The 288358-nt window shown below is 35.8% G+C and overlaps 1 protein-coding gene across 2 annotated transcripts; it reads left to right on the top strand.

Moving 5' to 3' along the window:
• Window positions 1-111564: 111564 nt before the first annotated feature.
• Window positions 111565-284221, top strand: FAT4 (FAT atypical cadherin 4). Of its 2 annotated transcripts, XM_079921069.1 has the most exons (18): window positions 111565-112442; window positions 112869-118055; window positions 185295-185426; window positions 196933-197194; window positions 199047-199397; window positions 205760-206682; window positions 207315-207489; window positions 233519-233699; window positions 240984-241234; window positions 243285-247634; window positions 257007-257111; window positions 261249-261556; window positions 267765-267850; window positions 269066-269245; window positions 272523-272647; window positions 274325-274542; window positions 278565-278826; window positions 281443-284221. In XM_079921069.1, exons 2-18 carry the CDS (start codon window positions 112881-112883, stop codon window positions 283305-283307), a joined length of 14949 nt encoding a protein of 4982 aa, XP_079777195.1. In that variant the 5' UTR covers window positions 111565-112442; window positions 112869-112880; the 3' UTR covers window positions 283308-284221. The 2 variants fall into 2 exon arrangements, with proteins under 2 accessions (XP_079777195.1, XP_079777194.1); XM_079921068.1 differs by having other exon boundaries at window positions 111565-118055.
• The last annotated feature ends 4137 nt before the right edge of the window (window positions 284222-288358 follow it).

The following is a 288358-nucleotide window of genomic DNA, read 5'->3' as shown; positions in this document are numbered from 1 at the left end:
CATTAAATGTAAAACCCAACTATTGCACACATAAAGTTTATGAGACTTAGGGATATATTGACCCAAATTCATTATTTAAATGGCTAAAATAAAGAGACGAAAGAGATATTATGATACTTTGTAAAGATGGCTTATATTGTCATGTTATTAATAACATAGATTCACTTAACATTTTATTAGCAACATCATTATTAAAAATTATGCTATAATACAATGAACATAGAACCGTTTTTATATCAGAGATTCCAGTTACTAAGGCCTGGTGAAGATTCCTCCCCTTTTGTGGAAATTGAATTATTAAATCTACTCTACCCTACTAATGTCAGAAATAGCCTCAAAACACTAATATCACATAATCAGGATTGGCATGGAAAATAAAACCTATTTGAAAATAAAACCTATTGTTAATCCAGTATAAATTACATCTTTCAGAATTAGGGTTACGTAGGGTCTACATTTCAGGCCCTTATGATTAAGGAAGGATGCCAAGTCCTTTCCTTTCCTATATCAAAGTCATCCCCATTCTTCCTCTGGTATATAAGGAAAGTACAATCATGTTGGAGTTCAGTCACTCTTACCCTTAGGCCTGCTATCCAGAAATTACCTAGAATGGAACTGTAACCCCGAAACTCACTGTGCAGAAGAGTCTGGTGTGAATGTGGAAGAAACTAGTGCATGAGTTAGGAGAGGAATAATAATATTGCATTAACTGATTCATCACAGAGAAAATGATGGAGGCAACATCTAAGATCTCTTAGGACACAACTTTCACCTCGCTCTTCTGCTGTGAACTGAATTGGCTGCATGGCCCACCTGGGTTTCTGTATTTATGTTTCATGCTCAAAGTGCAGATTGAAAGAATCAGGTGAACATATCATAGTTATCTGATAAAGTGTCAGAATAGTTTTCTATACTTAGATAACTAGCTCAGTGCTTCCTGTTGGAGCCTTGGAGAACAACGGTAAGTAGGCCTTATGGGAAAGGCCACAGAAAAATGCCGCCCTCACATCAGAGAAAAGGGGTTTCCAGGAGGTGTTTTGAAATTCACGAATGCTTCAAACTATGTAGCTTTTCTTTTTTTTTAGGTACAATAAAATTGTGATACGTTGAGAGTGTTTTAATATGCCAAGGTCAGTTTTCTCACATCAAAAAGATTTCATGTGGTAATTTTGAGAAAATGATTCAGACTTCCCTAAAAGTAATTAAAATTTTATTTTATTTTACAAACAACTTAATTGTTAATGAAATACAACATATTGTTTAAGATACTATTTGAGGCTTTTACTCTGTGAAGAAATATCTCTTTAGTAATAAGTGTACTTTAAAATTATGATATAGATATCTTATAATAAATTTAAAACTCTATTTTCATTTATAAGCCAGTAGTACAGCTTACTATTAAGAAATGCTAATATTAAACTTTTGTTAGTTATATCTCTCAATCTTAGGCAGTAGTCAAATAGTTTTAAATATAATTATTGAACGATTTTTGTTAGCAAGATCCTTAATTTTATAAATGACAAAACTCATCACTTAGAATAAAGTTATTTATTATACATAAACAGCTACAGAAAGTAAGGATCAAAAGATAAAGTAGCATAATTACTATATTAAAGCTAAATATAGACAAAATTAGAAAATGATATTAAATAAAAATAAATAAAATCTGTTTTAATATTTTATTTCTCTTTGGTGGATGTTTAGAAAACCTTGTTTGGTACATGAAATTTTATGATAGGACAGTCTGTGTGTGGGTGTGATATGGGTGTGTGTTGTGTGTGTGTTTTGAAAATTCATTGTGCACTTGGAAGGTTTAAATTTTTCATTAGCTATGATGTTGTTATTTTCTCCTTTGGATTTCTTGTATTCAATATCTGGTATTGATAAATTATTTATTATCATATTCTCTCCATATCCCAAATGGAGAATCGGTCCTATATATTGCTACCATGAAAAAATATGGTACACTGATTTTCCGTTTCTTTCTTAGAGCTCAACCTTTTATTTTTCCTCATCATTTAATGATCACTCTCCCAAACTAAGCTCATTTCCTTTTCTGAATTCATGCTCTCAACTCTTTCCAACCTCCCTGTACACCTGCCTAGACTTATTTTCGTGCTGAATTTGCCATTGCCACTACATTTCAGAGGTTCTAAATATAAAAGACTGAAAATGTAGAAAATACTAGTATGTGCATGTTTGGGTTATGGTATGTTCTTAATGTGAGGTTTAATCCCTTAAAAATAGGTAATTTTTTTCAGGAGAGGCAATGGTTACAGAAGCTCAATGATATAAAATCATTAAAAAATAATATAAATAGGAATCTAAAGGGATGAGGGTTGATGCGAAGAGTCAATAGGAAAATCTGCAGAAGAGTCTACAATAAGAACAAAACCAGTAAAAACCAAGCAGTAGTAGGGGACAGGGTAAATGGCTGAAGTTAAATAAACAGATTGGGCTATACTTAATAATGGTGGGTGAAAAATAAAATAGTTTCTAGAATTTTCCTAAATAAATATTTATTAAATAGTTTTACAATAGTTCAATTTTATATATTTTCTAATCCTTTTATTTTATAATTAGTTTATAAATTAATAGTGATGATATTTGGCCTCACTTTTTTCACTGTATTATTTTTTCTGCCTTTAATGCTTTGTCTTATATCTTTTGCCACGTAGATTGTTTCTGGTTTGGGGCATGTGTAAGGCCAGTAAGTGTGTGTGTGCATGGGGGAGTGTGTGTGTGTGTTCATGCACACATATGTGCATATGGTTTCTTTTCACTTATAATTATTTTTTCCCTAGCAGTAGTCATTATGTCACTTATGTACTTTATTTATTCCTGTCAGCCAAAAAAGAGAAACAGGAAGGAAAGGAGCATGGTCCTTCTTTTTAGAATACTTCCCCTAAATTTCACTCAGTTCTTTCATCTATACCCCATTGTCCAAAATTTGGTTATTTTCTCTCACTTAGCTGCAAAGAGGATGGGGGTGGGGTGTAGCTTTTCATTTGGCAGTCATATTCCCAGCTATAATTTTGAGTGCAATTACTGAGGACAAAAGAGGAAGAGATTAGGAAATAGTGAGCAAACAGCCTGTCACACATGACTACATGTATGTTATAACAATCTGGAAATTAGATAATGTGCTTTGAATTTAATAATCAAAGTTTTCACAAACATTCCTAAGTTTGTTTTCATTTAATCATCTCAATGTAAAAGACAACAATAATTTTTAATCCTTCTGACAAAAGACATTGTATTTCTGCTTTTGTTCTTTCCATCCTCAACTCTTTCAACTTTGCAAATTGTTTTACAATCATCTAAGGTCATAAATCCAATTTTTAAAAATTTCTCTCTTTTTCATGTTATTATTTTTTTTCATGTTATTTTTAATAACAAGATATTCTTCCTTCGGTTGTGGACACCCAATGTCTTAGGTAGACATAAATCTAAGCCAAGGGAGATCATTGGAAATCAAACCCTGTGAATAAAAATGGGAATAAATAACCCCAAATAAGTATTTGTGTTTCTCAAAAATGTGTGCAGGTGACTCGTCCTCAGTGGATTCCTACCAGAGCAAGAGTAGCATCTCTGAGTTTGACTTAGGGCCCCCTCAATCAAATAAAAATAAAAATTAAATAAAACCTTCACTTGCAAACCCATCTGTGTGGTCTTTTCAGTTTCAGAATCTTTTCCCTGACTGCTTTATACTTTAAACTATTTCTGTTTCTATGGTTTAAAAACATGAAGATTTACCACCACTGACCTTTAATTCTTATAATTATTAGTTACATAAAAAGTTTTTTATACATTTCTGTATCTTTTCATCCTACTTTAACACCAGCTATCTCAGAGAGAACTATATTTTCTGATTTCTCTTACGGTGATCTCAAGTGTGTCACTGAACATTCACCAGAGGCTTTCATTCCTGAACACCTGTATTTTCAAATGCTTGGTAGTATTTGAAATGATCATTACTAAACTCTTTCAGTGAAAATTTTATAAATATTATATGTTTTTCTTCAAAAATTTATTTAAAAAAATTATTTTACCCAAGGAAAGATCTGAATCTAACTTGATTTTAGTGATCTGTAGGCAGTCATTTCTAAAAAACGTTTAAAGTATTTATTATTACCTCTTACTCATTTTTGACAACTGATTTATTTTCTTGCATGTTCCCATGCCTTTCACAATTCCAAGTAATGGCTGTCCACCTCAAACTCGATGTTAATGGCACTCTTCAGAGTTGTACAGTGTATAGTTTTCAGGCCATGAGAGCTGGCCCGAGTTCCAATCTGATCATAAAAGGCTTCTTCACTTATACCTTTGATTATTAGTTCTGATAATTAACTTATATTTAAGTTTTCTTGTTCTTCAATCGTACCTTAGATTGCTATGGTTAATTTTCTATGTACATTCACTTCACTCAAAATTTTCATTTCTATTTTTTCTTTTTTAGATTCTGGAAATGCTTTAAAAGTCTATTTTATTATTGTTAATTTGAATTTCTTCAGTGTAAATCTGCTTTTTAGTCTTCCAGCGAATGTTCTATTGGGCAATTTTTTCTCATTGAATTTTGTACTTTTCTTATCCAGACCTGTCCTTGTTTAACAGAACTAAAGCTTTCTTTTATATTACTAAGAATAAGAAACAAATGTGTTCTGCATTTTCTTTTGTGTCATGAATTCATTTCAGGGGAGGATTTTCCTCTGAGTCATTGCCATTTCACTTCTCTTTCTCTATATTTCATAATGCCTTCTTATATACCAGTTGACATTTTCTATTAACTCCTGTTAGAACTTGATTTTGTAATATTTGTTCATGTCATGAGGAAGGCTGATGCATCTTATTTTCATCTCTTTCCCCTGGATCTTATTGCAAAAGAAGGAAATGATTCATGCCCGGTGTTGGGGGAAAGTAAGGATGTGGGTTTTCAATACTCATTCCACAGTAGTTTCCTGGATGCTGGCAGAAGCCCCCAGTTGACTTGAAACCAGAGGACAGAGCATCATGTAATGCAGGTAGAACACTGGTGCCCACATCGTGGCATTTAGCGAATGTTAATTTCCTTAGTAACTCTGTGTGCCTTTTCAAATTGTTCAAAAATACAACCACCTACTCAATAATAAGTGAAAAATAAATTTCTATAGATCTATAGTTATGGTTCAGAGAACAATGAGAAATAGGCCAGAGGTTATTGATGCTGCTCCCAGGTATATACCTTACAGGGCTTATAGCTGTGACTAAAAGGCTTAAAGGCAAAAAAGCATAAAGTACTGGAGATTTTTCATTATGTGACTTCCTATGTCAGTGTTAGCCAGAGGCAGTTAAGGTCATAAGCCTGGAGAATTAGTTGTGCAGATTTTCATGGGCAGAGGCCAATGCACAGACGGTCAGTGGAAGCTGGTAATGATTATTCCTAGTATATTTTGGTCAAGAAAAATGTCAAAGAAATAATAGAGGGATGATTTTTATTTCTAACTTATCTGCATAAATATGCAGATAAATCTGAAATATGCTCACTTCTTACTTCTCATTGCAAAGATATTAATCTGTCTTTCGTTTCCAGATAGAATAATGACTGTTTTATTTATAAATAAAACGAAATGAAAAGCCAGGAGCAAGTGTTCCTGCCAGGTCCACTCACTCTTCCATCTTTCTTTCCGGAGGTAAAGTATGCAGAAAATGTGTATCTCCTAGTTAATATTTGGGATCCCTTCCTCCAGAAACTACATCAAAAAACCAAGAATGTAGACTCCAGAAGAACAAAGATTACATTTGAAGATCTAGCTGGAAGGAGGGAAAAAAAGCTGCCTTTGGGAGAAGATGAGGAAGCACATATTGAATAGTTTAAAAGCCATGGTACCTGCAGGAGATGAGAGGACATTGTCAAACCTGAAGCAAATCACACGGGACACCCTTCTGTGAGCCTGGGGTGACCAATAGAGGGGAGGCTGGCAGCATAAGGGCTTCATCAGTTAGACACTGAGCTCTTCCACACAAAGACAGACAAAAATGTGTCCCACTTATCCAGAGAATTCCTCCACAGTACTCGTAGAGGTGAGATTACACAGAAGACTGACCTACCTAGAAACCCTTAGATTCCAGCAAAGAACATGCAGGCTAGATGTGCGCTAGGTAGGTGTCAGGTTCCACTCCAAGCCAAAGGCAAATCATGAGGCAGAGTCAAGAGGAATATTAAGGATTTGGTGGGAGAGCGTAGAAACTGAGTGGAGAAAAATGTCAAATACAGGTCTGAAGATGTAGCTAAGAACCAAGGAAAATTTAACCAGAGAGAGAAAAACATTAGGATAAAACCTATATAATTCCGTTAATTTTCTCTCTCACCCAGAGCTAATTTTCATAGTCTACTCATGCATGCAATGGTTTTGGCTTAATGACATCTTAGCAATGACGCACAACATTTGACAGTTATCACTTTGTCTTGATTTTTTTTTTTTATCGTTGATGGCATCATCAAGAGGATATGAAGATGTCCAGATTAAAATATTATGAAAAATTTTTAGAGACAGGAAGAAAACTCCCCTGAGCAATTAAATGACCTTTCTGACAAGGGGTGTGTACACACATGTGTGTATATAGAATTCAACTTACTTAAGGGGCTGGGCTAGAGGCACATCCTACACATAAATGTTTTGTGGTAGAACTAAAATGTCACAACTTGTACACTGAGGATAGGCCTGAAAATAATTCCTGAATAAAAAATGGTAATGTAATATCAATGTGATTAATAATGCTACTTAGCATATTGCATACATTCAGTATACCAAGCTTTGTAATAGGCATTATATAAGCATTTTTATATCAGGTTTCTAATGTATTTTTTAATAGTTATTATTACTCCAGCTTTATCCATGAGGAGAATGAGGTTCACGAAGGAGATGTAACTGCTCCAGATAACAGACACAGGAGGTGAAAGAGCTGGGATTTTACATAGGTGTTTCTGAATCTAAAGCCCATGATTTCTCTACTACATTACAGCAGCATATCTGAGGAGTCACCTTAAGTCTTCCAGACCTGAGGTAAGCCATAAAATTTGTCCAAAGTTTTTTGTATCTCAAGTATCCAGGATATCCAAGAACACAATGGAAACTTGGAGAAGAATAATCAGCCAGCATCTTAGTGAAGCTGAGAGAATCATACACACTCCTCACATCATACATCAAAAAAAAAAAAAAAAAAAGCCAATTCAACCATCTGGAGAACAGTTTAGCAATTCCTTCAGAATTGCTAAAGTTCCCTTCAGCAAAGTTCCCTTTAGAAGATCTTTTCCATACCATATTCTCTTGGGAGCAATGGATAATCATGGTGATGACAGTTTTTCTGAGCTGGATCTGATCTGGCCACACAGGTAATAGAGAAAATATGGAAAAAGTTTTGTGTAATTAGTGCAGGAAGAGTCATCATATCTGCACTGAAGGCTACTTGTCAGTTTGTTCCTGACACTGCAGTAAAAGAAGAAAAAGGCTTTATTTCGGTTTTTTTTGTTTGTTTTTTTAATTAATTAATTTATTTATTTTTGGCTGCGTTGGGTCTTCATTTCTATGTGAGGGCTTTCTCTAGTTGCGGCAAGCAGGGGCCCCTCTTCATCGCGGTGCGCGGGCCTCTCACTGTCGTGGCCTCTCTTGTTGCGGAGCACGGGCTCCAGATGCGCAGGCTCAGTAGCTGTGGCTCACGGGCCTAGCCGCTCCACGGCATATGGGATCTTCCCAGACCAGGGCTCGAACCCGTGTCCGCTGCATTGGCAGGCAGATTCTCAACCACTGCGCCACCAGGGAAGCCCCAGACTTTTTTCTTAAGGAAGAAATCCTCTAACATATAGAGCTGGACCAAAAGCAAGCACATGGAAAAAGAAAGACAAATAAAAGAAAAAACCGGTAGGAGAAAGACACAAATCCCCCTCATGTATACAGAAGGTAAAGTTCTCATAGATATTAGCGGTCCCTTGTAGTCCATCTATAGGCAAAGCTGCCTCGGAGGAGGGATGTGGAATCAGATGTGAGCCAAACAGTAGCCTTGCAAATCCATTGTTACCACCAGTGTCACCTTCTGTTGCCATGGCACTACTTTGACTCCGACTCAGCTTCACTCCCTCCAAGAAGCTAATCAAAGCAGAGATTCCAATAGCTCCATTTTCTTCTGACTGGGCTTTTTTTTTTTTTCAATTTAATTCTTCAAATATTTTCTATTGAGCCATTGTTAATACACCAATTTCACACTTTAATGAACACTCCCTGGGTAAATATATTAGTGAACCAGAATCTTATCAGATTCTTCCCTCACCTTCAAAGTACTGAGTGAATAAATGAAATGTATTAAATTATGGCATGGATTAACAAATATACCTATTCAATAAATAAGAGTAACTTGAGGAATGCAACAATAAAGCACCTTTTTTTTTTTTTTTTTTTTTTTTTTGTCTCCAACTGTTCATTTGATTTTTTTAGTGGGGTTAGGTTTTTTGTCTGTGGATGAAAACTCAAGGATGACCTATGACATATCTGATCATTCATAGGCAATATAATTCCTTTTTCTCAGCTATGCTTATAAAATATGTATAAATTCAGTACTTAAAAGACTCAGACTTGAGAATTCCAGTTTCAGGGCAGTGATATAGAGCTTGAAAGAACATCACTTCTACCCTTGCATAAAGAAAAAGCCTGAAAAAAACCTGCAAATGTTAACAATTTTTCTTGCACCTATTAGAGAAATGAAGTTTCGGGGAACCATTTAATCTGCAATCTGGAGAAAGACAAATGCTTGCAGTGAGAAACAGAACCTGATCTTAAATATAGTGAAGCTTGTCCTAACATAATATTTGTCAGTAAAATATCTGCAAGCTCCTTTTAAAAATTCTCTTATTGATAAATTGATGAATCTATTAAAATTGAACAAATTTAATCAAAATTTAATAAATTTCAATGCTTCTTTTCAGATTCATTACAAATATAATAAATTTAGACAAATAAAAGTTACTTTCTGCTACTTGCAACTTTGTATATATATTAAAGTTATGATTTTAACTATTTTCCCTCTCATGCAGCCAGACCATTTACTAATTTACTAGACTCAGTAATATTTAATAAATAAAATACGTACTATTGTCTTGCATCCACATTCAAACATTTCTGCTACTATACTTCCAGTAGAATCTTACACCCGTATTAAATATAATTTGTATTCTAAAGAGCTACATCTACTTTACAGAGAAAACTGGGAGATAGGTGTTCAGTAATTGTCATACAAAGCATCTTAGCAAACCAGTAAGACTCATAAGCATGCACAATATGTTGAACTAAGTCCACTCACGTTCCTCCTACATATTTTTAAAGTGGTAAAACATGAACATATCCATTAACATGAACCATAAGAATAAGCACTCTGTAACATTACAAAGTATTGATAAAAAGCAAAGACACACACGCACACACACACACACACACACACACACACATGGAACACAATCAACTAATTACTTGGTGACCAAAGCTTCAATATTCTATCTAACTTGGAAAGTATCTGGTTATCAAAATAATGCCCATGAATTACCTTCATTTAATATTAGTTTGGGATCTTAAATTAAGGGTCTTGGAAATTACATTTAAGTCCATATGCTTCTGAACCACCCTTCATATAAAATGTCTTTATAATTACAAATAAATTTACTTCAATAAAATTTAACACTTTTCAGGGCTTCCCTGGTGGTGCAGTGGTTGAGAGTCTGCCTGCCGATGCAAGGGACATGGGTTCGTGCCCTGGTCTGGGAAGATCCCACATGCCATGGAGCGGCTGGGCCTGTGAGCCATGGCCACTGAGCCTGCGCGTCCAAAGTCTGTGCTCCGCAACGGGAAAGGCCACAACAGTGAGAGGCCTGCGTACAGACAAAAAAAAAAAAAAAAAAAAAAAAAAAATTAATAAAATAAAAATGAATTAAAAAAATATTTAACACTTCAAAATCATAAACATTATGTAGAAATTGTCTTACCTTAACTGATAATAAACCAATATACTAAATTTAAGGACTCAACAGGTTAACTAGTCTCTTAGTGAAAATACAAATCTTATTTTCAAAAAATTCTATATTGTATACAGAGAAAATCAAAGAAAAAACATATAGTTATTCTCTTGAAAGAAGAAAACATTAAATCAGTCTGAATTGTTCAAAGTTTTAGCCTTTCTTACATGTATTTGGATTCTTACATAAAACTTCTGAGCTAGCAGATTCTATAAAATATAATCTCTTTTAAAAAGACTATCACATTTAGGGCTTCCCTGGTGCCGCAGTGGTTGCGAGTCCGCCTGCCGATGCAGGGGACACGGGTTCGTGCCCCGGAGCAGCTGGGCCCGTGAGCCATGGCACTGAGCCTGCGCGTCTGGAGCCTGTGCTCCGCAACGTGAGAGGCCACAACAGTGAGAGACCCGCGTACCGCAAAAAAAAAAAAAAAAAAAAAAAAAAAAAAAAAAAAAAAGAGACTATCACATTTAAAGAATGAAAAGTTTCTTTTCTAGGTATTTGGTGGGGATTATTACACTTATTTTTTTTTTTAATATTTCATTTTACATTTTTAATGTCTTTCATTCTTGTTAGGCCTAATTTTTTTTTAACATCTTTATTGGAGTATAATTGCTTTACAATTGTGTGTTAGTTTCTGCTTTATAACAAAGTGAATCAGTTATACATATACATATATTCCCATATCTCCTCCCTCTTGCATCTCCCTCCCTCCAACCCTCCCCATCCCACCCCTCTAGGTAGTCACAAAGCACCAAGCTGATCTCCCTGTGCTATGCAGCTGCTTCCCACTAGCTATCTATTTTACATTTGATAGTGTATATATGTCCATGCCACTCTCTCACTTTCTCCCAGCTTACCCTTCCCCCTCCCCGTATCCTCAAGTTCATTCTCTAGTAGGTCTGTGTCTTTATTCCCATCTTGCCCCTAGTTTCTCAATGACTTTTTTTTTTTTTTTTAGATTCCGTATATATGTGTTAGAATACGGTATTTGTTTTTTTTCTTTCTGACTTACTTCACTCTGTATGACAGACACTAGGTCCATCCACCTCACTACAAATAACTAACTTTCATTTCTTCTTATGGCTGAGTAAAATTCCATTGTATATATGTGCCACATCTTCTTTATCCATTCATCTGTTGGTGGACACTTAGGTTGCTTCCATGTCCTGGATATTGTAAATAGAGCTGCAATGAACATTGTGGTACATGACTCTTTTTGAATTATGGTTTTCTCAGGGTATATGCCTAGTAGTGGGATTGCTGGCTCGTATAGTAGTTCTATTTTAAATTTTTTAAGGAACCTCCATAATGTTCTCCATAGTAGCTGTATCAATTTACATTCCCATCAACAGTGCAAGAGGGTTCCCTTAGCTCCACACCATCTCCAGCATTTATTGTTTGTAGATTTTTAATGATGGCCACCTGACCAGTGTGAGATGATATCTCATTGTAGTTTTGATTTGCATTTCTCTAATGATTAATGATGTTGAGCATTCTTTCATGTGTTTGTTGGCAATCTGTATATCTTCTTTGGAGTAATGTCTATTGAGGTCTTCTGCCCATTTTTCATTTGGGTTATTTATTTTTTTGATATTGAGCTGCATGAGCTGCTTGTAAATTTTGGAGATTAATCTTTTGTCAGTTGCTTCATTTGCAAATATTTTCCCTCAATCTGAGGGTTGTCTTTTCCTCTTGTTTATGGTTTCCTTTGCTGTGCAAAAGCTTTTAAGTTTCATTAGCTCCCATTTGCTTATTTTTGTTTTTATTTCCATTTCTCTAGAAGGTGGGTCAAAAAGGATCTTGCTGTGATTTATGTCATAGAGTGTTCTGCCTATGTTTTCCTCTAAGAGTTTTATAGTGTCTGGCCTTGCATTTAGGTCTTTAATCTATTTTGAGTTTATTTTTGTGTATGGTGTTAGGGAGTGTTCTAATTTCATTCTTTTACATGTAGCTGACCAGTTTTCCCAGCACCACTTATTGAAGAGGCTGTCTTTTCTCCACTGTATAATCTTGCCTCCTTTATCAAAGTTAAGGTGACCATATATGCGTGGGTTTATCTCTGGGCTTTCTATCCTGTTCCATTGATCCGTATTTCTATTTTTGTGTCAGTACCATACTGTCTTGATTACTGTAACTTTGTAGTATAGTCTGAAGTAAGGGAGCCTGATTCCTCCATCTCCATTTTTCTTTCTCAAGATTGTTTGGCTATTCGGAGTCTTTTGTGTTTCCATACAAATTGTGAAATTTTTTGTTCTAGTTCTGTGAAAAATGTCAGTGGTAGTTTGATAGGGATTGCATTGCATCTGTAGATTGTTTTGAGTAGTAAAGTCATTTTCACAATGTTGATTCTTCCAATACAAGAACATGGTATATCTCTCCATCTATTTGTATCATCTTCAATTTCTTTCACCAGTGTCTTATAATTTTCTGCATACAGGTCTTTTGGCTCTTTAGGTAGGTTTATTCCTAGATATTTTATTCTTTTTGTTGCTGTGGTAAATGGGAGTGTTTTTTTAATTTCACTTTCAGATTTTTCATCATTAGTGTATAGGAATGCAAGAGATTTCCGTGCATTAATTTTGTATCCTGCTACTTTACCAAATTCATTGATTAGCTCTAGTAGTATTCTGGGAGCATCTTTTAGATTCTCTATGTATAGTATCATGTTATCTGCAAATGGTGACAGCTTTACTTCTTCTTTTCCGATTTGGATTCCTTTTATTTCTTTTTCTTCTCTTATTGCTGTGGCTAACACTTCAAAAACTATGTTGAATAATAGTGGTGAGAGTGGGCAACCTTGTCTTGTTCCTGATCTTAGTGGAAGTGGTTTCAGTTTTTCACCATTGAGGACGATGTTGGCTGTGTGTTTGTCATATATGGCCTTTATTATGTTGAGGAAAGTTCCCTCTATGCTTACTTTCTGCAGGGTTTTTATCATAAATGGGTGTTGAATTTTGTCGAAAGCTTTCTCTGCATCTATTGAGATGATCATATGGTTTTTCTCCTTCAATTTGTTAATATGGTGTATCACATTGATTGTTTTGCATATATTGAAGAATCCTTGCATTCCTGGGATAAGCCCCACTTGATCATGGTGTATGAGCCTTTTAATGTACTGCTGGATTCTTTTGCCTAGTATTTTGTTGAGGATTTTTGCATCTATGTTCATGAGTGATATTGGCCTGTAGTTTTCTTTCTTTGTGACATCTTTGTCTTGTGTTGGTATCAGGGTGATGGTGGCCTCATAAAATGAGATTGGGAGTGTTTCTCTCTCTGCTATATTTTGGAAGCGTTTGAGAAGGATAGCTGTTAGCTCTTCTCTAAATGATAGAATTTGCCTGTGAAGCCATCTGGTCCTGGGCTTTTGTGTATTGGAATATTTTTAATCACAGTTTCAATTTCAGTGCTAGTGATTGGTCTGTTCATATTTTTTATCTCTTCCTGGTTCAGTCTCGGAAGGTTGTGCATTTCTAAGAATTTTTTCATTTCTTCCAGGTTGTCCATTTTATTGGTATATAGTTGCTTTTAGTAATCTCTCATGATCCTTTGTATTTCTGTAGTGTCAGTTACTTCTCCTTTTTCATTTCTAATTCAATAGATTTGAGTCTTCTCCCTATTTTTCTTGATGAGTCTGGCTAATGGTTTATCAATTTTGTTTATCTTGTGAAAGAACCAGCTTTTAGTTTTATTGATCTTTGCTATCTTTTCCTTCATTTCTTTTTCATTTATTTCTGATCTGACCTTTATGATTTCTTTCCTTCTGCTAACTTTGGGGTTTTTTTTGTTCTTATTTCTCTAATTGATTTAGGTATAAGGTTAACTTGTTTATTTGAGATGTTTCTTGTTTCTTGAGGTAAGATTGTATTGCTATAAACTTCCCTCTTAGAACTGCTTTTGCTGCATCCCATAGGTTTTGGGTCATCATGCTTTCACTGTCATTTGTTTCTAGGCATTTTTTGATTTCCTCTTTGATTTCTTCAGTGATTTCTTGGTTATTAAATAGTGTATTGTTTAGCCTCTATGTTTTTGTATTTTTTACAGATTTTTTCTGTAATTGATATCTAGTCTCATAGCATTGTGGTCGGAAAAGCTACTTGATACTATTTCAATTTTCTTAAATTTACCAAGGCTTGATTTGTGACCCAAGATATGATCTATCCTGGAGAATCTTCCATGAGTACTTGAGAAGAAAGTGTATTCTGTTGTTTTTGGATGGAATGTCCTATAAATATCAATTAATTTCATCTTGTTTAATGTATCATTTCAAGCTTGTGTTTCCTTATTTATTTTCATTTCAGATGATCTGACCATTGGTGAAAGTGGGGTATTAAAGTTCCCTACACTGACTGTGTTACTGGCAATTTCCCCTTTTATGGCTGTTAGTATTTTCCTTATGTATTGAGGTGCTCCTAGTTTGGGTGCATAAATGTTTACAATTGTTATATCTTCTTCTTGGATTGATCCCTTGATCATTATGTAGTGTCCTTCTTTGTCTCTTCTAATAGTCTTTGTTTTAAAGTCTATTTTGTCTGATATGAGAATTGCTACTCCAGCTTTCTTTTGATTTCCATTTGCATGGAATATCTTTTTCCATCCCCTCACTTTCAGTCTGTATGTGTCCCTAGGTCTCAAGTGGGTCTCTTGTAGACAGCATATATACGGGTATCATTTTTGTATCCATTCAGCCAGTCCATGTCTTTTGGTTGGAGCATTTAACCCATTCACATTTAAGGGAATTATCGATATGTATGTTCTTATTACCATTTTCTTAATTGTTTTGGGTGTGTTATTGTAGGTCTTTTCCTTCTCGTGTTTCATGCCTAGAGAAGTTCCTTTAGCATTTGTTGTAAAGCTGTTTGGTGGTGCTTAATTCCCTTAGTTTTTGCTTGTCTGTAAAGGTTTTAATTTCTCTGCCATATCTGAATGAGATCCTTGCTGGGTAGAATAATCTTGGCTGTAGGTTTTTCCCCTTCATCGCATTAAATATGTCCTGCCCCTCCCTTCTGGCTTGCAGTTTCTGTTGAAAGATCAGCTGTTAACCTTTTGGGGATTCCCTTGTATGTTATTTGTTGCTTTTCCCTTGCTGCTTTTAATATTTTTTCTTTGTATTTAATTTTTGATAGTTTGATTAATATGTGCCTTGGTGTGTTTCTCCTTAGATTTATCCTGTCTCTCTGTGCTTCCTGGACTTGATTAACTATTTCCTTTCCCATATTATGGAAGTTTTCAACTATAACCTCTTCAAATATTTTCTCAGTCCCTTTCTTTTTCTCTTCTTCTTCTGGCACCACTATAATTCGAATGTTGGTGCATTTAGTGTTGTCCCAGAAGTCTCTTAGACTGTCCTCAATTCTTTTCATTCTTTTTTCTTTATTCTGCTCTGCAGTAGTTATTTCCACTATTTTATCTTCCAGGTCACTTATGTGTTCTTCTGCCTCAGTTATTCTGCTATTGATCCCTTCTAGAGAATTTTTAATTTCATTTATTTTCTTGTTCATCACTGTTTGTTTGCTCTTTAGTTCTTTTAGGTCCTTGTTAAAAGTTTCTTGTATTTTCTCCGTTCTATTTCCAAGATTTTGGATCATCTTTACTATCATTATTCTGAATTCTTTTTCAGGTAGACTGCCTGTTTCCTCTTCATTTGTTAGGTCTGGTAGGGTTTTACCTTACTCCTTCATCTGCTCTGTGATTCTCTGTCGTCTAATTTTGCTTAACTTACTGTGTTTGGGGTCTCCTTTTCACAGGCTGCAGGTTTGCTGTTCCAGTTATTTTAGGTGTCTGTCCACAGTGGCTAAGGTTGGTGCAGTTGGTTGTGTAGGCTTCCTGGTGGAAGGGACTAGTGCCTGTGTTCTGGTGGATGAAGCTGGATCTTGTCTTTCTGGTGGGCAGGTCCATGTCTGGTGGTGTGTTTTGGGGTGTCTGTACCCTTGTTATTATTTTAGGCAGCCTCTCTGCTAATCGGTGGGGTTGTGTGCCTGTCTTTGTAGTTGTTTGACATATGGTGTCCCACACTAGAGCTTGCTGGTCGTTGAGTGGAGCTGGGTATTGGCACTGAGATGGAGATATCTGAGAGATTTTCGCTACTTGATATTACATAGAGCTGGGAGGTCTCTGGTTGACCAATGTCCTGAACCTGGCTCTCCCACCTCAGAGGCACAGCCCTGATGCCTGGCTGGAGCACCAAGAGTCTGTCATCCACACGGCTCAGAATGAAAGGGAGAAAAAAAGAAAGAAAGAAAGAAGAAGATAAAATAAAATAAAGTTATTAAAATAAAAAATTATTTAAAAAGTAATAAAAAAAAGAAGGAAAGAAGAGAGTAATCAAACCGAAAAACACATCCACCAATGATAACAAGCTTTTAAAAGTATAATGAAAAGAACAAAAACAAAAACAAAAATGGACAGAACCCTAGGACAAATGGTAAAAGGAAAGCTATACAGACAAAATCACACACAGATGCATACACATACACACTCACAAAAAGAGAAAAAGGCGAAAAAAAAAATATATGTATATCGTTGCTCCCAAAGTCCACCTCCTCAATTTGGGATGATTCGTTGTCTATTCAGGTATTCCACAGATGCAGGATACATCAAGTTGATTGTGGAGCTTTAATCCGCTGCTCCTGAAGCTGCTGGGAGAGATTTCCCTTTCTCTTCTTTGTTCTCACTGCTCCAGGGGCTCAGCTTTGGATTTGGACCCGCCTCTGTGTGTAGGTCCACTGAGGGTGTCTGTTCCCACTCAGACAGGATGGGGTTAAAGGAGCAGCTGATTGGGGGGCTGTGGCTCACTCAGGCCGGGGGGAGGGAGGGGTACAGGTGCAGGGCAAGCCTGCGGTGGCAGAGGCCAGCATGACGTTGCACCAGCCTGAGGTGCACCGTGCATCCTCCTGGGGAAGTTGTCCCTGGATCACAGGACCCTGGCAGTGGCGGGCTGCCCAGGCTCCCGGGAGGGGAGGTGTGGATAGTGACCTGTGCTCACACACAGGCTTCTTAGTGGTGGCAGCAGCAGCCTTAGCGTCTCATACCCGTCTCTGGGGTCCACGCTGATAGTAGCGGCTCACGCCTGTCTCTGGAGCTCATTTAGGCGGTGCTCTGAATCCCCTCTCCTCCTGCACCCTGAAATGATAGTCTCTTGCCTCTTAGGCAGCTCCAGACTTTTCCCAGACTCCCTCCCAGCTACCTGTGGTGCACTAACCCCCTTCAGGCTGTGTTCACGCCACCAACCCCAGTCCTCTCCCTGGGGTCTGACCTTTGAAGCCCGAGCCTCAGCTCGCAGCCCCGCCCGCCCCGGCGGGTGAGCAGACAAGTCTCTCGGGCTGGTGAGTGCTGGTCGGCACCGATCCTCTGTGCGGGAATCTCTTCACTTTGCCCTCCGCACCCCTGTTGCTGGGCTCTTCTCCGCGGCTCCGAAGCTTCCCCCTTCTGCCACCCGCAGTCTCCGCCTGCAAAGGGGCTTCCTAGTGTATGGAAAGCTTTCCTCCTTCACGGCTCCCTCCCACTGGTGCACGTCCTATCCCTATCCTTTTGTTTCTGTTTATTCTTTTTTCTTTTGCCCTACCCAGGTATGTGGGGAGTTTCTTGCCTTTTGGGAGGTCTCAGGTCCTCTGCCAGCGTTCAGTAGGTGTTCTGTAGGAGTTGTTCCACATGTAGATGTATTTCTGATGTATTTGTGGGGAGGAAGGTGATCTCCATGTCTTACTCTTCTGCCATCTTGAAGCTCTATATTGGATTATTAGATTTATGTAGGTAGATTACAAACTCTCTATACTAGTAAGAACATAGCTTTTTTTTATTTTAGTAATAATAACAATGTCTAATAATAGGTATGGAAGTGGAAAAATATTTCACAGAAACACACAAAAGAAGTAAAGCCTTTTCTGACTTATATAGACAAAGAACGCTTATAGTTCCATTTGTCCAACCTCCAACATGGGTCAAAAGTAAACACTAAACACAAAACTAACTAGATCAGTGTGCAAAAATCTGTTCTCATTTCCAGTTGACACGAAATATTTTCTTATTCAATTTGAGCTTACAAATAAGGAAAATAGACAAAATAACCGAAAATAGATTAACAAATGTTATTCTCTCTTGTCCCTCATCCAACAGAAAATAGGCATCTATTTTCCTAATAGAAATCACCAAATTGCCAGATGATAAAACCAGATTTTCAACCCTTGTTGCCACTCATGGGGGATAACTTCTTCATCTTGCACAGATCAGATATATACAGAGAAAGCTTTCTCCGTATATAGTGGAGACCAACTCAGTGTTCTGAGACAAGAGTCACTAAGTCTCTGTTGTAGAAAGAGACACAGCAATTACTTTGACTTAGACAAGAGAGGGAAGGAATAATAGACTTAACCAGAAACAAAAATGAAAAGAAAACATTAGAATATTAATAACAACAACAACAACAACAACTAAAGAAATGGAATGTCAAAAAAAGTAAAGTGCTCCTCCTACTTGGGAATCACTCTGAAAGCCAAGAAAACAAACCTGAGCATCAATTGCCCATGAGGTGCACTCAGTCAATGCACTTTAACTGTCTCCATCAGGTAAATCCACCTGGAGAATTTCAGCATCTTGAGGAACTGGGCATTTACAAGTATTATTTTTAAATAAAATGATTAGAATAAGATTGTTAAGTTAAAAATAAAACAAATCAATGGCATACAGAACAATAAAACTATAACCTTTGGAATTCTCTTTCCAGCTGGACAGAATTGTACAAGTTGACATGTAACTTCTCTGTGCGTGGGCTCTGAGTAGTAGAACACGGGTGTATTCACCTAGATAATTAAATAATCTTCCAATCTTCCTTTCAAAAAAATGCCTCAGTATGGTACATACTCTCTGTTGTCTTATTTCCAAATTTTTGGTAACTTTTCTAAACACTAGAAAATTCAGTCTTTCTAGTTAGTGGTCATTTGCATATTTTATTTTTTAAATAATATGTAATAGAGATTCTTTTTAAACCTGACTAAAATTGGAATATGTTTCTCAATATGTTCATTTTTATGTTCTGAAATTATTACTTTCATTGTCTCATTGTTCAAGATTTCATCTTATACACTAATCATTAAAAAGCTCAAGAAGTTGGGACAAAAATTGATTTAAATTTAATTCAATTTGAATTATCATACTTTTCTAATTCAAAGGATATCAATGTGTCCTTCTTGGGGAATGAAAAGTAATTACTGTAAAACCCATAAAAACAAAATTTAGTGATCAAACAATTTGATATACACACACAGTCTGCCAGAATTTTTGATATATATGTAGATATATATCAATGTTATCTACATATATGCATATGTATCTAAAATTCTGGTATGGATATCATACATACACTTTACACAGATATATAAGTAGATATATACATATGTCATGTATACATGTAAAGTAGTATTTTAATATATAAGTTTAGGTGTTTAGTATAGTTATATATATTTATATATTATACATTTTGTGTATTTACATAAATTTAGTATATAGATTTAGTATATTTATATATACATAAACTTAGGGGGTTCATACCATTATTTAATACTCTTATTAGATGTTTAACACTAACCTTCATTTTTGTCATTTTCTTTCATTCAAAATATTGTAAATTGAAAGTAGCCAAGAATTTTCAACTATTAAAACACAATATGTTCACAAAACTTACTTTGCAAAGGTAATGTCCCTCTTCTCATTGACAACATATGGAGGTAGGTATCTGTTCCTGTTATTTATGTCTAGTGTATTTAAGAAACAGAGAAAGAGATAATCCCTGGAGTTACCATCCATAATGAACACTTGAACTGTTTCATATAACAGTTTCATTACTTTGTCAAGAGCATTATTCTAAAACAATGGAAACCTGAAGAAAATCTCCCACCTCTTTGAAGGGAATAGATTTTGAGACTAAAAAAGCATACAGAGAAGGAATACTAATCTTTATTTCTATTTTTAAAAGCCATTGTTTTAATAAATGCTGGAGAGGGTGTGGAGAAAAGTGAACCCTCTTGCACTGTTGGTGGGAATGTAAATTGATACAGCCACTATGGAGAACAGTATGGAGGTTCCTTAAAAAACTAAAAATGGAACTACCATACGACCCAGCAATCCCACTAGTGGGCATATACCCTGAAAAAACCATAATTCAAAAAAAGTCATGTACCACAATGTTCACTGCAGCACTATTTACAGTAGGCAGGACACGGAAGCAACCTAAGTGTCCATCGACATATGAATGGATAAAGAAGATGTGGCACATATATATGATGGAATATTACTCAACCATGAAAAGAAATGAAATTGAGTTATTTGTAATGAGGTGGTTGGACATCGAGTCTGTCATACAGAGTGAAGGAAGTCAGAAAGAGAAAAACAAATACCATATGCTAACACATATATATAGAATCAAAAAAAAATGGTTCTGAAGAACGTAGGGGCAGGACAGGAATAAAGATGCAGACGTAGAAAATGGACTTGAGGACACGGGGAGGGGGAAAGGTAAGCTGAGATGAAGTGAGAGAGTGGCATTGACATATATATATACTACCAAATGTAAAAAAGATAGCTAGTGGGAAGCAGCCGCATAGCACAGGGAGATCAGCTCGGTGCTTTGTGACCACCTAGAAGGGTGGGATAGGGAGGGTGGGAGGGAGATGCAAGAGGGAGGAGATATGGGGATATATGTATATGTATAGCTGATTCACTTTGTTATACAGCAGCAACTAACACAATGTAAAGCAATTATACTCCAATAAAGATGTTTTTTTTAAAAAAAAAGCAATTGTTTTTTCTTATCTCAAACTTACACACATAGAGGAATGTGTTCCATAAATAATTAAAAATTTTTTTAAGGTGATTTCTATATTTGCACTATTATCCTTTTATTCTTCTTATTCTTTTTTCTTATTGTTTTTATGAGAATTGAATAGACTGTAAGTCAAGTAAAAGTAAGGGAATTTTGCCTATCAATTTCCTAATTATTTTTATATACTTGCTTGCATTTCAGGTTAGACACTCCCATGCCTACTTCTTGAGAATAATGGGAAATTTGCTTTGGGCTGTATATTGGCCAGTAGTCACCAATTTGGATAAGGGAGGAGATAGGAGAAGGGAAGGTATTAGTCAGGTTCTTCTGCCCTGGTGGAATGCCAAGAAAGATGGAGAGGGTGTGGGCTGGGCTGGAAAGAACACTCTATGTTTGATTTATAACAAATTGCTTTTTGAAAGTTTTATAAAAATCAAAAATAAGAAGTGAAATAAACTAGGCTAAATAAATTAGACTTAGAGGTTTACATGTTCTCCTATGGTTGCTGGAAAATTGCTTTTTCTAAGCAATGCTGAGACTTTATTATAAGGTTGCAGAAAGCTCATTAGGCAAGAAATTCTTGGAATCTCTTTTTTGGTTTATAGCAATCAGCTGTTTGAATTCAGCCTTATTTTTTGTAGCAATTAACTTTGTGGAAAAAATCCCCTGTTAAAGTATCTTTGGACAATATTCACAAAACTATCAGTGATTGTTTTCTTATAACTCTTTGCTATTTCTTTGGCCCTTGTGTTGCTGTTGTTACAAAATAATTTTCCACATAAGAGGGCCAATTTCCCATTGTTGTTGAACTAAGAGACTAGAAGGATGGGATTATAAATGCATTATATATACATTTCCGTCTGCTGGGTTAGCTATGAAAAACAATGTGGTATTCTGACTGTCACAATCTTGTGACTTGTCATTTAATACCATTCCCTATGAATGCTGTTTCCTAGAAGAGGAAATCAAAAAATGTTCTTTTGACCACTGAGAATTTAATTCATATTCATGAGTCCTCAAAAACTACTTCTAGGTTATTAAGATTGATTGAGCTTGATTCTTCCAAAGATGAGGGGCATACCTCCTAATTATTGAGACATTCAGTTATAGAAGAATGTCATTTATCTATCCATAGCCATATCTTTATTAGTTTGTATCTATCAATATGCAGCCATCTACTTATGTCTATCAAAGCTGATTCTGAAATATCTATCCATAATATATCTATCATAATACCTATCCATAACTAATCTATAGTTAGCCTGTTTCTTTTGCTTTTACTCCCCTTGCCCATTATGGCTCCCAGACAGGGACAGGGCTAATATATTGAAACAGAGAAAGACAGGCTGAAAGGTCACTTTCTTCCAGTGGGAAGCAATGGAAAGTGTACCGGTCCACTTCTAGTGGACTTCGGAAAGGAGAGGAAGACAGGAGCAGAGCTAGGAGATAAGATGCTGCAGTCTTTTCTCACGGTCTTGTGAATCAACCTTGGGTAGCATGTATGCAGCTAGGCAACACCTCGATAAAAATTATGAGGCATCGGGCTTCCCTGGTGGCGCAATGGTTGAGAATCCGCCTGCCGATGCAGGGAACATGGGTTCGTGCCCCGGTCCGGGAAGATCCCACATGCTGCGGAGCGGCTGGGCCCGTGAGCCATGGCCGCTGAGCCTGCGCGTCCGGAGCCTGTGCTCCGCAACGGGAGAGGCCACAACAGTGAGAGGCCCGTACCGCAAAATAAATAAATAAACAAACAAACAAACAAATAAATAATGAGGCATCTGTGGACATCAAAGTGACGGGTCTGTTTCTCAAACACACTTTGTGTTACAGACTCCTTGAAGAAGTCCAACAAGCCCAGATGGAGGTGGACAGATGAATTGGAAGCCATGTTCTTGGTTCCCATAGTCGGTAGTGGGGTGAGGATTATTGGTGGTTGAGGTTCCTACTTCTTTGGTGGGGAAATAAGGAAATGCTGAAATGATCAGTGGACCAGTGGAGGATCGATGTAACCATGAAGGCCTGGGGTTTCCACAAAGACAATATAAGGGACAAGGACTTCCCCAAAGTCAATATGCTTGTAGGATTATGCAGTGCGGCAGGGTATGTCTAAAGGGGGCCCCGGAGTCAAAGAGGATCTTAGATAGAAAAACATCATATTGAAAATCAGACTGCATGTGGGTCTCTTTCCTCCATAAAACTATGAAAATTCCATCTACCTGTACACCATCTTACAGAAGAACACGGGGAAGCTGAGACTATCTTTACTTTTATGTTTAACACAATGCTCTGAAGGTTCAAATGAAATAAAATATGACAAATAATTGAATATATTTTTTCATGTATAAATTTGGATTATTTTTTATCCTGACAATTTCACTCAAGTCAAAGACATTCCAAAAAGGAGATTGTAACGAAAAGAAACATGTAAAGTGAAAGACGCTAAAATACTGACGCATTTTAAAAGTCTCTTTCCCTCCTCAGTCACTACTCAGTGATGTAGGAATCATGAGAAATGTTAAATAAGTTGTAGGAATGATTGGAGCTAACTTTCCTTTCTCACCTAAATGATAGTGGCTATAAATTTGTGATCTCACATATACATAATATATATGAAAAGCTTGGAAATCTGTGTAGATGGTGGAAGATAAAGTATGAGGTTTTTAATTTTATTTATTTATTTTTTGCTCCAGACGCGCAGGCTCAATGGCCATGGCTCACGGGCCCAGCCGCTCCGCGGCGTGTGGGATCTTCCCGGACCGGGGCACGAACCCGTGTCCCCTGCATCAGCAGGCGGACTCTCAACCACTGCACCACCAGGGAAGCCCAAGAGGCTTTTTAAAGTTATTTGAAAAAACTGTTTTGAAAAATGTCTCTGAAAGCCAAATTAATATATTCCCATTGTAAAAAATTAAGAAATACAGAACTTCACATAGAAGAAAATAATCCGTGAATACCTTGTGTTGTAATCTTATTGGGAAGAGTGTGAATGAGGGACAGTACTGTATTTCAGAGAATTCAATAATTACAGCCACAAAGCTACTTCATTTTTGTAGCTTTTCTTTGTTCACATTTCGGGTAAATTCAGGCTCCTTTTACACAAACCAATAATCTGTTTCGAGCTATTTTAAGACTTCCTTTGTGTCTTGGAAAGTGATTTTGGCTGAGTATGAAAATGTATCCTCATCCCCGTTCAGCTTCTCTGTGACGAGTTAGTGTTGGATTTGCAGGTATTTTTTTTTAAAGTGAAGTCATAAGAGGAGGAGGCTGGTTCTGTAGGCCACTCAACTACTTAGCTATCGGAAGAGCTAAAGCCACGTCTGGTGTCTCCTGACCACCTGTCTGTGTCCTTTCCAGCACACTTTCCATCAGACAAGTTCATGAAACATAATTTCCAAGTCCAACCCAAGTTAGAGCTTTCTGTTTAGAAGGATGAGCCTTTCTCACCTCTGGCAATGCCTGGGAAATTCTATCATCACTACTGGTGGCTTCTGATGACAGGAGAAATCTGCTCTGAAATAGCCCAAATACACTGGTAGGCATGGTTCTTTGAATGGTTAAGCTGATCTCTGCAAAGCTCCCGGTAGAGATGAAGCAGAGGAAGACACTTTATATCCCTCGTTTCCTTAAACTGCGTGGGGCAGGCAGTATAACGGGCTTTGTTAGTATTGATAACTGGGAGAGTGTCCCACAGGGAAGTTTCCTCTCCCAAACATTCTCTTTCCACTATTGTCTCCACTTCGTTCCTCCTCTACTCTCTTCCTAGCCCTTCCACACCTCTTCTATCTAGTATCTTACTTTCATTAGGAATTATTACCCTTCCCTGGACTAAAAGAAGCTCTTTTAAATTCAAAGATAGTTTCCCTAATAGAATGATGGGGATTGCAGATGTTTTAATTCAACCCTCCACAAAGAAATAAATCGTTTTCAAGCACAGACTTAAATATGGACCACGTTAGAAAGATTTTTTTTGCTGTTATGTATTAAATTGTGTACTTTCCTGCATATGCATGTGATATAGGTATGAACATTCTCACATAATTTCTTAGCTAATGAAACAAGTATCTAGTGTATTGTTCTAATTAGAGGTTGAAAAATGGTTAATGATATGTGTGTCCTTATTAGAAAGACCATATTATCCATGTAGAAGTGACTAAGAGAGGCTAACAACAGATACTGTCTCAGTGTTTTTATCGTCTTTATGAATAATGACACTAAATGATGTGCACTGAAGTTTCACTGCCTTCACAGCCCCAGGACAAGGTAGCAGCAGTACCACCAGCTGTAATTTGGATTCTGAATACCATCACACATGTTGTTCATAAGCATACAAAAGATAATTTTCTGGTTCTCAAATACAATATTTTTCTTAAAATCCCAAAATACTCTCAAGGTTCATATGAAAGAAAATATAACAGTACTTTAAGGTAATTTCCATGTATAAATTTGCTCCAGTTTTTACCTTGAGAAATTTTAAGTTAATATGGGTTTAACCTTAGTAACTATGCATGGAAGCAACCTAAATGTCCATCAGCAGAGGAATGGATTCAGAAGATGTGGTACATATATACAATGGAATATTACTCAGCTATTAAAAAAGAACAAAATAATACCATTTGCAGCAACATGGATGAACCCAGAGATTTGTCATACTGAGTGAAGTAAGTCAGACAGAGAAAGACAAATATCATATGATATCGCTTATATGTGGAATCTAAAAAAAGGGTACAAAGGAACTTATCTACAAAAGAGAAATAGAGTTACCAATGTAAAAAAGAAACTTATGGTTACCAGGGGGTAAGAGGGGGAATGAATTGGGAGATTGGGATTGACATATACACACTACTATATATGAAATATATAACTAATATGGACCTACTGTATAACACAGGGAATGAAAATGATTGGATATATGTATAAGTGTAACTGATTCACTTTGCTGTACACCTGAAACTAACACAGTATTGTAAATCAACTATACTCCAATAAAAAATTAAAAAATAAAATAAAATAAAATCTGGGGACTGAGAGTTTTAAAATATATATATAACAGTACTTTAATGGAACTTCCATGTATAAATTTGTTTCAGTTTTCACCTTAAGAAATATTAAGTTAATATGGATTTAACCTTAGTAATTACTCAAAAACATTGTAATTGGTATGAAAGGTTCCTTGATCATATTATATATACATAAAACAACAGTCAAAATAATAGCAAGGGAGAGCAACAAACTCAAAACTACTTAAGCAAAATATATATATATATAGGTATGAACTATATATAGCCTGTCTAGACATGCAGACTTAAACAATGTCATCAGTATTCTATTAGCTTTCTTGGTGCTTAGCTCTGACCATATGTCCAGTAGAAATGGCCTCTTTCCAACAAAAATTCCACATTTCTCACTGGCTTTTATTGGCCTGTCTTGGCCCTCGTGCCCACACAGTGATCACTGTAACTGGAGATACCCTATGTAAGGCATAGAAATCCCTTCAAACAGGGTAAGTCACTGACTCAGAGTTAGAAAATAGTGTTCCCAAAGAAATTTGGAGTACTATTACAAGAGGAAAGAAAGATGGTTGGTAGGAAGGAGAGAATTGCTGTTCATTCACTCACTTATTTAATTAACATTTATTGTATGTCTATGATGAGCAAGACACAAGTCTTGGCACTGGGAACAAAGCAGTGACTAGAACAAGAAAGCCCGGGTTCTCCAGACACTTTCATTTGTGTAAGGGGATGGACAGTAAGCAAGTACTCAGATAACAATATAATAGATGAGGCTAAGGGGCATGAAGAAAAGTAAGAGACTAGAGAACAACAGGCCACATTATGTTCAATAAAGTGGCTGTTAAACAGTATTCAGAGAAGAATTCATAACAATATTAAATGTAGGGTCTACTACTATTTTTCAGTTGTAAATTAACATGACATAATTCTAAAGTATAAATATATTTCTACTAAGCCTAAAAGAAATGTTTGAATACCTGTGATTTGCAGTAATTTATATAGATTTTTCTCCACGTGTATACACACAGACACATATATTCCCCTAAGTATGTATGTATATGTCTGAGACAGAATTTAATATGAGAGTGCATGTAATAAAAATTGTATTATGAATTATCTTCATCATTAGTGAGTTATTTGTAAAAAACTATCTGTGGTGGCTAACTTGCCTTTGATAGAGAACAATATAACTGGCCTTTACATGTATCAACCCTGTGACTTAGCCAACATGCTCTCTCAAAGAAATAAATTTTGAAAATATTATTATGAGTTTACTTCCATTAAAAGAAAAGTAAAATTATAATAAATTCATTTGGGGACATAAATAAAATATTTAAACTTAATGTTGTTAGTTTTAATAAGCTTGAGACTTTTTCAACATTTTTGAGTTGCTATGTTCTGAAAAAAATTAATCATGAAAATGCATGTAAACACTGATATAAGAATATATATTTTTCTTTTTGCCTTATTTTCCAATATGATTTGAAAGAGCTAGCACATAGAAGATATTCAAAAAAGGATTTGTTGAATGACTGCATGAACAGGTAAATCGTAGCCTCCAGTTACATCATTCATGGAAAGGAATCCTAGGCTTCGTCCGGGAAGATCCCACATGCTGCAGAGCGGCTGTGCCCGTGAGCCACGGCCCTGAGTTTGCGTGTCCGGAGCCTGTGCTCCGCAACGGGAGAGGCCACAACAGTGAGAGGCCCGCGTACCGCAAAAAAAAAAAAAAGTCCAAGTAGTCCAGATATTTAGCTTACTAAAGAGTAGGTAATGAAACAAATGGTCAGAATAGCATCATAGCATGAGTTAAGAAAGTTTTATGACAATACTTTGCTCCTGGGATATTAATTTCATAGTTCTTTGTATGGGACTAGAGTGCATTTTTGGTATTTTAATATTACTATTAATTAATACTTATGGAGCATTTACTACACTGTCCTCAGTCCTTTACACACATTGAATATAAAATCTTTTTAAAACTTTAAGAGATGAGGAAATCGAGTTACTCAGAGGCTAAACAACTTCACATACGTATAGGGTAAAGTCTGGTTCAAACCCAGAGAGTGGGGCTTGAGAGTCAGCGATATTAACCATGTTGTTCCTATTCTGCCTAGGTGTATCCAGTTTTTTAAGTAACCATAAAATATTACACAAAACATTGACTCTTACAAAAAAATAGTCCGTATTTTCTTCTAGTGACAAAAAAAGACTTTACCAAAAAAAAGACTATAGGCTTCCTACTGAGTACGACTAATCTTCTTAGAACTCCATAAGATTTTAATAAACTAAAAAATTTATTAAATATTATACAGACTCCAAAATCAATATTTAGCACACATACCTGGATAACACAGGAGTTTTTTTTTTTTTTTTTCTCAATAGAGCAAACAGGTAGAACCTAATAATTTCATCTTATTTCCATAGTGTTTTTAACATGGTTTCTGAAGACTGTTGCTTGCTGTTCATAAGATTTAAAGATAATGTTGCAGGGTTGTCATAGACATAGCTAAATAAATGAACTAAGAGAGTTTTCTGACGGCAGTGTTCTCCTGAGCTTATAATATTTTGTGGCTCTTCACGGTCTTAGGTGAGATACCCTAGATTCTTTCAGATTTAGTTTGAGGCTTTGTTTTTGTTGCTTAAGCTATTTCAAATGAGTCTCCACTTGTGGAGTACGAAAGAACACAGACATATGTGAGATGCTCTTTACACTAACTTAAAATTTTTATAAAATTAAAAAATGTCTATTGAGCACTAAGCTAGCAGTTCTACACTTGCCTTGTTTCATCTGAGAAAAGTACAACTCAGAGCCCATTTCACAGATGAGGAAGTGGACACTTTTGTGAAGTAGCAGGTGAAGATACAGGATTTGGGTCTCAGTCTGTCACACTCATACTTCAGAGCCCAAGCGTTTCATCATTGAGCCCTACTGTCTTTCCAACTTTATTAAGTAAAGGATGGAAATTTTTCATCACTGAACATTGACATGTTCTCAGATGTTGTATAGTGAAACTAAGGCAATATTTTCTCTGTAAATGGGTACAGTAGTTAAAATCATTATCATTTATAGAGTTTTAAAATTTCAAGAACTAGCTTGACTTGTATGTGAAACTAAGAGGTAGAATTAAAAGAATTAAAAAGAACATTTATTTAATTAAAGAGAATGGGGATCCAATGACAGCTGCCTAGGTGGTCGATTTGCTTAATGAGCCTCAACTTCACAAGAGGGGTAAGAATGATATCTATATGAAGGATTTCCTGAAAAACTTAAACTTACGTACATAGATTAAATGAGTGTTTTGTGTACCAAGCACACAGTAAACACTCAATAAACATGATTGTCACTTTCCTTTCCTTGTTTTATATCTTGAATTCTTGTGTATGGAACTTCTAATTTTCTTGGCATCCAAAGACATTGTTTTAGTGATTGATTAAATGTGCACTACATTTCAAGTACCATGCAAAGCACCTGAGTTATTTTATACAATCCTCTAAAGCTATGATGTGGGTACTGTTCTCATTCTACAAAAAATAATCTAAACCTTAGAGTGTTTAAATAACATTATCTAAGGTCATTCACTTGTAAACGTAGGCTTGGATTTAATATGCTTACATAGACAGGCATTTATATCAAAAAACTACCATTTACTAGCAGATATCTTGCATACAAAACATGTGAAAGATATATGTTAGATTCTGATTCCCTGCTCCAACACTTCCTCACTGAGGAAATGATTATAATCTAATCAAAATAAACATCAGAATAATATCAGGCTAGTATGGGTTTGGTTTCTGTGTATCCCATTTTGCTTTATCCCATGTTTTATTCTCTGTAGTATCTGTTTTTGGGGGGCAGCAAAATCTTTTATTACCAATTACCAATTTGGTTATGAAACTTGCTTATAAAAACAGTCTTTTAGAATTAAATGTTTACCGATTTACTTCTAAAGATATACTCCCCTACAATATGCTCTGTAAGATGTTTATTATCACCTTGTAAACTTCTCGTTCCTCTAACCTTTCATTTAAGTGTACATTTTATGTGCTATGAATAATCTTCCTTTCGTGATGTAGTGATGAATCAGTATTTGAACCCTTTCTTGGCTGGAAGAATATCATCCTGAATCAAATATTGTACAAGCATGATATTATAATCAAAAGTCTTGTAGCTAATTTTCTGGAATAGTTAAGACATGTTAAAGAACTCTCAAGTGTATGGAAGCAAACACTATTTTCTTATAATGCATTGTAAAACAGCTAAAGAAAAGTGGGTTTATCTTCAAAATCCTATTATAGGAATAGGTTTAATATAGTTAAACCTATTAGGTTTAATAGGTTTAAATATAGTTTAATTTACATGGACTATTAAACCTTTGATTAAAGTTGGAAACTCTTCTGAGTTTAGAATATTAACTTACCTGAATGTAGAAGAAATTCTCACTATGTTTCAAGAGGCATTTATCCTACGTCACCTCTTTTTATGGTTCAAGTAGAGTTAGTTGCATTGCTCTCCTTTAAAATGTATGTTTTTTTCACAGACAAGTTATGTCATTATGACTGAACCTTTTCTCAGAGACTTCTATCACTTTAACAACTTGAGATTTCAAACAAAATTTAAGAAATTATTTTTAATGAAATTTCTGTCAGTCAGAGGACTCAAGATGTACTAAAAGCACAATAATTTCAAACACATTTGATTTTAAGCACTTTACAAATGATGGAAATCTTGATCTTTTAATATATCAACACAAGTATTAATTTTTTATTGGAAAATACCATTTTTGATTAATGTAATTAAACACATGATAATTATAAGCAAGTTCATCTTTTAGGGTATGAGTATAATGATTTTTAATAATCACTCAGTTATTTAAATTCTTATGATTTTAGTGTGTATTGAAATTATCTGTGAGGCTTAAGATGAAAAATGTTTGTGTCATTTAAATTTCTTTCAGAAAATGGATTCATCAAGAAAAGTGTTTAAAAAATCATTGATAGGACTCTGACAGAATAAGTAGTCATTTACAAAGCAATTTTGGGGTCATGGATCCCTTTAATAACTTATCAACACATACATGGTGCGTATCTGCTGTCTGCCAGCTCCAGGGCTGGCTTGGAGGGTGTACAACCCTTTCAGTCACACAGGGCCCCATTCTCGGAAGCATCTCACACATGATTTAATGCTGCTTCTGTTTTGAAATTCTTAGTAACTTCTGAACAAGGAGCTTCACATTTTCATTTTGTACTAGGCCTAGCAAATTATGTAACTGGGTTTATCTGGCCCTGTGTTCTGCCTGAGCTCTGACCTCAGGAAGTTCCAGCCTACCTGAGAAAGACAGCAAAGAAGTAGACAAATAAATCTGTAATTAAAAATTACAGTGAGTATCATGAAAAAAAGGAGTGTTATTATAAAGATTAAGGGAAAGAATGTTAATCTACTTTAAATTGTTTGGTCTAGAATGGCCTATTTAAAACAGTGAAATTTGAGGTAATACCTGAAGTATGAACAGGAAATATTCCTACAATAATTCAGGGAAACAGCCTTCCATGCTTAGGAAATACATTGAGCGAATGGCCTAAGACAGGTATGACAATCAGAGTGATGTTCTTTTGAGGAGCTGCCCACCTGTTGGACTATTCCAACCATCAATGCCTTCAGAGTCTACCTCAGCTTCAATGAGCCACCCCTCCCAAAGTCCATCTCCTTCGCAGGGCATACCACATATTGCACGTCAAACTCCATCTTAACTTCTACTTCTGGAGAACCCAACTTGTACCAGTTGGTACCAGAAGTGGTCCAAGAATTCAGACTATGGGTGTTACTACAGTCCATATATTGGAAGACATGAAAGCTGATAGCTTTGAGTGGGACCCACGAGGAATTTTCCCTATAGCAAGTCTAGGCTACAGTACAAGCAATCTGTGGTTTGGGCCATAAGATACATAAGACCCTATGTTGTTGGGAAAAGGTGCCCATGGGGAACTTATGGCAAACCCAGGTGAGAGAATTAGATTGGCCACTGTGATTCTATACCAAGGCCATGATATCTGGATCAGGAAATTATATATGTTTTGAACAATAGCTGCTGGCATATTACTTGGCCCTGATAGTGATAGAATGTCTGGCCAAGGGACACCGAGTGACCATGAAGCCAGAACTGCTCTCCATGTATTGGGCCCTCTCAGACCCACCAAAACATAATCGAGAAGACCCAGCAACAATCCAATGGAAGATGGAAGTGTAACATTAAATATTGAGGACAAATAGGTCTAGAGCACACAGGCAAGCTGTCTGAGGAGGAAGATGGGGCCCCATGACACACATCACCATTGCTGAACTCAATGGCTCTCCCTCAGCTCATGCCTGTGGCTGTATAATGGACCCTATACAACCAGCTGGGAGAGGAGAAAAAAGCCAAGCTTGTGTTATAGGTGGGTCACCTTGGCATGTGAGTACAAGCCAAAAATGAACAGCAACTACACTACAGCCTGGTCTTGAAAGATAGCAGCAAAGGAAAATCACCCAATGGGCCAAGCTTTGGGTGGCACACTTGGTCATACACTTTGTGTGGATATAAAAGTAGCCTGAGGTTAGAATATATATGGCCTGGCTGGATTAATTATTGCTTCAGTTCCTATAATATAATCAAATATAACTATGACTTTCAAAAAGAACATTGATTGTTTTAACATCCAGGCTTATTCACCATTTCATATTGAGAAAGGTCTAAATTTACTATGCTATATTATACTATACCCAATATATATATTATACATGCTAGTATAACATATATACTATACGTATGATACTATATTTACCTAATTTACTATGTAGGTTGAGAGTTAAATTTTGCATAAAAATAAATATATACATGAGATGTTTGCACAATTTAAAAAGAAAATACATGATTAAAATTGATCAATTTATGAGCTCTTTGAATTGAATAAACTCTTTGAATATGGCTGATTTGGTGGTAGGACATATATTTAACAATGTTACTTTTAATAACTGTAGCAAAATATCGTGAATTTTTAAATGATTTAATGTTAAGGAAAACATTAGTGCTGATAAGTGTCATTCATTATTAGTGTTTTGCTTTGAGTATATAGTAGTATTAGCTATTACTTGTTGCACTCTCACTATATGCCAATTAGTTAGGATTTTATTATTCTTGTTTTACAAAAGAAGAAACTGAGACTTAAGAAGCAGTTTCCCAAGATTACACAGCTAGAAAATGGTAGAACTGAGACTGAAATATGGTTGCCTTTGCCAAAGCCTGTGCCCTCATGTACTGTGCTGTTCAGTGCTAGTGCAGGGAGTTTGAATGGATTTAACCTAATATAGTTTTTAGAACAATATAGTAAGTTCTCATCAAAGACCTAATTATCTAAATAATTCCAAAAATTGTAATGTTTAAACAGGTGGTATAACTCTGTAATAGAATTAATGTTTTCTCATTATACTTGTAAATTTATAATTAGAAGACTAAATATATTGGTATAAATGTACCTTCAAAAGACTTACAATATGATTAGATTATTTTTCTGTCCTAATAAAATGGGGCTTTGAGAGGTTTTATTGTGGCACATTTGTGAGTTTTGTAATTTGTCATAAGTTGTTCCACATTTCTCTTTGGGGTTTGAGTCTTGTTTGTTTCAGGAGAGAATGAGACTGTCCTTCACACTGACTAGAAGACTATTGTGTTTAGTTTCCCTGAAGGGCAAAGTATCCTGTACCACAGTAGTCACTGTAAGCGGACATGGTAAGAAGATTTAATGGCTGTTTCCACCATTGTTTCCATTTAAATTGTTGTAGTAGGCTCTGATTAGCCACCAGATGCTAGAAGCTGTCAAGGTGCTAATGGCTTACCTCATAAAAGCATCACATAGGAAACTGAAATATATACAAGCAAAATTCCTTGATATTTTCATGAGGGTTGATTGGTTTCTTAGCAATCTTTATAGTCATCTCTAAACTTACTTTTTTTTGTAAGGTTTTTTCTAAGCTAAATAACATAATTGTTTCCAGATACACCAAAGTCTTAAGCAGAAAACATGTCCACACAAAAACTTGAAAGGTAGTAAGGAATTCTGATTCATTGGACCATATCTGAAAACATACCCAAGACTATCTCTTTTGTACCATCTCTTTTGGCACTTCTGGAGTTTTGAAACTATGCTGATCCATCACTCAGAGGAGAATATTCAAAGTGGAGGGTTTTCTTGATAATAACTTTTCAACGTGACTCAAAGAACCTCTAATACAAGGTGTCAAAGACATGGCTCGGTAGTGGTTATTTGTAATATAGCGCAATATCTTACAAGGAATCTTTATCTGTCCTCAACTGAGCTTGAGAAATTTGTGAATATGAATCTTATCTGAACTTTCGCAACGATATCCGACTCCTCTGTAAGAACTATGAAAACTGTGAAGGTCTACATGAAGCAAACTGTCCGCAAGACAGCACAGGCCTCTTCCCCTTCCAAACCAGAAAGAGAGATCGATTTCTTGGTGTTCACACCACAATGTTATATATGATCCCCTTTTACACTGAGTCAAGAACATCTAGAAGATTGAAAAAGATTAATTAAGGCCATGGCTCCACCTCATATTATCTTTTTTCATTGTTATTGCTGGAGTAGCTTTTACTAGAATTATGAGTTGCATAAAGATGGATTCTTGCAGTTATAACTGGGGACACAAAACCTTCGTAATAGAAGACCAGAGTAAACTTGAGTCAGTCACTAAGTAAGGGAGGGATTTTCAGGATGATTGGATACACATAAAACCCTTAGAAGTATATCTGAGTACACTAGTAATGGCTTTTGATTATGCATGCTGCAGTGTTACAAAAGAACTATTTCTTCTCTGATAACTCTGGGGCAAATTCTGAAAATGTAAGTACTTGATTTCTATATCTATTACTTATAACAAAGAAATGGGTTTGTAAATGTTTAAAGAGTTTGCTTAGCTAAGCAGAAATACTAGTTTACAGTACAGGGATTCACAACTAGAGCTCTTTTTGGATTTTTGTCATGGTTACTTTGTTGTTTGGTTTACAGGTTGTTTTATAAGTTATAGAATTTTAAGTGTGGCTTATTTCAGAGTATTAGTTGTAACAACAAAGCATTGCTTTCTTCAAAATTGATCTTGTTCTGAAGTTAATTCCAAACAGTATCTATAAAGAAACATTGTTAGTCTTTTCGGGAGTGCTATTTTGTGAGTATCTTAAGGTTAAAGATTCTGAACATACCTTTAAAACTAAATTTGTGAAACTTTCACTTTGAAAAAAAATCATTTTATATTCACATCATCTGTTCCTGTTTTAGAAGCAGAAAGCCAAGTTCAGTAGAAGAAGCAACCGTTGAAAATCAACAAATTATACTTGATTTCAGAATCAAAATTTTCTCAACCCATCAGTCAAAATTCTAAGAAAATATTTGTCACATATTGAAATACTCATTGGAATTTGGAATATGTCTTCAGTTTGAAGCCAACCCACCACTTTCAATATTAATGTGTTAACAGCTGCTATAAACCTAGTAATAAAGACACTGGGAGATTTTGAAATAATTTTATAGAGTTGAAATAATATTAATAACATAGAAATTATATATCTTTGGGACACAGATAAGTTTGTTTTAAGTATAAATATAGATTAGCTTTCTTTAAATATTTTTTAAATCGAATTCAATGCAATGTCTCTTAAAACTTATCCCATCACATACTTAATTTTTTATTTATGCTGAAATCTTCGTGTAGATTTATTATTTAGAAGGAGAAATGTAACATTATTATTATGGGTCTTGAAATCCCTCCTAAAGCTTGAAACTTTGTATAAGAAAATTTCTCCTGAACAGAAGAGAATTATTCTTTTAAGACTATGTGTGCAATGCATCCAAAGAGGAATGTGTAATCTACTATTGTGCTACCATAGTCACCTGCAGGTCTTAGAAAGAGGGAATGCTAAAGGCCATCTGCTTTTCTTGATATTCAAGTTCATTTATTTAAGTATATCTCCCAGCGTAAATCACACAGCCTCTCACAAACTTCTAAATAGAAAAGGAAAGGCATGAGAAAAATGTTTCTTTCTCTGGTAGCCTTGAAGAGTGAAAAACTCAATAGCGTTTCTAACTCCTGAATCTTAGTATTTTTATTGATTTTTCTTGAATTATTAATGCAATAATACTTAATTTTATGTCTTTCTTCTTTCCCAGACTGTGTGCATATGTTCCATCTGTACCTCAATACCAAGAAACCAATACCAAGAAACCAAATTTTAGAGCTCAGATGAGATACATTTCTAATCTCTATTTGTATAAAGTCTATTTGCAACAAGTGGTTTCTAAAAAGTTATTATCACCTTCATAATATGAAGGTGTTCCAGTTCTATATTTTTGTACAATAAACCATCTCAAACATAGAAGTTTACACAACAATGTATTTTTATCTTTCATAGTTTGGAGGGTTGACTGGGCTCAGCTGGATGGTTCTCACTAGAGGTCTCTCATGGAGTTATATACGGGTGGAGGGTAGGGCTGGAGTTATTTGAAGGTGCACTGCATTAAAGATTCAAGTTGTCTGCTTCGCTCAAATATCTGGATCAGAACTGAGATAGCTGGAAAAGTCAGGGGCTGGCCAGTCATATCTCTAAGTGGCCTTTCCAGATGGCTAGCTTGGCCTTCCTCACAGCATGACAGTTTCAGGGTGGTAAGAATTATTACATGTCATCAGCTAAATTCTCCCAAAGCTAGCTTTCTAAGAGACTTAATGCAGAAGATTCAAGGTTTCTTCTGTCCTTGCCTTGGAAATCACTCAGTATCATTTTCCCCATATTGTATTGTAAAAAAAAAAAGTTACAAAGTCAGCCCAGACTTAAGGCAGTAGAGGAGAGCGCACAGATGAATACCAGAAGGTGAGATTCATCGGTGGAGATGAGCTACTACACAGGATATGGTAAAATTAAAATTGGATCCTTAAAAACCATTAAGAAACTCAAAATAGCTTAATTACTTTCATAATATCCAATTTGACTCATTAAAAGAAAAAACCATTACATCTCCCTATTTTATCAGTGACAAATTTTAGCCAAGAAGATGAAGTGATCTACTGAAATCAAGGTAGAACCTGGTTTCCAACTCCTACATTAAGGATTTAGTTGAATTCATTAAAAAAAAAAGTTTGGTGTACTTCAATTTGTTTTTAATTTTAAAAAGAGTTTGTTAATATTTTGAATTTAATTTATGTATTCATGTAGCTACATGCATCTTTTTTTATTTTACAGGGATTCCTCAGGATTACTGATCATGAACTTTATCTTATTATGAGAGTGGGCAGCTGCTAGATTCAATCAGATGCTACTTAGCACAGGAAAAGATGGAAATGTTAACAGAGATTCTCCCTCTCTCCCAGGGCTCTGGACTAACCACCACCTGCTCAGGATAAACTAAACTCACTATAGGTTTAATTCTGTGTTCTTGTCATCAGATGAGAGAAAAATGCCAGAGTGCCAAACAGTGAAACTAAACTCTCCAAGTTGGCCATTCCATTTTCTAAAATGAAAAAGTAATGTTTTTACATAACAGAAATGTGTTGAATAATAAATGTTGAACAGCTCACTAAACACATTAATCATTGTGAAGTAAGAATATTAACTTAAGTTTTAATAACCAGAGTAAGTGGCAGAAGTAGTCCTTTTCAAAAATTTTTTTTCCCCTCCAGGAAATCAGAGGTAATTAAAGAGACTTGAATGATAAATAAGTGAGCCTCAGTTCATGTACATGTTATGAAGCATGGAAAATATTGGAAACTGTTTCTACATCTTCTTGATCCTTGGATGTAGATTTTCATGGGAGAGAGTGATGAGCTCTACAGTTGAAAACCATGAGAGTCCACCAAGAAAAATAAAAGACTTCAGTCACCATGATCCCAGGATAATGGCATGGCTAGTGGCTTTGAGAAGGCTGAATACTATGAAACTTTATGGTATTATGAAACTCTGCTTTCCTAATTCAACTCAAGAAGGTTATAAACTTAACCTTTCCAAGTTTTAATTTATTTTTTGATTAAATGGAGCTAGAAATAATACTGCAGTTAATGACATAGAGCACGTAGAGGAGCTTCATGCGATGACTAGAAGAGAGTTTATACTAAATAACTGGTTGTAGCAGCTATAGGATTAATTACTTAGTTCTTCTAAAAAAAAGACTGTGCTCTTAAAGTAATATCTATTTTAGAAAGCTGTATATTGAAGACCTGTGAAATACCCATCAGTTGTAGACCAAAGGAAATAAATTCATTTAAAAAATGTTATTCATTTGTCTAGTATTTGTTGAATGACTTCTTTGTGCCAAGCAGTGCACTTGGTAAGTGAAACAAATTCCCTTCCCTTTTGGAGCTGAAGACAATGAGTAAACAAAAAATCAGCTGTAAAAGCCCCAATGCTATAAGGACACAGATTGTCCTGAAAGAGTAATAGAAGGAGGGTTTTTTTTATTATTATTTACTAAAAGTGACCAAGGAAGTTTCCTTAGAAAGTGATATTTAACCTTATTCAGTGATTTGACAGTTGCTAACAATAGTTAATTGAAATAAAAGCTTTTATCAAAGCAAAAAGTGTATTTTCAAAGTCTCTAACAAGAGAAATAGCTAGTACATTTTAAGAAGTAAGCAATGTTTATGTAGAAGGAATGTGGAAAAAGGGAAAATAATATGAGATTGGATAAGTTAAGATGAGCCAGAGGAGCATTCAGGGTCCTGAATGCCAATATTAGAAATTCAGATTTTTCTGAAGGAAAATAAAAAGCCATTGGTAAATTTTACTAGGATATCGTATGGTCCAATTTGTGTTTTTTAAAAAATATTATTCCACAATTGTTTGAAGAATGAGTGAAATAAAAGTAATAGAGGTAGGGCTTCCCTGGTGGTGCAGTGGTTGAGAGTCTACCTGCCGATGCAGGGGACACGGGTTCGTTCCCCGGTCCAGGAAGATCCCACATGCCGCGGAGCGGCTGGGCCCATGAGCCATGGCCGCTGAGCCTGCATGTCCGGAGCCTGTGCTCCGCAACAGGAGAGGCCACAACAGTGAGAGGCCTGCGTACTGCAAAAAAAAAAAAAAAAAAAAAAAAGTAATAGAGGTAGAGTGCAGAGACATGAGAGGTGACTAGGGCCATGCTGGGAATGATGGAAAAATGTACAGATGTGAGATATAGTTTAGAGGAAGAAATGACAGGACTTGATAGATTGGACATGGGGATAAAAGTAAAAAGAAGAACAATTTCCAGGTATATTGATTTTGGAACTGAATAGATGGTAGTTCTATTTGCTAAAATACAGTAGATGAGCCTTTAAGAATAAAAGCAGAAATTCGGTTTTAGAATTTTAATTTTGAGACTCTAGTCTGACATCCAAGGAAATTTTCAAATATATATAATTACCTGGGTCTGGACTGCAGATATAAATTTGGGGATCATCAAACTACAGATGGTCTCTAAACCCACAGGATTAGGACAGCTCAGCACAGGAGAGGATATACAGAGAAGAGACCTAGTACTGAGTCCTGAGGGACTGCTTGCTGTGTTAGGGAGAGAGGATGAGTTCAAACGTAAAGAATAACCAGAGAACTGGAAGAAAAACTGGAAGAAAATGGTGTTATAGGATCTGAAAGAGGACGGTGTTCCAGAAGGAGGGAGTGGTATATCCCGCCAAATTCTGTCAGGAGATCAAGAGACAGGAGGACAGAAAGATAAACATACCCATTGAATTTGACAACAGGCAAACCAGTGATGATGGGTGCAAGTCATAGAGGCCCCCAGATGGACTCCTATGTGTCTCAGGCTCATTTTAGTTACCCAGTTAAAGACATTGTCAAGTTGCCAACAATAATTAAAAATCTTGAAGCACATTTATATAAGAATATTAAAGGATATCCAATTTATAACCTAAAATGAAAGTTCTTAAAACCCCAATTTTCTCTCCATTTCCACTCTCTCACACACCCGAACTTTCTCACATCCTCACATCGGCTGCTCATTTTCTCATACTCTCCATCTCAGTTCTTTTTTTACTTTAATAGATAAAGTTAAAAATCTCTGAATTTTTGTTGATTTTTTGTGTGTGTGGGGTTGTTGTTTTTGTTTGGTTGACTTTATGTTTTGAAAGAACAAAACTTTACTTTTTCCTGTTCTTTGTTTTCTATTCCCATTTTCTTCAATAAAGGAAGGCCTGGGCAATATTGCAACAAATAATACGATTATAGTCTTTCCAGCTCTTTCTTTGATCTTATCTTACCCTGATAACATGTTTTGACTTAAGGCCACCAAAAAGCTTGGAACGTAGACTGACAAGAACAGACCTTTTCTCAGAGGACAATGGGAGAGTAGTAGAATGAAGAGCCAGAGGCACAAAGACAAAATTCATACCATTACAGAGGAGGAAAACCTGTAAATATGTAGAAGTTAATAAATTTTGTGATTGTCACATGACAATCATAGAGATTTGCTACTCTAGGGTGACCCAGCCTGCAAGAAGCATCAGTGTCAAACTTGCTTCAAAGAGCCAATTCGTTGCCAAATTCAAGGGAAGAGGAGAGAAACGTGATCTTTCCTTATAACTCATTTTAATGGAGTGCAAATTATAGCTTATTACAAGAACTCTTGCACAGTTAGTTGATGGTCTTAAGGCTGAGTGATGGCATAAGTTATTTAAGAAAAAACAAAACAGCAGTGTGGCAAGCAAAGTATAGCCTAAAACTAAGCAAGCATATTTAGAGGGGGTTCATCAACTCAAAAGTTAGAAAGCCAGTATTTGAGATATATTCAAAGACTAAAAGCATCCTGGCATTCAGTTTTTGGTTTTAGGTGTGTGTTCTAGAATACTGAAACTCTCAGGGCAATGAAAAGCCACACTTACTTGGAATGTGACCCACTGCTATAAAAATGGGATTTACCTGTAGAACTCCAGACCACTGCCTCTGGACACCAACTTAATCATCAAAAATAGTATCCTAATGAAGGTTATCAAGTGGAGTAAGCTGTGGGTGATGTTAGATTCAAAACTGAGTTGTATCAAATATCTATTTTGACACATCACTAGAAATAACATATTCTCCAAACCAAAGATTTAAAACATTTATAGTTTCCTTTCTCTCATTTTACAGATAACTAAGACATATTAAAGATCAATGACTAAGAAAAGAAGTTTGCAAAACAAGAAAAGTGTTAAAAATGTTCAAGTATTCCTTAACTAAAAAAAAAAAAAATGATTAGTGAAAAAGAAAACCCCAAACAGAGAAATCTTACATGATTATTGCATCCCTGCAGCCTTTATGAATGGGAATTATGAGAACTATGGAAACTAGTAGGTTGGAATTTTTGATTCTTCTACACAGATGTTAATTACATTTTTGTAGTTAACTAAGGTAACTTACTAATGATGTTCCCAGATATATAATGGCTCTTATCATAAGTTACTACCTAGGTGTCTACTATTTTATTATTCTAAGTATCTTAATTTTATTCCTATCCTCATCGATTAGAATTTTGAAGTTCTTTTGGCCCTGATTTTCTTCAAAAACTTTCAGGTGGCAATATGACTCTAGCACTGACAGAGATATGGATTTTATACCTTGTAATTTTGAATTTTTTCATTTAACTCAGTGAATATTTTATCATCTGTAGCCCATCATTTCCATATATAGGAAAAACACAGACAGAGAGGATTTGATGGCAAAAGGAACTATTCTAGGAAATAAATTGCATGTTATCTGAAGTTCTACAGTTTTTGTATTTTTAACTAAAATTTGTGGAAAGGGGAAGAGACAGGAAAATGTGACTGTTAATTAAGAGAAAAATATAAAATAGAAGCAGCTCCATGGATAATCCAGAGAATGGATTTAAAAGTCAAAGGCTTTAAAATAATTATAACTAACATATTTTTAAAATACAGAAAAAAAGATACAAAATAGATGAAAATAGAATTTCAACAAAGAATCAAAATGTACATAAAAAACAAAAACAAATGGACATCTCAGAACTGAAAAATCCAGAAGTTAAAATTAAGAACTCAACGGAGGGGTTTAAGAGGAGAATAAATAAAACAAAAATTAAATTAGTAAACATATGACAGATTATAAGAATATATTTCAACTGAGACAAGAGAAAAAGCTGGAAAGAACCAAGCCTAAGAGATATGATGATCAGTCAAATGGTCTAAGGTATATTTAACTGGAGTTCCAGAAGACAAAAATAATGAAAATGGGACAGAAAATATTTGAAGAAATATACGTGGAGAATTTTTCAAAATCGATGCAAGGCATTTGTCAATCCATGAATCCAGAAGTTCTGCAAACCTCAAACAGGATAATTACAAAGAAAGCAAACCCTAGGTATATTGTAGTCAAGTTGCTATAGCCAATTGAACATGAAAAAAAACCTTCAGCTAGAGAAAAAAGAACCATTAACCTCAAAGAATAATAATGAGTGATAATTGATTTTTAATGAAAGCCTAAAAGAGTGGAATATTAGTGTTAAAATGCTGAAAGAAAGAAACATAAATTACTAGTCCCAACTTCTATAGTCAGCAAAAATATCGTTCAAAAAGTAAAGTAAAATAAACGTTTGTATGCAAACAAAGGCTTAGGCAATTCATCACCAAGATCTGCAGCAGAAGAAATATTAAGGGAAGTTAATTCAGGCTGAAGGTAAATAAATCCAGAAGGAAACACAAAACTTCAAGATGGTTATGGTGAGCAGGTGAACAAGGGATGTGCTACAGAAGTCTGGTTGAAGTTGCAAAGTTGCTCTTGCCTTGAAGAAGAAGGAAGGGGTCATGAGTCAAGAATCTGGGCAGGACTTCCCTGGTGGCGCAGTGGTTGAGAGTCCGCCTGTCGATGCAGGGGATGCGGGTTCGTGCCCCGGTCCAGCAATATCTCACATGTCGCGGAGCGGCTGGGCCCGTGAGCCATGGCCGCTGACCCTGCGCGTCCGGAGCCTGTGCTCCGTAATGGGAGAGGCCACAACAGTGAGAGGCCCGTGAACCGCAAAAAAAAAAAAAAAAAAAAAAAAAAAAAGAATCTGGGCAGCCTCTAGAACTTGGAAAAGGCAAAGAAATAGAAACAGATACTCCTGAAAGGAATACAGCTGATGCCTTGATTTAAGCCCAGTGAGACCATATCAGACTGCTTTTTAAAACTATTAATTGTATAGTAATTTGTTAGAACAACAGTAGAAAACCAATACAGAAAGGCAAATTGAAAATACAATAAAATACTATTACACACCCACCAGAACTGCTAAAACCATGTTTTGGCAAGAACGTGGTATGACTAAAACTGTCCCATTGCTGGTGCCCGTATAAAGATGGCACACGTACTATTGAGAAGTTTGGCATTTTTCCCCTAAAGCTAAAGCCTACCCAAGTTATAACTTAGCAATTTCATTTCTGAGCATATATCAAAGAAAACTGAGTAAATATATCCACAAAAACGCATGCATATTATTAGTCATTTACAATAGCGAAAACCTGAAAGCTCAACAGAAGAATGGATAAAAATTGAAGTATACCCATAAAGTGGAACACTACATAGCAATTACAAAGAATGAGCTACTCATGTACACAATAACATCCCTCTCTTTATATATATGTACAAATAGGTATGTGTGTGTGGGCATGTTTGTGTGTGTGTGTATAAAATCAAGGTGAAAACTCAAGATCAGAGCACTTTATGCACCTTTTTGTATTTTATCCTTCAATAAAAATACAATGGCCTATGGAATTATAACTTACACAGCGATGAAATAAATAGCAATGAAGGGGAGCAAAATTTGCCACCCACCCCCAAAAATATGTCACTTTAGCATGTTGATTATTTTGAATTAAATTTACTTAAGAAACTGCTAGTATGCAAAGGACACTCTGACCCTGCTTTGTCTTTCTGAAAGCAGGAAATAAATCCCCCATGTGAAGGTGCCCTTCCTATACCAGGAGGGTAGAAGGCATCCTTATCACCAGAGATAGGGAATTCAAGGCTGAAGAGGCTGTATAAACAACTTTGTTACTTCTTTATTGATTTGCTACCACAAACCCAAACCCCTTTGTCAACTCTTCACAAATATTTGTTTGTCTAAAAGGTATAAAAGCTTTCTGCTTTGGTCACTTCCTTGAGTTTCATATTTTTATAAGCTCCATATGTACAAAATTAAATTGGTTGTTCTCCTGTTAATGTGTCTCATGGCCATTTAATTATTAGACTAGCAAAGAACCTAAAAAGGAAGAAGGGAAAAGTTTTCCTCCCCTACACTAAGAACAGCAAAAAGGGCAAGAGACAATGCATGAATTAAATCATGTTGAGTTTCTTGCAGAAAGCCATAAAAAACATTTAAGGTAGATTGTACTATGTCAGGGGAATACATTAAAGTATAGAGAAATCATTAAGAGTAATCCAAGAATAGATTACTAAAAGGCTAGTTCAAGGAGAAAAATAGAATAAAAATACTTGCTTAACCCAAAGTAAGTCAAGAAAGGTGAAATAAAGAAACAAGTAACAAAGTGAAAAAAAATTGCCAGGTGATAGACATGAATTATTACATCATTATTATATTATTACATTGAATGAGAAGAAACTAAACAATCCAACGGGTATTAAACACTTTTGAATGAGTAGAAGCTGAAAGTAGATTAAAGTTAGATATAAGCACATAGCACAGGAAAACTACTCACAACAACAACAAAAAGTATCATCATCATTACAAAGTTGAAGACAAGAGCATTATTTTAGTAGTTTAGCAGGATAATGTTAAATGGTATTACCCTAGACAAAAAATACAGAATTAAAACAAGAAGACAAGAGAGTTTTCCTTCAAAAGAATCATTCAAGTGGAAATCAAATTAAGGTTCTATAAAATGGTAATTGTAACTAGGCATCCATTATAGTTTCATTTCTTAAAATAGTTTTGAATACCAGCTCTGGCTTTCAGAATTGCCTTCATTGGCCTAACTTTTGTAGTATTGCTTTTTCAAGAATTAAATCTTATTAAGGATATGAAAAAAGATATTACCCCTATCTTATTCCATATGTCTTTCTTAAACAGATATTATATTTATTTTAAATTATTTTGAGAGAATTATCCCTTTGACATCATGAATAGGGCTATATCCTTTAGTGATAAATTAGTCTACTTTGAAGAAAGGGATTAATCTTACTGTCAATCAACCAGTGTCATGTGTTGAGATGGGAAATTGAAACATACAATTCAGGTCTTATATACGTGTGCTGAAGGGAACCTATTTCTCTTTCTGAGACTCTTTCTCTTGGCTCTAGATTTTGAAGAAGTGGCCAGATTTTAAATGTCTCATAAAACCTTTATCATACAAGGGAGGCTAGCATCCTATAGGAGAAATCAAGTTTAAGATAATAGAGCTTTATATTTAAGCTAATAATCTAGTTATATGTTTGTTCTATGTTCATCTTTTTGGTAGTTAACCCTACTATTCTTTGGTAATAGCCATTTTATTTCCAATTATTAGGCTTGTGTCATTTACGTCCCTGGAGTAATGTGAGTGATGGCAGAAATAAGTAGAGAAAGCCACATGAAAGCTGGGCTCTGGAAATCAAGCACTGGATCTACAAGCTTCAAATTACCCTACTGACATGCAAATTCTCTGTCCATTACCAACCACTGAGGAACAGGATTTGATTTCAGGTAGAAATATACTGGTTTTCTTTGCAGGATAGACAAAGGAGATTTTAATTAAAGAGTGGAGGTTGATGAACGATTCCACTTAACCCAAATTGAAAATTTTATTTTTGAAGGAAATAAAGTTCTTCCTCTGAGTCATCTTGACTAAGATTTATAAAATTGTCAAAGGTATACAAAGGGAGGCTCAGACACAAAATATGGGGTACCTGAAAGCACTAAGACTTGGTTCCTAACATTTCCAAATAAAGAGCAGGCACGGATGAAGAATGGATGAAAGCAGGATACAGAGACTGATTTAACTGTAAATAGACTGACATCTGTTGCTCTGTGAAAGTTAAATGTTTGATATTATACCATTGACATAGAAAGAGCTGGAATGGATAGCTTTTGCTGAGATGAGTTAAAACAACTTTACCTTAAAAATTAAACATCCTGTGTGATCACACTCTCATGCCAGAAAAATCTGCAGACTCTATCAAATCCATAAAATTAATTCACTAAGAACATCTTTCTCTATTCCATGTTTTCCTAAATAAACACAGATTTAGTTTATTGAGTGCCTCTGCTGTCATGTGCAAAAAATACGTCAGCTACAAAATGTACTAAGTGTATTTTATGATTTTATAAATGCAAGATTTTACTCAAAATATATTTTAAGTTATGGGAAATCATGTCTTTTCAAAAATGAATAGCATAAGGTCATTATAAGATAAAGGGATGATTTCTAGAATGAAATATAGGCTTCCATATAACATTATAAGCCTTCATTTTAAAATAAGGGGCCTACGATCTAAATAAGCTATGTGATTTATAAAAGATAAAAAACTAAATAAACTAAAATCTACATCTTCTGATTCACAAACATGCTTTTAAAAAACGACTATACTGTGTTAATATACCAAATTATTTTTTATAAGTAATGACAAAATACATGCTAAGCCCCTGGGAATTCCTATCTGCTTCTTCTCATGGCCCTTGAAGCCTGACTATCCCTCCTCAATATTGTGCTCAGGCTGCCCTGTAACATCTCTCAGAAATTCTTTTTACTCTCGCAACTGATTTCATCCCAGCTTGCTTAACTCACTCCTCCTTCCCCAAAATCTGAACTCTAATCCCAATGTGTTTGTCTTTAATCACCTTTCCACATGCTCTTCTCCTCGACACATCTGTTGGCGTTTTGGTTTCATCTTTCTCCCAAGTCTCTTTGACTCACAGCTCTAATGCCAGCATCATTGGCCGTCTTGGTTTAGGACTCCCAGTTTCAGCCTAGTAAACCCCTATGGACTCCTGAGAAACCTTCCAATCTGTGGAATGAGAACATTAAGGATAGCAGCAAGTGACTGTTTACTGATTTAGGCACTGTGCTACCTTGATAACGCAGGAATTTCTTCTGAAGAGTTTGTTTTTTCTGCTTCACTGGCAAGTCCTTAAGGGCAGGGTCCTCATCTGCATTTTTTGCTTTTGGAGCCTCAGTGCTTAGAACAGGGCCCTGCCCAGAGTAAGCCTTCAATACGAGATTAGTTGGTGTAAATCTTCCGGTGTTATTATCTCCACTTTTTACTCACTAGCCATAGAGAAGTTGAGTACCTTGTTTGACTTCTCCAAGTTGCCTTTGGACTACAAGCCATGCTTCCCAGGTCATTTTGGGGGCAACTACTACATCCTTCTAAAGATGTCCTTCTAGTTCTTCTAGTGCTTAGGGAGCAAGCACGCAGTAGAGAATAAGAAAAAGTTCCTGTCCTGTGGGGTTTGCATAAGCAATAGGCAGATAAATATGTAAAACATAAAATGCCACAAAGTCATATGTTAAACCAGGGCAACGAAGGGTGTGCCATTACAAATGGGGTGGTCAGAGAAGTGATGGGAGATGGTACTGTATAATTGTAACTAAACTGCCCGGTTAGCAGTACCTGTAACCCATGTCAACCGGTTAATCGTTTTTTACCTTTTTGTAACTGAGTCCAAAACATAAGGATTCGATTTAAGAGCTCCATCCTACCTTAAGGCATATGCCAGAATAACTCATTTTTTTGTTGACCTCATGGATAAAAATCCAAATTTCCATGAATAAAAGTTAGAAGTGGTGATTAAGGAATATTACAACAAATATTATTCATGTTTTTCAAATGATTGATTTATATAGCATTGTTATATAAAGTGAGCAGTGAATTAATTTTAAACCTACCAAATTTGTGTACACGTAGGAACCACTGTATTGTGAAGGGAAGCAGTGACTTTTTGTGTACCACTGAGTTTACACTACAAAAAAATGACCTACTTAGAGCATGTTTTATAAAATTATGGGTAATCAGCATAAAATTATTGACCCTAAAGTTGAAAAGGACCACAAAAGATCAACTAGCTAGAACTTGTGAAGGTCTGAAAGATTTAGCAACATACTCAAGGTGACAAGCAGCTAATTAGTTGGGAATCATCGAAGGGAAAGGGACGCAGACCCCTAGCCTCCTCCCTTTTATTGTGGAGTCTTAGAACAAGCGTAATCCCATACCAGCCATATAAATTGGCAGGAAATTTTAGTTGGGAGATGCAATGAAATTTACTGCAAAAGGCTAAGGAAGACACATTCCTAAAGGCTCTTGTCTTGTTTTGTTGCAGTATGTTTTTGTTTTTTGTTTTTTGGTTGAATGATTATGAGAAATCCTATTTCTTCCTCTGTTCAAGGACATTCTGTTCAGGTGGTGTCTGCTTTACATTCATATCCTTTCTTCCTCCTTGCATTGTTCAAACTCAGTTAAAGTATCTTTTCATGCTTAAGCAGCCTACTTATCAACATAGCTCAGTGCTATACTGAAAAAATGCTAATGCACATTACTCACAGAGAAACAGTACTTTTATTGTTTTTAGGAATCAAACAGATCTTTTAAAAATAGGATTCTAGTTTTTATTTCATAAAAAGTGAACATTTTAGGAGTTAAAATGAAGTTAGACCATAATCTTGGGTGTTACAATGCTTCTCTGGACATTTTATTATATTGATATGTGGAATTTTTCCAAGCAAAATAATTTATTGTGTAGCACATTTCATGAAACTATAATATATAAAAGCAAAAAAAAAAAATAAGCCTTCACTTATTTAAAGTATTAGATATTATTTATGAAAATACAGAATCTCATAAATTGGCTGTTAATTAGATACGAAAAATAATCCCTAGTGTTGCTTTGGCAGTGTATTTGCAGGCTATGTGGAACATTTCCTTTCCATCTCCTTTTACCGAAAACTCAGAGATCCATTTTTCTGTGACTGAATGGGGTCGCTCAGCGCTGCACTGCAGTCTGGAGGGAAAGGGTTTCAGACGGAATGGCTGAGCAAGCAACAGCTGCTCCCCTGCACTGGCTCCATCTCCGAGGGTCACATGTCAGGGTCTTGAACAAATAATGCACCATTGTCCACATTTACAAAACTGAGGGTCTGGCCTTGGGAGGTAGCGAGGCATTTGAGCTTAAGGAATTGTGCTCACACACACCAGCATGCTATTCAATGCCTCACTGATGAACTTTAAGGAGGAGAAGGAGAAAGCAGTCAAACCCCTCCTAAAAGTCCACGCTTGAGCTGTGTTGCTACTTTCTTTGCTATTTGGCATAGTAATTTTTTTTGTATCATGGAAGGTAGCTAATAAACATCTTTGTTTAATTGGTTTGACTTCAGCAATTTTTCTAACATTTGTAGAGTAGTTTCTAAAGCACAATCTTTAAGAATGATCCAAACTAACTACTTCATTCATTCTACTTTTCTATCTAGTCCACTGTTTCACACACAGTCACCACCAAATGGATAGCTGGAGGAGTGCAACTTCTATTCTTTTAAGGATGGCATTTAGCTGTTGATAATTTAGCAAACAGACTTTATCAATTTGACCTAAAAGTCTCTGTAACTATATGACAGGAACTCCTGCTGACTGGCTATATGGTTTTAGAAGCGTGTGCTACAATTATTTCTTTTGTTTCAGAAGCTCATGCAAAATTTGATATTCACAGCTGCTAGGCATCAATTTGGTTGAGAAACAATCTCACCACAAAAAAACAAAAGTGACTGATTCCAGATTATTGCCAGATCATGCATTGTAGTGCTGGAGAGGATTCAAGTTTAAGTGCTACAAAAGTAACCATGACCCAGGTGGGCTATAAGGTTTCGGTAAGTCATGCCAGACTCCTGTCTGCTGATACTGCTTGATAACATCTGGGAATTCCTAGGAGTGGAGTTAAGTATGGTAGCTACAATTTTTTTCTCCTCAGAATGACTACATTGAAGCAGACAACTGATAGAGGAATTACAAGATTGAAACTAATACACATTTGTTTGCTGAGAAACTCAATCAAAATTCCTATTTACAATATTAATAAAATTGAGACTGGACATTACAGCATGAAACCTATGAGTAAGCATCTTTTCTACAAACTGATCTGAACTAAGTTAAGAAACCACATATAGAGAGAGCCCTGAATACAAAGCAGGAACATTGTTTAAAAAGCATTTTTATTATTATTTTAATTGCATCTCTTTAAATACCACTCTTTGAGCATTAGTTAACAGTTTAAGAGAGGAACAGTTATACGAGAAAATCATCCGAGCCTCATACAAAGGTGGAAAGTTATAATGACAAACAACAAAAAGGGAGGAAAAGTATTTACTGCACTCTTTGGTATTACAATAGGAATTCTTATCAATAACTGTTCAAGAATTAGGTTTGTTTTAGGGATTACTCATGTCCAACAGTATGTGTAGTGTGTTTGTTGTACAAAAGACTTATTGCTGTAAGATAGATTAAACATACTAAAAATAATAAATATAGTTTAAAATATCAAACTTTTAAAACTTTAAAATAGGCATTAATTTGAATGAAAGCATTACTGAAAAGATTTCTACATAAACATTGTTTTGTTTTTGTTCAGTATGTGTCCTGGGCCCTTGGGAGAAGACATCTACTTCATTTTCTGTCCTTCTGTTGTTACACAGAGATTTCCAAGCACCATCATTACCATTTCCACATGTTTACGGACATTACTTACATGCATTTCTTGTGCTTCCACTCCGCAGCCCCATTCTAGGCATGTCTGATAATAATTTCATTATTATAAATTATTATATATTATTATATATAATAATATTATATAAAATATATTATTATAATATACAATAATAATATATATAATAATATTATACATTATAAATTTATTATAAATAAATTCATTCCAAGAAAGATTTCTATTGAAGCAAAATAAGCATTTTTTAACTCTCTATGTGTCCTTTTTTCAGCCATCTACCTATCAAATACAGGAATGCTAAAAATATCCAGAATAAGAAATATTCAGAAACGCTGAATCTAGATTCCCAAACTCTGCTGTGCTGTGTCCCTTGCTTTAATGGAAGAGTGATATTTCAAATAAAATAAAATGAAAGAGGGACTTCCTTGGTGGTACAGTGGTTAAGAATCCACCTGCCAATGCAGGGGACACGGGTTCGATCCCTGTTCCCAGAAGATCCACGTGCCATGGAGAAACTAAGCCCATGATTCACAACTACTGAGCCTGTGCTCTAGAGCCCACGAGCCACAACCACTGAGCTCACATGCCACAACTACTGAAGCCTGTGCACATAGAGCCTGTGCTCCGCAACAAGAGAAGCCACCGCAATGAGAAGCCCGTGCACAGCAACAAAGAGTAGCCCCCGCTCACCACAACTAGAGAAAGCCCGCGCACAGCAACGAAGACCCAATGCAACCAAAAATAAATAAATAAATAAATTAATTAATTAAAAAATGAAAGAGTACGTGGTTGGAGGAACAGGAAATCAGGAGCCGAATTTGCTGTGTGCTGTAATCAAGTCAATTTTCTTACATGAATCTTACATGACTTATATGTAAAATAAGGAAGAGGAAAATATGGTCTCTAAAGTCTTTTCCAAATCTAGGATGCTGGATATCATTAATTCAACAAACATCTTTACACAGCATTATCATGAGTTAGAGAATTCAAAGATGAACAGGATTTGGTCCTGCCTTAGCCAAGCTTTACACATAGATAGATATAGATATAGATATATAGATATAGATATAGATACAGATACAGATATAGATGATATCGATTCCTGTGTTGTTTTGCCTTTTCTCCGCTAGGTTTTAATTAAATATCTATTCTCTCTTTTTTTCTTTAAAGAGACATATGACTGTATTCAGGTTTGCGATGTGTCCTGTTAAAATTCTTAGTTCCCAAAGCCTCCTTGTTCCTAAGGATAGCTGTATGACAAGATTCTGAGCAACAAGATTTAAGTTGAAGTCAGCCAAATGGATTTTTTTGAAAGCAAATTATTTTTTATATTAAAAAGTGACAGGTCTATCTAGGAAATGCCACCTTTGCAATCCACTTTCCTTCTGGGGTATGGAATCAATGTTTGGAGATAAAGCAGCCACCTTGCACCCATGAGCAGGGAGTGAGGTGGAGCCTGTATCTCAGTGTCTCCTCTTGGATGGCTATCCAGTCCTGGACCACCTACAATTTGGACTTCTTCTATGAAAATTAAACTTACAAGTGGTTTCTATATTTTCTATTTCTGATGTTTGCAGCCTAAGCAAACCTAACTGGTCTATTTGTTGTCATATTTTTCAAGCAGAAGTAGTTCATGTTCTGTGTACAAGCAACATATTAGGTATTGATAGATTCTTTAGGAAACTTAAAATCTAAACATATACACACAATTTTTTATGCTTTCACTAAGTTAATAGCTTTTTTATCTCTCTAGAGTGTCTGTCTTCATTCTGTTGGTTGCTCTTATATTGTCATATTTTTCTTTCATTCAATATTCATGTTAGAATTTCTAATTATTTTAGCAAAGAACTTAGGGAATTACTATTTTATTTACATGTTTGTCAAATACTGTATCTGTTTCCTCAAGGAACAGATGGCTGCAAATTTCCTATGCTTTGTTATCCATCACTTTCTTATTCTATTGATTTAGTATAATACCTCACAAATGCATTTGATTTGTTTAGCATCTCAATGTACACTTTATCCTAATCAAAGAATTATTCATAATTAAAAAAAATTTTATTTCCTTATGCTTTATTTCCAACCTTTATAATCTTTGGCTTTTATTTTTCCATATTGTTGTTTCTTTCCTGTGTAACTGTCACCTGTGTTCTCATTTCCCTTTGAAATTATTTCTGTGTGACTCTGAGCATCTGCATATATGGCCATATTTTTCAATTTGTCATTTTGGACTGTCTTTATTACGTATATTGCATTTTAAGACAATAGATGAGCAGAATGTACATAAACATTCTCTGTGGCTTATGTACTAAGGAGGGAGCTCTTGTCTATTATAGACCTTTGGTGAGTAGTACATAACTTAAAAGGATTGTTGTGGTTTTCTATCCTGGAACTATTCCTAAAAAATGTTGATAAGAAAGACGGGATTATCTAAGGTATATAATAGCCTAGAAATTATGTCAAATGTTAGGATACGTATCCTGAGAACTATAATAAAACTCACCAAAATTTATTGGTATGCTCTAAAGTATAGCTATTGATACAAATCAAGCTTAGTATGAAGCAACAATTTGGAGAAGTATTAGAAATTATTTTATAGTGTATACACATTTAATTTTTAATTTAACAAATTTTATTAACTCCTCCTATCTTCCAGGTGCTATGCAAAACCGCAGATCAGAGGGTAAGCAGGACAGATGAGGTCTCTGTCTGCATGACACTTAAGTTTAGATGGGGTATGTAAGCTAAAATGCTCTGATTGGTCTAATTCAAGGATAAGTAAACTATAGCTCACATTCCAAATCCTACCTGCTAACTTTTTTTGGTAAATAAGTTTTACTGAAACACAGCCATGCCCATTAATTTACCTATTATCTCTGACTGTTTTCATGCTACAACGGCAGAGTCAACTATTTGGGACAGAGACCTTATGACCCACAAACCTAAAAATACTCAGTATCTGGTCCTTATAGAAAAAGTTTGGGGATGTCTAATCTAATTGTTCATTCAGTAATTAAATAACAGTAACTGGTTATTTTAGTCAGCTGTTTAAAATATGATCAGCATGTGTGAAAGCAATGGCCATTGAAGGTTGAGTTAATCAATAAGTCATACGAGCTTGTACAACAGCCTTTATTCGGTGCCACCATTGCTGCATTAATTTGCTCATAACTCTCTCCCAAATATGCAACATCATCAGTCTAAGGATCTTACCAATTTTGTGATCCTCCCATTGAGGTGCAGACACAATACTGTAATTAACATAACAGCTTGTACTTATAGTCATTATATTAAGTATCCTGGAGAAATATCCAGTAAGGTTACTGTGTCAATAGAGCACCTTAGAAGAATTCTTTTCTCTTAGAACTCACAATGACTTTGAGGTGTTTTAATCTGTAAAGATAAGAACATTTAGGGACCTATTTTTCATTGAGCAAATTTGCTGATGTTTATGGAACCTTATAGATTCTAGTTGTAAAATATGATTGACAGGAAAATAGCCCTTTTATGGAATGAACTCTAAACTCCCTCACATTTTCAGGAAGTCTGTAGGCTAAAGCACATTCTTCTTCCTTCTCCTAGTAATTAGCTACTTAAATAGCACTGATAAAGCCTCCCAGGTGTCCCATCAACTCCCTATCTAATTTTATAGCAGGGTTTTTTGATAAAAGGTGTACAGGGAATAATCAATTGTTCCTTTTGTTTTCAAAGGAATGTATGTTTCAAGCATTATTTAATCTTATGTCACATTAGATTTCCAAAGAAGTAAACTTATTCAGTTGATAGAAAACTTGCATGGAAATAAAAAATAGTTATAGCTTTATCATCATTAACTAACAGGTAAAAAATCCCTGCCCCCAAAATGATAAATTTGTAGTGGACTCTCCACTCTTTCAAAGATATAGCTGGTGAAATATTTTTGAATTATGTTTACTGATACAAAAAGAAATGACCTTTCCATAAATATTTTAGAATAGCTTAACATGGTTATATTTCTTTCTTTCATCATTTAGAGTGCTGCTGTTAATTACATTATTTAAGGTCCTATATTCTCTCTGTGCACAAGATAGTATATGTGAAAGCTATAGAATTACCCTGGGCTACAAAGGCATCATAAAAATTGATGTAAGGGGGATGGCAAAAGAAACAAGAGTAGCTAACACTGACTGATTTCTAGGCAGACTTCTATATCCCTAACCTGTGTTATTTCATGTGATGAAGACAACTTTATCTTTCCCACATGTTCACTCTGATATTTTAAGGATAAGAAAGAAATGGAGAAAATTGAGATTCAGAAATATAAATACCAATATTTTTGGTTAGTAAATGGCAGAGCTAATATTGCAGCTTTTATTTTAGCACTATATTTTTCCCTCTACAGTATGATGCTACTCTAAATTAATTTAAAATATTTGAATGAACAGGTTTCAGTATACTTGTGTTATATGGAAAATAAATTTGGACAATTTTCATGCAAAGAATGGGTAGTGACCTCATAAATATATTTGCAGGCACATCTTCCTCTCTTAATTATGTGGACAAATAGAAGAGCAAATCCTCAAGGTTTCTGCTAATTATAAAGATCTATAGTTTCTCAAAAAAATTAAGTTCACAATTGAAATTTAATAACTCAAGAAGTAGAATATTGGAATTTTGATTAAAAGTGAAAAGTCTTTCACTGTATAAATGTATATTGAACAATAAAATACATATTCTCTTTACCAGTATGTTAATTATATTTTTAAAATTCCAGAAAAACTCTTCAATAATACTTTTAAACTTTATTTTCCCAGAATGGATGAAGATAAGCATGACTTGAACAACCCAATGTCATATAACTAATATTTGATATTTGGGATTAGATCCTGCCATTGATATTTACCAGAAAGAAAGATAAATTAGTATGGATTTGGATAACATGCTTATGTTATCGATTCCAGCATTAAGTTGCCACTATCTAAAATTTATTCTATTTTCAGTTATATTCTCTGATTTTTGAATTTTGAGGACACTTTGAACTCCATTTGTGAAGTCAGCTTTCTTATTCTATGATTTTCAGTAAAAGTCGATGTTCAGAATGTAAGATAATGGTAACGTAAAAACATTTCTTTCGCAAAATTATTATTAATAGTGATTTCAAATTATTTTATCTTGAAAACCACTTTTTAAACTATTGAGAATAAAACTGTTTTAAGAAAATACTACCAGATTTCAACAAATAGTTAAAAGTTAAAGCTACTTTACAAAATAAAATCAGAAACAATTTTAATGAAACGATGTTCAGGAGCTTCCCTGGTGGCGCAGTGGTTGAGAGTCCGCCTGCCGATGCAGGGGACATGGGTTCGTGCCCCAGTCAGTGAAGATCCCACATGCCATGGAGCGGCTGGGCCCATGAGCCATGGCCGCTGAGCCTGCGTGTCTGTAGCCTGTGCTCCGCAACGGGAGAGGCCACAACAGTGAGAGGCCCGCATACCGCAAAAAAAAAAAAAGTTGTTCATCATCACTAATTATTAGAGAAATGCAAATTAAGACAACAATGATATATCACCTCATACCCGTCAGAATGGCTATCACCAAGAAGTCTACAAATAACAAATGTTGGAGAGGATGTAGATAAAAGGGAATCCTTGTCTATTGTTGGTGGGAATGTAAGTTGGCGCAGCCATTATGGAAAACAGTATAGAGGTTCCTCAAAAAACTAAAAATAGAACTACCATATGATCCAGGAATTTCCCTCCTGGATATATATCCGGAAAAAATGAAAACACTAACTCAAAAAGATACATGCACCCTAGTGTTCATAGCAGCACTGTTTACAATTGCCAAGTGCCCATCAATAGATGAATGGATAAAGAATTATATATTTATAATATATGGTCAGAATGGTCATCATCAAAAAATCTACAAACAATAAATGCTGGACAGGGTGTGGAGAAAAGGGAACCCTCTTGTACTATTGGTGGGAATGTAAATTGATACAGCCACTATGGAGAACAGTATGGAGGTTCCTTAAAAAACTAAAAATAACACTACCATACGACCCAGCAATCCCACTACTGGGCATATACCCTGAGAAAACCATAATTCAAAAAGAGTCATGTACCACAATGTTCATTGCAGCACTATTTACAATAGCCAGGACATGGAAGCAACCTAAGTGTCCATCGACAAATGAATGGACAAAGAAGATGTGGCACATATATACAATGGAATATTACTCAGCCATAAAAAAAAATGAAATTGAGTTATTTGTAGTGAGGTGGATGGACCTAGAGACTGTCATACAGAGTGAAGTAAGTCAGAAAGAGAAAAACAAATATTGTATGCTAACACATATATATGGAATCTAAAAAAAAAAAATGGTTCTGAAGAACCTAGGGGCAGGACAGGAATAAAGACACAGACATAGAGAATGGACTTGAGGACATGGGGAGGGGGAAGGGCAAGCTGGCACAAAGTGAGAGAGTGGCATGGACAGATATTCACTACCAAATGTAAAATAGATAGCTAGTGGGAAGCAGCCGCATAGCACAGGGAGATCAGCTCGGTGCTTTGTGTCCACCTAGAGGGATGGGATAAAGAGAGTGGGAGGGAGACACAAGAGGGAGGAGATATGGGGATATATGTATACGTATAGCTGATTCACTTTGTTATACAGCAGAAACTAACACACCATTGTAAAGCAATTATACTCCAATAAAGATGTTTAAAAAAATAGATAAACAACAAGGATATACTGTATAGTACAGGGAATTATAGCCATTATCTTGTAATAACATCTAATGGAGTATAATCTGTAAAAATGCTGAATCACTATGCTGTACGCCTGAAACTATAATATTGTAAATCAACTATATTTCACTTAAAAGTAGAAACAATTTTAGTGGTATTATAGCTGCTAATATTCATAAAATCAAAGAGAAAGTTTATAAATGCAATTTGTCTTTGATACATCGTACTTGATATAATGTTAAAAAAATATTGGAACATTCTCATATATTAGATTTTTTTAAAACTAAATCTTAAATAATTAGATGAAATAAAATTTCTATTTTGAGGTTATGAAAATGTTAACACAAAAATTTTACCTGCATAAAGTAGGCACTGAATAAATATTTACTGAATGAATGAGAATGTAACAGGACAGAATGGGGAAAAAAACGACCCAGGCTGAGACTGCCAAGCAAAATTAATACAGACTACGAGAAAGGCCCAGAAGTGCATTTGAGGGAAATATATTTATCTTTGTCTTGCTTTTACAGCACTGCATATATTTTCCATTCCTCCATCCTTTGAGGACTGAGGAGTAAGCCATAAAAAAGTGTAAAATAAAATAAAATATAAAAAAAATTAAAACCTCTTTTTATCAACAACTAATGATGAATGTTTGGATAGGCAATCTGCCGTAGGATCTGCATGTTCTTGCTGGGTATTCTAAGAATTTAACACCCTGACAAGCTCTTTACCTGAGCCATTTCTCAAGGTAGCGACTGCAGTGAGAAACCTTGAGAGATGAGGTAGCATCACTCCCTCGACAGAGAGCAGGCTTGTTCTCACATGCTATAAAAGCAGTAAATCCCCCAAGTTGGGTATTCCTCTGCTATAATGCAATCCACTCCATGTGTAGGAATCCATGAAATCTGGAGGGCATGGGGAAACTGACACAAATATGAAGCTCTGGTTATTGCTTTTGCTGTGAGTAATAAGGTCTTTTGTCTCTGATCCAGGAGTTTCTTGTTTTCTGTCAGCATATATTAAACAGTAACAGGTTAATTTTCTAGCAAGTAGGGTAAAATCTCAGACCCTGTACAGCTCTGGACAATGATATCATTATCAAATTTGTGAGTGTGTGTGTGTGTGTGTGTGTGTATACACATACAATTCTATACATATAACTTCATATACACTTATATACATGTACAGCTATATCTCACGTCTAACTTTTTTTTAAGGTAGCCTTTGTAACATAATGTTAATGGCATACAATCTTCGGTCATTTATTTAAACTCTCTGTCCCCTATTTTCCTCAACTATACATTGAGAATACCATTGGTAGATAACTCACAGGGCTGTAATGAGAACTAAATTGTGTAATGAATACAATATTCTTAGAACAATATTTGGCACTCAATAACTTTAACCATACTATTTTACCAGAATCCATCATTTTTCAAAGATATTTCACTGAAAGTAGGTTTATAATCCTTCTATAATTATTGAAGAACATTGATTTTGGGGAAAACAAATATGGTGTGAGGAGTAACATCTATATTTGTCATTTGGTATAAATGACAATGTTAAAATAAAGATTTCACATTTTGCTTTGAGTATTAAAAAATCATATTTTATTTCAAATAGGCTGACTTCACAAAAGATAATGCACATTTTTCTCCTATTTCTAAAATCTATTGCTTTTGAGTTACTCAGACACTGTATTTAAAGACTTCCCCCATTGAAGAGACAACAGTGGCCTCTAGTGATACAAAAACTAAAATAACAGGATGGAAATCTAAACCATTCAAAGGAAAATAAATTTAAATGATTTAGTGAAATAGTCTAATTGATGAGAGATTAATATAGTCTTCACAGAAAGTCTCTTCCCTCAAAAAATAACTCCTTACACACTGATAAGTTAATGTACACAATTTTTCACTCAAACAGAAACTGGCATCTTCACTTCTACTGTTTATAAGGGACTATAGACTCATACATAGATAAATTGTACATAATCACAAGAATACTAATTTACTTGTCAAACACATTTGATCAACAATAAGTTAGATCTTGCTTGTAAATAGTAGTATTGCACCAGCATTTGGAAACTCACCTAAGATTTAATCTATTAAGTCTTGTTCAGAAAAAAACTGTCATGGAGGTCCAATCGTTAACTGTTTATATAGATTTAGAGTCAAATAAATTTATTATTATTTTGTCATATATAAACATATGCACATGTATCATGTAGGTATATATACAAAAATCACATGTCTACATGCTATATACTTGCAGATGTACACATGTATCATATCGATAACATATTCCCTCAGAGGTATAAATATCTTTTAATAACTATAAATCACTTTGTGAGAGTTAAAAATACTTTCATCTTTTCTAAGAATTATTCTATAAGATACCTGGAAGTTAACATTTACTCCTTCAGCAGAAGAGTTTCTAAAGGAAAAAAATAAATAAAAACCTATGGAGGAGAATGAATATTTGATGCATATCTAGCCAAAAACTAGACCAAAACAATGCCTAGACTAAACAATAAATCAGCATTATCAATATTTTAATTTTCCTTTTAACTGTTCTAAAATTTATTTTCCACTCACTGTCTTACAAAAATGAATTTTTATTTTTTGTCATTCTTTATTTTTTAAAACAGTAAAATAAAATTGACTGAATCTACCCTCTAGCTAGACCTGAGAGGTTTATTTATATAGCCTGAATTTCATTTGGATAATTGATACAATAACTAGTTTTTGGACACATTCTAGGGGCCAATACGCAGGTAAATAAAAGATCAAATGGAGTATGTTCAGTGTAATGGTCTTTAATCACCCAGAACACCTGAACACACAGACTGCTGAGCGCCAACCCCAGAATTTCTGATTCAAGAGGTGGTGGGGCACGAGGTCTTGCATTACTAGCAAGTTCCAGAGAAATGCTGATTCTGCTGTTCTTGGGAAGACACTTCCAGAACAACTGATTGAGTGTGTTATACTGGTAGGGCTTAGCAAGGGTGCTGTAAAAGGGGCGTTAACCCAGACCTGGAGAAGTTAGGGAAGAATCCATAGAGGATTTGAACACTGAATCTTGAAGAATGGTGAACAAAGCCAGATGAAGCCAGGCAAATTTTACTGTTGCAAGAGCCCTATTGATAGCTGAGCTTTAATAGCCTACTAATCCAGACCAAACCGAGGCTTCCACTGAGCTGGGAATTTTATTCACTTAAAAAGAATAGCAGTTATCCTTTTCTGACAACTGCAGTTTCAATGAGGTTGAAAGTATGCATGATAGGTGTAAATGGAAATCTGATCTCATAAGCTTTGGCTAAGCTGGGGTATTTTTGGTCTCAAAGAAAATTTAATACTCAACTTCTCTGAGAGTTGTAGTCCCAAAGGGCTAAACAGGACTTTTGACCTTAAAAGAGGAAGCTTTTATGTCTCTGAACAATAATTTGCTATGCTTCCTCAAACAAAAACAATTATTAAAATAGTGTTATTAATAAATTAATGAAGTCAACCATTTTTTTCATATGTTTGAGCAATGCAGTGTGTAGCACATGTACAATCACTAAGGCAAAACAGATAGGAACTAATATAAAGGCAAATATGCAAGATACCAAAGAACCAGAAAAAACAAAGAAGAGAATTAAGATTAGCAATTTATTTAGTAAATTTCTTAGTCTGTTCGTAGCACAACTCCTAAAACCATTGGAACTTCCTGTGATGACAGGAAGAAAGTTATGTTAATTAGGTGATCTTTGGATTTTGTCTAAGGATGGGGGCTGGTTGCCTGGAGAACCAACCTGTGATTAGGGGGCTGGAATTTTCAGTCCCACCCCTTGACCTCTGGGGAGGGGAGAGAGGCTGCAGGTTAAATCCATGCCCAATAGCCAATGTTCTGATGAGCCATACCTTTATAATTACAAAAAAACCAAAAAGAAGGGGTTCACAGAGCTTCCAGGTGGGTGAACGTACATGGAGATTTGGAGGGTGGCACACCAGGAAAGAGAACAGAAACTCTGCCTTTCCCCATTCCTTGCCCTATGCATCTCTTCCATCTGGCTCTTCCTGAGTTATATCCTTTTGTAATAAACCAGTGATCTTATAAATGAAATGTTTCTCTGAGTTCTGTGAGCCACCCTCTAGGAGGGTGGAAGGGTCAGAATGTCAAGGGAACCTCTGATTATAGGCAGCTGGTGAGAAGTACCAGTAACAACCTGGACTTGGGACTGGCATCTGAAGTCCAAGGAGGGGGTTATTGGAACCGCCAATCTATAGCCAGTCAGTCAGAAGCACAGGTAACAACCTGGGTTTGCTATTGGCATCTGAAGTGGGGGCAGGGAGAGAGCAGTCTTGTAGGACTGAGCCATTCACCTGTGGGATTTGATGCTATCTCCAGTTGGGTAGTGTCAGAATTCAGTTGAATTGTAGGACACCCACTGGTGTCACAGAATTGCTTGGATGTGTGGGAATCCCACCCCCGCCCCCGCACATGATTAGAATTGGGTGCAGAGTCCTTACCTTGTTATTCTCATGTAGTTATAGTAATCCAATTCTGAGTTTCAGAAATGCAACTTCTGAAAGACCAAAGAGGAGGCCAGGCACTGAGTTTGACAACAGCCCAGGGAATCCCTGTCAGAGAGAAGTTGCACCTAACCTTTAAGTTTTTGTCCAATACTCAGAGTTCCTGATTCTATCTATTACAACTTCCCTATTTTCTATCACACATTTTTATTCTTTAATTACCCATGAAATTTCCCATGTATTTTATTAATATAATCCCTCTTTTTATCAATAAAAAAGTATAATTACCTGGAAAACATTAAAGGGAAAATAACCTCAACATCTTAAACAGAGTTCTTAGCCAAAACTAAAATCTCAATTATTTGAGTGGCTCTGGACAAACTATACTAAAGGAAAATAAAGATGAAATGTTTCAGCATGAATTGTTGATAAATCTGAACAAATAATTTATTGAATAAGGTAACATGTGGAATAAATACCCATGATAAACATCTGCTCATTAATATCTAATAATCTTACTGGGAAGAACTCACTAATAGAAACCATAATACATTTTTATATATGATTTTAAAACCTCCATATATCAAAGACTACAATAAATAAACTTAAAGGGGGAAAAAACTTGAAAAATACTTATATACACAGCCAAAAGTTATCAACATTAACATATAAAAAGATTTTTATTAAGCAATACAAAGATAACCACTCAATTGAAAAAATGAGCAAAGGATGAAAAATGGAGTTTCATATAAGAAAAACAAATGGCCAACTAAGATTAACCTTAATAGTAATAAAGACATACATAAAACAAGATATTCCATATACGGACATATTTTACAAAATTAAAACTCAATGTTGGTGAGAATATAGAAGAAAGGCATTCTTCAGCCCTGTTGGTAAGAGGGAATTAAAGTGAAAGATTTTGGAGGAATTTGTCAAAGTATACTGAAAGCTAAAAAGATATATCCTTTGGCATAAGTAATTCTAATGTTAGAAATTTATCCTAAGGGAAGTAATTGGACAATTGTACAAAGATTCAGGCATATTTATCATAATATTATTTATATAAAAATAATTAAAGCATTGTAAATGTCCAGTTATAATGGATTGGTAAATAAAATTTGATGTATGCAATATAAAAAAGAATCTAATTATCTTCACCTCATTTTATATTTTGAGATGCTCAATCTGTTGCATTATTTTGAATTTTTAATACAATAATTAGTCTAAGGTTTTATAACAGATTTCCATGAATTCATTTGAGGTATGTCTGGACTAAAAAAGATATGAAAAGAATATCCTCAAAGAAGGTGGAGACTGTATATTCCTCTCTTCACTGAGCAAGTCTAGTGTTGTGATAGCAAACAACCCTCTTCTTTCCTAGAAGGGACTCTTGGGATTACTACTGATAATTTACAATTGTATCATGTGTTAAATTTTCTAGAAGATCTGGGGCAAGAATGATCTCTTTAGAGTAAACCAAAATACACACACATACTTAATTTTGAAAACATGGCCTGATTTGACTCATTGTTTTATTAAGATATGTATTGTTTAGAAACCTGAGCAAGCACATGTTTAATCATTATTCATATACACTTGTCTCAAAATTTGTTATAACCTTTTGTTCTAATCTCCAGGAAGCACGTTTCTTTACATACCTAAGTGAAATAACTAACACTTACTTTCAAAAAATGTATCAGTATGTAAATTCTTATCTATAAAAGAATAAATAATCTATTTTACACTTCAATATTATGAGGAAATATTTTATATCTTAAGTTTCTTCAAGTCTGTAATTTAGACATGAGATACTAACATCCATTCTAATATTTTATTCTTTGTTTGCTATCAGCCACCTTGTTTTCAGAGCAGTTCTTCTGATTTTCCGATATTTAACAGAGGTAAAAAAAATTCAGGTTCTTCTTCAAAATGCATGCATTCCATTATTTATCTATACAATTATTGAAAGCCTATCTTATGTAAACACATAGTGGTATGATAATGGAAGTTTACAGATATAAACTCTATCCCTAAGGAACTTCTTATTCATTTAGAATGAAAAGTAAGACATGCATAAGTAATTTAGGACTGTAAAAGGCAGAAACTAATAAATGCTAGATGGAGACCTTGATAAAACACTGTGAGAGTTTAAAGGAGGGACAGATAACACCCAGCTGAAAGAATCAAGGACGGGCTCATGGAGGCCATGATATTTCATGCTGGACTCAAAAACAATGACATTTGTATAAGCAGTTGGAATGGAAACTCCAGGTAGAGATAATAATGTAAGAAATAGCAGTAGTGAAACGAAACAAAGAAAAGAGAAGGGAGCTACATCCAGCCAGTGCATTTTGGTAATTATTTTACATTCCCCATCAGCTTGAAATAATATAGTTTCAATGCCTATGGCCACAGCTCTATAGAAAGGATTCAAGTGGCAGTCAAGAACACTATATATGCCCAGAGAGAGAACTTTGCCCTTTGTCTATTCTTCTACCACTACAACTACAACTATCTGCTCTGGGGCCATCTGCCTTGGGACCATCAAGACCAAGACCTTTACTCACTTTTCTCCTGTTTTTACAGATAACCTCATAATTTGCAGGTCTGATGAGTAGGGTGACCATATAATATAATTTGCCTGAGAGAGTTCCAGTGTATGCTTGTTATCTTGGTGTAATTATTATTGGGGTCTCTTTTCAGGTTTTGATAATCAATTATATGGTCTTGTTGCAGGAAAGAAAGTGGAGTGCAAGAAGATGGTCAAGTCCCAGGTCTCAGGCGAGTCCCTGGGACAGCCACCAAGTGTTGGTTCTTGGCTTCGCACAGGAAAGAATTCAGGAGCAAGCCATGATAAAGTGAAAGAAGGTTTATTCAGGGAGATACACGCTCCATAGACAGACTGTGGGCCATCTCAAAAGGCAAGAGGCCCCGAAATATGGCGTGGTTAGTTTTTATGGGCTAGGTAATTTCAAAGGCTAATGAGTGGGAGGATTATTCCAACTATTTCAGGGAAGGGGCGGGGACTTCTAGGAATTCGGCCACCACCCACTTTTTGACCTTTTATGGTTAGCCTTGGAACTGTCATGGCACCTGTGGGTGTGTCATTTAGCATGCTAATGTATTATAATGAGAATATAATGAGGCTTAAGGTCTACCGGAAGTCAAATCTTCCGCCATCTTGGACCTAACTGGTTCTAACCAGTGTATGTGTGTATTCAATGGCTGTCATTCTTTTCAAAGTTGTGCCTTGCCCACTTCCTGTCTTATTCTTGCTACTCCTAGGTTCTATAAATAACAATTCTGGCCTCATTTACCATATCTCCCTAAACTCCCAACACTCCCTTGATACTTTCTGGATTAATCAGGGTCAATTACCTGAAAAATCCCCTCAAATCTTTCTCTGAATGCTCTTTTCCTCATTTGATCTAACTAAAACCAGGCTCACCTCTGAGTATATATTTCCGATAAAGTCCCCTCCACTGGTGTGGTGTCAAAGGCATCCTTCTTCATTGTTGTGTCCAGGTCCTTCTCTCTTCTTCCCTGAAACCATCACTTCAGAATTTTATGATATAGGATTAATACAACAAGACTATCCCTCATTGTTGTAGTCACTTACCAACTCCTGGTTCATTTTCCCTTTTTCCTTAAAGATTTAGTGTTTTGTTTCCTTATACATATCTACAGTCACAATTCAGGGAAGGAATCCCCCAAAGCTTGACCTCTCAGTTTCTGTCCTCTCTCCACAGACAATCTTTCTCCCCCCTGCCCCCCACACCTCAGCCACATACTTTCTTAGTCATAACCTAGACCTTGTCAATTTTAGCAGCTATAATCTCTCCATAGCCATGATCTTAAGCATCCTAAACTTCAACCCAATCTTCAGTTCACTTTCCACATTATCCTGACTCCAATAATTTGTTAACCCCACTGGGGCTTTGACACTGCCATCTTTCATTGTTTCTTACTCCTTTCATGTTCTCATGTGCCCCTTACTTAGTCTGTCTCATGATCAAGAATTACAATCACTGTCTTACTTATACCCCAATGCATGTTCTATTTACCCCATGCCCACACACCTATGTTATTTGGGATAAAGGAAACACACACACACACGTTGACCTGTCCTACCTCAAATTTGTGACCACTGACTCAGATTGCACCCTAACAATATGACAATCAAGTTTTCCTAATCTACTCACTCCCCTCCCCTAAACAACAACTTCATTTTAACTCCCCATTTCTTAGTTCACCAAATGATCTTGCTTCCTGTTTTGATGAAACTCTCTGAAGCCTCAGAAAAGAAGTACAACAATCAAATATCTCCATCTACCTACATCTAGCCACATTCAGTTACTATCTCTCTTGTTGCCATATAAGAACTGTTGATGTTCCAATTTACAGAAAAACCTCCTCATGTGTACTCTGTCCCATTAACCCTCATCACCATTCAAGGGCATTTCTCCTGCAAGTCATGCTTTCTCCTGCATTGTGAAGTTTTCCTTCTCTCTTGCATCTCTCCATAATATGCCACAACTTCTCTCTTTAAAAGAAGAAAACTAAATAAGACAAAAACAAATCCCTTCAAATCCACTTCCCTCTTCAACAACCACTTTAATTCTCTCATTCCTTTTAATAAAAGTCTTTGAACAGAGTTTTCTATATTCACTCTTTCCAATTCTTCACCTCCCCTTCTTCTTGGAACACTTGACCAGGCTTTCACCATTGTCTTTCTCCTGTAACTGCTCTCGTGAAAGTCTTGAGTGACCTCTGCATTGCCGGCCCTTCAGTCAATTCTCAGTCCCCATCTTACTTGATCTGTCAGCAGTATTTGATGTAGTCAGTTACTCTTTTCTCCTTTGAAAAACTTTTTTCTCTTGGTTTCCAAGACATGACCCCCCTCATGAATTTCCTTTCAACTCGCTGGCTGTGTTTATTCTTTTCCTCTATGAATGAGTTACCTCCTTCACCTGCTCGTGTTGAAATGAATCATGCCTTAATCTTAGGTCTCTTTTCTCTTCTATCTACACTCAATTCCTTGGCAACCTCATCTTCTTTCTATATGCCAATGACTCCCAACTCTATATCTTCTGAGTAAACCTATCCCCTAAATTCAAGACCCAGGTATCCAACTGTTTACTCAACATCTTCACTTGCGTAGGCAACTCAAATGTAAATGTCAAAAAGTGAGCTGCTGATTCCCTCACCTTCAAGACCTACTTCTTTTTCAGCCTATATCCCACTTCACTTAAAATCAACTCACTCTTTCATGTTGCTCGGCCAGAACTTTAAAGTCATTTTTGACTCTTGTCTTTGTATTTCTCTCATTCAACAAATATGCGTATCATGTGCATTCTAAGTTCTATCTATTCTTCTATGTACTGAAGCTACAGTAGTGAACAAATTAGACAAAAATCTTGGTCTCACAGAGCATATATACTAGTAGAGAAAAATAAAATTGTAAAATATAGTACTTTACATGTTACTGGTAGCATGGAGAAAAATTATTAAGGATGAGGGATCAAAAGTGCTATGGGTATAGTTTGAAATTTTCAGTAAGATACCATGGAAGCCTTCACCAAGAAAGTGACAGCTGAGTAAAGATTTGAAAGATGTGAAAGATTGAGGCATGTGAATATTTAGGAGAAGAACATTCCAGTAAGAAGAAATACTAAGTACAAATGTTCTGAGTCAAGAGTGGTCCATGTATTTCCTTGAAAGAGCAAGGAGTCCAGTGTGGCTAGAGCAGTGGGATCCCAAGGAAATGAAGGTAATAAATTAGCTCAGAGCTAGATCACATAGGGACTTACAGGTCATTGCAAAGACTTCGGTGTTTACAAAGTGAGATAGGAAACTACTGAAGGGTTCTGAGCAGAAGAAAGGCATTATTTCACTTCCCTTTTAACAGAATTACTGTCTCCTCTTTGGAAAGAACCTATATGAGGGCAATGGTGTAATCAGACAGATGTGTTTCACAGCCACTGCAGTAATTTTAACTTTATATAGTTCACTTTATTGAATTCTAAACAATTCTTTGGAAGGAATATTATTTTTCAAGAATCTTGGTGAAGGAATATTCAAAATATGTAATAAAGGGTTAGTCCCAGGCACTTACTAACTGTAAGAGTCACCAGTCTTAATCATCTAACAGAGCCGTACCATGCAAATGAGGTTAAGACCAGCCCCACTTGGCTGAATGTAGAAAGTATGATGACCTCCTAAATGAAAGAGATTGGAGCTCCTATTCTGTAATACTTATTAAAATATTTTTATTGTAGTGCCTTATAATATATAGTCAACCTCAGTTCATTGCATAAAAGTTGAGCTTTCAAGAAAATTCTATAATCTCTAGAAGTTTAAATGTCCCATATGTGCTAAAAAACTAAATTAATTATAACACAGAGGCAGGGCATTTAGCAAAATTATTAATTTTGAAAATTCATCAGCCACTTAACAGAATTGAGATCCTATTCTAAATAAGTTTTTAACATTTAGTTTCATTAATTTTTTAATACTCTATGCTATTTTATATACATATCACTAAATGAGAATTTTAACACACACTGCACCATACACCATGATTTTAATGACTTCAGAGAAGGAGGATTGATTCTTCACAGGCTAAAATTCCCTTGATCTAAATATCATTTCTATATTTAGTTAAAGTAACTTATTTTGTCAGCAAAAGTAGATGAATACCCCTCCTACATTTTAATTACTCTCTTTGCAACGTTAATTAATTGAGTTAATACATTTTTGCACCTAAATGTTAATCACACATTTTGTGAATTGCTTGCCTCACCAGAGAATTTAAAGCAACCCTAACTACATTCTTGGCTACAAACTATCTATAAATAGCCATATTGCTATAAACCAAGCATGTGAGGTCAAAGTTTATGATACACTCAATAAATCCTACTTTATTTTTTAATCTTCCTATTATATTGTGATGATTTAAAATTATATTTTACAGCTGTCTTTTGTGCAGACATACTTCTATACATTTTCCCATGCTTATAACAAAATAAAAAATGTAGAGATGCAGGTGATTTTTTCTACAGAAATGAGATTATACTATTCATGTTAATCTGAAAAAATTATTTTTTTTCCCTTTACACAATATATCACAGTCATTTTTCCAGGTCAACACTTACAAATCTAACCTAATATTTTAAGTAGAAGCAGAACATTTTCTATAGATATTCAGATTATTCCTTTTTTAAATTTACTTATAGGTTCTCCATAACTTATTTGCAATTCCAAAATTAATGTTTTTTCTAATTCATTTGTTGGGAAACCTGATCTGAAGCAATATGAGGCTATTTATAATCTTTAGTTAAGCTACTTAATTTGAATATTCTTACATTTTGCTGCAGAAATATAAATATGTTTGATTATGAAGCACTGCCCCAGGCACCCTAGTGGTATTAATAATATATGGAATATGCTTCATATTATTGTTATAAAAATCCATAAACATCAGAATTCTTAAACAGATTTGGCCTCAAGAGTTTTAGTTAATTGTTTGTACATTTGTATAAAGAATGATGCAATAAACATCCTCTGACCCGTCCAATTAAAGACTGGGATTTTTGTTTTTATAAATTAGATCTCTAGAAGTGACATTACTGGATCATAAAACATGGTGGCACTGCTTCAATTCTTACATGCCCTAAATTGCTTTCAGAAATGTTGCAATTCATACTTTTATCAAATATGTGTTAACATGTTTCTATTTCTCATGGTTTTACTGGCAAAATATTTTGACAAACCTTTAATATAATAACTTCATAGACTACCTTAATTTGTATACTGCTATTTCCCATGGTGAATCTGCCCTTCTATAAGTTCCATGCACAACATTTCATAAACAGTCCTGATACACCACAGACAATTTAAAAGAGGCAACTCAGGATGCGTAAAGCATAATAGGTCACTTGTTTTAGTAGTTACATTACAAAGAGGTTTTTCTAACCATTTCCAACATCTGCTTGTTACTTCATTTCATTTATTTTTATGCCCTGGATTACTGTCCTTTCTATGCTGTTGTCTGTTAACTGTGAGACTAAATACTAACCCATATTAGTCGGCTGTCTCTTCTTCCCTCCCACTTCTCTCCCTTCTTCATTTCCATTTCATTTGGATATTACCATTTTTCCAAAGCACCTTAATTTTTGATGTTCCCTATTTGCTTCCCCAGTGGTCTCGCTATGTGAGCATTTTCACTTGCTATGATACAGAGCTAATAAGCCCATATTTATTTCTCTAGAGTGAACTATCCTCCCTGTTTCACACACATATTGCTATAGGATGTACAGTAGAGTATGAGTGTTATATATGCTATTAGAATATCACATAGGCATTTCATACCTATCTTTCTCTCAGCATCTGCCTTCCAAAAATGCCCGTTTTACTCCTATGTACTCCAAGAGCTAGCACTGCCTGGCATTTAAGGAACTCAATAAATGTTTAATAAATGCATAAATGAAAAACAATAGTGGTTTAAATTTCTAGAAAACATTTTCACAGTCATAATTAACATTAAAAACACAATCCTAATAATTCTTTGGTAAGGGCAGAATGTAATTTCAAAGAAGTTAAGCAGTTGGAAAAAGGATATAAGACTTAAGTGCGACAGAATAAGGAATAAAATTGAGTTTTCTGGTTTTAAATCTACCTCTATTTCATCTTGTAGATTTTTTTTTTTTTTTTTTTGCAGTACGCGGGCCTCTCACCGCTGCGGCCTCTCCCGCCGCGGAGCACAGGCCCCGGACGCGCAGGCCCGGCGGCCACGGCCCACGGGCCCAGCCGCTCCGTGGCACGCAGGATCCTCCCGGACCGGGGCACGAAGCCGCGTCACCCGCATCGGCAGGCGGACCCTCAACCACTGCGCCACCAGGGAAGCCCCATCTTGTAGATTTTTAACTGATAGGCCCTTATTTTATTCATCTTGATGAATTATATATTGATTTTTGTGTTGCCCTGTAACTTAAACACATTGTAAAAAATATAAAATAATTAAATGCTAAATAGACTAATTGAGAGTGAACAATTAATGTGAAACATTTAGAAGTATTACATGTATTGTGTGAACAAAAAAATGTATGAATATGAGCATGCATTCTACCTTCCATTATTCTTGACTTACAACAATTTTCACTGGAAATCAAAGGCAATGCGGAGCATTCTGAGCTAGAAGGTGATGCCTTTTGTGTTCATCTGCCTGTGTAGTATCTAGTGATTATGTAGATAAAAGTATCAATAGATGGAATTGATTTTTCAAAGAGAATATATTTTATTGTACGCAGCATGAGCTTGCAAATAAATACCGCTTTATTCTTATGACTGGTACATATGAATCAAAATCAGTTCTCTGAATTTTTTCAAAGAGGTCAAAATCAATCCAAGGATACAACCTTTCCTTATTTCATAATATTCCTGAACGTGTATGACCAGCAGCCATCACTGTGCCTGTTTCCACATGTGGGAACTCTGCATCACATCCAGGAACCAGTTGTTTCTTGTTTCTTCCCTACATTGGCAGAATAGAATTTTCCCACGCTGGTTTTCTTCAGATGACTCAGTAAATCTTTCAGCTCATCCATAAAGCTCTCTCACACCACCCCCCTCCCAGAGTGTACAGAATGCACACCTGTGGTGCATACATGTTAGGATTTGATCAAGAAGCTGAAAATGGCTCTGTGCCCGGTTGTATTTTATAGTCACAACAGACGTTGGGCAAAACCATTATTCTGTAGACTTTTTACCTGCCTGGAGTGTTATGCCACTTCTGAGCTCACTGGAGTTCCAGAGAACTCCTTGGCCTTTCTGACTTCTTCTCAGCCTCATCCAGATCATCATTTCTCACTGCATTTTTAGAGATATTGCTCATTAACGACCTTTTAAAAAATCAGGGAATTATAAAGATCCATAATCCCTTCAGCAAATCTAACAGAAGCTTATCTGAAGATAAAACCTAACCTGACTAGGCATGAGGTTGTTTGTGATTGCTATCCTATTTAACGTGACTATGCATTCAGGTCCCTGCAGAAATATGAATCTGTTTGATCACGGTGCCCCCCAAGACATAATGGGAAATGCTATAATAATATGCCATATGTGTAACATAATACCTTTCCAAAATTAAAAAGAAAATCTGAAATTCAAAACACATCTAGTCCCAAGGGTTTCAAGTAAGGGAGTATGGACCTACACATATATGTTGAGCTACATCTATGTACTAGCCTGAAAACATTATCATGATATATTAGATTTTTAAAAGTCTTTTAAATGTATGGCATAGTCCCATTAAAAACAAATACATATGTAACTTTGTGTGCATAGGATGTATGTATACATATAAGTATGAACAGATAAATGACTAGAAGTACATATTATTCTATAGTATATCTTATTTTATATTGTTTTATGCATATCAATGTCTTCATATGCAAGTACAGAAAATTTCCTTAAGCGGTTGGATTAGGTTAGCAGGGTGGTGTGCAAAGGGGTGAAGGCAGTTACACAATATTCTTTTACTACAAATATATTTCTAATTCTGCTACTGTTAGCAAAAACATTTACGAAACACTTACTATAAGGCAGATGTTAGAATAAGCATTTGCATTGATTATTTAGTATTCAGTACAATTTTTTTAGAATAGGTATTATTATTATTCACATTTCATTTATACACTTTTTACTTTCTGAACTTCTTAGAGGTGACCAAAAAGCATAGGACCTAAAAACTGGCAGAAATTTCCACTTTGACTGTATAAAATTAAAAAAAATGTTTATTATTTTAAGCTGCTTTGAAAAGAGATATAAATTTTTAAATGCAATAAACCTTTCTTAACATATTTATCAGAAAGTATTCATAAATAAGAGTAATAAGTAGTAATGTTTAACAACCAGCTTGCAGGGTGTTTGGGGAGGGAGTGGAGGAGGAGAAGGTAAGGGAACCCTGGTACATTGCATTTTTTCATTTATGTGGTACAAGTACTCCCATTACGGTCAATTTCAAGCTATTTCAACATGACACCACTGAACATGGAGTTGCAATGAGATGTGAATAATTGCTCTTGGGACCCAGTGCAGCCTGACTCTAGTGCCCCTTAGAAGGATAACTCAATAACCCTAGAGATGATGAAGTTAATTTTTACAGCACAAATATAAATGCCAGGGCTAAAATGTTTTAGATGTGCTCATTAAAAAGTAAAGAGAGATACAAGTAAGACAAAGCAAAGCAAACAAGTACAAGCAAGATTATTCTGCTTAAGTTCATTATATTTTTTAACATACAAATAACTTTTAGACAAGAGTTTTTAAAAAAACAAACTAGGAGCTATAATTATTGAATATAATTGCATCTATCTGAAAAGTCAGCATGATTAACTATGTTAAGGGGTTTTAAGATGTGGGTTTCTTTGTGGTAACACTATATACTTCAGTTCACAGGATTCAGGGAGTGAGCACATACAAACCATGTCACTTCAACAGCATTTTCAAAGCTCTGATTCCTTAGGCTATTGCTTATAAAGTTCTGAAACATGTCACCTATTTTCTCCATAATAGACATTTGGAAGCTTCTTTTAAGTAGAGTGAATGAGAAGGTTAGGAAGGAAAAGAAATTCTGGCTGTCATATAGACTCCTTAAGGTAAAGATAGAATTGCTTAGATCTTTAAAGTGCTATGGGTAGAGTCATGAATTTTAGAATCCAGGTAAATTTTTCAAGAGAATTGGTACATAAATATTAATGAGATACATGAAAAATAGAATTCCCTTACCCAGAAATTACTTATGAAATGTCAGATTAGTACATATGGATTTCTTCTAAATAATAATTTAGATATAGAAATATTCATAAGAAATAACACTTATGAGAGTTAACGTTATGTGTCAACTTGATTGGGCCATGGGATGCCTAGGCATTTGGCCAAACATTATTCTGAGTGTGCCTTTGAGAGTATTTCTGAATGAGAATAACGTTTGAACCGGTAGAATGAATGAAGCAGAAACGGCCTCTCTAATGTGTGTAGACCTCATCCAATGAGTTCAAGATCTGAACAGAACAAAAAGACTGAGTGGGGAAGAATTCCTCCTGCCTGACTCTCTTGGAGCTGTTACATTGGTTGTTCTTGTCTTCAGACTCAAACTGAAACATAATTCTTCTGGATCTCCAGCTAGCTGACAGCAGCTTTGACTTGTCAGCTTCCATAATTGCCTAAGTCAATTCATTTTATATATGTATATATTCTATAGGTTGGTTCTGTTTCTCTAGAGAAACCTGACTGGTAAAATATTTAACTTATTTTGTTTGAAAAAATATCAATGCGGAAGATTAAAGTGAAGATGAAATCCAAAGTCCTTACTATGGCCTACAATGCCCTACATGATAACCCCCTTCCACCTTGTTAGCTCTCTGACTTCATCTCTTCATTCTTCCTTTTGTTTGTTTCACTCTTGCCACATTGGCTTCCTTCCTTTCACTCATGTCAATCAAGCCATGAAAAGACATGAGGAACCTTAAAAGCACATCACTAAGCAAAAGAAGCCTGAAAAGGCTACATACTATATGATTCCAACTATATGACCTCTGGAAAAGGTAAAACTATGCAGACTGTAAAAAGATCCATGGTTGCTAGGGGTTGGGGAGAAGGAAAGATGAATAGGCAGAACACAGAGGATTTTTAGGACAGTGAAACTATTCTGTACGATAAACAATGATGGATAAATGTCATTATATATTTGTCCAAATCCAGAGAATGCATAACACCAATAGTAAACCCTAAAGTAAACTATGGACTTTGAGTGATTATGATTTACCAATGTAGGTTCATCAGTTGTAGCAAATATACCACTGTGATGTGTAATAATAAAAAGGGAGGTGGTGCTTGTGTGGGGACAGGGGTACATGGGATTTTTTGAACATTCCTCTCAATTTTGCTGTGAACATAAAACTGCTCTATAAAATAAAGTTTATTGAAAGAGAGAGAGAGGAACTATTGAGAAGCCATCTATGAAAATAATACCATTCGAGTTTCAGACACTCTGCCATGTAGATTGTTCTCTATTTGTTCTTTTATTCTCACTTTCCTCATTTCCTATTCCAAGAAACCAGAACTGTTTCTAAGCCTCTGTTTTGTCTTTTCGTATATTGATAGTAAACTTACATAGATTCAAACAATTTCCTCCATATTTTTTTCCTAATTTTTTTTCACATATTCATCTGTGTTGTATATAGCATAGTAATTCAAACACAGCCAATATCTATTAAATAAGTATTGATTGATTTTTATAAGACATATACACATATTCACTGATTCCATTGCTTGATACTAAATTACAAGTTCATGCTCGAGTGTATTCCCTACTGTGATGGTTTTATCTTACAAGGTACATTTTAAAATATTAGATTTAAAAATAAATCTTTACCTGTATCTGAAGATCTCCTTATTTCTTTAAAACAGCCTCAAAGGAGGGTTTTTGTTTAAATTTTCTAGGTCTTATTTCTAAAATTTGGCATAACCAACTCCAAGTTGCATTACATGATTTTGAAAGATACCCCAATTTCTACAATGATATAATAACGTGATAATAGAACACTTCGCATTCATTTCATTTTAATTAAGCAACTGAAAAATGATGATTTACTTCCCAGGGCACCATACCATGCTTCAGGATCTGTGAATTCTAAAATCGGTTCTTCCACTTGCTAGCTGAGTGGTTTTGGTGCATTGCTTTACTTTTCTCTGCCTTACGTCTTTCATATGTTGGATGGGAACAGGTTATTTCTAAAGTTCCTCCAATGCTAATACTCAATTATTCCAGCTTAAGAGAATGGACATTTCTAGGTACTAGCCTGCAAACTATGTTAAAATACCATCAACACAATGTAATAACATGTATTCACTAGGTTTAAACATCCCCAAGTTTTTACAAAAGTCATTTTCTTGTCTTTTGTAACTTTCCAGGATTTACAAATTCGGCCTATAGCAATGTGAAAGCAGTGTCAGAGAAATTTTAAAAGTGCCTTGTAATTGAGCAATTTTCTTCCTTGGCGTGTTTGCCTTCTTTATTTGTCTTGCTAAGAGCCTCGTTTTTCTATTTTATTACCTACAAACCCTATGCCCTCTATTCCTAGCTTACTATCATTACTTGCTAAATGTTGCTTTTTAAAATTTTTGCTGGATTATTTTTAGGGCCCTAAGGTAGTAAGAATTAGAGAACTACAAGTAGGGTTCAAATAAAGATGTTTGCCTTTGTCTTAAAGAATATTTGAACCTTAAAAATCTGTAAATACTGTGGGTCTATAAACAAAGAGAAATAAGTCCTTTTCAAGGCAGTGAATTTTTTACAGGAAATTTCTATTTCTAATAGAAAATACTGGTCTAACTGTTATAACCAAATGGCTATAAACAGAGTCCATCATTCATATAATCCTTATTAAAAATATATAGTGCTTCCCTGGTGGCGCAGGGGTTGAGAGTCCGCCTGCCGATGCAGGGGACACGGGTTCGTGCCCCGGTCCGGGAAGATCCCACATGCCGCGGAGCGGCTGGGCCCGTGATCCATGGCCGCTGAGCCTGCGCGTCCCGAGCCTGTGCTCCGCAACAGGAGAGGCCACAATAGGGAGAGGCCCGCGTACCGCAAAAAAAAAAAAAAAAAAAAAATATATATATATATATAGTGAGCTTCTTTCTTGGGAATAATGTTACTTGACAATGTATTAAAGAACAAAAAAAAGATATGAACTCTTCCCCTAAAGAAAACATAGTCTGACTGGTTGATGGAACATTAAAAAAGGTAAGTAACAATACATGCACAATCTTAGAACAGCAAATAAGTATTAAGTACAAATGTGTATTGTAGATATGATATAATGTTAAGCACTGGGAAAGAGACTTTTCACAGTTATCTTGACCTCGGTCCTTTAGAAACTAGACCCTGAGGCTTAGATGAAGTGTTGACTCCTTACTTATTTGGGAGGTGTAAGCCCAGACAAATGAGGTTGATGGAAAAATAAATAACTAAATAAATAAAACAAGACAGGGAAAGATGAAAAGCTGTATAGTATGATAAGAAGCATTACAGTACCAGCCCCTTCTTTAGGACAATCTCTGGGACACAGCAGCTGCTGGCAGGCGTGTTCACACAGCACATGTGACACTGGTAAAAGAACCGTAAAATGCAACTGCTCCTCAGAGGGGTCCACAGGACAGAGAAAGGAAGAGGAATTTATCTCCTATTTTCACCAGTCAAGGTTCAACCCATGGGGAGCCACTCCCTACATGTCTGCCTTGCTCAGCAACCAGTATCCCAAGCTCCTAGGGGTACATTTCCTTCACATCTGCAAGAGGAGTGACTCAGCTTGGATGGTATGCCGACTAAGAGAGAAAAAGGAAGACATTAAGGAGATAAGTCTGAGAATACAACAGGTTTGAAAGGCTTAAATATGGGCTTTCAGATGAGAGAAATTTGGATAACTAAAGAAAAGAGAGAATGTGTTTAGTAGGGAAAACAGTACAAGCAAAGTAGGAAAGAAAAGAATGCACACATGGAACATTATAAACACACTGAGTATGGTAGAGAGAGAGTTTTGGATAAATATATGACTGGACGGGGTGTTTGGTAGAGTTTGGACAGTATTGCGTGTTAGGCTAAAACACTTAAATTTGACTCAGGCCAGGAAGGCACCACTAATTCCTAAGTAAGCTAAGCTAAGCTAAGCAGGTGGGATGTTTAGAGCATCAGTTTGAGGAGTGAGAGCATAGTTGCCGAAGAACAATGAAATGAAAATAGTTTTAAAATCATCATCTATTAAATGTGCTTAATGTGCTAGATACATGTTAAGTACTATTACTCATTATCTCATTTAATTCTATACAACAAACATGTGAGGCAATTCCCTCTTACAGATGAGGAAGATGAGGTTCTGAAAAATTAAGCAACTTGCGCAAGGTCACAGAGCTAATAATCTCACTCTGCATTCAAACCTAGACCTACTACAAAATTTATATTTTCGCTACTACATTAATGGTCTAAAATTTTTTTTTTATTGCACATCATTTTTAACTTAATAAAATCCTAACATGTATACATAAAGTTTAAATATGAAATTTCCATTGTATTATAATTTCATCAAAGTCCCAAATACTGAGATCAATAAAACAAATCCTTAACACCATCATATTCTAAAGTGAGATCATAAACCACCTACTCAGAACATTGTGAATTTATTTTTGTCACATCAGCCCATTACCCACACCTAGCCTACAGAAGAGAAGATCGAGTGAATGTGAAGTTCATTTGAAAAAGCCCTTTGTGTCTTGCCCTCCCCAGTCCCCTACCCACCATGGAGAGAAGGGCAGTATGCATTTTACCCTAGGCTAAGCCAGAGGGAGAGCTTGACATGTGTGCCCTGGAATTTGAGTAGGAAAGAGACAGATCTGGAAAGTCTGAAATCAAAGGGTTGTTTCTGGAGTGAGTGGGTTGTTTCTGGAGGAGAGCTTTCTCTGGGAGTGAGCTATACTTCCACTGACAGAGAGCCAGAGGCACATTCTCCATGAGTCTTACATGGACATCTGTGTGCTTGAACAGGATACATGAAGAAAGTTTTCCTGATGGGAGGGGGCCCTCAGCAGAGAGAGCATGCACATTGAGATAATGGGGCAGGGAGTTGTAAGTGAGAAGCCAGAAAAGGCAGCACCCACAAGAGAGCTTCACCTGGAGGCCACAGCAGGGAGTCCCTAAGGAGCCCTGAGAAAGGGTCAGCTGTGGACCTCTGTCACCTCTGATTACAGTTCTGCCCCTCAAGAAGACTTTTTCTGTCCTTCACTACTGCTCCTCCCCACTCTACAAACCTGGAGATGAAGAAGCACAAATAGAGTTGAATAAAGAAACAAAGAAATAGTCAACGACAACCCTCTCACCACACTGCAAGCACCTTTGAGGCAGGCCCAAGGTGGGGCAACAAAAGGGCTTTAAATTGGTAGAGGGTCTGAAGATTTTATATTAGACCGGATTGAACTTGAAAATATCCACACCTCTGCAACTCATCAAGATTCTATCCAAATGACTGAGGAAATAGTAGACTGCAGATGGGGTACATGGAGTGAGCAGAAATGAAAAAGAATAAAGTTGCCTTCTGCTAGAGACCCTCAGAGACCAGTGTTTTCAGTTACTGGCTAAGATGTTTATTTACTTATACTGCAGTTACTTCTCTAGTACTTTTAAAACCAACGAACATATAAAACATAAATAATATAAGTCTTCAATATATTAAAGATAAGACTAAAAGTAGTAGAAATTCTAACGTTGTAATTCCACTTTGAAAGTCAATCAGTTGTAATAATCCTTGTATATATTGAAGTATGTATAATATGTTGTAATAATCCCTATATAAGACAAGGATATTGTATATATGCAGGGGGTGATGTGCCATGAGAAAGAGATAGTTGTTACATGCCTATGAAAGAAAATACTGACGGTTAGGGAAAATTACTTTGATGTGGCAAAAGGCAAAAATCTAGACGAGTAGTAGATGACTACTAGAACATATTGTGATATATATCACATGTGTGTTGAGCATTTTAAAAACTTTTTAATGAAAATGAGACATTAGAGAGTATAAGTCGTAAAGACAGATTAATAATCTACTAGTCTTTGTGATTTTAACCCCAATATTCATGTTTTTAAACTCATATTACAATTGATCTGTCCTCTTAGGCATAACCTGTCTCTACCTGGTCAAAAGAAGAGATTCAGAGGAGAAAAACTATACAGTGAAAGGAAAGACCCATCTCTTCCACTCTACAGGACAGCCTTCGGGGAGAGAAAGAGGTCCCCTATCTGATACCAAAACAAAACTCTCTGATACATGAAATTCTATTTCTAGGTTTTTAGACTATCAAGATGAAAAAGATATAGTGCCTTACTGCGTTTAATTTTGTAAACTTTTGTCTTTTACAAATTGTCTAAAGCAAAATATGATACTGCAAATGATTTTTAAGAAACATTTGTCCCTTTTTGGTTAAAGGCTGCCACCAAGTGGCTAATTTAAAAAACATTTTCAGAAGTGATTTTTCTTAAGCATTTAGATCTAGAAGGGAAAATAGGAGGGTATGCAATACACAGTGTGCGCTTCTGTCTTTGTTAATCTAATTTAATCAACATAGAACATCCGTTTGTGGTAATATTATTACCATGCAAAACATTCCACATAAGTTATTTATTTCTTCCTCACTACCAGCCTTTGAGGTAGATACACATGACATCTCTATAGTCTGCAAGTATTATTTCTGTCACCTCTTGTAGAGTCCTGACACAAGCCCAGGAGAGAATCTTCACATTCTAGATTGGTCTCTAATGTCAATGAACTGTATCTATAGCATCACTTGACTATATGTGGCAGAACTGGATTTTAACCCACTACTGTCTGACACTGGAACTATATATATCAGGACCTAAACTTTTTTTCCCCATGTCTTGAAGTTTCTAGCTGTTTCTTAGAATATTAATTACATTTTTCAAATACCAAAAATATCTAAGCTTTACTTTGTAGTAGGATGACAAAATTAATAATAGTGCTAGTATTAGTATAGTGTAGCACTAATAGTGAAAGGAAAAAATTATCATCTTATTAAGAATTCATGCCTAAGTATTTCAATTTTTTTCACGTTATGGCAAACAAACCACAAAGGAAAAATAAAAATAACACTCATGAGCTAAATAAAAATGGTATCAATAAATACACATAGAATGCTTGTTTTGTGATGTTCTTACTGAAATGAGATGAAAAATTATTATCACTATGTAGTGTAACTAATTTTACATAAGAGTAATCTATAACAATATACTTTGATTAAAGATTCTTACTAATTGTTGAGATTTATGTTTTGGACATAAAAACAAATTTTGTAAAGGCAAGGTCACCTACTTCTTATCCTCATAATTATTCATACCACAATGATGTCTCTCCTCTCGTAGAATCACATGGAAAAAAAGAATCTATTTCTATACAAACTAATTGTATAAGCTTTACATTTCATTGCAAAATTATTTCAGTTGTTGTATAATTTAGGTAAAGGATCAGTCAAGGAAAAGATAATTTATAATTCCAAATGCTTTTCCTTTCTTCTTCTTTATAATGTTATAGCAGAAAGGCATAGAGAATAGTTACCACTCTGTTTCACTCCCTCTTAAAAATTATAGGTTGAGGGACTTCCCTTGTGGTCCAGGGGTAAAGAATCCACCTTACAATGCAGGGAACACAGGTTCAATCTCTGGTCGGGGAACTAGGATCCCATGTGCCGCGGGGCAACTAAGCCTCAACTAACGAGCTCGTGCACCTCAACTAAAGAGCCCGTGTGCCACAAACTACAGAGCTCACACACTCTGGAACCTGCGTGCCACAACTAGAGAAGAGAAACCCCACATGCACAACTAGAGAGAAGCCCACACACCACAACGAAAGATCCCGCATGCCTCAACGAAGATCCTGCGTGCCGCAACTAAGACGTGATGCAGCCAAATATAAATAAATAAATAATAAATAAAACTTTAAAAAAATTATGGGTTGAGGAAAGTCCAAAACGTCTTACATAAGGGTTTAGAGTTTTTTGTTGACCCTTTCTCCAAAAAAATCATTGACAAGAACTGTGAACTCGAGAAAAAATATCTGAAAAAATGTGAATATATTTTTCATAAGTCACAATGAAAAATCACCAAATCTAAGACTTACTGTTCTGATTTGATCTTTCTCTACTTTTTTAAGCCTAAAATATACACTTGTAAAGTTAAGGTACAACTCTGTTGCTGTTAGTATTTGCTATCTCAGGATTGAAGTTGATTTGGCACTAGAGACATCAGTTGCCAAAGCAATCTTGAGAAAAAAGAACAAAGCTGGAGACATAAGCCTCCCAGACTTCAGACAATACTACCAAGCTACAGTAATCAAAACAGTGTGGTGCTGACACAAAAACAGACACGTGGATCTATGGATCAGAATAGAGAGCCCAGATATAAGCCCACACAACTATGGTCAATTAATCTTCAACAAACGGGATAAGAATACACAGTGCAGAAAAGACAGTCTCTTCATCAAGTGGTGTTGGGAAAGCTGGACAGCCACAAATAAATAAATGAATTTAGGACATTCCCTTACACCATACACAAAAATAAACTCAAAATGGCTTAAAGACTTAAATATAAAACAGGACACCATAAAACTCCTAGAAGAGAAGATAGGCAAAACATTCTCTGACATAAATTATACCGATGTTTTCTTAGGTCAGATCCCAAGGCAATAGAACAAAAAGTAAAAGTAAATAAATGAGACGTAATCAAACTTACAAGCTTTTGCACAGCCAAGGAAACCATAAGCAAAATGAAAAGACAACCTCTGGACTAGGAGAAAATGTTTGCAAATGATGCGACAAACAAGGGCTTAATTTCTGAAATATACAAACAGCTCATACAACTCAACAACAAAAACAAACAAACAACCCAATTAAAAAATGGGCAGAAGGCCTAAATAGCCATTTCTCCAAAGAAGACATTCAGATAGTCAATAGGCACATGAAAAGATGCTAAACATTGCTAATTATCAGAGAAGTGCAAATTCAAAACTACAATAAGGTATCACCTCACACCAGTCAGAATAGCCATCATTAAAAAGTCTACAAATAACAAATGTTAGAGAGGGTGTGGAGAAAATGGAACCCTCCTACAGTGTTGGTGGCAATTTAAATTGGTACAGCCATTATGGAAAACAGTATGGAGGTTCCTTAAAAAACTAAAAATAGAGTTACCATATGATCCAGCAATCCCACCTCCGGGCATGTATCTGGAGAAAACTCTAATTTGAAAAGATGTATGCACCCCAATGTTCATAGAAGCACTATTTTCAATAGCCAAGACATGGAAGCAACCTAAATGTCCACAGACGGATGAATGGATAAAGAAGATGTGGTACATATACACAATGGAATACTACTCAGCCATAAAAAATGAAATAATACTATTTGCAGCAACATGGATGAACCTAGAGATTATCATACTAAGTGAAATAAGACAGACAAATATCATATGATATCACTTATATGTGGAATCTAAAATGTGATGCAAATGAACTTATTTACAAAACAGAAACAGAATCACAGACGTAGCTTATGGCTACCAATGGGGGAAGGGGGGAGGGATAACTTAGGAGTTTGGGATAAGCAAATACAAACTACTATATATAAAATAGATAAATAACAAGGTCCTACTGTATAGCGCAGGGAACAATATTCAATATCTTGTAATAATTTATAATGAAAAAGAATATATATATATATGTGTGTGTGTGTGTGTGTGTGTGTGTACAACTGAATCACTTTTCTGTACACCAGAAACTAACACAACATTGTAACTCAACTATACTTTAATTAAAAAAAAATAGAGTATCAATACTCTATGACTCTTATGTAAGGATTAAGTGACATGATCTAAATAAATGATCAGTATCATGTTTAGCATAAAATAAGTAAAGAAATAGTATTGGACCATTGGGTTTTGGATATCTGAAGATATTAAAGAAACATTTTAAATTTATTTTAAGTCTGGTAATGGCAACTGGATATGTAAAAATGAATAGCCCTTAAGAACTAGAGATATGTATTAAATTCTTATCAATGAAATGACATATTACCTGACATCTGTACCTGATAAAACTTTAAAAAATATTTTTGAAGAGATAGATGAAATAAGATTAGCACAATGTCAATGATTTTTTTTTGAAGCTGGGTGATAGGTAATATTATCTGTATTTTTGAGTATGTTTTAAAATTTCCATTAAAATTAAAATTATATTCTGCAAGCTAAAATTGAGCACAATAATTCCAATACTCATTCACCTTTAAGGAGGATAAGAGAAGAATTGAAATCTCTGTAAGACAGGAGATAAAGTTCAAAAATGAACAGTTTAATATTAGCTTAAATTACATCCATGTGACATTTATTATCTAATTGGAGGTTGGTACCTCTTAATCACCATTATCATTTTACCCCCCAACCCCTCCCTTCTGGCAATCACCCTTTTGTTCTCTGTATCTATGGGTCTGTTTTCATTGTTTTGTTTATTCCTTTGTTTTCTTTTTTAGATTCCATATAAAAGTGAAATCATGCAGTATTTGTCCTTTTCTGTTTGATTTGTTCACTTAGCATAATACCCTCTACATCTATCTATATGTTGTCACAAATGGGAAGATTTTATTTTATATGGCTGAGTAATATTTCATTGTGTATATATATATATATATATATATATATATATATATATATATATATATATATATACCACATTTTCTTTATTAATTTGTCTATAGATGGACACTTTGCTTCCATATTATGGCTTTTGTAAATAATGCTGCAGTGAGCTTTGGAGTGCATATTGAATTAGTGTTTTTTTTTTCTTCTGGTAAATATCAATAAGTGCAATTGTTGGATCACATGGTAGTTCTATCTTTTTTTTTTTTTTTTTTTTTTGCGGTACGCAGGCCTCTCACTGTTGTGGCCTCTCCCATTGCGGAGCACAGGCTCCGGACGTGCAGGCTCAGCGGCCATGGCTCACGGGCCCAGCCGCTCCGCGGCATGTGGAATCTTCCCGGACCGGGGCACAAACCCATGTCCCCTGCATCGACAGGCAGACTCTCAACCACTGCACCACCAGGGAAGCCTTATTTTTAATCTTTTGAGGAACCTCTATTCTGTTTTCCATAGTAGCTGTACCAATTTACATACCTCCACAACAGTGCACAGGGTTCCCTTTTCTCCACATACTTGCCAACACTTATTTCTTGTCTTTTTGATGGTAGCCATTCTGACAGGTATGAGGTGGTATCTCATTGTGGTTTTGATTTGTATTTCCCTGATGAATAGTGATGTTGAGCATCTTTTAATGTGTCTTTTGGCCCTCTATATGTCTTTAGAAAAATGTCTATCCAGGTGCTCTGCCCATTTTTAAATTGCGTTATTTGGGTTTTTTTCTTTTTTTGATGTTGAGTTTATGGGATTCTTTGTATATTCTGAATATTAACCCCTTTTCATAAGGTTTCTTAAGATGGAAACTTAGGTTATTGATTTTATATCTTCTTTTCTAGTACATGCATTTAATGTTACATTATTTGTTGTATAATGCTATATAAGTTTTCCTCTAAACACTGGTTTTATTGCAGCCCACAGATTTTGATGTTATATTTTCATTTTCATTGATTTCAAAATATTTTAAATTTTTCTTGAAACACTGCTTTGACCCAAGTTATTTCAAAGTGTGTTGTTTAATTTTCAAATGTTTTAGGATTTTCCAGCTATCTTTCTATTTTTTATTTCAAGTTTAATTCCATTATGGTATGAGAACATATTTTGCATGACTCCCATTCTTTTAAATTCATTAAGGTGGGGCTTCCCTGGTGGCCCAGTGGTTGAGAGTCTGCCTACCGATACAGAGGACACGAGTTCGTGTCCTGGTCGGGGAAGATCCCACATGCCGTGGAGTGGCTGGGCCCATGAGCCATGGCCGCTGAGTCTGCGCGTCCGGAGCCTGTGCTCCGCAACGGGAGAGGCCACAAGGGTAAGAGGCCCACGTACCGGAAAAAAAAAAATTCATTAAGGTGTGTTTTATGACCACTTATATGGTCTACTTTAGCAAATGCCATTTGACCTTGAGAAGAAGTCATTGGAGAAAATTAGATCAAGCTGATTGATAGTGTTGTTCAGGTCAATTGTATCCTTAATGGTTTTATGCTTCCTTTGTCTATCGATTACTAAAAGAGGAGAGTTGAAGTCTCTAGCTACAATAGTTGTCTGTCTATTGTTCCTTTCAGGTCTATCATTTGCTTCTTCACGTATTTGGATGCTTTGTTGGTAAGTACACACATGTTTAGGATTGTTATATCTTCTTGGAGAATCAATCCCCCTATTATTATGTAATGCCCCTCATTATCCCTGATAATCTTCCTTGTCCTGAGGTCCATTGTCTCTGAAATTAATATAGCTACTCTAGTTTTCTTTTAATTAGTGTTAAAAATGTTATACTTTCTCCATCCTTTAATTTTAACTTTTCTGAGTCTTTATATTTACAGTGGGTTTCCTATAGACAACATATGGTTTTATTCTGTCAATCTTTCCCTTAAGCGGTGCATTTAGACCATTATCATCTAAATGATAATTGATATAGTTGGACTAATATCTCCCATATATGTAACTTTTTAATATTTCTTGTACTTATTCTTTATTTCCATTTCCCCCCCCCTTTTTTTTCTGCTTTCTATGGCTTTCATTGAGCATTTTATATAATTTGAATTTTGTCTCCTCTTGTAGCATATCAATTATACTACTATAAAATTGTTTAATGGTTCCTTTAGAGCTTGAAATAAACATTTTAAATTAATCCAAGTCACTGTCAAGTAACACTTCATGTGTAACACAGGTTTCTTAGAGTGTATTCCCCATCCCTCTGTCCTTTCCTTATAACATTTCTGTCACTCATTTCACTTATCCATATGCTATAATCACCCAATACATTGTTATTATTCTTAACAGTTATATTTTATATCTATTAAAATAAGAAAATTAAAATATTTTATTTTTATTCATTTGTTCCTTCTCCAACCTTCTTCCTTATTTATGTAGATCTGAGTTTTCTGACTTACATCATTTCCTTTCTCTCCAATTCACTTCTTTTAATATTTCCTTCAGGATGAGTCTGCTGGGAAAGTATTCTCTAAGTTTGTGTGTGTGTGTGTGTGTGTGTGTGTGTGTCTATGCACAAGAGCGAGATAAACAGTCTTAATATCCTTTTGAAGGACATTCTTCTGAAGGGTAATTTCACTGGGCATAGAATTCTAGGTGCTTTTTTTTCTTTCAATACTTTAAATATCTCACTCTGCTCTTCTTGTTTGCATCATTTCTGATGTGAAGCCCACTGTAATTCTTATTTTTTTTCCTCTGTAGGTAAGGTGTTTCCCTTCCTTCCCTTTGACTTCTTCACAGATTTTTGTCTTTGTCTTTGGTCTTCTGTAGTGTGAATATGATATGTCCAGGTGTAGTTTTTATGAGTTTGTTTGTTTTGCATTTATCCCGTGTTATTCTCTGAGCTCCCTGGATCTGTAGTTTGGTGTTTGCTATTAATTTTGGAAACATTTTGTCCCTTATTACTTAATATTTCTTCTGCTCCATATTCTCTTTCTTATTGTTCTGGCAATCCTAATACATATATGTTACTTTTCAAAATGTCCCAATTTCACGGAGTTTCTATTCTTTTTTTTAAAAAAATTCTCTTTACCCTTTGCATTCCATTTTGGGAAGTTTCTATTGGTCTACCTTCAAACTCACTGAATCCTGCCTCAGCTGTGTCTATACGGATGAGATGTTTAAAGGCATTCTCCATTTCTGTTGCAGTGTTTTTAATACTTAGCATTTCCTTTTCATACATTCTTAGAGTTTCCACCTGCCTGCTTACGTTAGCTATCTATTCTTGGATATTGTCTTCTTTTTCGATTGAAGCACTTATATAATTCACAGTTATTTTAAATTCTTTTTTTTTGTTTTGTTTTGTTTTTTGCGGTATGCGGGCCTCTCACTGTTGTGGCCTCTCCCGTTGCGGAGCACAGGCTCCGGACGCGCAGGCTCAGCGGCCATGGCTCACAGGCCCAGCCGCTCCGTGGCATGTGGGATCCTCCCAGACCAGGGCACGAACCCGCGTCCCCTGCATCGGCAGGCGGACTCTCAACCACTGCGCCACCAGGGAAGCCCTCTTTTTTTTAATAATTCCAAAATTTGTGTCATGTCCAAGTCTGGTACTGATGCTTGCTTTGTCTCTTCAGATATTATTTTTCTTGCCTTTCGGTATGCTTTGTAGTTTTTTGTTGAATGCCAGTGATGTTGTATTGGTGAATAAGTATTGAGGGAAATAGGCTTTTAGTGTGAGGATTTATGCTAATCTGAATACGAGTTGGGCCTAATTAATGTTTGCCGTAGCTGTTGGTGCCAGTGGCTTCATATTCCTCTGGGGTCCTGATTTTTGTCCCTCTTCCTCATTGTGGGCTTCCCTCAGTACTCCCTCCTCAGGGTAGGTCTGCATCTTGCAGCTCTGTCAGCTGTATTACACTGTCATTTTCCTGGAATCCAATGTGTGGTGCAGAAGACCAATACTGTCATCTTATGATTCAATCTCAGTCTTTTAATGTGCCTGAAACTCTGGGCTAAAACACTGACTGGTATTTCCACAGTAACTGTTTAGCTTCCCTCCACCCTCTAGGCTAGGCAGGAAGGTGAGAGTGATCTGGGTCAGGCAGCATTCCCTTCTGCTGCCTGGGATAAGGCTCTGGGTAAAAATTTTCCCCTTGAAAAGTAGGTCTTTGTTATGGAGAATCCTCTGGACATATTACACAATGATTACTCATATCCCCTCCTCCAGCCAGAATCACAAGGTTAGAGAATTTGCATGTGCAGTAGGAAAACCCAGGGGGGGTGCTCCTGGAGCTAAAACCTGTGAAGGTATGGGGGTCGTCACAGCCCCCATGGGCTTTTCCCTCTCATTCTAGTCCACACTCAGCCTCCAGCAATTCATCAAAATGATTGTTTAAGTATCCCTACCAGTTTATGGCTCCAACAGCTTCTGCTCCAGGTAAGCAGATCTCATCTGTGACTCTCTGAATTTGCTTGTCTCTACAGATTTCAGGGTAAGAAGTTTCCTTATAATCTCAGGTCTCTGATGAGTCCAAGAAAAGTCACTGATTTTCTGTTTCTTCTTCCTCTTCTTGCAGGCACAGGAATGACAGTTTACAAGTTCTTTGCACATTGGAGTTTAAACACTGGAATTCTGTAACCTGAAGACTTTTATCGTGGTGTTCATCAAGTTTCTTTTTATGAGATAGCATCTTCTCTATGAGTTCATCATATACAGACGGATTTCATGGAGAAAAACTAATTACATAGGGTCTTTTAATTTATGTTTATCAAACAAACACACAGTGTACACTCTAATACTGTTGAGCATTTTTCTTTCATAAAGCTAACTATCTTTTTATACAGTACTGCAGCCTTTGGTTTTAGGAGGCTTGCTGTTTCAGCTCTCCATGGACACATAAATACTTAACAACTATGTTTATGGTTCCACCTGCATTTTGCAAATGCTCTCTGAATATCTAGTTGACCTAAGTTGGGATCAGCTAGTGGGTGAAAGATAGAAATATCAAACCCCCATGGACAGTCACCATCTGGAGAATTATCAGTGATAATCACTATAGACTTAAATGTGTCATCTTGATAAAGTCATTGCCATATGAATGCTACTCTGAACCACATTAATGAAGAGCTATAAGATGGCTACTCATAGACACCAAGTAACTTCTGCTTTACAACCAAGAAGAGAATACTTCAAGAAGAGAATATTCCAGAGAGAAGGGTCTGTAAGAAACATGGGAGCCATTTGTTTACTGCTGGGGCAGGAGATAGTCTTAGTTATGGGGAAAGCAATTTGAGATTAGAAGGCAGCTGTATTTTTGAGCTGTACATGGTGTTCTGGTTTGTAGGTCCCCTGTGAAAATATTCTCCTGACCACCAGATATTTTGCACACAGTGCTTGTAGACATGCTCCAGAAAATGGTTCATAACATGTATTTCAAACAAAGAAGTGAAATGATCTGTGTCACCAATTTAATTCATGCTTGGCATACATTTTCTAGTTGACCTGTGGCACCCTTCATCTTGATGACTTCAATACAGTGGTCTCTGCACTTGACTCTCCAGGCCCAACAGCTTATCTGGCCACAGTGCAAGCCTGCCGCTGCCCACTCCCCTACCCACCATTCCATCCTATATGAATTATTTTTAACTAAGAAAGTTATTAAGAAGAATGGCCCAAATCAGGAGAGGCGCATATTGAATTCATCAACAGATACACAGCAGGATGCTGTAATTAAGGCTTCACTTGGAGCCTAAACTCTGTGTTGTAATCTTGAAATCAATATCAGTTCTACCGCCCATTTTCTAGTCTGAAATAATAATAGTTATAAATATCAATACACTGTGAACTCTAAAGTGCTATGCAAACCTAACATATTATCTCCTTCCAGTGTTATAATACTTAAAAATTACAATAGAGTTCTTTTTCCTCAAATGTTTTAATTAGAATAAAATTATTTCTCATAATATAAGGGCAGCAAGAAGGATTTTAATGAATTTAAACCATGAAATATAGCCACTACTTTGTAATTTTTGTTCTCATGGAGTGTGGTCAGCAGACTCTAAGGTGGCCCCCATCATCATGCTGCTGGTGTTCATGCCTTGTCTGATACCCTCCCCTCCAGTGTAGGTGGGACTTATGAATTGCTTCTAACCAACAGAATATGCCAAAGGTGACATGATGTACTAGATTATGTGTATATATTACAAAAGATTGTAACTCATCTTGCTAAGAGACTCTTTCTTTTGCGGGACTTGAAGATGCAAGCTGCCATGTGGAGAACAGCATGTGGCAAGGAGCCGAGGGTAGGCTCCAGCTCAGAGCAAGCAGGAAACTGAGGTCCTCAGTCTGGAAAACTGAAAGGAACTGAATTCTGCCAATAACACTGTGAGTTAGGAAGCTGATTCCTCCCCAGTCGAGCAACTTGGCCAACACCTCGATTGCAATTTTGAAAGACCCTGAAGCGGAGGACTCAGCTAAACTGTGCCCAGACTCCTGACCCAGAAAAACTCTGAGGAAATACATGTGTGCTGTTTTAAGCCACTAAGTTTATAGTATCATTGTTAAGCAGCAATAGATAACTAATACACTGAGTTTTACCATGTTCTTTTTAAAGACTGAACATAACTCCTGTAATTGATTTTATTCATTTGCTCCAAATGAGCACTCCTGTTGAATTTTGCCATATGAATAGGAAAAATAGCTAATATTTATTGAACTCTTCCTTGCACTTAGTACTTTACAGACATTATCTCATTGATTCTATTTTCAATATTTTCCAGCATGGAAGATACCGCTCTCTATCATCATTTATTAAATCAATCAATCAATCTGAAAATCACAATGTACCTCCAGGACAGATAGAAAAGAAAGCACTTAATTCTAAGAGATATCTGGTGGACTGTAAGGATTAGGATTCACTGAGAACAAAACTGAACTATTAATAATACAGAACGTTGCAAACAAGCAAAATTATCTCAAACTTTGCCAAAATTATTAAAGAAATAAACAATTGGCAATGAATTGGTATGGCATTTAGATCATCTTATTCAATCTTCTTAATAGCATCAATTTAATGTCTTGAGTTATGAAATTATATGATAAATGCAATCATCAAAAAGGGCTGAAAAACAGAGACAAATTTACCATTTGCAAGCAGTAGTCTTCAATGAGGCAGTAATCATAATGCACCTTTCAACAGGCAAAGATGAAACACAAGTTATCAAAGCAAAGATGCTTATTTCAAATCATAGTATTTTTTTAAAAGAAAATTCTTTAAAAAAGAAAAAAACATGTCACAGACCCACTGGGGATCAGAAAGAGTTTGGACTATTGCCTTAACATGATTGATGTAAACTTCTTACTACCAATCTCCTGACTCAAAAGTAACAAAACATTTTTTACAAAATATGGTTCAAATTCAATATATAGATTCCCCAAAATAACTAGTGATAGGACTATAGAGTAGTATTTTGGTTGCAGTATAGTAATTCAGGACGTATGTGGTTTTACCGCAAGTATTAACATGACAGTGGAATTTCTTTAAATGTATTTTTAAAAATTTGGAGCCAACAAAACTTTTAGATTTTCTGAAATATTTGTCTGTGTGTTGCTATGACTACTTATATAGGCTCTGTTTCAACTTTATATGGGTTATTGTTTCCTTTGAACTAAATTTTTGAACAAATTGTTCCATCTGAATCTACTCCATTGAACTTATTCAAATTCATTTAAAAATAAACACACTATTAGTATTGTCTTTCACACAACCATATTATAATATTTGACTTTACCCATAAATATTTCAATATATTTATTTTATATTATTTTTATTTTTTGTTCCAAGGTTTTTAGAAATTTATGATAATTCTTGAAATTCTATACATATAACTATGCAATGCTGTTTTGAAATGAATAAAACTGTTTCTCTTCCATGAAAATTAAAATTATATTTTCAACTTTCCCTCAGTATAGGTATGATTAACAGTATTTAACTTTTATCTAGAGGTATGTCTCTTGCTCGGATAGATGATAATCAACTTACAGTTACCATGTGAGCTGATTTCTCTCATTTTACAAATGGAGAAGTCAATTGTGGAATGCTGAAACGACTTACAGTTGACCCTGTAGAGAGGAAGAAGCAGAGTCAGTAGGATTGGATCCAGTGATTGTCAGATTCTAAAACTGATCTTTATTGAAGAGCAAAAATTAAGTCTTAACCACAATAATATCCTATCTGTGATTGTCTGTGTTATTTTAGCTGAACATTGTTTTGTAAATATTAAACTGTCACTTTTGTTTGTTCTTTCAGAAACCTCTCCTTGGTATAACCATACGAAGTATTTGAACTGAAAAGTAGTTCATTTTTCTATGCTTCGCTTGTTTCTTTTGTGTTTACTATTTCCTCGAGTCTTGTTATAAGTTCATGAGTAGGGTGGAGAGGAAGGGGTTAATATGTCTGCCACTCTGAAATTACTACCCACAACCGAAATCACAGCTTAGTTTCTCTTAAAACACATGTTTGCCATTTTTAATCACAGACTCAGTGATTAAGAATGGAATGAAAAAGAGACATGACCAAGGAGCAATTCAAATAAACAAAGATTAAGATGTTGTGATATGTTTATAAAGACTAGAGACATCTGGAATATTCCAGCTAAATAGTACAGATAATGCACCCTTTCTTTTAATAAGGGCTTTGAGTACCATAAAATATCAAAATGCTTAAGTACTACTTTGATCTTCTGTTATTTTTCCTTTGTCTTCTAGTATATGCCAAGTCCTGAGATTTTTCTTTATTCCAATTATATTGTGCACACTACTTCTGACTCATTTTAGATTTTAATCTTCTTTAATTAAGGAGACTCTATATTGTGTTCAAACAGTACCATGTTAATCAAATCTCCATCAGTTATGCTTGTCATATGTGTCTATTCACTTAGAACACTCTCTATCCAAAAGGAAGATATGTGATGTTAAAGAGGAGGTAAACATTCTGATTCTAACCATAGAATTTCTCCTTTACTTGAAAGAGAAATGAAAGTGGAATAATTTTTATCACTTGTGATTGTATCAGCCAACATCCAGTTGCATGAAATGTTAGGCAGTCCAGCTGTTTCAAGAAGAACATTTAGGGAAGTAGGTGCTTTCAGAATTGTTGGGGGCATGGTGATAGAAACAGAAAAGCCCCACTGTGGGCACTGTGACTTCTGCCACAATCAGCAAGGTAGAAAAACAGGAGGTCACCATTGGAATAATTAACTTCACCAACACACCATAGTAGCTGCAATTCAAGGGTTAGGAATTTGTGGCAACAGCAAATGATACAATTGTTGGTTCTCTACACACATAGACTAGACACTTGCACACCACTGTGGAACTGCATCCACAACTGTGCTAGCTGGCAGAGAAAGGGCTAAAGTAAAATGAAGATGGTCTCTGCCCATGTTTGCCTAACAAATTCCAAGTGCTTGCATTTACATAGAAGACCATTGCATGAAGAACCGTGGATGAGAAGGTGTCTGAAGAAAAGCCTCTAGAAATGCACACTAGAGGTAGGCTGGAAGGTTTGAATGGAAGGTGAATGTCAAGCCACAACACTCACCATAGTGTTTTGATTTTTTTTTTTAATGTCTCATGTTTTTTACTCTTTTTAATACCCTCTTCTGAGCCCCCTGGAATCATCTGTGAGTACCACCCTTTACCACATTTTAGAAAACAATGTTTTAGACTGTAGAGTTCAAAACACTTATTACTGCTTTTTAAAATTATATGTATTTTAAAAATTTTAGGTATCCTATCTGGGATGAAATTGAGCAGACTTCTGTTGAATACTTCCTGAATTTCAGACATGACGCTAGATTCAGAGAAAAGAAAATTATTTATCTGCTCTGCTCCAGTGGCATTATGCCAATTGATACAATATAATTAGGACAAAGAAGTAGAAGGAAGAGCAGAAAGAGGAAACTAGAATTAAAGTTTTGTGAATAGTCTCTGGATAAAGGAAAGAATTAAAAATTTAAAACAAAGGTAGGTGTTTATAAAGGAGAACAAATTGATTAACAATATCAGCAACAACCAAAAAAATAGATCTGAGACCCCAATTGATTAAATCGACAACAAACATGAATAATTTCTTTTAAAAAAAGGAAAACAAATAGCTCATATATGAAAAATATAATAGAAATACATGTTGAAAGAAGACACATTTTTAATCCCCTGTAAATAGACCAGGATTTAAGACATGTTATATTCAAATGTATTTGTTTCTTTGTTTTGCTGGGAGGAGAACTCTGATATACTTTGGTTTCAATTATAAATTGATACATTATTTATGGAAGGTGACTTGGCAATAAGTAATAAAGGTCCTTAAAAGTTTAAATTATTTTAAAAATTTCTGCAATTTGACTAAACATGGCAGAAGCTGTGTCTGTTTTATTCATTATTGTTTTCCCTCTGTAGCTTTTAAAGTACCTGACACAGTTACTTTTCAATAAATTTTGTTTGGAGGAGTGATGGATAATTATCAAAGCATGCATTTAATAGCAAAATAAGCTGGAAAAATCCTGAAGGTCAACATTGAAGGAACAATTAATAATTTTTGGCCTATTCATATTACAAATAGTATCCATCTAATAAAACAATATTTACAAAAAATTATTACAATGGCAAGGAAATGCTCATTAGGCAATAACACAAAATAAAGGTATCTTATAGTAGTCTATATTTCATCATCTCAAATAAAGTTAAAAAAGAAAAAAGATAAAATGTTAGCTGTGGGTCAAAATTATTTGTTTTCGACTCCCTTTTTCAAGAGCACCAGAATCACAACTAACTGCTGAAAAATCATCGACAGGAAGACACTGGAACTCACCAAAAAAGATACCTCACATCCAAAGACAAAGGAGAAACCATAATGAGATGGTAGGAGGGCACAATCACAATAAAATCAAATCCCATAACTGCTGGGAGGATGACTCACAAACTGGAGAACACTTACACCACAGAAGTCCACCCACTGGAGTGAAGGTTCTGAGCCCCACGTCAGGCTTCCCAACCTGGGAGTCTGGCAATGGGAGGAGAAATTCCTAGAAAATCAGACTTTGAAGGCTAGTGGGATTTGATTGCAAGACTTCAACAGGACTGGGGGAAACAGAGACTCCACCCTTTGAGGGCACACACAAAGTAGTGTGTGCATCAGGACCCAGGGGAAAGAGCAGTGACCCCATAGGAGACTGAACCAGACCTACCGGCTAGTGCTGGAGGGTCTCCTGCAGAGGCAGGGGGTGGCTGTGGCTCATTATGAGGACAAGGACATTGGCAGCAGAAGTTCTGGGAAGTACTCCTAGGCATGAGCACTCCCAGAGTCTGCCATTAGCCTCACCAAAGAGCACGGGTAGGCTCCAGTGTTGGGTTGCCACAGGCCAAACAACCAAGAGGGAGGGAATCCAGCCACACCCATCAGCAGCCAAGCAGATTAAAGTTTTACTGAGCTCTGCCCACAAGAGCAACACCCAGCTCTACCCACCACCAGTCCCTCCCATCAGGAAATTTTCAGAAGCCTCTTAAATAGCCTCATCCACCAGAGGGCAGACAGCAGAAGCAAGAAGAACTATAATCCTGAAACCTGTGAACAAAAACCATATTCACAGATAGACAAGATGAAAAGGCAGAGGGCTATGTACCAGATGAAGGAACAAGATAAAACCCCAGAAAAACAACTAAATGAAGTGGCAACCTTCCAGAAAAAGAATTCACAATAATGATAGTGAAGATGATCCAAGACCTTGGAAAAAGAATGGAGGCAAAGATCGAGAAGATGCAAGAAATGTTTAACAAAGACCTAGAAAAATTAAAGAACAAACAAAGAGATGAACAATACAATAACTGAAATGAAAAATACACTAGAAGGAATCAATAGCAGAATAACTGAGGCAGAAGAACGGATAAATGACCTGGAATACAGAATGGTGTAATTCCCTGCCATAGAACAGAATAAAGAAAAAAGAATGAAAAGAAATGAAGACAGCTTAAGAGACCTCTGGGACAACATTAAACGCAACAACATTCACATTATAGGGGTCCCAGAAGGAGGAAGGACCCGAGAAAATATTTGAAGAGATTATAGTTGAAAACTTCCCTAACATGGGAAAGGAAATAGCCACCCAAGGCCAGGAAGCACGGAGTCCCAGGCAGGATAAACCCAAGGAGAAACATGCTGAGACACATAGTAATCAAATTAACAAAAATTAAAGACAATGAAAAATTATTGAAAGCAACAAGGGAAATATGACAAATAATATACAAGGGAGCTCCCATAAGGTTAACAACTGATTTCTCAGCAGAAACTGTACAAGCCAGAGGGAGTGGCATGATATACTTAAAGTGATGAAAGAGAAGAACCTACAACCAAGATTACTCTACCTGGCAAGGATCTCATTCAGATTCGACAGAGAAATCAAAAGCTTTACAGACAAGCAAAAGCTAAGAGAATTCAGCACCACCACAATAGCTCTTCAACAAATGTTAAAGGAACTTCTCTAAGTGGGAAACATAAGAGAAGAAAAGGACCTACAAAAACAAACATATAACAATTAAGAAAATGGTAATAGGAAAATACATATCTATAATTACCTTAAACATGAATGGATTAAATGCTTCAACCAAAAGACACAGGCTCACTGAATGGATACAAAAACAAGACCCATATATATGCTGTTTACAAGAGACCCACTTCAGACCTAGGGACACATACGGACTGAAAGTGAGGGGATGGAAAAAGATATCCCATGCAAATGGAAATCAAAAGAAAGCTGGAGTAGCAATTCTCATATCAGACAAAATAGCCTTTAAAACAAAGAATGTTACAAAGACAAGGAAGGATACTACATAATGATCAAGGGATCAATCCAAGAAGAAGATATAACAATTATAAATATATGTGCACCCAACATAGGAGCACCTCAATACATAAGGCAACTGCTAACAGCTATAAAAGAGGAAATCGACAGTAACACAATAATAGTGGGGGACTTTAACACCTCACTTGCATCAATGGACAGATCAACCAAACAGAAAATTAATAAGGAAACACAAGTTTTAAATGACACAATAGACCAGATAGATTTAATTGATATTCATAGGACATTCCATGCAAAAACAAAAGATTACACTTTCTTCTCAAGTGCACATGGAACATTCTCCAGGATAGATCACATCTTGGGTCACAATCAAGCCTCAGTAAATTTAATAAAATTGAAATCATATTAAGCATCTTTTCTGACCACAATACTATGAGATTAGAAATAAATTACAGGGAAAAAAACGTAAAAAACAGAAACACATGGAGACTAAAGAATACATTACTAAATAACCAAGAGATCACTGAAGAAATCAAAGAGGAAATAAAAAAATACCTAGAGACAAATGACAATGAAATCACGATGATCCAAAACGTATGGGATGCAGGAAAAGCAGTTCTAAGAGGGAAGTTTATAGTAATACAAGCCTACCTCAAGAAACAAGAAAAATCTCAAATAAACAATCTAACCTTACATCTAAAGGAACTAGAGAAAGAAGAACAAACGAAACCCAAAGTTAGTAGAAGGAAAGAAATCATAAAGATCAAAGCAGAAATAAATGAAATAGAAACAAAGAAAACAATAGCAAAGATCAATAAAACTAAAAGCTAGTTCTCTGAGAAGATAAACAAAACTGATAAACCATTAGACAGACTCATCAAGAAAAAGAGGGAGAGAACTCAAATCAATAAAATTAGAAATGAAAAAGGAGACGTTACAACGGACACAGCAGAATTACAAAGCATCCTAAGAGACTACTACAAGCAACTCTATGCCAATAAAATGGACAACCTGGAAGAAATGGACAAATTCTTAGAAAGGTATAACTTTCCAAGACTAAACCAGGAAGAAATAGAAAATATGAACAGACCAATCACAAGTAATGAAATTGAAACTGTGATTAAAAATCTTCCAACAAACAAAGTCCAGGACCAGATAGCATCACAGGTGAATTCTATCAAACATTTAGAGAAGAGCTAACACCTATACTTCTCAAACTCTTCCAAAAAATTGCAGAGGAAAGAGCACTCCCAAACTCATTCTATGAGGCCACCATCACCCTGATACCAAAATCAGACAAAGATACTACAAAAAAAGAAAATTACAGACCAATATCACTGATGAATATAGATACAAAAATCCTCAACAAAATACTAGAAAACAGAATCCAACAACACATTAAAAGGATCATACACCATGATAAAGTAGGATTTATCCCAGGGATGCAAGGATTCTTCAATATATGCAAATCAATCAATGTGATACACCATATTAACAAATTGAACAATAAAAACCATATGATCATGTCAATAGATGCAGAAAAAGCTTTTGAAAAAATTCAACACCGGTTTATGATAAAAACTCTCCAGAAAGTCAGCATAGAGGGAACCTACCTCAACAAAATAAAGGCCACATATTACAAACCCACAGCAAACATCATTCTCAATGGTGAAAAACTGAAAGCCTTTCCTCTAAAATCAGAAACAAGACAAGGATGTCCACTCTCGCCACTATTATTCAACATAGTTTTGGAAGTCCTAGCCATGGCAATCAGAGAAAAAGAAATAAAAGGAATCCAAATTGGAAAAGAAGAAGTAAAACTGTCACTGTTTGCAGATGACATGATACTATACATAGAGAATCCTAAAGATTCTACTAGAATCTACTAGATTCTAGAAAACTACTAGAGCTAATCAATGAATTTGGTAAAGCTGCAGGATACAAAATTAATGCACACAAATCTCTTGCATTCCTATACACTAGTGATGAAAAATCTGAAAGAGAAATTAAGGAAACACTCTTATTTACCATTGCAACAAAAAGAATAAAATACCTAGGAATAAACCTACCTAGGGAGACAAAAGACCTGTATGCAGAAAACTATAAGACACTGATGAAAGAAATTAAAGATGATACAAATAGGTGGAGAGATATACCATGTTCTTGGATGGGAAGAATCAACATTGTGAAAATGACTATACTACCCAAAGCAGTCTACAGATTCAATGCAACCCCTATCAAATTACCAATGGCATTTTTTACAGAACTAGAACAAAAAATCTTAAAATTTATATGGAGACACAAAAGACCCCGAATAGCCAAAGCAGTCTTAAGGGAAAAAAACGGAGCTGGAGGAATCAAACTCCCTGACTTCAGACTATACTACAAAGCTACAATAATCAAGACAATATGGTACTGGCACAAAAACAGAAATATAGATCAATGGAACAGGATAGAAAGCCCAGAGATAAACCAATGCACCTATGGTCAACTAATCTATGACAAAGTAGGCAAGGACATACAATGGAGAAAAGACAGCCTCTTCAGTAAGTGGTGCTGGGAAAACTGGACAGCTACCTGTAAAAGAATGAAATTAGAACACTCCTTAACACCATACACAAAAATAAACTCAAAATGGATTAGAGACCTAAATGTAAGCCTGCACACTATAAATCTCTTGGAGGAAAACATAGGAAGAACACTCTCTGACATAAATCACAGCAAGATCTTTTTTGATCCACCTCCTAGGGTAATGGAAATAAAAACAAAAATAAACAAATGGGACCTAATGAAACTTAAAAACTTTTGCAAAGCAAAGGAAACTACAACAAAGATGAAAAGACAACCCTCAGAATTGGAGAAAATGTTTGCAAGTGAATCAACGCACAAAAGATTAACCTCCAAAATATATAAACAACTCATGCAGCTCAATATTAAAATAACAAACAACCCAATCCAAAAATGGGCAGACGACCTAAATATACATTTCTACAAAGAAGACATACAGATGGCCAAGAAGCACATGAAAAGCTGTTCAACATCACTAATTATTAGACAAATGCAAATCAAAACTACAATGAGGTATCACTTCACACCAGTTAGAATGGGCATCATCAGAAAATCTACAAACAACAAATGCTGGAAAGGGTGTGGAGAAAAGGGAACCCTCTTGCACTGTTGGTGGGAATGTAAATTGATACAGCCACTATGGAGAACAGTATGGAGGTTCCTTAAAAAAGTAAAAATAGAATTACCATATGATCCAGCAATCCCACTACTGGGCATATACCCAGAGAAAACCATAATTCAAAGAGACACATGCACCCCAATGTTCATTGCAGCACTATTTACAATAGCCAGGTCATGGAAGCAACCTAAATGCCCATTGACAGAAGAATGGATAAAGAAGTGGTGGTACATATATACAATGGAATATTACTCAGCCATAAAAAGGAATGAAATTGGGTCGTTTGTAGAGACGTGGATGGATCTGGAGACTGTCATACAGAGTGAAATAAGTCAGAAAGAGAAAAACAAATATCATATATTAACTCATATATGTGGAACCTAGAAAAATGGTACAGATGAACCAGTTTGCAAGGTAGAAATAGAGACACACATGTAGAGAACAAATGTATGGACACCACGGGGGGAAAGTGGCAGTGGGGTAGTGGTGGTGTGATGAATTGGGAGATTGAGATTGACATATATACACTAATATGTATAAAGTGGATAACTAATAAGAACCTGCTATATAAAAATATAAATTAAATAAAATCCAAAAATGCAAAACAAAATTGTTTTCTTAGAATCAACTCTTCTGGCAGGACTCTCATAATTCTCTATACACCTATTGTTGATGGAAGTTATAGTTCAAATTGTTCTGTATTTCCAAATGTTTTCACATGTTACAAGTCTAGTAAACCTAGAGTGAATATCATATCATTTTACTTATCTCTTCTCCATGACAAATATATATATGTGTATATATATATATATATTAGAGGTATCTATTTTCTTAATTCTCTTTATATTCTAGCATGAAATTCAACATCAGAGAATTTTAATGCAGCCATTAATTATTACCCATATTAATATATTTTTGTTTGAGATAAATTGTATACCTATACCTAATCAAGATTAAAATATAACCAACCCATGATATGCATATTTCAACAAAAGAGTAGCTTGTCACAGTTGTTGGACTGAGCAGTTTCTCCAAATTATGGTAGGTAATGACTAGTTTGTGGCAAATGCCACAGTATTCAGAAACCTACTCTCACATTTAGTGTAAGCAATTTCCATTCCAGTGGGTTTGCTCACATATTCACATGTAGTATATTATGAAGGATTTTAAAGCTAACCCTTCATTATGTTTCTCCCATAAGTGTGATGTTAAAAAATATGATTTTAGTTTCCATGATGTAGTTTCAGATTTATTTACATACACTGGTGGTTCCACAATCTTTGGAAATTGAACACTGGCCAGAAAAAGATGGGTAAACATATATATTGTATAATTTTATATATATATATATATATATATATATATATATATATATATATAAATTATATAAAAGGGATATGGAAAATGGAAGGAGAAAGCTAAGCACCAAGTAATAAGGGCCAGAAAATTTTTATAGAGACTAGAAAAGATAAGTGTTTATAAAAAAATAGTTTTTGCCTCTACCGTATGTTGCCTTGAGGCTATTATTGTCTGCTTCACTGCAGACACTGGCAGCAGTAGCCAAGACAACAGTGTTCACATGAAATAAGTGCATTCTGAAGAGCTGCCCTTAGGTATTGAATATCCCATCTTACTCTAAAAATCCCTAAGACCATGGATTACAATTTACGGAGATTGTCACTTCCCAATCATACTATACCTCAAAGTTTAAAATTTAAGATTACAAAAGGTCAGATGGTAAAAAGAAAAGAAATGCAGTGTTTGTAAAACAGACAGAAATTTTGAATCATATTCAAAATACTGACTCTATATACGTGTACATATATATGTAAAAAAAGATTACAAATGGTAATGACCAGCAATGGTCGTCTGGTGGAGTTTTCAGCACAAGGCTTATCTCTTATGCTCTAAAACAGTGGTCAGCAAATGACAGCCTGCAGGCCAAATTGGGCCTGGTTCCTGTTTTTGTAAATAAATTTTTATTGGAACACAGCCATACCCAATAATTTCCATAATATCTATAGCTGCTGTCACATTATAAGGGGAAGTTGAAATGGTATGACAGAGACTGTCTGATTTTCAAAACCTAAAATATTTACTATCTTCTCTTTCACAGAAAAAATTTGCCAACCCCTATCTTAAACTCACACACTGAGATCTGACCTTTGATCCCTCCTCAGCACAGATAGACAATTAATGGATAGACATTTATTGTCAATATAAAACAAGAATTAAATTTCATTTAAAAATGAGTGAAGTATAAATATTTGGTCAGTACGAAAAATTTTGAGTTGATGTAAAGAGAACAAAAGATTAAACAGTGGTAGATTGGATATACCTGAAGACCAAATTAGTGAGTTGGTACATCAGATTGAAGAATTTTCCCAGAAAACATCAAGAAAAGCTAAAGAGACCTGACTTATGGATAAGTACCAAATGATAAGATTTCTCAAAGGAGAAAAAACAAATGAAAAAAGGAAACTATTTGAAGAAATAAGGAAGATAGACTTCCTATTCTGGTAATATGCCAGTCTATTATTTACCACTAAAAACTACTAAAATTACTAAATTTTAAAATATTTTCTTAAAAGATCAAAAAGCTGACATGATATTAGAGTTAGGAATTATCATATCTAGTCTAGATAAGAAGCCATAGAGGTAAGCTCAACATTGAAGTAGTTTTTGCCTTAAGGACATTTACCAAACTTCACAAATATGAGCTTTGACTTTTAAGGTGTGGTAAAGTGTGAGAGCTAAGAGAAAAAGCCCAGGCTTCTCTGAAGGTGTGGCGTTTAATAGGAAACTTCTCTTATTAAAGTTGGAGCTCCTAAATCATAAGTTAACTAGTCCTAAGATAACTAGTTATCTATGCAGGTATACCTAGTCACCCTGCCTTCTCCAAAATATTGAAAATAATATTGCCTTGGCAATGATTAGACTGAGGTGTGGAGAAGGGGGAAACCATCCCTAAGAAGTTGAAGCCCCAAGGCAGCACTCAAAATCACATTACTGAGGAGGTGCAGAAAAAACCCTCAAGTTGTAAATTCACCATATTTAATTATTCTAAGATTCAACATGTTTTTGGTCCTATTTTAATATTTAGCAGTTAGGATGTATATTATATCTGCTAAAGGCCTGGCAGCAATTGTGACTTAATTATCATCGACTATATAGCAAACATGCAGTGTTAGTAGGTTAGAAAAAAATCACAGACAAAATGGAGCACTTTTTCAATAAATGCTACACCACTTTGAGCTGGATTTTCAATGGGAAAAAGATCTAAGATGGCCTTGTTCAATTTATTTTGCTTATAGTTTCCTTCTCATACATATAGAAGAATGACATGACAAAAATCTAAATGAGGGTAAAACTGTCTTTAAATAAAACTCCAAAATGATGAGAAAGCATTTTTTATGGTTTACTTGGCAGTATTACCTTGTGATTCATAAAGTGTTATTGCTCTCTTGCTGTTGGCATCTTAGCTTCAGTGAAAACAGTAGTTGTTGCAGACTAGTAGCAACTCACAAGAACCTAATGGAAGCATACTCAGCTCTTCTTTACAAGAGCACACCAATCCCAAGCCTCAAGGAATAGCATAAATAACTTACCAATTAAAATGACCACTTCAGGGACTTCCCTGCTGGCACAGTGGTTAAGAATCTGCCTGCCAAAGCAGGGGACATGGGTTCAATCCCTGGTCTGGGAAGATCCCACATGTTGTGAAGCAACTAAGCCCATGCACCACAACAATTGAGCCTGCTCTCTAGAGCCTGTGAGCCACAACTACTGACCCTGCATGCCACAACTACTGAAGCCCACATGCCTAGATCCTGTGCTCCACAACAGGAGAAGCCACCACAATGAGAAGCCTGCACACTGCAACAAAGAGTAGCCCCCACTTGCTGCAACTAGAGAAAGCCTGCACACAGCAACGAAGATCCAATGCAGCCAAAAATAAATAAATTTATTAAAAAAAGAAAAGACCAGTTCATATTCAAACGTAAATACTCACACAAGGAAACAATTTACTATGAGCTAAAACTAGCAATAAAAATGGAAAGCATAGGGCTTCCCTGGTGGCGCAGTTGTTGAGAGTTCGCCTGCCGATGCAGGGGACACAGGTTCGTGCCCCGGTTTGGGAAGATCCCACATGCCGTGGAGCGGCTGGACCTGTGAGCCACGGCTGCTGAGCCTGTGCGTCTGGAGGCTGTGCTCCACAACGGGAGAGGCCACAACAGTGAGAGGCCCGCGTACTGCCAAAAAAAAAGGAAACCATAAACATTAAATATGCCTGATACTGGAATCTTCAGATACTTACCTAAATAACATCTAAAACTATGTTTAACATGTTCAAAGGAATAAAAAACAAGCTTGAAAATATCTGAAGGGGATAGCTAACTTCAAAACACATCAAGATGTTAAGGGATAAGAATTCAGTAATTAAACTTATAATTAAATAGATGAATTTAGAAGTAGGTTAAACATAGCTAAAGACAGAATTAGTGAACTGGAAGACAAGTCAGAAAAAATTATTCAAAATTAAGCATAGAGAAAAGAAAAGAGAAGATATTAAACTGATAATTGAGATATACAAGATATCGTGAGAAGTCTTAATATGTGTCTAAGTAAAGTTCCAGAAGGAAGAGCAAGGAGAAGAAAACAAAGAGTAATATCTGCAAATACAAATATAAAGGCTGAACATTTTTCAGAAATAATGAAAGAATGATTTGCATCATGAAGACTTCAATTTCCAGGCAAGATTACAAAAACATTTTACACCTACACATATACCAAAGCAAAACTACAAAACATCAAAAATACAGAGGCATTTCAGGAAGAATCAGTGAAAAGTGACAGATTACCTTGATCAAGAGATTAAAAAGAAATAAGAATTAGATTGACAGAAAAATGAAAGCCAAACTTCTGTATAATTAAACTGTGCTGATAAATATAGTGATGATTCTGAATCATGTGAATTAAACTATCAATGTGTAGTATTAGAAATACCCTAATTTATTTCCTTTAAATACCCTTTTTCATATTTGCACTAGAATGGCATATGACAAAAAAATTTATATCTAAATGACTCATTAATTTTGAATTTATAATTTTATTCTTAAAGAAAAAATATTTCAAGAATGGGGCACTATAAAGTGTTTCTACCAACAGCTTCCATTCCAAAGGAAACTCAGAAAAACGTATTTTGGGCAGAACGCAAGAGATCCAGGATAGGATGTTTGTGATAGAGGAAAGATCAAAACACAACAAACTGTGTTAAATACGTTATTGCCTTTTTAAAAATAAAAATGTTATGCAAGATTAAAATTTAAATAAAGAATTAAAAAGCAACACCAAATTAAGAGGTAAATTAAGAAGTAAATGAATGTATTTAAAAATTTATTGTTCAAGAAGTGCCCTTTTTCCTTAAGGCATTGAACTATTTAAGACTTTGAGAAGAATATTTTTTTTAATTTCTTGAAGTAAAATGAAAATAGCCAAAACAGAGAATATATCACCCAAAGTATTAGCAGAAAGTGAAAGAAATATCTAATTAATTTAAGAAAAAGGAGAGAAGCACAGAAATAAACAAAAAGATAAAACTGGAGAAAAATAGCAGCACACAAAGTTAGATAGGAGATTTAAACAGGAATGTGAGTAGTTATACTAAATGTAAATAGACTAAATGCTCCAGTTAAGAAGCAATGATGATAAAAAAAAATCAGTGAATGCATTTTCATATATAATGCTGTGTCAAAAAGACTTTTAAAACATTAGGGTACAGAAAATACAAGGTGAAAGGATAGGAAAAAAAATCTGTCATGATAGTACCAAAGAATGTTGGTTACCTGTACTTGTAACAGACAAAAATAGACTTTAAGGAAAATACATTATTTGGGATAAAGATAGTCACATCTTAACTAGAAAAGGTTTAATTCATGATGAATATATAAAATTATATATATGTACTTATAAATATATAAACATATAAAATGAGGAATAAATAAAATATAAAATATATATTAATATGCAAAACAAGAATATGCAAAACAAGAATAGCTACATAACTATAAGGAGATTTAAATTTGCAATCACAATGCAGATTTAACATGCCTCCATGCCTCTTTTAGTATCAATACATGAAGCCAACAGAAAATCAGTAATGATATATAAGATCTGAATAGCATAATTAACAAACAGCGTAATGGATGTGGACAGAACACTGAACCCATGAACTGCACAGTTCACATTCTTTTCTGAGTGTAATCAACTTATTTGAAGACTCGCTACAAGATGAGATCACCAAGAGGCAGAGTTTAGAGAATGGACGGTGACAGTTTGTCCCATGAGCCCTGAGGTGCTACATAGTAAAATATCTGAGACTGAAAAGATGAGGCAGGATGGCATCCTGGAAGGGAAATTAATAAAGTTAATCAAGGAGAAGGAAGTGATCAACTGAGACTTTGATACGAAAAATTTTGGAGGATCACTTTGGGTAAAACTGATTGGGTTAAGATAAGAAGAGAGGACAGAAACTGGAGACTTTTTTTTTTCTCACAGATACTTTGTTTTGCTCTGTTTCTTGATATTTAACATTTTTTTTGTTTGTTTTGAATTTGTGTTAAAAATGACTGTGGTACACCGGCATGCTGAATTCTTAGACATGCATAGTTACTGTTCCATCTGGGATGTGTTCAGCAACCTTGCAATTAAAAAATGTTTCACAGTCAACCTTTAAGAAGGAGGAGATGCAGAAGAATGAGAAGCAGAAGTAAGTGGAAACCACTTACAAATTAAGTACAAATTGAGTACTTTTCATTGCTATCATATATTCCTTCACATGAGTATTCCGTGCCGTTTGAATGATAGAATTCTTTGAAGAAATGCCACCAGATGGCAGGCACCTTCCCTTTGTATCACAGATACTTTGATTATAACACAATGAAGAAAGAGTAACAAAGGGAAGATGGTGAAAGGCAGCAGGATTGTTGAAGGAGAGGGCTCTTTATTACTCAACACATATTTAGAAATGTATTTATATATTAAATACAATCTTGTGCTACAGAGGAAACCATAAAATAAGTTACTAAATATTTAAAGTTAAATAAAAGTGAAATCATTACACGTAGCATTTTGTAATTAATATTTTGTGGAGTAAGGCTCATACTCCACAAAATATTAATTAATTAATACTTTGAGGGAAATTTATAGCTTTAAATATATTTATCAGGAAATAAGAAAGTCTAAAATACTGAGTTAAACATTTAGCAAAAAAATCCTATCCACCTGTGGCAATGATACCAAGAGCCAATTATAAGAACCAGTGTTAAACCCATCCCAAATCATGTTAAATTCACATCGGTAATCACAAATATGAAATTTAGCCAATCTGCAAAAACTACAGTCTACTAATTTCAATTCCACATCCAAAAGTTAACCAATATCTAACCCTTCCTACTTCTGAAAGTTTGCCATCTCTGAACTCCATGCTTCCCGATCCTAGGATCAGTTGTCTTCTTGTTCAGAAACACTGCATCCCACAAACACAACTCTCTCTTGTTTAGCAAACAATCAGCTCTTCATTTCAGGTATGGAATGGAGGCCTCTTCCATTCCCCACTACATATCCTTAAACGATTCATTTCCTTTTGAGGACAATTACAAGGATGTTGTTCATTGCAGACTAATCTTTGATGTCAGGGAGTTAGAGGCAACCTGGATGCCTATAACCATGTAAATAGACAGGTTAAGAGTTATGAATACATGCCTTACAGTAAAAGGCAAAAGTCAGAAACAATAATTTAGAGGAACACATAACAACATGTGTAAACCTTAAAAATAGCTCTTTGTAGAAAGACACAGAAGAGGATGATACACATACACAGTATAACCCAAACCATTTATCTCAATTAAAAATACAGGACAACTAAATAATACATATTTTGCAAAAGCATGGAACCAAAAAGTACACATTCCACTTATTAGAATGTTTGCCTCTGGGAGTCCTGTAACAGGACTGAAGAATGATAAGGAGAAAAGAGGAAAGCAGAATAAGGTAAGGTGAGCAAAGTATAATAAAGAGTAAAGTGAGGGACGGGAGGGGAAGGATGGGAGAGGAAGGGAGAGGAGGGGAGTGGAGGGGAAGGGAAGGCAGGAATTGGAAGGGAAGGGAAAAAAGAAGGAGAGGAGAGGAGAAGGAAGAGAGGGAAAGGAAGGGGAAGAGAAGAGCAGGGAGAGAAGGGAGAAGAACGGAAGAAGGGAGAAAGGAAGGGGAAGAAGGGAGGGAAGGGGAGAAGAGAGGAATAGAAAGGAAGAAGCAGCGGGGAGAATCCTTTTCTGGGACGATGTTGCTAATGTGATATGAATTGTAGAGTATGATTAACCTAAGCTTCTTTACTTAGGGTCTAAAACATGAAAGTAATTTCAGACATTTAATGAAGTAATGATGGTAATTGTGTACAGACCAGGATAACAAATTCTTACAAAAACTATTTGTTTTAATGTATGCTCTAAACTTCAAATGAGCTGTGTTCTCTAGTTTCTTTCATGCTTGGACATAAAAAAAAAAAAATTTTCCCCTACAGTTTACTAAAATTGATGAATATCTTCTCTCTTAGAAGCATGTAATTTTATGTTTATTGAAAGTTTTCACTAAATAACCCTTTTCTTAAAATAATTAAGCTTTTTGTGGAAAAGCAAAAATAAACTTTGCTTTTTCACACATATAATTACAATGTGTCTTGATTGATTTGATTTTGTTGGGGGCATCCTTATATTTTATCATGCATTATATTACTAGAATTTCTGAAATCCAAGGGAGAAAAATTAAATATAATAAAAGCTTTATTCTTGTCTTTTATTAAAACCATTCTCTATATTATACCTTAAATTATGTACCTATGTGTACATAGATTGTAATTTTATGTGTAGGTTTTATCTATAAACGAATGTGTTACTTTAATGTAGTTATCATGGAAAGTTTCCATTTATTTGAATAACCATGCCATTGTCTAAATCATTTTTGATAGTCTTCATTCAGAATGTTCAAAAAATTATTTTATGTACTGAATATATGTACATTTTTTGTATAACTTAACTTTGTCATATCTTGTTTTTTTACTTAAAAATATATATTGCACTTCCTATTCCACAAAATGAATGATTTTTACCCATTTCCCCAATATTAAATTCACTCATAAGTGATGCAAATTTAATACTATTGAGACTAAATCTGAAGATGATCCCACAGGCTTTCCAAACAAACAATAAAACAGAAAAAAGTACCTGATCCCCTACAAGTATCTAAGTGTTTTCTTTCTACTGTTTCCTACCTGAATGACTGAACTGTGGCACATTAGTAAACAATATACAAGTAAGTAAGAAAACCCTCTTAAAATCACACATCATAGCCATGGTTTGTAAAAATTTCTGCTTTCACTTTAGTTAATCAACAAATCTTTGTGTGTTAATTTACATCAAAATAAAGACTATAATTTATTGGCAGAGATACGAGTTTTGAGAAAATGCTTAAAAATATCTCTCTTTTAAAAGAATAGCTTCCAATGCTTTCACAAGTTTTCAAGGCCTAAAAATACAAAAATGGTGAAATTTAACTTTCTTGTCTGTTTCCAATTCACCCATTATATGTACCATATACATCAGTATCTACAGTAGAGGAAAATGCAGAAGTAAATATTCTAACCTAAACAAAGGAATTGGTGATAGAGTTATTACCATTCATGTTTCCATATATCAGTTTTGGGCTACAGGCTGTCTGGATCAGAGGACTTGAATTTGCTCTCTGCCTTATTGCTTAAAAAAGGTTTTTGTTTTGTTTTGTTTTTAACCGTAAGTAAAGAAAGGCACTAGGAGATTCCTAAAGATCTTTTTTCTTTGCTACTATCCCTAGGCAAGAAGGAGGAATTAGCCTTGTAACCAGATCCTTCTGTCTCTGCATTTAATTTTAAGCAAGAAACCAGACTGCTAAAAATGTAAGATGGACAGAGAACAGCAGAGGGCAGTATTTACTCATGGCTGAATCATCTCCGAACTCAGAAGTTTTAAATTTGGAGGGGTCACTGTGGCTGAAACGTATGACACATGCCCTATATTTGCATTACTTGGCTTAAATTCTTATTTTCTAAACGGTTGTCCTTAAAGGGGAAATAATACTGACCTGGTTCCTAGTCCCTTTTTTTTTCTTTGAAGAATACCACAAAAATTAGCTACAGTAATCTGAGTAACTTGCGTGGCACGTGGGTAATTTTAAAATTTAAATTTCATTCTATTTATTTCTATTTCCTCATATCTGTCTTTTCCCCAGATAAAAACCAAACCAAAGCAAAAAGAAACAAACCTTCACCAGGATTCCTTTGGCTTTAAAATGTCTAGGGGGAAATACTCCAACGGAGATCAAAATTCCAAACTTTGCAATAGGAAGAGACCTCCATCTTTCCAAAGGGCTACCATTGTTATTGTTGAAACTCTAAGGTTTGGCTACTGACACCTGGGATCCATTTGGGACAGGAAACAAAACAGAGTTCCCCTGGCTTTTCCTATAGGAAATCCAAAGTGCGGTCGGTACCGAGGCCTTGGTGCCCCTACTCACCTGGAAGTGGAGACAGGCTTAGGGTTAGATCTGGACTGCAATTATCTCGCTCTGTAGACAGAGGAGGAATGGGGAAGATTTGGTTTGGATACTGCCGGATCGTACTGTAGAGCTACTCCCTCCCCTCTCATCGAAAGAGAAGGGGCAGGAAACGGTTAAAGCAAATCTGCGCTCTGCATTCCCAGACAGGCTTTGCTTAATCCTTCTTCCCGCTCTAATAGACCTTCACCCCCTGCCTTTCTTTTATTTCCCTCGACCCCCCCTTACCCCTGAGTTATTACTAGCATAACAACCTAACGGTCTTCCCCCAGAACCCATCACTAAAGTTATTTATCTGCAAACCTGACCCCACCCCCATCTATTCGGCGGCAGCTTTTTGCTGTTATTGCTCAGATGCCGGCCAAGATGTGACCAAAAAGAAAAAAAAAAAAGGGTATAAAAAACCCCACCCCACCCCCTTCTCAGCGCCTCCTACACGCCGAGCTCCCACACCCCACAGCCTACAATCCTCCGAGAGGCTGGAGTGATTAGCATCCCGAGAAGCCAGTCGGAGGCAGAAGAAGTCGGAGAGCGCTCGCGGTAGGAGTGCCAGGCGGGGCTGCTTTAGCTCCGGCCCAATGGGGCTGGGGCGAGGGAGGGGCAGTAGGTGACAGCACGGGGAGCTAGGGGGAGTCCGGGCAAACTAAAGTGCGGGGATCAATGAGTGGCGAGCAAAGTTTCTGAGTCCTGCTCCAGCTCGCGGTCTTCCCTCCCCCTCTGTTTGTGTTTCGACAACGCGGGGTGTGTGTGTGTGTGTGTGTGTGTGTGCGCGTGTGCGCGTGTGTGCGCGCGCGCGTGCGGCGGGGAAGGGGCGGGGAGAGTGTGAGGGAGCAGCCGGAGGTTGAGAGGGGCTCGCGGAGCTCCAGCTCCACAGCGGTACAACCTTCAGCCCGGGCAGGCGAGAGGGAGAGCGCTGACAGCCGCCGTCCCGAGCTGCCGCGGGCGCCGCCACAGCCCAGCGCCGACTTCCCCGCCTCCACCGCCAACGGTGAAGGAGAAAGAGGGATCCACCACCCCCCCCGCCCCAAACCAAAAGCCTTGTGGATTACAAAGTGAAACTGACACGGGACAATAAAAGCAAAGGCAAAGGGCACGAGGTCAGGGGCGAGGCGCACTAGAGTGGGCTTCTGACTGGGGCCGCCGGAGAAGGAGTCCCCTGGCATGGTGAGGGGAGGGGACTCGGGGACAGCGCGCTGCTCCTGCCCGACCCCGGCGAGGCCGAGAAGAAAGCGGGACCTGCGCTCGATTTGGATGTACAAATAATGGGTCGGCAGGCGTCCCGGCAGAGGTAAAAAAAAAAAAAAAAAAATGCTGAGGCGCGCTGGATTTTGCCTGTGCCCAACTAAGGGCTCGAAGCCGCAGCAGGGGCGGCGGCGGCTCCTGCTGGAGGAGAAGGGACGGAGCTGAGCGCTCCCGGGTACCGGAACCTAGCGCCAAAGCGAGCGCTTGGAACGCAGTTTGCTAGCTGCCCGCGCTCAGACGCCGCCGCCTGGGCCTCAGCGGCCACTTCTGCAGCCCTGTTGGAGGGGCGTTGCAGCCTCGTTCTTGAGGAGAGGGGACTCGAGGAAATCCCTCGTCTCCAGCTTTTGGGAAAGCAATTTGATAATCTCCAGGTTCCCCATCGCCCCCTCCCCAGTGCGCAGTTGTTCTTTCCACACACCGCTACGGACGTTTGTCCTTCCCTCTTCAGTTTCTTCGCCTTGGGTAAGTTCTAAAGTTTCTGAAGACAATTGTTTGCAATGATTCCTCATATACCTTAAGTACAGGCAACCTCTCCCAACTCACATCCACCCAGCCGAAAACGCTCAGACTTTCTGGATTCGAGAACAAAGTGAAGGGGGAAAATATAGGAGGTTTGAGAAACTTTTCTGGGGACTCGTCAACAAACAGGAGTGCCCCGAGGGATGCCCTGCCGCTTTTCCTCAAGGCATCTCTCCCGCGCTAAGCGTCCAGATGGCTACCTGGAGCCTTTTGCTGATGCGACTTGCTTCTGCTGGACTGGAGGTTCTTTGAAATAGCAGAGCTCCCAGACAGATACATCGGCTGCATGTTTGCTGGTGCCTACTTGATCCCTGTCATTATCACTCTTTTTTGCCTCACCTCTTCCTTCTCTTTATCACACCGTTCCAGGGAGCCAGGACCATGGACTTGGCAGCAGACAGGGCTCCTGGCCGCCCGTGGCTCCCGCTGCCCACTTTATCATTATTTCAGCTCCTTCGCGTCTTTTGGCTGCTGTCACTGCTACCGCGGCCGGCCCGGGTCAGCGGGGCCGAGCAGCGCCAGGTGTTTGAGGTGCTGGAGGAGCAACCTCCCGGCACGCTGGTGGGTACCATCCAGACGCGCCCAGGCTTCACCTACCGACTCAGCGAAAGCCACGCCCTGTTTGCCATAAACAGTAGCACCGGGGCCCTGTACACCACTGCCACCATCGACCGCGAGAGCCTACCCAGCGACGTGATCAACCTGGTGGTTCTTTCCAGCTCACCCACCTACCCCACCGAAGTGCGAGTGTTGGTGCGGGACCTCAATGACAACGCCCCGGTCTTCCCTGAACCCTCGATTGTGGTCACTTTCAAGGAGGATAGTAGCAGCGGGCGGCAAGTCATCTTAGATACGGCCACCGACTCAGACATCGGCTCCAATGGTGTGGACCACCGGTCCTATCGCATCGTCCAGGGCAACGAGGCGGGTCGCTTCCGCCTGGACATCACCCTGAACCCGAGTGGCGAGGGCGCGTTCCTGCATCTGGTGTCCAAGGGCGGGCTGGACCGCGAGGTCACGCCGCAGTACCAACTACTGGTGGAAGTGGAGGACAAGGGAGAGCCGAAGCGGCGGGGCTACCTTCAGGTAAACGTAACTGTGCAGGACATTAACGACAACCCCCCAGTTTTTGGTAGTTCCCACTACCAGGCGGGGGTGCCTGAGGACGCGGCGGTGGGCTCCAGCGTCCTCCAGGTGGCGGCAGCGGACGCGGACGAGGGCACCAACGCGGATATCCGCTACCGGCTGCAGGACGAGGGGACCCCCTTCCAAATGGACCCCGAAACTGGGCTTATCACGGTGCGGGAGCCCCTGGACTTCGAGGCCCGGCGCCAGTACTCGCTTACCGTGCAGGCTATGGACCGAGGCGTGCCTTCCCTCACTGGGCGCGCCGAGGCGCTGATTCAGCTGCTGGACGTCAACGACAACGACCCTGTGGTGAAATTCCGCTACTTCCCTGCCACCTCACGCTACGCCTCGGTAGATGAGAATGCTCAGGTGGGCACTGTGGTGGCTCTGCTCACCGTGACGGACGCAGACTCCCCCGCGGCCAACGGGAACATCTCTGTGCAGATTCTTGGGGGCAACGAGCAGCGCCACTTTGAGGTGCAGAGCAGCAAAGTGCCGAACCTGAGCCTCATCAAAGTAGCCAGCGCCCTGGACCGGGAGCGCATCCCTTCTTACAACCTAACAGTTTCTGTCTCTGATAACTACGGGGCGCCCCCTGGCGCAGCGGTTCAGGCGCGCTCTTCTGTGGCGAGCTTGGTGATTTTCGTCAATGACATCAATGACCACCCTCCCGTCTTTGCCCAACAAGTGTACAGAGTGAACCTGAGCGAGGAGGCGCCCCCAGGAAGCTATGTGAGTGGAGTGTCTGCCACTGACGGCGACTCTGGTCTCAATGCTAATCTGCGTTACAGCATTGTCTCTGGGAACGGACTAGGTTGGTTCCACATCAGTGAACACAGCGGCCTGGTGACCACTGGGTTTGCTGGGGGCTTGGACCGTGAACTCGCTTCCCAGATTGTACTGAATATCAGTGCTCGGGACCAGGGGGTTCACCCCAAGGTTTCCTATGCCCAGCTTGTAGTCACCCTCCTGGATGTGAATGATGAAAAGCCAGTATTTACCCAGCTGGAAGGATATGAGGTGTCTGTGGTTGAGAATGCCCCAACAGGGACTGAACTACTGGTGCTTGGGGCAACTGATGGGGACCTGGGTGACAATGGGACAGTGCGTTTCTCCCTCCAAGAGTCTGAGACTGACCAGAGGTCCTTCCGCCTGCATCCTGTGTCGGGGAGGTTGAGTACTATCTCCTCCTTGGACAGAGAAGAGCAAGCTTTCTACTCCCTGTTGGTTCTGGCCACAGATCTGGGCTCCCCTCCCCAGTCATCAATGGCTCGAATCAATGTGAGCCTCCTGGATATTAATGACAACAGCCCTGTGTTCTACCCAGTCCAGTACTTTGCTCATATTCAGGAGAATGAGCCTGGAGGTAGCTACATCACCACAGTGTCTGCCACTGACCCAGACCTGGGTCTCAATGGAACTGTCAAATATAGTATATCAGCCGGGGACAGGTCTCGGTTTCAGGTCAATGCTCAGAGTGGGGTTATTTCTACAAGAATGGCCCTAGACAGAGAAGAAAAAACTGCTTACCAGTTGCAAATAGTGGCTACCGATGGTGGCAATTTACAGTCTCCAAACCAGGCAATAGTAACCATCACTGTATTGGACACTCAAGACAACCCACCTGTATTCAGCCAGGCTGCCTACAGCTTCGTGGTCTTTGAGAATGTGGCTCTGGGATATCATGTGGGTAGTGTGTCTGCATCCACCATGGATCTCAATTCCAACATCAGTTATCTCATTACTACTGGGGATCAGAAAGGTATGTTTGCTATCAACCAGGTCACTGGGCAGCTTACCACAGCAAGTGTGATTGACAGAGAAGAGCAATCCTTTTATCAGCTGAAAGTAGTAGCCAGTGGGGGCACAGTGACTGGAGACACTATGGTTAACATAACAGTTAAGGATTTAAATGACAACTCTCCCCATTTCCTTCAGGCAGTAGAGAGTGTGAATGTGGTAGAGAATTGGCAGGCAGGTCACAGCATTTTCCAAGCCAAAGCTGTGGACCCTGATGAAGGTGTCAATGGCATGGTACTCTATAGCCTGAAGCAAAACCCCAAGAACCTCTTTACTATCAATGAAAGGAATGGTAATATTAGTCTGCTAGGACCCCTGGATGTTCACGCTGGTTCCTACCAGATAGAGATCTTGGCATCTGATGTGGGTGTTCCTCAGCTCTCCTCTAGTTTCATCTTAACAGTTTATGTCCATGATGTAAATGACAACCCACCAGTGTTTGACCAACTTTCTTATGAGGTCACCCTTTCTGAGTCAGAACCTGTGAATTCTCGATTCTTTAAAGTGCAAGCTTTTGATAAGGATTCAGGAGCAAATGGTGAAATTGCATACAGCATTGCTGAAGGCAATACAGGGGATGCTTTTGGCATATTCCCAGATGGTCAATTGTATATAAAAAGTGAACTGGACCGTGAACTTCAAGACAGATATGTTTTACTGGTTGTTGCTTCTGACAGAGCAGTGGAACCCCTTAGTGCTACTGTGAATGTTACTGTAATTTTAGAAGATGTAAATGATAACAGACCTCTTTTTAACAGTACCAATTACACATTTTACTTTGAGGAAGAACAGAGAGCTGGGTCGTTTGTGGGCAAAGTAAGTGCTATAGATAAAGACTTCGGGCCAAATGGAGAAGTAAGGTATTCTTTTGAAATGGTGCAGCCAGATTTTGAGCTGCATGCAATTAGTGGGGAAATTACAAATACTCATCAGTTTGACAGGGAGTCTCTTATGAGGCGGAGAGGGACTGCAGTGTTTAGCTTTACAGTCACTGCAACAGATCAGGGGCTCCCTCAGCCTCTCAAGGATCAGGCCACAGTACATGTTTACATGAAGGACATAAACGATAATGCTCCCAAGTTTTTAAAAGACTTTTACCAAGCGACAATATCAGAGTCAGCAGCCAACCTGACACAAGTCTTAAGAGTATCTGCCTCAGATGTTGATGAAGGTAATAATGGACTTATTCATTATTCTGTAATAAAAGGAAATGAAGAAAGACAGTTTGCTATAGACAGTACCTCTGGTCAGGTGACACTTATTGGCAAATTAGACTATGAAGCAACAGCTGCCTATTCCCTCGTAATTCAAGCAGTGGATTCAGGGGCAGTTTCCCTCAATTCGACTTGTACCTTAAATATTGATATTTTAGATGAAAATGACAATACCCCTTCTTTCCCTAAATCAACACTATTTGTTGATGTTTTGGAAAACATGAGAATTGGAGAACTCGTGTCCTCTGTTACTGCAACTGATTCAGATTCAGGTGACAATGCTGACTTACATTACAGTATTACTGGGACTAACAATCATGGAACTTTCAGCATTAGCCCAAACACTGGGAGTATTTTTCTTGCCAAAAAATTGGACTTTGAAACACAGTCTTTGTACAAATTAAATATAACAGCAAAAGACCAAGGAAGGCCTCCTCGTTCATCTACAATGTCAGTGGTTATACATGTGAGAGACTTTAATGACAATCCTCCTAGCTTCCCTCCTGGGGATATTTTCAAGTCTATTGTTGAGAACATTCCCATTGGAACGTCTGTCATTTCAGTGACTGCACATGACCCTGATGCAGACATTAATGGGCAACTCTGCTATACGATCATCCAACAGATGCCAAGGGGCAACCACTTTGGCATAGATGAAGTCAAAGGTACTATCTATACAAATGCCGAAATAGATCGGGAATTTGCTAATCTCTTTGAGTTAACTGTAAAAGCCAATGATCAAGCTGTGCCTATTGAAACTAGACGGTATGCTTTGAAAAACGTGACCATTTTGGTTACAGACCTCAATGACAATGTTCCAATGTTTATATCACAAAATGCCCTGGCTGCCGACCCTTCAGCTGTGATTGGTTCTGTTCTGACAACAATTATGGCTGCCGACCCAGATGAAGGGGCGAATGGAGAGGTGGAGTACGAGATCATCAATGGGGACACAGACACCTTCATTGTGGATCGTTATAGTGGAGACTTGAGAGTGGCTTCAGCGCTGGTGCCTTCTCAGCTGATCTATAATCTCATAGTCTCAGCAACAGACCTTGGCCCTGAAAGGAGGAAATCAACCACTGAATTGACCGTCATTCTTCAGGGCCTTGATGGACCTGTTTTTACACAACCCAAATATATCACTATTTTGAAGGAAGGAGAACCCATTGGCACCAATGTGATATCAATAGAAGCAGCTAGCCCTAGAGGATCTGAAGCCCCCGTGGAGTATTATATTGTTTCAGTCCGTTGTGAAGAAAAAACTGTGGGACGTCTCTTTACTATTGGACGACAAACTGGCATAATTCAGACTGCAGCCATTCTGGACCGCGAACAAGGAGCCTGTCTTTACCTGGTGGATGTTTACGCCATAGAAAAATCAACTGCTTTTCCCAGAACACAGAGAGCAGAGGTAATGATTTTGTCATCCCTTATGATTATTTGTTGCTGTGTTTTTTAGGAAGATTGTTCTCTTTATATTTACTTTCTATAGCAATTTACCTTTACTGTTGATTGTTCATTTTACTGACAGGAGCATATAAAAATGTTCTGTCACACAGACTAACAAGAATTACATGCAATTTAGCCTCAATCCTGATCAAAACCAAACAATGGACAGTTTTTACCTTATATTTCATCTCACACCATGATATGTGTAAGGCTAATGAGAGCTCTTTAGCCATTTCAGAAGTACAAAAAGAAATATTCATTTATCTAAGTTACATCACCGCACTAAACTAAACACCTCACAGTAAGGAAGTCTACCAGAGAATGAGCAATTTCAGACTTAAGAAATCCGTATTCCAAAATGAAGAGCTTTGGTAGAAATCAGCATTATAGCATGGCTTTCAAGGGGGAGTGGCTGTGGACTGACAGTTTACATCAGGACGGTATTAACTTTCACATCCTCAGCAGTCTTGGCAGTTCCTTTATAGACAGTGACTAATTTCAATGTGCTGGGCCAAGTTTGGGGAGATTCCTGATTTCATCTGCCTTCACATTTTAGGCACTATCTTCTGACTTAGAGTAATCCTCTCTCTTCCCTCTTGAACTAAAGCATGTAATGTGCTGTGAATGATCAGAGATTAGAAGCTGTTTCTTGAGACAAAACTGTGTTGTTCAATGCCATGGTATAGGTACAAGTTGTTCTGTCTGCTGATGAGCAAGAAACTAGTGTTTCAAAGCGTAAGCCAAAAGATTTCAAGCTTGGCCTTTCCCGGGGTATATTTTTGGCTGTTACTACCTCAGTGTTTCATTGATTTGCTTTTTAATTGAACTACTTCCAATGTTGTTCTGATAATCAACTAGAAATGATATAGCTGTACTCTGGAAAGCTCGTTTGCCATTTCCTAAGTTCTCTCTCCTCACTCCCTTCAAAGAGATTCTGGTGTCACTCAGCCAAAAACACAAAATATCAAATGTAGTTGTGATACTCGGCAGTAACCCAGACACAACATGCTAGTGAAACTGAGGCTCATGTGTTTGTTTTCTTGCTTTTTTTTCTTGTTTTTACAGAGGTGAGGGGTTTTCTTCATTTAAAAATGTTCATTTATTATTATTATCTTTCTGAATCCCCTGTGATTTTTTTCTCGTTAGCTAGCTATGTCTATTCTATGGATGGAACAGTATATTCATGGCCTAGAGGATATTAGAGATATAATTAGAGATATAATTCTTAATAGAGATATAATTCTTAGAGATAAAATTTTAAGTGGAATTCAGTTTTATCTTATACACATAGACCTGAAGAAACTTTTAACCCATATGTCCTCTTTTACCTAATTAGTTTTTTAAAGATCTTAACATACGTCTTACTTATTGAGCTATTTGGTTTAACTCAGGCTATGATTTACATGTAATTTTATTTTGATTTGGGGTTATTCCTCCCTTAAACCCACTCCCTGGCTCTACCTTCCTTCTCTGGAATTATTTCTTAGATGAAGAGATTTAAGCAGCTATTAAAGACAGGCAGTTAAGTCATTCTAGACTTTAAATTTGTTAAACTGTAAAACAAATTATGTTATTGGTTGTTTGGTTCAATGCATTACATTTTCTCTGCAGTGAGAATAAATGTCCATTGTTTTCATTAGAAGATTTATTTAGTCTTATTATTTATCCATGAGATATGCAAAGATTAGCTTAGCTTAAATTTATTAAATAGTGCTGTTTCTGCATTAGGCACGAGGACTAAAAATTAATGATTATAAACCATTTTGTTAGTAATAGGGGATTATATGTCTGTTACTTTTTTTAACCTCAAATAGCACCGATATGAAAAGTTATTTATATTTACTGTAGCCTATTTAAAAATCTGGAGAGAATTCATCATGATGATTTTTTTATGAGAAAAAAATTGTTTGTCAGGGTACCTTCTGTGAACTGAAGTGCTGAAATTGTAAACCAAGTTTGAGTTCCCAAGCTCCAACCACTCCTAAAATTAAAAGCAAATGTGTTTCTTCAAAGAATATTGAAAGCAGTAGTTGGGAGCTAGAATTTCATATTATTATTGGTTGTATCTTTCAAGTGTATACAATAAAGTTTTTTTCCTTCTGCTCAAACAGTTAATTTACCGTGATTCTGCAAAAAGAAGCTGTAAATTACCTCTGGTTGTCAGAGGTGATATTTCAATTGTTTGTTTCTAAGTGTAAACTTTGCTCCAGTGCATTTTTTAACAATTTATTCGTGTACACTGATAGGAGTCTGGGTTGCTTACTCAGGTTTCTGGCTAGAGTCATGGCTGATCACATTCCGTGGACAAACAGAGGGTCAGTGGGTAAAAGAGAAATGATTTAATCTGCATTCTTTTTCAAGCTCTGACACTTGTGTGTGTGGGGGAAGGGGGCAGTGCTGGGGACTTGGCTCTGATACTTCTCATTCCAGAGCTCTGTCCAGTTGTACACCTTCACTGCCCCTACCTGTCATAACTAAAACTTTGGCATGAATGAGAGTGTCTTTGAAGGATGGCTTTTGTGTTGCAGACACAAGGTTTATTATCCTTTTATTTTATATCTTTGTATTCTAAGAAGAGTCTTGATTATGTTAGAATAGCTCATATACACTTTTTTAGGTTCAACAAAAAAATTGGAGCTGTAGCACATCCATAAGCATTTCTCTTTTAATATGTGTTTTATGGGAACATGCAACTTAGAGACTGGGTTGGACTTCTTGAAGGTCAAAGGCTTTGTCTCATTGGTCTTTATTTCTTTTATTTTTTACACCTTTATTGGAATATAATTGCTTTACAATGTTGTGTTAGTTCCTGCTGTACAACAAAGTGAGTCAGCTATGTGTATACATATATCCCCATATCCCCTCCCTCTTGAACCTCCCTCCAGCCCTCCCTATCCCACCTCATTGGTCTTTATTATCTCCTAGTATTATATCTCCTTGATAATAATATCTCCTAGAGCCTGGTGTATAGTAGGTGCTCAGTACATGTTTGCTGAATGAAATGGTAGAAGAGCTAAGACTGGTGTGTGCATTCTTGTGCTTCAGGAATAATCAGCAGAGAGAAGCCGGGGGAATAAAGGAGGTTAGTAAATTTGATCTTGATCATTATTTGAACTAAGGACATAAAGACATACTAATTATGTCTGTTCTACAAATGAACTGAGAATTGTCAGAAGACTCAAAGAGGAAAGAGGAATTTAGGTGGGTGGTCTCACATGGAACTTAGGGTTTAAATGGAGAGAAATACTGTATATGCTTCTAGGTTGCAGTTCTCAAATTTGTCGGTCACAAGACCCCAAGAGCTTTTGCTTGGGTGTGTCTTATCTATTAATATTTATATTTTGAACATTAAAACTGAGAAAAATTTAAAATGTTTATTAATTTCTTTAAAATCACATTAACCATATAACATATTTTTATTTTATTTTATTAAAAGAACTTAATTTTGCCAAACTTAAAAAATAATGAAAAGAGAGACATTATTTTACATTTTAATAAATCCCTTTAATATCTGGCCTAAGAGAAGACAGCTGGATTCTCAAATCTTCTTATTCCATCTACTGCAATATTTCTTTTGGTTAAAGTACATGAAGATAATCCGTTCTCACTCAGATAGACAAAGCTGGATAAGGGAAAGATATTTTGATATCCTTTTCAGATAATTGATGATTTCCTTTTGATACTACACCGGAATTCCACAACTGTCTGTTTCTTAAAACTTACTTGCAATTAGGAATCTGAAACCCTACCATTGAACTTTTCATACTTTGTTGAATGAAAATACTGATCTATCTTGCATTCTGAATGGAAATTTTACCTGTGTGTGACTTAGAAATATCAGGCATTGATCATTTAGAAAATACTGGTTATAACTGATAAGGATCTTATCAAAAGAGTCGTTAAATATATTGACTCACAACCTCATGGTGATGGTTTGAAGTTTTCCAAATTTGAATTTTCACTTATAAGCTCAAATTTTATCATTAGTAATTAGTTAGTTGTTGTCCTGATGTATTAGGCTTCCTTTGTCCATTTTCAAACAAACAAAAAAGGTCTGTCACATACCAAATCTAAAAAAAGTGTAGTTTCTCTGTCAGTTGTTCTTTCAAGTAAAAATTGTATTCTGTAAATAAAGCACCTAGTTCAGCCTTCAACTCAATCCATCACACACATGCTTTTCTTTGAGGCTACTTACAGTGGTACAGATTAATGGTTCTTTGTGCACGTTTCACTATTTGTCACCCAAATATTGAAAAGACATCAGGATCTAATGGTCTAGATTTAATAATATTAATCATTTTACTGTTTCTTCAAGGAGAGTTCTTCAGTTTTTAAGTGAAACTGGCATTTCATTTTTACTGTGCCTAGAAAGTGAAGACTACAATTAGGGCTGAATACTTTGGAACTACTGCTTTGCTTTGTGCTAAGGCACCAGCAGTTTTACCTGCCCTTTGCTTTTGCACCTCTAGTGTAAATGTCAACATAGTGAAAAGGCAAACAATGTTTTGTATAATTATGACCACAGTTTTTTTAATTTCCCAGGCATCTTTAATGGGTCTCTGGTATGCCTAGGGCCCCATGTTCCACAGTGGGAGAACCATTGGTCTAGGCACTGAGATTTTTGCAATTCAGTAAAAAAAAACAACAAAAAAAGCAACTAGAAATATTCTATTAAAAGTGTGTTTAGAATGTTAAGTGAACAAATTATGATTGCGTTTAGATTAGAAATGAGTTTTAGCAATTGATAATAAATAAATTTATTTTTACAGTGAAACCATCAAGAGTTCCAGGAGAAATGATGGAGGCGTTTGTAATATCAATACTGAATATCAAGTTTAGAAATGATTTTCTTCCAAAGGGTTTAGAAGAAGAGTTAGTGCACCTTATATTAAATGTATGTATATCTTGTGTATCATTACTCACAGGCAAAATATAAGCAACAGAACTGAATATTTAATAATAATGATAATAATAATAATTATTATAAAATTTATTGCATATCACTATGTTCAGTCATTGACCTGAGTGCTAAGTGTTTCTTTAGGGATTTTTATCATTTGAGCCTCACAACAACGTTAGTCATATCACTCCCACTTCTTAGATGTGGAAACAGTCTCAGAAAAGTTAAATGATTTGCTTAGGTTCAGATTGATAGAAAGAAAAATCACATCCAGACTTGCATAATCCATTATTTGTGTTCATAGCTACTGTCCTATAAAGACAGGGTCATCTGTGGTCTTTGTTAAGGGAGGGGCTTTTTTACTCCATAGATAAAAGTATAGATGTATGCTTTTGCTAATCTTGTTTTCACACCCTTATTGGTGTTAAAAACTCTTTGAAAAGTAGTATTATGTATTGTCTGAACCAAGAGAAGCATGACTTTTGCTGCCTCAATCAAGGCCATCAGCAGATGCTGTACATTCCTATGGGTCAGTTACTGGTAGCAGCAAGGATTCCAAGTTGAGGACCTGTGGAGGTGTTTTTGGAGCAGGGAAGAAGGGTGAGAATATGAGAGAGGGGCACTGGAGACAAAGGAAGCGCACACGTATATGCAGTGACTCTCCTCATTTACAGTACTGTACAGGTTGCAAACAGTTGCTTACATTATTTGTGGAGAATAGGTGGAGAATCCATTTTTGGATTTTCAGATGATAAGTCTTACTCTCCTAAGGAATAATGATGAAATTGTGTGGGTGGAGTGTGAGGATTATATTCAAAGGGAGAAAACATTTTCTTACTGCCTCGACTTTTGACTTCCCCATTGTTTTTTTTTTAAACAATCTATGATTATTTTCTGATTCTATTTTTTCCCTGTTGGTATGTGTTTATTAAATGTATTAAACTGTGACTTAAAGGGACCTCTATAAGTTTTCAAGACATGTATAAATGAGTATCACAGACAGGAATATTGATGGACAATTAAGCTCATGTTGCATAGTTCATATATGGCTTCAGGATGCTTGATTTGGTCTCTCTCTTTTGTTGATATATTTCCATAGACATAGTTTATTTTCTGACAGAGTTATTGTTTATTTCTCTCTTTGCCTTTATTAAAACCCAAAGTATTTTAATCCTTTATTGTTCCATTAGATTTTGAGGCAACTACTCTAGGAATAATTTTGAAAAGATATTTATATACTTCATATTTTGTGGAATCAATTTTCCATTGCACTGTCTGCAGCTTGCACTTTGCCATCATTACAATGAAAAACTGCCAAAGAACCTCATTAGCTGTGAGGGACTGTTGAGTTAGTGACTGTAAAGGATTCCACAGGCCCTGAGGTATGTCCTGTCTTCCAAGAATTAATATGTCTAAGGTTCAGCTCTTGATGAATATCCATGAAATTAGGTAGTATTCAGAATAAGGAGCTTGGGAGTGGAAACTGAAGAAGAGTAACTGGCAAGTGACATGGCCAAAATGAATTAAAGGGTTTCTTAAAGCCTCCTAGATATGGAATATGGTAAATATATTCTAATGCTTTCAGGCTTTAAGTAGTCTGTGACAACAGCAGCCAATTTTAGTAGTACAATAAATAAGGAGGAGAGAGTATGAAGAAGGCAGAGAAGTGAAAAATTTTAAAACTTCTGTTAGACAAATATCATTTATAAAATATGTGCATGTAATATATATATATATAGTACCATGTACTAACATGTATGCAACCATTGTACAAAGATTACTGGATTTTCCCTGGTGTTGAAATTCTGAGACAAAATGGGACAATAAAGTCATGAAGATGACAGAATCTAACTGGAAGATAATTTACACGTGGCAGTCAAGAATTGTCTCTAGGGATGCAGTTTCCAGACATGTATGCATATTTAGGAAACAATTAGGGAATAAAAACCAAGTTTTAAGGTATTGAGGAAATGTTGAGAGACATTTATAAACCCTGTTTGACAACTGGCAACTGGGAGCCAAGGGCATTGTTATGGATTATTTGTTTCAGATTATTGACATTTTTCTGAAATGTTTTATCATGTATAGATTCTAACATATATAAAGTGTTTACATTATGTCAGACACTGGTGAGCACGGGGCATTGTCTTGCCTTCACCATAATCCACGACATCTCACCATTTGACAAATGAGGATACCAAGGCTAATGGAGGTCAAGTTTATGGAGCTGGTTTATGGTGGAATGGAATTTGAACCCAGCAGTCTGACTTGAGTATGTATGTTTAATCCCAACACAACATGTTATAAGAAAGGTTGATACTTTCTATACTCTCATAGGCATACAAGTTTTACTGTGTAAAAAGTTGTTTTCATATTTTTATATTTCTTCATACTGGTGACTGAAGAAATATAGGGTAAAGTGAAGTTTAGTTAATGACCCAATAGTAGGATTACTTTAGGTCCCTATTAATCTTTATTTAGGTTAGGCTTGAATAAATGGACCTATGATGTCAGTTCTTCATTTTATTTTGCGATGTGCCGTGAGAATATATTTCCATTCTTCCAGTTACTGGCTCATTTACTTTCTTCCCTTTTCAGCAAAATTTTTGAAAGAGTTGCCTTTCCTGTCTTCTTTCTTCTCATTATCTCTTAAATCTACCCCCATCAGGCTTGGCTTCTGCCACTCTAGTAAAATTGCTCTTACGAAAGCCACCATGATAGCCACATGTTTACATCCATTGGGCAGGTCTCAGTGCCCACTGTATATATACTTCTAAGTAATCAAACTCTCAGGATTTTTATTCTGTTTCTTGGACCAGCTCCTTTTCAGCCTCCTTCACCAGCTTCTCTCCATGCTCTCAAATTTTAACTGTTGGAATATCCCTAGAATCAGTTCTTGAAAACCTCTTCCTTTTTAATCTACACTTATTCTCTTGAAGATCTCAATCAAACTCATGATTTTAAATAACATATGAACATATGAGTCCAAAATTTTGTCTCCACCCTGTATATCTCTCCTGAATTCCATATTCATATAACCAACCACTTACTCATTACATTTGATTAGTTTCTTAATACATATTTTAAATTAACATTTCCAAATCTGAGCTCTTGATATCTTCCCCAATAAAAACTGACTCAAGAACCCTCAGCCATCTCCTTTTCAATTGATGGCAACCCCAATCTTCTAACTGCTCGGGCCAAAAATTTGGTGTTCTTTGACTTCTCACTTTCACATCCTATGTGCACTCTGTCAGTTAATCTTGGCTCTCTCTTAAAAATATATCTAGGACTTCCTTGGTGGCGCAGTGGTTGGGAATCCGTCTGCCAATGCAGGGGCACGGGTTCGAGCCCTGGTCCGGGAGGATCCCACGTGCCGCGGAGCAACTGAGCCCGTGCGCCACAACTACTGAGCCTGCGCTGTAGAGCCCGTGAGTCACAACTGCTGAGCCCGCGAGCCACAGCTACCGAAGCCCATGCGCCTGGAGCCCATGTCCCACAGCAGGAGAGGCCACCGCAATGAGAGGCCCACCCACCGCAGCGAAGAGTGGCCCCTGCTCTCTGCAACTAGAGAGGGCCCGTGCACAGCAACAAAGACCCAACGCAGCCAAATAACAACAACAACAACAACAATATATATAGGGCTTCCCTGATGGCGCAGTGGTTGAGGGTCCGCCTGCCGATGCAGGGGACACGGGTTCGTGCCCCGGTGCGGGAAGATCCCACATGCCACAGAGCGGCTGGGCCCTTGAGCCATGGCTGCTGAGCCTGCACGTCCGGAGCCTGTGTCGGCAACGGGAGAGGCCACAACAGTGAGAGGCCCGCGTACCGCAAAAAAAAAAAAAAAAAAAAAAAAAAAAAAAAAATCAGAAACTGATCTTTTCTCATCACTTATACTGTTACTCCCTTTGTCTAAGATGCCATCATCCTTCCCTTGGATTATTGAAGACAGACATCTTCTTACTGATTTCCATCATTCTTTCCCACTCTTGTCTTTCCTTGCTCATCTTCTTTACTCATACTAGCTTCTTGCTAGTCCCAAAACTTGCTAGGAATACACCTGCCTCAAAGCTCTTGCTCCTGGATCCTCACTCTGCATAGAATGCTCTTTCCTCCAGAGCACCTACTTGTATAATTTCCTCCCACGCTTCCAAGTATTTGCTCATATCTCACATTCTAAGTGAGAACTAACCTTCCTTTACTGACTTATTACTGTAGCTCCCCACCCCCTCATCCTGCCTGATCTCCATTTCTCTATTACAGTGTTTCATATTCCTCCCCCGTAGAATTGATCAGCCCCCTTCACCAGCTTCTTCTCATCTCCCGAAATGGTAAACGCTGGGATGCCCCTGGAATCAATTCTTGCAATCCTTCTCTTTCTAATCTACTCTATTCCACTGAGGTGACGAGCCCAACCAATCTCATGACTTTGAATAATATATATACACTATAAGGTATAAGCGCATGTGTGATATAATTTGCTGATCTGTAATTTTGATTATATTTTATCTGTCTTCCTCCTGCTAGAATGAAGTTCCACAAGGGCAGGTGTATTTATCTGCTATGTTCACTGATGTACCTCAAGAGTCTAGAACATTAGTTGGAACATAGTAGGCACAAAGTAAATTTTTGTTGGATGAATGAATGAATAAATGAATGAATAACTAATGAACGGATGAGTTGATTTCCCTGCTTCTGTCCTTCATCTCTGTGATTTAGTCTAGCAGGTGGAATGATCCTTTAAAATGTAGGTCAGATCATTTCACTTCTTTGCTCAAAACCCACAGCTTTCCATTTCACTCGTAGTAAAAGCCAGATCCCTACAGTGAGCCCCAAGGCCCTTTGTGGCCTGCTCTCATCAGTCAGTCATTTCCTGACTTCTCTTCTTCTTGGCTGTCCCTCCCTAAGCATGCTCAGCCGCTTCACTGTGGGCTGTGGCCCAGCCTCGGGAGCTCCTGCCTCACCGCCTTGGGCTGCCTGGGCTCTCAGCCTGGACTGCTGGCTTTGTGCTTCTCTCACATCTTTTCTCAAAGTCACCTTGCAAAGTTCTCATTCCCTCAACCTTCCTTCTTCTCTTTTCTTCTTTTCGTTTCTTCTTAGTCCTTATCATCACCCAACATAACACATATGTTACTTCTTTATTTTGTTTATGGTATGTCTTCCCTCTAAAATATATGTTCCACCGGGGAAACGTTTTCATCTGTTTATTATTGCTGTATTCCCATCACCTTCAATAGGGCTGGATCAATGCAGATGCTCAGTAAATCTTTGATAAAGTAAGGAATTACTGTTGAACATGCTGCAAATATGCTGCTTAAAGGCCAGAAGCTCAGTCAGTGATGCGTGCTGAAGGAAAGGAGTCATTTTTCATGTCTCAAGCCAAGCCATGGAGCTTCTTCTGAAATCAGTGAAGCTAGCTAATTGGCCAGGACTGATTTTCCTGGGTAGAATGACCGTGGCTGCGTGAATTGACTGGCTAAGAGCCTGTAACTCAATATCCAGAAATCTGTACTGTCTAAAGTACAGTGAGATCACTAATGCTTATTTTATAGACATTTTGGTAAAGTAGAACATTTTAGAGTATATATAACAATGTATGCTACTCTGTTACCATGTCTTCTCATTTCCTTAGAATTTATCAAATTTTGCTTTAGAGAGCAAATCTTAACTTACTGTAAACCATGTTTTTCTTTCTGCAAAAAAGCAGGATAACAATATTCTACTTTGGACATTGATACGTTTAAGTACTGTCATTTCTTTCTCAAATTTACACCGTTGCTCAATATTTAACATCAACAGTATTAGTAAACTTGATTAATAAAATGCAGCAAATCAAATATTGTTTAACATTTCATTCTGACTGAAGTTTATGTGAAATAGTGCATGCTTTTGATTTGGAAGAAGCATGATTCAAACTTTTTCATGGTTACTCTCTGAATTTCATTTTTCTCATCTGTAAAATGGAAATGATTACCTGTTTCATGGCTTCTTGTGAGGGTGGAAAAACAAGGTGCTCACTAAAGTTTGTTAGTTTCCTTCCTTTTTCTCCAAAATGCAGATATGCACAGAACTATTAACATTTTAAAAAATGCTTTCTATTTCCAAAGTGTTTTAGAACTCTATTCCTCCTTTTTTTTTTTTTTTAATTTCCCTAACAAGTCTGTACAGAGGCATATCAGGTGTTTTTTGCTTCATTTTAAGGAAAAGGCACAGAGAATTTCATGATTTGCATGTGATCACAAATCTAGAGTAACATTTAGGTTTTTTCTGACTTTGGTCCACATGCTTGGCACTAAACCACACTGCCCGTCTGTGGTTAAATTGATGCTATTTACCTATCCATCGTTTTATTATTGTTGACATAATTCAGTAATAGTTATAGTCTCTTAAGGGAATTAATTTACTAATCCAGAAACTTTGAGAGGCTTAGTTGCTTATGAAACAAGCAAATTAAAATAGATTATTCAGTGTCTGTTTCATTTTAAAGCCTTCTCTCTCATTTAGATGAGAAATGTTCATCTCTCAGTTGTCAGATATTGATTACCATGAAATCATGTGTGTTTATCTGAGAACCTAATTTGAAAAAAAAATTTTTGTCAATTAATGCAATTCTATTAATTGAAGTCAAATTGGCTGGTCCCATCAAATATAGGTAAAACTATCTTTTCTTCAAAACTACTTTGTTTTTTACAAAACATATAAATGCTGGTAACTTCTTAAGTGAGAATTTTCTAATTCATAATTAAAATATTTCCCTGAAAAGAAAAATGTTTTATTACTTTCTGAAATTGTTCAAAAAAAGCAAATACCCAAAGAAGATGTGCTTACCTTCTGCTTGACATAGTGTTCTATAGTATGTAACTTTGTTTTTTAGTCAAGATATTTACTCTCTGTTTCTTTCTCTCTCCCTCTCTCTCTCTCTCTCTCTCTCTCTCTTTCTATATATATATATATATATATATATATATATATATAAAATATATATGTGCATGTGTACATATACATATGAAGCCACTTCATGCTACAATGGGTTTGAAGCAGGTTACAAAAGTATATATACAATGAAAGGAAAGTCATGGTGTCCTAGACTAAACAAGCACATACATAAGACAGTTAACAAAAGAAATATAGATTTTCTAAACCTTAAGGACCTAAGAGGAATTCTCACAGATGATCAAAAGAGATCTATTTTTAAGTGATGATTTTCTCAATGGTACTTTTACTAGTACAATGACAGATTTTCAATGTCTCCTATTATTGTGATGTCTTTGATTTATTTATTTATTTTTCCTCCCCCGGTTCTCTCTCTCTTTTTTTTTTTAAACATCTTTATTGGAGTATAATTGCTTTACAGTGGTGTGTTTCTGCTTTATAACAAAGTGCATCAGTTATACATATACATATGTCCCCATATCTCTTCCATCTTTCTTCTCCCTCCCTCCCACCCTCCCTATCTCACCCCTCTAGGTGGTCACAAAGCACCGAGCTGATCTCCCTGTGCTATGCGGCTGCTTCCCACTAGCTATCTATTTTACCTTTGGTAGTGTATATATGTCAATGCCACTCTCTCACTTTGTCCCAGCTTACCATTCCCCTCCCCATATCCTCAAGTCCATTCTCTAGTAGGTCTGCATCTTTATTCCCGTCTTGCCCCTATGTTCTTCTGACCTTTTTTTTTTCTTTTTCTGTTTTAGATTCCATATATATGTGTTAGCATATGGTATTTGTTTTTCTCTTTTTGACTTACTTCACTCTGTATGACAGTCTCTAGGTCCATCCACCTCACTACAAATAACTCAGTTTCGTTCCTTTTTATGGCTGAGTAATATTCCATTGTATATATGTGCCACATCTTCTTTGTCCATTCATCTGTTGGTGGACACTTAGGTTGCTTCCATGTCCTGGCTGTTGTAAATAGTGCTGCAATGAACATTGTGGTACATGACTCTTTTTGAATTATGGTTTTCTCAGGGTATATGCCCAGTAGTGGGATTGCTGGGTTGTATGGTAGTTCTATTTTTCATTTTTTAAGGAACTTCCATACTGTTCTCCATGGTGGCTGTATCAATTTACATTCCCACCAACAGTGTAAGAGGGTTCCCTTTTCTCCACACCCTGTCCAGCATTTATTGCTTGTAGATTCTTTGATGATGGCCATTCTGACCGGTGTGAGATGATATCTCATTGTAGTTTTGATTTGCATTTCTCTAATGATTAATGATGTTGAGCATCCTTTCATGTGTTTGTTGGCAAACTGTATATCTTCTTTGGAGAAATGTCTATTTAGGTCTTCTGCTCATTTTTGGATTGGGTTGTTTGTTTTTCTGATATTGAGCTGCATGAGTTGCTTGTATGTTTTAGAGATTAATTGTGATGTCTTTTAGAATGTACTTATGACAAATTATAAAACTGCCATTCTAACAAATAATTTATTTATGGATCAAAAGAGATTCCCCCGTTGGTAGAGTGCTCTTGTTTGACTTTATTTCACGTAGTGGATTAATATTTTATAATCACATGATGAACATTCCTACTGAGGTTTTCACATTAGCGTATCTGCAGCACATCACAGGGGTAACCGGATGATAGGGTTTCGGTAAGATTATAACTTAATCCTTTGGTAAGATTTTAGCTTTACTTGTATTTTTCTAAAAGTTCATTTAAAGCAATTGGTTAAAATAGTTGGCCCACATCTAGCAACTTGTGTCTTAGATTGTGGCCATTTCTTAGAAACATAATTGAGTTACTAACTTCAGCTTGAATTAATTATATTGTTTTATTGTAGCATTTTTTCCTCACCGGTAGCTGTATGGTAGTCCTTTAATTGATACAAAAAGTTGACTCAGTCTCTTTTTTTAAGACGGTAACTTCAATTATCCACTAAAAAGATTAAAGTACTAATTCATGTATATGACTAAATGGGACAGAACTGCCTGTGTTGCAACTACAGCTTAATATTTTATTACTTTGCATAATAAAATAGGGAAAGTTATTTACTTATCCATTGAGGTTGTAATTAATTACAAGTAACTAATGAATCCTTAGTATTTCACGTCCACAGCCTGGCAGATTTAGAACACACTTGACCCCAGACTTGCTGGAAAATGAAGGAAGTGGGAGTAAAAATTTTCTTTATAGGACAAGATGCTTTGGGATAGGAGGGACCACATAAACTTGCCAAAACTTTGGGTCAAACTGAGCACAGATGGCCATAGCTGATAGAGGTGTCTATTACTGTATTTTCTTCTAGGCACTTTTCTGTCTGTGTGTCAGTGCGTTTATACTTAAATGAAGAATTTTGGTTGCTTGGCAACCAAGAGAATATACATTTAGAGAAAACATTTTTGCCAAGGAAAAAGAAATTGGTAGTTTTAGATACTGGATAGTGGAGGTTAGGGAGGTGTTGCTTTGAGCAGTATTAACATTAAGCAAAGGCAATTTTCCAGGAGAAAGGTGTTTGCTATATATGTCTAAAATTAAATAATTCACATTGTACATTTACTTCTTAGCTTGTCTCTACCTTCTACCTCAAATACTATTTGAAAAAATAATGGCCTAAGTAAATGCATTAGGTTAGTTAATCTAACTTCTTATAGTGCACAGGGTAAACATTTGATGAAGTGAAACTCTAATTGAAATTTTATTTTCTGACTTTATTTTTTTCTAAAATTAATTATTTTAAATCCTCAATTAAAGGATTTAATATGTACTTCAATTTCTGAAAGAGTTCTATGTTATTCTTAATATTGAGTATAGTTGTGCACTGCATGATTAAATACTGAAATAAACATAAATTTGAAAGTTAGACTAATTTTATTCAAATCCTGGCTTTACCCTTTCATGCTGTGTGACCTTGAAGCAGAAGTTAAACTTCTCTGAGCTACAGCGCCTTCATCTGTTAAAGGGAGAGAATTCTAACCATTTATCTTAACCACTGAACATAGCAGTGCATATTTTCCTAAAAGTCTGTTGGTTTACTTTTATTGATGCTGCATTCAGTTATTTACTCCTTGTGTGGTCAAGAAGGCAATGATTAAAAAGAAAAAAAATGTAAACAGCTACTGGGCATGTAAATAGCTACTGTTTATATAGGAACTGTGATGACATTTCTAATGATACCATGTAGATGGGAAACAAAACCAAACTTACAAATTACATTTCCTAATTTTAGAGAAATTACTCAGGAAGCACATTGAAAAATACCTCTGGTTATTTTCTCATTCTACTATATCAGGTAGAAAAATAACTTTTAAATGATGGTGACTAATAAGCTGAAAGGTATAACTCAGAAAAGAAAGGTTATTACATAAGATAAGGAAATGGGTGTAGTGTTTAATTGTTTATTTGCATATAATTTAATTTAAGTAAATTTCAGGATTTGTCTTTTAATTTTAATATAATGTACAAACAGATAAGCATCTTCCAGTTTATGGACTGTGTTCTTTTAAAAGTATCAAATTTTGAAGTCATTTTAAAACACAGGCAGCCTACCTGGGGAAAACAATTAAAATAAAAACTTTGTTGAAAGACAGGCTGTTAGAAATTGGACTTCAGAAACAACCCTAAAACACCTTTATTTCAATTTAATACCATATCTGAAACATCTAGAAGAGACAGTTTTAAATATTCCAACAGTGCATTGTAAGCACTGCAACTTTACAAGTTTTATTTCTAAGAAAAATTATGTTAAAAACTGTTCATTTTACATGTGCTTTTCTGAATAAGGAGTCTTTCTGTTTTAAAAGAGGAAATGAAACATGGTACTGCTCTCTTAATGTGTTTGTTCTGATGTCAAGGCACTTTTATTGGAACAATTTTAAGCATACTCTGATTACAAAAGCAAATAAATTTAAGCAGATCTGGAGTGATAGGAAGATTCCAGTTTTTGTTGATTTCCAACTTCTGTAGCATACACTGTAGCATATACTTTGCAAATACATCATTTACTCCTCTTGAAAATTCTTTGAGGCACGTAACAGTATCTCCATTTCACAGATGAAGTATCAAGGGCCATAACAATTTGAGTAAATTGTTTTGTGGTACAGCTGGATTTGAGTTCATTTGGTTTCAAAGCTTTTGTTCTTTCCACCACACTCTACAGCTCTTTAATTATTATAAATCGCTGTCTGTTAATATAATAGAAAGAATGAGATTAAAAGGAAAAAACCCATAAATATAAAAGAAAGCATTGGTTTGAATTCTGACCAGATATAACCAGATCTTACTTTTTTGTTTGGAATACTTATACACTGAATATTCACTTTTTAAATACTGAACAATACAATCAAATAATATTTTTTAAAGAGTTAATAATCTTGCTTCAAAGAACATTACTTGCTTCAAAGATTAACCATGAATCTCATTAAAAGGCAAGACATGCTGAGGAATCACAGAAAATTTCTGTTTGCTAATGGTTGAACTTATGATTAACTGAATTAAATTAGATGTTAACTATCTTTGATATACCTAAACCGATCTCCTAATTAAATAGTTAAAAATGAATGAATCCATTTTTGCTTTTAATAATGGCTCTAGAAGAAAGAAAAAATAGGATAATTAACGTCAATTTAGTAACTGATAATTAATATGGACTTAGTCATGGACGAAGGGGTAATATGGAGCCTGCACTTATAAATACATTTATATATTATAAAACACCTATGTACATATAACCAGGTATATTTATATGTGGGTTGCATTGAAGATTAGTGCTATTTCATGTGTAAAGTTTTCCTTATAAGAGCAGGTGAACAGGAAAAGACTGTTGAATTCAAATTTAGGAAACAGTGGGAAGAGCAAGGACTTTTGGTATCGACACAGTAGTACAATTCATGATCTTAGGGGAGCTGTTTAATACACTAGTGTGTCAGCTACCTCCTTGTGAAGTCTATTTCACAGAGCTGTTTTGAGAAATAAAATAAAGAAGCATACCTAGGATGTTCACCCCAAATAAGCATTAGTTCACTTCCTTCTCACCTTTTTGCATTTGCATAGATGCTAATTTTGTCATTAATCAGGCAAGATAGCAAGGTTACAGCATTGAGAGATGCATAAACAACACCTCAGTTTTTCATACCTGCTTTTAAATGAGACCAAGTTTGAGAGCTTTCTTGCAGTGTTTCTCAGAGGAGAATTCAAGCAACTTAGGATTTCCAGTTTTCTTCTGAGGTGGCAGATGGACACAGAAACAGAAGAGTTGTTAATCTTTTTCCTGGCCATTTGGCCAGATGTATATGTTCACCTTGCTAAAATCTTGTTTCTCCACATTGTCACATAGGCAATAATCAAAGGACTTCTAAATTAGAAGGGATGTTTTATTGTGAACAATTTATTTGCCTTTATATTGATTCCCATCCTTAACTTTCATCCCAGTATTCAATATGCCAGACAGAATGTTTCGTACTGGAGATTCAAATTAGCGTTTTACAGATCTGTGCCTTTGAAGAACAAACAGTCCAACAGGAAGACAAACGTCACATAAACCATTATCAGAAAATGTAGAAGGTTGCTATGATGAAATAAAGTTTTACTAATTGATTATAGTAACTGGTTTCACACAATTGAGATGATTTATCTTACTTAAGAATTCAAAAAAAAAGAATTCAGTTATTGTACTTCATAAGGGGTTGTCTGCATATTTTAAATTATTTGAAGTGCAATCATTTTCTTGGTCTACAGTCTGAGAAGACAGCTATAAAACAATACCTATTTTTCATATTTTCCTGTTTTTAAAATATTTGATATGAGATATCATTGTGTAACTAAATAGAGTTTGACTTACAATATATCCATCTTGGGCCTCATCCCAGAGATATTCTAGTATCTAAGATACTCTTAGGTAGTTTGAGGCTGCCACTCAGTCCTACTGTGCCTTTCCTCCTTTCCTGCTAGGACACTGGTCCATTCTGGGCTGCATCTCTGCCCTTAGGAGCTACCTTTGCCCTTAGATGCCTCTATCCATGCTTACATTTGATGAATGTGTGTATCTTGGTCAGGAACTATATTTATTCATCTGTCTTCAACATTATTCCTATCTCAGGTAATGGTTATTAAACAATAACAGCATGGTTATTAAATAATAATTATTGAACAACAATGGCAACCACCCCTAGAACAATACAAACTATTTATTAAGAAAAGATGGCTATCTGTGCTTTTTAATCCAGATCTCAAAATAATGCTGTGAAATAAATGTTGTTACTGCCATTTTACAGATGAGAAAACTCAGGCCTAGGGAAAGATAAATTTACTTCCTTTGGGTCATACAATTAGCAAGGCATAGAGCCAGGACTGAAGCCCAGGCACTAACTCCAAAACTCATCCCTACCAATAGCACATTCTGACAAAGTTTCTGACAAAGATACCAGTATGGGAAATTTAAATAAGTAATTCCTGTTTTCACTGTACATGGTATATTATTTGTATAATTTTATATGTGTGTAGCATAGATGGCTTTTAAGATCACTTCAAGTCTCTTTTGGAATGAATCATAAGTTAAAAAATAGATTGAATGTGGAAGGAGAATTTTAATCAAATGAATCTGGAAAAACATTCTTTAAAGTATCACTGACTCATACAAAATATGAGGATGTATGAAAACATCTTCTTCAACATATTTTTTCAGTCTTTTATTGTTTCTGTTTTGTATATCCAATAAGCAAAATTCAAACTTTTGAAACTATTCCATTTTCATATGGTGATATGTTTTAGTTTGATTAGTTCTCAAAACAATGCATGTGAGGATTCCTTACGTGGATGCTTATTTAAAATGCAGATTATTGTTAAGAAGATTCAAGGAACATCCTTGAATCATGTCATTTTAACAAGTTGCTCAAGTGATTCTGTTGCAGATGGGCCCCTGAACTTGCTGTAAGAAACCTTTCTTCTTTAATTGGTTAGGATTTTTATGAGATTAATTATACTTTTGCAAATTTGGAAACTTCTCTGAAGTAATACTAGTGGTGGTAATAGTAGTAAGCTCAACACAGGGAGCCCCAGTGGATAATTACCTTTTCCCCTTTGATAGTGACTCAAAAATACCAGAACACTTTGGCTTTAGTTGACAACAAATATCTGGGGCAACTAATGAAATACTAAAATGTAAATTGAATAAATAAAAATGTACACCATCCTAGTTATTTATTAATTAAGCTCGTGTAAATGTGTTATAAATAGCTATGTAGCATTCAGAATTCCCTCCCTGCCTTGTCAGAAATTACCTTACACAAGATAGCTTTTAGTTATTTATTTTATTTAATTTATACATTTATTATACATTTAGAAAGAGGATGAGAGTAATAGATTTTTGTTGGTATAAGCCAAACTTTCAGAGATTAAATCTCATGGAAAGCAATATTTCCCAGAGAGATACAGGGAAAAAGAACAATAGGAAAGAACTAAGTAGTGTTCCAAGTACAAAGGGATGGCTCTATGAGTCAACCCTGGGAGAGTATATTTAAAAGGACCTGAAATAAGGACATTTTGCTTTGAACAGAATCTATGGGGTGTTTTTAAAAATACATGAGGTGGCCTGAGACAGTAGGTAGATGGCAACTTATGCTAATATTAAAGATTTACATTTAATAACAAATAATATATTCTGTACTTTACTGACTTATTTAAGGAAGACCTCTTAGTTTTAATATTATGGTTCTATAACTGTGGAATTACTATTAGCATAGAGGCCCAAAGTATTTCTTATTTCTGAAGTCTTCTGAGACACTGAAACGCAAGGTATAGTAATATCCACTTATGAGAAAATTGATTAATAATTAATAATACTTTAACAACATTTTAGGATCCCTCATTCGCTCAGCTATATTTTCTAACTTTTGACAGTGTACTGCACATTGTCTTTTAATTCATGTACATTTTCCCTTATCCAAAAACATTTACATTTACAAATAAGAGTTTTTTTACCTGCCCACTCAAGATACAATCAGTAACATTCTAGATGTAAAAGAGTAAGAGGACACTTGAGAAAAACTGCAATTTAGCATAATTGAAACATGTGCCTAGCCATCTGGAGCACTTCTGCATAAAATAAAGACATTTGGCATTCTAAATAAAGGATTTTGAATTAAGCCAGAAATCTTTTGTGTCTTCCAAAGACATTGATTTATTGAGACTATGTGTGGCTTTCCCTCATATCCAAAAGATTAATGATTTCCTAAATGTTCTTTCATTCCTTCTTTTTATAAAATGAATACATACAGTTAAGCAAAATGACATCTTTGAGGTTGTATGCACAAAGGTGACAGAAATATTGCAAAGTATTTTGTTTCAACAATTTATCAACGGATACAAAATATAAATTTTTCCAAAGTAAAAAAAATGAGCTTGGCATTATTGAATGTTGATTAAATGAATGAATGAGTAAATATATGATTATCTTCATATTGCATAATATGTAAGTGATTTTTATGAAACACATTAAAGATACAGTAAAATAAGTCAACTTTTGATCTAAAAATTTCTAAAATATGAGCATGTGGTGATTGGTGTTGATAAACAAGACATCAGACAGATCTGGTCTTACCAATATGAAGTAGTTTACTTCTATAAAGGAATTTTCAAGAGTAAAATATTTATTAAGTTCAAATAATTCTAAATCTTATAGTTCAAGTGATTAAAATACCTTTTATATTATGAAATTGAAGTTGCTATAGTTTTTATTATAATAGCTCTTGGTATTTTGATTTTTGAACATTTAAAATTTTTATTGAGATTACATAACTGATGTTATAAATTTATTATTTACGGTCCAAATTAGAACTGAGCTGCTTCTTCAGTGGACTATATTAATGTAAAATGTTTATGTGGAGTGGTCACCAGCGAGATAGATTTTTGTGATTTCTTGTCTAGGACATATGCAAATCCCCATAGTTAAACAAATTATATAGTTTTATATAACTGCATATGCACAGGCTTGGGCAAAAGGATTAAGCCAAGAAAAACAGGAAAAAAAAAATTTAGGACCACTAACAAAAACCTGAAAACCTACTTGAAAGTGAATGAATTTTGTCAATTCTTTCTTGGCTGATCAGAGCTCCCTTTCACTGACTGACATTTATATATTCTGAATAAAAAGTAGAACGACCATATTATTATGTTAAATCAGGGTTTTTAAACAGAGAAATGTTTTATCTGTGTGCAGTTCTTTTAAATAAGTATTCTGAAGTACATAAATCAATACTATACGATTTTGAAACTGCACAATGGGTTGTAATTAACGATACAGGCCAATATTAGTTGTATGAGTGTTATATTTACTAGATAGCAAAATTTCTGCCAGACTTTAACATAAGTTAAGTAGAACATACGTAAGCTTTAGGTAGTCCATCATTTTGCAGTTTTAAATCCCATCCAGTGGATTCTTTGTAAAGAAATGCGTGGTTTTTATAATCGGGCCTCCATATTTTCCTGTGTAAGCTGGCACATGTCATTAAATTCTCTGTGTCTACTCTTCTGCATACTGAGAACATACTCTCCTTTGTCAGTGCAGACATTTTCAGAAACAAATCAGTGTTTTATCCCAGTTGTGTTCAACTATCTTTACTGGTTTAAAGACAATGATGAATTAAGCACCTTCAGTTCATGGGCCTGGTTACTTTCCAGCTGCCAGGGCTGGAGACTCCCCTGCTTCACCTCTAGAATGTTACCATCTACTTACTGTTCTATTTTGACCCCTAAATCAGTCAAGAATTTTCATCTCATTTACAATTCCAATTGTTTAAAAAAAATTGATGAAACTTTAATTTTATTGATACTGTTTTAATAGCAGTTCTTCATAGTTTTATCTCAGACTTTTGAACTGATTTTTAAAAGTCTGGGTTTGAGTATTGACTATCTAATATGTGAAGAACTTCACTGCTCAAGAAAATAAATTGAAAATAAATATTGGCCTTGATCTGACAGAAAATTTGAGAAGCCACACTATAGGAAAAAAAGAAATGTAGCGAAAATTGTGTGAGTAGATGGAATAAATTAGTTAACCATATTATTAAACAGGTTAATTTGAAAGGCTTCCTGAAGAGAAGTTTGATCTTGGACTTACATGGATTGCTAAACATAAATGTGCAGGGAGGAAACACCAGGAATTTTCCAAGGGCGAACTGAACCCAGGACTGTGTAAAATGAGGACCAAGAACAGTTAACTGAGCTGGTCACAGGACCATATGGTGTCATAATGGAGGAACTGATACAGGTTTGGTTTGTGATGTGAGTTAGACAAAGTGAGCAGAAGTACATCAGGATCAAGAGATTTTCTTGCTAAGTTAAGCAATTTATACTCTTTAAAGTTGGAGGGGTTTCTCATAACTTAGTTACTACAGTGCAGAAAGTTTCTGATGAACGTTGAACAGTTCTATAAATTTTGCCAGAGCATATCCAAGACATACTGTATGTGGACTTTTAAAAAGATTATTTGCTTTATAAATGTATTAGTTTAATGTATTTTACGCTTCCTGTGATGAATGAAATTCCCAATCACCTTGAAAAATTCAGAAGCAAATTTATTAGGTAAAGTATTTCATTTTTGTTGTAACTGAACAAGTAGCGTGTGCATAGCAAGAGTAGGAGGCCTGGTACCAATTTAATTTACTTTTACTTGTGAGCTTACTCAAGTGGAGATGCTCCATTAAATCCAAAGGTTTCATCCTGGAAACTTCAAGAGCATACCCCAAACACCAGCCCTCAGTTCAGGAATACCTAATTGCTGCTGTTGCTTCTTTGCGTGCTCTAGCTGATGGACATTACTTACCTTTCCTGTTTGGAAGAGTCCTTCTCATCATTCACTGTTTAGGTCAAGAACACCTATATGAAAAAATCGCCTCAGTTGCCCTCCAGGTGGAATTAATTATTCCCTTCTAAATTCCTTAACATTTTAGTCACGCTACACATGTAATGCTTACCATATTGAATTACAATGACTAGCATTCCCAACTGCCTCCCTTTCCAGATTATGATGTCTCTGTGCCTGGTCCATTCGTCACTCATCCCTGGATCTTCATGTCTATAGTGGTACCTGGCACATGGCCATGATCAGTAAATGCTGAGAGAATGAATTCATTGAAGTGAGTTGTATGAATAACTGGGTTTAGTTTTCTTGGTACTGTTGTAGCTATTATTTTCAGATTATTTCCCTTTTACTTTGACAGGTACATTTGTAATTTGGTCATATGTAAATTGTTAATAGAAAAAAAAGACTCTCCTTTATTTAAAGTCCTACAGTAGCTGACCCTTTCTTTTACACAGTATAAGTGATCAACAGGTGTTTGTGAAATTGGTGAACTAGGTGAATGTCCAGGTGCCCCCGGAGGAGAGTGAATGGAGTAAGTCACTGTCCTGCTTAATCACCTCAGTGTATTTTTTGCATTGGAGTAGGACTCTGAAAAGAACCTCTGTAAAAGAAAAATATTGGGCAGTGAAGGTGCTGCTAAGTTTGACCCTTCTGCGTTTTTGATTTGAAGGCTATATATTTCACATGGCACAGTGCACTTCCAGTTTCTTCCCTGTCAATCTTCTGCTTAAGGCCAAAGAGAAATATCTAAGAACCTCTTAGGAACCATTGGATGACAATGATTCATATTGTTTCCCTTTTAGTAAATTATTTTCCTTTAATTTTTTTCTGGTCATTTTTGATGTTGTTATTATAACCATTTAAATATAGCTAATATTAGAGATAACCTTTGATGCCACAAAAAGAAAAATTATATATCAGTTATTTTTTTCTTCACTTTCTTATTTGTAGGAGAAAGCCTAGCTTTTAAAAAAAATTCTGATGTCTCAAGCCAATAGCTAGGGTGTAGACTTCTGGTAGCACTCCTGAATATTATTCTAGCATGCATTATTAATGGACTTTGATTTGCATTTGCATGTTGGAATTTCTTTTTGGCTTATAATTAAATTAGAATGCACTTAGAGTTTCAAAGTATTGTAGTTTACATAACTTACATTATTAGCTACAAATGAAGTTCCAGATTTATTCTTGAAATGAAGTCGTACTGACAGCTATATTTTAAATAAATCTATACATAGAGTGCTTTAAAAGTTAACCAGGCAGATTTTCCCAGCTGCCCAGCCAAGGAGCACTGTACTCAGCGTCACAGTTCAGCTGAACTGTCATTATCTGTATGAAATCAATCTTTTGGAGAAGGCGATGAAGGTTTTTTTCTTGCTTAATTTGCTTTCAACCAGACCTTCTTCTTTTTTTTTAATTTTAAGAAATGCTGTTGGTAGGTCATTAGACTCTGAGTTATTCACTTTTAGGCGAAACACTAAAACCTTCTTTTAACTCTGATTAGTGACACTTTAATAAAGTCATTTGAAGTTCAGTGAGCTGAATTTTCCAACTTTTCTGATGTTTCTATGGTCACAGAAAAGCAACCTGTATTGAAGCTTGTATACAATCTTTTAAATGCAAATCTTGGAAAACTGTGCATAATCTTGTATATCTGACTTCAACGCTGACTGCAAAATGTGAGGGATTAAAATAAAAGCGATTGCAGTGTTTTCCTTCTTTTTTTTTTCAAGTTGGGGTACAGTAAGTGGTGGGAAATAGAGAGGTTGTCACTTGACTAAACTTGAGTCTTTGTAGATATAAAGTTTGTAGGTAAAACTTTTATGGCTATACTTTTTTTTTTGACAAGCCTTATTTCTTTCCCACATGATTAGATAATAAGGATAATGCAAGACTATTGAATGAAAAATTTCTTAGAGCTAGAGCCTTGAATTATTTTTTTAGAAAAAATAAAGGAAAAGTATACCCAATTGGCTATAATTAAATCATGCACGGTGAACTCACTTTGGTGGAATTAATGCATTTTGTATTGGATTGTGGACTTGAGTGAACATTTACAACACGTGAGAATGGAAAGGATGAAAAATTATGGTTGTCTTTTGGTTCACAAGAAGCCAAGGAGGCAGGTCATTGACTTGATTTTCATGGGAAGACTGATTCTTGCCAGCTCGCGTATTCAGGGCCTGAACAACCTGGTATTGACAGACGCGGTTTGGGAGGGGAACATGCAGCAAGCATTGTGCCATGGTTTGTTGAGGAAAAACAAGGGAAGATTTAAAACAAAGCTGTGAATAGGAACAGTAGTCCTTGTGTCCTGAAGCTGACTGATTTTCCTCTGTAGTGCTTCATGAAAGTGTTACCCTTTTCTCTAAATAAGGTCTATACTGTGCTAAGAGAAATGCTTAAGTTATAATTCAGTGACTCTCAGGAAGTGGAAGCACTTGCACTCTTTGAAGGAAATAAGATGGGAGAAATTAATTGCAAATGCTATAAAAAAACATGAGCCTGAGAGGTAGGCTCAGGGCTAGTCAAGGAATATGTAAAAATACTAATACGAAGAGGTTAATTTTTCGAAACCAAAAGAATTTGTAGCCTTGCATATTTTTGGGGGGATTTCTAAATCTTGACATTAACAAATGTGAATATTTGTATTATAAATTCAACTGTATAGGAAATATGGCTCAGCATTTAGTTATTGCCTTAGTGAATTTTAAAAGGCATTTTTTTTCTTTTACACCAACTTAATCTATGGATATTTTCTATGAATTAATTTTATGGAAACTCAACAGAAATGTTATTATGTAGGTGGGGTCTACTACCAACAATATCAATATATTCACTAGGGACTTAATCAATGTTTGTGTTTAATAAGTGAGAACATCAATAAATTATGACAAGGTAATGGAGAAAGTAGTGGCTAACAGTGAACATAGAAATTTGTTGCATTTTTAATGAGTAATAAAGTATATTGTGCACTGATGAAAATGAATATTTATTTAGAATGAAGCAGTCTTCCGAAAACTGATAAAAGAACAAAGGTGTTCTTTGAATTGATATCTTGTGAGAATAACTGAAAAGGAATGCTTTACTTTTGGTTCCTATAACTTCAATTAATGAACGTCAACTATAGATATATATTACCAACTTTATATAATATATAGTTTATACCCTATACATACATAATATACAACATATATTCTCTCTATATATTTCAATCATATGAGTTATTTTATATAGAGAGATATAGACATATAGATGGGACAACCTACCAATTAATGGTACTAATTAAAAATGATAGAACAGGGGCTTCCCTGGTGGCGCAGTGGTTGAGAGTCTGCCTGCCGATGCAGGGGACACGGGTTCGTGCCCCGGTCCGTGAAGACTCCACATGCCGCGGAGCGGCATGTGAGCCATGGCCGCTGAGCCTGCGCGTCTGGAGCCTGTGCTCCGCAACGGGAGAGGCCACAGCAGTGAGAGGCCCGCGTACCGCAAAAAAAAAAAAAAAAAACAAAAACAAAAGTGATAGAACAAAAGGTAAAAGAAGAAAGATAAGAAATGCCAGTTTAGTAAAGTTTGCACATTTGCAATATCTAGGGTACATGCTTCGGAATCGTGGGGGGGATTCTTTCTGTCCTCATTTGTTCTCTCATCACTGTATCCCCTGCAGAGTCCAATGCCTGACAGCTAGAGGGTAATCAATAATGATATATTGAGGAAGTGCATAAAGAGCACAGGATTAGAGTGGGAGAAAATTCAATAATGTGAAAATTATATTCTTAACCTAGATTGCACACTGGAAGGGCTGCATTTTTATCGTGTAATTATGTAAAGTACTAATGCTGGAGAATATGTATATATTATCTAAGTAAATATTCAAACTTGGAACCATATAGTGCTGTCTACACGGATAATCTCAGCCAAAATGACATTGATAATACTATATTTTACTTGTGATTGAAGGCATTTTTTTCCCTAAAAGAGTGTGCTGTTTATTTGAAAATTGAGGATAGTTTGTCTTAAAATTATCACATCCAAGAGAAAACTGCATTTGTATTTTATGAAGTTAAAGAATATGAGAGAATCTGGGAGTTCTATATTGATAATTCTCTGATCTGAAAATGTAGTTATTTTCCAAGATTCCAACTAAATTCAGGAAGAAGATTAGAAACTAAATGTATCATCATATAAGTAGTAATGAATCTGTGCATCAAGAATACTGTGTATACTTCTGGTTGCTATAATTGAGAAAGATACAATGATACTGAAAAAGGACATAAATTATCTAAGCAGGTTTAGAAAAGTATAATAAAAATATAAAAATTAGGGCTCTTAAGTCTAGGGAAGAAAGTAAAAGGCATTTTTGTTGAAATTTATAAAATGATGTAAAGTATTGCTGAAACTGACATTTGTTAAGAATTTCCCAATATATTAAAGACAATGGCTAACACTTGTAGCTTGAAAGAGATGTATTGAGGAAAAGTAATATAATATACAGTATTCTATTATATATACTATATTAACATGTGTTATAGATTGAATTATACCAATATCATGAGATGAAATGGGTTGAAAGTATTGTATAAGTTTAAAAGAGGTTTAAATTAATTTGTGAACGGCTTTCACACTCTTTCACAAATGGCCCAGCGCTCCCATAGCCAGAGGTAGAATATTGGGTCTAGTGCACTGAAGATCTGATATGCTAGGTTAACGTCATACTTAGAGAGGTTTATGGGGACTTAAGCAGGCAAATGACACAAATAGAATTATATACGTAATATATGCAATGGCTTGATTTAATATATATGCCCACTTTTAAACTTTTAAATATACCAGCAGTGCATTTTGGAATATAATAATGAATTCGTTTAGAATATTGTCATTTTGTTTGACATTCATATGTCACATAAGCTGGGTTCAAATCATATGAAGATGTACAAAGGCTCATTTCAGAAATAAAATAACAAATAACATTAATTTATACAAAGGCGAAGGACAATGAAAACTGATTAAAATCCACCTTAATTCAATTCAGAGTGCTTTCACAGGACCCTAAACTCAATGTGAAATTTCAGGCGTGTGTATTGAATTTACAATTACTGACTACATTGCATTTATTTTGCAAGTATGGTCAAGTTTTCATGTGTGAATCCATTAATTTCAATTAAATTTGGATTTAGTAAATTTCTGGTTGTTTAGCACTTCATAAAAATTCACATTTCACATAATAAGTGAATAATTTTCATTATGATCTCTTTTGGATAGGACGGCTTTTTTGAAGGAACACAAAGGAATTGTAAATTTCGACTCCCACAGTTCACACACTTTAGAACCAGTTGAATGCCTGAGTAACAGTGGTTGTGTTTATCTTTGGTCACACTCAGTGTTTTCTTTCTTCTCCTCAACGAGATGAGATAATTGAAGCATTTTCTGTATTTGGGCCATGTAAATTCAAAAATACCTGAGAAAACTATAGATTTTGAGTTGGCCCTATAATCTCTTTATCTTTATTTTCCAAGTACAAAAATCAAAACTTCATCCCACTTTATTTACATGATCTTCCCAAGTTCTGTTCCTTAATGCTGCTTAAATATATATATATATATATATATATATATATATATATATATATATATATATATATATATAAAATCTGTTCAATGACTTAGTTTCTTGTGTACAACAGAAAGAATCCAGTTTGGTCTTTGTAAGCAGTGGAAGAGTAGGAAGGAAGTATGTGTTGTATAGCCAGTGTTTCGAGTTGGTAGTTTTTGCTTTTGTTTACTGTGTTTCTCATTCAGTCTGAATGTCCCTATCTGTAACAGCTTTGGAAAAGCACCTTTGTCCCCAGAGCTGGCCTCCAGGAAGGCTTGGATCCTTACAAGTTTGGAGAAATGGGTACTGGCTGTCATCCATAGGAAAACAGAACAAGTTTACAGAGCTCCTGCTGATTTCCTTGAAAGTTCTCTCTCCTCATGCACTGCAGTAAGCCATTTAATGTTACTAGGGACAGACACTAAGCAGAGATTTCTGAGGTATCTATTCATCCTTCCCAGCTAGGCAGTCCATTAAACTTGAAGAAGAATGCCTGTCCCTTAAGGCAGGGTGGTTCATCATGTTTCCCTCTCTGACCATTTGGAATGAAAAGACCCTTAAATGATTATTGGTATTAGTATTAGTGTTTTTGTATTAGGGCATGGGAATGGTGACTGAGGTTTCTCAGTGGAAGATTCCTTAATCCAGACCTTGCATCACATGGTAGCCAACCACAGCCAATACTCAGTGGATTTGCATATGGTCATGTGATGTGGTTGATTGGTCAGATGGTACCAATTTCAATTTTAAATTCTGTTTTACATCATTTTTATTTAATTAAACTCAGAGGCAATGAATCATAAATTTCTAATTTTAAGATTAAAATATTTATGAAATATGCTTGGTGCCATCAATTTGGAATTTAAATGTACAGATGAAACACAAGAACTGTTGCTGATACAGTGACTACTTTCGAAGGCTTCATAACTTTCATTTCCTGTTGATTTTGGTCTATGTGCTTTTTTTTTTTCACATTTAGTTTGGCAACTTTTATTTCTAGCAGTATTGGTCATAAATAAATGAGCAAAACAGTATTTTACATTTTTGAGAAACCATGACTAATGTGATTCATTTTCTTTTGTTATCTTCTACTGTCTTGACTATTTTTTCTAGTCATGTTATTTGTAACAGCCAGTCTGCAATATGATGAATCTTCACACTTCACTTTTTTTATCAGAAAAACTTTGACTTTATTGTGTGTACAAGAGCTCTTGTTCGTGCCACAGCTTTTTAGCTGTTTCAGGTGACAACTTGATTGGGCTAATATATAGACCTGAACTGCATGTAAAGTTAGCAAGCGCATAATGAGTGAAAGGGCAGAATTTTGTTATGATTTTTCAACACTGGTCAGTGAACATCAGAAATATTTGTTCAAATTTCCGTTTGATAATGACTGATAACTAAATTTTTGTATTCACAATTCTTCCTACCATGAGATATTATTCTTCATTCTGAGAAAGATGGGCTCTTCAGAATTCTTTGGAATTCCTCCACTTCCTACAGAATTCTAGACTCTTCCCAACTCAGGATAAACTTGTTTTTGAAGGATACCTTACTTTGGACACTGGATTTTGTGCAACAATTCAGACCATTTCAGAAAGATAGATTCTACCTGTTCAAACATTTTATATTGAAATTTCAACAAACAGTAGCTATATTAAGCTTTTAACTTTATTATAGTGTAACTCTTATTTTCTCTCACAAAACCTTTTAATAAAGGAATTTAGATTGTTGCAGCAAGTTGTTACTTTAATTTTCAGGATTTGTATAACATATAGAATAGTTATGATGATTCATACATTGAAGTGCTGCTCTTAAATATAGCATAATTCTAACTGATTATATGAACGGAAATTAAAATATTCTGGAAGCATTTTTGATTGTCTAATGCAGTGATTTCCAAACTAGAGCTGAAGAAGCCTCACAGGCCGGGCAGAACTTTGTCACCAACATTTCTCTTGCTCTTCATTATTTCAACCAGAGTAGCTCCAAGTTTAACTGTTTCAAATGTTTTCTTCCACCTACCATTTATTTTTAATATTACAATTCATTTTTCATGACCAAAAAAGGTTTGAACAGAACAGGTAATCACTAAGTGTTTGGTTTGAAAATGTAGCAGCACACAGGTTGCCAACAGATTTGGGAAATACATCTCCTCTGCTTGACTGTTCCTCTTAAATAAAGAATTCTCTTTCAATTGTTGCTTTTTATGTCTATCTGTCAGTATTTTCAAGTATTCCATTTGTTACAGTAAGGACATATTTAAAGTGGGATTTTGAGATCCCTGATTTCAAAGAGCGGCTTTTCAGATCACTTCCCCGTATAGGTAACTAATGACAGGATTGCCTTCTTCTGTGAGCACTGCCAGTCTTCTCCTTTGCATGTTCAACATGTATAAATTGTCCTCCTGTGAAACAAAACTGGGGCTTTCTTATGCTTCTCCAATATACTGCAACCTTGACACTAAAGGAAAAAAAGCTAGCATCAATTATATAGGCCATAAACCTATAATAAGTTCTATAAGATGTAGTGGTGGTATTAGAAAAATGATTTATTTCTGTATTTCCCTGTCCCTAGCAGAGTGCTTTGCACATAATGGGCCTTTGATGAATGTGTTTTTAATTCATAATTAGCCCTCTTCTGTATGGTAATGTTAAAATATGATTCCAGGGCTTCCCTGGTGGCTCAGTGGTTGAGAGTCCGCCTGCTGATGCAGGGGACATGGGTTCATGCCCCGGTCAGGGAAGATCCCACACGCCGCGGAGCGGCTGGGCCCGTGAGCCATGGCCACTGAGCCTGCGCGTCCGGAGCCTGTGCTCCGCAATGGGAGAGGCCACAACAGTGAGAGGCCCGCGTACCTCAAAAAAAAAAAAATATATATATATATATATGATTCCACTCTAACTTGAAGATGTTTCAAATCCTTCTAAAATTTTAGAAGGATGCAAAATTGAGAAGGATGCAAAAGGTGCATTCTTAATGACTAATAAAGGTTTTAAATGATGCGAATCAGACCTCATTTTTCAAGAAATGTTCAGTTCTATAGAAAGTTTAGCATTCAGTTAGAATGACTTATTTATTCAAGCAGTTTTACAATAATTTGAAAATGAAAACCAACCAGCATTTAGTGATGATAGTCTACAGAAGTTTCACCAAAACATTATTTCATCACAAACAAAGAAACTATTCATTGACTGTTAGGCATCATATCAACATCTCTCCACTATTGACTCGTCCATTTATATTGTTAGAGAATATGATGTAAATTAAAAATTTCATTGTTTTCTTTTTAGTTTAAAATTGTATCTTGCCCCATTGGAATTGGCCCAGAAATGAGATAAATATGTCTTAAAGTAATCATTTTCATAATATGTTTACTGTCCTTTGTCAGTCTGTTAGTTGATCAAGGACTTGATATTATCTTTAAAAACAGAAATTAATATGTCTTTAGAATACAGCAGTGCTGCACAGCTTATGGTTACATAGATTTGAGAGGACCATGAGTCAAATTATATATATCACTAAATAAGAAGTCTCAGTGATGGTGTGTTATAAAGGCAGTCTGTTGTTTCTGTGATATGAGTTACACACACACATCTTTACTTATAAATGAACACTTGATACATTTTATTCTTTAGAGCAAAATATTTAATGACTGAAAAACAGCAAATGAAGACTATGTAAAATATGCTTTGGTTGAACTGGTGTTTGAGAATTTGCAAAGCCATCATGTTCGAATTGATCCAAAGGTCTCAGAAATGTTATATAATCAGTCTTCCTTTCTTCAGACTGAATTCAATTTTAATTACCATAGTCAGATAGATATCTATGCTGTTACTCAACAAATCTTTCCAAAGTGTAATTCATAAGGTGAAAAAGTAAATACTGAAAATATGCTATTTAAAAAAAAAGGCATGTCTGTGTTTCAAAGACAAAGATAGGAAATTAGTTGCATCTTACAATATTTTAGAAAAATCCTATAAATCACTATAACTAAAGTGGTTTTAAAAGATTTTGCACCATATTTTCACAGGTTTTAAATGAGCAAATAAATCATCATTTTCTGTAATCAGCTGGTGTTAAAATTTACAGAAAATTTTAATTTATAAGGGATTTTTATTTAATGAACACTTCTGTTTGTAACCCTCAACATATATTTTATTTGCTTTTAGATATAGTTTTTGATTCAAATGAAGAAAGGAATAACCAAGATACTTTGGGGTTATACGTAGATAGAATTAACTTTCAAAATCCTACACATAGACTCTTTCTATTGTGGTTATCTATAAATTAATTGTGATTATTTCTTTGCTGACGGAATACTGAGCAAATTCTCACTCTTTTTTCTTTTCCAATGTGCAGTAATAGCATATGCCAAATAAGAAGAGAGAGTCTCAGGCCAATTTAAAGAGTGATGGAGTTTACCATTCTTAGTCCTAAGAAGCCAGCTCAGGGAGAGAAATGAAACCACAGTCTGGAGGGTCAAAGGCTGTAGCTGGGAAATTAGTGTCGTCTCAAATCCAACAGGAAAATGCAAATCAAAGAACAAAAGAAAGATTGGTAGATGGGAGAATAATGAACAAGCCATTCAGGGTTTAATGAAAATAACTTATTGGAACAATTGGGTAAGAGGGAAAATAAATTTAAAGTTTAGTTTTTAACTTGATCAGGGTCCTGGATCAAACATGGTGTCCTAAAGGAACTGGTCACAGCAGTATTCTTAGAATGCTTTCTGGGACTTTCTGAATTCTTGGATTCAAGAACTGGGGAGAAAATCATAACAGTTTAGCTTCAATGTACACTTATATCATGGCAGCCTTTGCTATGATCCACATATTTTTCCATTCAGAGATGCATATAAAGAAATTTCGTATAACCTCTACTTATTAATAATGTTGATACTTCACTTTTTCCAAATGATTTCCTGCATATCATCAACAATTTATATTTTTATCCCATTAAGTTATAGAGGACCTTCATATGATAAGAAAGTTAAAGACCTTTTTAAAGAAATATTGATTTCTAAGCAAATGATTTATAAATGTATTTATTAATTTCCTCTAATCCTAAAACATACTTCTTTACAATAAAGTTAAATAGCTTCTGAAGTATCTATTAGAGTTGGCTAGCTGCAACAGAATACTTGGAAGGTACTCTCAGTAAATTGACAGCCTCCATATATTTTAATATAACAAAATATAACAAAAATAAAAATTCCTTTGATCCATCTTTTTACAAGATACATTCCAGATCTGACTCCAAATGCATTTGGGTAAATTAAAACAAAAATTTGATCCTGGTGTGGTGATGGTATGATGGAAAAATTATTATAGATATGTTTTGAATCTCAGCTTTTTACCAGCTCTGCGCTCTTGGTCAAGTTACTTAATTTTGTGAATGATTTTCTTATCTGTGAAATGAGGAAGACACCTGCATTTAGGGTTTTATAAGGATCAAAGGATTTAATTTACCTATTGCACATATAACAATGCCCTTTACGTTATATGTTAAAATATTTTACAGCTTTATCTCACTTGTTTCTGGTGATGTTGAGATGGTGGTTCAATCTTTTTTTCCTCCAGAATCAATGGATGCATGGTGCTTTCCTTTGTAAGAGAGAGAAAAATATGTGATAATGATGGTGATGATGACGAAAGCGATTTCCAGGATTTTTTTAAATACAGATCATCTTGCTACAGGGCCATTGACAATTTGCCTAACACAGATATATAGAAGCACAAATAGTCTCTTCCTACCCCCAAATATATTTGCGTTAGAGGATTTTCTCTATCACAGCTGCATCGCTTGATTGACATAATAATATCCTGTGAGTAGCAGCCCTGCTGTTTGGATCATGTTTTGTTTTCTGTCAGCAGTATATCACAAGTATTTTCCTCAGTGGGCTAAACAGACCCCGAGTGGGAGGCTGATAAAAGCAGCCTCGTCCTCATGCATCACTTTGAATGATTTCAAAGAGAAAAGGAGCAGCTGTGACAGTGTTCACACGAGCCACTCAGGGTGGTCTTATCTTTGTAGTCTAACAATAATAGTACACCCTGGTTTGCATTCCTCAGCTTGAGAAGAGCAAAGTCGCCTAAGAGTCATACATTTTTATTCCTTGACATGTCTTAAAATTGGATCTGTGATAAAGGAACTGACATCTTTACTTCCCTCGGTAATTTGTCTTCAAAGTAAATGCAGAGAAGTGCTGTTTATGAATTTATTGCACGTCTGAATCAATATTTATTTTAAACAGATACTTGAAGTAATATGTAACAGATTGGTATGTACATACACAATCTGAAGGTTTTTGTTTTATTTGATTCATTAAAAGGATATGAAAAGAAGTCTTCTACCTATGTAGAAGATCATTATAGTAATAATATTCTGCTCTAAAATTGTGCATCTATATTTTTTTGCCATTTTCTAGATCACGAGCCATGTTTACATATTTGGAAAGGTCCTATGTGAGAATTATTTTTAAAAGTGACTGTATAATACAAGTGATAAGACCAGATAGTAAAGTAAGATATAGTTGAGTTAGAGAATATTTAATAAATTTAGCCTAACACACATACAAATGAAAGTCATTCACCAAAGATAGATGGTGGGACATTGCATTCAATATTTAATAGTTCCATTTTGAACATTCATGAATCTAGAAATATGAAAATTGAATTTCCTGAGGGTGTGACTATGTTTTTGCATTTCTTCTATTTTGTCTTCTTACTCTAACCACTCACCCCAACAGCATCTCCCGTTGCCAACTGTTATACAAAGCACATGGCACTAATGATAAATGACTAAAATAAAAAGTAAATACACCATATGATGTGCTATATAAAATGCAGTATAAGGCCATATTCAAATAAATGTAATAATTGATCATCAGTGTGCTCCAGTGTAAAAGTTGCTGTTTTTGAGCATCTGTAAATAAAAAGAAACATTAAAACCTCTCAGGTGTGACAGGTGCTCATAGAGTAAAACACTAAATTTGCTTCTAGTGAATAAGTATGTCTGAATAAGATGTTCTTGATTCCAGTTTTTATGAATTTAGGCAGATGTACAATCTCTTGCTCTATAATAAAAATAGTTGCTCACTGAAATTGACACAGATTCCTATAGAGCAAAAAACACCTATAAAACAAGATCCGGGATAGATTTATATTTTAACTCAGACAATTTTGGACCTTTAAGTAATAATAACCAAACCAAGGAATCAAATGGAATTTTAATAGAAATTATTTTACCAATGTGCCCACTGGCATTCAACTAAGTGAAATATATCAAACATTCCAGCTGTATTTGATCACATTAGGTTTTCACACAAAGACATAGGAGATGTTATTTCACTGCTCATTCTGGTAGATTTTACTCCTCTCACTGAAGAAAAACAAAATATTTTATCTCCTTGTTGCAGCTCAGATCTGAAGTGTAACAGCTAAAGCGTAAATTGTTGAACACGGCTGGCATGTGCTCTGTGGGTATGTTTGAATCAAGGAATTTTACGAAGGGCTCAGACCTTCCTCCTAGGGGGCTGTCATTTACCACAGACACTCTTGTTCATTGTGGGGCGTAGCCTCAGAAAACCTCTCAACATTGTTTGTCACATCCTACAGACTAATGAACTGGGCCATATATCCCTTCCCCTTCACTTATGAAGGGAATAGCTAACTGCTTCGCAGAGCTGTAAGATTATTTCCTTTTGCCCTTTGGTATTAGTTTCTTTTGTAGTTATTTAAGCTTTAAATACATAAATCCAACTAGAGTTTTTTATTTTTTTATTTTTTTCCTGCGGTACGCGGGCCTCTCACTGTTGTGGCCTCTCCCATTGTGGAGCACAGGCTCCGGACACGCAGGCTCAGCGGCCATGGCTCACGGGCCCAGCAGCTCCGCGGCACGCGGGATCCCCCCGGACCGGAGCACGAACCCGTGTCCCCTGCATCGGCAGGTGGACTCCCAACCACTGCGCCACCAGGGAAGCCCCCAACTAGAGTTCTTTTAAGTGAGCCAGCAAGGGGGAAAAAGCCCCACTATTATTATGAGTGTGGAATTTCCGTTGACTGACGTTAGCTGTGTTTTTTTCTTTAGAATAATTGTGTTTAATTTTACATCTTTATTTTGAAATAATTTGGACTTGTTATTATAAAGAAATCACCTGTTATGTTGTGAGATATATGATTTTCTGTTACCATTTACATCCCCATGTTCTGTGTTTTGTGAGGATTTGGTGTGGGTTATGGATTTAGGAGCCAAAAATTACAAAAAGGAAGTCAACTCAAAGTGGAAAATAAGGCCATGTACATCGTCCTTTGTTTAGAACCCACATTCTAGGTGCTATAAATCATAAAACTTTTTCACGATACAAAACGTGATTATTTTACCATTGTTTTATTTAGAAGGTAGTTAATTGTGCATGAGTAATAATCACCATTGTTGATTGGTCTATATTACGTTATGATCAAACAGAAGTTAAATGTTCAACAAATAATAGAAGTAGCGGCACAAACATCTACACATACAGCATTTACCAGGTTCTGCTCCCACATGTTGACACATACTAGCACATTTAATGCCCCCAACAGTCCTGTGAGGTAGGCACCACTATTCTCTCCATTTTCCTGATGAGAAAACCGTCATAGACAGGTGGAGGTAACTCACCCAAGGTTGTTAAGGCCAAATGAAAATTCTTCTTACCGTAGTGACTTAGGTTATTTGTTAAATATCCTTGATTTTAGGAATATTATTGTTTTCCTAATAAGTTCGTTATCTGTATTAAAACGCTAAACTGGCAATACATGCTGAAGACCAATATATCCCCCAAATATACTGCATTCATACATCTTTGCTAAATGGGATGTTTTAAGACAATACACTGTTTATTTTTCAATGCAAATAATTTATTTCACTGTGGCTTGTCATATGACTCCTCAGTAAATCAACTAATGGGTAGTGTAAGATTTATCAGTCCTGAAAATATAATTATTTATGAGATCATTATATATAATTCTATTGTTGTCTAATTTTCCTTTTAAATCAAAAATATGTGCCTTTTTGTTGGTATAAGCGTAGTAATGCAAAAGGAAATAGAGGCTTCAAAGGAAAAACTGAAATAGTGGAGAGTAATTGTCAGAAGAAAATAATAATTGCATATAAGTTAATATTGAAACATAACTGTGATATTAGCATACAGGGAATGAAAGCCATTATGTTTTACCTAGTTTTGTGTATTGTTTTATTTTCTCATCTGTTTATGTTTTTTTTTTTTTACTCATGGGCCCTAGCCTGAATCTCTGTGGAGAAATAATCCAAAGTTTGTGCTTCTTAACCTTACTGTGAAAACACTATGTATTGACTCTCCACTGGAATCCACTCACCTGTGTATTTCTAGATGGATTTTCCCTTGGAACACAATAACCTAAATTTGAGTGTCATAAAGCTCTCTCTTTCTCTCCCTCTTCCCATGGGCTTTCCCTCAGTTTCGCCACTCCAATTAAACTTATCTTTTATTCTTTTCTAGTAACCCTCTGACATTCACAAAGCTCTCCTATTCCTTTACAATGTTTCCTCTGTACGAATTACCAGTATCAGCTCTTCTTCCACCCTGGGAATTACCACCTCCTTCCCTCTTTCCTAAGCAGTTAAGAGATATGGAGTCACAATGTCTGGTTTCATATCCCACTTTCAAAATTTATTGGCTTTGTGACCTTGGCAAGTTAACTAACTTCATTAAGCTTCCATCGCTTCATCTTGAAGACATGGATCACAACATTTCCCTCCTAGGCTTGTAAGGAGGATAAAATTATGTAATGGATACAAGGTGGTGCATAGATTCACATGTTAGCTGCTATTATTATTGCTCCCACAAAACAACCCCTCTGTTAAGTTGTTATTTCTAAAATAATTAACTAATTCAGGAACTATTTAATCAAGTCTATTATGTCCAAGGACCTGAGTAAACAGGTACTGTCCTCAAGGAACTCACAGTCTGGTAAGGGAGGCTGACCAATTCAGGGATAATTATAATGCACCTATGCTATTTCCACTGAACTGCAGTACACGCACACTCAATTGTATTCATACCCCTGAATATACTTACAAAACTCAGCATACCTTTAGAGGCAGAGGATGGATCGCAGATATGATGTGGGAGGCATAGACATCTTTATTTCATTAAAATTTGAACTTACTAAAGATGAGGAACGTGTAAAGTATGGTTTTGCTTAATTCTGGGGTAAATATTTGTGGATATAAATATAATCATGTGTATTACTTCAAATACTTTTCCTTACATTCAGTATCAAATTGCTAGTTACTGTGAGGCTAAATATTGCATTTTTTTCCCTTTGGGGCCAAGTTCAAATCAATTAGCTGAAATGAATATGCATTAGATCTCAACTCTCTCACAGAGGTACTGTGTGAGATGTTGGAGGGAATTCAAAGATAATGAAAAAAAAAGTGTCTCTGTTCTTTGGGGTTTCAGTCAATTATTAGCTAAGCATATAAAGCAGTTACACATATGAAGCAGGTCAGTATAACATGTACAATGAATGAAGTATAACAAGGTGCAGTGGGAATAAAGGTAATGACATCCATCAAATTGTGGTAATCTGGAAGGCGTTGTGAGGGAGATGGCATTTGACAGAGTAAACAAAGGATGATGCATTTTCAATAGTTAGTGGTGGAGTAGGGACCTGCATGCCCGAGAGAGGTTTGGAAAATCTAGTCATTGTCTTTGTTTTAAACCTAGGATGGTGTGCAGGCATTGATGCTGAGAGGTGATCTAACAAATGCTTATTCAAAACCTGCCACCTTGAACAAGGGACCGTGTTAGAGGATATAAAAAGACATTAATTTTGCCTTAAGAGGGAGGACAGAGAAATAAACAGTTGATTTTAAAGCTGTGATACTTACAACCTTTGGGAAATTGTAAGCCACAAAGCCACACAGAGAAGGGGTTATTCACTTCGTTGGTAGAACAGGATCTGACAAGGATGACTCTGTCCAACCTGGATTTTGTGATACAGAATAGGGAAATAAAGTAGGGGAGATGTGAGAAGCAAGAACATCCGTACAGACGAGTGATCATTTTCTTCCTTTTAATTGTTGCTGGTCGCCCATCCTTCTCTGCCATACGTCAGTCATGAGCTCGATTCATTTATCCTCATGTGCACGTCCCAGACTCACTGGGATGAAATTCAGTTACCCTTGAATCACAGGGACTCCCACAGGAAATGGGAGAAAAGGACTGTTGGGTTCAAACCAGACTTCGATTGCTAGGGTAAAATGTTGCCCTGTTTATTTTGAGTTTTACATTCCATTTTATTCCTCACTAAGCATGGGTGAACTTTGCAGTTTTCTGACATTCGGTTGCTGGCAAAGTCGTCTCTCACTGGAAGCTCTTGGTTGTTGCCCCTCACTGGATTCATGACCTGCAGACAATACCATTTACACTTCTTTCCAGGGTTATTCCATAATATTACCCCCTCTCTTACCAAGGTTACTGATTAAGAGTGTGTATATGTGTGTGTTTGTGTGAGTGTGCACACGTATGCATTTTCCCCCTTTCTCAACTTTGTAGGGAAATGCAGTCTCTATATTTCCTTTCAAGAAGACAAGAGTCAAACTCTTGGCAGGCAAGCATTGGATTCTTTCCAGCGTACTAGTCTGAGAACCTCAGGTATATATGGAAAGATATTAGTTGAAAGAATAAGTAGAGATATCATTATGACAAAAGTAAGGAATATTTTATGAAGTTTGGTGAAGAGAAATGATTCCTCTCTTTCGATAAGAAGTAAAAAAGGGATAAAGTTTTCCAAAATATGAAAGTGAAGAATCTGTAAGCAGAACCCTTCAGTTTATGAGCATATGTGGAGATGAATAGACTTACTATTTGATCTTTATTACGTGGTTGAATACAATGTGAATTTATTAGTAAAATATCCAAAATTACTATTGATAGAAGATAATTTATTGAACTACATATTCTTTGAACAGAAACCTCTGTCAAGTGAAAGAAGAATAAATACAGCAAAACTTCTATTAAATATATAATATTCTAAGCCTGTGTGAATGGATCTAGCTATTATGACCAAATCAAAAGAGAAGATAATGTTTTTCTAGCTTAACATTAATTGGATGGTTTATATAAAGGTTGTAAACCTCTTAGCACTCATTAGAAAAAATGCTTCAATTAAACAAAAATAAATTTCTCCTTCAGTTAAAAATAAATAAGACCAATTATCAAACTAAATTTCACAGTAACTGAAATGCTGGACAATGCAAACTATATATATATATATATATATATATATATACTTTTAGATAGGAATAAATGAATACTTTTAAAGAAATTTAATTTACATATATTAGTTATATCTTGGCTGCACTAAAGCAATATATTAATAAAATTGGATACTTATAATTATACATAACTTAGTTTGAAAGAATAAAATAGAAGCACCCATGTAAGTACTTTTGCAATATTCCTATTCAACTATAATTTCTTCTAATTTGTTCCTTGTTTTAGAGTGATGTCCTGGGAACAGGGCCTGTCAGTTTTAGGGTTATCCTATTACTTTACCCAGTTAAATTGAGACTTGCTTTTTCTTTGGTTACTTCTCTGAATGTTTTTATTTATATTCTCTCTCTCTTTCCCTTTCTCCCCTAACCTCCCTCCTGCTACAAATTAAATGGAGGTTTCCTCAAAGACTTTTCCTTGGACTTCCCCTCCTCTCTCTCTACAGTGTCTCCTTAGCAGTCTCATAGTGTCAGCTGTCACATTTATGCTGGTCACTATTTACCTCTCTCTCTTTATTTCAAGAGCATCACATTCTGAATATTTGCTGGATTTCTACCTGGAAATTTAGCCACCAATCCACTTCAAGTTCACTCTGCTCATTGAGAAAAATAGTTATTAATAAGGTAATTTAGTAAATTATGAGGAGTGTGTGATAGAAAAACAGGGCACTTTAAGAAACTATTGGAAGGGAACTGAAACTAGACTGTGGTCACTGAAAGAGTCACCATGGAAGTGATATTTACACTGTAGCTTGAAGGATCACTTGAAATTAATTAGGCCAAGTTCAGTGGTTAGGAGGCAGTGTTCCAAGCAAAAGGAATACCATGCATAAATGACCTGAGAGAGTACAACTCTGAGTAACCGAAAAAAAGAGAAGTTTATTGAACTGACAGAGCTGAAAGCAAAGAAGTGAGAGATGACCCTGGGGAATTAGCCTGGGTATGAGTGTAAAGAGCTCCAGAAGTCAGGTTAAATATTTGGTATTTTTCATGCCAAAAGGAGAAGCCATTGAAGAGTTTTCATCCAGTTATTGATTTGATCATATCTGTGTTTCATAGAAAGTCTTCTACCTGAATGGATGTAAAGAGACCATTTAGAGGTCAGGGGTGCTGTGGTCTTAGTAGTTCAGCATAGAGAACATAGAGCCGTGGAGTAGGAGGTGGCAGAGATGTTGAAGATCGGGCATTGGTTTGAGTTGTGTTGACCTGGTGGTACTGGTGTTTCTTGGTGATGAATTGGATGTGAATGTGGAGGATGATGGCAGGATGTTGGGAGTGGCAAGATGCTGGCTAGGTTTCTGCCATGAACAGCTAAGTGGTGAGTTAGGGAACATGGGAGGAGGGGCAATACCTGGAAGGTGATGAATGTAAAAGTGCGTTTACTCTGAGACACCCAATGGAAATATCAGTTAGGTGGATATTTGCATCTGGAACACAACAGGACAGTCTGGGTTAAAATTTAGATCTGGAGTTCAGTATTCATGAAAGTAGCAGATGACAGCAGATGTGTTATCCAAAGGAGAGTAGACTCTCTTTTGATATTAAACACCATCACTGCAAGTTCAAAACCTCAACTGTATCCTGTAACTCCTCTTCTTCTTTCTTGCTTGCTTCCTATATGAAATCAGTTGTCAAGTCTTATCAGTTTAGCTCTCCATTTTCCTTCTTGTTCATACCACCATTTCTATTTCTAATAGTCTAATTAGGTTATTTTTATTTCTCACCAGAACTATTACATATTTGAGGGTAGCAAGACTGGTTGCCAGATTAACAGACTAGTGCAGGAGAGTTAGGAGACTAGGCTAGGAGAGTTACGACCGTCCTTTGAACAAGGATATTAGCTGTGGGGAAGGAGGAAAAAGGATAGAGTTAATAAATATAGAATATGGAACAGAGGAATGGAAAATGAATGTTTGATTAAAACTAGTAGGGGAGACATTTGAAATGCCTCAACATGTATGTATACAAGAACTTTTTTCCCTTTCATTTTTAACATAGCAAATATGAATCAAGTGATATCAATTTATTTTACCACACTGCTCTACACAAGCCTTATCCAGCAATAACAATTCTTTCAGGTAAAATTGATTGGAAGCAATTTTTGACAGAGCTAGAAATAAGTATTTACCAGACATTTTTTTCTAAACACTTCACATATATTAAAAATTTAATATTTATACAAATTCTATGAGATGCTTACTTATAGTACACATTTAACAGATGAGGAAATTGAGGAACAGCAAGGTTATGGTGTTTCTATCCCAAGGTCATACAATCTGTAACTGTCAGAAATAGATTTAAACCCAGGTGTTCTGGTTCCAAAGTCTGTATTCTTATCCAGCAGAATAAAAGATTTCATATGGTTAAAGAACCAGCTAATGTGCTAAGGAACAATGAGGTATATAAAAATGCATAACTTAATGTTTAATTATACATAGATATCTAATAGATATTTTAAATACCTATTGAAATATGCATAATATTTAAAAACTCAGAAACAGAGAGTAGAAAAGTGGTTTCCAGGGGCTGGAGTGTGGGGAGAATAAGGAGAGGTTGGTAAGATGATACAAACTCTCATCTATAAGATGAATAAGCTCTGAGGATCTAATTTAAAACATGCTGACTATAGTTGATAACACTGTATTGTATAATTGAAATTTGCTAACAGAGTAAAACCTAAATGTTCTTATCAAAAACAAAAAGATAAACACATGAAGTGATGGATGTGTTAATTAACTACATGAGGGGAATCCTTTCACCATGTATATGTATCTCAAATCACAATTTATCCTTTAAATATCTCACAATTTTATGTCAATTATACCTCAGTAATTAAAAATTACTCAGCTTAAATATCAGGTTGGGAAAAAAAGAACATATTCTTTAACTAGTTTTAAAACGTATATCATAGAAAATTAAGAAAGTTATTTAGTTGTTCAAAGTTAGTTGAGTTCAATGGAAGATGGTTGAAATGAAAAAGGTTTCCTGTAGGGAAATTCAAGGGTCACCATTACCATTTATACCCAAACATCCACAGTATTCACCTTTCCTTAAGTAACACATAAGGAACAGCTGCAAACAATATATACAGAAATGTGTTTGGAGACTTTTGCCAACAAATCTACCACAGTTTTAAACAGGAGAAAGGGTATCTGTGTGTGGAAATTCCACCCTGTCTCAGGTAGGTAGATATTATGAACAAAAGAGGAAAAGGCAATTTCCTATCTGATGGTGTAGAACTCTCTAAATCTGCCAGTCCAGTTTTTTCCCCTTCTGTTTTAGGTTTTATAGGGCCTTCTGAATAGTCAATTTAGTATTTGTCACTAGTTTGGAAATTATTTTTCTGGAGCCAATATGAAGTGTTAAGTATTTATAGACAGAAACTTTGGCAAAGACTATAAGAGAATCTTGAAATGGCCTTTCACTGTGGCAGAAGAGCTTGAACATATTCAAGTGCAAATCCTGGTTTGTAGAGAGTAAGTGTAGGTTTGTGGAAATAAAGTATATGACTGAGAAAGTCGGTTTTTCCAGTATGACTGACTGATCATTAAAAAGCTTGTTTTTTATCTGAGTCGCTTGGAGGGAAGCTCCGTAGCATTCGTAGTAAACAATTTATGCAGTTAAAATATGAAAAAGACAAAGAAAAGCAAACTAAAAAGACGTTTTAGAGTAGAATGGGAATTGAGCCAATGAGCCTGACTGGTAGAGTCTTTGGAGGGAAGCCAGGAAGTCTGTGATATTTCTCTAGTTAGGATATATATATGTGGTATTGGCTAAAAAATGTTAACTCTTTCCATTGAATTTGAGACTCCTGATTCTGAAACTGAAAACTTGAGGCAAATTAAGATGTTTTTAAAAATATGATTAAAAAAATACCACATGCACACATGACATTTGACAATGCCTTAGATCTCTCTAAAATGTCAAGATAGGAAAATATCCAAAAGCGCTTTTTTTTTTTTTTTGGAGAAAAAGAGAAACTTGGATTCTAGCCAAATGCCTGCTGAGGAATTCTTATGAGAATTTCTGGAAACTGTACTTTTTAAGGTAATCATATTCTCCATGCTTGCATAGCCCCAAATGTTCCTTGAGTGAATTTAAAGTCTCATCTGTTTGTGCCTTTTTGTTGTACATCTTTTAGACTTCAGTGGTCAAGTTTCACTTTGGCGAAGGGACGAAAAAAAAAATATTGTGTTTGGCACTACACAACCTTAGAATACTTTAAGAATAAATATGCCAAGAGAGAATCATATTATGTAGCTTGAATTATATTTTTCATGTACGATATGTATGTCTCCTTATGTTAGATAAATCGATATCAGCCTTTTGCTTTTCCATTAAAATAAATGCAAATATCTGATATACACATACTATGGTTGGAGGGCATAAGAGTGAGATATGATTTCAGGTAAATAACGTAAAATCAGCAGAGCTCTTATCTAAATGTAATGTTTTAAATCTTATCAACATAGTTTTTTAAGGAATAGGGAACAACTATCTACAATGAAAAATGACCAAGAAGAAAAATGCCAAACTTTCCTGCAACAATTTGGGAGATTAGTATCACCTGTATTAATTAATTCATTCTGTTGTATGATGTAAATGGTGAAACTGTGGCCATACCATTGAGGGTCTTTTTTTTTTAATTCTGATAAAATGTACATAACATAAAATTTATCTGTAACTATTTTTAAGTGTACAGGTCTGTTATCATCATCCACCACCAGAACTTGTTCATCTTCCCAAACTAAAACTCTGTATAAATTAAATCTTCACTCTCCATTTCTTCCAACTCCTAACTCCTGGCAACCACCTTTTTGTTTTCTGTCTCCGTGAATCTGACCGCTTTAGGTAATTTATATAAGTAGAATCATACAATATATGTCTTTCTGTGGTTGACTTATTTCACTGAATGTAATGTCTTCAAGTTTCATCCATGTTGTGGAATGTGTCAGAACTTCCGTTTTAAAGCTGGATAATATTCTATTGTATGTATATATCACATTTTGTTTATCTATTCATCTATCGATGGACACTTGGATTGCTTTTATCTTTTGTTATTGTATGCATTGAGCTTTAATATTATGTGATCCTTAAAAAAGACAGGTATGGGGCAATAAAACCATAGTAGTTTGGAAACAGAAAAGCTAGACTTAGTTATGTCACAATTAGGTAAATTAGTTAATTTCTCTCTGACTTAGTTTTCTCATCTGTAAAATAGGGATACAATTGTATGTTTTAGTATTATAGTATTATTGTTATAGCTAATAATTATTAAACTTTCATGTTTTTTTAATGTATTCTGACAGAAACCATATAAAGCAGGGACAGTTCCATTTCCCAGAGTTGTGAAATTGTGACATATGTGAGAAACTTCCTATTAAACTGTAAAACACTAAATTATGCAATAGGTTATTCTACACAATGCCTGGCATACGTAAAAATGTGAGATATACTATTGGAGAATAAAAACTGTTCTGTTTCATAGCCATAGGTGGCACACTTGGCAGGCATTGGAAAAAGGTGTGCCTTGATAAGAGATTATTGCATTTGGATTAATATAGATAATCACCATGACTAATGAGTAACTGAAAGCAAAAACTACAAAGCATATATAGAGAAAATATTCAAAATGTTTGTAATACTAAAATTGGTAAGGTGAATCTTATTTCCCAATACAATCAAATTTTTAATGGTGATGGTGGGACTAAGGGGGTTGGGGGGAGGGTGAGTATCATCTTTCTAATGTCACAATTTTATAGAAATCGTTACAAGTCTCTTTATTAATCAGCAGTTGAAAAATCTACTGATATGTTTTTGAGTTGTTTTATAGAACTTACATTTTTTTCTACATATCAAATATGTAACACAAATATTGGGTCATGTGATGCATATTCATTATATTAATAAATCTTTTTAAAAATACTGCACATACCTTTTAAGAGACTTCCTTCCAAAAACCAACAGTGGAGAGTATGGAGAGCCATGAAATCTGCCAGGATAGCTGTTGTGAAGGATGGCAGGAGACTGAGGGCTAGAGCCTTGTGGGATGGGGTATACTTTAGGTAGAGTGCATCCAACTGAGAAACTGACTTGATTTCCTGCTGTCTGCTGTAAGTACCATAAGTAATAATACAGAAAGAGTTGGCTGACAATTTCATTTATTCAGTGAATAATGAGAGAGCCTCTAGTATTTGCTAGACTTAGTCCCAGAGGCTGGGAACATAGAAGTGAATCTGATGAAAAATGTCTCTTTTGTGGGGAGGATCAATTGTGGGAGAGTTGTAGGATGATTCTACAAATATATAAGTTGGATAATTATGGAAAGTGACCTGTTTTATGAATAAAACTAAATAGAGTGATGTACTAGAGAATGATGGAGGTATGTGGAGAATACCCTTTATATCAATATAAGGTCATTTAGAGAACTGCCTCCTGAGAACGGGGCATCATAAATGTCAATCATTCAACTAGTCTGCTCCATCAGGATGAGAATCATGTTTTCCTTGTTGGTTAGTACATCCAAAGTGCCTAGTACAGAGCCTGGTCCTTGGTAAACATACTATGATAATGCTCTATAAGTGTAAATTACTTTTTAAAAATATTTTAATAGATGTCATGTTACTTAATTTTTAGAATGACCTGAGGTAGTGTGCCAAGAATTATTAACTACATTTGGTGAGTTTGAGATACTTAGATCACACAACTAGTAAATGGCAGAACTGACCAAAAAAAAAAAAAAAAAATACAGAAGGAGCTTTTCAAACAGTCCTCTTCTCAAATATATGTCACAGTGATTCATGATTAATCGTGTTGTTAATATTGAGTATGGAATTTTTATGAGTGAAAATCACATTTATTTACATAATAATAGTGGACTGATTTCAAATCAGTTTTGATATGCTTGCACCCTTACAATGGTCCAATAAGAAAGACAGTATTATCATATTCATGATTATAGACATAGAAATAGTAGTTGAGAAAAGTTGTTTTCATCAATATCACATACACTAGCAAGTGGAAAACCCATGCTTTTAATTTAAGATCGAATAGGGGGAATCTTTGCTTTTATGGATTTCTTTATGTATTTAAAATATTTTTATTTTAAACTCTAAACCTAACACCTTTACTTTTTAAATAGTATATATTTTTCCCTTTTTACAAAATGTTAGCTCTTCGTTGTATTGAATTTAGAAAATATCTTAAAGAACAAAACAGAAATAACCACCATTAATAATCTGGTATGAGTAATTGAACTCCTTTTGTCCTAAAAAAAATTACAAATGTGAAATGTGTTTTGAAATTTGTGTAAAAGCTAGAGTATTATTTGATTTAAATCTATTATTTAAGTTTAATTTAGTGAAGTAAAGGTAATTTTATGAGTTATTCAAATCAGAATTGTAGTGATGTGGCCTCACATATATGAAGTCAGTCAACATGAGGAATATTTTGCTTATAGTTTCCTTTTTATCCTGATTTTATCTTAATTATGCTAACAAAGGCATGGTTTATCTAAAAAGAGATCTGAATAAGGTCAGATCTCTAAAAAATGTTGACATTTTTTACTGTGAACCTAAAATATGTTCCTTCTAATAACTGAAGCTTTATTTCTATAACTAGAATCTACATTTCTGTGTGTGTGTATTGAATGTTTGTGTTCTGTTGATTACAAACAACACTTCAGCAGTGCACTATTCAATACTAGTACTGACATCCCTTTTCTTAATGAGCACTAAATGTGTGCCAGTCACTATTCTATGTGCTGTACACACTTTATCTCATTTAATCATCAGAACAACCCACTGAATGTGGTACTTTTATTATCTCAAAGTTACTGATGAAGAAACAGGGGCACATGCAAGTTAAATAACTTTCTAAGTTCATATAGATAAAAATGACAAATCCAGGATTTAAACCCACTAACAGCATCCTTATCTACCTTTAGAAATAAGTTGTAGGCAAGGAACAACCCTTGTTTAATATCTAATTTTAAATAGCCTCTAGATGAAGATAACAAATGTATTAGAAAATAATGGCAATTATATGCATTCTATTTCAGACTATTTTCCCACTTTCAATAAATTAAGATAAATGGCATATTTGTTAAAGTGTGAAATGTTAGGAAAAAATCTCAGTTCCAGTCATAGATCTCTACTAACCCTGAAATTAGGGATACCACTTTAACTCTTTGACCTGGAATTCTTTATTCAAAGGAATCAAAGGAGATGATTTCAAAGTGTTTTCCAATTCTAAAATTCTATTAAATCATCTTCTATGTTATCATTTGATTGTCTGTGAGTCAGTGAATGTAGTCATGGCTTCAACCTTCTCCACATGTTTCTCTTGACTCCTTACTTGTAAAGTGAGACTGAGTGTAACGAAAGAATGATAAACCTAGTCACACAAGCCCCTATTTTTAAAACTATGAAGCATCAGTGTAATTTAACAAGCTTAATAGTATTCCATGACACATAACTAAAACTATTCTTTAGAAAAACTCAGAAAGGAAGATGCTGTCTATAAACAGCCGTCTTTGTTGGCTTCAGTACAAATAAATTATATAAAATAGGCATCACTTCCTTATTCTGTAGATTTACTGATTTCAAAGGCCTCTTACCTACTTTTTAAGAACTTTAGCAAGATATAATTCACTTTTCATAAAGTTCATCCCTTTAAGGGGTAAATTCCCTGGTTTTTAGTACATTCACAGAACTGTCCAGATTGACCCGTATTTTCTCTCTTTGCTTGTTGAAGAGCATCTATCCCCACAAAGTGTTCGGTAGTGGCATTCTACCAGTACTTGCTGAATAAACCACTTCATGGATATAAGGGTATAGCAGAGGGAGCCAGATAATCCTAGCTAGATGCAGATGAAATAGCTTGTAAAAACACAAGGAGTAATTAAGTATTCAGGTATAGATTCCCAGAGGCGTGCAAATAGATGATTAAAATAACATGTTTATTTGTAACTTTAGCACCTAGAGAAACAGTGTAGGCTTGTTAGCATCAGATAATTTGCCAAGTATGACATTTGTCTCATATATTTGGAATCACTTTATGTGGGACTTAAATTCATAGACACATCTTAGCATCTTCAGAGTAAAATGAATTAACACTCAAGAGTAGTTTTTTGTTTTCTTTTTAAAATAGATTATCACTTGAGAAAGGGCAACATCATAACATTTAATGGCAAAAGTTGAAATTTTTCCATGGGCCCTAGTGATTTAACAGCTCATAAAACCAACAAAAAGAAAGTTTGATCCTTATTTTAGGTTCCTTCTTGTTGATTCTAAGTTGAAAGCATAGCAAGAACGTTTTCACTGGCAGTCTCCTTTATCTTAAAATGTAATGGCACAACATATTTGTCAAAAGCAGCTAAATTATTTCTCATGTGTACACTTGGTTGAGGCAGTTATTACTATAGAAAAGACGAAAAAGAAAATGAGATTTTATTCCCTATCTTGTTTCACCCGTAGCTCCAATGAGCATTTGCCTGAGTGTTCCTCTTCATTTCACTGAATGATTATTCTTTATGTTTACTCAGTCCTTGGCCACCCGCTTGGGTGCCCTAATGAGTGGGTTCCCTGGAGTTTGGGCCTGTAACTGTGTATTATGAAAATTCTGTCTGGTGATTCTAATTTGTAAACCTCGTTAGAAACCACTGCATTGAAAGTAAGTAAGCTCTTTTTTATCTCTGCCCTGGGTTCAGTAGTTTTCATTATCCAGTAGATGTCTTTGTAACTTAACTCAAAAGATTTTCCTGACTTTTGATGCCGTCCACAAAAGCATTTTCAGGAACTACTTAATCACTATTTTTAACTGATTCTAAGATTTTATTAAAAAACCTTTTAATGTGTGATAATTACTAGTAAGTTTTTCATTTTAATAAGAAATTACTAAGATTTATAGTCACTGGCACTATGTGATGACTATGTTTATAGTCACCATCATTATATGATGACTTTATATTTGTCTGACATTCTGCAAAACTTCATCATTTTTGCATTTGGAAGCTTCATATTATATGTGAAGAAGCTGAGGCTTAGAAAAGGTGACAGGTGCCTGGATAATAGCATCAAGATTAAAACCGAGGAAGGTAGAGGTAACTTTGCTAAATCTCACCCTGCTGATTAACAGAGACCTTATTTTCAGCAAAACAACATATACAATTATTGCTATTAATTTGAATTTTATTGAGTATACATTTAATTTGAAAATTTTTATTGGTTTCTGATTTGTAAATACATTTACAAAGTTTTTACCAAGTTTATACTTTTACATATCTAAGAATGTACTGTTTCCACTCCAGATTATGCTGTTCTTCCTACACTTATGTTTTCTTGCCTTACACTTAATATTATTTCTGAAAGTAGACCCCAAATAAGCTAATTTTGGTTTTGCTAAGATTTTCTTAAATATAAACCACTAGTAACTCTTAAATATATTATTTTATGGCTATTAACTAATACATACATGAGTGGTTATTTATTCTTTTGTTACATATGTTCTGAGTAATCATGTACATTTTATTTTATTTTATTTTTTTGAGCTGGTTTCCTTTTTTTAAAATTTTTATTGGAGTATAGTTGCTTTACAGTGTTGTGTTAGTGTCTACTGTCCAGCAAAGTGAATCAGCTATATGTATACATATATCCCCTCTTTTTTGGATTTCCTTCCCATTTAGGTCACCACAGAGCACTGAGGAGAGTTCCCTGTGCTATACAGTAGGTTCTCATTAGTTATCTATTTTATACATAGTATCAATAGTGTATATATGTCAATCCCAATCTCCCAATTTATCCCACCTCCCCCCTTGGTATCCATGCATTTATTCTCTATTTCTGCTTTATGAATAAGATTGTCTATACCAATTTTTTCAGATTCCACATATATGCATTAATATACAATATTTGTTTTTCTCTTTCTGACTTACTTCACTCTGTATGACAGTCTCTAGGTCTATCCATGTCTCTACAAATGACCCAATTTTGTCCTTTCTATGCCTAAGTAATATTCCATTGTATATATGTACCACATCTTCTTTATCCATTCCTCTGTTGATGGGCATTTAGGTTGCCATTGTTATAAAAAAATGAAATACCTAGTAATAAACCTACCTGAGGAGGCAAAAGACCAGTACACAGAAAACTATAAGACACTGATGAAAGAAATCAAAGATGACACAAACAGATGGAGAGATATACTATGTTCTTGGATTGAAAGAATCAATATTGTGAAAATGATTATACTACTGAAAGCAATCTACAGATTCAATGCAATCCCTATCAAATTACGAACAGCATTTTTCACAGAACTAGAACAAAAAATTTTACAATTTATATGGAAACACAGAATACATTGAATAGCAAAAGCAATCTTGAGGAAAAATAAACAAACAAACAGAAAAAAGAGCTGGAGGAATCAGGCTCCCTGACTTCAGACTATACTACAGGGCTACAGTAATCAAGACAGTATGGTACTGGCACAAAAACAGAAATATAGATCCTGCACATTTTAAAAGACAAGTTATTAATCAAATTAAACTTTTAAATTTTAGATTTTTATAGGTAATATTTGCTTTTCCTGAGCACTGAACTTCTAAGAATTAAAATATACTCTAATTATGAATAAACAGATTAAAAAATGTTGCCAAAGTCTTGCAAACCAAGGCAAAATTATAACATTTTACTTGAGTTTAATATTACCTTAGCAAATAGAAATAAGAAGTTAGATGTTTTAAAAATATTCATTAAAAGTAGAAAAAACCTTGTTCATTTATTCACACAACTATTGTCTCTAGTAGGCAATTGAGTATGAATTATAATTTGTGGTTTCCTTTAATGAACAGTTTGCTCAAGCAGAAAACCTGAAAGAATATTACACACAGGGTTGTGACAGCCTATTGAGACCTAGAGCATAAGACATGAGCACTCCTCTCCTCAAACACTTACAATTTTAAAAAATTCATAGATGTGAGAATAGCCATTGCCAGACAAAAAGTATACCTACTCTGTTCCACACTTACAGATATATTTCTGGTTGCATATATTGAATTGGATATAAAGACCAATGAATTTAGGAATATAATCTTTAAAACCTAAGCTGTTTGCAGCAAAATGTCACTGTAAGAGCCCAAGATAAAGGATAACTTTAAGAATGTCATTAGGCCGATGAGGTCAGAAAAGATGGTTTTGATCATTGTTACACATCTACCACTTAAAATAGCACATAGTAGGCCTTAAGTAAATATTTATTGGATAAATTAATGAAAAACAACTACAGAAGTATAGTTGATACTTAGAAAGGTAATATATGACACATCAGTCATTTTTAATATAAAAATAAGCTGTAATTTAATATTATTTCTTGAGATGGGTATTGGGTCAGAAACTTTTTTTCCTTATCACAGATGAGTCATAAAACTAATTTGAAAATCACAGAGAATCTCAAATTAGGTCCCTGAATAGACAATTATTAATTGTAAAGTATCTTCTTTTAAGGAGGTAATATTTGTGTTACAGATTCTTGGCTCCAGGAATTTTATACATATCTTCTAATCTTTGGTTTTGCAAATTTATTTTTTCATGTGACTAAAAAAATATTTATTGTTATTCCTGCTCACCAAATATTGCAGTGCAATCCTCTAAATTTAACAACATTCAAAACACTATGCAATAAAATAAGAGAAAAAATTTCATGCTCAGTGTTCACCATTGTAATATAACTTAGATTACTTTCTCAATTGCTACTATGAAAACTTTAAATGTAGGAAGTAAACTGCACTGAGAAGATTAAGTTTTCCTAAAGGTGGTTTCATTGGCAATGTAGTAACTGGGAATTATGTTCTCTATTATAGAATGTTTATGAAAATTGCTTGATTTGCAATTTCATTGGTTTTATTGAAAGCTCATGATGTACAAAAAAAAAAAAAAGATGTGCTGTGTGAATAAGAACTGTATCTACCCAAGGATAAACAGAAAAAACCTTGATTAAATGAAGTGTGGAAAATGGTTACAGGCTCATTCCAATATCTTTGAGTTTGCAGTTACTTGGAAGCATAAAGTTTGTCATGCCTTAGTTTTGACACGGAATATACTTTTTTTAAAAAAGTGAGAACAAATTTTATTTTATTGCCATGATTAAAAACATGTCAAAGAGAATGAAAAATGTTAACATATTAAATCAACTTTTAAAAAGTGAATAGATTGTAGAGCTCCAAAACAAACACATCGATATTTTCTAGTGAATAAATTTCATGTACTTAATCTTTCTCTTCACTGAATTTTAAATTTAATTCATGCTTGTTATATTTTAAAGAAGGAAATTTCCAACTTGAATTTCCTATGCTTTTATGGATTTTATTCTTAGGGAAATTAGGTGGATGAAGGTGGTTTTCTACTACAAAGACACAAAATTGAAAGAGGTAAACTTAGCTGTTGTAAATACTATTACTACATTCAAATAACAATATTAACTTGCAAGGGTCTCTTTTTGTCACAATCAATAGTCTAATTTGAGGGTTTTGGGTTTTTTTTAGAAAATATTTTACCAAGAAAGACTATGCAGTGTAATGGACAAATGTTTTTGGTAAAGGGGAATTTTATGTGAAAATTTGCACAATGATTTTTCATATATATACATAGAATATTAAAAATTGTCAATAAAAACATGTGACAATGCTTAATCACACTTTAGTATTAATAAAAATGTTAATAAAGACTATTAAAACTGTAATTTATTCTCTTATTAAAAAGTATTCTCTGATTAACTGAAAAAACACTCATAGGCTCTAATATCTAAATACAATCACTAGAGGAAAGGGATAGATTTCCTGTAACATTTATTAACATAAGCAGACTGTGAGAATTCTATTAGTCTAGACAGGAGAACTGCAGTGTTTCTTTTGTTTTTCTTATTAATTTTGACAGACTTGAAGTGCTTGCAATTCTGCACTACCAGGTTTCCATGAATCCCCTACTCTGATATAGTTTAATTTTTGCATACTTACCATGGATTTAAAAAATGCTTTAAAATGGGTTTTAAAAAGTTACTTAAATATGAGTGCAGAAAAAACTAATTAGTAATGGAAGATTACATGAAACATTTTTCTTTTGTTTTGGTTTTAGTGAAAAGAATATGCCTTTGAAAAATAAAATCAAAGCATCTATTGATGTCATCCTACTCATGGTTATAGAGTCATAAATTGAGAAAGAGTGAGAGTATATTTGGACAAAATAATCAAACCATGTTATTTCATGGAGATGATTACTTGTAGTCAGTAAGTATTTATGATTGGCATATCTTTTTCATCACTCTTGAGTCTAATCTCTTAAAGTATAGAGATGTTTTATTGTATTTTGCTCATTTTTTTCTCTTTTCGAGAGAGTACACTTCTGTAACAGTTCAATGATTTCTTTAAAGTGAAATACTTTTTAAAAAATGTATTAATCTTCTTGTGATACTGTTATCACACTAAAAAATTTGGTACTTTGGCTTTGACAATGAGAAATAGAAGACAACCTTCCACACTGAAATATCTTTTTAAAGAAAATGTATTTTGCTATTTATTTCTTTATTTTTCACATTTAAAAATATTCTTTCCAATTAATTAGTTTTTACTTTGCTAAACATCCCGGAATCATTCTTAGGAAAGTAGTTTTTACTTTGATAAACATCAGGAATCATTCTTAGGACTTTTGCTACTCAATGTAATTGTTACAGTTGATGGTCCACCCCAGCTGGTGTCCTCTGCTCTTAATTTTGCATATAAAATACCATTCCCTTCATTTCTATGTATATAACTACAAGATGTTCTACTGCAATAAGCATACTGGCTTTTAAATCATAGAACAAATGTAAATTAAGTGCCTACTGTACGCTAAACCCTATGCCAGAAACTAAATGTTCCATGTTCCACTGAAGCTTAGAAGAGAAACAGTCTTTCTTAATTCATTGAAATAGGCTTTCTAAATATAATTAAGCACAGTGCATTGCAAAAAATTTATGCTTTGACAGTGAATTCAAAGTTTTCAGAAGATATATTAGATTAAAGTTATATTCACTCCTGATAATTGATGAGCTAATGCTGTTTCATATGAATAGAAATTGTTACATTTTTGAAGTTAAAAAAACATATATGGGACTTTGTAAACTATAAATGGGACTTTAATTTTACAGTGTGAAATATATAAAGAAGGCTTCCCTGGTGGTGCCGTTGTTGAGAGTCCGCCTGCCGATGCAGGGGACACGGGTTTGTGCCCCAGTCCGGGAAGATCCCACATGCCGCAGAGTGTCTGGGCCCGTGAGCCATGGCCGCTGGGCCTGCGCATCTGGAGCCTGTGCTCTGCAACGGGAGAGGCCACAACAGTGAGAGGCCCTCATACCGAAAAAAAAAAAAAAAAATATATATATATATATATATATATAAAGAAATATAAGCAGTGTAAACTAATAACCAACTAAAATAAGATAGAATAGCTGTAAGTCAAAACATGATGTCTTTGGTATTGAGTAATCGAAATTTCTTCAAAGGTGAAAGCTAATGTGCAAAGGTGAAATGGGGCAGAGGGATCATTTTGCCATTGTAGCAATTCCATAAGAAAAATCTAGCCAGGCCTCATGTGGGGCCACTTATTCATAGGAACTGCATTGTAGTTGTGCCATTATTATTTTCTTGTAGTGTTTCCTATTTTTTTCATAAATTTCACTCTTAAGAAAGACGATTTCATTGACTCAACCCAGTCATAATTTGTTCCTCTTGGATCAAGTATTCCCACCCTCTTGCTCTAATTTTTGGATTGTGGGAGGGGCAGGGGAGCTTGATCATATCTTGTTTTGTGTTGTCCTTCTAAAGGGGCATGGTGTGTTAAGAATGGGAAGTTATACAGGGTAGGAAGATGTTAGTAAGTTCATAGCATTAAAAATTACCTCATATTATAAGGTATACTACAGCTATCAGTATGCGTTAACATTTTTTTTCTTCTTTTTGCCCCTCATTTTAAACAGAACAGTAATCCATTATTTAAAACATAATAATTAGCATATTCAATAAATGAATCCATTTTTTTTGCTTTAAGGTATCTGTCAGCTATTGCCACAATAATGTTGCATAATAAAGAGTCACACAATCTCAAAGCCCTACAACAATACACATTTATTCTCATGCATCTTTGTGTAGGCAGTTGGGTTGACCTAGTCTGGGCTCAACTGGAAAGGTCTGCTTCAGGCTACAAGTCTCTCCGTGTCAATGTCTCCTCTATTCAATGTCTGTTGTCCTCCTTCTGGTACTAGTGAACTAGCAGGGACGTAGTATTCTAGTAACCATGGCAGACGTACAAGAAAGCAAATACATTTCAAATCTGTACTTGGGTCATATTTGTAAATATCCATCGACTGAAACAGTATCATGGATGAGCCCAAAGTCAAGAGGCAGAGAGAGAAACTCCACCTAAAGGTGGGAGGGACTGTGAAGTTGCTTATAGGGATGGGTGAAGAATTGGGATCAATAATTCAATCTACCACAGCTTGTATCTTTAATATAAATCAAACTGCTTTTCTATTTTTCAGCAGTCTTAATAGAAGCCTTTTCTTTTAAAAAAATCCAGGATCTATTAAGTCAAAAAAGAAAAGTGAAGAACAATTTGGTGGAATATTTTTATTTGTTTTTCTTATACTACATTTTCCTTTTGATGTGTGTTTACCACATTCAGATGAACAACTGTTGAAAAGTGTACTCCAGGATGCTTTTGCAGGGTGTTTGTTTTGAAGAATAGTATAAAAATTTCCATAAAGTTTCATATGCAACCACAGATATTTTAACTTGATCCTTTATTCTGCATTTACTTTTAGGCGTCCTTAAGAATCTGTTAAAATGCAGAAATTATGCAGTATTGATTTCAGGAAAAGTTGAAGTGGTTACACATGATTGCCTTTGCCTTAAAAGAAATCCTTATTTGGTTCTAATTTGAACAATATTGAAAGCACAACAAAACTAGCTTTTTATTATGTCACCACACATTTGGTGAGTTATGGAAAGCATTTTATTTCAGGAATGGAGTTAACTGTGTCTTGTCCGCACTTCTAGCCATTCTTGTCATTTCTGGCTACTGTCCAAGCCTGCCTGTGACTCATACATACTTCTTTCCTGGTAAGAAATGCATCGAAATCCCGGGAACATATGCTGCTGACTGCTAGAAGAGTTTTAGTGGTGAGAGATTAATGCAATTGCTTTTATTTGAGAAATATAATTGGTCACAGTTACATACATGTAGCTTATATGTAAAATATGTTCTATTTTAAAACTCATGACAGTCATTTTTACTTTGCTTTTAAAAATGATGCTGAAAGGAATCTAAAATGTATATGCTTCATTCTTTCCTCTTATTCCAGAATAGTTGCAAGGGAAAAAGTACAAACTTATGTGAAATAAATGCACAGATATCTAAATATACACAAAACTTGATTTAAATTTCAGGTATAAAGTTTGAAATGACAAAGTATTTGTTAGCCTAAAATTCCAAAAAGAGGAGTATTCTAATTCCCAAATTAAATGTTGCTTCATCAGATATTATCATTATATCATGTTTCTCTTATTAAAGTGTTTTCTCTTTAAAAACATAGTAAAATATGGGCTTCCCTGGTGGCGCAGTGGTTGAGAGTCCGCCTGCCGATGCAGGGGACACAGGTTCGTGCCCCGTCTGGAAAGATCCCACATGCCACGGAGTGGCTAGAACCGTGAGCCTTGGCTGCTGAGCCTGCACATCCGGAGCCTGTGCTCCGCAACGGGAGAGGCCACAACAGTGAGAGGCCCGCGTACCGCAAAAAACAAAAACAAAAACAAAACAAAAAAAAACAAATAGTAAAATAATGTTTAGTATATAAGGTAATATTTTAGTGCTAAATTTCTGTGAAATACATGATTTTTCTATTTTCTTGTCATTCTGAAGAAACACTGTACCTAAATGCAAAGATTTCCTTTCTGATGATCCCTGAAGCTTCAGTAAAGTTGGGGCCTGCAACAGACCTGTGTTCTCAAGAATTTCTAGTTCATGTATACGTGCAGTAGTGGTGCTATTAATTTTCTCTAATAGGTCACATCTAACCCCTACTGGTCTTCCATTGTATGGGATCATAGGTCATTTCTCCATAGTTTGATTTTCCCCATTTTCTTCAAGATTTCAGTTTCAAAAGTTCAGAAATACCATCAAGATGAGACAGTACACTATGATTACAGCTACCACAGACTCTTGTGAATAAAGTTGGTTATACATCATAAATAAATAAATACCTCAAAGCATTGTTCACAGAGTATGATTGGACCCTACACACCTATGCAGTCCAAACAAGACATTCCTGACATTTAGGAACTTTTAGATGTAAACTGTTCTCTGCTAGGGCTCTCTCATAACTAAAGTATGAGTCACTTGCAAACCATAATAGATTTTGGCTCTGCAACATGATGAAGTGTTCTGGATGTAGTGAAACACTTCACCCAGACTTATGGCAGCAGAATTCCCAGTGGTCACCCAAAATAGGGAAAGAAATGAAGAACAAAATTAAAGGAAATATGCAAACCCTGGCACCATCCCTTCATGGCAATACAGCTCTTTATTCTTGTTGTTAAGAGATGGAAGTACTTGGAGTTTAAACCCATAAATGATAGTACAAGTAGGTGTTGAATTTTCTTGTTCCTAATGACTGAACTTAACCTCATACTTGAAATTTTAAAAAGGGGTAAGATATATGCCCTACCAAATGAAATTATTTGGTTAGTTCTTCTACCAAAAGGCTAATATAGAATGTCAAACTTTCTGCAGAAATGTAATTAGACCTTCTGCTATGTGTTCTCAATATATATAGGCTTTGACACAAATTTACTAAATAAAGCCTTGTTATTGGAAGCCAACATAGCATGCAAAATGTGTCAATCCCACTGAATTGGGTGAATCACATAGTATTTGGCTTCATTTGAAGAGAGGGAATGGGAAGTTATCACCAAACATTTAAAATATAAATTTGATTATTTACTTGAGCCATGGTTTTGATATTTCTATCTTGATGTCTTTGTTTAATGAATGTTGCTCTCGATTCCCAAGTTTAATGTCAAGTCATAGAATGTTTCTTTGCACACACCACCCTGATGTCCCCCAGCACAAAGCCACTCACTGCATTGCAGGCAGACTCATACTTCACACACAGCCTCATCTCAGACAGGAAAGGTGGAGTTTTCCTTTTCAGAGTCAAAGGAAGTGACAGCTCAGCCTTGATAGTTGTACAGATCCTGGTGTGGATTTCAGTTTGGTTACTTTGCTTTCAACTTCAACTTCTCACTTGAACCTCCATACAGAAAATTAAATGCTAGATTTCAGCATTTTGTTTCACGCTGATGAAATAAAAATTGTTTTGAGTGTAAGATTAGACTTTATCCTCACTGAATTTCAGTAGCACCTACACAGTATAAACTAGGGCATCGTTTAGCAAAGTGTTATTGGAGTGACATCATAATGACCTATTAAGGGTAATACACATTTGAATGACCTCAGTTATTTTTTCAGGTTTATTCATGACTTTTGTGGCGTTTAGTGTAGTTGTTTCTGAAGCAGTGATGGGCATTTCATAGGATCTTATATTCCAATCTCCCAACTGGGAGATTTCCTGAGTTGTTATTGTATATGTTTATATACAAGATGTTTTTCCTGAAGCTCTTTTAAATCATTCTTCTGAGTATAAGGTTATTGAATTATCATCAAGTATAATGTCATATCATAAAAATTATGCATGATGGCATCATGGACACACAAGAACTAGGAAATAAATGGAATTGGATTGGTTCTAAATATTATTGTCATATAGGGCAAATTTGATGAATACATTCCTTATATACCATAACATATCTAATTTATTAAATTTGCTGAACATGTGACTCTAATAAAAATGTAAAAATAACCTGGGTTTGCTTTTAAAACAAATATCTCTGGAGAGAAAGTTACATGCTAGAGATGGATAAGTGAGAATGCAAAAATGAACAAGACAATTTTTGCCCTCAAAATTCTAGAAGTTACAAATTTGAGCAGTATAAATGATCTGTTAACCTTTACAACGACCGATTTCTATAATATATAAATGTGTTAAAGAAATCAGAGCAAAAAATACTTCCCTTGAAATAAATATTTTTGGCAGAATTATTAATTAAAAAGGAGTGTTTAAATACAATCTGGTGGCATTATCACAATATCTTTGGAGGTAACACATGTGAACCCTAAGCATTATTTTTGGTGCAATGCTTTGTCACAATTTATGTGGTAATAGTAGTATTTGAGAAACTTGGAGTGTCAGTTTCACAAAAATAAAAAGGCAGTAATGTAAATAATTATGTTTGGCACTAAAAAAAGCAACTAATCAAGCACTATTTGCTGTGATATGTCTTCTTTTACTCTTTTATAGTTTATGTACTTTATGTCTGTCCCACCAACCATTTAGACTTTAGTCATTTCTGAAAATGAATATTACTGCATCTTTTGAGAAAAAGAAATAGCTTCTTTGTAGACATTTTAAAAGCAGTAACTTTTACTGATATCTACAGAGAATTTAGCTATAGTTTCTTTACTTGTAATGTATATCCACCACCTTTTTGCTGAATGTTTAATAGTCTTCCAGTGACATCAGTAAGGCAAACCTTCACAGATTATTTTCCCTTAATGTAAATATATATAAAGGAATTTAAAAATGAGCAAGAAGGTGGATAAAGTAGTATTTGTAGGGTAGATAATCAAACATTAATTTCTACAAATATTATTTTCCTGTACACATCAAATGCATATTTTGTTTGAATGATCTCTGTCTTCGTGCAAAGATTAGAGACAGTGGTCTAAGGCATATTATGCTGCTTGCTCCCTAGCCTGGTTCTTTCCACAGATCTCTGCAAAAATCAGTGGACTAGAGTTAAGAGGCTGACAATAGTTTTTCTTAGATAAATCACTTGACATTTCAATGCTTTGCTTTTGATTAGGAGATGAACTTGATGATATCTAAATTCCTTCTAAGAATTTTAATATTTCTTCTTGCAAATAAATGGATTCCTAAACCTTTGTTGTATTATAAATTTTACAGTCTTTCAAAAGAAAAAAAAAAGATTGTTTTCCAGAACATGTTATGTAGGTTGCAGGAAGACTGTGAATTAAAAATATGTTTTGGGGCATTTTTCATCCTGATTCACTAAGAACCACTTTATTTAGTTTGCAGAGAGATTGTGTATTTAAGAATATGTTTTTAATTGTGGTTGAGATAGTGATCACAATGCAATTATCAGCTTATTAACTGGAGAATGAGCTCATAATGGACCTTGATATTTTAGTCAATTCCTTAGCCTTGAATATAGTGTATTACTTCTGTAATATCAACTTAATTTAGTGAAATACCATATTTTATATTTACACATATGTAATGATTTGATCATTGCTATTGCTAACTAATAATAATAGCAATTGCTCATTTATTATGTATCTGTATTCTGATTTATTGACTTAAGAAATTAAAAGTAAATCCCCAAGATATAACATCATTCCTGATGCAGTGCAGAATAAAATGATAAATTGCATATAATAGGAAAAAATTTTTAAAGAGGAAAGCATTGTACTCATTTCATGGTAACTATTTGCACAGTAAGAGTTTTAGTTTTTAAATATCCATTTGGCTATTCAGCAAGTAGAATATCAAGGATTCTATTCCTTCAGCATAAATAAGTTTGGTGACAATATTTAAAGCCATATTTTTAATTAACTTTTACCTTTACAAAACTACCAAAAGGCAAACCAATTTTTAATGAATTGATCATTAGCCTTAGCGCCTTAATCTCGGTCATATTTTTGTCTTTTATTATCATCATTTACCAAGGTTTCACTGTCTAGGGATCAGGTGTCTCAGCTTAGAAAGTCATTCTGAAGGTACCTAAATGGTAATGGAGTGATGGCCTTAGACAATACCTATGGTTCAGCCGTTAGCTGTAGCTGATGTTTTTGCTATGAATAAGTCAACCACAAAGCTACCAACTGCCTTTGTAATTGTAGCAGATGAAACCACATATGTTCCTTAAGGGTCAAATATCTAAGCACAAAGGTCAACATTTGATAGGCAGGCATAAAATATGCAAGTACCTTATCTTAATGGTGTAATGTTTCTTTCATCTTTGAGGGTCAATTTTCACCAACTTACAGAATTGATACCTTAAAATGTCCCCAGACTTAAGTGATGGAAGCTACTGGCAGTTTGTATTTGTTTTGTTTTCATTTAAAATACAGCCACTTGTGAAGGGAAGCTTCTGAGTTCAAAATGTGATATTTTTCAGACTTCCCTGGCGGTCCAGTGGTTAAGACTCTGTGCTTCCAATGCAGAGGTCATGGGTTTGATCCCTGGTCGGGGAACTAAGACCCCACATGTTCACAGCTTGGCCTAAAAAATAAAAAAAATATTTTTAAATATGATAGTTTTTACAAAATAATATTTAAATGCAATTATTTTGCTTATTTCAGATCCAAACAAATATAAAAACAGATGTAAAACACTAAAGGGGCAATGCTGACACTAAAAGCTTAGCTATCCTGTAGTTTTTTTTTTTTTTTTTTTGCGGTACGCGGGCCTCTCACTGCCGCGGCCTCCCCCGCCGCGGAGCAGCAGGCTCCAGACGCGCAGCCCCAGCGGCCATGGCTAACGGGCCCAGCCGCTCCGCGGCACGTGGGATCCTCCCGGACCGGGGCACGAACCCGTGTCCCCTGCATCGGCAGGTGGATTCTCAACCACTGCGCCACCAGGGAAGCCCTATGCTGTAGTTTTTGGTGTGTCTTTTAAAAGAATGGAATGTATTTACCAACATATACTTTTTTTAGTTTAGGAATTATATCTTAGACAGTTTTTAAATCTCAGAATTTTAAAATAAACCACTAATAGCCATTATCTGTATTATTTAAAGTTATCTAATTTGTACAGAAAGGACTCTTTAAAAATTATAATGTCTTAATTCTTATTTCCAGATATCTTCTCTAAACTTTTAATGTTTGACTCCTGTGTTTTATATGATAATATTTCAAAACAAATCATACCAAATCTTAGTCCAAAGAGGGGGTAGTAATGGAAAAAGACTCGCAGGTTGGTGGCAGATCCAAGAGAGTGAGCCAAGTGCATGTTAGGATCAGGACTCATCAAGAGAGATGATAACTGCCAAGGACAAGATGCAGGGCAGTTCAAAGAATTATCCATGGTGTGGGGAACTAACTTCTTGGAATCAAGATGTCAACAATATGTTTTCCTGGAGGTAGTTGTAAATGTTTCTATTTGTACATATTTCCATGATCAAACTTCATTTCTTCCCTGCAAGGGACGGTGGCCTGTCTTATTTTCATCTTTTTTTGTTGTTTTTTTTGCGGTACGCGGGCCTCTCACTGTTGTGGCCTCCCCCGTTGCGGAGCACAGGCTCCGGACGCGCAGGCTCAGCGGCCATGGCTCACGGGCCCAGCCACTCCGCGGTATGTGGGATCTTTCCGGACAGGGCACGAACCCGTGTCCCCTGCATCGGCAGGTGGACTTTCAACCACTGCGCCACCAGGGAAGCCCTCATCTGTATTTTTAATGACTAACATATACCCTTTATGTGATAGATCCTAAAATATTACATGGATAAATATTGGAATCAGTGACCACCTCATAGGTAAACAGGGTCCATGATCTTGGAATTCTTGGTAGTAGAAACATGGCACACCGAGTCAGAAGTGAAGGGATTGCAGGATGACACCTACTTACGCCAATAAGTTCAAATCTCCTCTCCTAGGTAATTCGTACTCCAGGCAATTGAGGGAATCTAGAGGAGTCATGCTGAAAGCTTTTCAGGAATACTTGGGGAAGTGTGAAGTGGAGAAGAGAGACTGGACAGTTAGAGAAAATATCCAGATTTTTCTTTAGAAAGGAATACAGAGTTTCAACTTTTTGATTGGCAAGCTGACACTGATTTGGAAAAAGCATAGTCTGGCTTATTAAATGGATGACCTGTTGTATCCTTAACCAAAAATATAACCTTTGCATATATCAGATCCAATGATGAGATGTTCTAGATCTGTGCCTATAACTGGCTGATTCTAGATACATTCAGAAATGTTTAGTTTTGAACTCATTAATATTTAACTAAATTTATTCTTGCTAATAAAAAAGGAAATACTTTTCTGTACCTGAAGTGATGGAGTTGGCCAACATTTCATAGAGAATACATGATCACAGACTTTTAGAGCTGTATCTAGGAATCACCTAGTTCATTTTTTTTTTAATTCTGACAAAGATTTATAGGCTGACCCAAGATTATATGGCTAGTTAGTTCATATGTAAGTGTTCCAAATTCCAGACAGGAATAATATGCACATTTGTAAAAATATATTTATATAGCTGTGACATACTTTTCAGATATGATTCATTTATTGAACACACACACACAAGCAAGGGAGGTATGTGTGGAGAGAGAGAAAGACAGGTTTGCATTGTAGTGAAGAAAACACTGACTTACTAGATCTTAACCTATGTACCTTTGGTTAACTCATTTCTCTAATGGAAGATAATAGTACCTGCCTCATAGGGCTCTTTTGAGGATTTTATATGTATATATGTGTGTGTGTGGATGCATGTATATATGTGTGTACACATATATATAACTTAAAACAGTGTTTGCCATGTGCATGTTAGTTATAACTATTAAAATATAGAAGGGTCTTGTTCAGTTCATGCACTCATAATGAAGAATCTTTCTATTATACCCAACATGCTTCTAGTGTGTGGTACAGGTCCTGATGTATCTTTGATGTCATGTTTAATTGGTGCCAGTCTGGATTCTCTTTACCCTCAATTTAGTGTTCTTCCTTCCCCCCACAGATATGAACATATACTTACATAAACACACACTCATATATGCATGTCACATATGCAGTCTTTCTCTGGTTCTGAGGAACACCTAGTTCTGTCCTGGTAGTTTGAAAACCAAGATCTACTTTTTGTTGAACGCTTCCCTCTGTGCTAGTCATTTTGCCAGCATCATCAAGGTTTAGTCTTCATAAAATGCTCCAAGATAAATGTTATTATCCTAATTTTAAGATAAGGAGACTGAGGCTCAGAGAAATTAAGTGCTCGAGTTTCCTCAGTTAATAAGTTGCAGAGACAGAATCTGAACTCCGGTCTTTCTAATTCGAAAACTCATGTTGTTTACAACCTTGCAAGGAAGTTGGAAATGCTCCTTATAGACTGCAGTTTTAGCCATTGTGGATCTTTTCTAAAGGAAGTGGTGTAGAGAATGATGTCAGCCAAAAAAGAAGTGGCAGATTTCTAACTACTGAGGCTGTCTTAACCACTTCCTAGACTAATTTGAGCCACTAGCTATGATCAAAACTGTCCTGTTAAATGGTGGAACTATAATAATTATTTAGTACTGAATTTTGTACATTGTTTTCTGGGTTTTTCTTTTTTATCAATTGCTCATCCGTTTACTTGCCTAGCTTTCCTATATGTCCCACTCATTCCTTGCCAGAGAATAATGACAATCCTACCTATTACTTCTCCCTCCACCCAAGCCCACCCTCCTCTCTTCCTGGAAAAGAAGAAACCAGAATTCTTTTGCTCTCTCCTAATATTCATACTCATCACTCTTGGATCTGATGGAGTTTTTACAGTGTAACTATAAAAGATGACATTTCATCCTAGGAGAAAAATGTCCTGGTTATATCTGAGCTAAATGGATGGATGGATTTTTCTCCATGACTTGATTTTGTGACCCAACTGGGGAAGCTTTCAGTTTTATTAGCAGCTGTCTCCCCTTTTCTTATCAGATATTCAGCTTTTAGCACCTAGCTGGAAAGAGAAAACACATGGTTTGAAGTTATTATTTAAACTTCACAAATTGTTATTTCTAAACAATTTTTCTTAGGTAGGGAAACAAATAGCTCTGACAAGGATCTTTCAAACAAAGCTGTTAATATTTGCAATGTATATGAATGCTACATCTGAATGGAATGATTGTTTAGCTTTAGTCACATTAAGATGTGTTGAAAGGAGTGGAAATAGAAAGAAAAGATGTGTGTAGTTTTCTTCCCCTAAAGATTGAGAGTTGACTTTAAAGGGAAAAATGCTGAGTGTTTCTTAAAACAAAATGTGAACTTCTTTATTTCCTTTGGACATTGGTTGCCAATATGTAAACATTTCAGGAAGAAATTTTATACAACCTCATCTGTGTGTCAGGCAACATTTAATGGTTGAAAGACAGTCCTAAGTCTCAACAATTCTTCACTGGTGCACAAATCTGGGGATTAAAATGACAGTTGATCGTGGACCTATTCTATTATAAACTCCAAGTTGATCATTTAAAGTCAGTTACGATCAAAAAATGATCAAATGATCTTTATTTGGCTTTTATATTTTTCTATAAATATTTCACAACTTTCTCTAGGGTATTTTCTGTTTTTGATGTCATATATGAAGGTTCTGATTCTTTTTGGAAGGACTATTTGAATAGACTCTTGGTATACAATTTAATTGGTATCTTGCAGACATATGCAATATTCATACATTGTTTCTTTCTCTCCTTGTAGGTAGAAATAACACTTCAGGATATCAATGACAATCCGCCAGTGTTCCCAACCGACATGCTGGATCTCACAGTAGAGGAGAACACTGGAGATGGCTCTAAGATTATGCAACTAACAGCCATGGATGCTGACGAGGTAGTTCAGACACCCTCTCTGAATTTTTGAAACCTAGTATTCCAGTGATCCATCAAATTTCTATTGTATGTTGACAACATTTATTTCCTAATAACTAAGGTAAAGCGTTGTGTGCTCTTTTCCAAAGAAATTAAGTAATTCTTGAAATATGATATAGGAATGCTAAAATAAAGACTGTCTAGTCATGATTTTCCTTTGATCAGCAATTAACAACTCAGTTCATTGCTGGCTACATTTTGGATGTCTTAGCCAAATTATTTTAATTTCTCAAATAGTAAAAAATTCCTACAGAAATATCTTATTTTTTAATTCTAGTATCACTCCCATTTGCTATCTTATAACATATATAGCTAAGAATTTATTTTTTACTTGTAATTGAAAAAAGCAAATTATTTAAAATTAAAAAAATATTAAGGCTACCTTGCAACTTTTCATTTAATTTGCATATATACATATATATAATTTAATTATACATATACATATATATATATAATTTAATTATAGCCTTATATATTTTAAGGAAATTATCTAGGTAGCTAATGAGTTTTCAATTCCATTAATAAACAGAAATTTCTTTCCTAGTGGTAAATTGAAATTTGGGGGCACAATCTAGATTTCCACCTTCTGTATTTATATTTTAAGTTTAGCTAATGCTCCAAATGGCATGGCAGCTTATATAATTTGTAATTTACATTTTTCCCATTAAAAAAATAGTATCACTTGTTTTCTCCTTCTTGCTAGGTAAAGGGTTAAATGAATGTTCTAGAGTTTTGGAAAGAGGAATAACGTTCCCCTACACTAGTATCCCCTTTCTCTTTAAGCTAAGCCCCAAACAGGTCAGATAATTTAAGTTCCTTACCTTAAGTTAAAATCCAGAAGTATCTGAAAACTTGATTTTTGGCTTATTTATTTGACTTTAAAAAGGTAAATAGCGGGTTCGAGCCCCGGTCCGGGAAGATCCCACATGCTGCAGAGCGGCTGGGCCTGTGAGCCATGGCTGCTGAGCCTGCGCGTCTGGAGCCTGTGCTCCACAACGGGAGAGGCCACAACAGTGAGAGGCCCGCATACCGCAAAAACAAACAAAAGAAAACGAATATATAAATATATGTATAATTGAATCACTTTGCTGTGCAGCAGAAATTAACACAACATTGTAAATCAACTATACTTCAGTAAAATAAAATTAAAAAAAAAAAAAAAGGGGCTTCCCTGGTGGTGCAGTGGTTGAGAATCCGCCTGCCGATGCAGGGGACTCGGGTTTGTGCCCCGGTCTGGGAAGATCCCACATGCCGTGGAGCGGCTGGGCCCGTGAGCCATGGCCGCTGAGCCTGTGCGTCCGGAGCCTGTGCTCCGGGAGAGGCCACAACAGTGAGAGGCCCGTGTACCGCAAAACAAAAAACAACAACAAAAAAAATGTAAATAATTCAATAGCAGACTAATATTTAACAGCCAGTACAGAAATATAATGACTTAGTCATTTATACATTTTGCCAAATTTCTTTTTCCCAAGAAAAAGGAAACAAAATAAAGCAAGGGCGTTCAGGTAATTGTAGTTTTCTACTGAAAAAGATCTGGTGTTTCAAGTTTAGTACCTTCTACTCAATTTTATATAGAGAAAAGTTTATTCCCAACTCCAGCTACTATTAAGAGTTGTGTGCAGAATATTTCTATTATTATTGATAGATATGAAATATCATCACCTATAATTTAGTAAATACTGCATTTCCTTAAAGCTCATCATTGATAATATATATTTGGATAGCTCAATTCATAAAACTTCATTATCTCTTATTTAGCAAAATAACTAAAAATCAACAACAGAAAAGAAGCTCATGCAATTGCTATAAACCTACGCAATCGATACATCAAATAATTGTAATTGTAACAACTGCTCTGTTAGCTATACTCTCTGTAGAAACAGAACAAATAAACCTCATTTATTTCAAGTGATTTATCCAAGGCAGGAAGCAATAATATGTTAATTATAATATATATATATTCCGATGGGATACACTAGTCTCTTAAGAACTGATTGTTTGAAAGAGATGCCAACATTCAACCCTTTTAATACTATTACGTTGATACTGTTATAATTTTATTTTCCCCTCTACTTTTTCTTTTCACGATATGACAGAGAAAGGTTAATACAAATGCAGTGCTACCTGTGTGTTTATTTTTCTCTCTTTAACTTTTCTGTGTGTGTGTATGCCCACACACACTTGCATTGTCTTCAAGTTCATCTTTTGAGATGTGTTTATATTTATGATGAAATTTGAAGAAGGCTGGGAAAGTCCTTATGTCTCTAGGTATTTACGTCAACACGGTTTTAGTGTACTTGTTTTATTTCTATTGAGTTTTGTTTTTTAAGTTAAAAAAATGTAAGTAACCATGCTGGTGTTATCCTGAGATGTTCCAGTTTTTCTTTTTTTTTTAAATTACTAAATGTAAGGTGATGATAGCTAGGATATGCAAGAAGTGCATTTGAGGTGAGAAAGGGTGGGGAGTTAAAGGGGCAGAAACGGGTAAAGTTATAAAGCAGGAATAACTAGGGAAAAGAAAGAATTGTTTGCCATTCAGGGAGCGGTTGGGATGTTGACAATTTGTGCAGGATGTGACTGCACCTGAAGGCATAAAAATCAACACTGAGTATTTTGTAATAGGACCTGTATGCGGGGGCAAGGAGAGGTGGGGTGGAAGGAGGAAAAGGCAGCAGAGGATGGAAGGGAGGAAATAGTTTCACCTGCAACTTTAAAGAAAAGAAGGGGAGGAGACCTTCAAGATGGTGGAGGAGTAAGATGTGGAGATCACCTTCCTCCCCACAAAAACATCAGAAATACATCTACATGTGGAACAACTCCTACAGAACACCTACTGAACGCTGGCAGAAGACCTCAGACTTCCCAAAAGGCAAGAAACGTCCTACGTACCTGGAGAGGGCAAAAGAAAAAAGAATAAACAGAGACAAAAGAATAGGGATGGGACCTGCACCAGTGGGAGGGAACTGTGAAGGAGGAAAGGTTTCCAAACACTAGGAGCACCTTCGTGGGCGGAGACTGCGGGTGGCGGAGGGGGGAAGCTTCGGAGCCGCAGAGGAGAGCGCAGCCACAGGGGTGCGGAGGGCAAAGAGGAGAGATTCCCGCACAGAGGATCGTTGCCAACCAGCACTCACCAGCCCGAGAGGCTTGTCTGCTCACGCGAGGGGCGGGCGGGCCTGAGAGCTGAGGCTCCGGCTTCGGTCGGAGCGCCCGGAGAGGTCTGGCGGCGTGAACACAGCCTGAAGGGGGCTAGTGCTGCACAGTTGGCCAGGACGGAGTCCGGGGAAAAGTCTGCAGCTGCCGAAGAGGCAAAAGACCATTGTAAACAAGCTCCAGAGAAGAGCTCGAGCTGCGGCTACCAGCGCGGACCCCAGAGGCAGGCATGAAACACTATGGCTGCTGCTGCCGCCACCAAGAAACCTGTGTGCGAGCACAGGTCACATTCCACACCTCCCCTCCCGGGAGCCTGTGTAGCCTGCTACTGCCAGGGTCCCGTGATCCAGGGACAACTTCCCTGGGAGAACGCACGGCACACCTCAGGCTGGTGCAACGTTATGCTGGCGTCTGCTGCCGCAGGCTCGCCCCGCACTCCGTGCCCCTTCCTCCCCCAGGCCTGAGTGAGCCAGAGCCCCCCAATCAGCGGCTCCTTTAACCTGGTCCTGTCTGGGCGGGAAGAGATGCCTTCAGGCGACCTACACGCAGAGGCGGGGCCAAATCCAAAGCTGAACCCTGGGACCTGTGCGAACAAAGAAGAGAAAGGGAAATCCCTCTCAGCAGCTCAGGAGCAGCGGAGTAAATCTCCACAGTCAACTTGATGTACCCTGCATCTGTGGAATACCTGAATAGACAACGAATCATCCCAAATTGAGGAGGTGGACTTTGGGAGCAACGATATATATATATTTTTCCCTTTTCTCTTTTTGTGTGTATGTGTATGCTTCTTTGTGTAATTTTGACTGTATAGCTTTGCTTTTACCATTTGTCCTAGGGTTCTGTCTATTTCTTTGTTGTTGTCGTTGCTTTTTGTTTGTTTTAGTATAGTTTTTAGCGCTTGTTATCATTGGTGGATTTGTTTTTTGGTTTGGTTGCTCTCCTTTTTCTTTCTTTGTTTTTTTAAATTATTTTTATTTTTAATAATTATTTTTTATTTTAATAACTTTATTTTATTTTTTCTTTCTCTCTTTCTTTTTTTCTCCCTTTTCTTCTGAGCCGTGTGACTAACAGGGTCTTGCTGCTCTGGCTGGGTGTCAGGACTGTGTCTCTGAGGTGGGAGAGCCGAGTTCAGGACATTGGTCCACCAGAGACCTCCCGGCTCCATGTAATATCAAATGGTGAAAGCTCTCCCAGAGATTATAAGAAAATTATAAGACACTGATGAAAGAAATGAAAGATGATACAAACAGGTGGAGAGATATACCGTGTTCTTGGAAGAATCAACATTGTGAAAATGACTATACTACCCAAAGCAATCTACAGATTCAATGCAATCCCTTTCAAACTACCACTGGTATTTTTAACAGAACTAGAACAAAATATTTCACAATTTGCATGGAAACACAAAAGACCCCAAATAGCCAAAGCAATCTTGAGAAAGGAAAACTGAGGAATCCAGCTCCCTGACTTCAGACTATATGACAAAGTAATCAAGACAGTAAGGTACTGGCACAAAAACAGAAATATAGATCAATGGAACAGGATAGAAAGTCCAGAGATAAACCCACGCACATATGGTCACCTTATCTTTGATAAAGGAGGCAAGAATATACAATGGAGAAGAGACAGCCTCTTCAATAAATGGTGCTGGGAAAACTAGACAGCTGCATGGAAAAGAATGAAATTAGAACACTTCCTAACACCATATACAAAAATAAACTCAAAATGGATTAAAGACCTAAATATAATGCCAGACACTATCAAACTCTTAGAGGAAAACATAGGCAGAACACTCTATGACATAAGTCACAGCAAGATCCTTTTTGACCCACCTCCTAGAGAAATGGAAATAAATACAAAAATAAACAAATAGGAACTAATAAAACTTAAAACCTTTTGCACAGCAAAGGAAACATAAACAAAACGAAAAGACAACCTCAGAATGGGAGAAAATATTTGCAAATGAAGCAACTGACAAAGGATTAATTTCCAAAATTCACAAGGACCTCATGCAGCTCAATATCAAAAGAACAACCCAGTCCAAAAATGGGCAGAAGACCTAAATAGACATTTCTCCATAGAAGATATACAGATTGCCAACAAACACATGAAAGGATGCTCAACATCACTAATCATTAGAGAAATGCAAATTGAAACCACAATGAGGTATCACCTCACACCAGTCAGAATGGCCATCATCAAAAAATCTACAAACAATAAATGCTGGAGAGGGTATGGGGGAAAGGGAGCCCTCTTGTACTGTTGGCGGGAATGTAAATTGATACAGCCACTATGGAGAAGTGTATGGAGGTTCCTTAAAAAACTAAAAATAGAACTACCATACAACCCAGCAATGCCACTATTGAGCATATTCCCTGAGAAAACCATAGTTCAAAAAGAGTCATATACCACAATGTTCATTGCAGTGTGATTTACAATAGCCAGGACATGGAAGCAACCTAAGTGTCCATCGACAGATGAATGGATAAAGAAGATGTGGCACATATATACAATGGAATATTACTCAGCCATAAAAGGAAACGAAATTGAGTTATTTGTAGTTAGGTGGATGGACCTAGAGACTGTCATACAGAGTGAAGTAAGTCAGAAAGAAAAAAACAAATACTGTATGCTAACGTATATATAGAATCTGAAAAAAAAAAATGGTTCTGAAGAACCTAGGGGCAGGACAGGAATAAATATGCAGATGTAGAGAATGGACTTGAGGACATGGGGAGGGGGAAGGGTAAGCTGGGAGGAAGTGAGAGAGTGGCATGGACTTATATATACTACCAAATGTAAAATAGCTAGTGGGAAGCAGCTGCATAGAACAGGGAGATCAGCTCGGTGCTTTGTGACCACCTAGAGGGGTGGTATAGGGAGGGTGGCAAGGAGATGCAAGAGGGAGAGAGATATGGGGATATATGTATATGTAGAGCTGATCCACTATTTTATAAAGCAGAAACTAACACACCATTGTAAAGCAATTATACTCCTATAAAGATGTTTAAAAAGAAAAAAGGAAGACATTTTTGGAAAACTGCTTTTGGACTCTTATGTTTAAAATTTTAAGCCCCTGAGGTTGTTTTCCTTCTTGGATATGTTTTCTCTTAAATTTTTTAGTAGCATTTTAATGACTACTGACTATTTCCAATCCTGGCTTTAGAAACCAATTTCTTTGGCTCTATGCCATGCGTAAGGGATACCTAGGCTTCCTATGGCATTCAGAATTATTGGCTGTTTCCTTTTCTGAGTGGTTTATAATAAATTAATATTAATGCTTTTAGGTAAACCTTCTATCTTCTTCTCTATTGTCAGCTCCTTACCTCTTAGTTAAATTTGAAAATATGTATATATATATATATGTTTGAAATGTTTTCTCTCTTACCAAATCATGGCTCTGTTTTCTTTCTTCATCTAGTTTTGAGTAGGAGTCAATATTGAAAGCAAGGAGTTGCTTTTACTTTGTGGCCAGCATTAAATTGTCACACAACTATCCAGTAGATTGATTTTGCAAGATTAATAGAATTCTTTAAAATGCTAAGATTATGTAGGTAATCAGCAAATTATGTCCATATATTCTTTAGTTTATACACTTGTCCTTAATTACTAAATTGAACATAAAAATATTAGTATGTTAGAGAAACTAGTAGGTCACTGAAGAGTAATGCCTGGGTAAAGGAATCAGTTTTAGAAAGCAACATATACATGTTGAACGTAATTTAAATATCTTTTGAAACATGTGTTGGATCAAGATACACATCTCTCAGAAGCATGTGACTTTGTCAGTCTCTTGTTTCCTTCGATAAACAGAATTATTATGCTTGTAATTGGCCAGGATACTCAAGCTTTGTTCCATGGTACCATATGTGTTTTTGAAAATACTACTTAAGTTCATAAAATGCATTTGCAATTTATAGCTATTTACTTTTAGAATTCCTTCCACTTACTTTTGTCTCTGTGGTTCCTCAGGAGAGTGGAGTATTTTTAAACAGCATTATTTCCACTGGGCTACAGCTGAAATACGATATTTGTTTCTTGTAGCATTGCTGATACTGCATATTTGGAATATTAAATAAATAGACTTTTCAAAAGACCTGATTAAATCATTACTCTTGGCTACACATTTTCAGACATTCACTAGAACTACTAATGCACCACATCAGCTGATTTTGAAAGTGAAAAAGATGGTTTATCGACATAGTCTGTTGCCTTTGCTTCTGTTCAGAAGAATTATCATAAGTTTAGGAGTATTAATTATTATAGTCATTTTGCAGACAGGACATTTCTCAATTTCAAACCATTTGTACAATAGCTTGAAATGTTTTTGTATCTTGGCTTTCCCCTATTTTCCAAATTCCATTTTAGTAGGTCAGAATTGAGTGTAGCTGTTTTTCCCTGGACTGTTTTACCAGAATAATCGAATTCCTTGTGAAATAGAACAAATGGTACAGAATGTGGTCAGATTAGAAGTCTAAAATTCTTATTGAATGTTTTTGTTAAACCATACAATTACAATAAATACATTAGATACTCTATATACACCTGAATATACAATATAAATGTGCATAGTATGTTAAACCCAGCTGTTCCATTACTAAATTAAAATGTTCTTTGAGGCATTCACGTTACTAAATTTTAAGATTAGCTTAGGGCATGCAGTACAAATATAGCAAATGCCACTAAATGTAAATTTTGAAAGAGTATTTTTGCCTTCAACTGTTAGAAATCATCCCCTTATGTGTTTGGTCACGAAGATAAAATATATTTAACCTGTGATGGAAAAGATGTATGGAAACTTCAGCTGCTGAAATTTCCCAGCATGTCAGCTTTATAGTCTAAACACCCTAAATTTATGTTCTTCCTAATATCTTCTGGAAAGTTCTTAGATTGTATATTTTAATAAATACCTTGCTATAGCTTAATATGGTAAAAAAAGTATATTTGTTTTATGTGAGTATATTTAAATCAAAAAGCAATTTTTGAAGTTGACAATTCCAACACTACTTATACCTCAGTGTCAAGACTCAATACTACATATTAACAGGAAATCAGAAAATATTTTCCCTGGGATATATAGCAACTCTAATCAAATTTTTACTTAAATTATTTATTTGCAAACAACTTAGTCATCAAATACATTTAACTTGTTGTATTCCTTTTATAAGAAAATAATTAAAATAGGACTAAAAGTAACAATTAGCATTGTCATACACTTAAAGCTTCTCAAGGATTTTTCTAGGTCCTTTACACATATGAGTGCCTTTAATCCTCAGAGCAGCCCTATGTGGCAGGTATTATTACCAACCCGATTGTCCAGGTAAGGAAATGTTGGCTCAAAGAGGTTAGGTAGTGGCCCAATGACACACAATTAATAAGTAGTAGAGCAAATATTCAAGCCCAAAACTATGACCCCAGAGCATCAGATCTCAGCCAGTACAGTGTATAATATTTAACTCAATATTTCAATTATAATATACATATAAGTAAACATATCTAAATCAAACTGCTCATAATTGCAACAATATATAGGTAAGTTTATAAGAGATTTTTAAATACTGTAAAATTATCATCCCCCATCATCAAATCCAGATGGGTGCTTAATTTTTTTTTTATTAATTTTTATTTGAGTACAGTTGCTTTACAACGTTGTGTTAGTTTCTGCTGTACAGCAAAGTGAATCAGCTATATGTATACATATACCCCTTCTTTTTTGGATTTCCTTCCCATTTAGGTTACCACAGAGCACTGAGTTCCCTGAGCTACACAGTAGATTCTCATTAGAAAAATATGGAACACTTCACGAATTTGTGTGTCATCCTTGCGCAGGGGCCATGCTGACCTCCTCTGTATCATTCCAATTTTAGTATATGTGCTTCCGAAGCGAGCACTGGATGCTTTAATTTTAATTTCCCTTAATTTCTTTATTTTTGACACTGCTAAAATCTGTTCTTTCTTGAAACCTTCCCTTTAACCTCTGTGGCAGGCTGTCCTCTGGGTCTCCTAGGTCCTTCCCCCTCTTCTTCCCGTAGTCCCTGCCCCTTTTTCCCATTCTCTAAATGTAGTATTCAATCTTTATGCTGCTGTTCCTTTCTTGATCTATTCTAATTTAAATCCTCAACAAATCTTGTGGCCTCAACTGTGACCTACATATATCGACCTTCAGATAGTTTTATGAAACCCCTTTTCAAATCTCTGACCACACAACCATTTCTATGGTTATGACCATTGCCACATAACCATTTCTATGAAACTGTCCTTCAATTGCTTAACATACTATACATAAAATTATAAAATTTCACTGTATACTTTCTCCTGCATCAAAGCAGACCTTATCCAGAGATATCTTCAGCAAGAGGATTCTCCTAATTGACAGCCAAAGTAATTTGAAATTAATTTTTTTTCCTTCTGTTTCACTTTTACACCCATTGCCTGGAGTTGTTAAAAGAAAGAAATGAGACTGAGTGAAGTAAGTCAGACACAGAAAAAAAAATATCATATTTTTTATATTTGGAAACTAAAAAAGGGTACAAATGAACTTACTTACAAAACAGAAGTAGGGTCACAGATGTAGAAAACAAACTTATGGTTACCAGGGGATAAGGTCAGGGGGGAGGGATACACTGGGAGTTTTGGATTGACATATACACATTACTGTACATAAAATAGATAACTAATAAGAGCCTACTGTATAGCACAGGAAACTCTACTCAATATTCTGTAATGGCCTATATGAGAAAAGAATCCAAAAAAAGAGTGGAGATATATATATATATATATATATATATATATATATATATATATATATATATATATAACTGATTCACTTTACTGTACACCTGAAACTAACACAACATTGTAAATCAACTGCAATTTAAAAAAAAAAGAAAGAAATGAGAATATAGGGGAATGTTGAACAAATGAGAGATATTGTTACTGTTACTTCTATATCCAATAACCTATCAGATCTTAACTAATTTGTCCTGTGTATTATGTTTGTTACATAATAATTGAGAGTCTCATTTCTAGAGCAAGATAGCTAGGGTTCATATTTCTTTGTCTCAGTTTCTTTATCTTCAAAATTGGGATAATAATAGTACTTACCCAACTGGATTACCTTTAAGTATCTAAACAATTAGTGCCCATGAAGTGATGTGCTCAGAGCAGTGCTTAGCACTTAATAAACACTTAATAAATGTATTTTTCTCAACTTTTCCATTCCTTCTGCCAAATTCCTGGTTCATACCTCAGATTTTGAGTGCTACAGCTCTAAGATCTGAGAGAAAACAAGAATGGATTCCTGCTTTCATTTTACAGAACAGGGACTTAGAACCAGAAAATAATACAGATTGTATAGAGTTTCATCTTGAGGAAATAAAGCCCCAGTCTCTTGGGGCCAAACCTTATTCACTGTCTCCCTTCTCTGGCCTCTCTTCATTCTAGTCCATCCTCACTATTGAGAGCCTTAAAAGATTGTTTTCGATTAAAACAAGATTAGTGGTTTCTTGGCCATACAATTCAATGTGTGTTACAACTGAGATTCTCCAACATACACCCATAATCTAATACTTTAGCTTGATTTTTCTTCTTTTATTTTAGATTTAAACTCTCCACACTACCAAATTGGTCAAAATAATCCCTGTCTTTGGTTCTTACAGTGCTTATTGCAAGCCTCCATTTAGTGCTTGATTTATTTAATACCTTTTCATGTTGAACCAGAAGGAGCATGAGCTCAGAGTCAGGCAGACTAGGGTTTGAAATCCACGCTCACACTTACAGTGTGACTCTGCATAAGTTACCTAGCATCTCGGAACCCCGTGTCTTCATTTGAGGAATAGTATCTCATGGAGCTGTGAATTGAAGCGAGAGAATGCATACTCAGTGCTGTCACTAGGCCTGGCACAGAGCAAGCCTTTAGCAAACCTCTGGTTATGTGGTTAATAGTATTAGCATCATTCGTATTTTCCATGTGTATATTTTAAGAATTAAAAAACATATAAATACTGAAGGTTGAGATTTGTTGTGTTATTTAATGGAGTGAATGGTATATATAAATACTGAAGGTTGAGATTCATTGTGTTATATAAATACTGAAATATACATATAAATACTGAAGGTTGCGATTTGTTGTTATATAATGGAGTGAATGGTGAAAGACTAGGTAATACACTACTCTGGCTTGTTACCTTTTGAAATCTTACAGTATCATGTGAAATTAAGCCCCAAAGCTTCACTTTGTCAAATACGTATTCAGCACAAGGAGTGGTACTCTTGGTGTTCTATTTCTAGCAGTTCAGATACTCATCTTTTTTTCCTAGGGTGCAAATGCTCTTGTCACATACACAATCATTAGTGGAGCCGATGACAGTTTCCGAATTGACCCTGAATCTGGAGATCTGATAGCTACCAAGAGGTTGGACAGGGAACGCCGTTCCAAATATTCCTTGCTGGTTCGTGCAGATGACGGCCTTCAGTCCTCAGATATGAGAATAAATATCACTGTCAGCGATGTGAATGACCACACACCCAAGTTCTCCAGGCCTGTGTACTCTTTTGACATCCCAGAAGACACTACCCCAGGTAGGTGGCACGCCCATAAGTGTATTGGCAAGGATCACCTTTGACTACAATTATGGACTATGTTTTGGCTACTCTTAAATTGTGACCAGTTTTTACCATATGCTACCAAGTATAAATGCTGGATTTTGAAATATTTTAATTAACCATCTTCACTACAATTCCCAAACAAATTTCTAGACTTTTGAGAGCAAATGAAGGTAGCCAATCATCTGATTACTAATTACAGATATTTCTGTTTCTGAAAGTATTTGTGACATGCATTGTGGATTTTTCTGGCAACCATAGTTTTGATAGCATTTTTCCACTTTAAAAACGTCTGATGTTCACTTTGTTATAAAGCGGAAACTAACACATCATTGTAAAGCAATTATAGTCCAGTAAAGATTAAAAAAAAAAGTCTGATGTGAATATTTTGCTGTGCATAGAAAGAGCAAAGAAAAGCACATGAAAACCTGTCAATACTGGTTCTAACACTTACTAGCTGTGTGAACCAGGGCAGTGTATTCATTTCTCTTAGCTTCAGTTCATCCTGCTGTATATGGAAATGATTCCTGTTAGAATTAGGGTAAAACGTATATAAGTTTGCTAACATGGGGTTCGAGGATTAGCAGATGCTCAATAAATGTTAGTAAAATAGGAATCCTGAATTCCCACCTTGTCTATTTGAACATATTATGCTGTGACTGTTGAATTTGAGTACCCAAAATCCATGTAATTGGTGTGGGTATGCTTCCTTCCCACTATTGGAAATTCTTATCTAAAACTGAAATTGAATTCTGAATTACATTTGGAGTGAGTTTGGAATAAGGCATATGTTTTAGAAACTCATTTGACAGAGGAGTGAAACATTTATAGAAGCCTACTTCTCACTACAGTCCCCAAGATGAGTTACGCATGTCCTTCATGTAATTCTCATTACGTTTCTTTCTCGCCTTAATTCTAGCAATGGTCATGATACTGACCAGGGTTCATGGCCTTCCCCAATCAATAGAAATTGACTAGAAGCCAGACAAGAAATTCAGGCTAGGCTTTATTGGGGCCCCTGCCCCAGCAGGAAGGAGCAAAAACAAGTAACAGGTTCCCTTGCTTACTCGGCAAGCTGGTTCCTTATGTGGGGTCAAGGTAGGGGTGTGCCCAGGGGTCGGGACAGAGGGGTGGCTTAGGTGTTCTGCCCACCTGTTTGTGGTACTGAGTGCAGGGGGCATGCGCAGTACTCTGCTTTTGCTCCCAACACCCAGTTTTTACTCCTGGCTCTTCAGAAGTGGCAGTTGGTTTTTTTGGTCTTTTTTTATCTCTTGGTCCAGAATTTGCCCCAACTGGGCATGCACAGTTATTTTCAGTCCCATATAGTTTCTCTGTATTTGTTTTGCTTGAGGAGAGGTGTGTGCTGGTGTAAGCCCTGCAGCACTGCAGCAAATGGCCCCAGGTCCCAGCCTGTCTCGGTCATATGAGCTGTCAACTGGTATCCCCTCAGCATAAGTTTGTATTATTGCTTGGAATTCCCAGTTCCTGACACTAGCAATGGGCCCCAATATATGCTCATTGAATTCATCAACATGTTTATGAATTGGTAGTGCCAGGTAGAAAAATAATGTCCGAAGTAGTGTTCATTCCCCAGAACATTTACATTGCAACATAAGATCTACTGGATATCTAATACGCTATACATTTTGATACTATTTGGGAATGTTGGTATCGGGTGTTAATGTAGAAATCTACAGAATGTTGTGTTCATTATATTTTCATAGTACTTCTCTAGTTAAAATACTGTAGAAATAAAATTTTTGTTATCATAAGTATTCTCTTAGCAATACCCTGTCCCATTAATTTTAGACTCTTATTTTTCTGATAGGTTCTTTGGTAGCAGCTATTTTAGCTACAGACGATGACTCTGGTGTGAATGGAGAAATTACATATATTGTAAATGAAGACGATGAAGATGGCACATTTTTCCTGAATCCAGTTACCGGAGTCTTTAATTTGACTCGAATATTAGATTATGAAGCACAGCAATATTATATTCTCACTGTCCGAGCTGAAGATGGTGGGGGACAATTTACTACCATTAGGGTTTATTTCAATATACTAGATGTAAATGATAACCCACCCATTTTCAGCTTGGATTCATACAGCACATCTTTAATGGAGAATCTACCTCTAGGATCTACTGTTCTTGTGTTTAATGTTACTGACGCGGATGATGGTATGTACTTTATTTTATATACTTAAACTTTATTAAAAAATATCATCAGCTTCATTTTGTGTTTCTTTACTGTGTGCAGCTGTCACAAAATTGCATTTTGTAAGTATAGGTCCAAAGTTGAGGAATAGATTATAATTTAACTATAGAGGATGAAAAGATTAAGTATTTTGTTAGTTAATTTCTTATTTATAACAGTTACACTGCATGCATTGTTATCATCTTATAAGCTTTTTAAACTTTATCTTTCTTTTTTTCTCCCTAACTGTATGACACTATTGCAGGTTAGCAATGTAGAAGTCATAAAACAGCTTTTTGGCAGGTTTATGTCAGATAAATAACTATTTGCTTACATATATTCTTTTAACATGAAAAGGATAAAATATGGATGCAAAAGGAAAACCAAAGTCTCAAAAAATACTTAAGAATACATGATTAGTTTTATGTTTCTTTTTGCGGTATGCGGGCCTCTCACCGCTGTGGCCTCTCCCGCTGTGGAGCACAGGCTCGGGACGCGCAGGCTCAGCGGCCATGGCCCACGGGCCCAGCCGCTCTGCAGCATGTGGGATCTTCCCGGACCGGGGCACGAACCCGTGTCCCCTGCATCGGCAGGCGGACTCTCAACCACTGCGCCACCAGGGAAGCCCTAGTTTTATATTTCTGACTGAAAATTGCTCAGAGTATTTTAGCAAGCTTTCATTCTTTGTCTCAAAGGACAGTCTCAGATCTCTTTAATTTATGCTATATAATCCAGTTGAGATTTTACATTAAATCTAGACTTTATAATGTTTGATTTTTGCTTGATTTTTATTTATTTATTTGAAAAACTTTATTTTAAAATAGGACTCCCTTGGTCTTTCTTCTAAGACTAACTTGTATATACAAATACCAGATAATATAGGCTCAGAGATAACATTGTATAGATTATCAGTCTTTAACTAAACTGTTTGGAAAGTTAGTACCTTGTTTTCCCTTCCACTGGATGCAGCTAAATGTTCATTCAGTTGAGAAAACAAGGGACATTATTTTAAGAGGAAATGGGTCTCTAGCCCAAGGATATGCCTCATGACATAGGCATATCAACCTTAATTTAGAATTTCCTGGTTCTTGCTGACTTAAATGATTTATGTAATCTCAGAGTACCATTCTATCTCAACATTCTGCTCTATACTTAGTTTCCTTTCAGGAGTGTCCAGAATTGCCACTTAGAAAGGTATGAGAGGCAAAGAGCACAGTATTTTTAATTCATGAGAATGCTTTCTTTAGAATTCATTAAGTATATTTTGAAGTTTTCCCCTCTTATTTAAGCACAGTTAATATTGGACACATAAATATACCTAAAATAGAAGTGCCTATAATGTTAGTTCTAGAAATTGCTAATAATATTAGTAACAATAACCGACAATTGTCAAATACAGGTTGTCCCTTTGTATCTGCAGGGGATTGGTTCCAGGACCCCTACTGGTACCAAGATCCAAGATACTCAAATCCTTTATGTAAAGTGGTGTAGTATTTGCATATAATCTATGCACATCCTCCCATATAGATTACTAGATTAGTTATAATACCTAATACAATATAAATGCTATGTAAATAGTTGCCAGTGCATGGAAAATTCAAGTTTTTCTTTTTGGAAATGTTTGGAATCTTTCTTTCCCAAATATTTTTGATCCATGGTGGTTGAATCCGTGGATGAGGAACCAGCAAATGTGATGGGCCACCTGTCCTTAGTATGTACCCAGTCCTGGCCTAAGAACATTGCTCAGTCTATTTCATGTACATCAGCCCAGCTCTGTAATTGTCTACCATTAGGCTTTATACACAACTGAGGTTAATCTTTATTTTGGATGTTGATTTCTCTATTATTATTGATATAAACTTAATTAATTTACCTGATCTCTGGATATGAACTTTTTTTATTCGTTCCAACTTTTCTGTAGTGAAGAATTATCTGCCAGGTTTCATTGTGACTTATTTATTAGGTATTAGAGAGAGTCCATCGTATCATAGGATTGTGTGCAGCTCTAAAGTAAATTTCATTTATCCTCACACCTTGATTGCAGGGAACTGGGAAAATAGCAAATAAGACACTTTTTTGTGTGTGAAAGCTGCTGGAATAATCCATGTAAGCATATGCAGAGAAATGTGTTAACCATTGACTTCAAGTTACTTTTTATGGATTTTTTTTTTTTGCCTTTAATTGTGTTAGGTAAAAGTTTCAAGCTACATTTTTCCATTGTTTTAGTTTAGAATACTTTTATCAGTGTAATTTCCTGTACTTTGACCTAAAATATAGGACACAGTTTCTAATCTCTCTGAATTACAGGGATCATGATAAGACTGTACAAGGGTAACCGTCTTTGTTTAAAACTGCCAACTCAGTTATACTAAATAGTTCTCAACATATTTCACAAACAATATTATTTGCTAATTAGACTTTTCTAATTAGCAAATTTATTAGCAAATTTATTTTAATCTCTGATCAAGAGTTTTCAGATGAGAGAATATTGTCATCTTAAATGAAGACATTTTATATGGAAATAAATCTAACATTTTCTGTTACTTATATCTAAATTCTCTAATTTTAACCTAAAATTTTAGATTACATACCATTTAATAAGAATAAAGCAAATATTTTACTGTGTTCACAAGATAAGTAGCACATGTATTAAGCTCAAGGTTTTCATGCATACAGTTAAGAAAGTATTATATTGAGGCAAAGTATTATAAAATGGAAGTTTCATGGAAATATCCTGGCTTTGATAATTATTACATTATCCTAGAAATAAATTCATAAACTCTTCAAAATATTGGGGAGTTGTAGAGTCATAAAGCAATTGTAATTATTGCTGAATAAATTTACTGATATATGCTTGGTACACAATGCAGATCATTTGACCTGTAAATGGGTTTCATATTCCAGTGACCTGATGACCTTGTTGGAACTGCTTCATAAAAGTGAATGCTATTTGCAAGAGTTCCATGTGTTACAGCTGTACGATAAGTTGACAAATACTAGTTCATCATAGAAATAATTAGACAACATTTATGGATTGTGAATAAATATACACATTTCATAGTAGAGCTACATACCTATAGTTATATGCTATATTTCCTGGAACTAAATTATTCTTAAGATTGAAATAAAAATCAACCAAAAAAAAAAAAAAACCCTAACACAACCACACACACACAATAAAGCTGCCAGAAAGAAAGAAAGAGTCATGTAAATAAACTGCTTTCAGAACATTGAACACAAGTGGTTAGAAATATGAACTTTTCTAAGCTTAAAAATCTGGTGCTATGAAAGCCCACTAAATTCAAGTCCCAACACATATGAATAAATTATAGAATACTAAAATAATATATTTAGTGATTCATGATTGGGATATTTGATGCAAGGAGCAGAGAGAGAAGAATGGCCTGAGCTCTCAATTTTTCAGGATAGTACAAAGGTTCAGGGAGAATTTTGAGTTTCAATATGTCTACATGCATTTTTTAGATGTCGAGCACATGCCCAGAGTCACTTAGACTTGACAGGAATGAAAAGTCCTTTTCTTTACAGTAAAGTCCATATAGATGGCTTACATGGCCTGTAATTGCAACCGTAAGGTCTCAGTTCCTGAGATGAGAGCTGTTTCTTAGATGATGCTGCAATATTTTGTGCAAAACTAGTTGTATGTCTATGTTTATTTTTTCAAAGATAATGATTGTTATCGTCAGTTCATTGTTAACGTTATCACCTGATACATTTTTCATTATGAATTTGAATATAAAACCAAATTTTTCTTTTTTCATAATTCTAGCTAAAGCTTAATATTTATTACTTCCACCATCCACCTACTCCACTAAACGTTTTCCCTAAAAATGAGGCTCTCCTGCTGTTTACAAGGCTATAAAATCTTGGTATCATGTTCTCTTTTTGCCTCTGCAAGTTAATTGTTTACTCCAGCAAGTAGCATACACAGTGGACCAAGGGTGTTCAGATCCTTGATTTAATTACTTGCATTCCAGTTGATTTATGTAGAAATGTTAGGCCATCACTTTGTAGCCATCTGTAATTTTGTAAGTATTTTAAATTTCTTTTGATCTTGGGCATGAAAGGTTTTATATGCTTACAAAGAAGTATATCTCTGCTTGTTGGTATTATTTTTATCCAGATGTCATCATAACTTTTTTTCTCAATAATAATTGTGTATGAATTTGTGCCTCAAAGAATAGGAATTAAATATTTACTGATGGAGTTAGCCATAGGAAAGGCAAAAAATTTCCTTAGAGAGTAATTCTATTTAAAAATATATCAAATATATATATATATATAATATATATATATGGGTATATATATCTTTAAAATCAAATTGCTTTCTAAGTAATATATACATATATTGCACCAGTTGATGAAACTTTTTATCTTTGCATCAGTTGATAGAACTTTTCTTCCCCCAAACCTGTGGAATTTTAAGTCAAAGAGTTGAAGTAGGTTCTTGACCTTGTTCTATCCAGATCTTAAACTTCTCTTTATCTCCTGCTGGTGAATTGAGCTGTGGCCTCCGTTAGCTTTATTTATTCATATTTTTCCTGATCCTCACCTCCTAAGTATTTGGAAGTTTATAACCTCTGCTTTGTTCTCTTGTGAATAGTCTTAAATAAACTACAAAGATTAAAAGCCACAACTCTTAAATGAGGAGAAAAATCCTACCTTTTCAAAGATCTACTCAATCCTTGTTTATCCTAGAAATTTTTGTGAATAAGCCAGTTCCCGAAAGTTATCTCCATAAATATTTTTCTCTGCATCAACATATTGACAAAAGACATTAGATAAGAGACTATTAAATCACAGGAAAATAATAATTCTAGCCTTTTTTTTTAAAATAGAGCAAGCAGACTTTACCTGGTAGAAAAAAAATCCTGTTACTCAACTAAACTTACCTTTATAGATTGTAATGAGTTTAAAGAAAAGGCAAAAGCAAACTCAAATATTCACAGAATCTTGAGAAAGAGTATTTTTCAAGAAATAAAAGAGGAAAAAGACGATCAAATTGTTCTAGAAGACTTTTGGCAAAGAGTGGACATCTTTTCTGACACCTGAATAGTTAAAATTAACTTCAGAAATATAGGAGCCATTTGTAAGCAGTTTTTGTAACTCAACAGATTTTCCCTAGTAGAAGATCCCAGAGTATAGTATTTTTATTAAGGATGAGTTATCTAGATATACAATATGTTTCTTAGAAATTCTTATCCTATGGTTGCCCAACAGCTTTATGATAAAATATAAAAGTACACATGACATTGTGCACCAGTGAAGAAAATGCTATTCTGGGGCAGAAAATATGATTTTTCTTTCTGTTTGCACTGCTTATCTGTTGTTTACCTTTAAATTATTTACTAAACTAATAGGTTGATCCATTCTTCATATCATCTTTGTTAGAAGAATCTCTGCAATCATTTTATGAAATAAGGATTTATATATAATTTTTTTTTTACTTTTATTTTATATGGGACTATAGTTGATTACCAGTGTTGTATTAGTTTCAGGTGTACAGCAAAGTGATTCAGTTATACATATACATGTATCTATTCATTTTCAAATTCTTTTCCCATTTAGGTTGTTACATAATATTAAGCAGAGTTCCCTGTGCTATACAGCAGGAAAAATAGATAAAATGTTATCTAAAAATAGCCCCCAAATAGTGTGAACCTTTATATTTGGAGCCTTTTACTGCTAATGTTTCTTTCAAAAATTACTTTTAAAACACGGTGCATACACATAATAAAATTTGAAAGAGAATTATTTTCTCAAAGGCCATTAGCCAGATGCTTAATAGGAATTAAAAAGTATTTATTGGTTCTGACAAGAAATGTAAAAGTAGACTTAAAGCATCCATGACTAATGCCATACATCAGAAAATTTTATTACCCTTCTCTGAAAATTGGTGTCGGCCTCAATAAATTACTAAAGTGATAAATGTTTGGCTAGTAGTATAGCGTGGCACTGTTAATGTTGAACTCTCAGGAATTATGTGACAGAAATAAGTAAATGTATAGAAAAATATCCACTCTCTGGAATATTGTTTTCCTCTTTATTTTTGTAATTTAGCATTTCAACACCATGGTAAATAGCCCGCAGTATATAGATCATTTGTTCACCAGATTGTAAACATCTTTTCAGATCAGACGTTGACAAGGAAAGGATTATGGGTTATGTATTACTTATAAAGAAAATTAACTGTGGCTAAATCATCTGTAAGGTGTGTTTGGAGGCATCATATATCAAATGTGCAGTTTCATATCATGAAAATTTTGGTGCAGTTTAGTTTGCAATCAGCACATATTTCAGAAAATTTAATTTTTCCCTTCCATTTCAGGCATCAACTCCCAGTTGGCTTACAGCATTGCTTCTGGTGATAGCCTTGGGCAGTTTACAGTTGACAAGCATGGGATACTGAAAGTCCAGAAAGCTTTGGATCGGGAAAGTCAGTCCTTCTACAATCTGGTCGTTCAAGTGCACGACCTGCCACAGCTTCCAGCCTCGAGATTCACAAGCACTGCTCAAGTCTCCATTATTTTGTTGGATGTAAATGATAACCCACCAACATTTCTTTCCCCTAAATTGACATACATTCCAGAAAACACACCTATTGATACCATTGTTTTCAAAGCGCAAGCAACTGACCCAGACAGCGGCCCAAATAGCTATATTGAGTACAACCTACTGAACCCTTCGGGAAACAAGTTCAGTATTGGGACCATTGATGGAGAAGTGAGGCTCACTGGAGAACTGGATCGAGAAGAGGTTTCTAATTATACTCTAACAGTGGTGGCTACAGACAAAGGTCAACCATCTCTCTCTTCATCTACAGAGGTTGTAGTTATGGTACTTGACATCAACGATAATAACCCTGTTTTTGCACAGGCCGTGTATAAAGTGGAGATTGATGAAAATACACTCACTGGAACGGATATAATACAAGTATCCGCAGCAGATGGAGATGAAGGTACAAATGGACAGGTCCGCTACGGCATTATTGATGGTAATGCCAATCAGGAATTTCGGATCGACTCAGTCACAGGTGCAATCACTGTGGCTAAGCCCTTGGATAGAGAGAAGACCCCTACTTACTTTTTAACTGTTCAGGCCACAGATCGGGGCAGCACCCCCAGAACTGATACCTCCACTGTCAGTGTTGTTCTACTGGATATTAATGATTTTGTTCCCATATTTGAGCTATCTCCATATTCTGTAAATGTCCCTGAGAATTTGGGGACACTACCCAGAACAATTCTTCAGGTCAGTATATTTAAATAAAACAAATATTGTGTTCATTATAAGACTCTCATTTAATTAAAATGTACATGCTTCCCCCACTCTCTTCCTCTTTCTCATCCAAAAATGCTTACTTGCAGGTATAGCAAATCTTGAAAAGGACAGTTTTATGAAAATTATACCTAAGGACTTATTTATTTCCTTGTAGATTAAATATTGCATTTCAGTTATATTCTTTTGTGTTTACTCATGTTGCACATATTTATGCATTTGTGTACTTTTGAATTTTGTTTCACTATAACTAATATCTGCACATGGTAAGAAAATAAAATGATGTAGAAGTTTGAAAACTTACAAATGTTGTTCTCCCTTCCCTCTTTACAAATCCAACTACTTGGATGAAACTACTGTTAAAATTTTTTGTGAAGCCTTCCAAAAATTCAATGTATGGCTTTTATGCCTAGTTTTGCACAAATAATGCATAGTACTCTGTACCATTTTAATTTTTTGCTTGAAACTTACAAACATGTCTTTGAAACCTTTTAATATTGGAACATATGGCTCTACCTCATTATTTTTAATGATATACTTTATTCCATGATATACATTTTGTTAGTTTTACTCGCATTCATGGTGTGTATTATTCTCTCCTGTAGGTCGTGGCAAGAGATGACGATCAAGGTTCTAACAGCAAACTCTCGTATGTTCTATTTGGTGGTAATGAAGACAGTGCTTTTACTCTCTCATCTAGTGGAGAGCTTCGAGTGACACAGAGTTTGGACCGTGAAACAAAGGAGCATTTTGTCTTGTTGATCACAGCTACAGATTCAGGTAAGTCTGTAATAATCTTGTTCAACTGTGAAGAATTTCTTCATAATATAAATATATGGAAGTATTTTTGTCTACCATTAATTTAAATATTTGTTGAAATTTACTAATGCTTGGAACTCCAGTGGTATCTACATCATTTATAGAACATATATCACTTTATGAAATTTATATGTAAGTGGTAAGAGCTTAAGCACATTACAAGCAAAGCTCTATTCCTGTAAAGCAAAATGTGTCCTTGCCTGGAAGGATACCCCAGTACCTCTGGGGCTGACTTGATGCTCTAACACTTGAGCTGCGGGGCATTGCAAATATTGGGTTGGCCAAAAAGTTCTTTTAGGTTTTTGCAGAACAAAACCCAAACGAACTTTTTGGCCAACCCAATACTTTAGCTTTGAAAACATCCAAATTGTTCTAACTGGTCATGGAGATAAGAGAGTGGGTCCAGCGTTTTACTTCATTAGTCCTTTAGGTTCTGCAAAATTGTAAGTAGCCATAATAAGCATTTGATGAAGCCTCACAGAGCTCCAAAGAGAGCAGTGGGAGCCCCGGGTTCTCACTGAGATAGCAGTGGAATGGACTACCATGGAGAGAAAGAAAAGCAGCATATGTTAGCTTTTAGTGTTTGGAAATAGTCATTACATAAAATTGTATAGCAAGTAGCATAAAATACAATCTATTCAAAAAAGGAACGTTACTGTTTACCACTATGTTATTTTGCATATATTGACTCTATTCATAAGTGTTGATCACTTCTAATCAAAAACTGAAACAACTAAAAATTTGTTAAAGAACCATTATGCCTTGAAGAAAGTAGGTATTGCTTAAATATTTTTTGAATGAATGAATGAATGGATGGATGAATGAACCATTGATCTACAAAAGTATTGGGGAATTATGAAACATTGTCTTTATGTAACACTCATTTATAAAAATTGTCACAACTTAGTATTTTAAGTATTGAGGAATTTAGTAATGTTGACGTATTTTAAAATTTTGTTGAAATTGTTTTAAGCCAAGGCAGATTTGTTTGAACCTCAAAGGACTGACATTTTTTGTATATGTATATTCATGTAAATATGTGGCTCCTGCTATAGAAGAACAATTCTGAATGTTCAAATGAGCTGTTTTTACTGTGGCTGAAACGTTTTTGATGCATATAATATATCAATTTTTTTTATATATAACCAGTTTCGAAGTATACAATTTCATGTTACCACTTCTCATTAAAAAAGGAGATTTTAAGATTGAGTAATAATAAATTTATGTTAAGTATTCAAATGATAGTGCCATTGCTTATTAATCAAGGTGGCTCTGTCTATATATTATTTGCCATTTGCTTTTGGAAGTGTAATCATCTGAGACTATTATTTTATGAAAGAAAGAACTATTCTCTGTATTTTTTAATGGTTGTGAATGACCATATTACATTTCATGCAAACTATAAAATCCCAGAGAATGATGAACAGAATGTAGCGTGGTAACCACATAAAACTTAAACAAGTTGATCTGAAACGTGTTTCATTATATGTGTAGGCAGTGCTTCTTGGTCAGTACGTAAGCATTTTCATGTGAAAAATGCAGCCACTGCCACATTGTTCAAATCAATCCAGTATTGATTCAAATCAATCCAAGAGTCACCTGGAGGGAAGAGAGGATGAAATGGAGTAGAAACTGGTAGAGGGTCAGATATTTAGAACCAAGGTTTTATTACGAAAACACCCCAGTCTCAGCTCTCCTCTCCAGTTCCTGGATGTGTGCAGTCAATTCTAGGCAAGCACAAAAACAGCCTTTGTGGAGGTCAAGTGGGGGAGGAGAAACCAGAACCAGGAATCTGGTCGCTAAGGCATCAGTCACTATAAAACTTGCTGCACAAGATGGTGTGTCACAAGTAGGTCATCCCAGGATGAGGAGCAGATTGTGATTGTGAGAATGCAGTGCAGGGCAGGGCACAACCCACAGAAGTTCTCCATCAGAGGATTTGTACTTTGGAACATTCTAAAGTCAAAAGCCATGGTAGAGAAGGAATGTAATCATCTAGACAAGAGTGCCTGTTTTCAATCAAATCATTCTGAGAATTTAAAAATCTTTTTGTGTGCCTACAAAGCCAAGGGGGGATATTGTGAAGGGGAAGGGAATGCTTGTTTTTCTGACATTTGGCAATCTGAGTCATGCAGTCAGGTTTTACAGATATTAACCCATTTCTACACATTACTTTTCTTTATTATCTCAAAGACTTTGGCGCTTTTATTTCCACCTTACTTACAGTAAGCCCCACCTCACAGTGGTTAAATAACTTGCCCAGGATTACACCTCCAAGAAGTAGAAGAGCAGGATTCAGACCCTGACATATCTGACTTCCAAGTTTAGTGTATATGAAGGCTTTAGTGTGGAGGTAAAGTAAATTTTGAAAAATATATTCATTTTCAAAATTATTTTATTTGCAAAGTAAACCCAGTACTATTCTATATAATATAATATAATGATAAAAGCTTTGAATATGAATTGATCTTGATTTGAATTCTGGTTCTGTCATAATTTTCTCCATGATTCAGGCAAAAAGTATCATCTCTGTCAATCTCAGTATCCTTCTCAGTAACATGGGGATAATAGTAATTACAAAATATTTTATTACAAGGTTTAATTGATACAACATATGTTAAATTGCTAAATATGCCTACCACATCACGTATATAATGATTTAAAAAAAATTGTGATCCATGCACTTTAAACATCTTAAAATTCTTAGAAATATTTGCCCTGTTCTTTACTACATAAGTATCTTATTAGAAAATATAATTGAATTGCTTTTAAAAAGCATTTTTAAAAATTGCAGTTCATATTTTTACATTTTATACATTACTACATTAAAATTTTTTATTGCGGTATCAGATTTTTTTTCAAACTTCCAAAGAATGTATTTCATAGTAAGTGAGTGCTTAACCATTTAAAAACTGTAGTTCAGCCAAATTATGGTTAAGGAAGCCTTTGTGGGCTAGCCAGCAAGCTTAACCACCACTTGTAATGCTGTTTCTCCATCAATATGACAGCACAAAAGGGACATTTCATTAGGAAAAATAGAAAGAATGAAAGAAAAAGAAAGAAGGAAGGGAGGGAGGGAGGAAGAAAGAGAAAGAAAACTTGAAATGATAGAGTTAAATATTCTCTTCTAATACTCATGGGTGAGTCAGCCTGTTGGGAGGAACTTTCGCAAGTAGGAGGTTCGATAGAGCCTTGGTCTAAGTGAGCAGACTGCACAAGAACCAAGTCCTGGTTCCAGGGAGCTGAACTGTGTGCATTCCTGATGCCATCGGTCTCGATCCTGGGGAAAATTGGGGATCTAGAATTCTTAATATAAGGACAAATAATGCAAGTGCAACTCTAATTTCTATGAAGGACTGTTGCCATTAAATGAAACATGTGAAGACCAAGTGTTTATATATTCTACCCAACATTGAGATAGGAGAGTTAGAGTTATAGAGAGTGAAAATTCATATCATCGGTAAAATGAAAGTATCTGGAAGTTTGTCATTCAGGCCTTTAAATATGGTGCTTAGGAGCGTGGTGGGAGACATAAATGAGATTCAGGGACACTGGTGCCTTGGTCACAGTATTTTGGCAGTCTTGGAAATTAGAGAATTGCTTGAATTTTGCCCCAAAGCACAGATTTTTATGAGTGCTTTTTGGGGGGCTGCCTTGAAATGGACTGGTGTTTATGAGGCCACAGGAGTATAAGTATTCAGTTAGGTGTCTGAAGGTCATTTCATACAGATCACATGTAAAGCAATCAGAAATTGTGAAGTAAGTTGACTAGATGCTTTTAAGATTATTAAAACTCATACGTGACCATAATTTTTTAGTCAATTCCTTTGTATACTTTTGGTATCATCGATATCCAGTTGTATGGAAGAATGCGAGAGTTTCAGATATCGGGCTTCAGAATCTGCAGTTTAATCCTATACTCCAGGAATGAAGTCTCTAACACAGGATTTAGAATACTTATTCCCTGCCATGATTTAAAAGTCAAATTGGTAGATGACATGAGAAAATTCAGAAAAATATGGCAGCTTTTAGGTCCCAGATGCGATGTTATTCTCAAATTTGCAGTGTTCTAAGAACAAGGGAAATATCAGTGTTCTAAAGAAGGAAAAAATTTGACAGTTTTATCCCTTAGCTCACAAATCACTTTTGCTTTGCTCTTTTAAAATTCTTACCTGATGGCAGCCCAAAGATGGGTCAGCTTCGGCAATATGGCAGCGATTGAAGCCGCAGCTTACTTTTATCAGCAGATCTCTAAATCTTTGAATATTTTTGGAGAAAATACTAACATTCCACTATCATCGTATTTTTATTTACTGACTGCATGGCTATAGAGTAGGACATCTGGAAACTCTCTGACTACTCCTGTCTCCTGCTTAAAATGAGCTGCAACCACGCTATCCTATGTGTGTGGGACCGACTGTTACAATGTTAAGTAACGATACTAGGACAGAATATAATGATTCTACCTCATTATTTTTCCTATAGGATTTACTTACTAAAGATTAACTTAATGACTATAACTCAAAGGTGATAGTTTGTTTAACTGGTGTAATGAAAAGTATGGGTATTCTGCCTTCAGTCTGTATTACTCATTGTTACTTCTTCTAGAAATGTGTACCAAGTAGAAACTCCTAGGAGGTTGAGGCTTCACCTAGGTGTAGTCATGCAGGACCTGCAGAGAACCCAGCTCTCCGTGGTTCCTTCTAAGTGGGGAGCTGGCCCTAAAGCAGTTAATGTCCTTAACATGGTTTGGCATTCTGTTCCCAAGGACCCTTCCCTACAAAAGTTTTCCTTACCATTTTCTTGTAAGTGCAATAAATGAAAGAATATGTTTTAAATATAGTAAGTAGCAGGGAATTATCAGGGAACCCAGAGCAGTATACTTTCAAAAATCAATCCTAAGAATTAATTACAAAATGGAAGTATATCCTAAAGGTAAATACATAACTTTATAGTTAAAAAGAGGCTCAAATCCCACCTCTGCCACTTTCTAGGTACATGACCTTGAAGAAGTTACCATTGTGTTCATATCTATAGAATGGAAATAGTAATTCCTATGTGAAAAACATATTGGCAGGAATGAATATGGAAATGACTTATTTTAGCTATTAATATTAGTCAACACACTTTCTGGACATCTCAAGCTTAGTAAGGCCAAGTAAAATTTTTTGACTTCTGTCCACCCTAATCTCCATAAATTGTTCTCTGTCCCTGATTTCACAGTTGCTAAAGATAAACCTTGTTATCACTCTTCATTCCTCTTTTTCTGTACTCCGCATTCAACAGGTCCATTGACAAGTAGACTCTGCCTCAAAAAATGTTCTGAATTTATCCACTTTTCTTCATTTCCACTACCACCACTTTAGTCTAAGCCAGGGCTAATGTGAGAGCTTCCTAATTGCATTTCTTCCCACAGTACCTTCTCCAACAAGCAACTAATGAACCTTAAAACCATAACTTAAATCGTCATGCCCTGTCGCTTACTTAGACGCAAGAGGGAAGAGATATGGGAACATATGTATATGTATAACTGATTCACTTTGTTGTAAAGCAGAAACTAACACACCATTGTACAACAATTATACTCCAATAAAGATGTTAAAAAAAAAACACAAAACCTTCAGTGATTTCCAAGAAGAAAAACTATATTTCTTACCGTTGACCACATGGCATTAAATGACCTGACCTCTGTCCACCTATCTGACTCCTTCTGTCACCAACCCCTGGCTGCCTTTATCATGTGCCACCATTGGCCATTGTCACCTCCTGACTCTGTGTTCAGTATCTTCATGTTGGTTTGGCTGAAATTGGCCGATGCAGGAGTATTTACACCACAGAAGTCAGCAAACTTACAAATCAGGTGACTTGCTTCTGGAGAGCAGTTGCTAAACATTTATTGCAAATGGCCAGTGCCAGTTAACCTGGCCCCTTTATAAATGCTAACCTTTTCCTGCCCTTGGCCCTTTGCATTTGCACTTGTTTTCCATTCATGTCTTGGTCATTTTGTCATTACCTCTAGGTAAAATGTCAACTTCTCAGAGAGGACTTATCTGACTACCAACCTAGGGTCCCACTTCCCATCTCTCCAGTGTCTCTATCACTCTAGCTTGTTGTGATTTCTTCTTAACCCTAGTTGCTATCTAAAATTATATGTTCATATAGAATATAATGGATCTGCGTATGTATAGTTTGTTTACCCCATCAATAGCTGCCATCCTTCCAGTAGCATGTAAGCTTCCTAAGTCTTGTTCAAAACTGAATTCCCAGAAACACTCCGAACAGAACCTGTCACATAGCACTTGCTTGATAGCATTTATTGAATGAATGAATGACTTAATGAGTGAAAAGTGATGATAATTAGTTATCAATTAATCACCATCCTGTTATTTTAATATGTAACTATTATTTCATATTCATTTCATCATTCATTTCATATTCATATTCATTTACCATACTTATATTTATTTTGTTATTGTGTATTTAATCGCTTGCAGATTTTTCAAAGGAACTACCAAAAGGAAAAGTGCCAATATCGTTTAACTCACGGCTGAAATTCCAGAAGTTTTTGCTACATTGGTTGTGGTCATTCAAATTGACCCCTGCTTTGAAAAGCAGTGCAAGTGTTTTAAGGCTGTGTAGTGTTTAGTGTGATGTGATAAATTGCAGTCATATGTAAGGACCCACTGAAGCATTTTATGGCTTTAATTCACTTTCAAATGCTTAAAATACTGCTTGAGCTATATTCTCATGACTCTCCCCTGAACCTTCTGGCTCTTATTCAATTCTGTTATCTTGTAGATGTTTCTAGGTAGGTCTTATCTCTACTTTGTGCTGTGCTGCCTACCATTTCTTAATCTGGTTCACTAACTCAAAATCTGCATAAACAAACACTGTGCTTTTGAAGCATTTCAGCATTTGGCGATTCTCTTATATCTGGGCTTCCCAAAGCAAAAAGCAAAAAGTGTGAGCCTTCCATATCTCCTAAATACCCAACACCTTTTTTTTTTTTTTTTTTTCTGGTACGCGGGCCTCTCACTGTTGTGGCCTCTCCCGTTGCGGAGCACAGGCTCCACACCATGGCTCACCGGCGTAGCCGCTCCGCGGCATGTGGGATCTTCCAGGACCGGGGCATGAACCCGTGTCCCCTGCATCGGCAGGCGGACTCTCAACCACTGCGCCACCAGGGAAGCCCCCATCCAACACCTTTTTAGCTACAATAAAATATATCCTATATGTGGTATTTGGCTTCACATAGCTTGATACTAAAGGCCTATGATTCTTCACATTAATGTGATATGAAAACTTTTGCTTGTTTTGAGTTTTGTTATGAAGATTTTGGTATTTAGACAAGCTATTCTAACAGATATGTATCTATATATGTAATTTTCCAGGTCTCTTAGAATTTTTTTTAACCTTTGATGATCTTCTGCCCTCACCAGTAAATTCAGGGTCTGTGAGCCATTAAACTTTGTTAGTACTCTTGCAAGGAACTGAATTATATACAAGAAAGCAGTAAAACAAAATGATGTGACAATAAGGGGTTATTGCATTTGTAACACAGTGTGTAATATGGAAGGATTTTAAAATAGAACTAGAAATGAAAAAATTCTAAGCTAGAAAAATCTGACTTAAAATGATAATTTCATAGCCAGTAGACTTCTTGGAGATGAGCCAGTCCATTTCCTTTATTTTTGAGAAACAGAACTGAGGCCTGCGATAATTTGGCTGTTTGCCAGAGCTTTGCACACCCAGAGGGTGGCAGCGTCAGGAGCAACATCCAGGACTTCTGCCTTTCCACCGAGTTCTTGCTCACTTATACTGTATCCAAAAAATCAGGATCTTATGACTGTCTGCAAAACGTAGATTTCCAAAACCGTGATTTTAAGAAAGCTTTTCTTCTTTGCATCTTCTATGCTATTCCTTGTACTCTAATGAACAAAACGTTCTACGGTTATTTTTCTTTTTCCAAGTACATAAATAAATGTTTCACAATATTTTAAGTGAAGTCAAATCAATTGGAATCAGTAATTTCAATAGTGATTGTTTGAAAATGAGCTTCAGTTTAGGCACTGTTCAAATTAAATTGCTAAGTAGGAGAAGATATAAAAAATTCATTAGACCTTACAGGTCGAAGATGATAATATTGCCAAATATCCCTGCCAGTTGTCATTTTGTGTGTATTAAAACGAAGCTATGATGGTAATTTAATAGACCTTATGAGTGAATTATGATTAGAGTCAGTGAGACTCATATGCTTCTATGGGCTGTATTGATGTGTAAAAAGCATCTTGACAATGTTTTGTCAGAAAATATTTATGGAGCAGTCTCTCCCAGGTATTCTTCTAGGAACTGCAGTGGTGGAAAAAATGACAGTCTCTGTCCTCTGTCTCTGTCCTCACAGAAGTTACATTCTAGTCAGAAAGATAGACAAAATATAATATGTAGGCCTACAGTTATATGAGATGCTATGAAGTTAAATGAAGCAGGTTAAGTGGCTAGCAAAATAGGAACTGGAGGTATTATTTTTGATAGCACAGTCAGGACAGTGAAAGGTGAAGAACTGGGTAAACTTGTAGATGAAACAGCCCGGAGGCAGAGATCAAGTTGGCTATATCTAAAGAAGAGCTAGAGGGTGTAGATGGCTGCACCAGAGTAAAAGAGAGGAAGAGTCTTGGAAGATGAGGTAGGCAGAGGCTGGATCATCTAAACTTTTTAGGCCAGGGTAAGGAGCTTTAATTTTATTCAAAGAGTGAGGCCAAGTCTCATTAAAGCTTTGGACAGGGGAGTGACAGGGGATTTTGGAGAGATCTGGCTTTGTGGAGAAGAGATCTGGTTTTGTGGCAGTGGTGAAGACAGCAGTGAGACTAGAGATGGTGATTTAAAGGCCATGACAGCAAATCCCTGAGAGTGTTTGAAATTAGAGACAGTGTGGAGGTGGTGTGAATGAGCTAATATTTTATCCATGTTGAACGTTGAGCCAATAGGACTTGATGATGGAACTGGAGGTACAGGACATTAGGAAAAGAGACAAATCCATCATGAGTCCTAGAAAATTGGCCAGAGAAATTTGGGGATGTTAAAACAAAAGTTTTTTTTTTCCTCCGCGCCACGTGGCGTGTGGGATCTTAGTTCCCTGGCAGCCAGGGATGGGACCCACGTCCCCTGCATTGGAAACACAGAGTCTTAACCACTGGGCGACCAGGGAAGTCCCACAAAAGTTTTTTAGGGTGGATTATCCTTAATTATTTTTTGGATGTATTGTATTTTAGACATTATGAGATCTCCAGTGGAGATGTCAGGTAGATAGATATAAAAGCTTAGTTCCCAGAAAAGATGTTTGAGTAGAGATACAACTTGGGCAGTCAAACTTTAGAGGATATTCATCCTGTGCATGCTGAGTGCTTGTATATACCAGAGTTTTTATTATAGTATCTCATTTAATCTCATAACTGCCTTGTAAATTGGATTCCAATTTTAGGGATTAAAAGTAAAACAAAAACAAAACTGAGAAGGTTTGCAACTTGATTTAGGTCTGCAGCTGTTAATCAGTGGAAATAGGATTTGAAGCCACTAAACCTGATCAAGGAGACCATTTTTAAACCATTACTCAGTTTCCCACAGATTAGCTCATCTACCATATTATGTTTTATGTAAAACATGTTTAAAGAGTTTATTCTCTTTGGGTTAAATATTATTTTTATATTAAAAAGAGCACTGGTTTTTGCACCAAAGGAAAAAAAAAGGAAAGAAACAAATTTTGGCTCTCTGCCATTAAGACAGCAAGTAAAATAAGAATATTCATGAATTCAAAATCAAAGGATTGCTGTTCTCATCAGATCAGGAAATGCATATCCAAGGGTTTTATAGAGTGCAAATCAAATGTTAAATATTATACTAAGAATATACAGTATGTACAATATACACATACATGCACATACAATAAGTCAATTGGGCTGTATGTGTATTTGCATTTAATTTGGGGGTGGGAGATTAATCTGTGTACCAATTAAATACATTACCTTTATTTATCTGTTCTCAGTCTAATATACTAAAGGAATATAGAGATATTCTGGCTATAGATTTGGCCAAAAAGTCTGGTAATGCACTGTCTATGTGTTAGCATAATTAATAGGTCTGAGGGGAAAAGTTCAGTTATTAACATTCCTAATTAAAGGCATTTATCATCTGACTGAAAGAGGGAATAAACTTCATTCTTATGCAGGGATTGGAAATTACTTTTTGATGGAGGGGATACATGATGCTTTTGCAAAAGTTAATCCTAAAATCTAAAAGGGCTAATCACTATGCTTTATTTTCTTGGTGAGGATATGATGACATTTAAATTAATACTATCTGTCACATTGTTCAGCTGAGAGGGTCACAGCATTGCAAATGTCTCTATAATCAAAAGAGAGGTCATAAATGTGGCATATCATATTTTAGATCTGAAGAGAGTTGTTTTTTAACTGTTCCAGGAAGATTGCATTTGTCAGTGTTATTTGTGGGAAGATGTTGAAGAAGAGCTTGCCTTGTCTGTTATGAAGACCATTTTTAATAATGAAAATTGCTTGAGAACTTTCCATAAGGCACCAATGATTTCATAAATCAGATTGTGCTAGGGTAATCTTCAATTACCAGAAATCACTTGCATTTCACTTAATTATATATTTAAGTTGAAGGAAGTTTTGGTTATTTCCATTGGAGTATTTGTCTTAGATGAGAATTTTGTTTCCAAGGTTGATAACTGGTTATTGTTTTACTTCCTCTTATTTCTAGTAAGTTTTTGTATAAAATCTGTTAGCAACTAAGTATTATCATAAATCATTTATTTAAATAATTTACTTTAAATCAGCTACTCTTTAGTAGGAACAGTTCTTCCTACATAGAATTTCATTTGTATATTCATAAGATAAAAATACAAAAAGAAAGATGATTAACTTCCAAAACTCCACTAAATAAGATCTAGAATTGCCATCATGTTGCATAGAATTAAAATTTGATAATTGCAGTCTACTTTTCATTTACTCAATTTAAGCAATAAATCTGAGTAGACAAAGGAAACCCAAGTTTGAAATGGAAACAAACAATTTGAAATATTAAAGAGAATGTTTATATTACCTAAAGGATAAATATTAAATATAATACAAAATAATGTCGGCTTATTATGAGGAAATTTTTTCTTTTCAAAAATCTTCTAAATTTTATCTTGTTAAAACTTGATCTTATTTTGTGGCCTATTTTGATAATTATTCCATAATATATTAATTTGATATTTTCAGTAGGCAAGTAGGCAGGAAGCAGGTTGTATTTCAAATTTGGTGGTAGCCTCTCGTATTTCAGAGTTTCAGCGTGTGTTGAGAGGTTGTCTTTTAAAATATTCTCCAAAAAGTAACTCCTCATGACATGCTTTGTGTGGGGGATACAATATTTAGTTTCCATTACATTTTATTACTTTATAAACTCTTTTTATAAATAGATCTTTATTGGAGTATAATTGCTTCACAATACTGTGTTAGTTTCTGTTGTACAACAAAGTGAATCAGCCATATGCATACATATGTCCCCATATCCCCTCCCTCTTGAGCCTCCCTCCCACCCTCCCTATCCCACCCCTCTAGGTGGTCACAAAGCACCGAGCTGATCTCCCTGTGCTATGCTGCTGTTTCCCACTGGCTATCTATTTTACATTCGGTAGTGTATATATGTCATGCTACTATCCCTTCGCCCCAGCTTCCCCCTCCCACCCCGTGTCCTCAAGTCCATTCTCTACATCTGAGGCTTTATTCCTGCCCTGCCACTAGGTTCATCGGTAGCATTTTTTTTTTTTTTGATTCCGTATATATGTGTTAGCATACGATATTTGTTTTTCTCTTTCTGACTTACTTCACTCTGTATGACAGACTCTAGGTCCATCCACCTCACTACAAATAACTCAATTTCATTTCTTTTTATGGCTGAGTAATATTCCATTGTATATATGTGCCACATCTTCTTTATCCATTCATCTGTCAATGGAAACTTTAGTTGCTTCCATGTCCTGGCTATTGTAAATAGTGCTGCAATGGACATTGTGGTACATGGCTCTTTTAGAATTATGGTTTTCTCAGGGTATAGGCCCAAATTTATATATTCATATAACGTAAAATTTACCTTTTTTACCATTTTTAAATGTACAGTTCGGCGGCATTAAGGACATTTATATTGTGGGCCACTTTTCAGTCTCATTTTCATAACATCACTAAGTTCTTTCTTTAGTTTTACTTGTCACCTCTATTTAGTATAGGAATTTATATTAAGGAAATACAGTGTTTTTGATAAAGATTCCTGAGAAATGATTAAAAATAAAATGTTACCTAATGTGTATATACCTAATTTATATAAACATATTTATAAAACTAATTAGCAGTAATATAAAATGAAATTTTTAAGATAAAAGCTGATGGTCATATTTAAAATGTTATATACTTACTTGCTTCAAGTATTTTCTGGATTTAAATCTAACCACATAATTTAATGTTAATATTGAATGGCTTTCAATACATTTTCAGGGAACGGCTTACTTACTGTGAGAAATATGCATTTACTGCATGGGTAAAAAAAGAAGCTAATACTTTATTACAACAAACAAGCACCCAGTCGGGACCCTTTCACCAAATGTTTGATGTCAAGAACAAATCGGCTTTGTGGCAAAGCAACAGATTTCAGTTAAGCAAAAATACTATTTCGGCTGAATAGTCGTTCAAGTTTCAAGAAAGTATGTTTAATTTATAGGGTCTAACAAAAAATGTAAAATGTCTGCAGTTTGAACTTTAATTAGATGGTTAGGCTCATTCATTACACTTATTAAAGATGTATTTTCGGATAGAGTATTTGCCTGAAACATTTTCTTTTTAAAATCTTTTTTTTTAACATCTTTATTGGAGTAAAATTGCTTTACAATGTTGTGTTAGTTTCTGCTTTATAACAAAGTGAATCAGCTATACATATAGATATATCCCCATATCTCCTCCCTCTTGCGTCTCCTTGCCACCCTCCCTATCCCACCCCTCTAGGTGGTCACAAAGCACCGAGCTAATATCCCTGTGATATGCGGCAGCTTCTGACTAGCTATCTATTTTACATTTGGTAGTATATATAAGTCCATTCCACTCTCTCCCTTCGTCCCAACTTACCCTCCCCCCCCGTATCCTCAACTCCATTCTCTACATCTGTGGCTTTATTCCTGTCCTGCTCCTAAGTTCTTCAGAACCATCTTTCTTTCTTTTTTTTTTTTGATTCCATATATATGTGTTAGCATACGGTATTTGTTTTTCTCTTTCTGACTTACTTCACTCTGTATGACAGACTCTAGGTCCATCCACCTCATTACAAATAAATCAATTTCATATCTTTTTATGGCTGAGTAATATTCCATTGTATATATGTGCCACATCTTCTTTATCCATTCATCTGTTGATGGACACTTAGGTTGCTTCCATGTCCTGGATATTGTAAATAGAGCTGCAATGAACATTGTGGTACATGACTCTTTTTGAATTATGGTTTCCTCCGGGTATATGCCCAGTAGTTGGATTGCTGGGTCGTATGGTAGTTCGATTTTTAGTTTTTTAAGGAACCTCCATACTGTTCTCCATAGTGGCTATAACAATTTACATACCCACCAACAGTGCAAGAAGTTTCCCTTTTCTCCACATCCTCTCCAGCATTTATTGTTTCTAGATTTTTTGATGATGGCCATTCTGACCAGTGTGAGGTGACACCACATTGTGGTTTTGATTTGCATTTCTCTAATGATTAATGATGTTGAGCATCCTTTCATGTGTTTGTTGGCAATCTGTATATCTTTTATGGAGAAATGTCTATTTAGGTCTTCTGTGCATTTTTGGATTGCATTGTTTGTTTTTTTGATATTGAGCTGCATGAGCTGCTTGTGAATTTTGAAGATTAATCCTTTGTCACTTGCTTCATTTGCAAAACTTTCTCCCATTCTGAGGGTTGTTTTTTTGTCTTGTTTATGGTTTCCTTTGCTGTGAAAAAGGTTTTAAGTTTCATTAGTGCCCATTTGTTTGTTTTTGTTTTTATTTCCATTTCTCTAGGAGGTGAGTCAAAAAGGATCTTGCTGTGATTTATGTCAAAGAGTGTTCTGCCTGTGTTTTCCCTCTAAGAGTTTTACAGTGTCTGGACTTACATTTAGGTCTTTAATCCATTTTGAGTTTATTTTTGTATATGGTGTTAGGGAGTGTTCTAATTTCATTCTTTTACATGCAGCTGTCCAGTTTTCCCAGCACCACTTATTGAATAGGCTGTCTTTTCTCCATGGTATATTCTTGCCTCCTTTATCAAAAATAAGCTGACCATATGTGCGTGGGCTTACTCTGGGCTTTCTATCCTGTTCCATTGATCTATATTTCTGTTTTTGTGCCAGTACCTTACTGCCTTGATTACTGTAGCTTTGTAATATAGTCTGAAGTAAGGGAGCCTGATTCCTCCAGCTCCGTTTTTCTTTCTCAAGATTGCTTTGGCTGTTCGGGGTCTTTTTTGTTTCCATACAAATTGTGAAACTTTTTGTTCTAGTTTTGTGAAAAATGCCTTTGGTAGTTTGATAGGGATTGCACTGAATCTGTAGATTGCTTTGGGTAGTATAGTCATTTTCACAATGTTGATTCTTCTAATCCAAGCACATGGTATATCTATGCATCTGTTTGTATCATCTTTAATTTCTTTCATCAGTGTCTTATAGTTTTCTGCATACAGCTCTTTTGTCTCCTTAGGTAGGTTTATTCCTAGATATTTTATTCTTTTTGTTTCAATGGTAAATGGAAGTGTTTCCTTAATTTCTCTTTCAGATTTTTCATCATTAGTGTATAGGAAAGCAAGAGATTTGTGTGCATTAATTTTGTATCCTGGTACTTTACAAAATTCGTTGATTAGTTCTAGTAGTTTTCTGGTGGCATATTTAGGATTCTCTATGTATAGTATCATGTAATCTGCAAACAGTGACAGCATTACTTCTTCTTCTCCGATTTGGATTCCTTTTTTTTTTTCTTTTTTCTCTGATTGCTGTGGCTAAAACTTCCAAAGCTATGTTGAATAATAATGGTGAGACTGGACAACCTTGTCTTGTTCCTGATGTTAGTGGAAATGGTTTCATTTTGTTCACCATTGAGAATGATGTTGACCTGGTTTTGTCATATATGACCTTTATTATGTTGAGGTAAGTTCCCTCTATGTTTACTTTCTGGAGAGTTTTTATCATAAATGGGTGTTGAATTTTTTCAAAACCTTTTTCTGCATCTATTGAGACGATCATATGGTTTTTATCCTTTAATTTGTTAATATGGTTTCTCACACTGATTGATTTGCATATATTGAAGAATTGTTGTATTCCTGGGATAAATCCCACTTGATCATGGTGTATGATCCATATAATGTGCTGTTGGATTCCGTTTGCTAGTATTTTGTTGAGGATTTTTGCATCTATGTTCATCAATGATATTGGCCTGTAGTTTTCTTTCTTTGTGACATCTTTGTCTGGTTTTGGTATGAGGTTGATTGTGGCCTCATAGAATGAGTTTGGGAGTGTTCCTCCCTCTGCTATATTTTGGAAGAGTTTGAGAAGGAGAGGTATTAGCTCTTCTCTAAATGTTTGATAGAATTTCCCTGTGAAGCCATCTGGTCCTGAGCTTTTGTTTGTTGAAAGATTTTTAATCACAGTCTCAATTTTAGTGCTTGTGATTCATCTGTTTACATTTTCTATTTCTTCCTGGTTCAGTCTCAGAAGGTTGTGCTTTTCTAAGAATCTGTCCATTTCTTCCAGGTTTTCCAATTTTTTGGCATATAGTTGCTTGTAGTAATCCCTCATGATCCTTTGTATTTCTGTAATGTCAGTTGTTACTTCTTTTTCATTTCTAATTCTATTGATTTGAGTCTTCTCTCTTGTTTTCTTGATGAGTCTGGCTAATGGTTTATCAATTTTGTTTATCTTCTCAAAGAACCAGCTTTTAGTTTTATTGATCTTTGCTTTCGTTTCCTTCATTTCTTTTTCATTTATTTCTGATCTGATCTTTATGATTTCATTCCTTCTGCTAACTTTGGGTGTTTTTGTTCTTCTTTCTCTAATTGCTTTAGGTGTAAGTTTAGGTTGTTTATTTGAGATGTTTCTTGTTTCTTGAGGTAGGATTGTATTGCTATAAACTTGCCTCTTAGAACTGCTTTTGCTGCATCCCATAGGTCTTGGGTTGTCGTGTTTTCATTGTAATTTGTTTCTAGGTATTTTTTGATTTCCTTTTTGATTTCTTCACTGATCTCTTGGTTATTAAGTAGTGTATTGTTTAGCCTCCATGTGTTTGTATTTTTTACAGATCTTTTCCTGTAATTAATATCTAGTCTCATAGCGTTGTGGTCGGAAAAGATACCTGATATGATTTCAATTTTTTTAAATTTACTAAAGCTTGATTTGTGACCCAAGATATGATCTATCCTGGAGAATGTTCCATGAGCACTTGAGAAGAAAGTGTATTCTGTTGTTTTTGGATGGTTGTCCTATAAATATCAAGTCCATCTTGTTTAATGTATCATTTAAAGCTTGTGTTTCCCTATTTATTTTCATTTTGGATGATCTGTCCATTGGTTAAAGTGGGGTGTTAAATTCCCCCATTATGGCTGTGTTACTGTCAATTTCCCCTTTTATGGCTGTTAACATTTGCCTTATGTATTGAGATGTTCCTATGTTGGGTGCATAAATGTTTACAATTTTTGTGTCTTCTTCTTGGATTGATCCCTTGATCATTATGTAGTGTCCTTCTTTGTCTCTTGTAATAGTCTTTATTTTAAAGTGTATTTTGTCTGATATGAGAATTGCTACTCCAGCTTCCTTTTGATTTCCATTTGCCTGGAATATCTTTTTCCATCCCCTCACTTTCAGTCTGTATGTGTCCTTAGGTCTGAAGTGGCTCTCTTGTAGACAGCATATATACAGGTCTTGTTTTTGTATCCATTCAGCCAGTCTATGTCTCTTGGTTGGAACATTTAATCCATTTACATTGACGGTAATTATCAATATGTATGTTCCTATTACCATTTTCTTAATTGTTTTGGGTTTGTTATTGTAGGTCTTTTCCTTCTCTTGTGTTTCCTGCCTAGAGAAGTTCCTTTAGCATTTTTTATAAAGCTGGTTTTGTCGTGCTGAATTCTCTTAGCTTTTGCTTGTCTGTAAATGTTTTAATTTCTCCATCGAATCTGAATGAGGTCCTTGCTGCATAGAGTAATCTTGGTTGTAGGTTTTTCCCTTTCATCACTTTAAATATGTCCTGCCACTCCTTTCTGGCTTGTAGAGTTTCTGCTGAAAGATCAGCTGTTAACCTTATGGGGATTGCCTTGTATATTATTTGTTGTTTTTCCCTTGTTGCTTTTAATATTTTTCTTTGTATTTTATTTTTGATAGTTTGATTAATATGTGTCTTGGTGTGTTTCTCCTTGGATTTATCCTGTATGGGACTCTACATTTCCTGGACTTGATTGACTATTTCCTTTCCCATATTAAGGAAATTTTCAACTCTAATCTCTTCATATATTATCTCAGTCCCTTTATTTTTCTCTTCTTCTTCTGGGACCTCTATGATTCGAATGTTGGTGCATTTAATATTGGCCCAGACGTCTCTGAGACTGTCTTCAATTCTTTTCATTCTTTTTTCTTTATTCTACTCTGCAGTAGTTATTTCCACTATTTTATCTTCCAGGTCACTTATCTGTTCTTCTGCCTCAGTTATTCTGCTATTGATTCCTTCCAGAGAATTTTTAATTTGATTTATTGTGTTGGTCATCATTGTTGGTTTGCTCTTTAATTCTTCTAGGTCCTTGTTAAACATTTCTTGTATCTTCTCCATTCTGTTCCCAAGATTTGGATCATCTTTACTATCATTACTCTGAATTCTTTTTCAAGTAGACTGCCTATTTCCACTTCAGTTGTTTGGTCTGGTGGGTTTTTACCTTGCTCCTTCATCTGCTGTGTGTTTCTCTGTCTTCTCATTTTGCTTAGCTTACTGTGTTTGGGGTGTCCTTTTCGCAGGCTGCAGGTTTGTAATTCCTGTTGTTTTTGGTGTCTGCCCCCAGTGGTTAAGGTTGGTTCAGTGGGTTGTGTAGGCTTCCTGGTGCAGGGGACTAGTGCCTGTGTTCTGGTGGATAAGGCTGGATCTTGTCTTTTTGGTGGGCAGGACCGTCTCTGTTGGTGTGTTCTGGAGTGTCTGTGACTTTATGATTTTAGGCAGCCTCTCTGCTCTTGGGTGGGGTTGTGTTCCTGTCTTGCTAGTTGTTTGGCATAGGGTGTCCAGCACTGTAGCTTGCTGGTCATTGAGTGGAGCTGGGTCTTACCATTGAGATGGTGATCTCTGGGAGACCTTTCGCTGTTTGATGTTACATGGAGCCTGGAAGTCTCTGGTGAACCAATGTCCTGAACTTGCCTCTCCCACCTCAGAGGCATAGGCCTAACACCTGGCTTGAGTACCATGACTCTGTGAGACACGTGGCTCAGAAGAAAAGGGAGAAAGAAAAAAAGAAGAAAGAAAAAATAAATTAAAGTAAAATAAAATAAAGTTTTTGAAATAAAAAATAATTATTAAAAATAAAAAATATTAAAAAGTAATAAAGAAAAAAAAAAAGAAAGAAGGGAGTAACCAAGCCAAAAAAGAAATCTACCAATGATAACAAGCGTTACAAACTATACAGAAAGAAAAAAGAAAAGAATAAGAAACAAAAATGGACAGACAGAACCCTAGGACAAATGGTAAAAACAAAGCTATACAGACAAAATCTCACACAGAAGCATACACATACACACTCACAAAAAGAGAAAAAGGAAAAAATATATATATCTATATATATAAAAAAAAGGAGGAAGAGAGCCACCAAATCAATAAACAAATCGACCAATGATAATAAACTCTAAATACTAAACGAAGATAAACATAAAACCAGAAACCAGTCAGTAGCATACAGTAAACCCCAAGTCTACAGTTGCTCACAAAATTCACCGCCTCTATTTTGGGATGATTTGTTGTCTATTCAGGTATTCCAGAGATGCAGGGTACATCAAGATGATTGTGGAGATTTAATCCGCTGCCCCTGAGGCTGCTGGGAGAGATTTCCTTTTCTGTTCTTTGTTCGCACAGCTCCCAGGGTTCAGCTTTGGATTTGGCCCCGCCTCTGTGTGTAGGTCGCCAGAGGGCATCTCTTTCCCACCCAGACAGGACAGAGTTAACGTAGCAGCTGATTAGGGGCTCTGGCTCACTCAGGCCAGGGAGAGGGAGAGGTACGGTATGTGGGGCGAGCCTGCGGCTGCAGAGGCTGATGTAACATTGCAACAGCCTGAGCCACGCCAATTTTTCTCCTGGGGAAGTTGTCCCTGGATCACAGGACCCTGGCAGTGGTGGGCTCCATAGGTTCCTAGGAGGGGAGGTGTGGATAGTGACCAGTGCTTGCACACAGGCTTCTCTGTGGCTGCAGCAGCAGACTTAGCATCTCATGCCCATCTCTGGGGTCTGCACTGATAACTGCAGCTCATGCCCATCTCTGGAGCTCGTTTAGGTGGTGCTCTGAATCTGCTCTCCTCGCACACCCTGAAACAACAGTCTCTTGCCTCCTAGGCAGTTCTAGACTTTTTCCCAGACTCCCTCCCATCTAGCTGTGGTGCACTAGCTCCCTTGAAGCTGTGTTCATGCAGCCAACCCCAGTCCTCTCCCTGGGAATTGACCTCCGAAGCCCGAGCCTCAGCTCCCAGCCCCTGTCTGCCCCGGCAGTCAAGCAGACAAGCCTCTCGGGCTGGTGAGTGCTGGTGGGCACTGATCCTCTATGCGGGAATCTCTCCACTTTGCCCTCTGCACCCCTGTTGCTGCGCTCTCCTCCATGGCTCTGAAGCTTCCCCCCTGCCACCCCCATCTCTGCCAGTGAAGGGGCTTCCTAGGGTGTGGAAACCTTTCCTCCTTCACAGCTCCCTCCCACTGGTGCAGGTCCCATCCGTATTCTTTTGTCTCTGTTTATTCTTTATTCTTTTGCCCTCCCCAGGTACGTGGGGAGTTTCTTGCCTTTTGGGAAGTCTGAGATCTTCTGCCAGCATTCAGTAGGTGTTCTGTAGGAGTTGTTCCACATGTAGATGTATTTCTGGTGTATCTGTGGAGAGGAAGGTGATCTCTGCGTCTTACTCCTCCTCCATCTTGAAGGTCTCCTCTTTTTAAAATCTTATTTTAAGTTTCCTTGAACTTTTTTTTTCTTTTTTTTTTTTGCGGTACGCGGGCCTCTCACTGTTGTGGCCTATCCCGTTGCGGAGCACAGGCTCCGGACGCACAGGCTCAGCGGCCATGGCTCATGGGCCCAGCCGCTCTGCAGCATGTGGGATCTTCCTGGACCGGGGCACGAACCTGTGTCCCCTGCATTGGCAGGCAGACTCTCAACCACTGCGCCACCAGGGAAGCCCTATTTTGATATATTTGATCTTTTTAGACCACTAGTGTTAAAAGGCAATACCAGTTTAATCATTTCCCAAATAAGAGTATAAAATATGACTCAGACGAGGCTTGGAACTTCCCAATTATAATGGACTATCAGAAGATTAAGCTGTGAAGAGTCTGTGTGTGTGTGTGTGTGTGTGTGTGTGTGTGTGTTTGTGTGTGAGATGTGTTTTTGCACATTTTCAGAATCATATGTATTTTTTTCTATTTGCTCTAAAAATTTCAGAAGGTTCCTATCAATTTACCTATATTTATTTTATTTATATATATATATACATATATACACAGATTATGATGTATACAATACATATAATTTTCACAAAATTAAATTTAAAGTTCATTTTATCATCTGACCTCTGATTGCATTTCAAATGTCCACTGTACCCTCCTAACATCTACAACTATAAATTTCTGAGATCTTGTCCTTTTATTTCATTTGTTTCTTCAACCCCTTTCACTGGCTCACTGTATTCTACCAGCAGCCTGTGTCATTACATCCTCCCTCTTCTTTCTGTTTGCATCTGGTTCTCATAAATCAATTCCAGATGAAATCGAGTAATCTTGCCCTAGTACGCCACTACCTATATAATTCATCCTTATCAGATCTATCCAAGCTAAACATTGGCCCCTGGTATTCTGATTCTTCTCATGGGATTCAGGATTAATTGGGACCCTCTGTTATAAGTAGTAGACTATCTCCAAAACTTTGACCTTTGTCGACAGTCTTGTTCTCTGACCCTGGCCATAGGCTAAAACCTATATTCCCAGATGTATATTTCTAGAACTGTTCAGCTTTTTGAACTTTCAGCCATGTAGTCACTAGATCAGATTTCCATATATTGAGTCAAAGGAGAAGTTAATAAACATTGAGGACAAGGTCTGTTGGTATGCATTATGGTTTTATATAAAGATGAATTAAACAATTATTTCTGCTCTCAATTGGTTTGTAACTTAATAGAGAATATGGCAGAAGTACATTGATAAGAATAATAATATAGAGTAAAAATGTGCAATAAGAGTGGCATACTTTTATCTGAGCCTAATGAACTGAGAAAAGATATTTTTTTTAAGAGTTCAAAACTGATTTCCTTCTGCCACTATGGCTGAATGTAAATAAGTTGCTCAAATTCTTTGGGTCTAAAGTTCTTTATTTAAAAAATTAAATAGTAATACTTACTTCATGAATCTGTATATTAAATGAGTAATACATATATAAGATAGTCATACATATATATCTGTTATCAAATAAATGTTCAATAATAGGTATCTATAAATATATATGTGTATATGTATTTGCACATATGTTTTTCAATTTATATATAAATATGTGGGCTAAGTTTACACAGAATAATTAAGACTTGAGTTTTTGACATACTAATATCGAGACTCTGGAACCAGCAGAAAGTTCTGGACCAAAGATAAAGTAATAGTGAACATCATGCAGCACTTCACATGGGCTATAACCAAAAAGATGTGGGGAAACAGGAACATAAGCACCAGGACCAGTTTTTCACATAGTTAAGAGGAAGGGTTCAAAAACAAGCAAACAAACACAGAAAAGCAACAAGAACAACAACAAAAACAAGACTTCATCACTCCATTAGGAGACGAGGAAGCACTAAAGTCTGTGTGGGCCAAGGACTAGGGAACTTGTGTCCTTCATCTGAGAAGAGTGTGTAGAGATGAGGCTTACTCACTTGAAATCCAGGGGCATTGCTGCTTTTTGTCCCTTGATTTCATCTCCCTGCCTAAAGCTGAGAGGAAGGGCCTTGTGGAGCTCCTGCTATAGTGCATAAGTCTGAGGCTGGAGTGAGGTGTGCGATGGAAAACCCCACCCCCAAGAATGAATGAAAAATATTGGAGGCAGAGTTCGGAGTAAGTTAAATCTCAGTAAAAGACTTAGAAATGTAGAACGTTGTCTTTGTGAAGTTTCCTTGTAAAACTTTAAAAAAGTAAATAAGACCTTCGTGCACATCCCCTGGGGCAACAAGAAAGCGAGGCCACTGTAGAGATTGTGTTTCACTCTATCAATTCTTGAAGAAAATAGGAAGAGAAGAACCCCAAGTGCTTTGAAAGTGGGCTGTGGCTGCTAAAAAGAAGAGAAAAGGGGACTCTGGGCATGGTTCTTGGCTTAAGAAGATGTCCCATGTGGATATGGGATTACCTATGGGGCCATTTCTCAAGTCAGGCCCATCTGTTGTCGCTGGTGCGCTTTTAAGATCTTGTGAAAAAATTATTCTCTGGTATGGAGATTGAACTTGCTGAATATTTTCCTGGGTAAACAATGTTTTGTTCTTTTTGCTTACTAATTCAGAAAACACATTAGCAACAATATTTATGTAGTTTATAGACAAGGAAAGAAATCACATGTTCCTGACCAAATGATTTAGTCATCATTTTATGAGGTTTTCCATATGTGTGTCATCAGACACTTTAGAATACCAAAGATGAAACCTTTGTTTGGCAGTACTGTGTTATTTCTTAACAAGTTTAAACACTGTTGATTAGAGAGCATATCAGACATATTCAGGTCTTCTTCAAACTCTCACTGTAAATTTTTAGATTTTGCATTTTTAAACTTTCAATTCAACGTCTTCCACAAAGCTGTGAAAGTTTTGAAAGCTAAGTATTTCATATACTTATAACTACAAAAAAATCATTAAAAGAAAAGAATGATTCCAAATCTTTTCCTGAATAATATTATCATAGGATTGACTTGAAAGTTTTGTGGAGGAACAAAAATCCTGAGAACTATGACACAGAAATCTGTAGGATTAAAAACGGACCTTTAAAAGGTCAATGTTCCATTTTTCTGTTTCTAAAACAAGTACAACAACAAAGAGTACTATAGAATACATTTTAACTATGTACCAGCCACTATCCTAAGCATGTTACATTCCCCTCAACACCTCTTTTGAGGTAGGTCCTATTTTCATTATTCCCATTTTGCATATAAGGAGACAGATTTAGTGAGTGGAGTACAATGTCAATAAAAGAGATAAAAGAGCCCTTCATGTCCTCTGGGACATTGATTTAGTTATCCCTTCTCTCAATTCATCAGATGTACAGCCTCCTTCCCATGATATCCCCTTCTGTCCACACAAAAGCACAGATATCCTCTAGTTATTTTTTTTAATGCAACCAGTGGGAGAAATACTAACATCATTCACATCATTAACTTCCATTTCATCCAACTGTATGTAATTAAACACATTCAAGAGCTTTAGGCCAAACATTGGCCAAAAAGAATACCCCAGAAAAATTGATTGTGGTTTTAACATGTGCTATGAAAAATTCAAAATTCATGACCAGACTGTTGTCTCCAAATGCTCCACAAACAACCTCGACAATAGCTAGAGTCCCTCACAGATGGACCTCTTTCTCTAGCTTGTGCCTCATGCTGTTCTCGGGGATCGGCTTGCCCAGGGTCCCAGAGCATTTCACTGAGCAGTACCTGTCCAGTTGCTAACACCTTATGGCTTTTTGCCAGTAGTCAACAGCTCCACATTCAAGTCAAATCCCAGCTCCATTCCCCACTAAGTCTGTGGCCCTAAAAATGTTGTTCAGCCTTTCTCTCAGTTTACTTATATATAAAATGGAGATAAGAGTTGTACTAACTTATGAAGATTAGACAATGCAAGTAAACTTCTTCAACCAGTACTTGAATACCTAAAGACTCAGTAAATATTTGCAATTATCATTATTAATACGTTGAGTGAGATTTAAAACGTATTATTTTAATGTGCTTCCTCCTTCAGTGTTTATAATACTTCCAGATCTATTCTGGGTGTGAAATGTTTGTGACATCAGCCTACCATTGTTTAAGTGACTAGTAAAAAGGCAATTACTAGTAAAAAGGCAATTACAGTATTTAAACATCTGTAGTCGATTGTACAAAAAAAGCAAAAAGTGAGAACTAGTTTTCTTTCCTTTAATGTAAAATCAAACACCTAAAAAGTAGGATTTCTGCAGTCATGAATTTAAAAATATGTGAATGTAAATGGAACGCTTAATATAAATTATGTCACGGAGAAGGATATATATGGCAACAAAGGTCAGCTTGCAGCCTAAATTTAATTGCATAGGTTTCCGGGAGGTATCATGCCTCATTGCACTGCCCAGTTCAAGTGGTCTTACACATTTTTTATCTAACGTAGAATTTGAGCTTCCTTACATAGAGCACAAAAATACCAGATCACTAAAACCACTGCATTCCTTAATTTTCTAGTCTGTTGATTTTGGTTCCTATACATTTGAGCATAAAAGCTGATTGGTACTATGCCATCAGTAATAACAATCTAATAGGAAAAAGTTTGAATAGTAGTAAGGAAATACTAGCAAATCACTAGAATATTATTATGAAAAAATAATATTGGAAGGCTGTGAATCTCAACACCATCCTGATACTAAAGAGTTACTCCATAAACATTTTACAGAGAAACAAATGAGCGAGTGAATGAATGGCTTTATTTACAAAATGTTGAGTACTGGAAATAAGTAGAATTTAAACTTTGTTTAACAGGAGATAATTTTATGGGAGAAAGAATAGTATCTTAAACAGAAAGTAAGAGTATCCAGGGCTTTATTTTATTGTACATAAATACAGTTAAACAGACTTTCATTATTTCTATTTAGAGAAATTAAAGTTTGAAAACACAACTAAGGGCAGATGATTTGCCATTTACCTGTGGGACAACCCACAGAGTCTAACCAAATATGTCATCTGATCCTCACCACAAAGAGTCTGCTAACCTTGTGTAGTACAGACCGTGTACCCCAAGATTTTGTTAAACGCTAGGTTTTCACTATATGCTGATAACGGAACTGGAACAGGAAATAAAAATGAATTGTTTCACATTTACCTTAAATATTAAATACATGCAATAAAAATGATTTCAAGTCAGCTCATTGACATAGTGTTATTTCCAGCAAGTGGAAGATTAGAGTTTTGATGTTAACTTGAAGCTTTCTTCTTTAAGATTTCTGCAAACAAATATTGGTTAGTACAGAAAAGGGGGTTTAAAGGCCTCAGAAGCCCAGTTGAATTTTGTTGACAATAGCATTGAGAGTCACATCTAGGAATACAGTTTTTAACTCTGCCTTGTCAGCTGGCCAGCTATTCCAGGCCCAGGGGTATTCTCCAAATCTGGCTTGAGCTATTTTACTGTAAGTGCCTCTTTTGTGGCATTTAAATGATATTGTTGTGTTCTGCATTGCTGAATCAGCACCTTTAAAATAGAATAAGAGGTTGACGTATTCCTTTTGTGCAGTATCACTAGGAAAGAGCTGGAATACTAGTCCCTAAATAAAAACATTTTTTTCTTGTAACAACACTAAAAATCACTCGATCACTTGCCTATGTGTTCACAAATTTTACTTTGGAATGTCTTCTAAATTCTCTTCCATAGTTCTGTCTACAGCTAATTGTTAAGTTTGCTATTATTTTTGTTATTTATGAACATTAAGACTTGATTTTCTTTTCCTTCTAGGATCCCCTGCTCTGACTGGAACTGGAACTATCAATGTCATAGTGGATGATGTCAATGACAATGTCCCCACTTTTGCCAGTAAAATGTATTTCACAACAATTCCTGAAGATGACCCAACGGGGACAGATGTTTTATTGGTAAATGCCTCAGATGCTGATGCTTCAACAAATGCAGTTATCAGGTACATATTACTTTGTAAATTTTAATTATTTTTCTCATTAAACATTAGTCTTTGGACTAAATGCACACAATGCTTCATTTTGCTGAAATTCTGTAGCATTAACTCATAGCCCAGTTGTGGTTATCTATTGCTGAATAACCAACTATGCCTAAAATTAGGATTAAAACAATAATGATTTTATGTATCATTCTAAAATTTTATCTTATTCATTTTATTTATATTTTTATTGTATCTCATTATTTTGTAGTTGAGGAATTAGGGCACAGGTCAGTGGGAGATTCTTCTGCTTCTTGTGGTTGACTAGTGTCACTTATGGTATTTACCTGGTGACTGTGTCCTAGAGGGTCCAAGATAGCGTCACTCGCATGCCTGGTGGCTTGGCAGGGATGGCTGGAACTTTAGGCTCAGCTGGACCCCTTCTCTGATCATGCGATCTCAGAGCTTCTCAGTGTGGTTCTTCAGCAGGGTAGTTGGACTTCTTTATATGGTAGAAGAACCTCTGGGTTACAGGGACCTCAGGTGAAAGCTGCTAATGATCTTAAAGGCCAGGCCTTGAAACGGTGTAGAATCACTTCCATAATACTCTCTTTGTCAAAGCAGCCATGGCCAGCCAAGAGTCCCTGGGCTAAAACCCATCGGTGAAAAGTCTTCAAACGACTGTGCCATCCTATAGTCAGATATGATAAAAATTCATGCCATTTTTATCTTGCAAAAAACTATTATGTTCACTTTAAATTGACAAATATTACAACTTAAATGAAAAATATTTTCACAGAATAGTAAGTTGTTATGCCAACCTAAATCTTATTTACTCTGGCTTGATATGTTTTTAATGGAATATATATTTTGGATGTTAATCACTCCTTGCTATTCATGGAATCCTGGAGAAAATCCACTTTTTCCTCTGGTTAACAGAGCTTTTATGTATTAATGTTTATATTGACTATTTAAGTATTACATATTTAAGTCATTTACCCAACTACTGATGGACTCTCTAAAAGCACAACCTTTTATGTGTGATGTTAATTTTCCCATATGGTCTAACATGATCTTTTGCACAGCAGCTACCCCCAAAATATTTATTTCTATTCTTCTTTCTACCAGTTTGATCAAGTTATGCATTTTAATGGATGGAATACTTATTTTGAGTTAAACACTTTACGTAACTTTTAATATTTTCCCTTCTAGTAAACCAGCCTGCATTAATTACTAGCTTATCTAGTTTATATCTTTATCTAGTTTATATCTTTGTTTCCCAGACACCTATTCCAGAATTTAGCTGTTATAGAAATATATTCCTTTTTTTTCCCCAACTGACCAAATCTCCATTCAAAACCTCACTTTTAATTCTTTTCTGTCATAACATTGGAGAAAGTCACAAAACTGTATCAACAGGGTTGACATTCAAAGGCAGATTCCTTTCTCTGTGCTCCTAATCCCATCCCATTCGATTTCCCTCAAATCATTAATTCAACAGTTACTACATTTTGCTCTGGATCTTCAGGTAATCCTTCTTTCCTTGATCATACCTTTATCCCTACAGAAATGCTCAGAATATCTGGTATTGAGTCCTGGTTCCTTTATTTACTTACATGACTTAGGAAAGTCATTTTAGTGTCTCTAAGGCTCAGTGTATCCATCAGTAAAAGTGGAGTTAAGAATTGCTACTTTCGAAATTTGTGAGAATTAAATATATATTGACCAATTACTAGGTGCCAAGTATCATATATGGAATCAGTTAATATGTGCAAATGTCTCTAACACATTATTGGGACATGAAAGTCACTAAATTTATACTCGTTTTTTTTTCTTTTCATCACTCTAATATCTATTTTATTCCTAATATATTCTTCTACAACATAGTAGTGACTGGCACCTAAATAAATGCATTAAATGAATGATCCTAGTATTCTTTACAACTGCTGCTTTTCCTCACAGTTTTCACACCACATTTTTGAGAGGGTGGGTTACTGCCTCATAGTTTTCTCTGGCCATTTATTCTTGAAAATCTCTCAGTCTTTCTCCTCCATTGCTTTACCAAAAAAGACTATTCGAAGATTCTACTGAAATTTATCAAGTCCAGTGATTTCTGAGTCTTTATTTTCCTTTGCCTTTTGCAATATTTGCACCACAGGTCAGCCTTTCTTATTGACATTATTTTTTTCTCCTCAGTGTCTGTGTAAATGTTATTTCTTATTTCTCATCCTGCGTCTCTGACCACACCTTCTAATTTGCCTTCTGTATCCCCTCTTTCTAGCTCTCCAAAGAAATTTGGACCTTCGCCACAGCATTTTTTCTCAGTCCTTTTCTTTCCTTTCTTTATTTTCCCGCACATGTGTGTATGTGTGCGTGTGTGTGTGTGTGTGTGTGTGTGTGTGTGTGAGAGAGAGAGAGAGAGAAAGAGTAAAAGAGAGAGAGAGTAGAGAATCATCCATTTCCATGGCTGCAGCCATGAGAAAAGTTACCCAGAAAACTAGACAGAAAACCTCTAAACCTATTGTATCAACACTGACTCCACCCTGGAGATTCCCACCCGTCTTTAAAACTCTCTAGGAGGCACTTCTACATAGAGGTAGAAGTCATAAGAACAACATATCAGAAACTAATAACCTTTTCTGTTTCTCATCTTGGTGTACTGCGCTCTTTTAATGATGTTGCCTTGCTTTCTTCATCCTCCCATCTTGATGGCTAACAGTCATTCTCTCCCCCTACGCTCACTCAGTGGACAAGTTTTCATGTTTCTTCTTTCCTAATGCCTCTGGCACTCATTCTTTTCTGTGCATCCCTCCTGCCAAGACCCTAGTTCAGTCCATAATTACATCATGCCTGGACTATTATAATAAAAATTAACTTACTTTCCTTACTCTGGTTTCTAATCCTTCCAATCTATATATTACATGATCCTGTATAATCTTGGAGCCCTTACGATGTCCCAGATACTTTGTTAAGTTCTGAGGAGTTAAGCACTGCAGTTCTAATAAGAACACTTTAATATAGAAGGTAATTTTGAAATATTACAATTATAGTACCTTGTAACAAGTATAGTTTAAACAGAATGTGTGGAAAGAACAGCATACTCAGTGATACCTGAGGAAATAAATATAAGCTTCAAGTAATTGATGAGTTTTGGAAAGACAGAGGAGTTGCTTATGGACAAACAAGGGATGAAAGGCATTCTAGGGAAAGACAATAACAGGTGCAAACCCAAATCTATGCAAAAACACAGCATCAGAAAAACAAAGCTCTTCAGTATGGTTGGTGTGGGTTAGGAACGTGCCTTGTATACCATAGGAGAAAATTCACATTTCTTTCTGTGTCTAGTAGGAGAAACAGCTGAAATGTTTTAAGATGGGCAATAACATGATTAGTTTATGTTTTATGATGATTCCTCTCTCAGTGTTGTAGAAAGTGATTTGGATAAAGCAAAGCCTGAGTCAGTGAATGAAAGGAAAATGGCAGTAACATGAAACAGCTAGCTCAGTGGCGTAGCTTTAACGATACTCCCCCCTCCTCAACATCTTTCAACTTCCAGTTTGCCTAGGGCATAACGCCCAGTCTGCATATTCCAGCCACTCCGTAAACAGTCCCAGCATCTTTCCAAGCTTATTCTGTACAAATGTATAGCCAAACTTTCAGCCTCACTGGATCACTTTCTGCTCCTGGGAAAAGGACCTGTGCTTTTCCAAGCATTATGGCTCTGTTCAAATCCTTCTATATCCTAGACCAGGGTTCTGCAAACAGCAGCCTGCAAGCCAAATTCGACCCAGTGCCTAGTTTTGTAAAGTGTTACTGAAAAATAGCTATGCCCATTCATGTACGTATCGTCTGCAGCTGCTTTTGCGTTAAAACAGCAAGTTGAGTGTTGCAACAGAGATCTGATGGCCTAAAGAGCTGAAAGTATTTACTAACTGGTTCTTTACAGAAAACAATTTGTTGACTCCTAGCCTAAAATACCTTCATTCTCCCTTTACAATACTATTGTAAGGTGGGTAACCTCTTTAAGACTTAGCCTAAATTTACATTTCTCCAAGAAAGGCTTTTCTATCAAAAGTGATCTCTTTGTCTTCTGAATTCCCTAAACAATGCTTCTGAGCAATTTCATAGCACTTAAACATACTGCCTGGTTTTGTATTTACTTTTCCATGTGTCTTTCTTCCATCTAGGGTATAAGTTTGAGCACAGAATTTTTTTTACCTACTTATCCATGTCTCTATTAGTTCATCCATTTACCTAAAGATGGATTATAAGAGATTATATATAATAGATTATTATAATTATGTACGTATATATACTGTTATGTGTGTAAACCTAAACTTTGAATTCTTGTCACATACTAATTACTCTGCCAAGTGCTTTTCAAAAGAAATTACATTTGATGCTCAAAACTACCAAATGAAAGGAATACATATATGTATAATACTTTATAGATAGAGAAGACTTAGAAAGGCTAAGAAACTTTATGAATTTAAGTACTTGAATGAGATCAAAATTCATGTCCAAGGGAACTGTGTTCCAAAGTCCAGTTTCTAAACTATTACTAAATCACTGTATTCTAGCAGCCCACAGTGCAGTGCCTTATGACCATAGCAAATCTCAGGAAGAGGTAAAATAAGTTTCAAAAAATCAAATGGGGATATTTCAGCTTTACAAATGCAACAACAGTTGATTTAGATTTTAGATAACAATGATCAGTTTATGCCAGTAATTTGAAACAGTAATTTCTTGAGTCAGAAAAAAAATTAACACCTTGTTGATTTGCATTGAACTAAATCGTTGTAAACTGATTCTACATCGACAAACCTGAGCAAGAGTCCCTTTTGGCCTTAGCAAGAGCTACAGTGTGCCTTGTCTCACCCACATCCCCCCAGGCTGTGTCTCACCTTCCATCTACTGTAGGATAATGGAAAAAGTGCATGTTGAAGTCATAAAGACAGAAGTTCAAAGTCTCCACGTACCATTTATAGATTTCATGTTTCTCTGTGCAACTAGATTAGCCTCCCTTAGACTCAGATTCCTCATCGATAAAAAATGTAGTACAAAACCAAACTGTTAGGATTGTTCTGAGGCTTCAATGAGAGCGTATATAAAATGCCTTGTAGTCTGCTGGGCGCACCCTAAGAACACAGTAAGATGCTGCAAAGTTGTAAAGAACAGCGTAGGTGTTTAGCTGTTAAGAAGGTAGCACAAGACTTGATCTAAGTTCATAACCTTAAAAGAAATTAATGTGGACCAGAGAAGCAGGAGAGAGATGCATGAAAAGATGAGAAGTGAAACAAGACTCAAATAATACAAGTAGGGAAAACCTGGGCATGTGATCTCAGCAGTCCATCCATTTATATTGTCCCCTATGTTTCTTTTATCTCTTTCTTTTTGTAACTTACAAGAATAAATTTGATTGAAACTGGTATTATAGATATTGTGAGATACTAAAGAATATCTCATATTTAAAATACACTATTGATACACTTTTATTCTTTAATTTTTAAAACTAATAAATATATTACCTACTTTTAAACAGACAATCTTATGTGCAATAGCATAAAATAAAGAATAAGAATTGATAGTACAGAGTTCCTCTATGGATTATTTAGTTCAACCTGGGCCAGAACTCACATCATTTGCCTTTCAACACGTTGTTCATTCTAACATACCATGGTCTTCTCACATACAAAGCATCCAAATCAAATTTACATACATTTTGCCTCCTTCTTATTTTTATTTGTAAATGCTTAAGGGAACAAATATTTGAGTGAACCCTGACCTTTGCTGCCATAAAGCTGTAAGAAAGCTTGTGGCACTATGAAGCACTTGTTGCAACCCCTATTAACTTATTTGGTCATTTCTACACCTACCGATAGAAGCAAAGTTTCCCAAAGTAAAGTCACGTAATTCTCATAATCCAGGTGTCTACAGACTTTCTCCAAAAGGTAAGGCAATATGATTATTTCATGAGTCCTGAATTTCTAACTTTGAGAAATCATTTACAAACCTGTGTTATTTTTATTTTGATAAAGGGAATAGATAGCTTCTACTGTGTAAGCATAGTAATTACACTTTGTAAAGTCATTTCTGGTCCAGGAAATATAGTCAGTGCTGTTCTCACTCCTGATCGTGGCATGTGGGTGTGTCAAAGGGTGTTCAAATCTGAGTGATACCAAGTACTTTATCAATATTAATATCATTTCTCAACCAAATTCCTTCTTTATTCTTTTTCTATTTAGCTCTCATTTTATAGAACCTCTATTTAAAAAAAAAGAAATAGCTCCCAACGGTTCATTATGTCTCTAAAAAGGATGAAGATGCTGAAATGTTTGTTTTAAATGATGAACTTCATAGGAGAAATGTGCACTGGCTGCAATGCAAGGTTTTTCTTGCTGTTTCTATTAGGCACTTGCTGTTGCTACGTTTTTACGGACACAAACCAAACTATAGAAACACCAGTTAGTTCCAACAAGGGCATTTCTTTGTTGGCATAAAGGAGAAAGCTTTGAAAGATGTCTATTATCTCGCTACCCTCCAACTTAAAAAATTATGGACCCCAGCCAGCTTCTGAACCTTCAAGCTTAGCTACTTCTTTCCTAGCTGACCTCTCAGGAATATATACAGACAGCTTTTTTCTTCAGAAAGAAGATAGAAGCTATTCTCAGTGGAAACTCCTCCCTGCTAACCAATCTGGTTAGCATCAAAATATCCATGAAGATGTCATACCTCTCCTTACAACAAGAAAGCAAAGCAGCATGGCCATATGAGGAATAGCAAATGAGAGAATTAGTATCTAGGAATGTCTCTGTATAAATAATCAGTTCTTGAGTTGTTCTGGACAGTCAGTATGTGTCAAATACTTTGTTTGGTCTTTAAAGAAAAAGATCTTCCACTGACCTTTCTGGTGGTGCACAGCAGAAAAAATAATTTTTAGATTCATTTAACAGATGTTCATTTGTGATCCTGGCCACTGACCACAATATTAGAGCAAGGCCCTGATTTATGCTCTCAGGCTGGTTTATTTAAAACACAATAGTCTTCTGGGTTTATTCTGGGGACTTGCATGATTTAAGAAACCCACAAACCTTGTGAGGACCTGCTTGAGGTCATGGGATATCTCACAATAAAGATTGTTAATGTGATGTTCACATAAAATTTGAACTCGCCATATCCTTTCGTTGTTGTGTGATCTTACGTGTAATGTTTTTCTTGACATTTCTGCCTCGGTCATTAAATTATAGTAAATAGATGTTGCAGCATTAAAACTGGAAGAAATATGCCCACGTCTGCTCTCTGCTTTAGTTATAGGATCATTGGTGGAAATTCTCAGTTCACCATCAACCCATCCACAGGACAAATCATCACCAGCGCGTTGCTAGACAGGGAAACAAAAGAGAATTATACTTTAGTGGTTGTCGCATGTGATGCTGGATCCCCGGAGCCTCTTTCCAGTTCCACCAGTGTGCTCGTCACGGTGACTGACGTCAACGACAACCCACCAAGGTTTCAGCATCACCCGTATGTCACCCATATCCCATCCCCTACTCTTCCAGGTAACCAAACCAACTCGGAGGTCTCATAGATGAATAAAAACTATACATTGGACACTTTCTATAATTACATTGCTGTTATTTTTACGTGTATATTTCTGATATAGCCAAAGTTGGCAAATCCTCTAAAAGTCAACTCTTGCCTAAATAAATTGAAGGAACATCGAATCTTGCAAATTAATTCTTTCTTCCCAGACTAATTGTATTTAAGGTTTTATAATTGCCACACCTTTCCTAGTGCTGTTTCTTAATTTTACTTGAATATTGTTAAAGATTAGAATAGATTTCAATCTGTAGTCAAGGAGGGTTCTGTCCTGAGATCTAATTTGTGTGTTCCTTGATAGGAGGGACATTATCTCTTTTTCCATGCCATATCCAAGCACCTGAAACATTATCTGGAAAGTAATAGGCCTTCAACTGTATTTCTTAGTAGAAACTGAATATTTTATTCAATCTTCATAGATAGATAAGTTTTCAAAAGGTTTAATGAAGGAATCCTTCTAGTTCATTATTACTGTAAATATTTTACTCTAGTTTTGATGAGTGAAGTTTTTCTTCCGTTAGTATGACTATGAAGCCGTTCATGAACGACTTTCGTATTGACAATATGTATTTAGCTTTCTGCATCTCTTTTAAATTTAGTTTGGTTTTGTTTGTTTCTTTGCAAGGAATGGCCTACTCTCAGGCACTACACAAATCATCTGCCATTGGTAATTTTTGAAATGAATTTTGAAACAAGAAAATATACACATAAAGGCCATAATTAATTTTCCTTGCTTTAAGATATTTTTAATTAGAAAAACAAAAAAACGGATGCAGGATTTCTCCTCTAGTGATCTTTGATCTTCTATTCACTTGAGAAGGTCTAATTGATACCAATTGCAAGTATAAAATCCATAAATTATTGTGCCAAATTTCTATCAAAAGGAAATGTCAATAGTGAAGTCATAAATCCCTGATGACGGCCTTCAGCTGAAATGATGCTGGCAGGCATGATTCTAATCACACCCGATGTGTGGTGATGCAATATAACATCTCCTGTACAAAGTGAGTAAGGCTTAAGCATTTTTTTCCTCATTAGACATGATATAATTAATCAGAATCACTGGCCTTTTTTAAATTAGAGACTTTTCACTTGTGTCACAAACTCTTCTGTTACGGGTAGGAGTGCAGGTTTGGGAAAGGTTTCTGAATAAGTTCATCGAAAACACGTCCTTATGGCAGCTTTTCAGCGTTATCTCGTCTACAATCTGTCCAATTGGCCCTCATCCCAAGCATTGACTTTTGGAATCCAAATTGAGTCCATTCTTCCTCAGTTCTTATTTCTTACTACTTTATCATTGTTTATGTGTGTGTGTGTGTGTGTGTGTGTGTGTGTGTGTACTTTATAATTGTTCATATATGTGTGTGTGTGTAATTTATAATTGTTCTAATATATATATATATATATATATATATGCACGCATACATATATACACTTCATCTCCATATGAGAATAGTTCACAGATAAGAGAATTTTGCTATAAAAGAGTGGGTATAAGGAATCAACAGTAATTTTTTAAACATATTATTTTTGTTGACATGATTACATAAAAGGTAATTCAATAATATTTTAAGACATAATAGGGCAATTATTCTTTTCCCCCATTGGGCATAAACATAGTTCTTAGCAGAACTCCTGTATTATCGTGTTTGTTGGAAGTTCTGTTATGTACAGATTTTTCTCCTAGGAACTATAATTCGGAAGGATTAGCCGTTGCCCTTCCCTGTGCTTCTCGCAAAGGCATACTGAAAATTATTAAATTCACTAGACTGCATGGGTTTTAGGTAGATAATGGCAGGTCAGTTCCTGAAGACTATTGTTAGATCTGACTGGGGAACTTCAGAGACAATATAAGAGGTACTGTTCTCCACTAGTAATCATGGGGAAATAAAGTTATGTCAGGTAGCAATATAGTGTTTTATATATAGTTTTAATATAGTGTTTTAACTTACTATCAAATGTTTTATTGGGGTTCCATGAGATTATAACTGCACACTCCCTCTTTTATAGGTTCCTTCGTCTTTGCGGTTACTGTCACAGATGCTGATTTTGGACCCAATGCTGAACTACATTATTCTCTGTCGGGTAGAAACTCTGAAAAATTTCACATTGACCCACTGAGAGGAGCTATTATGGCAGCCAGACCACTAAATGGTACTTCAGAAGTGACATTTTCTGTGCACGTAAAAGATGGTGGCTCATTTCCAAAGACAGATTCTACAACAGTGACTGTTCGATTTGTGAACAAAGCAGATTTCCCTAAAGTCAGAGCCAAAGAACAAACTTTCGTGTTTCCTGAAGACCAACCAGTAGGCACTCTTGTCACTACCATAACAGGGTCCTCCTTGAGAGGAGAACCTCTGTCCTATTATATTGCAAGTGGGAATCTTGGCAACACATTTCAGACTGATCAGCTATCAGGGCAGGTGTCCATTAGTCAACCTCTGGATTTCGAAAAGATACAAAAATATGTTGTATGGATAGAAGCCAGAGATGGAGGTTTCCCTCCTTTCTCCTCTTATGAGAAACTTGACATAACAGTATTAGATGTCAATGATAATTCCCCAGTTTTTAAGGAAGATCCATTTGTATCTGAAATACTGGAAAACCTTTCTCCTCGAAAAATACTTACTGTTTCTGCAGTGGACAAGGATAGTGGACCCAATGGACAGTTAGACTATGAAATTGTTAATGGCAACAGAGAACATAGTTTCAGTATCAATCATGCTACTGGTGAAATTAGAAGCATTCGACCTTTAGACCGGGAAAAAATATCTCAGTACGTGCTTACCATAAAGTCCTCAGACAAAGGCTCCCCTTCTCAGAGCACCTCAGTAAAAGTCATCATTAACATTTTAGATGAAAATGATAATGCCCCTAGGTTTTCGCAAATATTCAGTGCCCATGTTCCTGAAAATTCCCCATTAGGGTACACAGTTACACGTGTCACAACTTCTGATGAAGATATTGGTGTAAATGCAGTTAGTAGGTATTCTATAATGGACACAAGTCTTCCGTTTACGATTAATCCCAGCACTGGGGATATTGTAATTAGTAGACCTTTAAATAGAGAAGACACAGACCGTTACAGAATCCGAGTTTCTGCCCATGATTCTGGGTGGACTGTAAGTACAGATGTCACAATATTTGTGACAGATGTCAATGACAATGCCCCAAGATTTAGCAGACCATCCTATTACTTAGATTTTCCTGAACTTACTGAAATCGGCTCCAGAGTGACTCAGGTATCTGCAACAGACCCTGATGAGGGATCAAACGGACAAGTGTTTTATTTTATAAAATCTCAGTCAGAGTACTTCAGGATTAATGCCACCACAGGAGAGATTTTCAATAAACAGGTCTTAATATACCAGAACGTCAGTGGCTTCAGTAACGTGAACATCAACAGACATAGCTTTATAGTGACATCTTCAGATCGAGGTAATCCTGCGTTACTTAGTGAGACAACAGTTACCATCAACACGGTGGACAGTAATGACAACGCACCACAATTTCTTAAAACTGCATATTTTACTCCAGTCACCAAACATGTTAAAATCGGTACAAAGTTAATCAAAGTTACTGCAGTAGATGAGAAAGATTTTGGATTGAATTCTGAAGTGGAGTATTTCATTTCGAATGAAAATCATTTGGGAAAATTTAAGTTAGACAATAATACAGGGTGGATTTCAGTAGCAGCTCCCCTGATATCTGACTTGAATCAAAACTTTTTGATCACTGTCACCGCGAAGGATAAGGGAAACCCTCCACTTTCATCCCAAGCAACTGTTCAAATAATTGTCACTGAGGAAAACTACCACACACCTGAATTCTCTCAAAGCCACATGAGTGCAACCATCCCTGAGAGCCATAGTATTGGGGCCATTGTCAGAACCGTTTCTGCAAGAGATAGAGACACGGCTATGAATGGCTTGATTAAGTACAGTATTTCCTCAGGAAATGAAGAAGGCATCTTTGCAATCAATTCCTCCACAGGTGTATTAACACTAGCCAAAGCTCTTGATTATGAGCTATGCCAGAAACATGAAATGACTATTAGTGCTACGGATGGAGGCTGGGTTGCCAGGACTGGTTACTGCAGTGTGACTGTAGATGTGATTGATGTGAATGACAATTCTCCAGTGTTCCTCCCTGATGAATATTTCCCCACTGTTTTGGAAAATGCCCCCAGTGGGACGACAGTTATCCACCTAAATGCAACGGATGCCGACTCTGGAACCAATGCTGTGACTGCATATACTATACAGTCATCTGACAGTGACCTCTTTGTCATTGACCCCAACACAGGAGTCATCACCACTCAAGGCTTCTTGGATTTTGAAACCAAGCAGAGCTACCACCTTACTGTGAAAGCTTTCAATGTCCCCGATGAAGAAAGGTGCAGTTTTGCCACTGTTAATATACAGTTAAAAGGGACAAATGAATATGTGCCTCGTTTTGTTTCCAAACTTTACTATTTTGAAATCTCAGAAGCAGCTCCTAAAGGTACTATTGTTGGAGAAGTGTTTGCCAGTGACCGTGATTTGGGCACTGATGGGGAAGTGCATTATTTGATTTTTGGTAACAGTAGAAAGAAGGGTTTCCAGATCAACAAGAAGACTGGACAAATTTATGTTTCTGGACTTCTTGATAGAGAAAAAGAAGAAAGGGTATCTTTGAAGGTAGTGGCCAAGAATTTTGGCAGCATTAGGGGTGCAGACATCGATGAGGTCACTGTAAATGTCACTGTGCTTGATGCCAATGACCCACCCGTTTTTAGTCTAAACATCTACAGTGTTCAGATCAGTGAAGGGGTCCCAACGGGAACTCATGTGACCTTTGTCAGTGCCTTCGACTCAGACTCTGTTCCCAGCTGGAGTAGGTTTTCCTATTTTATTGGATCAGGGAATGAAAATGGTGCCTTTTCCATTAATCCACAGACAGGACAGATCACCGTTACTGCAGAATTAGATCGAGAAACCCTACCCATCTATAATCTCACGGTTTTAGCTGTGGATTCAGGGACCCCCTCAGCTACAGGAAGTGCCTCCTTATTAGTCACCCTGGAAGATATAAATGATAATGGGCCTATGCTGACCATCAGTGAGGGAGAAGTTATGGAAAACAAACGCCCAGGAACTCTGGTGATGACCCTTCAGTCCACGGATCCTGACCTCCCTCCAAATCAAGGCCCCTTTACCTATTACTTGCTGAGCACGGGTCCTGCCACCAGCTATTTTAGTCTGAACACTGCTGGAGTTCTGAGCACGACTAGAGAGATTGACAGAGAGCAAATTGCAGACTTCTATCTGTCTGTGGTCACTAGGGACTCCGGTGTTCCTCAGATGTCTTCCACAGGAACCGTGCATATCACAGTGATAGACCAAAACGACAACCCTTCACAGTCTCGGACAGTGGAGATATTTGTGAACTATTACGGCAACTTGTTTCCTGGTGGGATTTTAGGCTCCGTGAAGCCACAGGATCCCGATGTGTTAGACACCTTCCACTGCTCCCTGACTTCGGGAGTTACGAGCCTCTTCAGTATTCCAAGGGGCACTTGCAATCTGAGTTCCCAGCCAAGGTCCACAGATGGCACGTTTGATCTGACTGTCCTCAGCAATGATGGCGTCCACAGCACGGTCACGAGCAATATCCGAGTTTTCTTCACTGGATTTTCCAACACGACAGTGGATAACAGCATCCTACTGCGTCTCAGTGTACCAAGCGTAAAGGACTTCTTGACGAACCACTACCTTCATTTCTTACGCATTGCCAGTTCACAGCTGACTGGCCTTGGGACCGCTGTGCAACTGTATGGGGCCTATGAAGGGAACAATAGAACGTTTCTTTTGGCAGCTGTGAAGCGAAACCATAATCAGTATGTGAATCCCAGTGGTGTAGCCACCTTCTTCGAAAGCATCAAAGAGATCCTCTTCCGGCAGAGTGGAGTGAAGGTAGAATCTGTGGATCACGACTCCTGTGCTCCTGGCCCATGTCAGAACGGAGGGAGCTGTGTAAGGAGACTGGCCGTGAGCTTCAAATTAAAGAGCCACGAGAGCCTTCCAGTCATCATCGTGGCAAATGAACCTTTGCAGCCTTTCTTATGCAAGTGTCTGCCAGGCTATACTGGCAGCTGGTGTGAAATAGACATAGACGAATGCCTTCCGTCCCCTTGCCACAATGGTGGGACCTGTCACAATTTAGTGGGAGGATTTTCATGCAGCTGCCCAGATGGCTTCACTGGCAGGGCCTGTGAGAGAGATATCAACGAGTGCCTGCCTAGTCCCTGCAAGAACAGTGCCGTCTGCCAGAACTTTCCAGGAGGCTTCAACTGTGTTTGCAAAACTGGATACACAGGTATGACAATGTTTGGCTTTTTTTTTCCACCAAGACTTTAGCCATATCAAGTATAATAGAAAGTCATGAGCTTTGTCATTTTCAAATGATTTTCCCTAAAGAGTAGGCAGAATCACAGCAAATGTTTTAAGCATTTACTATTGGCCAGACACTTTTCTAAGCACTTTATCTGTATTTATTTCACTTACTTCTCACAAGAAACCTATGAGGTAGGGATAATGATTTTCCAGGTTTGACAGAGGAGGAAGATGATGTGGAGAGAAGTTGAGTTGGTATTCTAAGGTGACTCAGTTGATTTGTTGTAGAGTCGGGATGTGAGCTTACACAGTTCATTCCAGAGGTTAAGTTCTTGTCTTGTACAAGAGCAAAAAGAGCATCCTATCTTCAAAAAAGTGTTCTAAAGTTAAAGGACATGGTATATTTAAAGTATAAGACCTGGCCTATTTAATGTCCTAAATACAGTTATCAACTATTGTTGTTGGTTCCTTCATTTTATCATGATCGTCTTTATGATTTTTTATCATAATTATCATTAGGATTATTGAAATTTGACCCACACTGTGAGGAGAATGAAGCAAGAGCTGTGATTCAGATTGAGATTAAAATGCCTTGTTATTTGTAGTAGTCGGTTAGAAAACATCGCAGGCTGATTTGTAAGGTAACTGAGCCACAATGTACCTTGACATTTTAGAAACAGAGTTAAATATATTGAGCAAATTTGTTTGACTAGTCTTTGGCATCCTAATAGGACATGATGTGTGTTTAAATATATCTCTGTTTCTATCCCTATCTATCTATCACCTATTTATTTATTAGCTGATCTGTAGTTAGTGCACCTTCAAATGTGTATAAATTTATGCTGTTGATAAGTTTGAGGAGAGACAATTTCTCTGCTGTAATTTGCACAGTATACATTTTTAGAGCATATATATTACATTGGGTTTCCCTGTAGTGTTTATGAACACAAGTTAAAGTACAGTGAAATAGGTAAAGCCAGGATATATTTTTAAAAATTTGGTAGATGTTTTGCAGAATACTATTTTAAAAGAAGTTTTTCAGAAAATGTATTTGGATATCATATTTTAAAATGATGCCCACCATGTGTATACTTATAGTTTTATATTTGGAGAATTGAATTGCTTGATGATGATATAAAGCAAGTTTGAATAAGCCAAAGCAGATCTCATAAGCTTTGCCTTCTAACAAAATAATGTCCTTGAAATGTAAAGAAAAAACAGGGCAGCAAACATATGAATGAAAGAATCAAGGGATTTGACAGAACTTGATTTATCTGTAGCTTTTGGGAAGTCACCTTAGCTTGCTGACCGTCAACTCCCCCATATGTAAAATGGGAATAATCATACTTACTTATCTTTTAGGGTTGTTTTAATGAGTAAAAATAATGTTTTTAAAACACCTAGCACAGAGCCCAGCTTTCAATAAGTAGCAATGCTGATTAGTAGCGTTAGTAGTAGTGTTAGTATAAGGGTAGATGTAGAGGTATGCCATAGGGTTTCTATAAAGACAAGTCTCAGTGGCACAAGGTAAGCGTGAGTCTTACTAGAGTTGTACTTGTAGGATCATGAATAACAGGCTTACATACATGTTATGAGTTCAGGGTTTCTAGAAAACCTTCTTCACTCTTTCCCACACTTCTCCCCCCACCAGCCACACCCCTCGTTACTTCCTCTGTTGGGAATTTAACAATAAAGATGATTTATTTGTCCCATTTTAGTATAATACACTGATTCACACTTAGAGTGAGGTTACGCTTAGCTCTGGAATGAAGAAAGTGTGACTGCATTGGGTAGTAGATGGGGAAGAGGGAAAGTGTGTTAGCAAGGCACCCTATGCTGATCTCAGCATAAATGTTACTTACTGCATGAAGGGACACAGAACTAGCCCTTTCACTTCACTTCTCCGTAGTTTGTTTCTTTATTTGTTTCATTTTATTTAAACATACACCACATCCTTTTCTAAATGTAGTTGTTGAAACTTTTAAGCGTACTCTTCTTTCATCATGAAATATTAATAGCATTTATCGAGTGACTATTTAAAACACTGCTTAAAGCTCCTTGCATCACAGACATTGTTATTCACTTCGTTATTTATTCAGTTCTTCTCACAACTCTATTAAATGAATACTTTTATCATTCCCATTTAAAAACAAAACGATTTGGATCTTAGAGAGATTGGAGATGAGATAACTTGCCTCCAGCATGGCACAGAAAGTGATCTGAGTTTTGACTAAAAGCTTCACTCCGGAGCCCCTGCTCTTTATATGCCTGTCACGTCTCATCACACTTTGATCTGCACTTGCTAGAGAGTTTTGCTAGTGGGCCTGTGGTATCTTCTAAGAATTTTTTTTCCCATTATTCTACTTAAACCGCACAAAAAGCCTATGAGATAGGTATCGGAATCCTCAAACTGGATAAGAGTGAAGGTCAGGAAAATTCACCCATAACCTCAGCAATAAAGACATTGCGGGTATTTCCAGAAACCACTGCTGATCATCACTGCAGTTTTGCAGTGAGTGATTCCCAGAACAGTCCCTGCTTTGCTGTCACCTTTCAGATATCATTCAACTCTCACCCACTGGCAGAAGCTAAACCTGAGTCCTGCTGTAAGGGGGTCTGAAAAAGTGGTAGTTTCCAACTTCCAGTCCCTGCAATACAGAAAGATGGAATGGAGCTGGGTGTCAACAGAGAGTATCTGACATAGAAAGATCCTCCTACTGCTCCTATTTTATGTTGTAGGAAGCTGAGCCTACACTCTGGTGACTCTAGGCCCAGAGCTGCCAAAAACGAGATCATAACCTCTTTCTCTAAGGGACATCATTCGAAGTAATGTATTAATTTTACATGCGGTCCCTCCTCAGAGCTCACTTTGGTCCCTGTTTGCATAATTGGAGATAATCCAATTGATCAGGAATGATATAAACAAACGTATAATTGAATGCTTCATATAAATCTTACATTTTTAAATTAATGTTATTCTTTGTTTCCAAATTCTATATGCAAAGTCCATCCAGTAAAACTAGCAGATAATTGAAGTCTGATAGTTTTATTTCTTTGTTTTGTTTTGCAGAAAACAGTATATGAGAAACCATGCTGACACATTGTTAACCCACACACTAAATTAGGAATGCATTGTTTAAATGTCTGTAAATGTTTAATGTTCTTTGGAAAGGTAATCTCTCAAGTATCATTTTGAGTTACTTTTTTCCAGCTAGTCTTTACCAGGTAACCTGACTCAGGAAGGCGGAGCTAATGCACCAAAACATCTTAAAGAACCAATCAGAGCTAATAAGTCATGAAACAAAATTCATACTTAAGCACAAGTGTGCCTCACAGAATGAATTTTTAACTATTCATTCTGGCTAGATTTTACTTCTGTTAACATTAAGGATTAGTGCCTTAGTGAAGCCTTCTTCAAAGTCTATGTGTATTGTATTCAGATTTTTTTGGATCATCAGAATTATTTCAAAGCACCTATATTTTATACTCTATTTACTATTGTGGACTTTCACTGCATTTTTTTCAGTGATTTTTAAAGTCAGTGGCATTGCAAATTGGAGCTGTGAGAGATTATAAACTTTCTGATTAAAATAATTCTGAGCTGCTGCCCCCCATCACACACACACACACACACACACACACACACACACACTACTGAATATTTCATGTGAAGCTAGAGATTGTGCTACAGATTAGAAGAGTGTTTATGAATTGATGCAAGTTGAGAGACTTTATCCTAAGAGCACCCCACAGAGAGTGGTTAAATATTAGCTCAACAGGGAATCTTTGTGGAGAACATCCTGTAAGGATGCAAGTAGAAAAATGAAAATTATGGAATGATTACAACAAAAAGATATAAAGAGATATAGTTATTATCATATTGCTACCCTATTCCTGATATATTTATTTTTTTAAGTTTATTTTCAAGTTTGTGGCTACAGGGTCACATAATAAATATGGAATAAGAATATTTTTTATTTAATGACTTTAGAGAAAACTAATTTGTTTGTGTAACTTGTATTTTGGGTGGGTTTTTCTCAGTTACTAGAAAAAGAACCAAAAAGAAACTGAGAAAAGAAATACGGAGACTTCATTTTCTGTTATAATCACTTCATGTTTCACTGTTAAGAATATTTTCCTATAATTTAATTTTATATTAATAGCACTAAATGAAGCTTTGATTAGCTATATGTAGAGTATATTAGAAAATATGAATAAATTTTAATATAGTCTAGAACATGTGAAAAATTAATGTCGAGATTTTCACGGAGTTTAATAGTATAAGAAATTGCATCAACTGTCAATATGACCCAGTAAATTGAAAGAAAATATCTTCCATATTATTCATGCCTCAGAAGTTCAGGGAACCCTGGAGGAAAACATCAGCCTAATAACTACAAACCTAATATTTCTTTTCCTATACAAATGAAAATTTCTTACATTTAATAGAACACTAATTAGAAAGCACAATTATACTCAGTAACCACACAGCATTTGGCGCTCTGCTCCCAGGTTTTCTGTTTGCAGTACACCCTGCATTAAATCCTTCATAGTAATGAATGGTGTTATAAAGGGCAGCATGTATATGGAACTTATTTCTAAATCCTGGTCTCTCATAACAGAATTAGTTCATAGCACCTTTAACCTTTCCTGTTCACTTTCACACATCTGGATGCATTTTAGGTGTGGTATTTGTAGTAACGCCAGGAGTGTATTCCCACAAGGAGAAGTTTTCCTGTGCTCTCTAGTAAGTCCCAGTATTTCAGGGGAGGATGAGATTTGTCCATTCATCACTTTTATGTCACTTGACAGTATAAAAAGGCCCGTAAAGTTATTTACAGTTTGTGCATAGTAATTTTACCAAGAAACTTGGCAAACATTTGCTTTCACGAAGATGGGAGTTGTAACTAAGAGTCATTCTTTTAAAATCACAGCAGTCATATATTAATGTTGTCAATGATCATGTGATCAGGAAACCAAGGAATATAAACAAATTTTATTTCCAAGAGTGGAATTACACAGTTTGCCTCAAATGATACATTAACTTATTAAAGCATTAATAACAGGTTCTAGTAGCTTAAAAGCTTCTTATTTCTGTGGAAAATAAGTGTGTATTTGTAAGCATATTGTAGATATCATGTGTATCATTATATATAATCATTTGTAGTCTCATTGAGATCGTATTTGTGTGTGTTTTAAAATACGAAGGTAAGACCGTTATTTTTTTTTCTTTTTGGTTTTATTACTAGCGACCCTCATTTAAGCATAATATTTTTGCTTTGTTTCCATGTGAAAAACCATAATGCTAACTGATCAGGTTATTTAGATGAGCTATCTTCATAGTGCCTTTCATTTACATAGCATGCAAAAAACAGCTACTTTCTATTAAAACAATAAAAAAGCCTATAAGCATAAACATTCAGAATATATAGCATATATGTATTATGGAATTATATTTGCTAATAAAATAATCAATTTAGATATAAAGTGAACTTTGTTAGTTCCACATGGTCTTCCTTCTCCTCTGTGTATAAACACAAGACATGCAAAAGTATTACTTGTGGTGATCTAACATATATATGATCTAAGCTATTAAATTGAAACCTACACAGACTATGGGATATCAGAAATCATCATATCCCCATAGGGTGGCTGAATTTAACAGGCAAGAATAAATTTAGCACAATTATACCTAACTTAACATTAAAATGTGCTATTGCAATAAGTGAAACTTGAATATACATCCTTGTCGAAAAGATCATAGATGATCACATCAGATTCGATTTATGTTCAACACTTCATCACACCTTCTGCCCCAGAACATGAAGACACATGCTAAATTTCTCCTGTAAGTTTAAACTGTAATCTTGAAAAGTCTGGATTTACCTTGGCCTCCTATTATGCATTCACTTTCATCTTCACCAGTTCCCATTCTCCATGTGCTAGGAGCTTACACTTCCGAAAGCATATCTCCTTCTATCTATAATAAATAATGTATATCAACACCATTAATTGATGAATGTCAAAGCAATGAGATCACTTTATTCCTCTAAACAGCTGCTCTGACAGTTAACATATCTCAATAGAAAAAGGCTCCTTGAATTCAGGAGACATAAATGCCTTTCTCTGTGCAGGCCCCATCAGCATACTTCCAAGCCTCAAGGCACTGACAAATATTGTTAATTGACTTGCAGCATTAATTAAGTTAATGATGCAAACTTTTGTTTCACGGTGCTCCAACACATCAGATTGTTTGTACCAGAAGCATGTTAGAGTAATTCAAACTGCTGCATTCTCTGATAATCATTATGCCATTAACATAGATGTGTGCAGAACAATACAGAATTTGTTGCTGACTTCTAATTGGGTAATAGAGCATAAACTTTCCAAACCCTAGAAATACGCATTTAAAGGCTTTTTGATTCTAAGTAAAATTATGACATCTTTCCCTCACATGTAAGAAAAAATGTTCTTTTAATAATAACTTAAATTGCAACATTGAGTTTTCACACTGTATCTTGGAATCTAGTATGGCAACCTCTTTGAAATTTACTAATTGTAAAATAAAAATATTACTCAATAAATGGAGTACTCAAACTAAAGTTTTGAAATGGTAAATAATTTACATACTCTAACAACAACAAATAATACTATTTTACCCAAACTCAACAGAAAGTTCATTTGCATAACCCCTAGAAAATTCATTTCTTAAATTTTTGACAAATATGAAGATAAAACTCTGGCTTAAAATAAAATGTCAAACGAAAGATTGAATTTTCTTTCTCCTTAAAAGACGTTCATTCTCAAACTAATATTTTCTCAGTTTGTAGCTGCTTCTATTTATGTAGTCACTGTATGTTTTAACACATGAGTAAGTCATATTTATTTTTGGGTTTCTTTCCACCTCTTGCTTTGGACTAATTAAAATAGCTCATAGTTTGTATCTGAATTAAATTCAGATGTCCATGTTAAAATCTTATTTTGTAAGGGGTAAATAAAATAACCATTTAATATAATTATTTTTTAAAAACCCTAAATTTCTTTGTTGTTATTGCTGTAGAAACCAAGATTCAAGGTGGTCCTTTCCAACAAGATTCAAAAAAGTAGAGAGTTGAGATTTACAGGATCAATGATTTGGGTTTTTATAGTCATACGTTGTTCTTGGAGAGCACATAGGTCCAAATACTTGAGTAAGTGTACCTGACCACACCCGCTAAACTGTTCAGCCTTTGTTCCCCATTTCCAGTCTTCAAGAAGTGAAGTTTGTGATTTTGTAACCTACGTATATGTGTTCACAACATGAAGGTTATACTGACCATACCTGTAAAGAATATTAGTCTATATTCTTAATACATGCTACTCTTAACAAAACTCTAAAAGAAATTTTCAAAAAAGGAAAGGAAAAGAAGAAAATAAAACCTTATTTAGTACAACGGCACATGTGAAAATTATGCATAATCTTACAGTGGAAAAAATGGAAGGACTGAGATGTGACTTTCCTGATACTAGGTAAATAATCAATAATATAGTCAATAGGTCTTATTTCATTCTCTATTGAGCAGTATCAGTATTGTATTAAGGGAAAAAAAGTACACTTCTCTAAAACAATCTGTCACAAATCCAGTTAGAAAACACCCAGAGAAGAGAGTTCTCCCATGGCACAGCATCTCTCTGGTGTGATAGTTTGTATGGGCTTAGAATAAATTTGTCCTGCCTGTTTCTCTAGTATGACTCATTGCTAAAGTACTTAAAACTTAATTTCTGTGCTTCTAGATTGTTAACTTGTTTATTTTCATTATTTCCCCTTAGAATAGAAAGGTATTCTGAAATTGTACTGTTTTACCTTGTAAGGAGATTCCCAATTTTATTTATAAAGTAAAAAATGTTGTGTTTATGACCGTTAGCAGTGTCATGAGATCTGACTCACAATTATAATTTCAAACAAACCAGCAAGTGTGGCTACAAAATCAAGCCACAAAAGCAGAAATGAATTAAACAAAAACTTTGACTGTGTTTCAAGCATAGTTGTTATGATGAAATGGATTATCTATGCACAACAGGGTCTAGTTGTGCATATAAAACTTACGCCCTTTCATGAGACATTGAATAAAGGCATTAGTGCAGTCATGCTGGGAAGTAGGTGATAGCTTTACAGAAATAAACTCTCCCTCCTGTCAATGAATGGAAATTAAGAACTCTAAGAAATGTCTTAATTTCTTAGGAAATTAAGAAATATCATTATTTCCTCAAATCAGAAAACTAAAAACTATTCTAACAAATATGTTAAATGATTACAATAATTATTATAGAACAGTGATATTAGAACAAATTTACATTTGCATAAAAAAACCACACAGCATCACAACGATAACAAAACACAGATGGGACTGGCCTCATACCCTAAGTTTTGCCTACTAGGTGATTAATTATTCAATTATAGCTGTCTGAAACCTGGATATGGGAGCAGAGTTACAGTGGTCTGTACCATAGTTTTATAATTTCTTTGGCAAGAGATTACCCTCCAAAGGCTTCTTCTCTGCCATCTGTGAAATATGTTTCCTGTTGTGTGGATCGGTTTCCCCCACTAAAGTGGAGACACCATGTAAAGACACTTGTCTGCTTTTTAACTGTCAGACCTTCATCTTCTAGCATGCCTGACCCATAATAGGCACTCAGTCAATATTAACAGATTCAATTAACAAGATGATGTATGAGAAGTCTTTATACACTGAAATATATGCTTGCTAGGCATTATTGGTTTAGAAGAAAGACAGAGCATATATAATCTATAGTCAATAAATTTTCATAAATATTTGAAACTGTGTTTGACGTGTCTTTTTATTTCTTACTCTACTTTACAACAGGTAAGTCAAAGTTAAGGAATATTTCTTGAGAGTGAAAGGATTGTAATTTGGCAAATAAGCTAAATGAGATTCATTATTACCTTTGAGAAGTCTGAGTTAAGGATATCTCGATGGTGAAAATTATACTGCAGAAGTTTCAACTCTCCAGTTATAATACATGAAAAAATTGACATCGACAAGAGAAAATAAATTCAGTGAAAACATTTAAATATGTTCACCATTTGTGATTTCCCTGAAAACAGTAGTTCCTTCCAAGATGATTATGTAAATTACTTCCTAAATATTATAATGCACATCTTTAAAATAGGACAACTGAATAAGACTTTGAACTCAGATATAATATTCCTCTGTCCTCATGTCAAGTAAAATGTTCTTGTATTTCTTTTCTCCAAAGATAGGCTCTCTCAGGATAGACTATTACATATGGTCATGCAGTAATGGTGTTAATATATTTATGCAAGGATTTTTTTAATGAGTTTGATGCTTTTCAGGGAAAATCTGTGAATCTCCAGTCAATTACTGTGAATGCAACCCCTGCTTTAATGGTGGTTCCTGTCAAAGTGGTGTGGAGTCATACTACTGCCATTGTCCGTTTGGTGAGTAAAACTTAGTGGTTGATATAAAATATCAATCTATTTTGGCACACAGTTTAGCAATTTTGTTTTATCTTGTCTTGGAGTGACTAAGAAAATGTTAGTCGTTTTACACAGGAGGTTTTAGCAAAATAAAATCTCAAAGGTTTAATATTTTCTGTTAATTATGGAAATTCCATTGAGTATATTGTTTTGATCATTACTAGAAAATAATCAACTAAAGATTATTAAATTTGATGTTGTCTCCTCAGGACATTTCCTCTCAAAAACTTTTGTATGCCTTCTTTTTAGCCTAGAACCTATCTAATGAAAAATCCTTTAAGAACTATTTGACAACACCTTCTACTAAAATCTTTAAGACTAGTCAAAACGTTTTTGTTTTGTTTTGCTTTTGCTTCTTTACTTTTGTTTTTTGCATTAATTCAACCACTTCAGTTAGAATGATTTGGTAACTTGACATGCAGTTTTCATATAGCCTTTGTAGATAGTGTCGTGTAACTAATCAAAATTCAGAATGATGTGTTCTGTTAAGGAAGAAAATTGTTAAAAGAATTTTTTCATATGCATGCATATTTAGTCATCATAGTGGAATGAATTAAAGGATTCCTTCCAGGTCTCACCCAAATGTTACCCTACACTGGGACAGCCAAGAACTATGAGAACAGCTTTGCAGGAAGCTTTTATTTTAACTTGGTTTGTTTCATAGGTTGGTGATTATTCCATTTATTTAAAAGCTGCTTTACTCCACAATAAAGTATTCTTCTCCAGAGGCCCTGCAGTAGTTAGAGACTCTGTCTTTCTCCATAGGCAAGAGAGGAGAAGGATTTTTTTCTAGTCTTTCCTTGAATATATTTATTACAGTGCTACATGGACCTGAAAAGTGAATCTCAATGTATAGTAGAGAATAGAAGTTAAAAAGAATTTCAGGTTTCTAGTAACCAGTAAATGTAACATTAATTCATTTTCAAGTATTCTATGACTATCTAGTTCTAAAGTACAATATCAAAAGAATGATAAAGAAAAACAGAATATAAAAATATCTAATTTTGAGCCTTGTATTTTAGCAATGGTTCTGAGGCCCAGAAATTGAGGGCTTTGTCTACAGTCAAACAGTGAAAACAAAACAAAACAACCTCAAAATGATATATTGACTAAAACACAATTTTATTTTCAGTCCAGGATGATATTCACAGTACCTCTCTTTTTTAAAACTTCTTCAGATTCTCACTAATAATACCCTCGAAGCAGTAAAAGGTAGATCAAGGTCGAAATAACCACAATGTTAGATCTCCTAAAACGTCTTTCTTTCAATTATCTCTGTTTTTTTTAACTTTTTATTTTATATTGGAGTATAGTTGATTAACAATGTGGTGTTAGTTTCAGGTGTACAGCAAAGTGATTCAGTTATACATATACATGTATCTACTCTTTTCTCAAATTCCTTTCCCATTTAGGTTGTTACATAATATTGAGCAGAGTTCCCTGTGCTGTACAGTAGGTCCTTGGTTATCCATTTTAAATAAAGGGTGCTGCTTTTGACCGATAACCACAATCAAGTTTCATGGTTTTAACGTGTTTTGGAAGGAAAGATAAGGGGATTGGAGTGGAAAGTGGAAAAATTATTTTCAAGGTGACTGAACCAAAATTTTTTACATTTTTAGAGATTCTTTTGCATTCCATTTGTACATATGAGAATTTAAGATAGATAGTTGATAACAAATAAGAGCAAATGATTGCAGCATTGTAGCTGATACAACAGTGATTGCCTGTTGGGTGGATGTGTTTTGGTGTCCAAATAAACCTTCTCCTCACCATACCAGAGATCCTCAGGGGTAGGGGACTAGCACAATAACGTAAATTAAAATAGAGACAGATCACATGTAGCCGGCGGAGCGCACTTACCCCCATATTCTTTCTAGTGGCAAAGGCAAAAAAACATTATTTAAACTTAGACATTGTTAGTTGGGAACAGAAGCCTTAAAAAGAAAACAAAACAGAACAAAAACCTTGAAACAATACAGATTTGAGAAAAGAGAGATAAAATTAAAAGGAAAAAGTATTGTCCTTTACAAATTGAATGTGGGTGAAACATACAAAAAAATGGCAGATGGAATGCCTCAGGCAAATAGCTGGAGGTAGTTACACATGCATCCTATAACAGAACATCTTAACTATAATTTTGAAGTTGGAAAAACCTTTACACTGTTTCCCTTCTCATCAGTGAAAGATTTGCTGTTTTGGACTAATATTTTTTTAATTTTTAGACTTTTTTAGCTTATGTTTTATTAAAAAACCATAAAGTACTTAAGACTTTATAAAGAAGAACCTATATAGCTATAACTTTATATATGTATAACTTCATACACACACACACACAATATTTCTTATTAAAGTAATTTAAATAATTTATTTTTACCTTTATGTAGGTTTATTTCATGGCATTCTATTTGGAGGGCAGTTCTGAAATTAAAATTTCAAAAAGTTTTAAATTACTTTTAAATAATTTAAAATTATTTCAAAGACAAAAATTTACATTTCTCTAGAAACAATAACAAAAACCCTTAGAAAGATAATATATTCTATAAAAATATTATCATTTTTGAAAGTACAGTGTCAATTTAAATAAAATGTAGAACATATTTCCAGTATATACTTTCTACATATATTTATATTCAAATTTTAAATATATTTTCATAGATTTATTAAAATTTAATCATAAGAGACCTAAGGGAACACACAGTAAAAATTTCTCTCTAATAATGTGTTTCATTTGTATGCTTTATTTTTCCTTTCTATTTAACTTTGATTACTCTTTCTGCATATATAAATAATATATATAATAAAATATATGTTTAATATAAACTTGAAAATTTATTATATATAAATATAATTTTTATATAAAATATAAATACTCAATGAAAGATATATTTATGATATAAAACATATGCCATATATAATATATATGATATATAATGCATATAATTCCTATAATTGCTTTATCTTTTTGTTAACTTTAGTTAATGATTAAAAATAAATCATATAGATTTCTTAGTCATTTATAATGAATATTATGTGAGCCTTTACAGAAAAAGGAAAGATAAATGAAACAAGGAAATTCTAGGCCATTTTAATTTAAAGAACATTTAGATATAAAATGTGGTGTAGTCAAAACAACTAGACAATCAGTAGATCTGGCCTCAAATTTTGGCTCTGTCTCCCATGGTTCTATGACATTGGACAAGTTTTAAGTATTCTGTAAAATGATGACATTGGTTTCTTCTAGCAGAACAATTCCCTGCATCTATATTTAATGCATTTACATGAGATGTACAGCCAAAATGAAGGAATGAAACCTTTGCAAGTTAATAAGAATTATGATGTGTTGGCATGGGTTAATTTTCTGATCATTTGCTACAGACTACTAATGTTTGTGGGAAAAGAATTTTGGCATAGAATTGTAACATCAGTAAAACTCACTTTTCAGGTTTGAAAAAGAACCAGCACAAACAAGTGGGAATGCTAGATTTCAGAAAAACAGAAAGCAATTTCAAAGTAGCTGCTGTAAATCATACCCAAAGATGGTATAAAACAAGAAACAGAGAAAAACTTAAGACAGTTATTTTTTTCGCTAAAGGCAGTGTATTCCTTTCCTTAATTTTGTGACTTGAAAATACCACAAACAGGGACTAATTTTTTTAGGTCAAAACAAAATTTACCGTCCTTAATTGAATTAAAATTGTTTTCAGGAATTGTTTATTATGAAGGAAATAAATTGGTTGAAAATTACAGCATATTAAACTTTAAAAAGATTGACAAACTCACTTTGAAAGTTTTTCAGAAAAGAAACCTCTTCAGACCTACTCCATTCTACTAATTCTAATTTTTTAAAATGAAGCATAGTTAGATATGTTTCCATATTGGCCAAAGAAAAATAATTACACCAGTTTATCATTTCTTATATGCTTTAGAGATCATCATTTTTTTTCTATTTCAAATAAATTTAGACAGTATTCTTTGGAGAGTAATAGAAAGTTGTTAAAAACGTGACATTATTGTAATTTAAAAATATTTTAATCAAAGTCATTTAATAAAACTTTACTTGAATGTGATGTGTCAGTTTGTCAATTTTCTCATTTACAGGTGTCTTTGGAAAACACTGCGAGCTGAACAGTTATGGATTTGAGGAGTTGTCATACATGGAATTTCCCAGCTTGGACCCCAATAATAACTATATTTATGTCAAATTTGCAACTATCAAAAGTCATGCTTTATTGCTTTACAACTATGACAACCAGACAGGGGACCGGGCTGAGTTTTTGGCCCTTGAAATTGCTGAAGAAAGACTAAGGTTCTCTTATAACTTAGGCAGTGGTACCTATAAACTCACCACCATGAAGAAGGTGTCAGATGGACATTTTCATACTGTGATTGCCCGGAGGGCAGGAATGGTAAGATATTAATTCCACATTAAAACTTGTTTTATTGAATATCCAGTCAATTAGGCTGGAAACTTGAAAAGTTAAAGCATGAATTGTGGTGCAAATTGAGTTCAATTATATGTATTCATTATTTGTCCAGTTTTGTTATGAACTACAGCAGCAAATGGGTAACATTCTTCTTTTGCTCATGACAGCGTTGTTTGACTCAAAAACAACTCATCTCAAAAACAAAAAGGGAACGAAGGAAAGAAAATATCCTAGTGCATAAACATTCCATTGTATACATTTCTTATATTGAACAGATTTTTAAGGCTGTGTCAGAACTCTACTTAAAATGGCTCCTTTGCTTTTCTAAGTATCCTTGCCCAAATTGAAGAAACGACTTAAAAAACAGACAGGGAAAACTTTTCTACAAATAAATTACTGGTAAAAGATGATACTTAACACAGATTTCCGTATAGTAGGTAATAATCCTTATTATACCAGCACTTCAGTATACTGTCATCTGTGAGGTCTATGACATGAAATTGTGTTAGGATGAAGTATTGGTTTTTGACTATTAAAGTATTCTCAGAATTATAACTCAGTAATATCCAAGATTTCCATATTATATTCCATTTCATTATATGGCTCTCATAACAAACAGGGTACATATTTAGCGCTTGTGTTCATTAAACAAGTATTTTTCTTTATAAAGGGAAATGCGTCATATCTTTTCCATGTTAATGTTTGAAAACATTTGACACAGAGTAATAGAATGGAAGGATATATTTATTTATTCATTTGTTTATTCCAACTCTCTCTCCATAGTTCCCCCCGTCTTCAACAACTATCAAAGATTTGGGAAAAAGTAATTTGTAACAAAAACTATTTTTAAATATTTTTCGATTTTAACACTGACCTTTTAAAACCATAACTGCTCTTTAAAATTTTTATTTCACCCTAAAAATGGAATGGAATGGTTAAAGTATTAAACCAACTATTAAAAGAAAAATTAGCCAAAAGAACAAAATAAATACTCTGAAATTTTTTTTAAATGAAGAAACTGGGATCTAAATGATTATAATTTTACCTCTTGGCTCTATGACAAGCTAGAAAAATATGATAATTATATAGTTCTGAGATGGATGAAATGAATCATATGAGAGAAGTATTTTTGCCACTAAACTTCGGGAATACTTTGTATTGTTGTACTACATGTAAGCAACTTGCAGAAGCGATATTGAAAATGTTTTTACCATGTTTTTGCTAGCTTTTTCTGTGATCCATAATTAGGTTTAAAAGCAAAACTTTTGTGCCCTCTATAATTACCAACTTCATAAAGCTATAAGACAGAAGCTACCTTATTACATTAATTTTTTTTCTGACAAATATGAATAACAAGTTGTCTTTATCAAAGGACAAAATTCTCCATTTGTTTCCAGGAATACTATAAATCTATGTTGAATTGGCCTCAGATACAATGGCTTTTCTCTCCTCCACTGTAATTTATTACATTAAAGAAGATCTAAATAGCTTTAAAATACAGAACTATTTCCAATTATGGAAAAAAGAATAGTGATTAACCCTAACGTGACCAAATGATTGTGTCAGCATGATCAAGATTGGCTGTTCAGATATTTCATCAGGTACAGTCACCACAGCCATTGAGTTGCTTTCAGAACCCTACTAGATTATTAGATGTATGCTATTTGAATATAATGAGAGGTGAGAAAACAGGCAAAGAAGTGCAAATTTATGAATTATTTTAATTCTATATTGTCTTCCATTTCCTTATGAACTTGGTGTTAATATCTGTAACTATAACTTTTTTCTAATACATTTAATTTATAAAGTGTCTATAAAATTACCCCAACATTTTGAAAATGAGAATGAAACAAAATTTAGTAACTAATTATAATTAAGATCATTTAGATTCTAAGAATAATCTATGTAAAAAATCTATTGAGCTTCCCTGGTGGCGCAGTGGTTGAGAGTCCGCCTGCCGATGCAGGGGACACGGGTTCGTGCCCCGGTCTGGGAAGATCCCACATGCCGGGAGCGGCTGGGCCCGTTAGCCATGGCCGCTGAGCCTGCGCGTCCGGAGCCTGTGCTCCGCAGGGGGAGAGGCCACAACAGTGAGAGGCCCGCATACCGCAAAAAAAAAAAAAAAAAAACTATTGAAAAGCACTCATTGGAGGCCTGATTTGATAGTAATTCAGGTGGCTTTGTTAATTGGACAGAAAAACAAAATGTGAAGATAATATCTCCACATTTTTAGCATTATCACAAATAGTAATATAAATTATATCTAAAATTGCATACATTTTGTATGAAAAGGTGCTTAATAAATTTAATAGAGGTATAACAAATACATCTTGGGAATAATTTTTCAGATTAGTAATAGGTTACTGCACTCATTTCTGCCTGAGATTTTTTTACACCTACATAATATGAAACCAGTGTGCTTAGAGGACGATCTCTAGGAGAATAGGGGTTTAGAAAATTTCAGTGTCTCTGATTATTGATGTACCCAGTCATATTGAATCTGACAAAATTAGGACAAACATGGAGTCTGGTGTGTATATGTAGATTGGTGCTTATGTTAGCCATAACTATTTTCTAATACTGAAAGGGAAACCTAAAGGGGTTGGTAGATACCACTCACCGCAACCCTCCAAGCATACGTAAGGTAACCATATTGCTAAGATGTTGTCAATGGGCTCTTATATAGAATAGAGGATTTTACGTGGTGACCTCTAAGGTCCCCTTAAACTTCATGAACACTTGATTTTATCAAAGAAGGGCTTGGAAGCAAGAGGGAGAACAGAGAAAGAGGCACCATGAAATATACCCAAAGGGAAAGAAAAAGAAGTTATTTCAGTTCATTTGTAATATGTCACCATAGTCATGAGGTTTTGAATAATACTAAATGTGGAAAAAATGCCCTTGTCATAATTAATTCAATAAGAGGAAAAGTCTCTCCCTATTTCAGAAAACATCCAAAATAAGGCCCTACTGGATTTTGAATCTGTTGTTTTCTACGATTCAAAAGGATTTTTTTGGAAACTGGCAAAATCATTAACTTCTCAGCTTTGAATCATTGCATAGACAGGATAAAAATATCTCAATTTACAGTGGTAGTGGTAGAAATATTCAACAGTAAAAGAAGGTACATTTAACTCTGAAGATTAAATTGAATGAGCTATTATTCAAATAAAACTTTCCCTCAGGTATTTTTTCCTTTGAGTTGTATCACTAAGCTTTTAGAAAATAAGAAAAAATATATTAAGTATGAGCATTCATGAAAATATGATACTATTATGCAAAGTTTTTTCCCCTAATTAAAGCATTCATAAATATCCATGTGATACTCTCTAGCTTGTAATAACTTTAAGTATCTCTAGAATGGATGGATGGCTTACACAGTATACATAGAGATGTGTTAACATTTTGTTTTAGAAGTAAATTGAAAGGAATTGTGCTTAAATTAATAGTCAACATAAACATACATGGTATTATGGAAACCTAATACCTATTTTGAGATTGAATGTCCCTCAATTTTATAGATCACTGGAAAAAAAATAAGAACTACTGAAAGAGTTAACTAAATAGGACATGAAAGTCTTGATATAGAATTGGACGTGTAAATGTTCCCTAAAAATATTAGTATTTATTATAATTTATTTGAGAAAGTGGCAAAAAAAATCACATGGCTTATGAGAGTTTGTTGTATGGAGTTTATAATCAGTTATAATAACATAGAAATATTTTTAAATAGTTTAGACACTAATATTTGAGGCACAGTAAGTATAAATTGGCCCTATTTATTATTTCTGAAATGTGAGTATTTAAGATATACTTTTACAAATCCTAAATATATATTTTTATGGACAATACCTTAAAGTCATATGCAATATCAATAAAAAGGTGATATTAAGGAAACCAATCATTTCCATACATAATGAAAGAAGATAGAAAACCTGATACTTTTGCATTTAAGTCAAAGGTAATGTTAACTTGCTTAACTTCCCTGTGCTGTGTTTCCTACATTTGCTTTGCTTTCATTAAAATTAACCTCAAATGACAATTATTCTCTCTTTTTTTGTTGTTGTTACTGAAGAAACTTTATTCACAGAACAAGTGTGAAAATGTCTTTTTATTGGTACTAAAAGGGAATTTTAAGGCTGTAATACCAGCTCTTTATTCCTTAAAGGAAAGCAGTTACTATAATGATGTACTTGGAGCCACAGGGCTAGTTAGCACCTCCCTCTTCATTGGGGAACCATGAAATCTATTACGTTCCCCCAGGAGGGCAGTTTTCAATGAGAAATTGCTACATTTGTAAAGAGCATATTGACCATGATGAAAAGATTTTATCCACATCTACACGATGATGACAAAATTGGAGATGACCAAAAGGTTTGGGCAGCTCAATTCTCAGGAGCAAAACCTAGAAACAAATGTCATGATACCCATAAAAATGCCTTGATGTGTCACAGGACACCAATCTAAGCCTTTAATTCACATTCCAGTGCAGATGGCCTCAAAGGTGTTTTGGATCAGTGGTTTTTAATTTTTTTTGTTGTTGTTTAGCAGAACAGCCCTTTTCTCAAAATTTTACATGGAACCCAAATATGTAAACAAAAAATATATATTGCTGGGCCAGTCTAGGTTGAAAATCATAGGATGGCAGTTCTACCCAGCAGTGGCCCCTGAGCTTCTCAAAGAATTTTCCAGGCACCATGAGATCTCATGAGCCCCCCCCACCCCCGCCCATAAACTCTGATACTAAATTGGAGAAGATCAGGAAAAATGAAGGAAAGGTATGGCAATAGAAGAGACTGCAATTATCCCCCAAAGAGTGATCACACTCTAAAGGGACTTTACAATTACTGGATCCTACCAAGTTCTGAACCACATTAGACTTAATAGCGTTAATTTTTTTCCTTCAATCTGGTAAGTGAGACTCTTGAGGAGCCCCAAGACAATTGTCCTCAAGACAATTGTTCTTATAAATGCTTTCATAGTATTTATTTTTCTGCTATACAAATGGACAAAGTTGGATTAGTCTTGTCCTGTGGTACTCAAGTAAATTTAGGTAGAACCTTTGATTTTCTGCATTAGGAGAAACCCTCAGTCCTTCTGTGTTTCTGGATTTGGGGTTAGGCCTCTTCCTATGAATTACTGGCCATGTTCTGAAATACCACATTCTGAATATCAACTTTACAATCTCACCAATTAAAATATCCAAAGTTTTGCAGAATTTTACTGCAGTCTGGGAAACAAAGGAGGGGCATCATTACAGCCTTGTAGAGCACAGAGTAACTTGGTTATGTAACCACCATGGTCTTAAACTGGACCACAGCCATCCCTAATGGCCATTGCCCAATAGAGAGAGCCCTGACTTCATCATATTCTTGGTCCTGGTGACCCTGACTTGATGACTTTGCTTATTGATCAAATGGAGTTTTAATCTGTCCTACTAAACAGAAGGCTTTTGTCTCAGGGGAATATGCATCCCTTAGGATACAAAAACAATTACTGTTAGTTGTGGTTTAAATATTATTGGTGAGTTTCTACTTATAGCAATATATAATAATGCATTCAGATTATACATAAATATGCTGTAATATGCCATGTATAAACAATGATTCTTATAAATGAAAAGAGCATCTAATCGACTTGTTTAAATTATCTCAAACTTTATCTTTAATACAAGTATTACGATCTTCATAGTTTGCAGTAATAGTATTTATATTATACTCCCAAAATCTTTTTGTGAATATGACTGAAATATTATTGGAAATAGACTTTTGAAAATTAAGAATCTAATTTTTTTTTATTTGTTGGAATAGTTGGATAGTAGGATAAACATTTTTCTTAAGATTGTAATCCCAGGAAGCTGTCCCAGACCTAACGTATGATATCCTAAGAGACATTAATAACATTTTTATTCTTTCATCTATAAAACAAAGGGGCTGGAGATTTTTAAAAGTACCCTCCCACTTCTTACATGCAATAATTTCACAATTTTAACTTTGGATATATCAAAGAAATATGTACCCCTAATTTGAGCATGTATTATAATTATATAATATTATAATATACTACATCAAAAATGTATTTCAACTTTAAAATCATGTCCATATAGAAACGAGTCCTGGATAGTGTTGGCTGAAAAGGACAACAGGGTCACTAGAATCCAAACTGAACATCTCTTTCTTTTGCTTTATAGGCAGCTTCCTTAACTGTGGACTCTTGTTCTGAGAACCAAGAACCAGGGTACTGCACTGTTAGTAATGTGGCAGTTTCAGATGACTGGTAAGTAAAATTTTTAGTTTGATCTTTATTATTCCTTGACATTCAAAATGAAATTATACCTTAACAATCATTTTATTATGCTCAGTATTATATAAAAGTTTAAGATATTTTGTCTTCTCCAAAGGGATTTTCATACTGTAAAATAAAAAGTTAATAAGTAGACTACAACATGTGTAAAAAAGGGTGTAAAAATGAAGTGGTACAGATGAGGATAAAGTTAGAGAAAGGGAAGATGAACATAGCCTATCCTCTTTGAGAAGCTTCATGAAATAGTTGCACGTGACCTGGGTCCTGCAAGAAGGTTAGGATAAGTATCCCACCTCTTTTAAATGTATTTTCTGAAAGTTGTATGTGACAATGATTGGCAGATATTTTTCAATAGCACCTGAAGGTGAAATACAACATTACCTCACCTAAAACATAGTGATTTTGTTAGAAATAGTAACAAACAGAGAAAAAGAAATAGTGACACATCATTCGTTTGCTTTAATCAACTTAATGGCATTCCTTATAATCTCTGTAGTGAAGGAAAAACATAATCTGACATTAATATTAGAGTTGTCACTTCTACTGCATTTTATTTTCTTTCCGATAGTATGCTCCTTCTCTAAGACTCAACATTGTTATATACATCTCATGTGACTAACTGAACCTATTATTTCCATTAGTTTTGTTATTTTTCATACCCTGAAAATCTAACAATCCTGTAGGTATCTATTTAGAGGACATGCATCCATAGGTAATGTTTCCCATTCAAATATACCATGCTTTACTACATGCCAGAAAAAATTATAGTCACCTCTTCTTTTATTTATTTGTTTGTTTGTTTATTATTTTTTTGGCTGCATTAGGCCTTAGTTGAGGCACGCGGGATCTTTCGTTGTGGCGAGCAGACCCTTGGCTGTGGCGCACAGGCTTCTCTCTAGTTGTGGCAAACAGGCTCCAGAGCACGTGAGCTCTGTAGTTTGTAGCACGCGGGCTCTGTAGTTGAGGCACGCGTGGGCTCAGTAGTTGTGGCATGGGGCTTACTTGCCCAGCGGCATGTGGGATCTTAGTTCCCCGACCAGGGATTGAACCCATGTCCCCTGCACTGGAAGGTGGATTCTTTACCACTGGACCACCAGTGAAGTCCCTAGTCACCTCTTCTTAAGCTAAACATTCTACTGAAATCTGTTGCATTGGTACTAATACACGTACCTTTCCTTTCTTATGCAGGACTCTTGACATTCAGCCAAATCGAGTCACAGTTGGAGGTATCAGATCGCTAGAACCAATCCTTCAGAGGAGAGGACACGTGGAAAGCCATGATTTTGTTGGGTGTATAATGGAGTTTGCAGTCAATGGAAGACCTCTGGAACCAAGCCAAGCTCTGGCAGCACAAGGCATCCTAGATCAGTATGGCAACCTTACTTCTTACCATTTTAAAGAAAGACACCAAAAGTGTATGATGATTGAACATCAAAATATGAAATTCTTGTGCCCAAAGCCCTAAAAATACCAAATGTATTATGCTGTTTTGAATTTCAATTTTTTACTTATAGCTGTGAAATTTTGGAAAAAACAAATGGATGTGTGCATATATGTATGCATATACCTTTTACCTTACATAGTTGTGAAGAATATATGAGTTAAGTAAGTAAATCACATAGAAAGGAACCTGGCACATAGTAATATATAAGTGTTAGCAATAATATGTACAAAAACTAGTTGAAATTAAATAGTTTTACATATAAATGTACGTATTCCCTTGGCCTGGCCCTAGGCTCAAATAAACGGACAAGGCAGATCCTTGCTCTTGAAGAGTTCATAGTCTCTTTAAATTCCTGATTGTTAGCCTCTAGTGCAGCCACAATTATTGCCTGGCAATATATTATATTCTCCTAGTTTAGTCACTTTTCACTTCCTCAGTAACTATTTCACGTCTGTTCTTTCCATAAACCTCAAACATCATCTCCTGCATCCTTTTTCCTGCTAATGAATTTGCTTCCTAACTTGCTCAGAAAATTGGGGCAATCGAAACAAAACTCCCCAAAGCTCATTCCTCCACATCTTCCCATGCAGCCTATAGTCTACCCTGTATACTATTACTGAATGAACTGTTCTTATTCCCACAAAGACCAACCCCTTTTTATGTGATAGACTCCATCCCCCCAAACCGTCTTAAAACAGTACTCCAGCTTTCTAAAGTGTTTCTTTTCTCATTTCAATTCAGGCTTCTATTTCTCCCCACCCCCCTTTTTTCTTAAACTTGGTTAATCCCATTTTCACATTGTTCTGTCTCTGTCAAGTGATCAATAACCATTGTGTTGCTAAAATCAATGGTCAAGTCTCATCTTATTTGAACTTCAGCAACATTGAGAACAACATTATTAGTTTGTCCACCAGCACACGGTATGCCCCCGGTTTTTTACTCTGATTCTTCTTCCCATCTCCTTAACCTCTTCTCATTTGTATCTATATTCATTTTTAAGTCATTTTTAATAGTCCTTGCTTTTAAGTACTATCGCTAAAGCTGATGACTTTGAAATGTTTATCTTAAACTTGACGTCTCCTCTGAACTTTAGACCCTCATATCCAACAGCATACGGAATATCCTGTGTGTATTTCTAACAAGTATTTCAAACTTAAGTTTAAAACTGAACTTCTGGCCTTCCTTCCTGACTTCTCCCAAACCCACTCCTTCCAGGTTTTCCCATCTCAGGTAATAATAACTCAGTCTACCCACCTGGTCAGCCACAATTTGTAGACCACCTTTGACTCCTCCCTTTCTGACAAACCACATTCAATCCACCAGCAAACAGAAGTCATGTCAATCTGCTATATTTAAAACAGATAACCAATAAGGACCTATTGTAGCATGGGGAACTCTGCTCAGTACTCTGTAATAACCTAAACGGGAAATGAGTTTGAAAAAGAATAGATACATGTATATGTATAACTGAATCACTTTGCTGTACACCTGAAACTAACACAACATTGTTAATCAACTATACTCCAATATAAAACAAAATTTTTTTAAAAAGAAAAAATAAATAAAATAAAAACAGAGGTCAGTTCTTACCCTGACTTATAAGGCTGACCTTCCTCTTGTCAACCAAATGGACCAGGAACTGTAAAGAGGCATAAAGGCATTTTATTTGGAGTCTTAGAATGGCAACTCGGGGATCACAGATTCCAGGGGAAACCAAACTAATGTCCCACCAGAAGAAAATGGGCAGGGGTTTTTTATAGGGAAATGAGGGAAATTAATGCAGAATTTGGACTGGAGGGTAAAATTATTCTATACATGTGATTGGGTTATGGAGCACATCTCGTTTGTTACTGGGGAAAGGTATGTTTTCTTTAGTCCAGAAAAAGTCCAGTTCTCAACATTATTCTTTCCTTTTTGCAACTTAACAACTATTCAGCAGTTTTAATTTAGAGTGTTCAGCAGACATCCAGCATGGGTGGCAAATGTGGAGGTCCTTAGGTCACTTCCCAGCCATTTCTTTTCATTTATTTATTTATTTATTTATTTATGGCTGCATTGGGTCTTCATTGCTGCACACAGGCTTTCTCTAGTTGAGGCGAGTGGGGGCTACTTTTCGTTGTGGTACGTGGGCTTCTCATTGTGGTGGCTTCTCTTGTTGTGGAGCTTGGGCTCTAGGCGCGTGGGCTTCAGTAGTTGTGGCTTGTGGGCTCTAGAGCGCAGGCTCAGTAGTTGTGGTGCATGGGCTTAGTTGCTCTGGGCATGTGGGATCTTCCCGGACCAGGGCTCGAACCCATGTCCCCTGCATTGGCAGGCAGGTTCTTAACCACTGTGCCACCAGGAAAGCCCAAGTCCCAGCCATTTTTGAGATAGCTCTTTCCACACCCTTGACTTCCTTACCATTATCTACCTGCTCTTCTTGTTCACGTTGTTCTGACGATATTGGCCACTTGATGTTCCTCAAACATGCAAAGGACACTTTCACTTCAGGACTTCCTCACTCGGCTCTTTCCTCTCCCTGGAATGATCTTCTATCAGATATACTTTTCTCTCTCTCCCTTTGTTTAGGACTTTATGAAAACAGATCCTTCCTTCACTCCCTAACCTAGAGATCCAGCAATCCCCTCAAAACTCCCAATCCCCTTTCTCTGCCTTAATTTTCCCATAAAACTTCCTTCTTTCTAACATACTACACAATTATATATTTTTTTGTTTTTTGTCTGTGTCCCCCACAAGGAAAAAGAAATATTCCATGAACACATGGATTTTTTTCATCACTTTATCTCCATACTTAGAACCGTGCTTGGCAGGTAGTAGCCATTCAATAAACATTAGGTGTGTGAGTTGTCTGATGGAGGAGATGGGTATTCAGATAAAAATGTGGCCCCGAGAGCACGTGAACCAAAGTGTTTATTTGACCAAGAGGCTTTGCTCAATTAAGCATTAATTTTAAAAAGGAATGATCACCTCTTTTCTTTATTGTGTAAGTTGTTATTTTGTTTAATCTTCTCCACTATGAATGAGACAGGGCATGTGTTACAGGACACCTTGTTAGATTAGATGCTCCAAATATAGTTGTAGCCTGAGTTTCAAAGATATGAGTTCATGAAAGCTAAGCAGATTAATAAAAGTTTATATCTAATTTTAACAAATGTCCTCCCACCTGATTTTGTGCTTTATGCGTCTTTATTCTGTTTATTTTAGATGCCCTAGACTAGAAGGTGCTTGTACTCACAGTCCCTGCCAACATGGTGGCACGTGTACGGATTACTGGTCGTGGCAGCAGTGTCATTGCAGAGAAGGACTGACTGGGAAATATTGTGAAAAATGTATGCAAGCTGTTTCATCTTCCACCAGAAATTATAATAACCATTAAAAGTATAAATATATGCACCCAAATATGTAATTGAAGTAAAAGAATTATGTTTTGATTCTAAATATTGAAAATATTAAATGGGCAATAATTGGTAAAACACAGTGACATTTTTTAATTCATGTTTTAACCTGAGGAAGAGCGAAATCCTTTTAGAATTATTTACTAAATATGTCCTTCATTTCCATTTTATAAATATATCACTTAGTTATTTTTGTTTTACCTATAGGAATGCTAGACAATTTGCAAAGCCAGGGGCTATATTCAGGCTTTGGCTTAATATTATCTGCACTTAGGGGATATTTCTCTGGTGAATATGTTGTATTTGGTTGAAAAGTATAATACTAAATCACTAAACACTGAGTTCAAAACATGCAATGGCAATAAAATCTGTTATAGTTCAAGGTGATACTTAAATTTTAAATTGCAATTATTGGAATTGGCTTCGAATATTACTTTTTAAATTCTTTTATTAGTTATTTGTTTCTAAAGCCTAATTTTATTGTTATTAAGACATTAATGATGTTCAAGCCATCATTAGAACATGGCATTCTCTAATTTCAAGTTGTATATCCCACTAACTAACCCTAATGGAGTCTCTTTTATAAAAATTGCTTTATTTTCAGATAAGTGGTTACTGCTTAAATCATTGCACTTATCTGATCACTTTTTGAGTAGTCATTTGATTCTATTATAATATGAGAATGAATAGAAATTTATGATTAAATTACATATATACTATAATAAAAAAATCTTAGTAGCAGAGTATAATTGTGTTTATTTAGGATAAAATCAAAACATGGGAAAAGTACATTGTCACATGATATTTTTAAAAGTAATGAGTATTTAGTAGGTAGGAACCCAACTATATTTGGAAAATAAAATGTCACTCACTTGAGCAATGCCTGCAGTTTTTTCTTTTTAGTAGCGATATAATTCACATACTACAAAGTTTACCTTCTTAAAATGTACCATTCATTGCTGAAGCCCTTTTGAGCTCATTTTCTTTATGTCCTTTCTTTAGCTCTATTAGCTATAACACACTTTTATACTTCAGAAGTGTGAACATTTTATCAGATTATGAAAAATTATAATTACATATGATGTTTATACATGATGACAAATTAAATTCGATGTGATTATTGCTACTAATAAAGTTACTTACAAATGTGAATGTTTGTACAATTCTTTGTTCAAATTTTCCATGTTAGAGGCTTTAAAGATTACAAATCATTATAACTGTGAAAACATATATGGATTTATTAATTTTAGAAACACAGTGAAACTTATAATCAAATTCTTCAACTGTATATTTTTAACATGTGGCTATCTCTCGAGGTATTCATAATGTATGTAGCATGTATCAAATATTTTAATGAATATTTTCCAAATGAATAATTATCATAAAATGTTTTATATTTCATGGTTCTGAAATGGATTTAAGCATTTGAAATCAACTTACACAATAATTCACAAGTGGGAATTATTTTTTCAGAGGAGGATTAAGGGACACTAATTCCAAAAACTTAATATTTTCATTGTTCTTTTTTTATAATATTTTTGTCACCAAAGAAACTCTTTAAGAAATGCCTATTGGATGCATTCATGTTTCCCTTTATTCATTGGCTTTCAGCTATTACTCCTGACACGGCCTTATCATTAGAAGGCAAAGGGCGCTTGGACTACCACATGAGTCAGAATGAGAAGCGGGAGTATTTGTTGAGACAGAGCATCCGAGGTGCCATGTTGGAACCTTTTGGTGTGAACAGTCTGGAAGTAAAATTCAGGACAAGAAGCGAGAATGGCATTTTAATCCATATCCAAGAAAGCAGCAATTACACTACTGTGAAGGTAAGATAAAAGCTAATGGTGACTTCATTTGATTAGACCGCCTGCTGTGTCATGGTTTAAATCACTTCTCCCATAATTTCTATCCTTTTCTTCACAACCCATTAGAGTTCCGACTGAGGCTGGGCACTATTCCAATATCATCTATCTTAACTATTCCTCAGGCATTGGCCAGAGTAACAAAGAACTGAATGGTTTGGTTTCTAAACACTTTTGTTTAGAGTAGAGAGCACTGCTGTGTAGGCCAGCAAAGAAAGAATTTGTTGCAATCTATTTTGCCAGATAAAAATTTATATTGTTTTTACCCTACTTTTAAACAAAGTGAAACAAAAAGATAGTATGTCTTTGAAATGGAAAATTATGTTTTTCCCAGAATTATTCCAAGCATTGTTATGTATATATTAATTGGAATGATTAGAATAAAAAATTTTTGAAATTTTCTGGCTTTATTCTGGAACATATATTCAATTCACTATTCAGGTAAATCCTGTGAAATTAAATACCTTTGGAATTTATGGTAAGTAAAATTTCAGTTAACTCCTCCAAATAATTTCTAAATAAATATTTCTGAAACATTATATTTCACGATTGATTTATCATTAGGCTTTTACACATTTTTTTCCTCAGCTATAAATGAGATGCTAAACTAGTGAATCATTTCATTACATATGCATTTCCTGTCAGCTCTTAGCTTTCTTAATTTCTAAAATGGTTATTCTGCTTTCCTTCCCACAAATAAGACTTCATCTTTCAGACCATCATTTTTTTTAGTTTAGTTATATCAACTGCTTTTTTATTAATATCATTCAGTCTATTATAAATCTGCTGGTAATTTTTATATGAATTTTAGTTCATTCTTAAGAAAGCAAATCCAGATTTCCTGAATTATTTTCACTTTTAACTCAATATTTTGAAAATTACTGACAGCTTAGTTCATAAAGAAAAGAGCAATATGCATAGAAAATTACTAGGTTTAATTCACATAAAATGCTAAAAATAAAAACAGACATGCACCTTTAAACTTCAGCGTATTTATTCTCAAAATTTCTCTCTGTCCCAGCCAACTCGGTTGTTATGTGGCCTGTACATAGCTTTAAATAGTATAAAAAACAATCTTTTTAAAATTCTCATAATCCCCCTAGTCCAGCCATTCTCAGCTGGGGGTGACTTCACCACCCCTCCACAGGGGATATTTGGCAAAGCCTGGGAACATTTTTATTGTCTTGGTTGTTGGGAGTGAGGAGGGTACTGCTGCCAACATCTAGTGGGTAGAAGTCAAATATGCTGCTAAACACCCTTCAGTGCTCACCACAACACCCCACAAGAAAGAACCATCCAGTCTGAAATGTCAATGCTGAGGTTGAGAAACGCTGCCCTAATACAGTTGAAGAATATCTTCAGGTTATAATTTTACCTCCATTGTTGAAACAAAGAGCCCAGATCCAGAATTAATAGAGTAACTGCTGCAAAACGAAACACCTAAGTCACTGTATAACGTTATTATTCGGTGTTTATGGTTTTCATTGAAAAGTGTATTGGAAGTAAAGAAAGTAAGGAAAGAAGTAGACCACCATATTCTACCAGAAACCTTTTTTATATTCATTGAGAGGCTTTGACATTGAGTCTGTGCGTTATCTGTTAGGCTGCTTCCAAGTCCTCGTGCCATTTAAATGACATATGAAATATTTCTGTATGCTACCTCTTTAAGCCAAGAGATACAAAAACAATGTGCTTGAAGAAATTGGAGACAGAATATTTTTCTTCCTCAAGGAAGAAGCTGAATGTCGACATCCGTTTTTGTCGCCATAAAATCTTGCATTTCCAACAGGACAGCAGCATGCAGCTTCTCCAGATTTCGTTGCATTGGTAGCAAGCACTTAGAAAGAGATTTCTTTTTTCCCTGAAGGGAAAATGAGTAAAAATAATGACTAATGCAGACCAAAATGCACATTTCTTTTGTATGAAAATTTTGAAAGGCGGTTTTTCGGAGATTCAGGGGTTTGGCAGGTATAGTAAATAGATTAAAAAGAAACAGTGATTAAGAAGAACTGAACAGACAGGAAGAGAGTGACTTTTGTAAGTAAGCAAGTTACTTGGATGACAGGAATCCGATCTGCTTATCCAGGCGAGGAAGCAAGTTAGAATGGACTGTTACTTATCAGTTGGCTTATCAGTGACCTAGGCCCCTGGTTTTCCTCTGTCTTTTGGCTCAGTTTCTGACAGTTGCTTTTTCTCTCTCTCTCTCTTTTTTCCCCTTCTTTTATTTCTTTCTTTTTTAATTCAGATAAAAAAAGAAACTAAGGAGAGAAAATTTCAGAGAGGAAAACAAAAGAAAAGCATTCTTATGTATAACGACTTTTGAACTGTATTTAAATTGTTTCACAAATCTCTCTTCTTTCACGGCACATCGGGTATCTCCATATTTGGAAATGTAATAATGCCAGATGATGGGCTTTGTTTCTACTCCAAATCAATTCTGATTTTTGGTGTATTGTTTGTTTGTTTGTTTGTTTTTCTTTTGAAGTGAGGCCAGGTATGACGTACAGGGTTAGGATGATTCCGAGCTCTACAGAGTCAAAAATAAATAAGTGAGCAAATCAATCTATGAATAAGTAAAACCAAGCAAAAAATGAGCATGACGTTTCAAAAGTTAGGGTGGGTAGAAGAGTTAGGTAGAGTATTATTGGGGAGAAGGAGAACATGAAGAATGTTGTAATGGAAACATATATTCTTATTCATCCTACTCCATGGCATGTTCCAAGGACCCTGTCATCAGAAATTGGTCGAATGAAAGAATGACATGGTGTGATCAATTAGGAGAGAAACGCAGAGCTTGCGGAAGACTCTTCTCAAGGCTTCTTTCCAAAAAGGACGCTGCCTATAACCAAAGAGGAGTTGCTGTTTTCACTGTCTGTTTCATGAGACATTGCCCATTCGATGAAATGTTATTGTCATTTAACCACAGTTTTCTTTTTTTTTCCCCTGGGTTCAGTACTGGAATATATTACTATCTGGAGAAACTGCTTTAATAAAATATTACATTATGAATAACTTATGTAAATGTGTTAGGCATATTTTCCATAAAGTAAAAATGAACTCATTTTTAATTCTACCAGATGTGTTTGTTGCATGTAGAAAAAGCATTTGATCTGAGTGACAAAATAAACGGATCCATCCTTTCATTCCCGTCATTTGATACACAGTGCCACTTTATCCCCCGGCCGAGGCACCGGCTCTGTCTGGCAGTAGTGATGGGATTATGCTCTTTTCATCCTGCCTTATAAATTATTTCATTTTCTAAGTGTCTACTTAGAAAACTGGAAACTTGGGAGCTGGAAACTGGAGTAAGAGCATCCTGTTACCCAATGTTCTACTGGGCGAAGTAAAAGAAACCAAATATCCCTTAGATAAATTTTAAAAGACAGCCAAAATAAAGACTTGTCCAGATGCCTCATTATTAAGAACTCTCCCTTTATTCATCATAGTGGTCATCTTAATAAATAATAAGCATGATTTTTTAAGATAAAATTCCAGTGTGTAGTAGATGACAGGTAAAACAATTTCTTCATGTCTTCACTTTTCCAACTATGCTTCATTTATAGTTAATCATTGATTTCTCATTTTGGATATAGTTTTAAAATTTTTTGATAGCTATGGGCCATTTACAAAACAATTTTTTTAAACTTGCAGTTGCCATTTTAATATAAGTACTCATTAAAAGGTGTGATTTACCTATTTTAAAATTAGTATTCACCCTATTATTTATCTCAGTTGCGTTCTGGAAAATAAATCTATACATCTGGAAAAATTAGTTATAAATATAAGAATATCTTGAAAACTGCTGAACCTATTATATGTGAAGGTATATGTTAACTACAATTGTAAAGTCATACTCTAACACAACCAGACTCCTCAACTGTTCTCTCTGCTTTAAACTGATCAATGTTTTAAGGTTTCACAGCACTTTTATTTTTATTCAAGCATACCATAGTTTAATTGTACACTACTTTTAATATATTTTACAGATTAAGAATGGCAAAGTACATTTTACGTCAGATGCAGGAATTGCTGGGAAAGTGGAGAGAAATATTCCTGAAGTCTACGTTGCTGACGGCCACTGGCATACTTTTCTAATTGGAAAAAATGGAACAGCTACAGTATTGTCCATCGACAGAATTTATAACAGAGATATCATTCACCCTACTCAGGATTTTGGTGGCCTCGATGTGCTCACTATATCTCTTGGAGGAATTCCTCCCAATCAAGCTCATCGAGATACTCAAACAGGTAAATGCTTGTGTTGAGTAGAGGCACAAAAGAAAGGTAAAATTGTTCCTCTAAAAGTAGTTGGATATCTGTTAATGTCCATTATGAATATTCTAAGACTATCATAACTACCTTTAGAAAGTTGGTAATAAATTATTGGTCATCACTTTCTTTAGGCATTTTCTACCAAGTTCATAACTCAGCCCAGGGTGTTTTGATCCTTTCTTTGTGTACCAAATATTTATTTATACATTCATTCATTTACTCATCCGTTTGTTCATTCACACAACATACAGCCCTGTAGGTACTTGGCATGAACTACAATGGTGGACTCTTTTCATAGAATACATGGTCCTGTAAGGAAGACAAACATCAATCAAATCATTACACAAGTAACTATATTATTTTAACCTATGATAAATGATGTGAGGAAGAATATAGAATTCTAAGGGATTGCCAAAAACGTGGAGAAGGGGAAACTTCTCTGGAAATTGGCATTTGTACTTAAATCTGAACTATGAAGATGAGGATGGGAAAGTATGAAAGTTAATTTATATTGATGGGAACTAAAGGGAAAGAAGCAAATTAAGTCAGGATCACAGAACCCAGAATATTGGGGACTGATGTCACAGATGAAAGATGAAGTTGGAGAATAAAAGTTCTCCTAGACTATGTGGCAATTTTTATCTCATTCTTGGAACAATGGGAAGTTACTGAAAAATTAATCACAGAAGTATCAAAATCAGATATACAGTGACATTAAAGATTTTTCCGGCTACACCATGGAAAATACATTGGAGAAGGACAAGAGGGGACTTGCATAAATTAGCTGGGAAGATATTGCAGTGATCTACGCAAAGTATTGTGTGAGCTTGGACTGGTTTGGTGGCACAGGAGTTTAAAAGTAGTGGATAAGGAAGAATATTTTAGGAATGAAAATGAGCCAAAGTGTTGATGCTTTTGGTAAAATTCAGGAAGGTTTCTGACATTCCAACTAATGGGTAGTGCCTCTAAGAGAGGAAACTGCAGAAGGGTGCAAAAAATATATCTATATCTATATCTATGGGGAACATCAAGATTTTGTTTGGAGCTTTCTGAGTTTGGAGCACCTTTGAGAAAGACCTTTGGGTAGATGGGTTAGAAATCAGGAGTAGACCAGTTGGAAATACTTATTTAGGAGTTATGAGTGTCGAGCAGGTAACGGAAGTACTGGGCATGGATATGATAAGGAAATATGAGGGTGTAGAGTAAAAACAAAGCCCAGGGCCTTACCTTGAGTAATTCTAAGAGCCAATGGCTGTCTAGAGGAGAATGAGACAGAAAGGGGACTAAGCCATAAAAAGAAAACCAGGAGAGGAGGGACAAAAGCAGATGTCCCAGGAACTCACGGAAAAAGAGTGTATCAGGAATGGAAATGACACTAGGGTGGAATGATGCACCAAAGAGGAAAATTTAAAAATGTGTTGCAGAGCAAAGGAGTCAAAGCATGAAAGTTAAAGCCTAGGTAATAATTAGTTCATATGTATTTAGCCTGTTTTAGAATACGGATGCTAATTCATTTGGATGTTGTAAGAAAATAAGCCAATGTAAATTACGCCCTCTTGTTAGTGTCAAGATATATTCTTGGGCTTTGTGACTGGAGCATTAGCAATATTAGCACACAAATATTAGTGTAACAAAGTCTTTCTCAACTTTTTTTAAAATCATCTCCCTCTAAGGAACTGTGTTAGATCTTCTTTTCCAACCCCTGCCATCACTACCGCATAAAATGTTAATTGAATGAGTATACTCCATTTTTTTATTGAAGTGTAATTAACTTACAATGTTCTATTAGTTTCAGGTATACAGCAAAGTGATTCAGTTATATATATATATGTGTATATATATATATATATATATATATATATATATATATATATATACACACACAGATATGCACATACAGATTCTTTTCCCTTATAGGTTATTACAAAATATTGAGTCCATGTGCTATACAGTAGGTCCTTGTTGGTTATCTATTTTACGCATAGTAGTGTTTATATGTTAATCCCAACCTCCTGATTTATCCACATCTCCGCCCCCCATGTTCCTGCCACAAGTATACTCTATATCTGCCCTTTGGAGGCCCACAAGTCATGGTAATAGCTAAGATTTTTCTTTTACTCCTTAAGAAGCTATGTTCAACTCCCCCCTTGGGAGCAGTATCACCTCCACTGAGAGTGCAAGATCTAATGCTTGAAGCTATTGGCCTAATTTTGGTTCTTTTTAAGTAGTTTTAAAATAAAATTTATTTTTATGTATGTAATTCTTGGTACATAGACTCTAAAAATAAAACCAACAGATAATTAAAGGAGGGATAAAACGAAGACGCAGCCTGTTAGCGCCCTTCATGAATGTTCAGAAAGAGCAGGATGCCAGCAATCTGCTCCACGTTCTGTTATGGAAATCTTACTCATCTTGCTAACTTCTGTTGTAATATGCACGGATTTATTGCCTTCGGACGGGGTGATGGCGCTGGGACTGTGGTGTCTAAACTCTCGTGATGTGATTGTGAAGCTTCTCTTCGGCAGATCTGTGCAGCCTGTTAGGCCTTTGGTTTTCCCTAAAACGCCTTACTGCTCCTTCTTGCCCCGGCAGGGTTTGATGGCTGCATCGCTTCTGTGCTGTACGGCGGAGAAAGTCTTCCTTTCAGCGGGAAGCACAGCTTGGCCTCCATTTCGAAGACGGATCCCTCAGTGAAGATGGGCTGTCGTGGCCCGAACATTTGTGCCAGTAACCCCTGCTGGGGAGATCTGCTGTGCATCAATCAGTGGCACGCGTACAAGTGCGTCCCCCCCGGGGACTGCGCCTCCCACCCGTGCCAGAACGGGGGCAGCTGTGAGCCAGGCCTGCACTCCGGCTTCACCTGTAGCTGCCCGGAGTCACACACAGGCAGGACCTGTGAGACGGTGGTGGCCTGTCTTGGTGTCTTCTGTCCTCCGGGGAGGGTGTGCAAGGCTGGAAGTCCTGGAGGGCACGTCTGTGTTGTGAGTCAGGGCCCCGAGGAGATCTCCCTGCCCCTGTGGGCCGTGCCTGCCATCGTGGGCAGCTGTGCCACCGTCCTGGCCCTCCTGGTCCTGAGCCTGATTCTGTGTAACCAGTGCCGGGGGAAGAAGGCCAAAAATCCCAAAGAGGAGAAGAAACCGAAGGAGAAGAAGAAAAAGGGAAGTGAGAACGTTGCTTTTGATGATCCAGACAACATCCCCCCCTACGGGGAGGACATGACCGTGAGGAAACAGCCCGAAGGGAACCCGAAGCCTGATATCATTGAAAGGGAGAACCCCTACCTCATCTACGATGAGACCGATCTTCCCCACAACTCAGAAACCATCCCCAGTGCCCCTTTGGCTTCACCGGAGCAAGAGATAGAGCATTACGACATCGACAACGCCAGCAGCATCGCCCCTTCAGACGCAGACATCATCCAACACTACAAGCAGTTCCGCAGCCACACCCCGAAATTCTCCATCCAGCGGCACAGTCCGCTAGGCTTCGCCAGGCAGTCCCCCATGCCCTTAGGAGCTAGCAGCTTGACTTACCAGCCTTCCTACAGTCAAGGTTTAAGATCCAGCTCCCTGAGCCACTCGGCTTGCCCAACTCCCAACCCTCTGTCTCGACACAGCCCAGCTCCTTTCTCCAAGTCCTCCACTTTCTACAGGAACAGCCCGGCCAGGGAATTGCATCTTCCGATAAGGGATGGAAATACTTTGGAAATGCACGGCGACGTGTGCCAACCCGGCATCTTCAACTACGCCGCGAGGCTGGGAAGGAGAAGCAAGAGTCCTCAGGCCATGGCCTCTCATGGTTCTAGACCGGGGAGTCGCCTGAAGCAGCCAATTGGACAGATTCCTCTGGAATCTTCTCCACCAGTAGGACTCTCCATTGAGGAGGTGGAGAGGCTAAACACCCCTCGCCCTAGAAACCCAAGTATCTGCAGTGCAGATCACGGGAGGTCTTCTTCAGAAGAGGACTGCAGAAGGCCACTGTCCAGAACGAGGAACCCAGCGGATGGCATTCCGGCTCCAGAATCTTCCTCTGATAGTGACTCTCATGAGTCTTTCACTTGCTCAGAAATGGAATATGACAGGGAAAAACCAATGGTATATACTTCCAGGATGCCCAAATTATCTCAAGTCAATGAATCTGATGCAGATGATGAAGATAATTATGGAGCCAGACTGAAGCCTAGAAGATACCACGGCCGCAGGGCTGAGGGAGGACCTGTGGGCACACAGGCAGCAGCGCCTGGGGTTGCTGACAACACACTGCCCTTAAAGCTTGGGCAGCAAGCAGGGAATTTCAACTGGGACAACCTTTTGAACTGGGGCCCTGGCTTTGGCCATTATGTAGATGTGTTTAAAGATTTGGCGTCTCTCCCAGAAAAAGCAGCAGCAAACGAAGAAGGCAAAGGTGGGACCACTAAACCAGCCCCCAAAGATGGGGAAGCGGAACAGTACGTGTGACCTTTGTGTGCTGGCGTTATAAAAATATAAAAAACAAGCAACACTCAGACCATTGTAAGGTTGCCGAATAGGGTGGGTCACATTTGCAAAACAGGCCAGTATGAACTGGTGTTAGAGGAAAACTTAAAAATAATAACCACAATGCTGCTGAAACAGACTCAGAACAACTCTTTAATTTAAATATGTTTGGTTGAATTTCTTTTCCTGCATGCATTGTATTTTGTAACTAGTCATGTGGCATGCAGCGTTTGGAAAGGTTTTTCTTATTTACCAGTGTTTGATTTGTGACTTTTAAAATTAATACCGTTGCCATTGCCGAAATGAACTTGTGCTTTTACGGTGGGGTATGTGTATTGTTTCCATTGTATTATTATTGTCATGTTTTGCATTGCAAGATCCTTGAGGTTTAACCCATCTTTGTAAAGTGTAGAAAGAGCCCTCCTATCCTTGAATGAACGACTAAGTATTAACACTTTTCAGAATTATGGATTCCGTATTCGATGTTGCTCAGAAATGTCTGAATATTTGAATATGTTTGTCATGACAGTGGGTACTAAAATTAAGTCATTTTGTTCAGCACTTTAGAACTTTCTTACAAAGTTTTGCTAAAAATTCCGAATCTTTTTTGTAAACAATTTTGGTCTTCTGACTTTCATCAGGCTTCCACTTGGAACAAAATGTTGTCCCCAGAACTCTGCCGCTCTCCTGCTGTGGAAAGATGTCCTGACAACACGTCTCAGAGACACTTTTAAAAGTTATTTATTGAAAAATGTTCTATGCTTTTAAAATTTTAAAGAATCAACCTAAAGAAAGCCTATGATTGGACTTAGTTTTCAGCCATTTAACATTTACCCCAAGTACCCAGTTTTTATAATTTATATAAAGTCAAATTTCAACACTTCTTACTTTCTGTCATTTTGTAGACCCTTTTTTTAATACTGTGTAAAAACTTTTTTTTACACCGAAGCTGTGTTTTTGATACTGATATTTTCCTATGCTGAATGGTTTTCTTACTTTCAGGGAAGGTAAGAAAATACCTTTTTTACATTTGTTACTTATGTAACGTTCATATTTTTCACAGTTTGATATTTGTAACATACTGTATGCTTTCTACTTTTAAATGCCAACGATAGAATTAAAATATTTATTTAAAATACTTTGCATTCATAGTGTACTATTAATTTTTCCTTTTTCCCATACTCTTTCCATGCCCAATTGAGAAAAGTCTTTACTTGTCAATAGGGTATGACAAGTTGAATGATAAATGGGCAACATCATTTTCTTTAAAAAAACATGAGTATGGATAATTGCCAGAACAGATATTTTAAGGTCGCGTTAGTGCATTCCTACCTGTCAGAGTTCTTGGACTTCCCTAGAGCATAATGAGTCTAGACTAGGTTGGACCTTAGGAGACTAACTTTGTTATGAGCCTGGTTTAAGCATTCTGGCAAAAAATGCTTGGAAGTTCCCCCTAGATATGTTCACTAAAGACCAGCTTTGGACCAGGCTTATAATAATAGGAGTAGCAATGAATTAAAGCTAATTATGGGAAAATGTCTGGGTCTCATTTTCTCCAAGGATGCAGCCCCAACTTTTCTAAATCCAGTCGTGGGTAGGAAGAATGACAGTGAAAGCTCTGTAACGCATACCTGTGTTTAATTTATTGATCGCTCTGCTGCATAAATTCTAAACAAATTTTACGTACTATCTTAGCCAAGACAAACCCCTGTTTTCGCGTAGTCACCCAAGAGTGAAACAATCCAGGAGAAGAGACTAGCCCGGAAGAAATCCAGTGGTGAATAAATAGTTATATCTGAAATAACAGGACTTCTGCAAATTATGTCACAACCTCAGCACTTTTTGTAATTAAATACCTGCCCCACACCTAATATTTGCTGAGAATATTATCCTCTACCACTGGTTGCCCCATAATGAATAGAGATTTTAACCGTATGTAAAAGTTCTCAGTACATAACATATGAAAAAGCTTTTAGTAAATAAAATATTTTAAATTAATAACAACAGATTGAGATCTGTGCCAGAATTATTGATAGAAAATAAAATGTGGGTATAATCTAAATTATAGTATTCATATAACACAATTTAGGGACTGAGTGTAAGATGCTAATCTAATTTGGGGGGTTTTTTTGGTCACCTGCAATAAGCCAACATATTTTAGTATTTCCCTATGAATTTTAGGATTATGAATCTATGCACCAAATATGGGAACATGTTGCTAGCTTTGCATAACTCAAAACAGGATACATTTTTCTTTCTGAGAAACTCTGAAGCATCTCAATGTCCTCAAGAATATAAACTCTATAATTGAGAACAGAGCTAAAAGCAAAATGATAAACATGATTATAGCTAAGGGTTAAGGAGAAGGAATGTGATGCCAGGATTCTGTATTCTAATTCTCTAGGAATTCTTTGTGAGTTAGAGAATTACTATTCCCTTGATTAATTGATCCCAGTTTCGGCATAAGATAGAATTTTTATTGGAAAATTTCTAGCCTTTGGTTCTTCTTTAAATCTTTTCCACTGAAGCAAGAACAATACTTATATAGCAAAACAAATCAAAAATGTATGCAATGAAATTTTCACTCAAAATGGAAATTAATCCTTACCGAAACAGTGACATGACATAACATTACTGCAGTGGAATGGGGATTGAAGACAAACTGACAAGGTAACAATCCCCACAAATTAATTGCTAGTGGTGACCTGCAGTTTCACACATAAAATCATGCCTTCAGAATTTTAATCCAGCCGTTGCAAGGGTATATTGGATTGCCTGGAATACAGTCACTCTTTGGGGCTCTTCCTGCATGTCTGTTGTGGAGGAAACATGACTTTCCTTCAGGTACACATAGAAAATATCTTAGTGGGCATGTTGCCAGGAAAAGCAGCTTGTGATCACTCAGCCACAAGATCTGTGGGCTTGGATTGGCAACATGGCACAGGACTCCAATCACTCAGCTCTTAAGGAGCCCATTGCTGTTGCTTTCAAGGCTCTTTCCAAAATCTTCTAAGTTCGCTGATTTCATTGACCACTTGTTCAGATATGTTAAAATCATTTGAGGAAAACAGAGCATCATAAGGGAGTGGAGGACAACTTCTGCCTCACATGTTGCCCTTAAAATGTTTACCCACACAAAGGGTGATGAAAATGATAACTGACTTAAACTATTGAAAGCTATGTTCTTTATATTTTATTTATAAGAAAAAAAATATATCATCCTGTGGCTTTATTACTTCCCGACAACACACCTAAAAAATCACTCTTTTCATGCAAATGCATTTTTATTCACTTGAATTCAACATGATGATAAAATTAATGTATAAAAGGTGAAAATGATTTTTAAATTTTGAATCAGTAATTCAGCAATGCACTTTTCGTTTTCTCATTATTTTATGTAATAGATTCAATTTTAAAAGGACTAACATTCTAAGATGACTGAATTTACATTCCCCTTAGGAAAAATAAGCCTAGAAATGAAATGTATTTTGGGATACATTTATTAGAGCTTTCAGTGTGAAATAAAATTAATTAATCTGTAATTAATCTAGTATATATTCCTTAAAGGTATTTTGAGTGAAATGTCACATTATTAGTAATTTATATGGTTACCATTACTGAGCCAGCCAGCAGTTTTAATCGTTTATCAGTCCAAGAGTTATAGATCAGTATTATACATGATTCAGTACTTTCATTTATTGTTAATGAGGCAAAAGGCACTAATAAATTTTGGTGCATACAATTTTCATGCATACAGATAAATATCAGTGATTCAATTCTAACATAACCTATGCATCTATGATAATCATTGCAAGCAAATATATTCTAGACCAAAGTCCATGAAGTACAACATTCTCCATCAACAAAGAAATAAACTGAGGTATAAAGAAGCTCAATGTCCTGGGTAAATCCATTTAATCACAGACAATATCAAGTGTTCTTTACATGTCAGGCACTCTTCTAGATCATGGGATAAAACAGTGAAGAAAATAGACAAAGACCTTCCTCAAAGGAACTTACATTTTGGTAGAGGAGCTGGACAAGCCATCAATAAGTAACAAATACAGTAATAACTATGCAGTGTAATATCTAGTGGAGACAAACGCTTGCAAGCCAACTAAGGCAGTGTAAGGGCTAGATGTTGACTTGGGAGTGTGCCTGCTATTTTATTTTATTTATTTATTTGGCCACGCAGCACGCAGCACGGCTTGTGGGATCTTAGTTCCCCGACCAGGGATCGAACCCAGGCCCTCAGCAGTGAAAGCACCGAGTCTTAACCATTGCACCACCAGGGAATTCCTCCATGCTACTTTAGATGGGCTGGTCAGGGAGGGCCTCTCTGGGTAGGCGACATTTGAGCAGAGCTCTGAAGGAGGCAGGAAAACAAGCCACGGACACGCGTGGGTGATGCTGTTGCAGGCAGAGGCGGTGGCATGGGGAATCCCCAAGTAGGAGACCATTCCATGTTAGAGGAACAGCCAGAGAGTCAGGGAGGCCAGATCATTGTCAATACACCAGCAAAGACTGCACCACAGAAACCTTAGGGTCAAATGGATGTGAGGATAAAGCGTAAGAATGGAAATTCAGAACAGGCCCAGAAACAGAATGATTGTTGAAGCAAACCTTCATTTATGCATATTCTCTTGCAAAATAAGTGCATCTCCAAATGCAAAGGAAACCCTGAGAATGTGGATATGCGCTCACTCTGCATTGATGTCTAAGATCCCGAAGACAAAAGGAGAGATGTTTTTAACTGAGATGAATGTCTGTGCTAACACTGATTCATGCGACCCTCCATGACCAATCCAAACCTGTACGTGTATTAATAGGAAGCATGTTAAGATATATAATAGTAAAGCAGTCTGTTTCCTTACTGCTGAGGCATTAATATATCCAAAGTATGTAATTCCTACCTTTTAGAAGGTTGTATAAATTTTAATTTTAAAAATTGACTTCTATTTTTATGAAGCAGATGATTTGCAAAGAAAATTTTTCAAGTGGAATGAGATAGATTAATATTGGTAGGAAATGGT

This window comes from Stenella coeruleoalba (genome assembly GCF_951394435.1).
Source record: "Stenella coeruleoalba genome assembly, chromosome: 4".
NCBI classification, from domain to species: Eukaryota; Metazoa; Chordata; class Mammalia; order Artiodactyla; family Delphinidae; genus Stenella; species Stenella coeruleoalba.
This window is presented reverse-complemented; position numbering and strand designations above follow the sequence as displayed.

Excerpts from the sequence above, each read along its gene's own strand:
- FAT4 (XM_079921069.1), top strand. The coding sequence starts at position 112,881 with ATGGACTTGGCAGCAGACAGGGCTCCTGGCCGCCCGTGGCTCCCGCTG. Across the intron at positions 272,648-274,324 it reads TGGGAAATATTGTGAAAAAT|CTATTACTCCTGACACGGCC; the intron begins GTATGCAAGCTG and ends ATTGGCTTTCAG. Across the intron at positions 274,543-278,564 it reads GCAATTACACTACTGTGAAG|ATTAAGAATGGCAAAGTACA; the intron begins GTAAGATAAAAG and ends TATATTTTACAG.